Below are 288,358 nucleotides of genomic sequence, written 5' to 3'. Positions count from 1 at the left end.
TCGATCTTTAACATTCATGCTTCTCTTGAATGCAAACAGCGGAGGAGGTAGTGTCTTTCCTCCGATTTCCAAAATTTTCCAATGTTTCAGGATGCTCTTCTTCAGGGCATTGGAGTGTCCTGAGAAGGTAGTTACACACGTCATCCTTTGTGTATCTGTGCCATCATCTGATGTTGTAGCTCTGGGCTCCAGTAGTGCGTCCCTGTTATTATTGGACGCCCTTTTCAAGGAAGTCTTGATTGTCCTCTTCGGGTACTGCCGTTCTCGCAGTTGCCCAGAGAGTGCAGCTGCATGTTCCTTGTATTTAGCATTATCCGAACAGTTCCGCCTGACTCTCAAAAACTGTCCAAAAGGCAGATTTTCCCGAAGTGCCTGAGGATGATAGCTCTGAAAATGTAATAAAGAGTTCCTCGCCATCGGCTTCCTATATAGTTCAGTATTTAGATGTCCATTCTGAGGATAGATGTTGACATCCAGAAATGGAAGATTGTCCTTGGAGAATTCACAAGTGAACTTTAAAAATTTATTCTGATGGTTCAACCATTTATGAAACTCATTTACGGTCTCAACTGTTCCTCTCCAAATGACTAGAACGTCATCTATGTAACGTTTCCAGGTGACAATATGGCCCAAAAATGGATTAGTGTTGCACAGTACATGGGTCTGTTCAAATTGATGGACATATAAATTCGCCAGAGATGGGGCAAAAACACTGCCCATAGATGTACCGGACACTTGGAGGAACAGGTCTTTGCCAAATTGGAAGAAGTTCTCTTTCATGGCTAAAGAGGCACATGCCATGATAAAGCTGACTGGAGTAATGCTAACCAGATCCGTCTGCAGCAGGAGTGTTTCAATCACAGAGAGAGTTTCGTCCTGTGGTATACACGTATACAAGGACTCCACATCAAAAGACACAAGTAAGTCTTGGTCCTCATCATACGGCATGGTTGTTAATGCACGTAGCAGATCTTTAGTGTCTTGTAAATACGTTGGCATTTGTTTCACGAGGGGTTTGAGAAAAAAGTCTACAAATGTAGACAGGGGTTCTAATAGGGACCCAATGCCCGAAATAATCGGCCTGCCAGGAGGAGGTGTAACTCCTTTGTGTATCTTGGGTAAGATGTAGAAATACGGAACCACCGGGTGAGTGGTAACCAGATACGCTGCTTCTTGGTCCGTGATCCAATCCTCCTCTTTTGCTTCTTGTACCATTCTCTTGATAGTGGCACTGAGCCTATGGGTAGGATCCATTTTCAAAGGACGATAGAATCTGTCATTCTCCAGCTGTCTCCTGCACTCATTGTTGTAAGTGTCTGTGTCAAGAATCACAGTGGCTCCCCCTTTGTCGGCGGGTTTAATGACAATTGACTTGTCATTGGCCAAAGTTGATAGTGCTAGGTGTTCCCGTTTTGATAGGTTGTTATATTGTTGATGGTTTGTTTGAAAAAGCCGTTCCGTGTCATTAAGTACTGCTTTCTCGAAAGTTAGGACCTCAGATGGAGTGAGTCCCTGCGGCGGGTTGAATGTAGACTTATTACGAAGACCAGTGTTCTTCTCTTTAGTCTGATCATCATCCTTAGCCGTCTCATTTGTGAAAAAGGCACGTAATCTTATCTTTCGAAAAAAAGCAGCCAGCTCTAGTCTGGTCTCAAATGCATCTCCTTTATGCGTAGGCACAAAACCCAGCCCCTTCTCTAGGACCTGGATCTCATCCGTTGTCAAGATGCGATGACTCATTTACCCCTATCAACCATTTACCAACTACCCACAACAGCAGCATTTTTTAGGCCAGGGCCAATGCCGATCCAGAGGCAGGAGACGACCAGCACAGCCCCATGTACAATGTACATTGGAGTCCTCCACCGTCCTCAAGAACCAGGAGCAACCAACAGGAATCGGCTCCACCGGGACCGAGCACGGCACGAGTCTGATTGTAAATCTGAGTCATCGCATCTTGACAACAGATGAGATCCAGGTCCTAGAGAAGGGGCTGGGTTTTGTGCCTACGCATAAAGGAGATGCATTTGAGACCAGACTAGAGCTGGCTGCTTTTTTTCGAAAGATAAGATTACGTGCCTTTTTCACAAATGAGACGGCTAAGGATGATGATCAGACTAAAGAGAAGAACACTGGTCTTCGTAATAAGTCTACATTCAACCCGCCGCAGGGACTCACTCCATCTGAGGTCCTAACTTTCGAGAAAGCAGTACTTAATGACACGGAACGGCTTTTTCAAACAAACCATCAACAATATAACAACCTATCAAAACGGGAACACCTAGCACTATCAACTTTGGCCAATGACAAGTCAATTGTCATTAAACCCGCCGACAAAGGGGGAGCCACTGTGATTCTTGACACAGACACTTACAACAATGAGTGCAGGAGACAGCTGGAGAATGACAGATTCTATCGTCCTTTGAAAATGGATCCTACCCATAGGCTCAGTGCCACTATCAAGAGAATGGTACAAGAAGCAAAAGAGGAGGATTGGATCACGGACCAAGAAGCAGCGTATCTGGTTACCACTCACCCGGTGGTTCCGTATTTCTACATCTTACCCAAGATACACAAAGGAGTTACACCTCCTCCTGGCAGGCCGATTATTTCGGGCATTGGGTCCCTATTAGAACCCCTGTCTACATTTGTAGACTTTTTTCTCAAACCCCTCGTGAAACAAATGCCAACGTATTTACAAGACACTAAAGATCTGCTACGTGCATTAACAACCATGCCGTATGATGAGGACCAAGACTTACTTGTGTCTTTTGATGTGGAGTCCTTGTATACGTGTATACCACAGGACGAAACTCTCTCTGTGATTGAAACACTCCTGCTGCAGACGGATCTGGTTAGCATTACTCCAGTCAGCTTTATCATGGCATGTGCCTCTTTAGCCATGAAAGAGAACTTCTTCCAATTTGGCAAAGACCTGTTCCTCCAAGTGTCCGGTACATCTATGGGCAGTGTTTTTGCCCCATCTCTGGCGAATGTATATGTCCATCAATTTGAACAGACCCATGTACTGTGCAACACTAATCCATTTTTGGGCCATATTGTCACCTGGAAACGTTACATAGATGACGTTCTAGTCATTTGGAGAGGAACAGTTGAGACCGTAAATGAGTTTCATAAATGGTTGAACCATCAGAATAAATTTTTAAAGTTCACTTGTGAATTCTCCAAGGACAATCTTCCATTTCTGGATGTCAACATCTATCCTCAGAATGGACATCTAAATACTGAACTATATAGGAAGCCGATGGCGAGGAACTCTTTATTACATTTTCAGAGCTATCATCCTCAGGCACTTCGGGAAAATCTGCCTTTTGGACAGTTTTTGACAGTCAGGCGGAACTGTTCGGATAATGCTAAATACAAGGAACATGCAGCTGCACTCTCTGGGCAACTGCGAGAACGGCAGTACCCGAAGAGGACAATCAAGACTTCCTTGAAAAGGGCGTCCAATAATAACAGGGACGCACTACTGGAGCCCAGAGCTACAACATCAGATGATGGCACAGATACACAAAGGATGACGTGTGTAACTACCTTCTCAGGACACTCCAATGCCCTGAAGAAGAGCATCCTGAAACATTGGAAAATTTTGGAAATCGGAGGAAAGACACTACCTCCTCCGCTGTTTGCATTCAAGAGAAGCATGAATGTTAAAGATCGATTGGTACATACCAGACCACGCGAATCAAAACCTGACCCCACAGAACCAGGGATATGGGGCCTACGACCAGTGACAGGTCACTTCCCATGTGGCAACTGTTCGGTATGTCCACTAACCTGTCACACGACTGAGGTAGACATAGGCACTGCTAGGCCCTGGACCCTTAACAAACACACTAATTGCAATACTGAGAGGGTCATATACCTCATCACGTGTCCCTGCGGAAAGAGATATGTAGGGATGACATCCAGGAAGATCAAGGTGAGAATTTCTGAACACCGCAGTACCATCCGGTGTAAAAGGAGTGCCACGAAACTTACCAACCATTATGTAGAGGCAGGACACTCTGACACAGAATTACACTGGGTGATTCTAGAGAAGCCATTCATTCCTACTCACATCACTGATATTAAAAAATTCCTTCTACAGCGTGAACAACGTTGGGTGTTCCGCTTACATACTGATGTTGACGGGCTTAATGATGAGATTCCGTGGCTGGCACTAGACTAACAGAATAACATTCTATACAACACCAAGAAACACAAATATTCGCACTCTAGGAATTGTGCTAATATTCACACAAAGTAACCTTTTGTGTTTATAAGTGCCTATTAGATGATCAGTAGACTGATAGTCCAGCAAGGGTTAGACACTTATTATTATTATTTTTCCAGCACATGTGTCCTGAGATACCAACAATGAATCACACATGGGTACTCGATCAATAAATTCACATTATCAGCATCACTCTAGCCTTAGTAATAATAGATATAAATAGCTAAGTCTTGGGTATGTTTGCAGTGACTGAGTGGTATTCTTTTTCTACCTGACCTTTACGAGTAGATGAGGCCGAGAATAGCCATTTGTCACCTAGAGCATGTAACGAGGAGAGTACTGGCTGAGATTGATCATGCCCAGTGATAGAAATGCCCTTTTCTCCCATTCAGCGCTTCCGTCGCAGTGTACTCTGCACCGCGCATGCGCAGTGTGAGTCCATCTGAGTGTATTATGCACCGCACATGCGCGGTGAAGGTTGAGTGTTTGTAGAGTAGTGTGTGGAATCACGCGCATGCGCGTTTGATTACTGCACGAGAGCAGGCTGAGCCGCGGACGCCCTGCATTCACAGAACCCCGCGTTATCGACGAGCCCGCCATTTGACATAAAAACCACTCTAGAACTGAGCGTCGGTACCTCCGGACATTACTCCTGACGGCCCGGGGTACCGACGGATAGGTGAGTCCAAAAGGGAAGGAATCCATAGATGAGGAAGGTAAGCGCTGAAAGTCAGTATCAGGGAACAGAATGCTTAACTATGATTGCATTAATATCTTCCTTGATATCTGCTTTGAGATATCACTTACTTATCTAGACTTGACATCAGGACACCTCAATGAGGAGCTATGGAACACTAAGATGTGTAATGTAATTGAAATGGTTTGCATTATGGAGAAGACATCATCCTTTTGCTTAGCAGAGACTCAATTCTTTTGAGGGATAGGTACCCCTTGGGGGATGGATCGGCGGGGCTGCGCTGATCATTGGCCCTAGTCATGAGAGAGTTTAGTAAATTTAAGACGTTCATGGTAGTGATGCAGGCATATCACTGACTGTGTGTTCTTGTCCTTATTTTAGAGCGGGGCCCCCTTCCCTGAGTAATGAGCCAGGTAGAGGTGAGGGCTACACCCAATTGCTATGGGTAAGTGATAAACCAATTATGAGTATCACCATATAACATAAGAAATGCGTAAGCGTTCCTTCACGCAAGTACAGTGTGGGTGAGAGTGAGTTCAGTTGAAGAGTAATTCTTTTGATATATACATGATGCTTGTTTTTACAGGTTTCGGTTAATGTACCAGTAAAACCACTCAACTTGGACATTACCGGTGGAGTATATGTACTATATAATATAATTTTGCACTATTATAATTTACACCTTTGTAGCAGCAGCTGTATTTGTTTATAGCCTGGTCCTGAAGAATGCCCCGATACAGTTAGATCTTCGCGAGGGCAGAAACATGTCGACCTTTCGTTTTGTTTGACGTCTTGAATATCTTGAACGTCAACATCCTGCTTTTTAACAATGTCAAGGGGACTTGATGAATAAAGTTGCGATAAGTACTCCTTAGTCATTTTTAGAACACCACTTTTTTCCATTTTCATTTAGCGCTGCACTTTACTCACACTCTTTTTGATCCTCTCACCTTTTCAAGTGAGTCTATGGATGTGAGCAAGCTCTATGTGGGTTAACCAGTCATCCTGTAGCCTTCCTACTAGTCAAGGTTTTTCCGATCAAACATATAGATCGGTTTTCCTTGGTAGGATGGTACCTAAACCCAGATGATGAGACATCACTTCGGGTGATTGATGGGTCTTGGTATAAGGATATCTTGCTCCCACTCCAACAAACTGGTACCCTAGTTTTTGCTTTATTCGGCTGTCTCACTTTTCTCTCACTCTGTCTGTGTAGACCCAGGGTGTTCTGTATTGAGTATTTTACTTTTCAGACCTGCTACATTCCATGACACTAGGGTAAAATGGGCAACCACATTGACATTTGGTACTACCATTTCGGTAATTTGGCTGGCCACATGGATTTGGGATAAAGTATTTGCATTCACATAATTCTCACTTGCCACCAGATTAGAACATATTATAACATTCTTGTTAGAATTATTATCAAAAACTGGTGGACAATAAAAAACATTATTTCCATATGAACCCTCGAAAATACTTTGTTGGCTAGTTGAATTTATCACCATCGTGGAGCTATCGTATTTCGAGGTATTCGACTTGGATATTGCAACTCCCGATTGATTTTCACATGGTAGAATAGAACTTGCAATGCTAATTTCCCTCCTGAGTCAATCACACTCATTTAGGCCTGATAAGGTCTCATATCTATTTCCCACGGGCCAGCCCCATTCGTTAACTGAACCCAATATTCCTCGTCTAATTCTTACGGTATCCTATACTGGGCCCGGGGTCTTAGGATAAGTTACATTTTGTTGTTCGCCATAGAAGAATTTTAAAGTAAGGGGAACAACTGTCCCACTTCTTCTTTGTGGCGGAAGAACATTAGTCAATACATTTGGTAAAACAGCCGGATGTGAAAAAGTCACCGTCACACAGTCTCCTTTGAACCTTTTTGGTCTATTTCCAATCCAGGTAACCCTCTTTGCTGTCTTAATTTCGCCTGCAAGTTGCTGTTTCCCTCCAGGCGCCATCTGCATGTTCCCTGTGAGCCAATGCAGCGCCTTACTAGTCAGTGAAGCAGGAGTTTCCAATTGGCCAGTTGCCAGAGGTGGGACGTTGGCCAACACTAATACGACAGGAGAAGCTTCTTCTATAAATTGAAGGGAGTCTTTTTCCGGGCATAGTACAGGCATAATATTTGGTATTATCAATCCACCCTCATTTGTATCAGGGTGGTTGTTGGAACCTGGTTGGACCTGGACCTGAGCCAGATGGTTACATGGCATCGAGTCGCCCCCCTCCAAAGTTAAACTCCCAGGATTTTCTTCTTCAGTTGCCTTGGCTGTTTTTGTCACTAGTATAGTCAACTTGACAACCTCTTCTACTGCTTTAGCCTGTATTGTGGCCATCTTTTTTATTTCAGTGGTTAGTTTGTCAATCTTTGCAACCAGCGGCTTGATGATGGATTTAATTTTAAAGTCCATCATATCAGCTAGCTTAAGAAGCAGGTCGTCGTCCAGGCAACATTTGACACTGTCAACCCCATTCTCCGTGCTTCTGGCCTTGGTTTTCCCAGTAGGGGATGCCCTTTTCTTCTTTGGGCCTGATCGTAGGCCTGATCGTTTTGGCAGCGTTCTTCTGGTTGTTCTAACTGGTCGTGTTTCCTCTTCAGAGGAGGTGGAGAGATCACTGTCTGTAGTTTGGGCACCCAGCTCACGTTCAGAGCTGATATTTTTCGCTAGATCATTAACGATAGGATTTGCCAGATCAACTACCAGGGCATTACTTTGATCGACCTTATCACCAGTATAAGAATTGTTGACTATCAAATCAAAGGGAGTTTCTAGCAGTGAAGTTTCTGTCTGTAGGGATAGTGGAGTTGGGCTCAGGAGTTGGAGGTCGGGTGATTGGCTGAGTCCCAGTGACTGTCTCCTTTTACTGTTTATCTTTGAGACCACTTGAACCAGATAATTGTCCATTGTTTTAGTAGGGATTGGCACTGCTTTTTTGGGCATTGTTTACAATCAATGAAAAAGTAGACTTATCTAGATTTATCAAGTCACAAGTGTTACAGGAACATGCAGTGGAGTTGATGAGGAATATAGGAATCAGTTGTACTTTCCAAAAAGTTAGTATATAAATACCTTATTTGGGGAGCAGGGGATATGGCCCAGTCCAGTCTCTGTCTGTCTCGGACTGTCTAAGACTGTCCGCCCTTTGTCCGGGCTTCGTCCGGGCGCTCCCGCGCGCGACTCGCGGGGGCGAGAGGCGTTCCTGGCTTTTAGCGCGCCTCCGGGCGCTCTGATGGCGTCACTCTCGTGCCACGCCCGCCGGGACACCTGGGAAATGGAGTCCCAGTGGCAGCGATGGTGCTGGTGGGGCGCGAGAGCGGAGAGCAGCAAGCCGTTCCCCTCACGGCGGGCAAAGGAGAGTCAGAGGTCCGCAGTCTTGGCCGTTCCCCTCACGGCGGTCAGGTGGGTACAAGGAAAAGCGTTTCTCAATGAGCGCTCGGCGCTCCTGGCTTTTAGCGCGCCTCCGGGCGCTCTGATGGCGTCACTCTCGCGCCACGGCCGCCGGGACACCTGGGAAATGGAGTCCCAGTGGCGGCGATGGTGCTGGTGGGGCGCGAGAGCGGAGAGCAGCAAGCCGTTCCCCTCACGGCGGGCAAAGGAGAGTCAGAGGTCCGCAGTCTTGGCCGTTCCCCTCACGGCGGTCAGGTGGGTACAAGGAAAAGCATTTCTCAATGAGCGCTCGGCGCTCCTGGCTTTTAGCGCGCCTCCGGGCGCTCTGATGGCGTCACTCTCGCGCCACGGCCGCCGGGACACCTGGGAAATGGAGTCCCAGTGGCGGCGATGGTGCTGGTGGGGCGCGAGAGCGGAGAGCAGCAAGCCGTTCCCCTCACGGCAGGCAAAGGAGAGTCAGAGGTCCGCAGTCTTGGCCGTTCCCCTCACGGCGGTCAGGTGGGTACAAGGAAAAGCGTTTCTCAATGAGCGCTCGGCGCTCCTGGCTTTTAGCGCGCCTCCGGGCGCTCTGATGGCGTCACTCTCGCGCCACGGCCGCCGGGACACCTGGGAAATGGAGTCCCAGTGGCGGCGATGGTGCTGGTGGGGCGCGAGAGCGGAGAGCAGCAAGCCGTTCCCCTCACGGCGGGCAAAGGAGAGTCAGAGGTCCGCAGTCTTGGCCGTTCCCCTCACGGCGGTCAGGTGGGTACAAGGAAAAGCGTTTCTCAATGAGCGCTCGGCGCTCCTGGCTTTTAGCGCGCCTCCGGGCGCTCTGATGGCGTCACTCTCGCGCCACGGCCGCCGGGACACCTGGGAAATGGAGTCCCAGTGGCGGCGATGGTGCTGGTGGGGCGCGAGAGCGGAGAGCAGCAAGCCGTTCCCCTCACGGCGGGCAAAGGAGAGTCAGAGGTCCGCAGTCTTGGCCGTTCCCCTCACGGCGGTCAGGTGGGTACAAGGAAAAGCGTTTCTCAATGAGCGCTCGGCGCTCCTGGCTTTTAGCGCGCCTCCGGGCGCTCTGATGGCGTCACTCTCGCGCCACGGCCGCCGGGACACCTGGCAAATGGAGTCCCAGTGGCGGCGATGGTGCTGGTGGGGCGCGAGAGCGGAGAGCAGCAAGCCGTTCCCCTCACGGCGGGCAAAGGAGAGTCAGAGGTCCGCAGTCTTGGCCGTTCCCCTCACGGCGGTCAGGTGGGTACAAGGAAAAGCGTTTCTCCTCCATCTGGAAATCTTACCCTCAGCTGGTCGCGTTAGGGGGTCCCTGGTTCAGAGGCTGCAGGCGTCATCAGGGTCGTCAAGGAGGGTCCTTGGGCACTGGACTTTGGGTCACAATCGCCGGGGGGACGTCCTCGTGGTGTTGGTTCACTCCAGCACAGGCCAGGCTTGCAGGGTACAGAGTGTGCAGGGTTCGCGGTTCCGGGCTGATGCCAGGGCTTGTTACTTGCTTTGAGCAGTACCACTGCTCGTGGTAGACGCAGGTAGTCAGAGTCACAAGGCAGTCAGATCCTCTGGGGTTTTTGAGGTTGCTGACCACTGGAGACGCCGGGGTTTAGCAGGAGCAGGTTCGAGGGTCGCCAGGCCTGTAGGGCAGGGGCCAGTTGGTGTCTTCCTCTTTTTAGCAGCTGCACGGCAGGTCTTCTTGTTTCTTGTGTTTTTTTTCTTGTTTTGGAATCTGAATCTGCTGAAGGAAGGTTCAGGGTGCCCCTAAATACTGAATTTAGGGGCGTTACAGGTAGGGTAAGGGCAGGGACCAATGGGTCCCTGTCCTGGGGTGAGTACACCCCCTATCCTGCTCCTCTCCTGTGGGAAGGGGACAGGAGCCTATCTCTGATTGGGCAGAGCTCCCCATCCTCAAGAAGGCGGGAGCCTGGAGTTGTGCTTTACCTCGCCTCCCCCACTTGAGGGGTGGGGTTGGCAGAGGCTGGCACACCCCCTTCCCTTCCTTTGTTTTTCCCGCCTGTCTTCCCGCCAGAGTGGGGGTCAGAACCGTAGAGGGCCAGTTGCTGAGAACAGCAAGTGGCCTGTAGAAGCTCACAAAGGCATTATGCCATTGAAGCTTCCCCCTGCCCATCCTGGGGGAGGAGACCTAGCACCTCATCCCAGGATGTGCATTGTTGCAGGCCCAGGAGAGCGGATGGCTCTCTACCCAGGGGTCCAGCAACATGTCTGCTGTGTGGCAGCCTAGGCAGCCTCTCAGTCAGGACACTGGTCGTTTGGTTAGGTTCCAGGGGGTATCTATAAGATGCCCTCTGTAGTGCTTTTTACATTAAATCCCACACTGGCATCAGTGTTGGTTTAATGTGCTGAGAAGTTTGATACCAAACTTCTCAGTCTTCAGTGTAGCCATTATGGTGCTGTGGAGTTCGTAATGACAACCTCCCAGCACCATATACTCTTTATGGCATCACTGCACTTACAGTGCCCAGGAATGACCCTGGGTACTGTAGGGGCACAGGTCTCATGCACCTGTGCCCACACCACTGGCATAGGGAGGCCACCCAACTAGAGGGGTGAATGATGTATGCCATGGCAGTGTGTTTGTGGGAATGGCACACAGGGATGTATGCCATGTCGACTCTCTGTTTAGTTCTTTTTTTTTGTGTCCTCATCTCACCTTCAAGCATTTGCAGAGTGTTACAGTCGTTGTCATGGACCTGGGTTCCCTCCGGCCAACTGCGGATGCTTAGGTCCCCAGACCAACTCCTTATACTGGAGTTTAAGGTGTAATCATAGGACCGGGAGCCTTCGCCCATCAGTGTCTACACAGTCTCAGCTCTCTACCCAGGATGATAAGGGGTTGCCAGAGGCAATTTAAGATGTTACCAATGCTAGTTAGATCAAGGCGAGCCATTGCAAATGCAGAATTCAGCCATTCTTCTGTTCTTGGGGGGTTAGGGTCTTTCCATTTCAGGCAGATCTCCCTGCGCGCTAGTAGGATCAAACACAGTAATAGTCCTCTATCTCTTTCAACCAAGTTTTTTGTTGATAAGCGATCGTCAGCAAAAAAGACTAGAGTCCCATTATCCGTGATGTTGGTACCACAAATCCTGCGCAAGAAGCCTCTGATCCCTTCCCAAAATGATGCCAATTTTTCACATTAAAAAAACCATGTATATCATTCGCTATAGGGGCCATGCATCTATAACATTTCGGCTTGGGGATTGGGGTGAACTTTGCTATTTTGGCTGGGGTATAATAGATGCGATTGGTTATGAAGAAATGTTTTTTTCTTTAGGCTGGCAGATTTGGTGTATTTATATGAAAGATTTAAGGAAGGTTCTAATAATTCCTCTACTATGGATTCAAAGGGAGATTGCCTCCACACCAGACCCTGTGATGGAATGTCTTTATCATCTGCTTCAACCATTTTTCTGTACCAAACTGATACCTCTCTCTTAATCTGATGTTCTGACATAAAGAGATTCTCAGTTTTCCAGTCACCCATTATACCCCCACTCTCTGCCTCTAACCATGATTTCAATTGCAGAAACTTAAATTTTGAGAACCCAGGGCCTATCTTAGCTTTTAGTGTTTCCCATGAATGGATCCCATTGGTATCCCCCAGGTCCGACCAAATAGAGACTCCTGCCTCCCTGATAGGGGCACCCAAACCGTCTTTAAGACAAAGAGGAGTCCCCGGGGAATCCCAAATGGGAGTGTGGTCTGAATAGTACCCTATCTCGCACCTAGTCCTTACTTTGCACCAGATTTCGAGCACATTTTTCAAGATCTTCAGGCGCACCTTCTTGAAGAATTTTTTTGCTCCAAATTTATAAAGAAACCCTTCAGTTCTACCTCCAGCAACATTGTTTATCTGCTCCCTGAGAAAGGACCCCCAAGATGAAGTTAGGGGTTTCCTTAAAAGCATTCTCACGGCTTTAAATTGAAATGCCACCAGATACCAACTAATATCCGGAAGGGCTAACCCACCTTTAAGCAACTTCCACCTCAACTTCTTCCAGGACAACCTCACTCCCTTATCACCCCAAATAAAGCTCCCGATCTTGCCCTGTATTTTGGAGATGTCATGTTGAGGAAACTTCAGGGGAATAGCATTAAAAATATATGTTAACTTGGGGAGGACAGTCATTTTGACTAAGTTCACCTTGCCGAAGATAGTCAATGGGAGATTTTTCCACCTTGCAAATAAACGATCCAATTCATTAGTAACCCTTTTCCGGTTCAAGGGGGCAATTCTATCCAGATCGTTGACTATAACAATGCCAAGGTATTTAAACTCTGTGCTGGTCTGCCCCGTCCATTGTGTTATATTCCAGCACATTACCTCCGTCTTGGTGGAGTTGGCTAGATACCCGGAAATTGAGCCAAACTCCCCCAGGAGGGCCTTCACCCTTGGCATTGTTGCATCTAGATCACTGGTGTACAAAATAATGTCGCCCGCATATAATGCTATTTTAGATGTGTACTGTTGAGATTTAAAGGGGTGAATCTGGTCATCGAGCTTTATTGCCTGGGCCAACGGCTCTATATATATGTCGAACAACAGGGGAGAGATCGGACAGCCCTGCCTGGTCCCCCTCTGAATCTCAAAACTAGGAGTAAGAGTCCTGTTGACCAAAATTTTTGCCGAGGCACCTTGAGAAATTCTCTAAGCGAATGAATAAACACAGGCCCTATACCCATAACCTCCAACACCTCCCAAAGATAGGTCCAACAGACCCTATCAAATGCCTTGGAGGCATCTAAAGCGATTACCGCCAAGGGTTCAGATGTTACTGTGGCAAGATCGATATTGCCAATGAGGAGCTGTGTCTGTTCTTGAATAAAACGCCCGCCAATTGGTCGGAGCTGACTAACCCATGTGCCAATTTGGCCAATCTCCCTGCCAAGATACCCATAAAGATTTTATAGTCGGAATTTAGCAGGGAGATTGGCCGATAGGAGTCAGCCCTCATTGGGTCCTTCCCGGATTTAGGTATTAATACAATAATCGCCTCTCTCCATGAGTTTGGTATTTGCCCCGATAAGCTATAAATTGATTGAAATAAGGAACCCAATGTTGGTGTGATCTCCTCCTCAAGAAGTTCATTCGGGAGGGCGTCCAGGCCTGCTGCTTTCTTGTTTTTGAGAGGTTAATTTGCATTTTAATTTCCTCCAGCGAGATCGGAGAGTCCAGGAGTTCCCTACCCTCCTGCGTTAGGGATGGTAATGATTTAGAACTCAGCCAGGACTGAATTAGATTTTTGGAGGGTTTCAAGTCCTCCTTATAGAGGTCTGTGAAAAGTGAGAGCAGGCAGTTTTTTATGTCCTCTATGTCTGTGGATTTATCTCCGCTATCATTAATAACTAGCTCACTAACTCACTGTTGTTTTTTGTGCGGTCCGTTCTGGCCTTCCATGCCAGCAAGGCACCGGCCTTCTCGCCATATTCGAATTTATTCATATTTTTATTCAGCCATTGAGCCCTACATTTCTCATCTAGTTTACCTCTATATTCTGACCTAGCTGTTTCAAGATCCTCCTGCACTTTACCAACCCTTTCGGGGGACCATTCCCTACAAGGAGAAGATCGGCTTCCAGCTTCCTAATATTATCTTCTCTCAGTTTTAATTCACGGCCTTCAGTTTTAGTTCTGTGCCAAGACACTCAGCCTGCCAAGGCAGTGCATGGGTGTCAGGGTACAGGGCCCCTAAGGGTGTCACAATAAGTGCTGCAGCCCTTAGGGGTCTTCTCTGGTCCCTGTGCCCTGGGTACCTAGGGTACCATTTACCAGGGGCAGACCTGTGGCCAGAGATGCCAATTGGGTTTAGGCGTTAGTGTACTTTTTAAGGAAGGAAAAGAGGCCCTGGGTACCTGATTGGCAGGTACCCAGGGGACACCAAGGAAAAGTGCATCAGGTATCAGGCAAAAAGTGGGGGGTTACTGCAACAGAAACCCACTTCCCTACATAAAGGATGTAAAAAAACATAATTTCTTTCAAGATGACATTTTAGCATTGGGGAAATTTAGGGTTGAATATGATGATGTATTACGGAAGGTACTACAAGATAACGGTTTACCAGCTGAATTAAAAATAAATACATTTGCACAACACAATGTAACGCATCTTGGTCACAAAGCAGATGGTAATTGAGTGAAATCCAAAAGAGAGCTGATTGAAAATATGAAGAATGTCTCAGATCCTAACATTAAGGATGTCAGAGCTTTTTAGGGTTAGCTGAGTCTTATGCAAAATTTATTATATATTTTGTGGAGAAAAAAATGCATAATTAGACAACTATTGTACAACAAATCTATAATTGTGTGAAATGTAGAATGGCAACAAGATTATGATGAAATTAAGGAAGGTGTATATAATGAAACCCAGTTGCAAGGATTTGATCCAAATGTATGCACTATTGTCATTACTGATGTGAACAACAAAGGCTTAGATTGTGTCCTATCTCAGAAAGAAACTGATGGATGTGAAGTAGTTATTGCCTTTGCTTCAAGATATTTGACCCCGGTGGGGGAGATGTAGTCCACTATTGAAAAAGAGACACTTGCTTGTGTGTGGGGTTTGGAAAAATGTAGACAGTACATTTGGGTAATGTCTTTAATATTGAGAAGTAACCATAAACAACTTGTAAAAGTCATTCTTTCACAAGGAATGGAAAAGGCAACTACAAATATTGCAAGAATGTCCCTGAGTATACTGGAAGTAATTATACAATTGAATATTTTCCTGATAATTGAAATAGAGTTGCTGATTTTTTAAGTGGAATGCCTGTGCCTACTAATGTGGTACTACAAATGTCTGAGAAGAATAGGAGAACATTCTTTAGAATTCCACCACCGAATCTGAGAGGTTTTTACACATACTTCGGTGATTTAACAATGTGGTATTTTCACTTTAGTTTAGGAAATATGTGTATTTGGATCGAAGGACCTGGAAAAAGAATATGTGTGTCTTTTTTTCTGCGACGAAGACGGTGACGTGAACTTATACTCAATCATTTCAAAAGAACTATAACAAATATTTAAATAAACATAAATACAAAATCTTGATCTAAGGGAACAAAGAAAATATCGCCATGAGAACACAGCAATGTTTATCAGAATGAGGAAAAGGGAAGAAATGCCCTGTACAGAATAGTTTTCCAGGAATTCATTTGATAGTAATTTGCTCTGTACGATAAGCTCCTTTACTTCCACAATGACCAAGGTCATGTCAAAAGGAATGGCGCTTCACAATTTATCGCTTAATAGAATACAAATATTTCTCTTTTATTTATGGTTTTATAATTTGCAGTAAACTTTCTCTGTATTGCTTGGCTTCCCTCCAGAGCTTAAATGTATCACATATGCATCACATAAAAAGTCCTTGGTTTAATGCCGTTCTTTCGTCAGCTGTGCATTACAAAGCATGGCAAGGTTAACAGTGAGAGTGAGGGTGATCTGTTTTACTTTCTGTGCCTGGAATATCACATTTAAAGGTTCAATAATAGTCCGACACATAACTTAGTAAAACAAAATAAAAAGTAGACCTTGTGTATGATAAATTACTTCTTTGTGGCAATGAATATGGTGCCCCAATTTCGCTTAATCAAAAATATGTCTAAAATACATGACAGATTTGGTGATTAAAGTAAGGTTGAAATAAGCATTAACAAAGACAAAGGTCTCTCCTGTTAGACCTATTGGCCTTTCCGATCTTTGTGGTCGATTATGATGGCGGACGGACCTGCGTCCGTCGGCCACCCCCGAGGTGGAGGGACCATCCGCAGGGGCAGCGGTGTTCCCTCCATACCAATTAGGATGTGACCGCCACCCTTGCGGTCACATCCCGTATCTGTAACATTGCGGCGGGTGCTGCTTGAAGCAGCACCCGCCGCAAGGTTAAAAATGTATGCTTTGCATTTACATGCACAAAGCAGCAGGCACCACGCGATGCCTGCCGCTTTGTGCATGCAACTGCAGGGGGGTACCATAGGTACCCCCCATGTGCCCCCCCACTCCACCCCCCTACACTCTGGGGGCCCCTCTACATGCTTTTCCACGGCGGAAAAGCCGCCGCGGAAAAGCATGTTTACACACACATCCTAATTTGGCTGACGGGGTCTTGCAGACACCGCCACCAAATAGCGGTCAACACCCTGCAGATCAGCAGCGGACGGACCTGCCGTCCGCCGCTGTTCCCACCGCCATCATAATCTGACGGTGGGTGTTTTCTCTGACCGCGGCGGTGAATCCGCATCCTCTGGACCGGCGGTGGCTTCTACCGGCCCGGAGGATGCAGATTTTCTGCAATCATAATCGACCCCTTTGTTTTTAAAAAAGGTGTGATGAATCGGCAACTGAGTCATTTTGTGGACTCACAATTACACTCAACATGCATCCCTTCAAAGCGATGTGGGCATTTTTTTCTTTTTATTTACAGATCTGAGATGGGTCAGATCTAGATTAATAAAAATGGAGCATGAAAGCACTTACAAAAATGTAAAATATTAAAAGGATGACCTAGTTGCCGGAGTGGGTTGTGGGTGGTGGGGCGGAGGAGCAACACAGTGGGCAGGAGGTGAGGTAATACGGCGGGTGAAGGGAGAAGCAACAGGAGCTACATCAATCAATCAAACAAGGTTTGGTAAAGCACAAATACTCACCGGTGAGAGTCTTAAGTCGCTGGCTAAATAGATCAGCATGGACGCCAGGATGTGTAGGAGAAGCACACAGAGGTGAGAGAGCACTATACCAGTGTGGTGGGGATAGAAGCACATGGGAGAGAGGGAGTTACATGAAGGGGGAAATTGCATTTGGTAGACAGCTGGAATCACATTCAATATCATGAAGTTCTTACACAAAAAGAAAAAAGTAGTTCCCTAAAAGAAAACAGTGGAAGCACAGAAGAAGGTTAGTCAAACAGATGGTAAAGAGGCTGTGCTTCCATGGGAAAGACAACCACAAAACTGAAAAGCTGGGAGGTGAATAAGAAGCAGGCAAACAAGAGAAACAGTAAGGCCATCCAATAAAAAGCAATGGGCAGGCTGCAAACCGTTGAATGTTATTGGTAAGCTCACAATATGTCTTTTGCTTACATTGTCTGGTATGTTCGATCTAAAAATAGATAAAAAAAATGGTTGACTTTATTTATTTAGGAACATTGTGGATGGCCACAATGAAAGGCCTTCATTTCAACCTAGGCAAAGACATGGCATGCATCCTGAGGCAGAAGGAAAAATTGCATTCAGCTAAAAAAGGGGGCATGGCCTTGGAGGCCAAAATGGCAGTCTCTCTCTAGAGAGTTTCAGCACGCTTCTCAACTCAGTCATCGACATCCTGCTGCTCAAGGGTGCTTGATGGAGAGAGTAAGACTAAAATAGAAGAAGACAAATCTGCTGGGTACTGTGCTCCTGGTCACCGACCTGCACCAGTACCACATGGGGACCCACAATACCAGCACACCCTACAAGGATGGAACTGGTGGCAGAGGCAGGTCACGGCTGGCCCTGAAAGAGACAGGCTTGTGGCATGTGAGTGTCCTGCTGTGGATCCTGCTGCCATTGGCCCTGAGCTAGCTGCCCGGGTCAGCCTCTGACCAAGAGTGCTTCGACTTGTGGGCCACTCCACACAGAGGCCTGAAGCAGCCCCAGCCTACTGAAAGTGAAGCTGCAGTGTGAGGGTTGTAGGAAGACCCTGCAACAGAGTCCTTATAGCTATGAGATCAGCCCACCGGCAGTATCTTACACTAGGTGCCGCCTGCTGAGAGGTGGTGGGTGGGACCATGAAGACACCAGAGATGCTGAGGCAGAAGTAGGGCCTGCCTGGCAGGAGTGGTGACAGTGACCTGGCAGGACCCACAAACAGTTAGCGAGGTGGTAGCTCTAAGTCTATTTGAACTTCATACAGTCTAACCAAGCAGAGGTGGCTCTGCAAGAGACCCACAAATTAAAAACTGTCAGTACATCTAACCAGCTGGTGGGCTCAGTGATAACGACTGAATACACGTTCTAGAGACAATAACCCAAGACCACTATAGAGTAGAGGGGGCCTTCCATAGCGTCCTACAGGGGTCAGTGATAGAATATCGATGTTCTAAATATCGATGTTCTAAATATCGAAGTAAAAATATAGAACGCAAAAATATCGACTCACTATACTTAAACAGGTAAGTACAAAAATATCAGTTCAAAGTAAAAAATATAGATGTAAAAAATATTGAATTAAAAATATATATAAAATAAAATGCATTAAATATATTAAATAATAGTATTATTTTTAACAAATTATATTAAATTTAATATAAATTTTAACTAAATATAACAAATAAACTTAATTAAAAAAATATAAACACACAAACATAATAATTTATACATATACATATATTTAACTAGGATCTTTATTTAATTTGTAAACTTTAAAATGATATAAAAATAAAACATATATATATCAATATTTTCAAATTAAAAATATCATTCTATAATAATTTAAAACAATATATTTTTTTTTTTAAATAAACGTACATTTCGCAATACAATAAATGCAACAGTAGGGAAAATGTTGGATAGCGAAGGGGTAAATATTACTTTTCCCACTCCAATGAGTTTACCAGTAGGGAAAGTGCTGGATAGCGGAGGAGTAAAAGTTACTATTCCAACTCCAGTGAGTGCAAAAGTAGCGAAAATGCTGGATAGCGAAGGGGTAAAAATTTCTAATCCCACTCCAGTAAGAGAAACAGAAGGGAAAGTGTTGGTTAGCGGAGAGGAAAAAGCTAGTATTCCCACTCCAATTAATGCAACAGTAGGGAAAGAGCTGGATAGCTGAAGGGTAAAAATTACTATTCCCACTCCAGGGAGTTTAACAGTACTGAAAGTGTGGGATAGCGGAGGAGTAAAAAATACTATTCCCACTCCAGTGAGTGCAATGGTAGGGAAAGTGCTGGATAGCAGAGGAGTAAAAATTACTATTCCCACTCCAGTAAGAGACACAGTAGGGAAAGTGTTGGATAGCAGAGAAGAAAAAAATACTATTACTACTCCAATGAGTGCAACAGTAGGGAAAGTGCTGGATGGCGGAGGGGTAAAAATTACTATTCCCACTCCGGTGAGTGCAACAGTAGGGAAAATGCTGACTAGCGAAGGGGTAAAAATTACTATTCCCACTCCAGTGATTGCAACAGTAGAGAAAGTGCTGGATAGTGGAAGGGTAAAAATGACTAATCCCACTCCAGTGAGTGCAACACTAGGGAAAATGTTGGATAGCGAGGGGTAAAAAGTACTATTCCCACTCCAAAGAGTGCAATAGTAGGGAAAGTGCTGGATAGCTAAGGGGTAATAATTACTATTCCCACTCCTGTTTAGTGCAACAGTAGGCAAAGTGTTGGCTAGTGGAGGCATACAAATTACTATTCCCACTCCAGTAAGTGCAACAGTAGGGAAAGTGCTGGATAGCGAAGGTAAAAAAATTACTATTCCCACTCCAGTTAGTACAACAGTAGGGAACATGTTGGATAGAAGAGGGGTAAAATTACTATTCCCACTCCAGTGAGTGCAACAGTAGGGAACGTGCTGGATTGCAGAGGAAGAAAAATTACTAGTAACATTTAAACAATAGAATTTTTTTTTTTTAAATCATAAAAATAAATCAACATTATTAAACAAATATACATTTAAAAATATTTAATATATAAAAAGAACACATATTATACTATAAATTACATATAACAAAAAGCTACAAATATTATATAAAATAAATTAATAAAGACATTTAAAAACAATAATTATTTAAAAGGATCAAATATTAACAAACAAACAAAAAAATGATGTAAAACAGAAGTTTTATTTTATTTCCCACCCTATAACACCACACCAATAAAAAAACACTTAACAAGTTGTATTTAAATGTATTTCCATAATTAACATAATTAATAATCAATTACAAAATTATTCTTAATAAAAATAAAAAGATAATTGAATACACATGCTTTAACACTATAATATACACAACACACACCTAAAACTAATTACACAATTACATATTTATTTGTAATTAATTAATTTAAATTAGTTAACAACTAATTATTAATTCATCAATTAAAAATAAATTACTTCCCACCCTTCCCTTCATTTACACCTCTAAACACCACAACACACACCTAAAATTAATTACACAATTACCATAATTATTACTTATTAATTATTTAAAATTAATGAACAACTAATTATTAATTAATTCATTAAAAATACTTCTCACATTTAACACTATACCATCTCAATTATACAAATATTAATAAATAAAAAATATTCAATACATTTAATATAATTCAATTACTTTCCACCCTATTCCCCTATAAACCCACAACCCGCTAAAGTACTCAAAATGCAAAATTCAAATAAAAAAATTAATAACTACTAAAAATAATCAATACATTTCATATAATAAAATTACTTCCCACTCTATTCCCCTATAAACCCACAAGCCGCTACGGTACTAAAAATGCAAAATTCAAATAAATAAAAATTAATAACTACTAAAGTTTTAAAACGTATAATAAAAATACAAACAATTCTTATACAAAAAAATACATATAAAATCTATACTAAAATACACAATAATAAAAAAATTGATATTTTTATCAACTATATTTTTGCAAACGATATTAAACACTTCGATATTACCTACCTGAAAATCGATATTCTTGACCACAATATTTTTTCTGACGATATTTCTGACCCACAATATTTTTACCTTGTTATTTGTGCAAGTTGATATTTTTACATCGATATTCTGTCTCTGCACTGTCCTACAGCTAGCCTAAACTGTCGGAGGGACCCTGTCAGTCAAAGCAAGAGGAAAGGACACTTACTTTACATTGCCAAAAATCCTCACCTCCTTACAATAGTGGCGCAAAGAACTCGCTACTGCCCAGCACACAAGAGGTGTCCATCTAGCTGCACTACTTCCTGTGGGCCCACAGTCGGCAGTGAAAGTGGGCTTCCAAAAAGCCTCCCTCCAGCCCTATTTTGCTAATGGTATCTCAGAAGAAAGCCCTTTGGGTCACATCCCTCCTAGGCCCATCAGGAGTTTGGATCTGCAGCTTGAGGAGATGTCCTGGACGGCCTTGGCCTACAGCCCTGGCAAACTGGAAAGACCCTGGTGAAATCTACATGACTGCTTCACTCTAATACACATCCCTGGCCCCTGAACAGTTGGGGGGAATCTATCGGGGCTTTGGAATGTTGTCAGAAGACAAGCAACTACCTGGGTTAATCACCTTGCTCGCAACCATGCCATCATCCTGACCCCCCACACAGAGGACCGGTTGGATCAAAGCTGCAGAATGAACATCTTCTAGACCACATCCGTAGGTCAGTGCACACCGTGTCTTGCTCTCCCCGGGACCTTTAGGACCTAGAGATGAGTCCCTCCTAGACAAACTTTGTGTCCCCTGCCAATGCCTGCACTTATATACCATCGACCCTTGAGACTTAGGGGCACATTAGGATGGCGGGCGGGCTTTGCCCGCCCGCCATCCTATCGGAAATCGGGACCGCCCGCCCTAAGGGCGGGGGTCCCGCACGCACCGTTAGGATGTGCCCGACACAATGGCGGGCACATCCTGTATTTATAGTATTGTGGCGGGCGGAGCTCTCTGCTCCGCCCGCCACAATACCATAAATGCTTTGCATCATTTACATAATCAAAGCGGCAGGCACCGCGCGGTGCCTGCCGCTTTGATTATGCAAATGCAGGGGGGTACCACAGGTACCCCCCCGTGTGCCACCCCCCTTGGGCCTTCACTCTGGGGGCTCACAGGGGGCCCCCAGAGTGAACACCACCTGCGTTTCCGTGGCGGCATTGCCGCCGCGGAAAGGCATTGCACACTTGCCATTGTAATTTGGCTGGCGGTGTCTCATAGACACCGCCATCATATTAATCATTTTCTGCCCCGGCCGCAATGCGACCGGGGCGGAAAAGTGGCGGGCGGTGTTTTGCTCCGCCGTGGTCCCCCCCGCCATTCTAATATGGCGGGGGGAATACAGGGAAGGATGGCGGGCGGATTGCCCCCGCCAGGCTGGCGGTGGCTACTGCTAGCCTGGCGGGGGCAATCCGTCCGCCATCCTAATGGACCCCTTAGTGAGCTGCCATGCTTGTTAACCATATGAGTCACCTTTGACCAGTACTACAGTCATGAGGAGATATTGCCCCATCTCCTCATAAGCAGATACTAAAATAGACAACTTTTACTCTTCGCCAACCAAATTTGTCAGAGCACCACCCGGAATCAGCACTCCACTGTGTCATCAGGTACTGACACCATACTTCAAGAAATACATGCACCCCATGCAGCTCTTAAAACCAGGAGAGGAGCGGTAGGCATGAACCTTGCCTTACTACTGCAAGATCTGCACTCATTGTTGATAGGGTTTCTAAAGACAGAAGGCCACATTGCTGAACTTAAAGACACAGTTACGGAACGAAAATCCACTGTAACCTGCCTCATCAAAATACCCAAGGTGTTGAAGGAATGATCTGATGATTCTAAAAACAAAGGAAGGAGCAACCTAACACTGGCCTTTAAGGCCTTACACGGTCCTTGCCCACCATACCTCAGTGCCAGGTTTGCCTTCTATCATCCCCCGCGACAATTGAGATCGGCCTCTCTCAGACATCTGGTCACTCCGAGATTTAAGAGAGCTCGTCTGGGAGGAAAATCCATGACGGTCATAGCTGCTCAGCTATGGAATAGCCTCCCTGACCATTTGAGACACACGACTAACCTCACTTATTTTAAAAAGCACCTTAAGACCCACTTATTCAAGCAATTCATGTAAATGCACATATCCTCTCTTGTTATGTTATCCCTTTGTTACTTTCTGACACTGAATCCCTCTTCGCGCCAGGACAGTCTTGACTAGCAGTGCGCGCTACAAGAAATATATAACATAACATAACATAACATAACCTGAAAGTATTGACCGCCCAGAGACAGTGGAGGGACCCTCCCTGAAGAGGTTCCTTGAAATCTGGATTACCTACTGCTACCATCAGACAAGCTGTCACTCGGCTTCATCCCAGAAAGTGTCTACAGAGCACTGATGCAGCAACTGCCACTGGGTGCTTCCCCTCGCAAAAGTCTTGAACTACAAGGATAGTCATGTGAACCTCAAAGGTGCAAGAGTGATGGGGAAGCTATCCTTTCAGTCGGCCCGCATCCTCATGCTTTTAAACTACACCCTCCTGGTCCATAACCAAAGAAAATCTGTTAATAGGGTCAAACTGAAGCCTCAGGCAATGAACATCATGCATCATATGCTTATGTTTACCAGACAGACATAAAGTGCCCCTAACTTGTGCTCTTTTTATTAGACTTCCTTGATACAGCCTTAGGTTTTGGATAAGAATGAATTGAAATGCAACCTACCACCCCCAACACCTTACTGGAGTGAAAGACCCATACTAGGGGCAAAGGAAGTCAAGCTGGTGGTGGGAAGCAGTAAAGACAGAGGCACGTGCACTAATGAAGTGCTGCCCCCCTCCCCCAGATAGGATTGCAGGCTCCTTAAGGATGGAAGGAGCCAACCACAGACTGAGAACCGGATGGAGGGATCTCTGCCGCACAGACTCACCAGATCCTGATGTCCTCACTCAGAGGGAACCTCTGGCCCCAGTCCAAGATGAACTGGTCAAGTGGTGAATTCGTTCAGCACCTGGTGAGGCACACAACCAAACTCCATTTCTTTGCGTGCTTCTCTTACTTCACTCATTCTTCATTAGAAACATGGGATCCTTATGCAGCACAAGATGTAAGGGAGGGTTCTACCCTCACTAGACTCAACAGTTTAGTTTGTTGAATAGGAAATGATAGGCAGACAGATACGTCTCGGATGGATGTATAGGATGGGGGCAGTTAGTGGCAGTTGAGATACACAGAATACTGGGTGCCAAATGTAACTTGGTATGGTCCTATACACTATGGCCTCGATTCCGATCCGGTAAAAAATTCAGCCGTACGACTCGCATCCATATCCGATTCCGTACGAATGTGAACTTTACGTCCGACCTGCGGATTCCGATCCGTTCTCGTCTATTTCCATCCGATTATCACCGAACCGTCCGAATCACTGTCGGTGATCCGTACGACCATGCATCGGGAATCCTACCGTACGATTCGTTAACAGCTCGTACAAACACACAAGTACGATCCTGTACGAGAAGCCTGATAGCGATCCGTACGGAACTAAGTTATTGCACTTGAATAATGATCCATACGGCAATATGTGGCTCGCATCTAGCAGCGTCAACACATACCACACGCGTACCCCTCGCTCACGCACAAGTACGACACGCACACACCCCCACGCGAACACCCCCACCCGCCAACGGCCCGAACCACTCACTCGCACGCACAAGTACGACACGCACACTCCCCCACACAAACACCCCCACCCGCCAACGGCCCGTACCACTCACTCGCACGCACAAGTATGACACGCACACCCCCCCAAAAAGCCTACGCGAACACCCCCACCCGCCAACGGCCCGTACCACTCACTCGCACACACAAGTACGACACACACACCCCGCCAACAAGCCTACGCGAACACCCCCACCCGCCAATGGCCCGTACCACTCACTCGCACGCACAAGTATGACACGCACCCCCCCAACAAGCCTACGCGAACACCCCCACCCGCCAACGGCCCGTACCACTCACTCGCACGCACAAGTACGACACGCACACCCCCCCACACGAACACCCCCACCCGCCAACGGCCCATACCACTCACTCGCATGCACAAGTACGACACGCACACCCCCCCAACAAGCCTACACGAACACCCTCACCCGCCAACGGCCCGTACCACTCACTCGCACGCACAAGTACGACACGCACACCCCCCCACGCGAACACCCCACCCGCCAACGGCCCGTACCACTCACTCGTACGCACAAGTACGACACACACACCCCCCCAACAAGCCTACGCGAACACCCCCACCCGCCAACGGCCCGTACCACTCACTCGCACGCACAAGTACGACACGCACCCCCCCCACGCGAACACCCCCACCCGCCAATGGCCCGTACCACTCACTCGCACGCACAAGTACGACACGCACCCCCCCAACAAGCCTACGCGAACACATCCACCCGCCAACGGCCCGTACCACTCACTCACACGCACAAGTACGACACGCACACCCCCCCAACAAGCCTACGCGAACACCCCCACCCGCCAACGGCCCGTACCACTCACTTGCACGCACAAGTACGACACGCACACCCCCCCACGCGAACACCCCCACCCGCCAACGGCCCGTACCACTCACTCGCACGCACAAGTACGACACGCACACCCCACCACGCGAACAACCCCACCCGCCAACGGCCCGTACCACTCACTCGCACGCACAAGTACGACACGCACACCCCCCCAACAAGCCTACGCGAACACCCCCCACCCGCCAACGGCCCGTACCACTCACTCGCATGCACAAGTACGACACGCACCCCCCCCAACAAGCCTACGCGAACACCCCCACCCGCCAACGGCCCGTACCACTCACTCCACGCACAAGTACGACACGCACCCCCCCCCACGCGAACACCCCCACCCGCCAACGGCCCGTACCACTCACTCGCACGCACAAGTACGACACGCACACCCCCCCACGCGAACACCCCCACCTGCCAACGGCCCGTACCACTCACTCGCACGCACAAGTACGACACGCACACCCCCCCAACAAGCCTACGCGAACACCCCCACCCGCCAACGGCCCGTACCACTCACTCGCACGCACAAGTACGACACGCACAAGTACGACACGCACCCCCCCCCAACAAGCCTACGCGAACACCCCCACCCGCCAACGGCCCGTACCACTCACTCGCACGCACAAGTACAACACGCACACCCCCCCACGCGAACACCCCCACCCGCCAACGGCCCGTACCACTCACTCGCACGCACAAGTACGACACGCACACCCCCCCACGCGAACACCCCCACCCGCCAACGGCCCGTACCACTCACTCGCACGCACAAGTACGACACGCACCCCCCCCAACAAGCCTACGCAAACACCCCCACCCGCCAACGGCCCGAACCACTCACTCGTACGCACAAGTACGACACGCACACATAACGCCAACACCCAAACCAGCACAAGGACTTTGCAAACAAGTGGCACAACAACACTGAACATGTCTCCTGTGTACAGACCATAGAGAATCAATGTCCTGGTCACAGCCAAACAGAGGTCAACACTAACACCCACCCCATATAACACACACACAACCAATTCAAATTAAGCCACACCCACTATTTGACCAATAAAAGGCCCCACACATACAACCCATCATCCTTTGCAACATACCCATTCTTGCAACGAAACAGAGAGCACACCAACTATAGCAGCCACATACCTTCACACATACACCCTATCACATCTACACCCACACCACCCCCTTCACAATCACAAGCACACACCCTCATCCATACACACCATCACCCCCTCAATCACATACACCCCACACCATGACCACACCCAAGAATCCAAAGTTCACTAACCCGGAGATGGAGATACTTACAGATGAAGTCATCAGAGTCGAGCCACAGCTGTTTGGCGCATTGGTCAGACAGACCAGCATGGCAGAAAAAACACGCCTGTGGGAGAGGATCGTAGACCGGGTCAATGCTGTTGCACCCATCCGGCGCACCAAGGGGGAATGCCAGTCCAGGTGGTATGATCTGCGGAGGATGGTCAAGAAGAAAATGGACCAGGACTACGCCTCTGCACACCACACTGGAGGTGGTGGTCCCCGCAGACCTCCTGTATACCAGCCCTGGGAGGAGAAAGTCATGGCCCTGCTGCCACCGGTGGGAGTACATGGAATAGAAGGAGCCGTTGAGTCTGGTGAGTGTACACAAAATACATGTTATATGGGTGGACTTACAACAGTGCCCAGCAGCATGGGGTGGGTGGCCATGAGTCCTAGCGGGACACAACTAAAAGTGTTTTTTTGCAAGTGGGACCGACAAAGGGTGGAAGGTGGAGGGTAGGAGGCTGCTCTCATCCCATATGCCCCAGGGCCTCACCCAGGCACCATGCCCAATGTACAGGGATAGGGAAATATCACACAAGATAGTAGACCACAGCTCCTAAACAATATCATGTTGTGGACACACCTTTCAGTGATACAATATTTTGTGACACAGTAAGGCAGTGTAGCAAATGAGCAAGCACAAACAACCTGTCTCCAACCCTGTCTCCCCCTCCCACTGTTGCCCTCTCCCTCTGTCGCCCTCCCTCCCACTGTCACACTCTCCCTCTGTCGCCCTCTCCCTCTGTCACACTCTCCCTCTGTCGCCCTCTCCTTCTGTCGCCCTCCCTCCCACTGTCGCCCTCCCTCCCACTGTCACCTCACCGCATCTCCCTGGGCACACACACAGTTGCACCCAAGCACTGCACAGGCCTTACAAACACCATAAAGCAGAATGTGTAGGGATGTCTCCTAATTACCAGCAGTCATCCACTAAGTGCCTGCAACACACACACCATTTCCAGCCAACACTGTACTGTGTCAGGACACACATGGTAAACCTCTGTAGTACACAATGGCCACAGGTGTAGGCAGCACAAGTCCCTCCTGTGATCACTGCAAACACAAACACCAGGACAAGGTCACACACCCTGTGCATGAAGACAAAACCACCAATATGCCAGCATGCAACATCAGGGGGCAGCCAAATCTTGAACGATGTACGCTTGCAAATCACACACAAACTACTACCATGGCCTATCCTACACCCGCCTTACTGAAACTCATCCCCTGGGGACAGGCTTTGGAGTGCAACACTGTCCCAATTGTCATGTACCACAACAAAACACTCACTCATATGAAAACACATACTACTCATACATGCACATTGCAGATGCTCAAGTCCATTGTGGCGCTCAAACAATGCACGTGCCCCATCTCATTAACGTTGTGGATGCACTGAGGTACCAACATGGACATGGGTATTGACAATGTAATGCGTCTTACAGAAGTGCCAAGTTCTAAATCCATGATCAATAAGTGTGTGTACAGGTCCAGGGGTGTTGGCATTGTTTGGCCATCACGGTACAGCAAAAGACATCCAAAGTAGTAGATGTCATGCAAATTAATGATGCTCTGTCTCTAACATCAACATGCTGTATCTAAACTCTGTGCATGCTTGACGCAGACATAAGGATTTACACCGTATCCTGGATGTTGCCTGAACATGACCAATGCCTTACATGTGTTGTGCCGCCAATACAAGACACAGCAATGGCTGTGTCAGTTATTGTCAAGATAATGGAATAGTGAAAATACCCCTGAGTACATGTCAAAATATTACCACTACATACACAACAGAACAATGTCAACAATGTGAAGCTTGTGGAACTGTGATGCTCATAATGGCTAACTAAACAAGATGTCACTTGATAGTGCCTTAACAGTGTCTGTCTCTCCCACACACAGGGCAACGTGTGCCCCCCCCCCCAACCAAGGGGGAGAAGGATCCCAGTCCCAGGCTCAGCAGGACCCAGACCCCACCGACAGCGACGCCACTCAACGCACCGTGGATGACCCCAACCAACCTGGCTCCTCTGGATCCCAAACGCCTGCAGCAACTGTACCAGCTACATCTCAGCCAACCACCGGACCCATTCCCACCACATCCCAGCAGACAGGTCACAGCCCTGCCCATGATCCACAATCGAGCCAGTCTGAAAATGAGGGACACCCTTTGTCGGGCGCCCCTGAGGTTGCTGACGACCTCCACCCTGGCAGCACTCGGGTGGCCCGTCGATTGGATGTGACCACAAGCGCAGGCCGTGTTCGTGTGGGTCAGGGTGGTGGGAGTGGCGGAAGGCGAAGGCGAGATTCTGGCCAGTCAGCTGCAGCATCCGGTATGCCTGAACTTGCTAACATCCTGGAGGCATACCGGCGGGACACCAGGGAGATAGGCCAGCTTGCCGAGACCCTCAACCAGGTGAAAGAACAGCAGGCAGAGCAAATAGCCAGGCAAGATCTACATTATGGACGGGTGGAGGCAAGTCTGGCTCAGCTCTTGACGGTGCATCGGGAAATGAGCCAATCGCTACGTCAGATAGCTGCCAACATGCAGCACCCTCCCTGTGTCACAAGGCCAGCAACATCACGGCAAAGTGTGACACCAGCCGCAGGGAGGGAGGAGGAGGAGGTACTCTCTGACGTAGCATCCCATGCATCGTCCAGGCCTGCACCTGAGGGTCCCCCAAGGAAGGTGGGTCGTCCACGGCTAAGACGTTGAGAGGCAGTGGGCCATGCACATCTCCCGGGACACTGGACCTGGCATATTGCCCCTGGGTGCAACAGCATCCCCTATGAGACTCTCCCACATGGACATGCTAGTCACAGTCTGCCCAATGATGCCAAGCACTGTGGCCTGGACTCTGTTGACTGAAACTGTAAGGCATCTCATCTCCGGCAGTGAACTTTGGATTCCACCCCTTTCTGTACAGCACTTATTCACGTTCCCTGCACAAGATATCCCAATAAATATACTAATCCTCATAAGCATGTGGTGAGTTATCTTTGAACCACAGCATAAATAGATATGTGTGTGCAAATGTATGAAAAGGAAGGGTATCCGACAAACAGCAGCCTACCACACACTTGGATCAGAATCTGAGTGTGGACACACATTGGGGGGGAATCCTAACAACTAGATACATGGATGGAAAGACACAACTGTGTGGGATAGTAAATGCTGGAGGGGGGTTTGGAGCCCTAAACGGCTATCACAGGCAGACCCAGGAGAGTCACTTTGAGGTGTACAGATCAGTGTGACAAAAGTAGTTGGTCACGTAGGGAGTACCTACAACTGTGTCCCCAGGTATGTGAACTATCGTCTGCATGATGCAGTACTGTGGATGTGATGAATGGCGCACAGGACAAGGTTGGCAGGACAGACTGTGGGCAATGGGCTGTAGCACTCTACACAAGCACACCTGAATAGGTGACCTATCCCTATGTAGCTACAAGTACTATACTACTGTAATGGGAGCAAAGCATACAGAACTACTACCCACATCTGACAAATACCTACACCAGAATGGGGAAATCACACCACACCCAAGAGGCGTGGTCATGGTTTGTCTCCCCTGTGGCTACTTGACTGACAGTGACAGCTATGTTTTTGCTGATGTGGCGTTGACAAGGTAACACTGTACAATATTGTGCCTATGGAAGGTGTGTGTGTGCTGTACACGGCACATGACCTGGTGGTACATAGACCCAATGTCATGTGAATCTGCCATAGTCGTGCCAGTATGTGTTGCACACACAGGCATAGCAGCTGCAATGGCTGAGTTAGAAGCATTGTGATAGCAGGAGGGTGAATGTCTGGGGTAGTCTGTGTGTAGGGTGGCAGGAGCATGCTCTATAAATGGATGGAAGGAGGGTCATCCTGTAGGTCTCTGTGTCCCTGGATAATGTGTGTGGCATGGTGGCTGTATATGCAGCAGCAGCAATGAGTGAAGACATGCTGGCAGGAGGGGTGTGACAACTTGCAAAACAAGCACATACCACAAGGGCATTTGCAAGCCACAAAGTGACATGTGTATGTGAAGGCAGGAGTGTCTGCCTCACTCAGGGTCACAGCAAATAAAATGGCACAGTAATCAACAAAGATCACAGCCACTGGATCAGGGCCCTTACGGACAAGTGGGGCACAAGACACACATCGTCAGCAGGTGTACACTACAGCTAGTGTGTTCAAAGCCAAAAAGCAACTACAAAGCCATCTACCTCACACATAACATAGTATTCTAGCCTCCCCCACACCATGTGTGTGGTCACATTACAGGTAAACACATAACAAGCATAATCTAACTTCATGCTAGATAGTATACATGCACATTAGAAGGACATGTGCGTTGACATCAAGGCGGCACATTTATCTGTAGAAGTCAGACGTCATGCACAACATGATTATTTACATTGGGAGCCCATAGAGCATTATCAAACATACATGAGCATTGGCAAGAACTCCAAATAACACTATTAATGATGTCACCTGTAATGCAGCAGTACTATTGGCGACAAGCCTGTCAAGGACTGGCCGTACCTTACTTCATCAGTGTGGTGTGATGCTCAAAGGGTTCCACCTCCAAATAGCCCCTTGGTCTGAGTACAAACGACAGACACAAAAGGGTGATCAGGCGAGGGAAGGAGAGGATGGGAACTGCTGGGAGGGAGACCTGAAACAGAGTTAAATAACCATTAGGAGTACATTCTCATGTCACAGACACTACAAAAACATAATTAGCTACACTGTACCAGTCACACCTGTGAAGTTTACTGACTGTAGACAATTGTAGTAGAGTAATCATGGTATCACATGAGATCCGATGCTATGACACAGACACATAAAACCTAGGACAGTCTGTCATCCATTCGAGTCATGTGTTACGCTCTCAAGTGAGCTACCATGCAATGAGATCTATGTTGTTACAAATCATTCACTGGCTCAGATGGGGTTGACCTTACAAACTCATGGAGACATATGGCAATGCTACTTACGCTAACTGTAATGTCTGCATGTGATTATGGGTACCCATAAGGGCCATGTACCCCAACTTGACTTGACCCACAACAGCTGTAAGTATCAGATATGATGACGAAGCTAATGATCTACATGCAATGAAGGCACTCAGTAGCCAGTCTTTTGATCTGTCAAGTGTGCATTACTATGCTAAACATGATATGCAGGTTAAAAAAATTTAAAGTGCAAGTGATGTTGATCCAAGCCACATAATGAGACCCTAGCATTGCCCAGTAATGCTGCACGGGACTAGAGATTCATGGGAATGACCACACTCCACTGGTGCTACACAATAAATCACATATGCATCACCCAAACATTGTCATTTCCCATGCTAAACATTATTAGCATCATGTGAATCAAAACAGAACTGCTACTCACTGTGAAGGCTGGTGTAGCTGTATTTTCTGGCTGCACTGCGGTAACGACATGGCAGTGACATGATATACTGCAACAAGGGGCAATGCATCCATGTAAACAGAATGACAGGACAGTTATCTCAACATGTGGAACATAGACTGTGCCACACCTACACCACATGGTTTGATGGTAAACAAACGGAACTGGCCCACAAGCTGGAGGAGAGGATCCAGTCACATTCTAATGCACACAGTGAGGCTGCAATCCCCCACAGAGTCCGTGGTTGTGACCTCTGACACAATGTAAAGCCATGGTATATGCAATGTAGCAGTGTCAATGTCTACACACATGGAGGATTTCACCAGAGTCTCTAACTACAACAGATGACAGTCAGATGGGGTGACTATCCTGTCATGGGAGTGGGCACACATGTAATAAGTAACATTTTGTAGTTGCATGTATCCATTGTCTCACTACATGCACATGAACTGTTGTATAGCTCCTATATATCCTTATATCGTGTTAAGTTAGCATGGGTACATTTGAGATTTAAACGCCATTTTTCCTTTCTTGCAACTTCTGCACACGACCCTTAATTGTTGACTTAGCTTTCAACCTAGTGGTTTGCCGTGGTGTATGTGAGAATAATATGTTATTGCTCTGATATCAGTCTTGTTTAATAAACCATGTCTGCACGGAGAGTGCTGAAGTTTCTGGAGCAACACGATATGGAATTGTTATGAGGTCTGATCTCCACGCTTTCATAGTCATAACACAAGTGCAGCCTTTGCCAACTTGGGCTTGAGGCGGGATTGATATTGCTTTGCATAAGAATCGTTAAAACACTTGATGCGGTGCACATGCAGAGAGAGCTGTTGTATGCTGATGTGATTCCTTCATGCTAGGACACTAAGGTATGGGCCCGCCCTAAAACAACCCAAAGAGACCTTCTTAGCTAATAATATAATATATGTGTTAGGGAGGGTGAGATATAAGTGTTGTTAACTCTTATTCATTACAGCATGTTAACATGCTGTCACCATTCGCTTTTTATGTCTTAGTAACTATGCTGATAATTTTGATACTGATAATAAGTATACTTGTATTATCTAAGATACTGCGCCTGAGAAGACGGCATTAGTAAATAAACATTTCAAATGCACATGTGTCTTCTTTACTCCATGTTCTGGTTTGTAATGATAATATAACGAAAGAGTGTTCATGAGTCCCACGTACCCTGAGGTACTGTAAGTTCATGTTCTGGTTTGTCTAAACATTGGGTGTTTGATATGTCCAATGAGACACTGTAGCTAGCTCGGTAAGGGGTGAGTTGATTGCTAAGGTAAGTTTTGGGACACCCTAATTTGCCAAGGTTCCACTCCTCTGTGCACAGTTCTGTGTGAGTACAGAAACCCTGCAACATGGCGCCCAACGGTTTCGGTGGTCTTATATCATGACACTCGAGTAGTTTATCGTTCATGCCTTAACCCCTTCACGTCCGTTTCCGGAAAACGGGGTGTTGGTGAAACCTACCTATTTTTTGAAATAGGTCTTTATTCAAGCTTGATTCTTACTTAAACGGTTTCTTTGAATTACTACCCAGTTGTGCTACAAAGTATTCTTTGTGTTTTCTTGTTTCCAAATCTGTGATGGCGGCAGCGGTGGCTATTGCACAGCATAGTCGCGTAGCGGTACGCAACCATCTTCAGGCGTACCAGGTCCCAGTAGATGGGATGGCTGTGATTTTCGTGGTAAGTGCAGATCCGGCGTTTCCTTACGAGTTGTTTTACTCTTGGGTTACGTTTCCGGCTGTGGACGCTAATTCTGGTTTGTTCCACTCCTACACCGCCTCGGATGTCCCGGCTGAATATACGCCATACAGGGCATTGGAAATACCTATTGATCATTGGCAGCATCGAGTTTGGTTTGATGGCGCCCTCCCCCACTCTTTGTCCCGTGCGAGGTTAGGTCCACTCTCAATTCCAGGTACTAATTGGCCTGCGTTGGGTGGCTTTACCCCGCACCCGAATCACGGGGCTTGTACCCTGGCAGAAATTCGCAGGCTACATGTAGTTTCCATTTCCGTGATTCGTGCTTTAGTGCAATACATCGGTCGACATCTTCCTGGTGGTCCCCAGGGGGGTGCGGCCGCTCCCATGGAACGAGGCGGAATGCGTCTCAATCCAGTGATGGTAAATTCGGTTTTTGGTGCGCGTCCTGTTGACAACGATGACTTCCCATTCTGGCTAGCAGAGAAGTTTGATCAACTGGAGGCGGTTTTTCCGAATTCTACTCCTGCTGATAAACATAGAATGTTGACGATTACTCTACCGAAGGATATTACTCCTGAACTTGCTGACTGTGACAGCTGGGGAAAAACATTTGCGGCAGTTTATACAAGGTGCTTCGGCACCCCGTCTATGACTGCCCTGCCTGAAATCGTTAGACGTGTTCAGAATGATCACGGTCCAGAGGCAGCGGTTGAATTGGGTATGCGCCTGTGTGGTTCTTTTGAGATTGTAAGTGATCTCATTCTCTCCAATGTTAAAGGAGATGCAGTTAACTTTCAGGTGTCGAATGCTTTGGCGGCTCTGCCCGATGCCGACAAACCCCGCCAGTTAGCAAAGATTGTGGTGGCCGCTTATAAAACGATTGGCCGCACAAGTAGAGGTCTGAAATATTTTCCAGTGAAGGAGAAAAAACAACCACAGGGACAATCTGCAGTGACAGATGCCCAGCCCAAGTCCAAGAAACAGAATTGGCCTAAAAAACAGACACAGGGGAAGCAGACTACGCAGACTCAGGGTCCTTTTCCTGCAATACAAGCTCCTGCGCCACCCGAAAAAGTTTATGATTTGCGCGACCGCGCGATGATTAAATCGCCTGATCGTTTTCAGGGTTCTGATCAACGCTCTCCTCGTTCCTTTCAGGACACATCGGCCCAGAAGACCGGTGGAGGAGGAGGGGGTGGACGTGGACGTGGTGGCCAACAAGGACGTGGCCAGTCCCGCCAGACGGACGGCGCAGTGAAGCAGGAGGATTCTACGCCTAGGCGTCCGCAGTTTGCGAAAAAGAAAGTCGCAGCCTTAACGGCGCATCGATATGCCACAGATAGTGAGAACGCGGCTTCGGAATCTGACGTGGGCTCTGACCTTGCTGGACAGCGCGGCGGAGATAACCATAGTCAGAGAGGCGCTGCGTCCACTACTGAGGGTGACAGCGACTGATGTCTACGTTGTGATAGAAACAGCGGATACGAGACTTGCTCCCCCTGAAAGACTATATGAAATTGTCCTGTTAATTGAGGGTGACATACAGCGTACCGTTAAAGGTGTATTTTGGGAGAATCTGTCTTCTACATATGATATTTTACTTTCGGAGGCTGACTGGCCCCCACCTTTTGTGCTCGCGGCGCCGCGAGGGGAGGAGGTAATCCTACCCAGTTTCGCGAACACTGTCTCGAAAGAGCATGCGCAGCATTTTGCAGAAGAGTGGGCTCGGGCTCTCGCGCCGGCTCTGTACCGTAACCAATGTGGTTGGGATAAATTGTCGCCTTGCCACGAAATTCCGTTGCGGTCTCAGCCGCAGCCTCAACCTCAATATCCCATTCGGCGTGACGCAAAATCTTCCGTCGCGGAAATCCTTGAACAATTGGAATATCAGGGAGTTATTGAAACGTGTGTGTCACCGATGAATAATCCCCTTTTTACTGTGAATAAACCTGACGGATCATATCGTTTGGTTTTGGATTACCGGCATTTAAACTCGCATTGCCGTAACTGTGCTGTACAGAATACCCACGGCTCTGCCCTAGTGGATAGTCTCGTGCGTAAGCGTTTCAAGACAACGCTTGACATATCCAATGGTTTTTATGCCCACGGATTGGACAGCTTTAGCTCCCAATGGACCAGTTTTACAAGCGCTGGAGTCCAAAAGCAATTCCGGCGTCTTCCAATGGGCTACAAGAATAGTCCTGGTGTATTTACCGCTCGAATTGTCTCTATTCTGGAGGCACTCGACCCTGATGCTTTTTCGTATGTGGATGACATATATCTCACAGACGACGATATTTGGGAGCATCTGTGTCGTGTAAATTCTGTTGTTTGCAACTTCGCAGACATGGGTTACAAATTTAACTTTGCAAAATCGCACATTGCTGAACACACAGTGTTGTTTTTGGGCTATGAGCTCAACAATGAAGGTAGAGGTTTAGCTCCTCACTTCTTAGAGAAGTGCGCACAATTGCGCGCTCCAACAACACTGAAAAAATTACAATCTTTACTGGGCTTTTTTAATTTCGGCAGAACTTACATTCCGGAATATGCCCAGCGTATCAAGCCTTTGTATGCTTTGATACAACCAACTTTCTCAAAATCATGCTGGCTGCCTGAGCATTCAGCCATTTTGCAATCCTTGCAGGCTGATCTGCTCGCTTCTAAATATTTACTGACTCGTGATAACCACACCAACTTGGTAATAAGAATAATTCCTGGGACGGTGGGTTTCACCTACCTCACTTTTAATGAAGGTGACACAGTACCTATTGCTTACAAGTCACACTTGTACACCTCGGCTGAGATGCGGTTTCCCACCATAGAAAAGGTTTTAACTGCTGTACAGATGGCTATTCTAAAGGAACGAGCTCTGTCACAGGGGAAACGCATGCTAGTGGTAACACCCTGTCCTCATTTGGAGGCAGTCACGAAAGCCAGTGTACCAAATTCAAAGGCTTTGCACCCTCGGTGGATTCAGTGGGCTGCGTCATTGTCATCCACGGATGTCATGTTTATTTTTGACGCTTCCTTACGGTCGCAGGAGTACTTGCAGTATGAATTCGTTCACCCTGCTCCTCTGGCGATGCGACCTTTGGAGGACTTCCATTGCATCATTTACACTGATGGGTCGGCGCAGGTTGCGCATGGCTCTAAACATGCCTACGTTTCCGCATGCGCCATTGTGGTCGGTGCTATGTTGAATGATGAGTTCATTTCCAGGGAGGTACACACGTTGCCCCTGGGCGATTGCACCGCGCAATTGGCAGAGCTTCGTGCTCTCTTACTAGCTTTGGAGTACGCAGATCCAAGTGTTACTACTCTAATTGTAAGTGATTCTTACTACTGTGTCCAGTCTTACAATGAAAACTTGTTCTTTTGGATTCAAAATGATTTTCATGATTCCAAGGGTAGCACAATAAAACATAAAATGATCTGGGTTCGAGTGGCAGAGCTTAAGGCTATGTTGCCACTCGTTTATGTGATTCATACTCTCGGTCATCAGCGCGTAGGAGTTCACGCTGTTGGCAACTCGCTTGCTGATGAAGCGGCGAAATCAGCAGTATCTACATACTTAGTTGCAGCAGTTACTAGGTCTAAAACCAAGATTGATAGCGACATCTTGGCAGCGATTGCTGCCTCTGAGAAGGGAAGTAAACATCCTTCGGGATTCCCTTCGAAGTATAAATACCACTTAAGTCCCGAAAAGGTTCCTTTTGTGACAATTCCTGATGTTGGGGAACGGCTGATTCCCAACTCGGATCGCAGAGCAGACTTGATTACAGCGGCTCATGAAGGTGTGGCGTCTGCGCATGCGGGCGTCTCGGCCACTGTAACTCAATTACAATTACGTTTCTGGTGGCGGGGACTGTACAAACAGACGCGTGATTATGTCCTTCTTTGTGACATATGCCAGCAGATTAAACCTTCAACTGCTACGCGTCCGCCTCAGACTCAGTTGTACATTTCTAATAAACCGCTAGGCTGTGTTTATTTAGATCACTGCGGTCCATTTTCATCTGATACTGCGTATAAATACATCTTAGTAGCAGTTGACTCATGCACACGCTTTGTGTGGGTTTGGCCACATCGCAGCGCTGATTCACGGACTGTCATTAGAGATTTGCGTATCTTTATAGGGATTTTTGCCTGTGGTACCTTCCATTCGGATCAGGGTCCGGCTTTCGCCTCTAAGGCGTATAAGGATGCCATGACTTCGATGGGGGTCCAAGTCAAGTTTTCGTCACCCTACAGACCTGAGGGTAATAGTGTAGTTGAACGAATGAACCGTGATTTAAAGCAATCTTTGACAGCCCGAGTTATAGGCACTGGCAGAAACTGGCTGGCTCACCTCTATGGCGTGCAGCGTGCTCTTAATAATCTCCCTAGAAGGTCTCTGGGTGGGCGGACCCCATACGAAATGCTCTTTGGCATCAAGATGTTCGTCCCTGACCTTGACGGTCTAGACTCAGTGGTTCGCGCCACTTCCTTTGACGCAGATGAACATTGCAATGTTTTACAGAATCTACAAAAGACCAGAGACACTCTTGCAAAGGAACATTTGCCCTCCACATCGGATGATGCGTTGCAGATCCCGGTAGTTGGCTGGCTACCCCAAGTTGGCGAACTGGTTCGGGAGAAGATCGACAACAAGAAAGAGTTTGGTCCCTCCTATCGAGCTCCAGTCCCAGTGCTTGGAGTGAAGGGCACAAGAACAGTCATTTTACCACCACTTCCAGGTCGTAAGGAAAACAGGTTTATTTCTATTGACAATGTCAAGATACACAGAGTGGCCGATTCTTCTTAGCATGACACCGGCTGTTTCCTGTCCTTCCATTGTGAGAAATTCAATTATGCCCACTGCTTCTAATAATGAACCTGCGGTGGCCATCGAATTACCTGCTGTTTCCAGTCCATTATTGAATAATTTACCAGGAACTAACCTTGATGAGACAGACTATACATACCCCACTGATTTGTCCATGCCTGACCTGCAAGCTCGTTTAGCCACGGAATCCAGATTTTCATTTGACTCTGCTTCCCTTGCCTCGCAAAGACCCTCTAAAATTGCAGTATATGCTAGCCTGTTTAAAAAACATTTTTTGATACCTCCTTGGATATACATTTGGCTGGTCCTTTTTTCGGTTTACCTTTTTATGTCAATTGGTTTTGTGTTTTATTTTTTTCGGATTATGAATGGACACTATGTCGAGGAGAGAACTTGCATTACTCATTTAAATGGAACATTGGCCCCACTTTCCTCTTCACATTCTACACACAGATTAAAAAGAGACTTGACTTTGGTTAACATCACAGCATGGCCTGTTCTGGATGGAATCGCGTGGGATGCAGTTCGTTTTCAGATTCATGGTCCAACGGAAGTCGTTAATGTTCCTAATGTACTGAGAGTTAATATGGGGGATGTGGTAAAACAAAACATTCGTTCTGATGATTGGGATGTTAATGCTGTGGAAAGTTTGTTTTCTGATTTGAAATACTATGCTGCTTTTGATGCTGAGGATTTATATTTAGAATCTGCTAATTATGGTGAATTGTTCTGTTACCAACATTATGGCAATCACTTCTTACACAAGACATCTTCCCGAAGGGATGCGGTTAATTTTACTCAGTGGGAACATTGCCCAGCTCCTACACAAGGGAGTTCAGAAACGTTTCTTAAAAAGTATACTTATTTCACTGACTTTAACCAGTCCAATCCCGAGTCCTTTTATTTTAAATTTCGCAAACAGCCACTGTCCAAGGTTAGACTCACCGATACAAAATTGTTGTACTCGAAGGCCTTCCTAGATCAATTAGTTACTGGGGGCTATGAGTTATGGAAGGAAACAATAGACCTTAAATCAGTTTGGGGTTCAAGGGCCTGGCAGGTACGAGGCACTGAGGCTTTGCACCGTGCATGTCTCATCCCAAATCATATGTGGTTTTTAAATGAAACCATTTCCCAGACCACATGCTTTGGATTGGCTACATCTAAAAGGTTAAACACCCCGTCTTTCCCAGAGTTGGAGGAATATGAGGATTGGAGTAATTTTACTAAATTGTCCATTAGCGATATACAGGCTCTGCTTCTGAATTCCTCCTTTAACATTTCCAGTATGAATCCCAAGGGTTGGCTGCTTTGGCACCGTAGTGCTGATTCTTGCCAAAAAAGATTTTTAAATATAACTGACGGTTTTAAGACTGTTAGATCGGATCCCCGTTTTGATTTGAGTCATACAGTCACCTCTTACTCTGTGGGAAAGTTATGTCAAGCTTGGCTGAAACATTCAACATTACCTGCGGTTAAGTATCACCTTTCCAAACTGAATGCAGACGTGGATTTGAATGATTTCATTAAAGGCCCAGCTAATGGCAGGTCGAAAAGGTGGTTATATGGTGTTTACAATGAAATTTGGAAACTCTCACAGATTGAGGCTGCTTCACGCCTTAGAGCTATTGATCAGGCAAATCTTGAGAAAGTTCTTGCAGTTGTTGACAATAGCATTAACGTGCTTTCCTCTAGAATTTACACATTAGATAATATTGTGTCGTCTGTTGTTGATATTGTGCATGATGAAGTATCTGTATTATACCATGGTCAAAATCAATTACGTTCGATCATGCAGTTTGCATGGACACTTCAGACTCTGAAAATGGGTAAAGTTCCCTGGGGATACATGAACGTTTCCTCTTTATTTGCACCGTTTAATTTGACAGACAAACAACGCTTGCTTTCAATGCGTGATGCTTCCTTTTCTATGCTCCATATTGAAAGGTTGGAATCTTTACCTTTTTCTGTGGCAGAAGCCACTGCTGCTACGTGGCTTATCCACGGTTTAATAACGCTGCCTTTTGCTTTATATAAGTTTTCAAATTGTATGAAGTATGTGCCAATAGGTCGTTTTGAACCCTTAGGTAGCGGTTTTCTTCATGAAGTCTGGTCACTCCCATACACATACAGATGTTTCAAGGATGAACAAGAGGTTTATCTAACAGGGGATGAGTGTACTGAGACGCCGGATCATTCTTTAATGTGCAGACACATACAGTTACACGGTTCATGTAACAAGGACCGACCGAATATGGCTTGCGTTTTACAGGGCACGCCAGTTCCTGCTATCATCCCCACGTTTAAATTGTTAGAGAATGGTAGTTATTTAATGCTCAATAATGAAAACTGCTGTGGTTTAATTAAAGGTATAGCTTTCATAGTAACGGTTAGTGAGCGAGTTATTTGCTGCAGAAATGTTCTTTATCCTCCCACACGTGAACATAGGGAGTCTTCCATTTGGCCACAGATACCGACCTTGGGAGCAGAATTCAGCGGCATGGCTAGAATAAGAGCTCTATTGTCCCAGAAAGAGGTGGCCTTGAGCTCGGCCCGTGAAACTTTCGTGCTTCACATTGCTAACACCCGTACGGAGGTTCAGGCTCTATTAAACACTGATTTGCCTTTGCATTTCGGAGCCATGGTCCGTTCTATCTTTAACGCATCCTCCACAACGGGCCTAGCACATTTTTTTAAAGTTGTTAGCGGTGGTCTCGTGACTTCCTTTGAGAAGATATTTGGAGTCATCCCTGCCTTCTTCCATTCTATTTTTTCATCCTTATTTGGAGGGTTCCCGTTTTTGCTTGCATTAGCGGCTGGCGCATTGGTGGTTTTCTGCCTTTTTAAATATGGATGCCCTTCCTGTGCAAGACCACGCACAGCTACTACTGACGCGGTTTCGCAACCGCATGCTTGATTACTATGGCACACTGCCGTTAGCGACTCTAAGCACGGCGTTTGGATTATCTTTTCGGTTCTCCTATTTCACCTGTGTCCAGCCTGTATTTCGCTGTCTGACCTGTGATTTCCTTTGGGCCATTGATTTGTGTCTCTGCGGACCAGCATCTTCTGACGTCGATTTTGATCAACTGATGAGTCCTATCATTGCTCACGAGTTGGTTTGTTCTGACGAAAGGATTATGGCCTTGGCGGTGGCACATGGACTAATGGGTCCCTGGGATGTGTTGTCGGCAGCGCAAAATTTCTTGGAACTAAGTTTTCTTGAGAACCCACCGAGCTGTCCTCTGATGGTTATAGAGGATCCGGTGCTGGAAGATCACGTATGTTCCTTTCATCTTTTAAATTGGATGGCTGAACTGTTTTCTGATGAGGACAGTGACTTCCTCCTGGAGGCTGTTGCAGCTTACTTTTCATATACGGTCTTATCATAGACACTGCCTCAAATTGACGTGCTGATTGATAGCATTTCCTTGATTTTATTGACTTTTGGTCAAGACATTTTATTTTTGCTTGCCTATTGGCTTGAGCCACATTATATTTGTGGGCTATTTTTTTAGCATTAGTTTTTATATTTGAATCTTTATTCATGCTCGTTTATAAATGGATTCTGCTCTCATGTGATGGCACTTCTGTTACCTTATTTAGTCCGTTCTCGGATCATGGGGGGGTGTTGTATAGCTCCTATATATCCTTATATCGTGTTAAGTTAGCATGGGTACATTTGAGATTTAAACGCCATTTTTCCTTTCTTGCAACTTCTGCACACGACCCTTAATTGTTGACTTAGCTTTCAACCTAGTGGTTTGCCGTGGTGTATGTGAGAATAATATGTTATTGCTCTGATATCAGTCTTGTTTAATAAACCATGTCTGCACGGAGAGTGCTGAAGTTTCTGGAGCAACACGATATGGAATTGTTATGAGGTCTGATCTCCACGCTTTCATAGTCATAACACAAGTGCAGCCTTTGCCAACTTGGGCTTGAGGCGGGATTGATATTGCTTTGCATAAGAATCGTTAACACACTTGATGCGGTGCACATGCAGAGAGAGCTGGTGTATGCTGATGTGATTCCTTCATGCTAGGACACTAAGGTATGGGCCCGCCCTAAAACAACCCAAAGAGACCTTCTTAGCTAATAATATAATATATGTGTTAGGGAGGGTGAGATATAAGTGTTGTTAACTCTTATTCATTACAGCATGTTAACATGCTGTCACCATTCGCTTTTTATGTCTTAGTAACTATGCTGATAATTTTGATACTGATAATAAGTATACTTGTATTATCTAAGATACTGCGCCTGAGAAGACGGCATTAGTAAATAAACATTTCAAATGCACATGTGTCTTCTTTACTCCATGTTCTGGTTTGTAATGATAATATAACGAAAGAGTGTTCATGAGTCCCACGTACCCTGAGGTACTGTAAGTTCATGTTCTGGTTTGTCTAAACATTGGGTGTTTGATATGTCCAATGAGACACTGTAGCTAGCTCGGTAAGGGGTGAGTTGATTGCTAAGGTAAGTTTTGGGACACCCTAATTTGCCAAGGTTCCACTCCTCTGTGCACAGTTCTGTGTGAGTACAGAAACCCTGCAACAGAACATGTACCACACGTTTCAAAACATACCAACGCTAAACAGCCTCATATGAGTCCTTACCCAAATTGACTTCTCCACATGTCCATGCATGCTCCGTTGATTTGGCAGACGGTGCAATCATGATGAGCAATAGCAGGATGACCACGATGACCCCAACGGACAACAGGCAGGGCGAGCTGTGGGTGAGAGTGGCACACAAGGGGTCAAGTTCTGTTTCATGTAATTTTGACAATGTCCTGTTTATTATCCAGATGTTGTAGTACACCTGTACATTCAAATTGCACACATAGCACGTATGTGTGTTGTATGACATCTGCACCTGTGTGACACTGCACACCAAACATCCAAGTGAGCTTGCATACAGTCTGTTGCATACACAGCATGCTACCCATGCAACTCGATAGTAGATGTTTCAGATTACAGCTGCTATGACTCACCATCATGAAAAGAAGTTGCGGATGAGGTGACTCCGGATATCATCATCATCCTCCTCGTCACTGGCATCCTGGGCAAGGCCTTCATCCTCAACGGGCGGATGTTCCAGCTCATCAGGATCGAGGTAGAGTGGCACGGCCTTCTCCACTGCCATGTTGTGTAGCATGCAGCACACGGTGAAGATGTCACACACCTTGCGTGGGCTGTATTGGAGGGCTCCACCTGTCTTGTCCAGGCACCTGAACCGGCTCTTCAGGAGTCCAAAAGTTCGCTCTATCACCCGCCTGGTCTTCCCATGAGCATTGTTGTACCGCTGGTCTGCAGCTGTCCTGGGGTTGCGTAGTGGAGTCATTAACCACGGCATGTTTGGATATCCTGCGTCTCCTGCAAATTGACATCATGGAAATGAGTGTGTAATATGATGCAGATCATGAAGTTGTGACATACTGACATACATAGCTCACAGGGTATACTCACCAACAAGACATGCCCGGTGGTTGTGCAGCTGCAGCATCATCTGTGGTACCCTGCTACGCCTCATGATGAAAGCATCGTGGCACGATCCTGGAAAACGTGCACAAACATGTGAGATAATCATGTTGGCAAGACACACCACCAGGGCATTTATCGAGTGGTAGTGTTTCCTGTTGCGATACGCTTGCTCCTGAGCCTGTGGTGGCACTAGAGTAACATGTGTACCATCAATTGCACCAATTACATGTGGCATGCGGCCCAGGGCATAGAATTCCCCCTTGACATCTGTCAACTCTTCTGGAGTAGGGAATGTAATGAATTCATCCAGGTGCAGCAACATAGCTGCCAATACATCACCCAATACCCGGCTAAACATTGTCTGAGACATCCCTCTCACATCAGCTATGGTGAATTGGAACGTACCTGTGGCAAAGAAATGGAGGGCTGCCATCACCTTTACCTTGGGTGTCAGCGCAGTTGGATACCTGTGGCGTGGTTGTAGGTGAGCCTCCAGCCTGTTCGTCAGGTCCTTGATCATCTGTCGGTTGAAGCGATACCGACGGATACAATTGCGCTCCCTCATGGCTTCCAAGTCAGGCAACGGCCTTTCCAAAGGGGGTGCCCTGCAATACACAATTTATATGAAATGTCTTCAACGGTCTGACTAAGACAATAACAATGTACATGGCACAAGCAACACTGCTTCAAATAATCTTGACAATTTGGAGTGTGGCGTGGGATACACACTAATGTAACATGTGCCAGCTCCCAGCCACTCCTCCGTGAAAAGTAAAAGACCTGTGGTGTGTGGAATGGATATGACATGCATACAAACGATCTGATGGAAAGGTCTTAGTGGGTATGACAATGTATCATGTCAGTGACACACGTCATGTGAATGTGAGTAGCAGCTTGTCTGCACATCCAGTCAGCTGACAGCAATACACACACACACCACATGTGCCATCATTTGCACAGTTCTGACTTAGTAATGTTGCGGTGTTTACATTCCCAAAGTATTACATGACCATCATCATACATCATAAATCTTTGATTTGTGACAAATGGTATGTGCTGCCATCACACATATGAGTGGGTAATTAACACACGGGGCATGGTGTGTGTACATTACAAACCAGGTCATCACGCAAAGGACACAACATAGATGCTCCTACAGCACATGTACTGAACTGTATGGATGAGTTTCTTACGTTTTGTAACAAGATATCAGTAAGGAACAGTAGTTATTCGCATAATCACGACTTTGAATATATGACAAGTTTTTGACAAATATGCCTCCCTGGATGCCATCAATCTGCCCAGTGAGTCGGGGCTATCCAGGCCACATCGGAAAAAAGACAGTGTGGGTGAATGGCATCCTACAAGGGCGTGGCCAAGTAGTGCCCGTACCTACAACGCACACTCTGCCAGCAGTTACACAACCATGTCCCACAGAGAGTGTGGGTACCAGACAAAGTTGCATGTGATGTAGGAAGAGCCCACTCCCAGACTCAGGGAGGATGAAGACATGTTTCTGTAGTGCTCATACCTCTTGGATGCCCTCTACAGCAGAGCTAACGGGAATGTGGTCTGTGATTTGGGGGCCTGGATGCCCCTGCTCCCTGGGGTGGGGTGGGAGGACAGGGAACATGGTCAGTCCGGGGAGGGGAGTGGTCGTCTGACAACGTGCCTATCTACAGCCAAACATGCAGCGTGCCTGTACATGCTGGCCAATATAGATACAGTACATTCCTCAAGATAGGCCTGCAGAGGCACAGCGGAGCGTGAGTGGAGTTGAAGGACCTAAGTGAGGAGGTTGGTCCTCACGGCGGCAACGGGGAGATGAAGGGGCAAGGCTCCGGCCACCCACGTAAACACTACACTGTACGTTGCCCACTCATCCACAAACACGTTTGGAGTAGAGACATCACCAGTGTCAGGCTAGATGTCCAGACCACTCACATCCCCCAGTCCACCTGTCCTGTCGTCTTGGGACTGACACTCACGTGCCACTGGGTCTGCATGACCCTACAAATACCCATTAACACCCATTGTAATGAGCTGTGGCAGGCTCATTGAAGTTTTACTCCCCATGCAGCATTTATAGCGGTGTTCAGCCGCACAGTCTCCACGCTGGAGCCGTACAGTGTGTGGTATTGGGGACAGCACCACCCAAGAACGGCACCAAGGCTGACACCTGGGGGACTGTTGCCAGTGAGGTTGTGAATTGAACCAGCGAGGACCAGGGTGACCATTCACATCCTGTCTGTCCCAGCGGTTCCGGGATATATGCGCCGCCTGCGTCAGGGACAAAGCGAGTGATGGCGTCAGGGGCAATTCACCAGACGCGCTCGTGCCCCCAGACGGGTCCGCTGGGACAGGAGCCAACGCGGAGGCCGTTGTTGGGTTGAGGGACATCATGGACATGAGGAAGTGCACTGACTCCTCCTGCTTCACATGCAGGGCAGGGCCCGGAGGTCGTGGTGCAGGCTACGACGGCAGCTAATCTGACAGAGCCGCATGGCCGGTGTCACCCGGATCACATGCAGCATTGCACGTGCATTGTGGGGATTCGGAAGTGCAATGACATATCTTTGACTCATTTGGCATACGTGACGACTCAGCCCTGGAGGACTGATGTGTAATTCAGGGGCTCTGATGTCTCAACACCCACGCCCAGACACTCGTCCTACGTCCAGACCATGAGCTATATTGGTGCAGGGCCAACTGCTGGAGTCTGAGCGGCTTGTGGGTCCAATCACACCTGGATTCCCAGCAGTTTGAGCAGCTCTTGTTGTTGTGCTTGACGTGAAAACAGTGGAGACACCAACGGTGAGGGTCAGTCACCAATATGAGTCGTTAACTCCGGTGTAAAGTGTTGAATGCATGTGATGCACATGTGAAATATGGTTGATGACATGTCTTGCCAAGTCTTCACACATCAACTGAGTCACAAATTCACAGTCCCTGTGCTTCTTCTATGTCTGCCACACCTTGGGCATGCTGATGTATGGATGCCATGCTGATGTATGCATCCACATCCTAGACATGAGTGTAGACTGCATCCCTGCTATGTGATTTGCTGGACTCACTCTCCCAATGGTGACATGGGGTAGGACAGGGATGCAGCCTACACAATCGTACACTCGAGCATGTCTGACGCACTGTACCCCAATGGTACGTGCGTGTGTACGCCTCGATTCCCTATTGCATTTCAGCCATACGCGAGCCAAGGGTACCCCAATGGTACATGCGTGTGTACGCCTCGATTCCCTATTGCATTTCAGCCATACGCGACCCAAGCGTACCCCAATGGTACGTGCGTGTGTACGCCTCGTTTCCCTATTGCATTTCAGCCATACGCGACCCAAGCGTACCCCAATGGTACGTGCGTGTGTACGCCTCGATTCCCTATTGCATTTCAGCCATACGCGAGCCAAGCGTACCCCAATGGTACGTGCGTGTGTACGCCTCGATTCCCTATTGCATTTCAGCCATACGCGACCCAAGCGTACCCCAATGGTACGTGCGTGTGTACGCCTCGATTCCCTATTGCATTTCAGCCATACGCGAGCCAAGTGTACCCCAATGGTACGTGCGTGTGTACGCCTCGATTCCCTATTGCATTTCAGCCATACGCGACCCAAGCGTACCCCAATGGTACGTGCGTGTGTACGCCTCGATTCCCTATTGCATTTCAGCCATACGCGAGCCAAGCGTACCCCAATGGTACGTGCGTGTGTACGCCTCGATTCCCTATTGCATTTCAGCCATACGCGACCCAAGCGTACCCCAATGGTACGTGCGTGTGTACGCCTCGTTTCCCTATTGCATTTCAGCCATACGCGACCCAAGCGTACCCCAATGGTACGTGCGTGTGTACGCCTCGATTCCCTATTGCATTTCAGCCATACGCGAGCCAAGCGTACCCCAATGGTACGTGCGTGTGTACGCCTCGTTTCCCTATTGCATTTCAGCCATACGCGACCCAAGCGTACCCCAATGGTACGTGCGTGTGTACGCCTCGTAACACCATTGGATGGGTTGCATACGCAACGGCAATGTCACCGTACTTGTGTGGGAATTTGAATAAATACATAGCCAACATCTAGGGGAACAGTGTACTGATCAAAATGCAACCAGGTTGTCATGGATACAGGGATTTTTTAGGCTCCTACAGGTGTTGTAGGAAATTCAGTTGGGCAAAAGTATACAATGTTGCAAATGTTGTTGTTCAGCTCAGGCTCAGTTTTCAAACCATGCATATGTGTGTCATGGCCTTATGTGTGATGTGATTGGATGGAACATAGGATGCTAACTATGGTGGCCTATCACACACTACTCCTTGGACTCACAGACCCTCTGCAGCACAGATATAAGGCTGCATGTGGCTGTGGGAGGGCACTTGCCTGCACAACATTGGTGTGGTAACCACAGCTGCTGTCTCAGAATCCTCTGGACCCTGATTTGCTGAGCATGGAGAGGGCACCTGCATTCACTGATGCTGAGAACAAGGCCCTGCTGGATGCCCTCCTGCCAAACTACAGCAAGCTGTATGGGAGACCAGGGGATCAGGTGAGTGATGTGTGCAATACCTTGGAGTGTGCACCTGTTGTGTGTGTGACATAATGGCCACTGTGTATGTATGGTGTTTAGATGCTATGTTGTTGGGAGTGAATGCCAGGGTGTACAGTGTTGTGTCAAGAGGGTTATTTCGTGTAGTGGGGTGTGTGTCAGCCTGTCAGGGGTTGCAGTGCATCCAGATGTAGCATACATTGCTCTGTGAGTGCCATGCTCTAAGAGTGTTTAGCGCACGTCATGTCATCTGTAGCCTTTCATAGCATGTACTGCAGCAGTGTTTGCTCACAGGCCACATACTCCTGGACAATGATGCAAATGTGTGGAGGCTACGATGCCCTGTCGTCAAAAAGTATTTTGTCCACATATGTGTGTCTTTTGGACATGGACCAGGTGTACTGATGCTCTTTTACTTTACATTTGTGACAGGTATCTACCTATGAGAAGGGTGAAATCTGGCTGGACATCGCCAGGGCTGTCAGGAGTGAGGGGGGGCCTCGCAGGAGGCTCAGAAACATCAAGAAGAGGTGGCAGGACATCCGGTGCTGGACCCACCGCATCGCCAGAGTCCAGCTGCATCTGGAAGCTCCACGCCGGCATGGCGGCACCCGCCACCTCACCCCCCACATGCTCCGGGTCCTGGAAGTGGTGTTCCCAGACCTCCATAGGCAGTTGCAGGAGGGACAGCAGCAAGTAGGGGGTAGGTACATGTCTGTTTGTTGTCATGTGTGTCACATGCTCCCTGCAGTGCTCCAAGGCATGGTAACACTCCCATAGTTTGAGTGGTGTGGTCAGACAGGCACTCCATGCATTGGCATTAGAATGTCCCAGTTTCTGCAACAGCTTCTTTAAACTTTTAGCCGTACTCCACATTTGCCCAGCACTTTGGCTGATGTTTGTTTTCACATGTACTCCTATGGTGCAATGTCTCCGTATGCATCTTCCTTTGCACATCATCATGTTGGAGGTGGGTCTGTGACACCAGTTGGTACATTACATGTAGCACCACATGTGCACTGTGTCTGCCATTCTTAATACTTTGGCACGTATCCTGAGTGTCAACATGTGTTTTCTGTACAAGTCAGCCTCAGTGGCCTTTGTCCATGGTACTCTTTCGATTTGTCATGTGTTGGATACAGGTGCACAATGTACATGTGCAATATTGTGGGCGCATGCATACTCACACTGGGCAGTGCGTGTGTGCATATTCGCCAAATACTTAGATTGTTGTGTCTAACTAATAATGATGGTCAGCCACACAATGTGGCTTTGGGTGTCAACAGCTGTGATGCCAGTGTGAGGTGATGTAACACTTGATTCATGTCCCAGGATGGCATCAGACTTCAGTTCAGGCAGGACTTTTCCCATGTGGCACAAGGTGTAAGCAATTCAAACATGTCCAGGTCTGGGTTTGGGTGGCAGGGTGGGAAAATGAGCTGGGATGCATGATCAGCTATCCTGTTGTCAGGCTGTGGATCATCATTGTGTCTCCCATACTAGTGTTTTCCTTGGCTGTTGCTTGTATCCTACTATACATTGAGCGTTGTGTCTCTCACAATTGGCCACAACTAGACTTTGCATTGTGCAGAGTTCTGTGTAATGTGACTCATAATGCATGCCATGTTTAGAAATGAGGCAAAATGTATTGTAGCTTATATGTCTGATGTGTACAGGTGACTGATATGTTTTTGTTGTTCTCCTTGCCCACAGCATCATCATCTGAATCTGAAGGAGACACAGGTGCGGACCAGGCAGAGGGACCCAGCGACAGTGCCACCTGCTTTGAGGAGTCAGAGGGAGGCAGTGGCACGGAGGTTGATGAGAGTCTGCAGGCCGGACGACATGTGACTGACACATCTTACTATGCCGACAACTCCGAGTCAGACTCTCAGGAGGAGGGGGAATATGCAGCAATGGTCACATCTTCTTCTTTGTCTGCCCTCCCCTCCTCCAGTTCCATCTCCACCCTCCCAGTCGTTAGTGTCCCTAGGGTCCGTGCTAGCCCCCGTGTCTCCTTTGTTCCCGGCACCGCAGCCCCTGCCCCTGTGTCCCCTGCTGCCCTCAGTGCTGAGACTGTGGACCTACTCCGGCAGATTGCAGTAGGTCAGACATCCATGCTGACTGTCCTCCATGGACATACACAACTGCTTACACAGGTGGTGTCGTTCATGGAGGGCATGTCATCGGCCATGTCTGATCTACGTCGGAGTGTGGCTGCCATGGAGTCAACACTGACGGCAGCTGTGTACACCCAGCAGCATCTGTCCCCCCCCCCATCCTTCAGACCCATCCACCTCTGCCTCTCACATACCTACACAGCATACTCGCACACGCCACAGGTCAGACACACCCAGCTCACACACACAGCATAAGAAGCTCAAAGCTCCACGCACCCATTCTCAAGGGAAAGTAGGCACACACCCAGGGAGAGGGGAGACACCTCACACACGCATCCACACACCCAGTAGAACTGACTCACAGCCCTGTACCTCCACACCCCATTGTGTCCCCGGGTTCAGGTGGTAGTTTTTCTGCACTGGCTGCGGTGTGCAGCCAGGTTTTTGAATCTACTTTTGGCGATGCCCCAACCAGTGTGGATGAATCCACTACACCTGCACCCACTCCACCTGTCCTTCCCTCTCCTGTCCATGCGGTGCCGGAGGATTCCACAGATGGTGCCCCCATAGTTACCACAGCGGATTAAACGCAATGTGCAGGCAAGTTTGGGTGTGTGCACACCCATGGAGGCACAGACTGTTGCAGAGACATCTTTGGACTGGCCATTGGCCTTTAATGAGCGAGGACTCTTATTTGCTTTTATATTTGGAACCAGCTGAATAAACTATTATTTTCCTTTTCTGAACTTGAGTTTGGGTGAAAATGTCTGTGACTGCTGTGTACCTGGGAGGTGGTATGATGTTAAAATATAGTTATGTTGACATGTGTAAGTCTACTGGTGGTAATGTGGTTAAGAATGTTAGCTATATGTTGTAATGGCTGGGCACTGTTGGGCACTGGTGGGGGTCTCTGCCACACACACACTCTGATGCTGGGCACTGGTGGGCACTGGTGGGGGTGTTAGACACACACACACTCTGATGCTGGGCACTGTTGGGCACTGGTGGGGGTCTCTGCCACACACACTCTCTGATGCTGGGCACTGGTGGGCACTGGTGGGGGTCTTAGACACACACACACTCTGATGCTGGGCACTGGTGGGCACTGGTGGGGGTCTCTGCCACACACACACTCTGATGCTGGGCACTGGTGGGCACTGGTGGGGGTCTTAGACACACACACACTTTGGTGCTGGGCACTGTTGGGCACTGGTGGGGGTCTCTGCCACACACACACTCTGATGCTGGGCACTGGTGGGCACTGGTGGGGGTCTCTGCCACACACACACTCTGATGCTGGGCACTGGTGGGCACTGGTGGGGGTCTCTGCCACACACACACTCTGATGATGGGCACTGGTGGGCACTGGTGGGGGTCTTAGACACACACACACTTTGGTGCTGGGAACTGTTGGGCACTGGTGGGGGTCTCTGCCACACACACACTCTGATGCTGGGCACTGGTGGGCACTGGTGGGGGTCTCTGCCACACACACACTCTGATGCTGGGCACTGGTGGGCACTGGTGGGGGTCTCTGCCACACACACACTCTGATGATGGGCACTGGTGGGCACTGATGGGGGTCTCTGCCACACACACACACTGATGCTGGGCACTGGTGGGGGTGTTAGACACACACACACTTTGGTGCTGGGCACTGTTGGGCACTGGTGGGGGTCTCTGCCACACACACACTCTGATGCTGGGCACTGGTGGGGGTCTTAGACACACACACACACTCTGATGCTGGGCACTGGTGGGCACTGGTGGGGGTCTCTGCCACACACACGCTCTGATGCTGGGCACTGGTGGGCACTGGTGGGGGTCTCTGCCACACACACACTCTGATGCTGGGCACTGGTGGGCACTGGTGGGGGTCTCTGCCACACACACACTCTGATGCTGGGCACTGTTGGGCACTGGTGGGGGTCTCTGCCACACACACACTCTGATGCTGGGCACTGGTGGGCACTGGTGGGGGTCTTAGACACACACACACTCTGATGCTGGGCACTGGTGGGGGTCTCTGCCACACACACACTCTGATGCTGGGCACTGTTGGGCACTGGTGGGGGTCTCTGCCACACACACACTCTGATGCTGGGCACTGGTGGGGGTCTTAGACACACACACACTCTGATGCTGGGCACTGGTGGGCACTGGTGGGGGTCTCTGCCACACACACACACTCTGATGCTGGGCACTGGTGGGCACTGGTGGGGGTCTCTGCCACACACACACTCTGATGCTGGGCACTGGTGGGCACTGGTGGGGGTCTCTGCCACACACACACTCTGATGCTGGGCACTGGTGGGGGTGTTAGACACACACACACTTTGGTGCTGGGCACTGTTGGGCACTGGTGGGGGTCTCTGCCACACACACACTCTGATACTGGGCACTGGTGGGCACTGATGGGGGTCTTAGACACACACACACTCTGATGCTGGGCACTGGTGGGCACTGGTGGGGGTCTCTGCCACACACACACTCTGATGCTGGGCACAGGTGGGCACTGGTGGGGGTGTTAGACACACACACACTTTGGTGCTGGGCACTGGTGTCGTGAGGTGACGTACCATACCCCGAGGTCGTTGACGTACCGTACCCCAGCTGGATGGCGTACATGCTGCACGTATGACACTGGTGAAGTGCGGTGATGTACTTCGATGACGTAGGTGCGGCACGCCTCCGTTTTGCACTGGTGTTGTGCGGAGACGTACCGTACCCCGAGGTCGTTGACGTACCGTACCCCATCTGGATGGCGTACATGCTGCACGTAGGACACTGGTGAAGTGCGGTGACGTACTTCGATGACGTAGGTGCGGCACGCCTCCGTATTGCACTGGTGTTGTGCGGTGACATACCGTACCCCGAGGTCGTTGATGTACCGTACCCCAGCTGGATGGCGTACATGCTGCACGTATGACACTGGTGAAGTGCGGTGACGTACTTCGATGACGTAGGTGCGGCACGCCTCCGTATTGCACTGGTGTTGTGCGGTGACGTACCGTACCCCGAGGTCGTTGACGTACCGTACCCCAGCTGGATGGCGTACATGCTGCACGTATGACACTGGTTAAGTGCGGTGACGTACTTCGATGACGTAGGTGCGGCACGCCTCCGTATTGCACTGGTGTTGTGCGGTGGCGTACCGTACCCCGAGGTCGTTGACATACCGTACCCCAGCTGGATGGCGTACATGCTGCACGTATGACACTGGTGAAGTGTGGTGACGTACTTCGATGACGTAGGTGCGGCACGCCTCCGTATTGCACTGGTGTTGTGCGGTGTCGTACCGTACCCCGAGGTCGTTGACGTACCGTACCCCAGCTGGATGGCGTACATGCTGCACGTATGACACTGGTTAAGTGCGGTGACGTACTTCGATGACGTAGGTGCGGCACGCCTCCGTATTGCACTGGTGTTGTGCGGTGGCGCACCGTACCCCGAGGTCGTTGACGTACCGTACCCCAGCTGGATGGCGTACATGCTGCACGTATGACACTGGTGAAGTGCGGTGACGTACTTCGATGACGTAGGAGCGGCACGCCTCCGTATTGCACTGGTGTTGTGTGGTGACGTACCGTACCCCGAGGTCGTTGACGTACCGTACCCCAGCTGGATGGCGTACATGCTGCACGTATTACACTGATGAAGTGCGGGAGTGTGTGGACCAACGTACCCAGAGATGACAGTTGTGCAATGGAGATGTGCGCGTGTGGAAACACGTACAGGTATGTTGGATTTTGTTGTACTCACCTTCTGCGCCGTCGTCGGTTTCTAAGTACGAGGTGGTGGCCGTACATGATAGGAATGAGACGGACGATGGCGTTCATGTCCTGCTTGTCGCGTACCGGGGTGCGGTTCGTGCCGGAGTGTGGTTTTACGGTAGTTTTGAGCTCTCGTAGCAAAAAAGCCGTACGGAGTGTGTTCTACACGGATCGTACTTCCTGGTTCGGGAAACGCGCTCCTTTTACGTTCGGACGTTGCGTCGAGCGTCAGCCGAATGCAATTCGTATGGACGTTCGATTCGTACGCCGTTTTTTACGAGCCGTATGGAGTGACACTTTAGATTGTGATCGTACTTGCTGAATCGTACGGGGACGCCTACGGGTACGACTCGTACGGGGAAAAACGCTCCGAACCACTATTCGGAGCGCTTTTTACCGGATCGGAATCGACCCCTATGAGTTCAATTCATGGGATAACATGAAGCTTCAAAACCCCTGCGTTGGAGCTCCCGAGGTGCAAGCACTATGATTGGCTCTGGACCCTGACAACAGAACACGCCTGTTCTCCCAAAGATTATGGCCCATTTCACTATTTTTGTGGTCAAGTCATGGAACGCCGATGGCCTCATTGATCATATAAAGAGAGCTGTGGTCCTTAAATTTGCAAAGCATCACTCCCTGGACTTTTTCTCCAGTAAATGTATTTTCTCAGGTCACATTGCCCCGTCCTTGCCAGACATGGTTACAATAGCGGTTTTCATGCAGGGCACACTAAGGGATCTAATTGTTAACAAATTGACCAACTTCCACGGGAACGAAGAAGAATCCCTCCACCTCCAGGACACAGAAGCAAGAATGCGATATGAAACACACTCCTGTCTACTGTCCCCTAAAAAGTATGAGGGAATAACCCAAGGAGTGTCCACCACTCTCCTCATACGAGGGGGTCAGCTTGTAGTAGGAAGAGTCTCAGGTGGTGGTCCAGGCTAGGAAACAAAACCAGGTAGCACTAGGTAATATACACTCTTATCTAGATATCACTGTAACTTTGAAAAACATTGACATGCAGGGTTGTACCAGGTATTCTTACCCCAAATGAAGGTCGTGATCGCCTTATAGATGAGTTCTGTGAAGAGGGAATTCAGTAGACCCAAAATATCAGGCCAGGAAGGACAGAACTATCGAAGGACTCACACACCAGACACACAAAAGAAAACAAGATAGGAGTGAGGTGTCCCAACCGGCTGTGTAGGGGAAGGAACAGCGGAGCGGTAACACACTCAGGAGGAGAGACACCCGGCCCTGAGGGACAACCAGGGCGGAGCGCTCTCTCTCAGAAGGTATCAAAATGTAAAAGGGAGAAATAAGGTTGCTTAGTGACACAAAGCCGGAGGCTAAGGAAAGGAGTCGTGCCGGACGCCCGCACAATGCGTGAGGAAAGGTAGGGAAAGAACCAAAGCTTGCTCGAGCACGAATACAGAGAAATGCCGAACACTGGCAAGAACTTTCTCACTGCGCACAAGGAAAGCGGGGCACTGCAGCAAGGGACGGCAGCAAGATGCAGGAAGGACTTTCTCCACAAACGCCCAGAGGGATCTGCAACACGCCACGGAGGACGCGATCAGGAACCAGGAAGTGGAAAGGGGGCGTGGTACTGGAACAGTAAGCCAAGCAACGGCTACGTTCCGACGCACCTCTTTACTTGCGCTAGGGAGCATCAATAAATGCTATGAAATTACAGTGGTTAGGGCTTTGGTCTACATACCGGAGTTTCTGCACCAATCCAACATGTCAAGGTTTCTAATTCCTAACACTAATGGCACTGCAACCCTGTTCCATTAAAGTTTCCCACTGTCTGTCACTCCATTGACTGACATTGCCCATTGGAGATATGTGGCGATGGAAGGCCAGTTGGAAAGGAAACAATATAACTTTACTAGTAGATACATCCCCTCACAGCTAGCTAAATCTACCCTTGGTGACCTCCGAGAAGTGGTCCTGGGACAACTCCGAGGTCTAACCATCATGGGTGGGGATTTCAATGCTGTATTTGACCCGGCATTAAAATCTACGATAGTAAGAGCAGCAAGGCTGCAAAGATCCCCAGCGTTGACTGACTGGACAGTCTCATTGAGCTTATGTGATTTTTGGTGAATAGGGCACCAATGTGCAGTCGAATATACCCATAGTTCAGTTGCACACAGAAGCATATCTAGAGTTGATTATCTATTCCCTCCAGCTACAGATGCTATGTATGACAGCAGCAAGCATGCTACTCCAGAGTAAACCAGATCACTCCCCAATTTTATTTGAATCAGGACCTTCTGGTGGTGTTGTCCAATGTGGTGTATGACTGCATGGTGCCTAGTTGATGTACAATGCTCGTAGTACCTATTGCAAGAATTGAAACTGAAAACCTATTTTGAACTCAATGTAGGTTCAGTGGGATCCCCGGATGCACTATGGGCTGCAGGAACTGCAAGGCCAAAGCCTTCTTGAGAAAGAAGGATAAAGAGAAAAACAGGCAGGTGTGCACTCGGGAGGCAAGGATTCTCTCACTTGAGCATGAATACTTTGCTAGAATGCTAATTATTGATCGACAGTCTTCCTTATGACATCTGTGTCTGGATAAATCTCAGGATGTATCACCTCAAATAGATGACTTTATGAGTGGGGGAACAAATCTGGGAACTTCTCCCAGACTGCTCCAGGCTGGCAACTAAAGATGTTGCCTCTAGAATGATCCCTGAACTACGAGAAACAACCAAGAAACAGATGAATGCAACAGCACAGATTGTTTTTGCTTTTGCCTCTTACTATTGAGACCTATGTGCCTGACAGTAGCAGTCTGCACAAGAACTCTCCAATCCCCTCATTGATGACCTCCCACTGGAGAGCTTGAGTGCATTGGACAGTGATGGCTTAGGCAATGGGTATTCACAAACATTTTCCCAAGGGCCAAAAAGCACTGTCTGTAGCATAACCAAGGGCTGCATTGATACCTGCATTGATGCCAGCAGGGTTAGTTGAGGGGTGGTGTAAGGTATGCATTGGGGAATTGAAGCATTTACATGTTGTTATTGTGAGTCATGTCATTATTTTGAGGGTCAAACCATATTCTTCCTATGCGTCTGTCCCCTTAATTGCCATGTTGTGATATAGGTAGGCTCCGGCTTAGCTCAAGGTTCTCTTGGATCCTCAAGCCCAAAAGGAACCGAAACTCCATATACCTTCTGTCTGACCAGCTGCCACCTACACTCGTATTTCATGCATAAAGAATTAAAGATATAGCATTAATTTTTTTATGTAACATTTGAGAGGGAGATAGATACCCATCTAGTGGCAAAACTGCACAATGTAAAACCAGAATGGTATCAATCCTAGTTTCCCCACTTAACCAATTTATGTGTTCCTACGCAATAGTTTTATTTCACTTTGTTTCCTTTTTCTTCACATATGAGAACACTTTGAAGTACATGAGTACAGTATGAGCAATGTACAAAACCTCCTCTTGTGTTTGAATTAATAAGCTATAATGTTAATCCAAGTATAACAACCTAGACCACCCAGGGTGTGCACATTACACATATCTTACCTATTGGTTCACTAATGCATTGTTAGCATGGCAGGAGAAGGCATGAATGTTTCTAAGCTCATTTTTGGAATCTATCAATTCTAATAAATGCATCTCAAGGCAGTGATACTAAGGTGAAGTGCTTTTCCATGTTAATGCAAGACACGTTTTTCAATTTTGAAGGGAGTTTATCATATTTTTACATGTTTCCTGCACTATGTCTTTAAAAAATAGTGTGTTCCTAAAGATAAGTGGTGCAGGACACCTTCTTTGATTCTCGCAGTCGTATGTGAGAGGCGTGAGGTGCTTGGGTTCCTTCCTTGCTGCCAATCGGATTTTGGACACCGTTCACCTACAGATTGCTGGGGGACATTTGTTTAAGCGGGACTGCGAGTCCCAGGGCTGATAGCGGCGCTCAACCGGCCGCACCTGTGACTCTTCCCGCCCCGCCTCCTCCTACTTAGCCACTCCCACCACCGCGCACGCGGGACGCGCGCGGGGCGGCGCCGGGCTAAGCCCTGGCAAAGGGCGGGCTGTTTGAGGCCGTTAGAGAACTGTAGAGACCTGGCCGGGCTACCCCCCTAACGCCCCGTTTTCCGCGTTATCTTTATTGACTTGCTGGCCTCCCCGGATGCATTATAATGGCTAGTAGAGACTTAAGAAGCAAGGCTGCTTCCGTGGCCTCAGGTACTTTGGACAATTTTTTCTTTAAGGCAAATTCTGTGATTAACAATGGTCTCACTGTGTTGGAAAAACAAACTGTGGAGGGTGTAGAAAATTCATATTTGTCCTCACCGGGTTTATCAACTGATGCTAGCACACCTCTATTGCTTGATGCTACCCATTTGTCACTAATGGATAGTATCGACCAAACCATAGAGTCAGTCTTACAACAGCTAAGGACACCATCGAACTCGCTTAGGGACAGAGACTCACCACGCATCATTGATGATGTGGAGCTCTCTCCCGCCGCTGAGTTGGTACCGTCTAAGGCTCAGGGGGATGGACCCACATTAATAGAACATACGGGTTGTAGAGAGGAGGCTGCATTGAAAAGGAAAAGATCTAGGAAGCCCAAAGGTGCCAAAAGGGCCAAAGTTGATACCATAGTGACCACTCATGAAGATAACGTGGGCGCCCCCGGCACATCAGTTATGGGGAATGATATGGAAACGCTGAGTACGTCATCTATCGCCTCCATACCCATGCACACTGGGCCATTTACCTTTGGCGGGGCTATCCCTAACACCTCAGAACACCTTATCAGCTCGTTTACTGACATCCTTAAAAGCTTTTTGAACCCTCTCTCCCTCAAATTAGATTCTATAGAGACTAGACTGATAGCTTTAGAAAGATTGAGTGTTAGTAATGGCGTTCAGTCAGGGATAGGAGTAAGCACACACGGAGCACATGGGTACAATGCTGGGATTTCCCACTCCCCTACTGATACAACCACTTTGGCTCCAATCTCACCTATAGCTCCTTCCCGGGAAAACATCAGCACAGTACCCGTGCCACAATCTGCCCCAGTACCACTTCCTAGGTTATTGCTCCCGGTACCAATTCCTAGGAGGTCGAACCTACCTGCTCCGGCCAGCCTACCCATTCAGGAGAGACCATCAAACGAGACAGCCAACGGCTCAAACCGGTTGGCCAGTCTCAACACTAGGCGAAAGGCAGTTAACCTGCCCCCAGAGGCGGCAGCCTACACCGTGATTCTGATGGGGGTACCAGAGCGTTCCAGCGGCGTAATGGAATCTTATGATTCTCTACGCAATAAAGTAATTAGCTGGTTAAACATCCAAAGGCCTCTACCACCTAACTTAAGAGGAGATGTTCTTATGGTTAGAAGGGTCCCATGGGTTGGGTATACCGCTAAGAAAAGTGTGGGGGATTGTATAATTGTCAGCTTCAAGAGTCCACAGGTCGTTACCTACATTTGTAATTGGCTTGGTAGCTTAGGAAATACATCTATTGAATTGGTTCCCCCCTCATATTTTTACCCTAATGTACGCGATTTAACCATGAGGAGGGACGATGGCTGGACACGGGTGGGTTACGCTGTAGATGGGACAAGATATAGGCCCAACCACATCGCTCTCCCTGCTTATGTCAACTATGTACATCCCAACAGATTCAGTTGTCTCGATCATGTCGATTGACTTCAAAAGGGTGCTTCCTTACAACGCATCCAAAACATCGATAGTGAATCTGTAGGACAGGGGATGGTGAGAGGAGATATCGACATCCCTATTCGAGAATCGGATTCATCCCTACGGACTAGCTTAACTCCTACTAGTTCTAGGGGCCAAGTAGGTACCTTACCCCAGAGTCCATCGGGCAGTAACTTAACATCTATAGCCCTGCTTGTTCCTAACCTAACATCTACTGCTCCATCTATCCTGGAAACACCGCTGCAGCGGCCCGTAGTTCCACCCCTGTGTACTGCACTAGAGAAAACTGGGGGGTTGGGATCAAATGCTCCCATTGAAATCCTGAAGGTCCTCTCCTGGAGCGTGGCGGGTATTGCTAATAAAATACACACAATAGACTGGGATCTCCTAGTAGGCAGCAGTGATATCTGTCTTTTCCAGGAGACGTGGGCTAGGGAACCTCTGAGCAGAACAGGTTATGCAGTTTTTGAAATTCAGGCTAGGTGGTAAGGGGAGGCCCTCGGGTGGCTTGGCGGTTTGGGTAGCTAGCCACATTGTGTGTAATGCGGAAAACGTACCTACGTTCTCGCAGGACATCCAGTGTGTGCTGCTTAAGTGGCCCGGTGCTTTAAATCTGGCAATTATTAATGTATACTCTCGCCCAGTCAGTGTGGCCATGGAATCGCCCACACTTGAAGACCTTTCGTCTTTTCTGGGCCAACTGCCGAGTGACTGTAAGATAGTGATGGGTGGAGATTTTAATTGCCATTTCAAACCACTGGAAGGCTTAAAGGAGGGTGCCCTTACTGCTGAAGATGACTTCTGGGGTGTCCCACCATGCCTATCCCCCCACCCCAAATCTTGGTCACCTCTTGCAGTGCAAATCATGTCCCTTACTTTAAATTTTGCGATAAGGGCCTGCAATGGACGTACTCTGTCCGACAGCCCTTCATTGTGCACCTTCAATAGGAAGGACCATGAATCGAGGCTGGATTATATTTTTGTTGATATTGGTCTGTGGTCCAAGGTCCAGGATTTTAGGGTGGTTCTTAGAACAGATAGTGACCACAACGCACTTTTATTAGAAATGAAACACCCTGCACCTGTTGTTGGGTCACTATCCGCCAACCCTAGTGAAGTTTCAGGGAATCTGGTTCTTAGCTCTAATAGACGCAGGGTAAAATGGGCAGGATCTCTCTTTAGCATTAGAAGCAAGGGATTCTAGAAAATGTTGGTCCCTGGTAAATATTGGCACAGGAGAAGCTAAAGCTGCAGTGGAGCCCAACATTGCATCCTCTGTCTGGGAAGCCCACTTTGGTAATTGTACCAAGATACTACTTTATTTGCCAGTGATGTGCCCTCCGAGGCCATATCCATTCCTGCCCCTGGTCTGGAATTTACCTTCGGTGAGGTGGTCAGTGCAATAGAGAGATTGGCAATGGGGAAGGCCCCGGGACTTGATAGATTGCCCGGTGACCTTTTTAGACACCACCCAGAGATCTGGGGCCCGTACCTCCTTATTCTTTTTAATGCAATCTTGGGAGGTATGGAGATCCCCTGTATTTGGCTGGGGGCGGAGATAGTACCCATTTTCAAAAAGGGTTCTCCTCTTCTCCCAGCCAACTACAGGCCGATCAGCCTCATAGATGTCCCCCAAAAACTATTTTCTCGCCTTCTCCTGGACCACCTTTTAGACTGGATGGAGGCTAATGAAATTCTGAGTCCCCTTCAGGCTGGCTTCAGGAAAAACACATCTACCATGGACCAGATTTTCCGCCTCGTCCTACTATACTGGAAAACGGTGAGGATCGAGGGGGGGAGGCTGTACATGGTGTTCGTGGACCTGAGGTCAGCCTTCGACCTGGTCCCGCGAAAGAAATTATGGGAGGTCCTGAAGAAGCTGGGTGTTCCTACCCAACTTTTGCATGCCATAATTAGGCTTCACGATAGTAACTATGCACAGGTTAGGTGTGGGAGGGATGGAGCGCTGTCATCAAGGTTCCCTGTTCTCAGAGGGGTAAGGCAGGGTTGCGTTTTGGCGCCAACCCTGTTTTGACTCTTTGTTAACAGTGTCATATTCCATCTTGACAATGTTAGGGACAATGACGCACCCTTTTTGGCAGGCAGGAGGGTACCGGCTATCATGTTTGCTGATGACACCCTCTTGCTTTCCAAATCCCCGATGGGGATCCAACGCATTTTAGATGGATTTGGTCTTTTCTGTAGACAACACGGTCTAGAGATCAATACAGCGAAGACCAAATTCATGATATTCAATCCTTTCCCTAAAACTAGACCTAACCCCACATTGGGTTCAGCTAGTCTGGAAAGGGTAAAAACTTTCCAGTATTTGGGGGTAACCCTACATGAGAACTTATCCTGGGACCCCCAAATAGTAAGATCTCGGCTAAAGCTGTCCCAACTGTCAGGCGCAATTCTGAAGGTTGCAAACATCTCTACTTTTAAACCCATTAGCCCGGCAGTAGAAATGTATAAAACCCAAGCCAAAGCGGCCGCATCTTATGGTAGCGAGCTATGGGGGTATAAAGCAGGGACAGAACTTGTCAGAGTGGAAAATAATTTCCTCAGACGTCTTCTGGCTCTCCCCCGCGGCACACCCCTGCTCCCTTTAAGATTGGATGTGGGTCTTCCTTCTATTGCTGAAGATTTGGAGTCAAAGCCATTAAGATTCTGGCATAGGCTCTGGACTATCAGTGAGCTCGAACACTATAGGCAAGACCTTATCCATGTAATGAACTTGAACCAGCGTGATAGAATCCCATGGCTGGCTTTTATAAAGAAAGAACTGTATCGCATGAGATTGCCTGAGTTATGGGAGGCTCCTGAACAGGGCTGCCAAAGGGTTTCTCGCAAAAGACTGGTCCAAATATATAAGGAGAAAAGTTTAGCTCTTCTGGTGTCTGCACCTAACAACGGCATTTTAACCGATCGATTTCTGGAATCCCAAAATTCCTACCAATTTGAAGGTTTTATCAATTTTTCCCATTTTAGCAAGAAAACTGTTTTTACAATGGAGGTTAGGCACTCTGCCTATTAAAACCTTTACTTGTAAATGGCTAAAGGGGGACGATAAAATCTGTCCAGGATGTGGTAATCATGATGAGGAGGAAATTCACCTTCTGTTTTTCTGGCCAGCATATAATAGACCAAGGAAATATTGGCTGGTGCCGTTATGTAGGAACTTGGGATTTAGGAGTTACTTGTATGCGTACAGAATATTGAAAACGAGTACTCTGCCCCACATAGTTTTTGCAGTTGCTAAATTCATAATGGCCATGTGGCAGATAAGGAAAAAGTTACTAAATGTATGAACATAAATATGAACTGTTTTGTAACTCTTATTCACGCCTGGACTACTATGAAAAGTATTTTTATCTAATTTGTTTTTATAATAGTGATGTTTTAAATATGGAATATTTATTGTATCTTTTATGGTCTAAAAGACCGAAATAAAGAATTTTTGGATTGGATTGGATTGGATTCTTTTCCTTTACTTTAATTAAGTATGAATATGGACTTGCCCATTTAACAGCTTTCGGAATGTTGGGCTCTGTTAAGTAAACAGCAGCCCTGTTCTATTTTTCACGTGAGGGCCACATGTAAATGCGAGGAGGGCCGCAAGCTGCCCCGGCCGTACTTTGAGTACCCCTGGGCTAGACCAACCAATCAAACTGGAGGAGATTGAGGAACATTTTGTTGTATGTTATGTTATGATATATGTTATGTTATGTTTTATGTTTTGTTATGTGACTTGGATTGTCATCCAATTCCTTGTCTAAAAGTTTGTCACCATCATTGTCGAGTGACAGTGAGGAAGATGGGTGTGCAATATCAATGTTGACCGCTGGACGATGTGCATATATAGAATTAGCTTTGTGTAAGGAAGAAAACTGGTCGAAGCTAGGTTGACAAGTCAAAGTGCGAAATTCATTTGGGCACTGTCCAAAAATCACACTGAAAGTGAATGGGTGCTCCATACCATTTATCATAGAAGGTGGCATGTGAATATACATTTTGCCAGCTGAAAACTACAATGAACTGTCTCCTGTGCCCCATTTAATGCAGTTGAAAACCAAAGTGTATACGTGGGCTGCTTCAACACCATTGCAAAGTCAAGGTTCATTCATAGCAACTGTAAAGCATAAAAAGACGAAAGTTCAAGCACCAATTCATGTCCTACAAGGCACTTCATCGAGTGCATGTTTCAGTACTGCTGCTGACATGGGGCTGGTTCCTGTAAACTACAATGTCAATGCCTATCATAGGATAGTAAATCAGTTTCCATCCTTGTATCATGGACTAGGAAGACATAAAACCATGAAAGTGCAACTTCACATAAATGAGGACATCTCACCTGATGCTCAACAACATCGTCGAATTGCCTTTCATCTACAAAAGGCTGTTGAGAAGGAACTTGAGACACTATTAAAGCATGACATCAATGAGCGATCCACTGGTCCGATGCCATGGGTATCACCCATAGTGGTAGTGCAGAAGAAGAATAAAGAAGGAGCCATGCACATCTGCGGTTGATATGCGCCAAGCGAACAAGGAGATTGAAAGAGAACAAAATCCAGGTTTGCACATTGCTGACATGATTATGCAGCTGAATGGAGCTAACAACTTTTCGTGCCTTAATTTGAACAAAGGGTATCACCAACTCAAACAGATCCATCACTACTTTTTCAACTCATGTTGGTCTATTTAGATATAAAAGGCTACAGAACTCTTTCTGGATGTTATTTGTTGCATAATACAGCCAGTCACAAATGCTTTCAAACACAGAGATGACATACTAGTTTTTGGTGCGCCCAAAAGAAAAATGATAAAGCTGTTACACAAGTGTGTTGTATATTTGCCGATCTCACTTTAAGTGCAGCAAAGTGTGAGTTTCATAAAACCAAACTCAAGTTCTTTGGCCATATCTTTTCTGATGGGGGAATGAATCTGGATTCAAATAAAGTACAAGTCTTGCCATCCACTTCTGCCCCACAAAATCTAACTATGCTGGCATCCTTTCTTGGTATGTCCAGTTACTATTCAAGGTATATGTGTGACTTTCCACTGTAAGTGCCCCATTGAGAGACTTAATGAAACAAAATAATCAATTTCAATGGTCAAGTGAATGTGAACAAAGCTTCAAGAAAATGAAGCATGCAATTGAGAACGCAATAGAAATGGCATACTTTGATCTGAAATTGCAGATGGAGGTGGTTGTTGATGCAAGCCCAGTAGGGCTGGGTGCCAGCCTTGCCCAGCACACTGGACATCCCAGGGCCACAAGGCATATTGTAGCTTATGCAAGCTGAAGTATGTCATTAATGGAAAATGCCTATTCACAACCTGAAAAAGAAAGCCGGGCTCTGGTGTGGGCTTGTTAGCATTTTCATGTGTTGCTATATGGAAAGTATTTCACAGTTGTCACCAAGCATCACTCACCATTTTTGGCTATCCTAAAGTAAGATACCCGCTTGCATTGAGAGTTGGCAGTTGTGATTGCAGGAGTATGATTATATTATTGTGCCTCATCAAGAAAATATCAAAACCCTGCTGACTACTTCTCATGTGTACCAATACAGTGTCCTAGCACTACTTCTAAAGCAGCTGATGTATGTATTTGTATGTATAAACCATTTTATAGTGCGCTGTATTACTTGGGAGTATCCTGGCGTGGTGGAGAAAGGCAGAGAAAGACAAAGAGGGGACCAGCTTATGCCACACCGGTAAACAGATGAGTTTTCAGACTCTTCTTAAACTGTCCTACGCACTGAATGGAGCGCAGGTGAAGGGGAAGGGCATTCCATGCCCTGGCAGCCACCACGGCTATGGACTGACCCCCTAATCTAGTCCGCTTAAAGCGAGGAATAGTCATTTTAAACAGGGAGGACGATCTAAGGGCGCGTGAAGGGGCATAGAAGATAAACCGTTTCTTCAAGTAGGATGGCCCTTGATCGTGAGTTGCTCTAAAAGAGAGCACTAGAGATTTGAATAGAATGCGCTGTGCCACTGGCAGCCAATGAAGGCTGCACCTGTGGGAGCGAACGCTCTTCCATCCCGGAACATTAAACAAAAGGCGTACAGCGGCGTTCTGGATGACCTGTAAGCGTTTGACCAGATAAGCAGGGATACCGCTGAACAGAGCGTTCGCGTAATCCAGTCTCGATAAAATGAGAGCCCGGGCAACAGTCTCTTTTGCTTCTCTGGGGAGTAGTGGGAAGAATCTTCGCAGTGCTCTCAGGGTAGCAAAGCATGTCCCCGATAGTTTCCTTATATGGTCTTCAAATCTTAGATCCTCCCCAAACCATATCCCAAGATTTTTTGCGGGGCCACCCATCACCTTAGGGCTGGAAATGCTCGGAGGCCACAGCGAATCTTTAAAACTGGAGGGAAAAGAGCCATAGAAGAGGACCTCAGATTTGTCCTCATTGCATTTCAGCTGGGCCATAGTCAACCAGCGAAAGACTGAGGACAGACAGAGCTGGACTGCCGCGGTATCCAGATGATCGTCCGGCCAGGTAGACAGCAATTGAGTGTCATCGGTATATCCAATTATCTTAGCTCCGTACTGTTCCGCCAGGTAAACCAGGGGAGTGATGTAAACATTGAACAGTAGGGGACTAAGAGTGGAGCCCTGGGGGACCCCAGTGAGAAGTGGCTTGGGCTCTGAGGCATGGGGCGGTATCCAGACCTGTTGCGGCCTATCTGATAGGAACGATGTTAGCCAGGCCAAGGCACAGCCACCGATGCCGATCGCAGACAGCCTGGCGAGGAGGAGCTCATAAGGAACGGTGTCAAACGCGGCAGAGAGGTCCAGAAGAATCAGGACCGCTCTGCCGCCACCGTCCAAACACTCCCGGATTGCCTCCGTCATTTCAACCAGAGCTGTCTCAGTGCTGTAGGCCGCCCTGAATCCCGATTGAGCTGGATGCAGGGCGTTAGAGGTCTCAACAAAGTTCTCGAGTTGGCGAAAAGCCACTTTCTCACAGATTTTTGCCAATGCCGGCAGAAGGGATATAGGACGGTAATTCCCTGGAACAGCAGCATCCAGCCCTGTTTTTTTTAAGAGCGGCAGAAGCTTTGCCTGCTTCCAGCCTGCAGGAACAGTTGCTGAGGATAAAGAGAGATTCACAATCTGGGTGACCTCACTGCATACAATACTGGCTACTTCTGAAAGTACCCGAGCAGGGCAGGGGTTTGAGGGCGAGCCAGATTTTAGGGACTGAAGAAGTGTCAATATATCGCATTCAGCAGCCACAGAAAAGTCCGTGAACTGCTGGGTGCCACAATGACATAGCATAGGGGGGGAACTTGCCGCTGTGCGGGCTTCTGGCAGCGCAGAGAGCAGGTCTTTCTGAATCTTTGCTATTTTAATCATAAAAAAGACAGACAATTCCTCACACCATTGAGTGGAGGAAGGGATTGTGGCTGTGTCAGCAACAGGGGATAGAAAGCTTTTAACAATAGAGAAGATCTCTCTACTGTTATTTTCCGCTCTGGCGATTCTCCCTGCATAGTAACTGCCTTTTGCTGTCTTAATAGCGGTATAATAGTCCTTTTGGGCTGTGCGCAGGGCGGCCTTTGTCTCCGAACTATACTTGTGTCTCCACGCTCGCTCCAACTTTTTACACCCCAGTTTCAGCACCCTCAATTCGGGGGAGAACCAGGGTTGAGAAGGGGTGCGGCGGAGCCTTAACATGGTGTTATGTTTTGTAGAGGCATCAGCCGCCTGCTGGACCCACCCATTAAAGCCACTAACCGCCTCGCCTACCTCAAGGGTAAGCGTCGGGCGGGCTCTAGATAGGGCTTGGCCGAACGCAGCCAGATTGATCTTCTGGGGGTGGCTTATGGGCGGGGCGTAAGCTGTTCTGCCTGCGTCCTCCACCTCCCAGGAGAACCTGATAAGCTTGTGATCGGACCACGTCACTCTTTCTGAACTTAGTGCCTTGATGGGAAAGTTAGAGCAAACTAGGTCCAGAAGGTGACCACCATCATGGGTCGGAGAATCCACCCACTGTTTGAGTTGAGCCAAATCGAATATTTCCCCCAAGCGGCGGGCCTCAGTAGAGTCGGAGACGTCCACATGAATATTGAGGTCACCTACCAGAAGAAATTTCGGAAAGCTCAGTGCCCGTGGCACTATACACTCCTCCAACACATTAATAAAGCGGCTAGCATAACCTGGAGGCCTATAAATCAGTGATCCTCCCAGGGTAAAATGGGGATTAATAGTGAGAGAGAAATGGAGTACTTCTCCATCAGCCATTTCATCGGACTGCTCAGTGGAGAAGTGCCACCTCTCCCTATAAATTACTGCTAGCCCGCCCCCTCTGCCTGTGATGCGGTTGACTCTAGCAATCTTAAAACCTCTAGGGACAGCGAGTTCCATGATCGGAGCACAGGTGTTAGTAAGCCACGTCTCCGTGATGAAAAGGAGCTCTAGCTGTCCGTCGGCGAGTGTTTCAAAGATGTCAGCCGCGTGTTTTACCATGGATCTAGCATTAATTAACCCTGCCTGCTTGCTTATGCCCTGATGCTTATGCTAACTTCATCATGAAATCAGTGGAACAAATTATTGCTGCTATTGATGAAGCAAAGCTTCGCATATTTTGCGACTTGCCGAAGTCATGAGCCTCATTTATGTGTAACAAGGTAATAAGTGTACGTCTTACTAACATTTATATTAAGTTTGAATAAGGATCATGAAGCTTGCACATGTGTTTTACTAAAATAATTTACTCGAGTCATTTTAAATTGGCCGCCGCTTGTATTTTAGTTACTGCGCATGCGTCAGCCACACTCACGTGTCCTGACGCGTCTGCAGAAGTGGAGGGAAATTTATGCGCATGCGTAATACATAGCTGTGCCCATCATGTGGTACTGCTCGTGCCACTGCTCTTGTGCCTGTATCCATGTAGCTAACATTTAGACTGCATAAGTATATTTTATGATGATAAGTTGAAAGTACAATGCTGTGATGTGATTTCATAACGTTATGTTTGTGTATTAATTTGTTCTCGCTTACTTTTCATGTACCGCGGGGAATGGGGGTCCAAACTGATTGGGAGCCATATTGACGGTCTCTTCTGCGCATGCCCAGAGAATACTGAAAGGTGGCAACTTTGGACAGTGGAACTCAGCCAGCTGGCAGCCACAGTCAAGATGTGCCTGGGAAAGCCACCTCTGCGCTACGAGAACGGAGAATGTTGCTCCTCATGTGTTACAATGTTAATTGTCACTCGTATTTCTGCACAGTTTCTCATGGGAACCCCAATCTTGCTAGGCGGTACCCAAATATGTAAAGTAGGCATACAAATCTTCTATTCTGATTGGTGTGTTACCCAAATCCTATCTTAGGACCAATCCAAATTGAGGGATTCTGACACTTTGCAACATTGGGGGGTGGTACACCGTCCCAAAAGAGTATATCTACCCTGGGTTCACCTAGGGAAATTGTCCGACTTGTCTGGTTTAGCTGACCTGTCACTGACCCATCGTACTCAATAGGTGACTGAAGATACAGAGAGCTGCGGAGCACTCTGTCCGAAATTGACCATAGACTAAGGTTTTACTGAACCTTAAAGTGCTGGTGAAGCACTTTGCTGGGAGTTCGCTGACCCAATCGGGGTCTTGATCGATAGCTGCAGAGAGGGTGGAACGCAGGCGTTGCTTCCAAACTGCGGGTGTGGTCCTGTCCTGAGCGGTCCTGTCCTGAGGGTTTGCTGTCCTGTCCTGAGGTCCTGTCCTGATTCCTAATCTGAGGGTATCCTGTCCTGTCCGGGGTGTCCATTCTGCACCTGCTGTCCTTTGAGGGGTATCCTTCCTTGAGGGTTTCCTGTCCTTAACTGACCCGTGGCCAGGGTTTGGTTTCCACACCAGTCTAGGTAAATACTGCTCTAAGTTCTTTAAACTTGCACCTTTCTATATTTCTACCTTTTGCTTTAATAAAGACATACCTTTGCATATGTTGATTTTCCATGCTTTTTGCCGAAAACTGTTGAAAGTCATTTGCATATTTTTCTAGTAAACGTGTTCTTATGTCACCTCACCTGTTAGAAATTATATTTTGCATTGCAGTTTGTCATTTCCTGATATGGTCTAGAACCTCATTACCTAGACTGTTTAAAGGTCCCTTCACTTTAAGCTTAGCGTGTTACTCTTTATAGGCCCTCCTATAGTTACCCATGCATAGTTTGCCCATGCTTAAACATTTCTGAGATTGTGTAGTATTTTCTCATTTGCATTTCATAACAGTATTTCGATGATTACCCTGTCTTTATTTCTCTATAGTTATATCATTTACACTATCCTAGTTATTGAATGCCTTATTCTTGTATATCTCATGAATGAAAATAACGAACTTTAGATAAACATTTTAAAACTTCCAGTTGTCCGTGGTCATTTAAACAATATTGAATGTCATTTGAATTTGCATTTGCTGCCTTTCCTTTTACAGTTAGGCCCCTGATTCATTGATGTCATAGGTACCCGTGTTGGTGGATGGTAAGTCGGGTACACTGAGTAATAACAGTAGGGAACACACACAATTGGTAGCAGCCCGTGAAGTCGCCCTGTCAATGAATAGTGTGAATTGAAAGTATATGGGCCCTGAAGCCGGAAACGGCGGAATCATTGGCTGGGTGACCTCGCGCGCTCTATCAGTTTTCTGGTAGATCAGAGGATGGTTAGGGACTAGCTAAAGGTTAGGCAGGATTAGTTAGACTAGTTGAGTCGGAAGCTGCTAGTACATTAATGCTGCTAAAAGAGCAGCTGTTCAGAGAGAGCTGATCATTCTCTTGTGAATACGCTGCTGAAATTCATGAATTGTTGTATGGTTATTATTCTTGTTCTTATATTGCTATATGTATTAATCCATGCATTTGTAAACCGTTTAGTTTTGTGTTGTCCGAACTCCCCGGGGAATTGAAAGGGCAAGTGGTGAATAGAATCCATTGTCCTGAGGTCACAGGCTTAAAGGAAAGTTAGGTGCAGGTTAGGATAACCGGGAAGCACTAACTAGGGTTTTTTTTTCTGAATACGTGTGTGAATAAATGTCAGTAACGAGGTTCATTGGCAAAATTCCCATAGTGGCGTAACCTAGTAAGGGTCACATCGGAAGAGTAGCAGGTTCCTCGGAGCTAGGGTGAAAGCAGAGGGGTCCGCTGGGAAACCTTAGACTCGGATATATCCCGGAAAGAAGTGGATGAGTTTAGGGGAATAACAGGTTCACCGATGCTAGAGTGAAGGGTAGGCGGAAGAGATCTGCCCGCAGCGCGTGAAAAGTAAATGGAAGTAGTTTACTTGCAGTAAAACAAAGCTATCCTGTCTAGACACTTGAGCACTGTGGCGAATGTGTATTTGTTGTAAAATAACCAAGCACTGAGCACTTTAGAAAGAAAGAAAGTTTCCGTTACCTTGTGAAGGGAGGGAGTCAGCCGCGAAGCGTCTCTGACGTCACTCCGTGCCGCGCTGGGATTGGTAGAAACAGCGGGCGGGTAGCGGGGCTGAAATTGTAAAGGAGGGGTGAAGCGCCGAGGAGTGAGAACTGTCTCACGAAGGGGCCGCGCACCCATTGGCCGAAATTATTTGAACGCGCGCACCTCATTGGTTGCACGGAATTGCAAGACGCGTTCTGATTGGAGGTGATTTTGTAAACAGAATTAAGCGTAGAAATCGTATGTGGCACTCGTATTGTCCAGAGACTAGACCCGATCCGAGAAACCAAGGGTTTGAAAGGGATCAGTGGAAAGCCAATAGATACGATATTATGTACGGAGGAAAGAGAAAGATGTCCCTTGTAAGTAGGGTAAAGAATTATTTCAAAACGGACAAACCGATTAAATCTAGGGAAGGCGTTATTGTCCCGCCACCGAATACTCCTGCCTCATTCATGATGTTTGACCGAGGGTACAACACCTGTGTGTGGTTGGAGAATTGGGTGAAGTACACAAAAGATGACGGAGTATTGGCTTTTCCGTTAGACGGCACTTTCAATGGCAGAATTTTATTTAATTTAAGAACCCGCATGAATGAATTGCATCCCAGACCGAGACTAACGCAGTATGAGGCATTAGAGGAATGGGAGATTGAGGCTTTTGAAAGAGAGAAACCCCGTATGGACAAAGGTCTGACCAAGTGGTACCCCAGGCTGAAACAAGAGACCAGGGATAAGAGGATGAAACAGTGGAGGCAGAGCATGATTGTTGAAGGTCTGTTTCCCATGATGCCAGCAGGTAACCCTTCTGGGGGAGAGAAAAGGACAGAAAAGAGTAAGCATTGGGGAGCTCCTGGGGAGTCAGACGATGAATTTTTAGATGACATTTTTACGAGAAGTCCGCCACCTTATAATGAGGGAGCCCGACCTTCCAGTACAGGAGAAATTGCCCAACGTCCATCTATTAAGGAGGAGGACAGATCCCTATGTAGGGGGGGAGGGGGCCAGGTATTGCCCTATTTTGAGAAGCCCGAGCCCCCAGAGGTACGAAATATATATCCCAGTATGCCCGTGAACCCGGAGGAAAAATATTCCTGTGAAAAGCTCTTTTACCCCAGACCCCTTTATGAAAACGAAGAGAAACCATTAAGTTCAGGAGTGCCCTTTTTGCAGCCTCCATATGGGGAGGAGCGCAGGTCATTTGGGACCGGAACTTTGTTCCCGAAACCAAATTATGGTGGGGGACCAAGTGAAACGCATCCTACTGCCCCGAGTTTTATGCCTCAACTGACCCCACAGATGATACCTGACCGAACTTTAGGAATGGTATTAGATGAAAGGGAGCAAGAGGTCATAGCTAGACAGAGGTCAGAAATAATTCAGAAAATTTCCCAGTTAAATACCAGTCCTGAAGCTTTGACTATTCCGGTAACAATCGGACCCGTGGTTCCGTTGTACGGGAATAGTCAAGGAAGTCTAAACCCTCCGGTTATGAACCCGATAATGGCCCCGCCGAGGCAAGAGCCCCTATTGATAGACGATCAGTCCAGTGAGTGCGAGTCCGAAGTTGTGTTCTTGGACCTGCCAAACAAACAAACAGGGAAGGGAGTGCAGAAGAGGAATAATCCTTTTGATACGAAAGAAATTAAATTAGAGTCAGCAACGGGTACCAGGAGTGTCTCTTTGGTAACGCCGGAAGAAATTGAAAATTGGAGTCGGGAATTAGAAAAACAGGCTCCGCAAACGAAACCTTTAGACCTCTACAAACTGAGAGTAGAAATAGAGGAATTAATGGCAGGAAATGTGGGGCTAGACAGACTGAACACCTATTCTGAAGAAGAGTTGCTGTTTATGTGTAAAAGTCTTACCAGGAGTACTAGGGTGCTCCACGAGAAACTGACTGACACCGCAGCTAGTATGGGAATAGATATATCCAGATCAAAGCCCTTGCAGAAACCATACCGAGCTGAGTTCTCAGACATGGATTTAGAAAATTTGAATGTGTCAGGAAGAAAGTTGCAGATTAAAGAGTTGCTTGCAGTTTTGCAAAAATGGGGAGACGTGGAAAAGTGGAAAACGAGGTGGGCACATAAGAGAGATGAGGCCCGATCCAGACAAGCAACCCCTGAGTTCCCTTTGAGAGAGGTAGACAAGCCCGACACTTTATGCCCCATGCGCGAGGTACCCGGTGGGAGGTATGTGCACGTTCCATGGTCCAGACAGGATATTGTGTCCTTTACTAACGATTTCCCGAAACTGCGTGAGAAGCCAGTTGAATGGTACCGGCAAGTGGAAAGGTTTGTAAAGGTGCAGAAATGCCTATGGAAAGACCTGGATGGGTTTTTTGACATTGTGGTCCCGGTCGATCTATGGACCGAGTGTAAAATAGCCATAGCCTGGCCTAGTGAGGAATACCCGAGAGATGAGAAAACCGGGGAACCATCGAAAGAAGTGATGAGAAAATATGAGCAAGTAATTCAGCATCTGAAACTAAAGGTCCCAGCAAAGGAAACTGATTGGACCAGGATAGATAGAACAACGCAGGAAAGAGAGGAGACAGTGCACTCCTATTATGAGAGGCTGTTACAGGTGTTTAAAACATACAGTGGTATAGATAACATCGAGATGAAGGACATGACGCACTTCATTTACAGGTTTGTAAACGGTTTAAGACCTGAAATTTGTCAGTGGATAAAAGATAACAAAATCTGTTGGCACTCCAAAAAGGTAGACGAGGTCCTGCGGTACGCAAAGTACTGCGAGGACGAAATGGCAGAAAAGAAAAAGGCTCTCAAGGAGAAAGTGATGTGGGCTCAGGTGAAGCTCGCAGAACAGCAGGAAAAGCAGTTGAGTAACATGGTCAAAAATGCTAAGAACGAAGGCCCTGGGGGAGGGGGAGGGGGCAAGCCCCGGCCCAAAATGAGCAGGGAGGAGGCTATGAAGAAATTTCCCTGCCATCAGTGCGGCGAAATTGGGCACTGGCGTAACGAGTGTCCTTACTTGCCCGAAGATAATCCTAAAACTCCTGATTTAACTCCACAGACGCAGAAAGAGAGACCCAGAAAGACTCAACCACAGGTAAAAACAGTTCAGGTGCCCCGAGCACCAAAGCAAGTGTACCGGGGAAAACAGGCAGAGGGAGATGAGATAGAAGTATGGGAAAGCAATGAGAACAGAAATGCAGCAACTTCGCAGTATCTTTTGAATGATACCTTCCTTTGTGATGACCAGTACTGACGGGGCCTGAGAGGGGAGGACGAGGAGTGCGTACTTGGCGCCTCCTTGCCGGTAGACCAGTCCGGACCATACATTGAAGGAAAGGTTGACGGAAATGATGTCACCTTTCTGTTGGACACTGGCGCTACCCGTTCTACTGTGAGAACAGTGGACGTTCCAAACCTACCCCTCTCGGGAGAAGCCATCCAAGTAGTGGGTGTATCTAATCAATTGATTAGTACTCCTGTTACCAAGCCCATGGAGATCTCAATTGGAAACTTTAAGGAAATGCATAGATTTGTCGTTTGTGACACCAGCCCGGTAAACTTACTGGGACGTGATTTGCTGTGCAAAATGAACTGTACCATCTTTTGCACACCAAAGGGTGTTGAAATTCAGACCCCAGATGAAGACGGCATTTATAAATTAATGTTAGTCCGCCCTGACTCGGAAATTAAACGAATGACCATGCAGGATTTACCCCAAGAACTCCAAGAAGCAGTGAAGCCAGAGGTGTGGGACTTTACTGGGAAAGATGTAGGGTTAATGAAAAATGTGGACCCCATACAGATAGCAATAAAAGACAATGCAGTATACCCAAATACTAAACCCTACAGAATGAATGCAGAAGTGAAAGCTGGTGTTGCTGTGGAAATACAGAAATTGCTAGAAGGGAACATCATACAGGAGGTAATGAGTAGCCCATGTAACTCTCCGATTATGGGTATCAAGAAGCCTAGTGGCAAGTACAGAGTAGTACAGGATCTACGAAAAGTCAACAAAATAGTAGTTCCCTGTTGCCCTATTGTCCCGAACCCAGCAGTGATTCTGTATCAGATTCCCTGGGATGCTGAGTGGTTCACTGTGATAGACTTATGTCATGCATTCTTTTCCATTCCTTTGCATCCAGATAGCAAATTTCTTTTCTCATTTGCCTTCGAAGGTCACGTGTATTTCTGGAACCGGGTCCCTCAAGGGTATACAGAGAGCCCCTCTATCTTTAATCAGATCTTGAAAAAATGTTTGGAAACTTTGGTCTTACCTGGGAACTCTGTCTTGGTGCAATACATAGACGACCTCTTGGTGGCGTCTAAAAGTCATAAGGATTGTGTGATTGACACTATTGCCCTACTGAATCACCTGTGTGAAAAGGGACATAAAGTGTCCCCTGACAAGTTACAGTTTTGTGCAAAATCGGTGAAATATCTGGGGCACCAGATAGAAAAAGGTGTCAGAAAAGTGACATCGGAAAGAGTGAGGATAATTCAAAAGATGCAGTTACCCCGTACTCAAAAAGAGATCAGAATGTTCCTGGGTGTGATAGGATACTGCAGGCAGTGGATTCTGGGATTTGCAGTCCTAGCCAGACCCTTGATAAAAATGACCAAGAGAGGAACACCCGAGATTGTAGAATGGGATGATGAAAGCTTAACAGCCTTCACCAAACTGCGAAATTGTCTGTGCACAGCCCCTGCATTGGGAATGCCAGACTATTCCAAAGAGTTTGCCCTATTCTGTGACACTCGCGATAATTGCGCGTTGTCTGTCCTAACTCAAGAACATGGCACAACCAGAAGGCCTGTGGCATATTTCTCTGCCACCTTGGATCCAGTGGCTGCTGGATTACCTGGTTGTCTGAAAGCAGTAGCTGCTACCTGTGCCAGTTTAGAACAGAGTGAGTCAATTGTCATGGGACATCCGGTAACTGTGTATGTCCCACATGGAGTGGTAATTTTGTTGACCAGAACAAAAACTCAGTATCTCACCCCTAGTCGGCTGACTAAATATGAGAGGATTCTTGTGGGTGCTGCAAATGTAAACATTGTTAGGTGCAGTATTCTGAACCCAGCCACCTTACTCCCTGACCCAAAGGATATGGAAGGGGGGGTGGATGATGAACATGATTGTATTGATCTAACAGAATTCAATACCAAGCCATGCCCAGACATAAAAGAAACGCCATTGCCTGTGCATGATAAAGAACTATTTGTAGATGGTTCATGTCTAAGGCATGAACAAGGAGGCCTGAGTGCTGCCTATGCAGTAGTGTCCCTAGAGAAAATCGAGGAAGCAGGTTATCTATATCACATCAAGTCTGCACAAGTAGCCGAATTGATTGCTATGATAAAAGCTTGCCAAATTGGGAAGAACCTACGCATAACAGTGTATACTGACAGTCAGTACTGTTATGGGGTCGTGCATGACTTTGGCCAATTGTGGCTACAGAGGGAGTTCCTGACTTCATCAGGTACCCCTATTCGCAATGGAAAGGTTATTCAAGACCTTTTAGAGGCAATCCAGTTACCAAAGGAACTGGCAGTGGTAAAATGTGCTGCTCATAAGAAGAGCATGGACAAGGTATCACTGGGAAACGATTATGCTGATCGAGTGGCCCAATGGTGCGCCAGAGATCGGTATATCGTAAATCCGAAACGAGGGGGGCCAGGAACCAGCTGCCAACTTCAGGTGTTTGAAGAAGTGCCTACATGGGATGAAGTGAAAGAGTGGCAGCAGGCGGCACCTTGGCAAGAAAGAGAGAAGTGGAAGGACGATGGGTGTCGACCAAGGCGTGTGGATGGTGTCATCTTAGGTCCAACTGGTATGCCTGTGTTACCTAGACACTTACTTAGCACAATGGCGAGGTTGATACATGAAGGGTCACACATTGGTAGGGATGCCATGATTCTAGTGTTCCAACAGACTTGGTACAGTAAAAAGTTCAGGAAAGTAGCAGAATCCCTCTGCCAGAGGTGCCTGTCATGTCAAAAGATGAACCCAGGAAAGAAAACTTTGGTGGAACTGGGAAAAATTGGGAGGTCCGGGGGTCCCTTTGTAAGAATACAGGTTGATTTCATCACCATGCCCCGTTGTGAAGGGAAAAGATATGTCCTTGTCATGGTCTGTTTATTTTCCAAGTGGGTGGAAGCTTTCCCTACTCCCCAAAATGACGCAAAGACAGTAGCTAAGTGTTTACTAAAAGAACTGATACCTAGGTTCGGGGTGCCAGTCACTATTGAATCAGATCAAGGCTCACATTTTCAGAATGCAGTGATCGACGAACTCTGTAAGGCCTTTGGAATTGCCCAAAAGCTTCACTGTGCCTACCGTCCAGAGGCTTCTGGAGTAGTGGAACAAATAAATGGAACTATCAAAAACAGACTAGCGAAACTGTGTGATGCATCTAAATTGACCTGGGTGAAGGCCCTGCCCCTGGTCCTGATGGGACTGAGAAGTGTTCCTGATCGCAAAACAGGCCTAAGTCCCCATGAAATCATTATGGGAAGAGTGATGAGACAAGCATGGGTACCAGGAAGCAAACTGTTGAGTATTACTGATGATTTGGTGCTTGAATACTGCAAGAGATTGGGTGACCAAGTGCGTTCTATCTCTCGCCAGATCGGAGAAGACGCCATCCTCAATCCAACGACTCCTCTCCACAAACTGGTCCCAGGGGACTGGGTGAAGATAAAGAAGCACACTCGGAAGACCTGCCTGGAGCCAAGGTGGGGAGAAAAACGTCAGGTGATCTTGGTAACTACCACAGCAGTAAAGTGTGCTGGAGTTCCACGCTGGGTACACGCCAGCCACACCCAGAAGGTACCACCAGACGAGGAGCCTGAAGCAGAAGTGCGTTCAGCAGAGGACTCTGCAGGAGCCAGACCGGAAGTAGCTGACGACGTACAGCCCAGTACCAGTCGAGCTGTAGAATCAGCAGATGTTGGCCCAAGAATAGTTGATGACGAACTACCAAGAGTCCAGCCTGCTGAAGGGGTCCAAGAAGCTGAGCCAGAAGTAGCTGAAGACGAGCTGCCAAGCATATGGCCAGAAGAGTGGATTCCATTGATTGATCTCACTGAAGATCCCATTCGAACAAGGGAGCGACTACAAGAAGGTAGAGAGTGGACTAGTGAGGAAAAGCAAGGCACAGGCGAAGAACCTCAGAATCTTGAGATTCACATCAAAACTGAGGAAGGAGAAGGTCAGACAGGGACCGAGCACGTGATTGATACAGAACAAGTGAATAAGACTGAACAAGTGCCCGATACTGAACAAGTACAGGATACAGAGCAAGTGTTTGATACTCCTCCACTGACTCCTGATATCGGGAAGAGACAGACTAGATATAGTGTAATAGTTCGAGCAGAAGAAAATCAAGAGATCGAAGTGCTTGAACAGGATCAGATAGTGCCAGAAGAAAGTGTTCAGGAAACAGAATCAGAGACACTTGGAGAGCAAAATTTACCTGAACAAGGCCAGATTAGTAACCAGGCAGAAGAAATAGATGCGAGCCCTGGTGTTAGTCAGATAGAAGAAGAAGAAACTGAAACAGAATTACCAACAGTAAATGAAAACAAAAGGGCAAGAGAAGAAAACGAAGTCCAGGTACCAACTAAAAGACTTAAGAAAAGAAAGCATCTTGAACCAAGATTCGTAAAGAAGCTAAGACTAAGGATAAAGACGGTAGAAGAAAAACGTGCAGAAGAAAGGAGAAGTGCACGCATAGCTAAACAACAAGAGGATACTTCCAACAGAAGGAGTGATCGAATAAAAAGACAAAACAAAAAGTACAAGTCACCTGAATGGACACTTGTGTTGGAAGAACTTGAAGATCTTGATATAACTGACGTAAGCGACGGAGAGCCTGTCCCTGAGTACTCTGACGAAGAAGAAGACGAGCCACCGTGAATTTGCACAAAGTAAGATACTCGTGTAAAGTCACAAAGAGGGGTCGAGAAACTTCTCCTGAGCCAAAATGTCTGATTCAAACGTGAGTGGTAGACCTAGTCGCAGCTGTTGCAAAACATGCTGCAAGGTATGTGTCTGTAGTGTAGTTGTCCTGATATTGCTTTGGATAGGACTAACAATTTTCATTCCCTTTGCTGTGAGTAAAGATACTAACATTGTCCCTACTGAAATTGTAAATACTGACAGTGAGGAGCTGACAACACAGAGTGTAGCAAGACATGAGAGAGCACTGAGACAAACAAAACAGGACTTAGAAGCATCAGATGAGGGAGGACTACATTATCATGGAGTTAAGAACAAGACACACTTAAATGTTTTCGCAAACTTGTTAATACACTATGTAGAGACTATGGAAATTGAAGATTGCTATGTCTGCATGAAGCTACCCACTTCTGTAGCTGAAGGCGTGACATACCATCACTTGCCGCTGACATATGGAATCTCCTGTAGCATTTTAGCTAGTTTATTTTACAAAAGGGGACCGTTACAGTACTATTACTCTAACAATGACGTGATCTTTTCTGAACTTCCTATACGTGGGAACTTGAATCCTGTACATACCAAAAGTGACACAATAAGATATATGGGAGACTACTTTCTGACTATAGGTAACATTGACATAGCTGATGCACACAGAGATAACTTGACTTGTTCTTTGCGCGAGCAGGAAAAGATGTTCCTGAACATGGCAGAGAAAAGGAGAATTAAAATACAAAAGAAGGCTAATGACGAAAGTCAGAAAAAGCCAAGATGGGCAGAGAACATGGAAGGCACCTCATCTGGTGGGGCGGGTCCTGCTCTGTTGCTGGATTTTGAAAAGAAAGGCAAGCTATGTCTTCACCGCGAGAAGACTAGCTATTATAATAACATTTTCATTGGTTCCAGTGAATGCGAACATAATTACAAGGTAATTGGAGGTTGGGGTTTCAAAAATGGGTCAGAGCCTGTGTTTCCTGGAATTTATTATATTTGTGGGGACAAGGCTTATTTCAAATTGCCGGATCACTGGTATGGAAGCTGCTATTTTGGCATTGTCTTCCCGAAAATATACCATGTGAATGGAGTTGCTGGAAGCAATGAAAATACTAATGGCTTAATGCGTAGTAAAAGAGAAAGTATAGGTGAAATTATGGGTAGTATTTTTAGTGCACTGATACCTGGAGTGGGAGTGGTTCTGAACACTCACAGAATTTGCAAATTGTCCACTATAGTGGATGTATTGTCTACTGAAACAGCTCATGGATTTCTGCTGGTCAATACTGAAATGGTTGCGATCAGATCAATGGTTTTGCAGAATCGACTTGCTCTTGACACCTTATTAGCGAAAGAGGGCGGAGTCTGCCGGATGTTGAAGGCGCAACATTGTTGCACTTATATTCCGGATAAAAGTGTACAGATCAAAAGATATGTGAAAAACATTACTAATTTGGCAAAGGAACTCAAACCACTCGAGGTTGATAGTGCATGGAAGAGACTGGTAGATGGTCTCTCAAATGTAGGTCATTGGCTTGCTAGTGTAGGTAAAAGCTTATTGTTTAAAGTACTGATGCCAATTGGAATTATAGGTCTCATTCTATTTTTCATATTTGTTTGTTGTAAATGCCGCAAGCGCACCAAAAAGCACGAGGTAAATGCAAGAGGGTTGAAACGGAGTGTGGATGAGATCGAATTGGAGGAAGCGAATGATCAGATATACAAAAAGGTGAAGACTTCTCACCCTACCAGAACTGAAAGAGAGAAGTTGGAGCGATTGCTGGAAGAGATAGAGCTGTATAAAGTGTGAAAGAAAGTTGGCATCTGGTTCCATTATATTTTGTGATGATAGTAAATATCATCAAAGAGGGGATTGATGAAGCAAAGCTTCGCATATTTTGCGACTTGCCGAAGTCATGAGCCTCATTTATGTGTAACAAGGTAATAAGTGTACGTCTTACTAACATTTATATTAAGTTTGAATAAGGATCATGAAGCTTGCACATGTGTTTTACTAAAATAATTTACTCGAGTCATTTTAAATTGGCCGCCGCTTGTATTTTAGTTACTGCGCATGCGTCAGCCACACTCACGTGTCCTGACGCGTCTGCAGAAGTGGAGGGAAATTTATGCGCATGCGTAATACATAGCTGTGCCCATCATGTGGTACTGCTCGTGCCACTGCTCTTGTGCCTGTATCCATGTAGCTAACATTTAGACTGCATAAGTATATTTTATGATGATAAGTTGAAAGTACAATGCTGTGATGTGATTTCATAACGTTATGTTTGTGTATTAATTTGTTCTCGCTTACTTTTCATGTACCGCGGGGAATGGGGGTCCAAACTGATTGGGAGCCATATTGACGGTCTCTTCTGCGCATGCCCAGAGAATACTGAAAGGTGGCAACTTTGGACAGTGGAACTCAGCCAGCTGGCAGCCACAGTCAAGATGTGCCTGGGAAAGCCACCTCTGCGCTACGAGAACGGAGAATGTTGCTCCTCATGTGTTACAATGTTAATTGTCACTCGTATTTCTGCACAGTTTCTCATGGGAACCCCAATCTTGCTAGGCGGTACCCAAATATGTAAAGTAGGCATACAAATCTTCTATTCTGATTGGTGTGTTACCCAAATCCTATCTTAGGACCAATCCAAATTGAGGGATTCTGACACTTTGCAACATTGGGGGGTGGTACACCGTCCCAAAAGAGTATATCTACCCTGGGTTCACCTAGGGAAATTGTCCGACTTGTCTGGTTTAGCTGACCTGTCACTGACCCATCGTACTCAATAGGTGACTGAAGATACAGAGAGCTGCGGAGCACTCTGTCCGAAATTGACCATAGACTAAGGTTTTACTGAACCTTAAAGTGCTGGTGAAGCACTTTGCTGGGAGTTCGCTGACCCAATCGGGGTCTTGATCGATAGCTGCAGAGAGGGTGGAACGCAGGCGTTGCTTCCAAACTGCGGGTGTGGTCCTGTCCTGAGCGGTCCTGTCCTGAGGGTTTGCTGTCCTGTCCTGAGGTCCTGTCCTGATTCCTAATCTGAGGGTATCCTGTCCTGTCCGGGGTGTCCATTCTGCACCTGCTGTCCTTTGAGGGGTATCCTTCCTTGAGGGTTTCCTGTCCTTAACTGACCCGTGGCCAGGGTTTGGTTTCCACACCAGTCTAGGTAAATACTGCTCTAAGTTCTTTAAACTTGCACCTTTCTATATTTCTACCTTTTGCTTTAATAAAGACATACCTTTGCATATGTTGATTTTCCATGCTTTTTGCCGAAAACTGTTGAAAGTCATTTGCATATTTTTCTAGTAAACGTGTTCCTATGTCACCTCACCTGTTAGAAATTATATTTTGCATTGCAGTTTGTCATTTCCTGATATGGTCTAGAACCTCCTTACCTAGACTGTTTAAAGGTCCCTTCACTTTAAGCTTAGCGTGTTACTCTTTATAGGCCCTCCTATAGTTACCCATGCATAGTTTGCCCATGCTTAAACATTTCTGAGATTGTGTAGTATTTTCTCATTTGCATTTCATAACAGTATTTCGATGATTACCCTGTCTTTATTTCTCTATAGTTATATCATTTACACTATCCTAGTTATTGAATGCCTTATTCTTGTATATCTCATGAATGAAAATAACGAACTTTAGATAAACATTTTAAAACTTCCAGTTGTCCGTGGTCATTTAAACAATATTGAATGTCATTTGAATTTGCATTTGCTGCCTTTCCTTTTACAGTTAGGCCCCTGATTCATTGATGTCATAGGTACCCGTGTTGGTGGATGGTAAGTCGGGTACACTGAGTAATAACAGTAGGGAACACACACAATTGGTAGCAGCCCGTGAAGTCGCCCTGTCAATGAATAGTGTGAATTGAAAGTATATGGGCCCTGAAGCCGGAAACGGCGGAATCATTGGCTGGGTGACCTCGCGCACTCTATCACTATGAGCTCTGACAAAGATCGACTAATACATAAAGACATTATTACATAACATTCATGGCGTAAACAGACTCTACTTCTTCATGATGACCTTAAATCCCAGAAATTAAAAAAATGTGCAGGAAGAACTTTCAGTTACCGCAGAAGGCATCATCTTAGGAGGGTCGAGAATGATCAAACCCAAAAGTCTGAGACAACAAGTAATTGAACTGACCCATGAGGGACATTGTGGAGTTGTTGCTACTGAACGAGCTCTACGGGACCGTGTGTGGTTCTCTCGTCTTGATGAAAGAATTAAAAAAGAGTTAGGGGAATATCATATGTGTAACTGCTTGTCATCCACAATAACCCCACATCTGTTAAACATATCTGATCTTCCAAAGCATGCATGGGAAAAGATTGCAATTGATTTCTTTGTACTCCTTGACAATGAACATCATCTACTAGTAATTGTTGATGAATATTCCCATTTTCCCCCTGTGGAAGATCTGTCGTCAACTACTCATGACAGAGTCATTTAGAGATTAGAAAGCATTTTTGCAACATGGGTTGTTCTTTCAATTTTAAAATCTAACAATGGCCTGCCTTTCAATAATCGAGAATTTAAAGATTTTCTCACTAATCTAAATGTCAAGCATCAGAAAAGCACGCCTCTCTGGACCCAGGCGAATGGTGTTGTCGAGAGATTTATGAACACCCTCAAGAAGACCATTCAGCACACTGCACTGGAAAAGCTTGAACTAAAATCAGTCTATGCTTAATAAATACAGGTCAACTCCGAATTCTACCACGGTGAAACCCCAACCACCTTAATGTTTTGGAGGGCCATAGGAACCAAATTGCCACAATGGACCACTGAAAGATCTATTGACATTGATCTTTTTTACGCCACTGATTCCTCTCACAAACACATAATGGAGACCTATGCGGACAGAGGCAGTGGGAGAGTTCAGTCATGCTGGTATCAAAAGTGATTTGGGTACTGAACTACGCTTGCCAAATCACGATGTATCGTGTATGAGCAAAGATGGTAGAAAACAGCTGCTGTAAAACCCCAAGTTCAATAATCTGTCAAATGAGTTACTTAAACAATAGGAGGGCATTGACAAGTGGGGATATTAATGTCATCATATCGATTTGCTACTTAAATACTTCCAGAAAGTTGCTGCAGAGCTTGAATATGGATGTCTGGTCCATTTGATACAACTACAGAACATGTTTATCAGAATTGCCGAGGAGCTGAGCTCTCTGTAAATGCCGGGCTTGCGTCTGTGCCTCCCTTGCCTGACTACTAGGTACTGGTTTTGTCTATCTGGTGAGAATAGGTACTGTTTCAAAGTCTCGTTAATTGACATGATTTATATTAACAGTGCATAAAGAGCATTTGTGTCACTTTCACATACACACACACATGTGCAAAAAATATTATTCTTCCAAGGACATAACATTATAATTTAGGATCTTTTCCTATACTGAATCTAGAATTAATGCTTGTGTCAAAGATACTAAGGCCCCTGATCACGAGTTAAGGGCTAAATTCTGATCCCTGTGCAACCAGGTGTTTGGAGAGGTATGTGAATTACAAGTTGTGTGATTGATAATTGTCAAACAGTCACAGTTTTTTCCCTGATAAATTCTGGCAGGTCAAACCTGCCAAAATTTATCAGGGTAAAAGGTCCAGAAAAAAGGCAAAACATGCACGATTAGGTGCATTAAAAATCTATTATGTATATTCGTTTTAAAGGCTTTATTTGATGAAAGAAAAATAGGTATAACATAATATAGACAATACAAGATTAATATCATAAACCAGAAAAAGAGAAATAATGCATCTCATTTAGAAAAGAGGAAGTGGGAAGGGAAAGAGAAGAAAAAAGGGGGGATAAAGAGGGAAAAAAGGGAATATATAATAACAGTATAAGCGAAACAGCATTACAATAAAAAATGTCCTAATGCATTATACAAGCATATAACAATAAAATAGAAAGAATTAAACAACAAAGGTTACAAAAGTCAAGGCGGTTTGAGTACTTCTTCAACAGAGGGTTCATGTAAAGGCATCTTTTTGGCAGATACATTTAAAAAGTCTGTGACTGGCAACCAAAGTAAGTCTCTTTTAATTGCAAGCGAGATGGGATATACATAACCTCTATCCAACCTATGATTATAGCAGACTCCATACCACCATGCCTGAAAGGAAACCCCAGAGGTATCTTTCCATGATTTTTTAATTTGTTGAAAGGCAACAGCAAGCATTAAATCAATAATATGTACCTCAGGGGGTTATGACGACCAATCTTAAGAAATGCTCCCCAGAAAAATATGGGTGTAGGAAAATGGAATATGGCTATGGAAAATGTTGTTAATGTGTTGCCAGACTCGAGTTCAAAATGCATGAATGAGTGGACAAGTAAATAACATATGTTTGAGGTCCGCAGATGTATTAGAACAAGACCAACAAGTAGAGGGAATGGTAGGGTCTATCTTGTGAAGTTTAGCAGGAGTGATGAGAAGACTATTAGAAACAAAAAATAAGGTCTGTGTTGTATTGGCTGCTCTAGAGGACTTCTGTATTTTTGCCCAGATTTTATTCCAGAGTGAAATGGAGAAGGATTCACCTAGATCATATTCCCAACTATGTTCTATTTCTAATTTATCTTGTAGAAGGGGATGTTAGTTAAAATTTATAAATTTGAGAGGTGGAGGGTGAATTGCATAAAATTGAAGTTATGCTAGGAAATGAAGGGACAAGAGGAAGGTTAGAGGATAAATCATTATAAGAAGATTGAGTTGTTGCAGTCAAAGATATGTATCTGGGTTGATATGAGGAGGGAAGGGAAAAACAAGATTGCATTGTTGGGAAAGGGATACAGACGCCATATTGAAAAAGCTGATAAGTCCATTTAAGGCCATGAGCGAACCAATCTTTCCAAAAGATATTTTTATTATTAAATTTGATATAATTATTATACCAAAGTGATGAGTTTAAAAATTGTGTACGGTCATCTTGTGAAGAGAAGAAGAGTGGTTGGACATTTTTTCGAGCATTCTTAAGAATGGGAAAATTTAGAGAGAAGGGAGTGCTGAAAATGAGCTGAATTCTTCAAAAGAAAATGGATGAAAAAGAGATTTTTCATCATCCACCCATAAAGGGTAAAGTATAATGTCAGATTGATTGTCAGATAAAAGAAAAGCAGATTGTTTAAGAAAAAATGCAGAATGATAGTAGTGAAAATCTGGGAAATTAACTCCTCCACGTTTTCCAGTCAGCTGAACGTTGTGCGAGGAGCGAGGAGCAGAGCAGAGCAGGAGCGGGCTGCGGGCTGCAGGCTGCGGTGTGGTGCGGTTGGGCGTAATCACTGAACACTGAAGAGAACAACGCCACCGCCGCAAGCTAAGCCGTCGCAGCAGGGGGTAACCGCCGGGGGGGGCCGAGAGCCGAGAGCAGCTGAGACGCGGAACTGTAAGCCGGGATTGGGACCTGTTGGCTTGGTCTCCTGTTTGGCGCCCTCCCTCCCTGCCTGGCTGGCCTGGCCCCCCCCCCATTATTGAGAAATGGTCTGCGAGCCGCTGCATGATACGGAGGGAGCCAAGAACGCCTGCTGAGTGTGGCGAGGTACTTTAACACTCCTCAAACACTCAAACACTCCGAAGTCCAGGCTAAGGATTACAGAGGATTACAGAGTGGTGTATGGCCTCGAGCTACTGATTGAAGATTGCAGAATTGCGGATTTTCTGCCTGCTGCCTGCTACGGTTGCGGGCATTTGGATTTGGTTTGGTCTGCCGGTTTTGCTGGATTTTATTTCCTCCCCCGCTCTCCATTCTACCCGAAGCCACTGTTTACCTCCTGACGGCTGCCGCTTTTCGGTCCTGCTGCTACCAGGTACACCATGCCGCGCCACGACGCCTTGTTGCTCCGCTCTGGTGCCGGCGCTTTGGCGCTTCTGGCGTGTGGTGCATGTGGTTTTTGCGGGCCTGGGAAGGACGGGCCGGGAGTAGGACGGCGGTCGTGTATGCCTGAGCCTGTGCCTGAGCCCGTGCTGTGTGGCAGCAGATTGGTCTTCCAATGTGCAGTGCAGCGAAGGTGGAGGTGAGCCCACGATCCAGCAGTAAATAGTAAGTCAGCAAGGTCGGTGGAAAAATGGTGTGTTTCTTGGATTGACTAAACTACGGTCTGGACCAGTAGTAAGCAAAAATAAACCAAATTGAAAGCTAAAGTGAAACAAACGGATATAAACTAAAACAGACTTCGGTATAGCTACTCAGATATTTTCAGTATAAGCGAGGCAAATAAAGGCAAATAAAGATAGCAAACAATGCGCTCAGGAAAAGAAAGGCCACTGGGTCCTCCTGTGCAAAGGGCACGTAAATCTAAAGTATTAAACATATTAAAAAAAACAAAAGCAAAACCAAAGGAATCAAATCAGACGCTTATATCTCCAATTGCAAGGATGTTTGAGAAAAGCACAAAAATCCCTCAAAAATTTGATTTTTTAAAAGATCCAACAGGGGTTTTTATGTCAATACAAAGTGACCCATAAATAGGAAATCTACAGACACCTATTAAGCCCATTAGTACCCAGAAAGTAATGATTCGACAATTCAGACAAAATCAAGATCTTAAGAGCTCTAAGGAATCAATAGCAAATTGAGAAAATTAGTCTTATAAACCAGCGACGTTAACAAATGAAACCTATATGCAAGCTATTAACCAGGATATAAAATGCATAAGTGACCTTGATGAAGGAAATACTCTAGAGCACCTAAAAACAGTTAGCGTACACGAAAAATTGACCACGGAATTTGGAACAATAACTAAGCCATTAAGTTTACCAATAGAGGTAAATGTGGAAATAAGGAAAGAGACCGCTCAAAATTTAGTATTGACAACAGAAAACCAAAATGTATCGGATGACTCTGTCCAGGAAGTCCAATTAATAAAAAAAGAAACTGCTTTTTCCATGTCGGAGATAGCCATACCTTCAGCAAATTTCGAAGCTACAAACCTTCAAACTATCTCCAACGATCAGAGCACCCAGGAGAATGAAGCGTTGAAATTATTGCCTACTAACCTGGATACTAACCAGGTTATACAATCTGATAAAGCAAGTCTGGGCAAAGAAATAATACAACCTACAGAAATCCAACTAAGACGGGACTTGGATGTAGAACACTTAGTACAATCTGATGGCTATAACAATTCCAACCGAAAAAATTCCCCTTGTTCAGAACAAGAACCACGGGTGAATAAAAACACTAAATCCATAGAAAATCAGGATTTGGGTTCCATCTGGGATATCTTTTACCAAACATCATCACTCACCCGAGAAGCATTGGCACTCCAGTCAAATAAAATGGACATACAAATTGAAATATTAGGAACAATGGCATCAACCTCTTACATAGAATGTGCTTGTGTTCCAATAATTAATATACTAACATCAATACCGGAAATTATTAGTACCATACTGGAGGATGTTAAGATAAGTCTCCATAGGGAGGAGAGTAGAAAATCAGCTGACAAAGAAGGTACTTGCCTCACAACGGAAAGCAAGCATACAAAATCGGATTACCCACCAGACCAACGTGACTCAGATATTAAAAATCGATCATCTGCTCCAACATTACAAAATATTGGACAGGACGTCATTCCTGCCATAAAGGAAAAACTAATCAATCAAGTAGTGGAAAAGAAAAATGCGGAAAAGGATGAAAAGGATGAAAAGGAAGATGAGGACAAAACTGATCTTGTACCTATACCATTTACAATGACAAAAAGGCATAGGAAAAAACTACGCAAAGCACGTAATAAAGCAAGGGTGCAGGAACAAAAAAATCCAGAATTGTATGAGGCAATAAGTTACAATAGGATCAATAAGGGGAAGTTACCCTTAAAAGAAGTAAAAGAGGTAACAACACATCAATAAAACCCATTGAAACTCAAACTAAGGGGCCGATTATGATGGCGGACGGACCTGATCCGTCCGCCACCATAGAGTAGGAGGGACCGTCCGCAGGGGCAGCGGCGGTCCTTCCGTGCAAATTAGGATGTGACCCCCACCCTGGCGGTCACATCCTGTATTTTTAACATTGCGGCGGGTGCTGCTTGAAGCAGCACCCGCCGCAATGTTAAAAATTTAAGTTGTGCATTTGCATGCACAAAGCGGCAGGCACCGCGGGTGCCTGCTGCTTTGTTCACCCCCCCTTCACCCAGGGGCCCCCGAAGTGAAGGTCTGTATGCTTTTCCATGGCGGAAAAGCCGCCGTGGAAAAGCATACTTTCTACACCATCCTAGTATGGCTGGCGGTGTCTGAAAGACACCGCCAGCCATGTTAAAGCTTTTCCGCCGCGATCGGAATGCGACCGCGGCGGAAAAGCTGCGGACAGATTTCTAGCCCCACCGCCATCCTAATATGGCGGTGGGTCTTCTGAGGCTCCGCAGAGGATTTTCCGCAAAATCCTCCATCATAATCGGCCCCTACGTATTTTGATATCTTTGTACAACGCGGGAATCATACGAATACAAAAAATAGCCAGAAAAAGAAGACTGCAAAAGATAAAGTAACTGAAAGTGATATAGATGATAAAACACTTGATAAAGCGTCCGATGTCTGGAAAAATTTCCTATTAAGGGAGCCCATTGGTTATAAGTCTAGAACTGGCATCATTGAAGACATCCCCAAGAAGGATTGCCTTAATGGAATACATCCAAAAAGAGACCATATAATTAGTTCTACAAAATCGGAAATAAATAAAGCTGAAGTAGAAAAAAAGAATCCAGGCATACTGCATGCTGACATTGGGGAACAACAAATAACAAAACTAAACTGTAATGAGGAAATACACGTAAACCATCCACCAACCTGCGAACTAGGAAAATTATCTGATGAAAAAGATGAAGAAGAATGTCCAACTCAAACAAAAAAAATGGATCAGATAGTAATAGTTAGAAGTGGTAACAATAAACGAATGATAAATATAGTTAATCAACATCAAACTAATAGCAGCGAAATGGTCCTGGTAAATCAATGGACGGAACAACTAATCTTCAAACCTGTATACGAGTCTAGAGGACGTCAAAACATACTAAACAGAGGCAATCTTTTGTGCCTATTTAAATCGGTCCCATCTCTAGCAAATCTGACAACTAGTGCAATTGAATGTGTTGGCTTTTTACAAAACCCAGAAGGTTTACTGCCATTAACATTAATGACAGTAACACCTCCTTCTGTAGCTGACCAAATCATGAAGGAAGAACATACTTTTCGTAGCTGGGGAATAGTGGTCAGTAAAGTTGCCCCTAAGGAATACCTTACACCATTTATTAAAGCAAAAAATAAGCCAATTTTTGAGGAAGAAAAAAAAGGGCTACAACCCTTTTCTGTACTAAAAAATCCAATACAAAAAATAGATCAAAGCCTTGCAAGTCCATTGGGCGACAAAAAAGTGGAAAAGGAAAACAGAATAAATGAGACATGGATTACGATGGCCCTACATGGAAATGACAATCAATGACAAGTAAATCAAAAAACAACAGTGAGAAACTTAAATGACGGTAGCGATACTGTAACAATTTGCTCTTGGAATATAAATGGGATAGGCAAAAAGCTGGAGCGTATATCCCAGGTACTTAAAAGTTATCAAATAATCCTATTGTAAGAGACCTGGGCAATATCTCCGTTCGTTATTCATGGATATAAAGGATACTTTGAACCTGCAATTAAGCAAAGCAATTATGGTCGCCCGTGCGGCGGCCTGGCAATATTCATTTCAATTGACTTAAATGCAGAACATATCCAATTGGTTACAAACAACTGTAATATCCAGACTGTACTGTTAAAATACAAGTCAAAACGTTAAAATTGGTCAATATATACATTCCGCCAACATATAACTCTAGGAAGACAATGTGTGATACTCTCTCCAGTTACGTAGTAGAGCAAAGGATAGAGTACCCATTTATGGATTTTATTATTACAGGAGATTTCAATTTAACTTGTTAATATCGTTTACAAGAGATGATGTGAGACAGTCCCAAGATAACCAATGGCTAATTCCAGCTCAAGTAATAGAGACCAAACTCAAACCGAGACAAAATCGATTAGGTTTACATTTAGTGAAGGATATGGAAGCTTTGGGACTACGGATACTCAATGGTAGAGTTCCAACTGATTCTCCTCCAGCATGGTCCTGCTATACCCAAAATGTGAAATCTCGAATTGATTATACTTTGGCATTGTTGAATATTTTTAACAACTGTACTACGTATTGTCTAAAGAGGGTCCCAGAGAGTGACCATAGTTAGCAAATAATAACCACATCATTTAAGAATATAAAATATCAATCCTATTTAACAACTCAAGGTCAAATTTATACCACCAACTTCCGGAAATTAAAGTGGAAATCAAAGAATAAACGATTGATCAATGTCTCTGCCCTAAAACTGGCTAGTGAAGGTCTCCAAGAAATGTCTGCTACATCAATAATTGACCAATGGGTTAGCTTTATATCCAACCTACCTAATCAGAATGCGATCCATAATAACCCTAGTAATAGATAAGTAACACGGATACAAAAAAAGGAAACCCACATCAACCTTCCGTATGCAGTACAAAAAATGAAACGGACACGAAACAAACTGAGGAAAGAGCTGACAAAACTCCCTAATAAAGAAGATACAAAAGCTGAACTAAAGGACTTGAACCAAAAATTAAGGAAATTAATCTGGAACGAGAAAACCGCAGCTAACAACGAACGCTGGACCAGAATTTTTTATGCCAGTAATCAAGGAAACGCAAGGGAGTTTTAAAAGATGATAAATAACTTAACAAGACCTGACAAACCTATAGTTTCATCAGTACTGACTGAGACGGAATGGGTGAAATTTCTGGGGCACCACCTAAATTCGGAACCTACGGAAATTGGAACCGAAGATGATTATATATGGAAAGGTACTTTAAATCCTAAGCAAGATAATTATCTTGATATTACTAAAGAACAAATTGCCAAGCAAATAAAAAAACAGAAAGATGGAGCACCGGGCCCAAATGGTATTCCCTTTGCCCTGTATAAGGAGGACCCAGACACATGGGCAGAATATAGGGTTTTTAAAGAAGTAGTCCGGAAAGGGATGATACCTGAAACCTGGAGAGGGTCCCTACTATCCCCGATCTATAAAAAGGGAGATTGGGCATTGCCTGGAAACTACTGATTAATAACCTACAGGATACAGACGCAAAACTTTTTGCAGGGAGCTTGCTAACAAAACTATCAGACTGGGCAAAGGACAACTGCATTCTTCCACCTAATCAAACTGGCTTTATAAAAGGTCTAGGAACAGCTACTAACATCTTAGCTCTATCAGTCCTATTCGACAAGGCAATTACAAAAAGGCAACCTCTGTACCTATGCTTTATCGATTTTAAATCAGCGTTTGATTGTGTGGACAGAGAACGTTTGTGGCAAAAACTATGCCTACAAGGGATTCCTCCTTTTTTACTTCACTTGATCCGTCTGCTACATACACATACTTGGGCTAGAGTACGTATCGGTAATGGTCAGTCACTAACTAGGGAAATACCTACGTTAGGTGGCCTGAAGCAAGTGTGTGTATTGGCTCCTTTATTATTTAACCTGTTTTTAGCCGATTTGACTGAGGCCTTGAATGACACAAATGCTCACTCGCCCAAGCTTGCCGATAAATCCATATCAAATCTACTCTATGCAGATGATGTCATTCTCTTAAATTACACAAAGGTGGGATTACAACGCTTAATAACTCGTACAATGGAATATGCCACAGAAAATAATATGGTAATAAATGAAACCAAATCTAAAGTTATTGTTATTACAAAAAACTCAAGACGGAAATATAAATCAAAATGGTTTCTGGGGAAGGAGAACTTGGAACAAGTTGAAACCTATAGATATCTGGGAGTCATATTTAACGACAACAGCAACTTTACCCCCCAAAAACTTGATATCACTAGGAAAGCAAATGCCCTAACAGCTGCATTTGGGATCATCAAAAAGTCAACGAGTAACCTAACCTATCAACCTCTCCTTAAGGTGATATCGGCTAAATTATTACCATCTCCCACTTATGACAGCGAGGCCTTAAATGGGAAAGATGCAATGATCATTAATAACGCTATTTCAAAAACTTTTAAATCCCTTTTCCGTCTTCCAAAAAATGCTTCACAAGCCTAGATCAGGCTGGAATTCGGTTTGAATAACCAGCTGATCGCACGAAAGGGTAATGCTATTAAAGTATGGAACAGAGTAAAAAATGATAAGGAGAACTTAATTTCTCAGCTTTTATGGAAAGAAATTGAAGGAAACAACAAATCACCTGCCTGGAAATACTTGGACATGGCTCTGGAGGAATTTGAGGTTAGAGGAATTTGACCTCTCCTATAACACAGGAACCGTTCAAAAAAGTTTTGAATAAAACAACTAATTACCTATCAATGATAAGTGACAAAGCTACCTTTGTCAAAAGGAAACATGCGTTGTCCATAATAAATGGCTACACGAAAAAGAGGCCACAACAATATTTGGACACGGCATGGTCGTTGAAAAGCAAACAGCTTTTCATCAAAGCACGATTTGGATAATGGCCGGGTGAAGCCCACGCACCACCATGGAAAAAACTCGATAATAACATACTGTGCAGGCTGTGCAAATCTGGAGGGGAAAATATAATACATTTCTTATGTCTCTGTCCAGAACTGAGAAATGAAAGACTAACAATACTAAAAAGGTTTAACGAGAGAGGGATAAGAACATGCAGACAAGCTTTGATTCGATGCCTTTGCTCAGACGATCTATCCATTAACTCTGCCCAGACAAAAATGTTAACAATAGTATGGAAAAAATTGGAATAATATGCTATTTGAAATTACATTGCTCTGTGATATCGCCTGCCCGCCCCGGTCCGACTCGGTATCCAATACCGTAGAGCGGAGGGCGGGACAGGTACGAGCCTGTGTAGTACACTTCCTGTTCCCGCTGTAGTAGCGAGCGGTTAGCGCTCTAGCCTTGCAGCACCTGGGGCTATTAAGCCACTCGTCGGGTCTAAGCGCGCAGCGATTGCGCGCAGGGGGCGCCTCAGACACGCCGAAGACCAGCCAAAGACCTGCCCGTCTGCGCCCGTCCGCGCCAGACCGGGCCAGAGGCCATGGTAGGTCCTGTTGTTATACCGCTGATCCCCGCCCCGATGAGTTTTATATACTCTTCTAAGGCACTACGCAGCTTAAATGTCTCTCACTTACTAAATGTGAAGTGTACTTCTCAATTAGAGGTTGAAGGTCCCTTTTCTTGCTGTTTTTGTCGCACTCAATTTACCACAGCTGAAATATTGCTTTCTCACACATATAGCTATGATCTCATGCCAGCTTTGCCCTCTCCAGTCATAGACACCGCCCCACGAGGTAGGAAAAATATCCTATGTAATATTAGGTCCCTCTCAAAACACACGGCGGAGGTATGGGATATGATATCTTCTAACCAACCTGAGCTGTGTTTTCTTACTGAAACATGGCTCAAACCACACTGTACTCCGGCTATCACTCTTGCCATCCCATGTAATTATAAACTATTGCGACTGGACCGTCCTATTAAAACTGGCGGCGGCATTGCTGTGATATATAAAGAAGAATTGAAAGCTACAATTTTAGATGAATTCTGTTCCCCTAACATTGAAATCCTGATTTTCAAGATACAGTCCTCTAAGGAAAATTATAAAGGGGCTTTAGTTTATAGGCCGCCTGGTCCATACAAAAAATTTTCCAATCATTTAATTGAACTACTTGCATCACATGTTCATGACGACTGTGAGTTCACACTAGTCGGAGACTTCAATGTCCATGGTGAGAAACTTGATTGCAATGACGCTCAATCACTAATAACAGACCTATCAACTCTAGGTTTGACACTAAAGAATAAAGGACCTACACATCAGGCTGGTCATACTTTAGACCTTGTCTTTTCCAATACACACACGATTTCCTGCCCACCTGCTACCCAGGTGAGCTGGACTGATCATTTCATTGTGGAATTTATCACCCCCCCTCAGGCGCCCAAACACAAGCACCTCAGCACTTTACCCTGCATCCGCAGACAGTGGCATAAAGTCACTAACACCACTTTTAAAGATAATTTTAACCTTCCTGTACTACGACAATTGGATGATATTGAAGTAGCTTTCAAGAAATTTGAAGATGAAACTAGGAAAACGATAGATAAAATTGCCCCTCTAAAGCTTTTTAAATCCAGGCCGGTCAGAAAGCAAGAAGTTTGGTTTTCTGACAAATTGAGAACTCTTAAACAAGGAGCCAGGAAATTAGAAAAAAGGTGGAGGACATCCCATCTTCCAGAAGACAAAGGAAAATATTGGAGTGCACTATCCTCCTACCACAAAGCGATACGATGTGCGCGAAAAGCACATATCGCTAATCAGATACAAGAAGCGGGAAATTCCCCTCGAGTCCTTTTTCAAATAGTACAGACCTTTGCTAAACCGATAGCATGTGAAGCTCCTGATAACTCATCCCAACAGCTGTGTGATGAGATCTCCAGTTTCTTCTTGAACAAAATTGACAAAATCTATGACAAAATTTTAAGTGATAATCAGGCCTTAGCTTTAGTTCCTAGGACTTCCTTATCCATTTTTTCTGACTCCATACAAGAATTACAATCCCTGGACATCTTTCCCCCTGCCACACTTCAAGAAGTATCAAGTCTTATAAAACAGATTAAAAGTGGTAGTCCAGAGGATATCATCCCTGCTAGACTACTACCCACTCTGGATGAACAACTTAGTCCACTGATCACAGAGTTAGTGAATCTCTCACTCATTTCAGGCACTGTCCCCAAGGAATGGAAGCGAGCTCTTGTCAGACCTCTGAGGAAAAACACCACCCTACCATGGGCAGACCTGACAAACTTAAGACCCATCTCTCTGCTACCTTTCTTGGGGAAAGTCACAGAAAAATATGTCAATCGTCATCTATCCAGACATATTGAACAAGTACAGGCCTTGGATGAGTCCCAATCAGGATTCCGCCCCAAATACAGTACCGAATCTACTTTGTTGTCGGTTACTGATGATCTCCATGCTTACCAGGACAACGGCTTATCAGTCATCTTGGTTCTATTAGATCTATCGGCAGCGTTCGACACCGTATCTCATTCCATCCTAATTCAACGGTTGTCGAGCGCTGGCCTTAAGAACAAAGCCCTTGAATGGCTAAAGAGTTTCCTAGCTGACCGTACCCAGAGAGTCATCATGGGTACATACCGCTCGGTGGAAATTGAGATCTCTAAGGGGGTGCCACAGGGCTCATGCTTGAGCCCTACGCTCTTTAATATCTATGTGGCACCCCTGGCAGGAGTGCTGCGTAGACACGGCTTTGTTCCAGTGTCTTACGCAGATGACACGCAACTCCTGTTCCCCTTTAAATCTCTTTCCGCCGAGGTCAGGAACTCCTTTTCAGCTGGCATGAAAGAAGTGGCACATTGGATGTCCTCCAACTACCTCCAATGTAATGTCAGCAAAATAGAGATCATGTTATTTGGGGAAGCCAGGATACTCTGGACTCCTGATTGGTGGCCTGTAGAGTTGGGGGCTGTTCCCGAACCCAAGCAGATCGTGAAGAATCTGGGCATTCGGCTTGATCACGATTTATCACTCAAGCAGCATACTAGTTACATATCAGGAATATGTTTCTACACTATTGGCCTACTTCGCAAAGTCTTCCCCCTTCTACCCAACTCAGTGAGGAAAATCCTGGTTCAAGCACTTATCCTGAGCCGGATAGATTATTGCAACGGTCTGCTACTATCCGTCAACGAAGGAGTGCTAGATAAACTACAGGTTATTCAGAACACGGCGGCTCGCCTTGTTCTGAATGCCCCTCCGAGAACTCCCTCCAAACCCCTTCTGGAGCAATTACACTGGCTCCCAGTCAGACAAAGGGCCAAATTTAAAATTTGCTGTTTGATCCACAAGTGTCTGAACGGACAGGGACCTATCTATCTTGAACGGAGATTTATTCCTTATGTCCCAGCACGGTCCCTCAGATCAAGCACCAGTCTTTTACTTGTGGTCCCCCAAGTCAAAAAAGCTAGGCATGGAGGTAGAGCTCTTTCCACCATGGGCCCAAAGCTATGGAATAGACTACCACTAACCTTAAGACAATGTAAAGAACACCTAGCCTTCCGCAAGCAGTTAAAAACCGTTTTATTCAAAAATGAAATTTAAACCTATTCCTCAGTATGTTTACAGATTTACCGGTCAAAAGCGCAGAGATATTCCTGTTGGAGTGATTCTAGCGCTATACAAAACCACAAATAAATAAATAAATAAAATAAATAAATAAATAAATAAATATATTTTCCCTAGTTCTGAACATATGAATTCGCTTTTTAAGTAGTTTTTAAAGAATGTCCACAATTTTAAGATTTACTGTTATTCAAAAATGTAATTTTAATGATCTACTATTATTTTAATAGAGCAATTGTCTTTTGTAAAGATTTTAATTAATCAATCAATAAACTTTACTTACTTACTTACTTACTTAAAACTCCTCCCATATATTTAGGTTTTTTTAAGCATACAAAGGGACATTGTTGTTTTGTTATGTCATAAAAATTTGGAGAGAATAGCATACAGCTTTTTATAATAAGATTTAGGAATATTGATTGGGATATTAGATAAATAAAACAATATGATAGGGATTAGCATCATTTTTATGGTATCCAGTCAACCCCACCATGATAAGTACAGGGGGTGCCATTGCGAAGTGGATTCAGATATTACTGATAATAACCTTTTCAAATTTAGAGCGACAGTATCTTTAATAAAATGAGTGAACCATAAACCCAGATATTTAATTTTATTTGGATTCCAATGGAAAGAGGAAGCAGAAAAATCAGCATCAAAGCATAAACTATTTAAAGGAAGAATCTCACATTTATCATCATTTAATTTATAACTGGAGACAAGAGCAAAATCATGTACTTCTGATAGAAAAGCTGGTAGGGATGTTTGTGGATTAGAAATAATTAGTCAAATGTCATCTGCATACACTGAGAGTTTTAAAACATTGTCACCACGTGAGAAACCTGTAATAACTTTATTTCATCTAATTTTGATTAAGAAAGGTTCCAGGGCAAGAATAAATAATAATGGAGAAAGGGGACAACCTTGCCGGACTCCTCTGTGCAATGTAAATGAATGAGAGACAAGACCAATGACTAAAATAAAGGAGAGGAGTATAATAAAGAAACATAATTGATTAACTTTGGGCCAAAGCCAAACCAAGCAAAGGTTGATAAGACCAACTGACTCTATCAAATGCCTTTTCGGCATTCAAGGAAATTGCTACTAATGAATTTTTATGTGTTTTGGATTTGCCTAATACATAAAAAAATAATCGAGTATTATCAGATAAATGTCGTCCTTTAATCAAACCGCATTCTTTCTTCCCAATCAAATGGGGTAATAGAGAATACAATCGAAGAGCAAGTATTTTTGCAAAAATCTTATCATCTAAATTGACCAAAGAGATGGGCCTATAATTTTTGCATAAAGTATGGTCCTTGTTTTCTTTAGGGAGGAGACATATTAAGGCTTCTTGAAAGGATCTCGCCGATTGCTGGGCAGAGATAGAGTGTTAGAAGAATTGATGTAATTTAGGAAGTAGAATCTGGTAGAAATTAATATAGAATTCAATTGTAAATCCATCAGGTCCCGGAGCTTTACCTTTTTTAATAGAATGAATGGTGGTCAAAATATCCTTAGGTTGAATATCGTCTTCTAGGGAAGAAAAATCTATCTCAGAAGAAGAAGGAGGGGAGATATAAGATAGGTAATGAAGGATATCTTCTTGGCGAGAGGGAGAGTCAGGAGTATAAAGGGAAAGATAAAAAGTAGCAAATTCTAAAAGAATATCTTGCTTTTTATGAATTCTAGTGTTAGACGATGTAAAAATGTAATCAATTTTAGTTTGTTCTTTTTTAATCTTAAGATAATTAGCGTTGGAATTTTCTCAGCTTTGTTTTGGGCACCATAATATTTAGCACTGGGTTTAAGCAAAATCAGATTAGCAGATTCGGTTGAAAGTGTATTAAATGGAAATCTGGCTTTAAGAAGTGCGTCTAAATCAGACTGGGATTTAGTAGAGTGCAAGGAATGTTCTAACTGTTTAATATGTGAAGTAAGTGTTGGTAATTTTTTTAAGAGGGTTTTTGTTTCTGAGCTACAAAAGAAATAATGAAGTCTCTACAAGCAGCTTTGACGGGGTCCCAAAGTAATGATGGGGAGGTATGCGGGGATTCATTTTCTAGAAAAAGTGTATTTGAAAAATGTTGAAAGGTCGGGGTAAATGTGGGGTCTAATAGAAGGGACTTATTAAATCTCCATCGCTTAGATCCCACTGTGAGAGGTCGCCCCCATTTCCCCCCATGCCTCCAACTTACCTGCTAAAACGCCACTGAGGTCAACATTACTGCCTGATCCCGTTGACGTCTATAGGGGCTGGGAAAAGACACCAATAGTGAAGACAGACTATTGTTACTCCCCACAGGAAAAGGAATTACGAAAGCAGAGCAAATCAGGAGAGCCCGGGGGAGGAGAAAAGGAGCCAGGAAGGGAGCGAGAGGAGGACTCGTCAGATGAAGGAGGTACGCGTACAACAACCCCGGAGGAACTAGGGACGACCCAGGAGAGCGGAGGAGCACAGGAAGCAGACGAGGAAACTGAGGGATCCCCAGACGAGTGGTGCGAGGAGTGGTGGCACCCCGGAGCTGATGCGCAGGAGCCGCTGCAACTCAGGAGAGGTGCGACAGAGGCGGCACGTGGCTTAAGGGGGGAGGTACCCTTGGGTTGGTTGGGAGTGAAGTTGGAGACTAGCGGGAGGTTTGTTTCTTTTTCCTCTCTGTCATTTCTCCTCCCGTTCTGCTCCCGTCTGTACTGTTAACCCCTTGTTCGTTCTTCTCCTCCATTCCTGTCTGCCCATATTACACAGCCCAAACCCTCCCTTACTCCTCTCTCATTCTTTAGCCCAGAAAGGGAACATACCTTATTGTTCTTTTATGTGTGTGCAAATCACGAGTGCATCCAACCCTGATGTAAAAGGATCATAGCAGCCCAAAGAGGAAGAGACTCTAGGGGAATCCGGGCACTGAGAAAAAAGTCAGGCACCGGGCACCAAAAGACTAGACGGACTGTCCCATTTTAAAAAAAATCCCACCTGAGTGTGGTGACGGGATTTACGCTAGATTCCAAGAACATCTTCAGCGACTTACCCCTCCTTTCTGTTCTTCTGCTCCTCTTCTCAAGCTCCGCGGGATGCCATCAGGCAACCAGAACACCTGGAAAAGAAAGAGAAGAAGCAAAGCATGAAGTGACGGAAACCCTATCAGCGAACAGTTTTTGAGTACATTTAAGTTACGATTGTGCTTGCAATAAAGAACCCCAAATATAGCACATATCCTTCCTCCTCGCTTCTGTTTCCGTCCATCCCTCCGACACCCACTGTAGGAGGAAGTAGATCTAAATTGAGAGATACAGGATCTGGTCTGGAAGTAATATGGATCCTATATCGGAATGTGAAATATGTTGTGTAAGGGCTTTAGAAATAAAAAGGTGATCTAACCCTTTGATGTTTTATAGGCGAACACAAACCTTTAACATTCCATAATAAAAATTTTAAGATATCTTATTTTCGCTAACATAATTCCAAAAGATCACGCAATAACTAATGAGAGAAAGAAGATAAAGAAGTAGGAGAGAGGAAAAGAAAGAAGAAAACAGGAAGGAAGAAACATTTTGAATATAAAGCAATAGATAGGGAAAAGAACCAGGGAATAAATATATAGTCAAATAGAGATAACAAAAGGGGAGAAAAAAGAGAAAAAACTAAGAAAAAACAAAAAGACATACCACGTACAATGGAAAGGGGGGTGGTGGAGCCACATAAGGAAGACGGCACAGCCAATCGGAAAACTCTAGGATGAGAACGGGAAGAGGAGGAAGATATCCAGACTAGATAATAGTCACTAATCAGGGAATCATGAAATCCTTACCTAGTGGAAAAAGGAAAGAAAATACAATATATAAATAACATAACCATATAATCTGAGAAACATGACAGAGAAGGAGAGAAATAGATAACAGTAATGTTAACACAGCAGTCAAGTCAGTGAAGAATGAGCAGTTTCCATATCTTCTTCCCTACAGGTATCCAAAAAATGCTGTAATAGAACAGGATCTTCATAGTTAGTGGTTTCATTTGTGTAAGTCACTTTAAAGAGGCATGGGTGAAACAAGCCATATCTGGTATTTAGACTTGGAAGTGCAGGTCTCAGATCTAGAAATTGCTTCCGACAGTCTGCTGTCGCTTTTGCATAATCTTGAGCAAAAAACAAGGTAGATAATAATAGTATAATAATACTGAAGTTTATATAGTGCAAACAGCTACCTCACCAGGAGGTGTTCCGGCGCTTAGTGAGCAAGGGACAGCATACCGAGTAGTTGAAAAAAGCAGTAGATCCATGCCAAGAAATCTTTCCCTTAAGTTTGGCTGCTTATAAGATCGTAAGTAGGTCAGTATATTCTAAAAAATATAGAAAAACGCCTCTTGCTTTAGTTGATGAAGATGAAGCTTGTGGCACACGACCAAGATGGTGTGCTCTTTGGATATTCAGTGGTGGAGATTCAGGAGTATTTAGAAGCTTTGGAAGAAGATCAGAGGGTCAGAGCCCTCAAGTACCTCCACAAGGCCATAGATGCGTAGGTTGTTGCGCCTATTTCTATTTTCTAGGTTTTCCTCTTGATGTTTTAGGCGGAAGATTTCCTGATGCATTGAAGGCACTTGGTTGACAATAACTTTAACAGAGTTAACTTGGTTTTCCAGATGAATAACCTTTTGATTGGAATGAGACCAATTGTCTTAGAGACTTCGGAGACGAGCATTTGTTTCTGCCATGTAAGGTTTGAGAGCACAAGTTTATTCAAGAAGCAGTTCCATAGATATAGATGATGGAGAACTGGTAGGAGAAGGTGGGTCTTTTTATACACATTTACCTGTTGCTGATGACAATACAGATGGTATTTTAGAGATGGTTTAGGCGCACTGCGGTGGTCGCAGATGTGGCACCACTTGTGGCGGAGGAAGTGGAGCTTAATTCCATCTCATCCATGTCGTCTTGCAGAATACTGAAAGGGTTATAGTCCACCAAGGTAACAGGATTGGGAGGAGGAGCTCCGTCAAGGATAACTTGTGCTTTTGCCATAAACCATACACCAATAACACTAATACCCTTGTGTATATGGTAGAAGAAGTGCCAAAAAATTGATGAAGAAAAACAGGGAATATGAAGAAAATTCTCCTCAAATCAGTCATTAGAGTTTATGACAATTTGCATTATAAAAACAGGCAAACGAGAAAAAGCCATGTAGATTTTGATTTCTACCATTGACACATCTGGGATTTAAAAGAAATTGGTTGGTGAGTAAAATTAGCCAAAAGGGGATGAAACCTTGGCAAAAACAGACCATCCAGTATACAAGCCACCGAAAGTCGCAAGACGACAAATTGGTGGACCGGTCTTTATTGTTACATAAGAGCTGAGTAAAAACAGCATGCAAACAAAAGACGATCAGTCAAGAAAGAGGGAGCATCTTCATTGACAGTAGTTAATTTGGTACCCCAAGGCTGCCATTAATGGTAGTACAACTGGAAGGTAAAGAGTCTCTTCATCGAGTGAGAAGAGATTATCACTTTCAGCAGTGGCAGTAAAATTTACCGCTACACAATAAAAAACTCATAAATTAAGTTATATGTGTTGCAGGGCTCCAGGTCGTGGTAATACTTCCAAAAAAGACCAAAAATGGCAAAAACAGCAAAAGGGGTGAAGAGCAAACAAAAATTAGCAAAAGCGCATATTCAATAGAACTTGCATGGGCGTTAGTTGGAGAATCGAAAACCGAGCGATAAAAATGCTCAAAATGGCGGCTGACTGAAGTGAAGGGCGGCAAAAAAGTAGACAAAGCGCTCACCCCAAACAAATGGGAACGCCGCAAAAAACGGAGAAAGACTTCATCTGTACTCGTTGCAAGTTGGGGTTATGAAATGTCGAGTGGTGCTGTCTCGAAATCTCCTTCGTCCCCGCACTACCGCGGAACTTTACGGAACGGCGGCCATCTTCTTTGGCACCGAAGCCACGCCCCAACTTATGTAAACTCTGAATAGGAGGTATTTACCACATATGGTAAATACCTCATCCTGGGGTAATGATATTTATTTAATCTGGTATCTACCCCATCCTATTCCGACAAACTTGTAATGAGAACATAAATATGTTATTCTGCTATGCTTGTGACTATAATATACATTTAATCTATTTATACAAACATGAACTCATAAAAAAGCAGGTATGGTACCATCTATAGAACAGCTGGGGGAATTCTGGTCTCTGGTTTCAGAAAGTACATCTCTGAACATCTTGGCACTTTCATTTGACATTTTCTCATTGTATGGAACAATCAAATAAGGTATGGGTACCTGGAAGTTACCCACATTACGGGTGCAGTTGGTAGGTATTGTTTTGTCTTAAAGTATGTTGGTAGAATGTCTATCTGGAATCTCGACCTTGAGAATTTGCTGTGGTGCTTCATCCAGCTGAAATATCTACGCAAAGTGTTTGGCCACCATAGACATTATTGTTGGAACAACAACTTTTTATTTTTTCTTCCACGTACATTCAGTAGGTAGAGTTTCCACTAAGTTACACAATTGTGATAATAACTGATGGTTACCAATCCTAACCCCTTGTTGATCCATTCAAGGATGAAAACATTCCATTCTGCTTCCATCCTCTTGTTCTTGACACTTTTTAACTCCTGAGATGGCTGAGGAGATACCTCAAATGGCGATACATCTCTCCTGAGAAGAAAAACATCTTGCAAGGAGTCTTCAAGTACTATTCCCAGCTCAATGAAGGATCTGGAGGGCTGATGGGCAGCTGAGTAACTGTGACAATGTGGAATGCAGTCACATAGGAATACAGAAAAAAGGAGGGTGCACAAACATAAGGAGTTACAAACGTGTATGCACATGTGCAAGTGCGCGGAGAACTTCCTTTGATGAGCATGCCTGAATTGACTATTTCAATTGGGTAGGTCTACATAGCAGAAGAAAAACATATGCTCTCAGCTCACACCACTCATTCTGTGCATATTGGCAGTGGCACACGTTATAAGTGTAGGCAGTGAGGCAAACAGGCCTTAGGAGGCACACTGACAGTGCACAAAAAAAAGTGGAGCAATGTTAGTGTGCATCCCCAGGGAAACACTTTGGAGGGGGCAACGGCCGTCCCATGGAACCCCAAACATCTCTCTGCAGATGCAATCTATGTCCAATCTTTAGAGTGCAGATGGCTTCCACCTGCACTGTGAAACATGGAGCGGCTTGGAGGCAGCCACTCGGTCTTTGACTGTATGTGTGGCACCCAGGACTGCCTCAAGTTTGTGGCTGCCCTGGGGCAGCACGTTCAGGATAGTAGGACTCATTGTCCTGGTATGCAACCATTGACCCTCCTACAGGAATCTCTACTCCCACTGAGGCCTCCCCTCGAATATGAATAACAGTCCCAGGACGGGCATTGCATGGCTTCCACCAAAGGGCACCCAAAATATTCTATTATGGCTGCATTAGGTTCCTACAGAAAACTCCATCAAAATGCATATGAAAGCAATTTCATCGGTTGATTATGCAATCAGGAAGGTGAGCGCTTTTAGTAACTAGCTAATCACCAATGCTAACCTGTACATATACCAAATTCTAACATTAGAAAACTTGTAAAATAGTTAGCGGACCTCTGGTGACATTAAGTTATGCCTTAACCAAAATAACCTATTAGGTGTTTTAGTTCATCATCAAACTTGTCCCCTAGGTGACCTACTCTACCACTTTGTAGTCATGTTTCAACATCTTGACTAAGGGCAGCTTTCCTATTTGGGCCTGTTATGGCCACCTTAGACTAGCACTATATCTTATCCTGCCTCAAAATGCACGTAAAGACAATTTCAGCCCTTGACAGTGCCATAATTTGTATGAGCTTTTAGTTAGTAGCCAATCATACATGCTACTATTTATATATGCGTAATGTTGTAAAATAAACAGTGAACCTCTTCTGACATAAACTTGTGCCTTATTTAAAACATTTTGTTAAATGTTTTAGTTTAACATGATCGTACCGATACCCGACGCGACCGAATGTACCACTTTGTGGTAATAATCTGTAGCCCACACCTTGACCTGGGCCTGTAATATAATTAAGTTTAAGGCTATCTTTGTGTGGTAATATATTGCACGGTTATACAATATGTATCATTAATTTATTATTGTCACGGAATCAATTACAGTAAAACTTTACTGTTCTTTTGCATTATTAGTGTAAGTACTACTGATTGCGGCTAAAAGACAACTGATTACAGTTTTTTGTTATTGTTAACAAGCTACATTAATACCACTTGTTTATGTGCCTAGAGCCTCTTTTAAGTCAATCACTTATTGCAATTATTTTGCTTGATTACCCTGCACTTCCGTCTACCCTCTTACACTATGAGCCACATGTACAACCGTTTTTAGAGGTCACAAACGGGGCTTCGGGCTGTTTGCGACCACTAAAAAGGGTTTTAGCAAGTATCAACCCTATTTTGAGAGTCAGTAACCAGTCATCAACTCATAAAGCCGCTATTAGGAAGTGGCGGGCCAAGGGCGTCCCTTCCTAATAGCGCGTTGCAAGGGCATGTATGATTGTTTTAACAATCACATTTTACTGCCTACTTCAAGTAGGTGGTAAGTCACTGGCAAACGGGACGGGGTCACCTTTGTGTTTGGCAGCAAAAAAATGTTTTAAATAGCAGACCTACTCTTAAAAATATGAAACTGAAACGTTTCATTTTTTTTTTCAAATGCATTCCATTTTTCTGAAAACAGGCTGCATTAAAAAAAAAAGTTCCTTTATTTAAAAAGCAAGCAAAGGCATGGTGGTCTGCTGTTCCCAACAGGCCACCATCCCTGTGTTATTGCCCATTCCCAATGGGTTGCAAATTGTGACCTGCCTCATGAAGAATAAAGGGGGACGTCATTTGCAACCCAATTGGGAATCGCAAAATGTGTTTGAGACACATTAGTACATTTCCCTTTGCTACTCACAAATTGTGACTCTCTCAAATCTGTAAATTGCGATTTGCTAAAGGAAATGGTCCTACACGTGGCCCCATGCCTTTACCATGAACACGAACCTATGAAGAACATTCTTTAAAACGAAACAGCTTAACAAATGCTTTTACCCCCCTTTAATGGGGGAGTTTTTTCTTCCTACTGCCACAGGTGCCACTTTTCTGGCTAGACACGGCTCCGCCCATGGTTCTTATGCTTCCGGATATATGATACAAGATGACATTTGCCTATAATGTATGCCTTCCATGTTCAGGATATGATTGATATTATCAGCTGTCTGTCATATGTTTTATACTGTGGTACGTGTTTATGTCCTCCAGTAAAAAGATTTGACATTAAAAAACACAACGTGGGTAGTAACAGTTTAGAGATCACTTCAAAGAATGCGGAAACATCTATCACATATAATGTAGTGGCTAATCCTAAATGCCTATAAACAGATAAGTACTATAGTCTACACAGCATGGCATTGCCGTAATCAACCTATTTTTTTTGTATCTGAAAATATTGTTAGACACTTTTTGCCAAATCTTTAAACCTCATATAACATGGCAGCCTGCTATCCCTGTATAAAACTAAGTTTCTAATGTCCTTATTACATACGACTTATGTCATCTCTAGTCACCTGTAATAATGAAATGACATAGCTAGTTATAATTGCTGCTGGAGCATCCTAGGTGAAATGCAGGTTTCAAAGCATCATTACAGTTGCTGTTTAAACAAAGCAGTGAAAAACTGGCTTTTTATTTTATTATATTTTTTCGCAAATAAACAGCGATGAGTAGAAAGGAGATATTTATGGGAACATGGTTATTTTTTTTACACTGAATGTCATTATAGAAAAAAATGAATATTTCAGCATGTATCTCCACATCATGAGACTCTTCATTTATTTATGTCACTAACATTAAACTGTTTCAAATATATTTTAGCAAAAAAATACTGGTTTTTGATTTGTTTAATATTCACTCTAGATTCTGATTTTATTCTTCATGTCTGCAACTATGCTGTGTCTAATATAAAAAGCAAGACACCAAGAATGTAAGCTGTTTGATGGAAGGGTTATGCTGTGACTATGTATTATAAGGACTAAAATACACTGTGCCATACATTTTAGGGCTAATGCAAATCACCTCAGTGTTCTATGAACTTATAAAGTAATTCAGCCTTTAGACTCGTTCCTCTAGATGGTAACATAACACCCCACTGACTTGCAGTATCCTTACACTGTACCACAGGAGGACTTTCTCCCATATATAACAAACTGCCTGCTCACCACCCTGCTCGCCCCAGGCTGGGGGCAAGAAGTCATCCTACTGTGCTTGGTGCAGACTATGTTTCCGGAGTGAACCATGGTGCCGCAGACTGCGGCATCGCGGCGCCGGACAGTGAGTCGAGGAGGGTGCAGCGCCGTAAGGGAAGAGATCGGATTTTGTAGAGTGCAGATGATGCCAAGAAGAACAACGGGGACAGGAGGTGAGTCTGCAGTTGCTCCCTACTTTCAACTCCCCGTGGCTCAATACCGCTGATGTGCCATCTTTCCTCCCCTTCAAGAGTACACCTCGCCAGATGCAGGACAGATGAGGAGTGCTCCAGACTGTTGACTCAGGGAATGCCACCTCATGTTTCCCTCAATCTCATGACTCGCCAGTTACAGGAAAGGTGAGGAGGCCCCCATCCCAGCACTGACGAGAAGCTCATGCTTTATAAATACCCTGGTTGACTTTGTTAGGGATTCTTTTCGAGCTACGGGCAGGGAGGACTTATGGATTACTCCCGAAGACTCTTGTCTAGCTATCCCTAATAAAAAACTTTAGATAAAGCAGTGAAAGAGTTTAAATTGACTAGCCTAATACAGGCAGCGAAATCTACGAGTTGAATGCATGGGTTCTTGGATTTTAAGTCACACTATCAATTTGAGCAGGTGCTAGATTTAATACAGCCCCCATTAGCAAGGAAGTTGTTTCTGCAATTTAGAAATGGGACGCTCCCGCTCTATGCAATAACTCATAAGTGGGCGGGCGCAACCCAATTCCTTTGCCCTGGAAGCCTTCAGGAGGAGGAAACAGTATTACACGTATTGTTCTTCTGCCCGGCATACAAACAGGCTAGGTTTAAATGGGTTATACAATTGTGCAGAAACCTGGGTATTAGGAACTATTGTGAATGCTTTAGGATCCTAAAATCTGGCACTGACCCAGTTTATGTTGCTGTAATTTCGAAATGTCTCCTTATTATGTGGTCTAGACGAAGGTATTTGTTAAAGTCTGGCACCTAGTTCTGCTTTTTTAGCAATTGTGATCACCCACTCTGTTACAATTAATCTTGCAGCTAGGCATTGGGAGTTAACTCTATGTGAGAGATAGAGTTTCCTCCTGCTGGCTGGTGCACCGACAATGGTCGTTTTAAAAGATATTGGACGTGTTTAATAATGTTCTTATATGCTTTTACTGTAAATTATATTTTTAATGTACGTTTTCATTCTATGGATTTCCCAACAATGATAATGTTGCGCCTTCCAAACTACAGTGCCTTGCATATCCCTTCATATGTATATACCAGTGTTTCCAACGACATCGTACTTTTTCCTTCTGTCATGGATAATATTTTAATGTGTTGTAAATTTAAATGTGCTTTTATGGCTGTAATAGCCGCAATAAAGTTTTTGATGATGATGAACATTTTTTATTTTTTATTTTCTCCAACCCAGCTTCTACTTTTATTAAAATGTAATCTCGAGTGAATCGGCAACTTGTATATATGTAACTCTACCCACTAGTATCTGCAGTAGGCTTTTGTACTTACTAACATTCTCATGTGATTTTAGAGCTTACCTGTTCGTATCTTTCCTCGAGTAAATCTGCAACTTGTATACATGAAACTCTAACCACTAGTATCTGTACTAGACTTATGTACTTACTACCATTCTTACGTGACGTTAGAGTTTTTCTGTTTATATCTTTTATGTAACTCATTTACTCCGAAATCCTTCTGTAATGTAACTGGTCCTTTTGTAAAGCGCTCTGACGCCTTTGGGTAAAGTTTGCGCTACATAAAATCACATTAAATAAATAAACACTTTTGGAAAACAAGTCTGTGAATTTCACAACAGCCTCTTTACAAACTGTAACATTATGCATCAATTATCTGGCATTAATCTCCAAGTCGTAAAATTTCTCTACTAATAAGCCCAACTTGTCATGTTGAACGACTGAGGAGGCTTTAGAAAAGGTTCTGCATTCTTGGTCTTCTGGTCACACGACTTGGTGTTTGTTAAGTGGATCTAATTTGCTGGGGTTCTGTGTCACCAGCGGTTGTCAGTCGGAGTTTGCTACTTCTTTTCAGGTTGTGCTACCCTTCGTTCCAGTTATAGTGCCTTCTGTTTGTGGTCACTGGTGTGTGCCACTAGTTTCAGCAGACCACTTGGGGTGTAGAAGGATTTTGCTGACTACTTCCACTATGCAGGGCTCACTGCCCAAGCTTCAATGGCTGCCTTTTTGGTTGCCTCATATTTAGTTCACAATAGCCACCACTGATCTGCTGCCCAATTTAAAATAGCCGCCCTGTGATGCATTTCAGTTTGTTTTTCTCCTGCTCCCCAGCTAGTCTGTGCTTGTGCTATGTGTTTTGGCTGCCCCGCTACATGTTGGGTTTGGCGGCATGTCCACTTTGCTTTTTTTGTTGTTTTTGAGCTTGCATGTGCAAGTTCAACTGTTCTGCCTGGCACAATGGCAGCTGCGGTACAATAGGTGCTGGTGCATGCTTTCTGAAGTACGGCCCTATGTGATTTGCTTACTGTGTCAGTGAATTGGGGAATTAGGGCTCGGTGGATCGCAGTCCTGGCTAGCTGAGAGGGTCTTGTCTCTGGTGTCTGCTTACCACTGGCTTCAAAATCCAGGGATGACATGGGTTCTTCTGCTTGGCTCGGTTCAGTTGATGTTCTTCCCAGGGGCAGCCCTCCGTATTAGCGGGGAAGTGTCTCCCCAAAAAGAAAAGCTCCAGGCCAGAGATGAAAAAAATGGCAATAAAGTTTATTTATTACCATTTTATTTTTCAGCAACCAACTCGTACCGAACTGAGTGACAGGACGGGCGGGCCAGTGCTGCAGAGTGGCCGAAGGGAACTGAGTGCTTTAAAATGTGCATGTCTCTTTGGCTGAGTATCTTGCGATGGCCAGCCAGAGATGTGCATTTTAAACGTCTCTATCCTAGCTCTCTTAGACAGCTGGGTTAGAGAAATGCGGGCCTCCAGTGCTCTTGAGAGCTCTGAGTGAGTCCGCGCGTTCCAGTCCTGGCACTGCTCTCATGCTCGTGAGAGCAGTGCCAGGATTGGTTAGGGGAACTGTCCGGGTCCCGCGTTGGAGCCTGCCTTCAGAGAAGTTCAAAGGAGGAGGATGCCGCATCACGCAGAAAAGTAAGTGTATTTTCTTTTTTTTTTTATTTGTGTCTCGTCCACCACCCACAGTACCTGCCAGCCGTCACTGGTTCTTCCATCTTTATCGTAACTTGACCGGCTTTCAGGCAGGGTCGTATTGGCTACCGGGCGTTTTGGAATGCTGCTGAGCTGGGGGCTGATTTCGTTGATGGGGACCTGCGTGTGCTGAACGAAATTCGTTTTGCTTTGTTTATTTCAAAGCACACGCAGGTCTCCATCAACAAAATCAGCCCCCACCGCAGTGAAATCAACCCCTCAGCTCGGTAGCATTCCAAAACACCTGGTAGTCAGTCCGGCCCTGCTTGCAGGGCTCTCCTTGTGCACTCATCAGTAAACATGCAGGTACTTCACAGCTGATCCCGTCTTTCTTTCCCTTTCATGTATTAACTAATTCCTAGGACTCTTCTGTTCAAAGGTATCTTGAATCAGGTGCCCCAGCTGTTTCTCTGACCTGGTAACAAGAGTAGACCATGGATCAGCTTGCATCAATAGCTTCTACTCTTCGTTTATACGGAGAACAATGAGCAGCTGCGCCCAGCAGTGATAAGTCACGAGAGCACTAGCTTCGTTCTCCACAAAATAGAGTCCAATTCTTCCTCCAAATCACATGCGTCAGAGCTCTGAATTTCAAAGCACTTGTTTAGCACTGAGGAGCAACATCGCATTGCCTGCCCAGCTTCAAGTGTATTATTTTGCTGCAAAACATTAGTGGAAATGAAATGAATAGAATGTACGTTTATGAACATTTGTATGCATTTTATAACTTCAGCAATTCAACACTTTCAAATGCTTTCTTTGCATTCTGCTGTACTTGAATAGGTTCTCTTTCAAATACACTTTCAGTTTTGTACTAGGACAAGCATTGTCAATGGCAGCTGCAGTGGGCCAGGCTACACCCACAACAGTTGAATCACGCACATATCACGGACACAATATGAGGCAGTATAATTTATATTATGTTATGTATATTTGTAAAGAGCACTCTCAACCACATGATTTTCCTGGTTTTGAGCAGTCTAGTCTAGCCTAGTGCCAGGGTTAATTGAAAAGTTAGGTTGCAGAAGTCAAGAAAACAGGAGAGGGCTCTGATGTGCAGTGGGAGGCCGTTCCATGGATTAGGAGTGAATAAATGGTAACTCTTGGCTAACTGGGTGGTGAGTGGGAAGGAAATAGCTTTGTAACCAGCAGCAAACAAGCGGCTAAGGTAAGTAAAGAGGACACCAAGGACATGTAATTCATACACCCTTAAAGGTTTCGTTAATTATTTTCATTGTGCTTCACTGCGATAAAACCCAGCTTTAAGGAGCATAGTAACAAAACAAAATAAAATTAACCATATATACAATAAAAGAAAAATACAAATGCTAGATAGGCGGGAAGGCAAACATGGCACAGAGAAGAACCTGCGTTCGCAGGGAGATAATGTAGGAGTGTGGTGCACATTTACAGCTAATGCATTGCATCGCAAGCTCCGCCGACCCCAACAAACTGAAGAACTACCGAAAACTTGGAGAGAAACAACCTGTTGGACATTTCTCAATCTGGTTTCCGCACCAACCATAGCACAGAGACCGCCCTGATAGCGGCCACCAATGACATCAGGATTCTCCTCCACCGGCATGAAACAGCAGCCCTGATCCTCCTCAACCTCTCAGCAGTGTTCAATACCATATCCCACCACAACTCATCAAGAGACTCCACCACCTTGGGATCCAGGAAGACGCCCTCAAATGGATCGCATCCTTCCCCACAGTACGAACCCAGCTAATCCGCCTACCACCTTTCACTTTGGAACCCAAGAGCACCCTCTGCAGCGTCCCTCAAGATTCATCCCTCAGTCCCCCCTCAACACTTAGATGATACCCCTGGCTCGCATCATCAGAACCCATGGCCTCAACATCATATCCTACGATGACTACACCCAACTTATCCTGTCGTTGTCAAAATAATCAAAATAATTCCTATTTGTAAACTGGGAAGATATCAACCCTTAAGGATTTCAAGGCTCTGGAGGACGTTGGGAGATTAGGTGAGCTATTGCTCAGAGCCACATAATGCTGAGCTAAGCTGCCGCCATCGGGGATCAAGCCGTGAGCCCCGTGTTCCGGTGTCAGCCACCCTGGCCGCTGCACCACACCTCTCCCTCCACCACTGGAACAACTTTCACAAATGCATGACGAGTGTCACCAACTGAATGAAGACCAACTACCTGAAGCTCAACATGGACAAGACAAAAGTGTTGATTTTCGGAAACAACACCTCCCCGTGGAATGACATCTGGTGGCCCTCTGAACTCGGTCCCATACCTCCACCAACAGACCACGTCCGCAGCCTAGGTATTATCCTGGACAGCAAACTCACATTGAAATGCCAAATCAACGCAGTCTCTTCCGCCTGCATCCACACCGTCTGCATGCTCTGAAAGAACTTCAGATGGCCCGAGTCAACACCAGGAAAACTGTCACTCAAGCCCTAGTCACCAGCTGCTGGACTATGACAACATGCTCTACTTAGGAATCACCACCCAACTCCTGAAGAGACTCCAGACGATACAGAACACAGCTGCAAGACTCACCCTCAACCTCCTCGCCCTCCCCAAACGGACCTTCATTACCCTTCACCTCAAGTACCTTCACTTGCTCCCCATCCAGAAAAAATGCCAATTTAGTATGCTGACACACATCTACAAGGCCCTCCACGACCAAGTGCCAGCATACATTAACAACTGCCTGAACTTCCAACCCTCCAGGCACCTGAGCTCCTCCTCCCTCGCCCTCTCACACACTCCCTACATCCGCCAAAGCTACTGTGGAGGTCAGTCCATCTCCTACCTCACCGCCAAGTACTGGAGCAACCTTCCCCTTCACCCCTGAACATCATCCTCTCTCCCAGAAATCAGAAAAGGACTCAAGACCTGGCTTTTCGACTGATCCCAGCAAGAACGTGGTGCCTTTCTACCCTTGCGGGTGATTAGCTGTGCTCTACAAAACCTAATTGATTGACCGAGTGTCCGTTGTCCATGTTTATTTATGTGAGAGGGCTGGTGACGTGAGGTCCTCCATAATGACCACTCTATGCATTACGAATATAAACGCTGGGAAATGCTATGACGTTTTTTGCAGCAAGATGACATCAATTCCCTATCTTTTAGGCTCGGTCTAGAACCATTATGCTGCCTACAAGTGTTAGAGTGGTCCCCTGCAGGACACTTCCTGCATTCTAATACAACATGATCCCAGCATGCTCCTTTAATTTATTTATGATTTTCGGACTTTAGTAAAGCGAGTGTCGTGTATTTCTATAGGTTCTGAATCGATCCCCCTATTCCTGACCCTATTCTGGTTAAACTAACTAGCTAGTTAACTAACAGTCAGCCCATGAGGCAAGAAAGCCCCCATGATGCAGATACCGTTATCTGACGCAGTCACACTACGGCACAGGAACGTGTTATCTGATTAGGTCATAACGCTTTGTGGTGTTGGGTTCAAACCAGGCCTACATACTCTGCTAAACTCTCGAACACCTTAGTATAGAAGTTGGCACGGACACTGGAAAAGGTAAAAGACAATTTTATTAAGACCCCATGGGGTGGTGATACATTCCTACAGCACCCTTCGGCAATGTAAGAAGTAGCACACCGAACATCGGTGCGCGACCTCTTTTATATGGTTTAATAGCAATAAAAAGATAGGCGGTTACAAGTTTACACATTTTAGGTACATATAAGGTCATTTTTGGAACACAGCCAACACGTGGGAGGAGTTACAACAGCACTGGTCAGTTAGCGTGAACATTCCTGAAGAGTGACCAAGTAGTGCGTAATGCGCATGTGCGCTTGACCAGTACTAAAAATAGCCTGTTGCCGAGCAAACTAGTGACCATGGGTATCGAGAAAGGACGAAAGGGCACACTGACCACGAGGCAGCGTGTTCAGTGAAACGGAAGTCAAAGGGATTCAAAATGGCCCCCGTTCGTTTTGGTCAAGTTAACAGAAAAGACCGTGTAGCTGTGCTAAACGCTAACTCAGGAGCTGCCAAAACACGACAGACGGCCCTTTTAGCGTTTAGCAAAAGCTACCTCATAGTGGACATAGTCAGAACGTTCATCCTCAATGTTAATAGCCATAATTTTTAATACTTCATCATTGCTCAGTTTCTCTTGCTTGACAATAGTTCGTTTGGACGGAATGCAGGCTGTGATACATACAGAACATAATGTAGGGCCACATTGAATACATAAACAAAGGAAAAATAGTACTCCAATAAAAACACAGAGAATTGTTAGCAATTTCCAGCCCCAAGTACTAAGCAGGGTCCAGAACCAACCAGAAAAAGTCCATGTTCCATTCTCTGGGTGGATCTCAGCAGCTATATTGTGTAATTTTGTAATCGATTCATATACAGAAGGTGAGTTATCTGGCACGTACACGCAACAACTACTTCCGATGACGCGGCATGCTCCACCTCTATCAGCTAGTATCACATCTAGAACCATTCTATTCTGGAGCGCTACAATTCTGGTAATTTGCAATTCCTCAGTAATGTTCCCTAAAGCAGAAGCAGTTTCGTTGGCAACGGCTTCCACCACACGTGTAAGCCGCCTTATCTTTCTACTATTTAATGCAGCTCCTACAAATGAAAATAACCCCAAATTGAAATCTACATATTGTTGCAAAGTGGTATCAGTCTGGTCTATTTCATCAAGGTCTATTGATCGTTTCGCTCTATTCAATATGAAATCATGGTACAAAACATAATCATTGTGATACATAGGAGGAGCAATAAACACAGGTGGTAATACAAATGCTATATAACACGTTCCCAACCATCCCAATGGTAGACGATGGTATCCCTTATTTCCACAAATGAAGTATGTATTATGCGAAGCTACAAATGCAATTCCAGTTGGTGTATCAAAGGTAAGTGTAATATTACATTCACTGCGACCTACGGGAATTGTACCTTTATTTCTAATACACAAATCTGCTTTTGTATCAATCACGGTTATTATATGCATGTTCGTAACATTTATAAGTCTTTGATTCGTATATACACGAGGCGTAGAAATATTGTCCGGACGATATTCTTCCCATTCAAATTTAGTTCCTTCAGCGTGTGGATAGCCATCTTTATCGTTATAGCATATTTTATTCAACCGAAAAAGTAATCCACCTTTCGTTGGCCATCGCAGAGTAAAAAGAAGAGTGTACCAAGCATGACAAGAACCATTATGAGAAAACGGGAGAGGAATGAGTGGTGTTCCTCCCTTCTTCTGATGTCCGGGCAACATTCCACATACCCAACAATTGGACGTATTGGTCATGTTATGAGTATGATGCAAAATCTTAATAAAACTGTTGTTCAAATAAGTCTGCCTATGTCTTTCTTCATGGAAAGGCAGAGTGAAATGAAAATGTTCAGACGGACTTGGAGTGGTGGGCAGTAAATGTTCTCGTGCAGGAAACAACAGTTCTATAGTCCAAGCTAATACTGCGATCACCACTACAGTCAAGACAAACAAAACAGCACCAAGAATTCTCCCTTTTCGTGTCGAAGGAGATGCCATGGTTCATAAAACAATACTCTTCAAAAAAAAAAACAACACTAAGCGAGAAAAAGGAAAAACGATGGTTCTGAACCGAGGCTGCCGTTGATTTGTTCTCCGGGATTCAAGACGGGTGTCGCTACACTGGGCAGAACTGATCCCCCCCCCTTGATATTCCCGGCTTCCGTTTCACAAACCTCAGAGCGGTTACCAACCAGTTTCAAAAAGAACACAAAAGGAAGCTTATTTCCTGGGGCGTAGATTATATTTCACTTTATCAGAAACAACGTGGTCCGGGAAGGCTCCCTCCAATTCATCAGGCGTGACAGCTGGGCTCTTTTCTGTATCCAAAATCTTTCTGTAGTCGGATAGTACCACAGGGCTCACCAGATCCGGAGAGACACGTCGGCAGTGCTTGGAATGAATCCACCGCTTCTTGTTGGTGACTCTCACAGCAGTCCGCGTAGCCAGCAGCACTTGCTCAGGGCCATGCCATCTCGGTTCCAAACTGCTGGATCGCTCAAAGATTTTGACCATCACGTGGTCCCCAGGGCGGAGATCGTGAGCCTCACCAATGGAGTTATCAGGGAGCGCCTCTCGAACCTGTTGATGAATAGAAAGCAAATCATTTGTCAATCGTGCCAGATAATCGTTCATCATTATACAAGGCATATCATGTATCAAACGAGGTTTTGGAACTCCCCAGATATTCATAGGCCTTCCAAACACTACTTCATAGGGTGTGAGGCCAGATCGAGAATGTGGCACTGATCGAATGGACAGCAATGCCAGAGGCAAAGCGTCCGGCCATTTCAGAGACGTCGATGCCACTATCTTTGCTAGCTTCAGCTTCAGAGTTGCATTGTATCGTTCTACTAAACCTGCTGATTGCGGATGAAAGACAGCATGGAATCGTTGTTTGATTCCCAATCCTTTCAGGACATATTCCACTACTTTTCCAATGAAATGAGGGCCATTATCACTCCACATAAGTTTACAAACACCATAGCGCGGGAAGTACTCCTTCAGTAACACCTTAGCCGTTGTCAACGCTGTATTGTCTTTCGTAGGGTAAGCCTCAATCCATTTGCTGAAGGCACACACCACTACTAGAACATACTTGAGATTATTACAGCGTTCCAGCTGGATGTAATCCATTTGTAGTACTTCGAATGGTGCAGTAGGTGGAACAAACCCTCCTTTAGGAGTATGAGTCCCTTGTCCAGGATTATGCTGCAAACATATCAGACAGGTCTGCACTACTCTCTTAGCCGTGCTAGCAATGTCAGCATTTTCCCAAACTCGTGTAAGCAATTTAGTAATTGCGAGAGCTCCAATGTGTGCCAGTCCATGTGTCATTTGCACCATTGTTTGTAAATAGGCCATGGGTAGTCTCCATCTCTCCATATCTTTACTACGCCAGCAACCCTCATCATCCAATACTCCCTCGGTGGCCCATTTCACAAGTTCTGCCTCAGATGCTGACTTCTGTATATCGAGTATTTCTTCTCTAGCATCATGCCACCGCTCAGCCTGTGACTTCACCACATACATGGGGAAATTATTTTGTAGCATAGCGGTCTCTCTTGCAATGCGATCTGCAAAAGCATTGCCCTGTCCTATTTTGTCCGTCACCTTTTTGTGTGCACTACACTTGACTATTGCAACTTTCTTTGGGCACAACAGTGCATTCAGGAGATCGCGTACCAATTCTCCATGCATGATGTGTACTCCGTGTGAAGTCAGGAATCCTCGTTCCTTCCAAAGTAGGCCAAAATCATGCACTACTCCAAAAGCGTAACGACTATCCGTGTAAATGTTCACACATAGTCCAGCACTTAACTCACATGCCTTCGTTAAGGCTATCAACTCAGCCGCTTGAGCTGATTTTTGAGGTATCCGTGCTGCTTCTACCACAGTCTTAAGTGTCGTGATCGCATAAGCTGCGGAAGTCGTACCATCTGGTAGCCTCACACATGACCCATCAACCCACAGTTCCCCATCCACATCTGGAAATGGCGTATCCTGTAAATCAATACGACCCTTTGTCTGTTCCTCAGTCAGAAAAACACAATCATGTTGTTCTTCCTTCTGGGTTTCAGCAACAGGATCCGGCAATAAAGTAGCAGGATTTAGTGCTGCACATCGTTTTAGTGTGATGTGCGGTGCCAACAACGTTAGCTCATATCCTGTCAGACGGGCACTAGTTAGATGCTGTGTTTTCGTTTGGTTCAGTAACGCATCTACTGCATGGGGAACTAGCACCAACAATTTGTGTGACAAAACTATTCCCTCACTTTGTCGTATCGCTACTGCTGTTGCTGCAACTGCTCGAAAACATCCAGGCAATCCTCGAGCCACAGGGTCGAGTACCGCCGAGAAGTATGCACAAGGCCTCTGTTTGTCTCCGTGTGTCTGCACTAACATTGACAATGCACACCCATCCTTCTCGTGTACATATAATGTAAAGATCTTCGTGTAATCAGGTGTACCCAACACTGGTGCAGAACAAAGAGCCTGTCTCAATTGCTCAAAAGCATTCTGACATTCATCCGTCCATTCAATGGGAATCGGTGTATCTTTAGACAACAATGCTAACAATGGTTTAACGATATGTGAAAAACCCAATATCCATTGCCTACAAAAAGACGTCAAACCTATAAAGGCGCGAACATCCTTCTGGGTGCGAGGGACTGGAGTATCTAGGATTGCTTGAATCCGATCTGGTGTCAATGCACGGCCCTCCTTAGACAAAAGATGACCGAGGTAGGTCACCTTTGGTCTACAATATTGCAGCTTTTTCTTCGAAACTTTATGATTATGTTTGGCTAGGAAGGAAAGCAAAGAAAAGGTACTCTTCTCACATTGTTCTGGCGTGTCTGCAGCTAGTAAAATATCGTCTACATATTGAATGAGAACCACTCCCTCCTGTAAGTCAAAAGAATCAAGCTGTCTTTTTAATGCCTGACTATAAATGCTAGAACTTTCAGTATAGCCTTGAGGAATTCGACAGAATCTGTACGATTTATTATTTAATGTAAAGCCGAATAGATATCGACTGTCAGGATGTACAGGGATCGAAAAGAAGGCATTCTTCAAATCGATAACTGTAAAAGTAGTTGCCGTCGATGGAACCAACGTAAGCAACGTGGTGATGTCAGACACCACTGGGTACTGAGGCACTACTATCTTGTTTATTTCCCTCAAATCAATAATGAAACGATAAACCTTAGTATCTGTGTCTCTCTTAAGGATTGGTAAAATTGGGCTATTGCAAACATTATAAGAAACTTCCTCAACTACTCCTGCAGAAATCAAATCATTGACAATGTATATTAATGCAAGTTCCCCTTCTCTAGAAATCTTATATTGTGGGACACGTGGTAAAGATACTCCCTCCTTTACAGTAATTCGTACTGGAGGGATTAACATCTGCCCCACATCCGTGTCAGAAGTGGCCCATAACGTATTTGGTAAGGAGGCCAATACTTCAGATTCATGGAGAAAACACACTCGCTCAAAGTCTGGGTAATTCTCATTCAGCACAACTCGCACTCCTTCTGGGGCACAGCGAATAGTAGCTCGAAAGTGTTTTAACATATCGAGTCCAATAATATTATCGGGTGTATTTGGGGACAACAAAAAGGGACAAGGGGCAGCAAATTTATCAACATGAAATGCAACTGGTTGAGACAGTGGGCTAGAAGTAGGTGTTCCATCGAACCCTATTGCTGTAATTACCTCGCCAGACAGGGGAGCCCTTGGAACCAAGTATTTGGACAAAGCGCTACGAGTAGCTCCTGTATCGACCAGAAATTGGTCAGTAGAACCCAAAACATGTGCTTCTATGTATGGACCCCTCTGATCAACTGGTACCTCAACCGATTCCACACCCCATCCTACGCAATCCTATGCGTAATGCTCATCCTGTAGTTCAGCAGGACCACCCTCATTTATCTGATATTGATTGCGATTATCAAACGTATTATAATCCGACTGACCACGACCCCTTGCTCCATATCCTCCACGATCATTCGTGCCATAACCTCCTCTCGACCCTCCATAATAATTCCTAGATCTCCCACTTCCTCGTCCCCTCAAATTACGCTGCTCTCGAAACACCGGACAGTCTGTAATCCAATGCCCAAACTGTTTGCAGTATGCACATTGATTCACAGAAATGTCAGAACGAGGGGGAGGAGCATTACTGTATGATCCTCGCCCTCCTCTATTGTTCCCTCTCGTAGCCTGAACCTGAGCTAACATTACCTTCGTCTTCAAATCCTTCGCCTTCTTATCACTACTTTCTTTCGTCTCTAATTCCTGTCTTTCGTAATATTGAGCCATAGTCAATAAAGAAGCAGGGGTTGCTGTGGTCCATGAACTTTCACTCGCTTTTAATCGTTTCGCGATCTCCGGTAGGAGATTAGCTACATACTTATCAACGAATAGATGCCTGCCAGTATCTTCTGTCAATAATTGACCACTGTAATCATGGAACGCTTCCTCGAAGCGGGAGAAAAAATCAGAAACTGATTCATCCGCTTTCTGCTTACACGAGGCTAATATAGTCCAATCAATCTTTTTAGCGGGAGCAAGAGTCTTTAATTTTGTTAGTATGGCACCTGGAAGATCTAATATTAATTTACACGGTTTACATGCTGGTTCTCTATCTAAATCAGCCTGAACAATATCTTTCCAAGTGGCCCCGAGAGTCGCCTGGTCATCAAACCTACGAATCACTCTCCACATATCAGGGGGCAATATCAGCCCAAAAAATAGATCAATATCAACTAACGTCATGATACATGAAGAAATTGCACTTTCAACATTTTCATAAAAAGCCGCAGGGTTTTTACGGGGATCAGGTAACGCATTCTTAAGCGCCATAACATCTGCTCTATTCCAAGGCGTATAAACCCAATTATATACAAAATACCCTTTCGCGTCTTTGGAGCTTTTATCATCATCTGTGCCATCCCCTTTATGAGGGACATATAAAGGCGCAGCTTCTCGCATAGGTCTAACATTAATCGCAGCGATCTTATCTGTTTCAAAGATAGGGCATTCTTTGGATATCCCCGTCGCTCCGGACGTAGACGAATTCTTCGATTTTTCCAACTCCCGTAGCCGTGTCGTCTCACTACGCAGTTCAAGCAAACGCTTGAAGAAGTCGTCCGCATCTGAAAGAACAAAAAGACCTTTACGAAAATTCTCACGAGTCTTAGATATCTCCTTAGATTCTAACTCGAGAGAATATTTTCTATATCGCTCAACAACTTCATCTCCAAAATGATCTAAAAAATACAGTCGTTCCTTATCAGACCACTGCTCCATTTGTTTAGTAACATCAGAAACAGTAACAGTATTACTATTTAGCTTTCGCGCAATCGAGCGCAATTCCGTAGCTCGTTCCGTATATAACCTGGTACGCTGTGTTCGATCACTATCCTCGTCCGAGTCCTCGTTCGGAGCCGTAGGTGCGACGTACGGAGGCGGACAACGATCTAGCAATGAAAAATCATCTGTTTCATTAGTAAGAACTGGATAGAGAGGACGCCTGATAGGGAATTGACCATTAACCTGCAGATTACGTTCTCGTCTCTCCCTCTCTTTCTTTTCCTGTAATTCCTTCTCCTGTAGCTGTAAAGCTTTGTCATGTGCAGCCTTCCGCTGCACTTTCTCCGCCAAGGCTTCCTCACGCTTCGCTCGTTCACGCACCTCTTTCTCCCACGTACGCACACAATCAAACATATCTTGTCTAGACCTTCGCTGAAACAAACACTGCTCGACATACTGTACCTTTCGAAGGTCAAATGACCCATATAGTGGCCACTGTAATTCACGATCAGTCTTAGTATACTTATGCCATAATGCACTATACATTATAGGTGGAATACCGTATTTAACATACATTTCACGATTTGGAGTCCCCTCTGGGGGAGCCGGCTGTTTTTCACTCAATCGATAATTGGTACCATTTTCAGAACAGCACATCCTACGGAGTGTGCTAAAAACAGGCATGTTTCAAAAAGTACCACGAAACCGCGATACTACAAAATGACACCTAACACGGTGCACTCATTCAAATCAAAATAAATCAGAGAAATATCCCTACATGCCTGCCTATGTGAGGTGCACTTCACATATTCAAATTCAATATTCAAATTCAAAATTCAAAGATTCAAAACGTTAGCTAACAGATTCAAATTCAAAATTCAAAGTTTCAAAATTCAAAGTTTCAAAATTCAAAGTAAGTGTCAGTAGACTACCTCACCACTCAAAAGCTTACCAATTTTCTTTTCAAACGTCCAAAGTCCAACTGCCAAGTTCTGTAGTCGAATCAGCCAAAACGGCACATCACGACAATCCAAGATCAGAATCTCAGTCGAGGACCGGCGCCACCTGGAAGGTCAGATCGGAAGGAAGGGAAAACACACCGTGGGTGCCGAGACTCGGGTCACTCAATGGCAGCGATCGCGTCCATGGCGAGTTTCCTAACCTTCGTCACGACCTCTCCTTCGGGCCTCCGAGTCGCCGATGAGTCCCTTCGTGGTCGCCAATTGTGGTGTTGGGTTCAAACCAGGCCTACATACTCTGCTAAACTCTCGAACACCTTAGTATAGAAGTTGGCACGGACACTGGAAAAGGTAAAAGACAATTTTATTAAGACCCCATGGGGTGGTGATACATTCCTACAGCACCCTTCGGCAATGTAAGAAGTAGCACACCGAACATCGGTGCGCGACCTCTTTTATATGGTTTAATAGCAATAAAAAGATAGGCGGTTACAAGTTTACACATTTTAGGTACATATAAGGTCATTTTTGGAACACAGCCAACACGTGGGAGGAGTTACAACAGCACTGGTCAGTTAGCGTGAACATTCCTGAAGAGTGACCAAGTAGTGCGTAATGCGCATGTGCGCTTGACCAGTACTAAAAATAGCCTGTTGCCGAGCAAACTAGTGACCATGGGTATCGAGAAAGGACGAAAGGGCACACTGACCACGAGGCAGCGTGTTCAGTGAAACGGAAGTCAAAGGGATTCAAAATGGCCCCCGTTCGTTTTGGTCAAGTTAACAGAAAAGACCGTGTAGCTGTGCTAAACGCTAACTCAGGAGCTGCCAAAACACGACAGCTTGAGATCTAATTAGACAAGCGACATTCCTCCAGCCCCTGATAAGGCATACGACGTTCTCATAACAAATCAAACCTATGACAACCTGGACAATCCGTGCGGCCATTGTTTTGATTTCACAGAGAACTTTTGCAAAAGAATGTGCTAACGAGCAAGTCGTATGACATCTTTATTGACGTACCTATGTCCATCCTTACGTCAATCCCGGCACCTTTAAGGTATAAATATTGCCGACCTTGCCCTATGCAAACACACGCGTGGTGACAAGACGGAGCAGCCATACTTGCCGAAGCCGAGAGCAGAAGCAGACCCCGCAGGCAACAGCCCCGCCTTCCTGACGCGCTGAGAGACGCGCTGCTATCTCAAGCCGAGAGACCCAGCACCGGCGCTTCCGGGTAGCCCTCGCAGGCAGCCTGGAATATCGAGAGCAGAGAAAGAGATACCATTCCTCATCCATCCTAAATTCCAGGTACAGAACTGAATAACCCCTCCTAGAGAATTCTTTAGTTATTCACTTGGCAAAAACAAACTTAACTTAAACTGTAACTTTCTATTCCCGCCCACGCATTAGACTTAGGTCAGGTACACGGGGTAGGCGTATTTAGAAACACCAGTTGAGTACGTTTAGTCAAATGTATATGTGTATGTAAATATATTTTAATCATTTTAAAACATCATATGGCTCAGAAACCATATCAATGTTTTTACAGTATTATTTTATACTATTGCTTTTAATGTATGCACTTTACTTAACTATAAGTATCGCAATAATATCGATCCATTTCTCTTGTACGAGAAAAGAGACTGATCAATAAATAACACCTTTTTATTGAACACGCCCGTCTCTTCCTTTTCTCTACATTCTGATGAGACTAAGAATGCACGTACTGACTGAGTAAAATAATTGCCTTGTGCTCACACGACTCTTGAGATTGACTCTTGATTAGGGGAGAGCAAAGTTGTCATGTTCAATGGTTGTCAGAAACTAAATCCCTTCTTGTCTAATCAGGGGAGGTAATTCTCTCTTGAACATTCGAGAAAGTTTCTAGCGAACTCTGAGCTTAGCTGGCAAACCCAAAAATTAAGTCTAGTATCGACAGTAGTAGACCTAGTTAACGTCTGGTCTAGGCCTTTACTGCTGTAGGTACTATTCCAATGCGCAGAGCCTATTGGGAAAATAGGAGCTACACTACATGGCGCCCAACGCGTTTGGAAAGGGCGATAAAACTAACGTAAGACATTTAGAGTAACTCAGTCGTGCTTTCTCACTCAGACCCCTTTTCCCAAATACTCCAAAGACGTCTGGAGTGGGTGAAAGGTTATTATATCCTCCAAAACCTCGCAGGGGGAAACTCCTATGTATGGTTCTTGGTCTAGTCAACGTTGAAGGATAAAACAGTTCCAGAATATTGTGCATCTAATCTCTGTTTCCATAAAGAAACCTGATCTGCAAACAAACATAATACCATCCTGTCTGTAAAATGGCAGAGAGTGATGATGAAAGAGAGGCAATTAGATTAGCCACTGAAATAGCAGATGCTGATGCTACCATGCAAACAGCAGACCCGGATATAATACTCATCCAGGTCGCCAAAAGGAGATCTATAACCTTAAAACTTATAGAAAATGGACTGACACCTAGAGGTGGCACAGTCATATTCGTAATTGAGGCACACGAATATCGGCAGACAGAGGTATACTATACATGGATACATTTTCCAGCAGCAAATGCTGTAACAAAGTACTTCCACTATTACAAAATAGAGGTTCCACCCGACATTTACACTCCTTTCGAGGAGGTGGAAGTACCACTCAAATTCCAAGAGCATTTGCTCTTATTTGATGGCGCCCTAAAACATAACAATCACATTACAAGGCTCGGTCCTTTAGGTAGACCAGGAGCAACGTGGCCGGTCCTAGCCGGATACACACCACATCCAGACATCGAAAGAATGCCTGCAGCAGAGCTGTTAATACAGCTAAAACAACTACTAAAAATTCACAGACAATTAGTTCAGTATGTAATGCGGACTTCAACAATTCAGCCAGCGATTAAACTACCACAGCTGACCCCTCACCAGGGGAACACAAATAAAATTACACCACAGAACATCCAATCCTGCCTAGGTAAAGTTCCAGCTAAACGGGAACAAATACCATTCTGGTTGGCACAGAAAATCACCCAAATAGAGGCGGTGTTTCCTGACACCACCCCATTAGAAAAACACAGGATTCTGACTATATGTCTCCCAATGGGAATCGCACCACACATTGAGGACTGTGACACTTGGGGTACAGTCTTTGCTTCCATCTACACAAAAACGCACGGTGTCCCATCCATTTCGGTGATACCAGATGTGCTAAAACAAATTCAAGATGAATACGGTCCAGAACCTGCTTTAACTCTTGGTATGAAATTACTAAAAGACTTCAAGCAGGTCTCGGCTATATTACTAGCCAACATAAAAGGTGAAGCAGCAAACGTGGCGATCCGCCAGAGGTTAAAAGAGACAGATATAGCAGACCAACCAGCTGAAATTGCCAGAATCATAGAAAAATCCTATGAAGAACTAGGCAGAGATAGTCTAGGTGGAATACCAGTAAAACCGCAACTGACTACAAGTCCAGAAAAAATATTTTTTAATAATAATAATTCACCAAAAAAGAACTGGGATGGAAACAAACAATCCAATCCTAAAGAAAAGAAATTCCAGTCCAGAGGAAGGTCTCCTAGGCGAAGAGAGAAATCTCCAAACCTGAGACAAAGATCACCCCAGAGTGAACCCTCTGGGAATAGATATAACCTTAGAAATAGGGATAATATTAAAAAACCTGATAGATATCAAGACATTGATACACGTCCCTCTCAATCTTTTCAGAATTCCTCGCAGAAATCGGAAAGAAGAGGACGATCAGAAGAGCACGCCAAGTCCAAAGACAAGGAACCTGCTCAACTTAAAAAGAAATCACAATTTCCAAAAAAGAAGGTAGCCAGTATCAAGGTAGTTAAAAATGCCGAGAATACTGAGGACACAACTGAAAAACGGAGAGTGGGCTCAGACAATGCTAGACAGCGCAGCAGAGGTGAGCATAGCTCGCAAAGTCCTTATGAATCATCTGGAGACAGTGGACACGAATGAATATCTTCAAGTGGAAACTGCAGATACCAGAGTTAGCAAGCCCCACAAGATATACGAGATAACATTACGTATAGAGGGATATAAGACTAGGAAAATAAGGGGACTATTTTGGGATAACCTATCCAAAGGCTATGACATCCTTCTAGCTGAAAAAGACTGGCCACCAGAGTTTGTCAGGGAGTGCCCTCATGGCGAAGAAGTAATTATGCCTGCCTTCTCGAATCAAATACCGATTCATAAAAAATACACACTTGCTAGAAAGTGGGCAGTGGCCTTAGCACCTGCTTTATATAAAAATCATGTAGGATGGGATGAGGATTCTCCTCCTCACAAAATCCAGTTAAAATCACAACCTACTGCACAAAGGCAGTACCCAATTAAGCAAGAAGCTAAAAAACAAGTAAATGAAATACTAGATCAGCTAGAATACCAGGGGGTGATTGAAACTTGCACCTCACAAATGAACAATCCTTTGTTTCCGGTCTCCAAACCAGACAATTCGTACCGTCTAGTTTTGGATTACCGACACCTTAACACATGTTGCAAAACCTTTGCAGTGCAAAACTCACACAGTGCTGCACTAATGAATAACATAGTGCGCAAAAAATACAAAACAACCTTGGACATCTCCAATGGATTCTTTTGTCAAAACATAGCACCAGAGAGCAGATATTTAACTGCATTCTCAGTAAATGGCACTCAAAAACAATTCTGTCGGTTAGCCCAGGGGTACAAGAACAGCCCGGGGGTATTCTCAGCGAGAGTAACAGAATTACTACAACTATATGATGATGAAGCATTATCTTATGTCGATGACATTTACTTAACAGATGATGACTTGGAGACTCACTTGAAAAGGGTGAACACCATAATACTTGGGTTCGCTGCAGAGGGTTACAAATTCAACTTCAAAAAGTCCAGAATTGCCCATCTGACAGTCCTATTCTTAGGATATGAGCTATCAAGTGAAGGTAAAAGCCTGGCAGACAATTTCCTAGAGAAATGTGCCGTTATCCAAGCTCCTAAAACACTAAAAAACCTACAATCAATTTTAGGCTTCCTAAATTTCGGAAGAACATACATTGCAAATTACGCAGAGAGGGTGAAACCCCTTTACGATCTAATTAAACCAGACTTTAAAAGATCCAGTTGGACTCAAACACACACAGAAATTTTGAGATCCTTACAAACAGACATGCTAATTAAAACAAAATTAGAAACACGTGATAACACACGCAATCTTGTGATCCGAGTCATCCCAGGGAGATGCGGATTCACATACCTGACCTCTAATGAGGGAGAAAAGGTACCAATTGCATTCAAATCACACTTGTACACAGAAGCTGAACAGAAATTCAGTAATACAGGAAAAATCATTCGTGCAGTTCAAACCGCAATAGCTAGAGAAAAAGACATAGCTGACGGTAGACATATCACAGTCAGAACAGCAGAATCAGCCTTTGAGGCACTAACAACACCGTGTAATTTACCAACAACAACATTGAATCCGGAATGGATACAATGGGTGAATTCAATCACAACGGACAAAGTATACTACTACTTTGATCCAGAACTAGAAGAATTAAAAAATCTAAAATATGAAAAGACGTATCCTCTGCCAATCGACATTCTGCCTCTCAATCATTACGCCTGTGTAATCTATACAGACGGACATGCTCAACCCTCCGTTTGGGGAGAACATGCATACAATCCCACATGTGAGATTACAAAAGAAGTGTGGCGCGGAGGTAAACTAAGACCTCTATTAACAAAATCACACTCAGTAGAAACTAATTCAGAACTACAAACTGAAATAATAGCTTTGAAAATGGCGCTAGATAATGCGGATCGCGAATTCCCGACACTTATAGTGTCAGATTCATATTACTGCGTCAAATCATATAACAGCGATTTGCAGACATGGATTCAGAACGGTTATAAAGATGACACAGATGCACCAATAAAGCAGAGACTGCTCTGGGAATAAGTAGCTCTTTTGAAAAAAGAACTACCAAAGACTCACGTGACTCACTCACTGAGTCATCAGCGTGATGGCGTTCCCGTTGTAGGGAATTCATTGGCTGAAGCAGCCGCAGCGACAGCCACTAAACTGGCTCCCGTAGATCGAAAAAAGCGTGCATTAAAGTACATTGACGGCGAAACATTGCTGGCAGTGAAAACGTCATCAAAAGGCGACTGCTCAGCGTTACCGATCAACTATCCACTCAATTACACATACATCATAGATGCAAACTCCGTTCCTTTTGCTCGAATCCCTGGAGTGGGGGATAGAGTGATTCCAAACATGGACAGGAGACACTTGTTAATCGCAGACGCACATATGGGAAAGGGTCTCAGACACCTTAAATTAAAAGATTCTCTGGAAGAATTACAATCACGGTACTGGTGGCCAGGCATGAGCCTGCACTACACCATGTTTGTAAAAAACTGCCCAAACTGCAACAGAGATCGCAGAGGGGAGAGAAGCAGTTTAATACCTCGTCGAATCAAGGCAGATAATATTACCAGCAAAAAGAATGGCTTGCGATTAACATACACAGGCTAGTTCCACTTATAATGTAGATCCACAGCACTCGGCTGACGTCCGGACTGTTATACAAGATTTGCGAGTCTAAATGGCATATACGCTAAGAGCATGCTACGTTCGACCATTTCTTTCACTCAGGCAATCCAGCCTGGGGGGGAAACATGGCCAAATGAGCACAGCCCAGCGGGAATCTTCTCACTTCCTTCCTGAGGGTATGGGATGGTGTAAAGAAAAAACCAAGGCAGAAAGCAATCTATAATGGAAAGGATATTAGGTTCGGGAGCTGGGTGGGTCAAACATCTAATAAGTGTCCAACGTAGTCTAAATAACTTGCCAAGAAATTCTCTGAAGGGATTCAGTCCGTACGAATTATTATTCGGAACTAGGATGTTGATCTCTGACCTTGATAGTCAGACTTCAGTGGTAATAGAAAAAACCTTTGATGTCAAAGACCGTTTGGCTATTTTGCAGGACTTAAACAAAACAAGAAAAGACCTGAGCAACATACAATTGAAACAACAGCCAACAACCACTGAAGAATCACCACCTGTCCCAGCAAGACCTGTCTGGATTCCAAAAGTCGGGGATCTAGTCAGGGAAAAGATCGCGGTAAAGAAGGAATTTGGGCCTTCTTACAGAAAAGCAGTTCCTGTCTTGTCTGTCAACGGGACAAGATCAGTTGTACTACCGCCACTTGCTGGAAAAAAGGAGAACCGAGTTGTATCCATCGACCTGGTAAAACCACAACATGTGGCCGATAACAAACAGTAGGCCAAGTGGACTCCCAATAAGTAGCAGAACACCAAGGTTTGCTACCAGTACAGAGGTCCTATCAAAGAGGCTCATCACATTCGAAACGCCTACAGAAGAACAACAAGGACTATGCAACAATGCAATAGAACTAAGACCTCTGAAAACCCAAATAAAAACATTTAGCAGAGACACACCAATCTATACTGAAGTACCCAGTGAAAATGCAAAAAACAAAAATCCTGAACCAATTGGAACAATTGACAGAACTGCATCTGGTTACTTCATCAACTTCGATGATTCCTCTGACGGCTTCAGTGAATCAAAGACACAGCCATCATCAAAATCCTTTAAAGACAAAGCGAAGGAACTTTTGAAACAACTGAAAGAAACATATCTGGTTTCTCCATGGATTGAATTTTGGGTGGGTTTTGGTGCATTTATCCTCATACTTTGGCTCATCATGGTATTTACTTTGGGACGCTTCATTGAGGGAAAATATGCTAAAATGGACACAGCAAGTCAGAACATCAACTTGGTCCTCAAACCACACACATCTTCACACATCGAGAAAAGAGAACTTTCTTCAGAACTTTCTTCAGCCAACTTCACAGCAATTCCGATACCTGGTGGGGTAGCCTGGGACAACACTGACTATGAAATTTATGGTCCGGTCGAGATCCTGAAATATCCACACCAAATCAAGATCTCCTTGAGTGACTTTGCAAAACCAAACTCATTTGCTGATGATTGGGACTTTGAAAGTATAAACAATATGATGTCTGACTTAGTAATGTCTGCTAAATTTACAAAACATGATTATTTGCAAGGTTCTACAAATTATGATAGTATGTATTGCTATAACCATTATGGTAACCATTTCTTGCATAAATCGGCACAACCTAGAAATGTTTTAAATTATAATCAATGGGAACATTGTGCTACACCTCCAAAAGGGAGCTCTAGAACCGTTTATGACAAATATTCATATTTTTCAGGTTTTAACATAACTAATGATGAAACATTTTATTACAAATTGTCAAACAAGACAGGGATGAAAACCATGATAACCAACACAAAATTGATATATTCAGATTCATTCTTTGAAAAAATGAATACTTTTGGATTTGATTATTGGGACAAAAATGTTGATTTGAAAAGTGTTTGGGGTACAAAAGAATGGCAAGTACAGGGTTTAGAAGCTTTGTTTAGAGCCTGCATGATCCCAGAACAAATGATATTTTTAAATGACACTGTTCAACAAACCACCTGTCTTGGCTTAGCCAAAATCAAAGATTTAAATAACCCGTCTATTCCAAAGCCAACAATGTTTAGCAATAACTCTGATACAGATGAAGAAATAGACATAAACCATATACTTAACCAAAACAGAACACATCCTGATTGGAAACAATGGTTAATCTGGCCCACAGATACAAATCACTGTCAAGATAGATTCCTGAATAAAACACAGGGTTTCAAAATGACCAGGCCAGACCCTAGATATCCTCAAATACATCACCCAGGGATAATAACAACCTACAGTGTGGGCAAATTATGCCTTCAATGGCTACAGACTTCCACACTGCCTGAAATTAAGCAACACCTAACTTTACTTACTGATGGTGCTGACTTGCGTGATTTCATACTGGGACCACGCAAACAGCGTCAAAAGCGTTTCATAGCAGCCTCTGTATATGCAGCATACAATGAGGCCTGGAAGGTTACTCAAATTGAAACAGCAGAGAGAATACGTGAAATTGATCGTATTAATTTGGAAAAATCACTTTCTGTAGTGGACAATGGGTTAATGACTCTGTCCTCCAGAATTTTTTCATTGGACAGCATTGTGTCTTCAGCAATCGATATATTATCGCAAGACTTACTGTTATTACAACATGGTCAGTCACAATTGCGTTCCATTGTACAGCTTGGCTGGACGTTACAAAATCTGCGTTCAGGCTATGTGCCTTGGTGTTTAATCAACACAACGTCACTATTCCAAATCTTTAACCTTACTGATAGACAAATCGGTATGGCGCAGAAGGGTGCTGATTATACAATCTTGAGCATTGAAAAACTTGAAAGATTACCAATGACAATGTCAGAACGACCTGTCAGTGAATGGATAATCCACGGAATCATAAATATTCCAATCTCAACCTTCAGGTTTCAATACTGCCAAAAATATATACAGGCTGGCATGTACGAGAAATTGGGAAAGGGGTACCTTAAAACAACTTGGAACCTGCCCTATTCACATGCATGTGTCAGTAACAAAGGACAGAAAGTGTTTCTTAGTGGCAACAATTGTGCGATGTCACTAAGCGGCACGCTTCTGTGTAACGGTATTAGTTTGCACGGAGCCTGTGAAGGGAATTCATACAACCTTTCATGTCACCAGCAAGGCGCACCTGCAACTGAAATAGAACCATTCTTTCAAAGACTCTATAATGGGAGTTACATTCTTATTGTAGACCGCCGATGTTGCAGTCTTATGCCCGGGACTCCTTATCTCGTCACTACGACGGCGAAGGTCAAGTGCTGTGGACGTTCTTTGTTCCCCAGCTCCTTTCCAGACAGGGAGGCGAGGGCATGGCCCAGTTTGAAAATTACTTCTATTCGAATAGATACTTTAAGCAGAATGAAAACAGTGCTTCTTCAGACGCCTACAAGGCTCACGTCATCAAAAGAAACGTATGATCTACAAGTCGCAAGGACGACTGCAGAAATACATACATTATTATCAACTAATTCCCCCGTACATTTCGCGGAAATCCTGAGCGAAATCTTAAATATTTCTGATACCACTGGGGTCTCAAAGGTATTTAAGACAGTATTTTCTATGGCATTAACACCATTCAAAGCCATACTGGGTATTTTTCCAGATTTCGTCCATTCGATTTTTGGCGGACTTCCCCTGATCCTGGGACTAATTGCAGGAATCCTATTCCTAGTCCTTATTTTTCGTTATGGCAACCCATGTCACAGATCAAACTCTCGCGACAATGGAAGATACGATCCTAGCCATTGGATACCGGGACCGGATATCAAAAATCCTGGGACTCTCCCGGCTTAGAGACCTAAACATGACTTGGTTTCTATCATTTCGACCAATGTGGCAAAGGTGTGTTTTACCTGTACTAAGGTGTCTGCTATGCGGAGAAGAATGCGTGTTAGACACCTGTCTGACGCTACAATCGGATGCGCCAGTGGATGCAGATACACTGTTGGTTCCTACCAAGGTTCACGCACTGTGCTGCCCTCAAAGGCTGCCAATTCTGATGACGGCATTCCTGGAATCTTCACCACTACGATTGAAGGGTAGTGAAGTTCAAGATGAAAGCAACATCGAACAGGTACGACCTTCTGTCAGCAATGCAAATCAGAATGTCAATGGAGACAATCATGCGCACGAATGCATGGTTACCCCTATTTCCGACTTAGAGGAACTTTCCCATGAAGCTGTTGACAGTTTTTTCGAAAGCCTGAATGATATGATGTTCTCTCCAGAACAGAAATAGAGACTTTTGAGTAAACTCGCACACGGCGTTCCCTGAATTCGGCCTTCAACTTTAAAAATAAAGTCACATGAACAATTACAATCCAGTTCACGGACAGCAACTTTTTTCAGCAAGCCCTTAAAATATTTTTCTATATATTTTTTCCCCGGGACACTGATCGTCTGCTTAAAGTAAGAAACTATTCCTAGAGAACTAAGATTTCTATTTTTAGATACTTTATAGACTTTAGCTGCCCGCTGGTATGTTCACAAAATATATTATGTGATGAAATGGTTTCGACTTTTCTTTCTGTATAGCCATATTAAGAGCCATTTCATGTGTATTTCTCATATACCAACAAGCAATAATGCATAAAATGCGTGTTTACTTTTGCATTTAATTCATAGCTTAAGTGCATACAATATATATGACTGCAATTGCAGTATATTTGAAAATTTCGAAATGCATTTATGTATTTTGGGGTGGTAAGGTATACACTATACTCTTTAGTATGTTGTACTATGTTATACTATGCATAGATTAGTAGATATGACCATAGTTAACGTGGAGTGGGTGTCGTGTATTTCTATAGGTTCTGAATCGATCCCCCTATTCCTGACCCTATTCTGGTTAAACTAACTAGCTAGTTAACTAACAGTCAGCCCATGAGGCAAGAAAGCCCCCATGATGCAGATACCGTTATCTGACGCAGTCACACTACGGCACAGGAACGTGTTATCTGATTAGGTCATAACGCTTGAGATCTAATTAGACAAGCGACATTCCTCCAGCCCCTGATAAGGCATACGACGTTCTCATAACAAATCAAACCTATGACAACCTGGACAATCCGTGCGGCCATTGTTTTGATTTCACAGAGAACTTTTGCAAAAGAATGTGCTAACGAGCAAGTCGTATGACATCTTTATTGACGTACCTATGTCCATCCTTACGTCAATCCCGGCACCTTTAAGGTATAAATATTGCCGACCTTGCCCTATGCAAACACACGCGTGGTGACAAGACGGAGCAGCCATACTTGCCGAAGCCGAGAGCAGAAGCAGACCCCGCAGGCAACAGCCCCGCCTTCCTGACGCGCTGAGAGACGCGCTGCTATCTCAAGCCGAGAGACCCAGCACCGGCGCTTCCGGGTAGCCCTCGCAGGCAGCCTGGAATATCGAGAGCAGAGAAAGAGATACCATTCCTCATCCATCCTAAATTCCAGGTACAGAACTGAATAACCCCTCCTAGAGAATTCTTTAGTTATTCACTTGGCAAAAACAAACTTAACTTAAACTGTAACTTTCTATTCCCGCCCACGCATTAGACTTAGGTCAGGTACACGGGGTAGGCGTATTTAGAAACACCAGTTGAGTACGTTTAGTCAAATGTATATGTGTATGTAAATATATTTTAATCATTTTAAAACATCATATGGCTCAGAAACCATATCAATGTTTTTACAGTATTATTTTATACTATTGCTTTTAATGTATGCACTTTACTTAACTATAAGTATCGCAATAATATCGATCCATTTCTCTTGTACGAGAAAAGAGACTGATCAATAAATAACACCTTTTTATTGAACACGCCCGTCTCTTCCTTTTCTCTACATTCTGATGAGACTAAGAATGCACGTACTGACTGAGTAAAATAATTGCCTTGTGCTCACACGACTCTTGAGATTGACTCTTGATTAGGGGAGAGCAAAGTTGTCATGTTCTATGGTTGTCAGAAACTAAATCCCTTCTTGTCTAATCAGGGGAGGTAATTCTCTCTTGAACATTCGAGAAAGTTTCTAGCGAACTCTGAGCTTAGCTGGCAAACCCAAAAATTAAGTCTAGTATCGACAGTAGTAGACCTAGTTAACGTCTGGTCTAGGCCTTTACTGCTGTAGGTACTATTCCAATGCGCAGAGCCTATTGGGAAAATAGGAGCTACACTACACGAGGGACAAGAAAATCACTAGAGTGCATTGAATATCACTGTAGGGTAGCGAGACTTGATAGAATCCAATCAAACAGCAGCGTAGCTAGGGGATGGGGTGAGGGGGCGATCCGGCCCAGGCGGCACTATTGTGGGGGCGACGGCCCGTGGCGGCAGCCTTTATAATTTATTTGGGGATACTCACTGTACAGTACGTGTCAGTGTCCTCAAATAAATTATAAAGGCTGCAGCCGCCGCCACTGGGGCCCGAGCACGAAGAGCAAGCCCACCTGATCCAGCTGATCGCAAATCATGCTGCCTGCAGTACAGCATGCGCAAGGTACGTACCTAGTTTGTGGTTGTGGTGGATTCCGTCCCAGGGCCGTCAATCATGTAGCGTGCGAAAGCGCTACCAATGACGGCCCTGGGCATAAAGTTTGGTCAGCCCTTGCGTTGCGCTGAAAAGTAGCGCGGCAGTGACGCATTACGCGGTCGCCTCTTTTCCGGTGTCCAGGCAGCTCAATGATTTTGCTGCAGGCATTAGGATGATGTTCTGCTCACGGCGATTCGCGTCGGGTCCAGCAGCCCAGGAGAGCAGACGAACAGTTGCGTCGCCACGGTTCAATTCCAGGTAGTTACGTTGTTTCAGGTGAGCTGTGACAGTGACTTTCATGCCCACGCCCGGGATGCCCTGGTGTAATTTCTACATACCACCTGGCCTAATAGGGGGGCCTGCTTTACTTAAGTTGCTCTCCCGATCATCGTAATTCACCCCGAAATTAGGGGACGTACACTTGTTGGTTTTAATGGAAGCGACTAATTTTTTTGAGAAGGACTGAAAAACATTCTGGCAGATATTGAGCCAAGTAGTCGCCAAAGATCGAGTTAAGCAACTCAAATCTTCTATTCAGCCTAGGCAATGAGAAGAACATTTCAAATTATTGTTCCATGTTCAGTGTCTGTCGCAACCACAGACAGCGCAGTTCAAAAATCTTGCAGTAAATGTGGCAGCTTTTGAGATGATGAACTTATTGGTGTGCTATCGGAATGTTTTGTGACAGACGTATTTCTTTTCTTCTCACACTGCCACACCTGGGTATTATTGGTGTTAAGCTTCAGCCGAAGATGTAGAATCGCCGAGATTTCCAGCTGTCCCAGAGTCACTCTGAAGTAGCAACATCTTGATTGACTCATGTGAGAAAGAAGGGAAAATGAGAAGGGGAGGGGGAGAGGAGAAAAGGAGTGCTTGTTCTCGAGAGGTTGCATTGGGAAAACCTGGGATGGACTTGCATCGGACTAAGCAGGTGATTTTTGCGTTATTAGATCTCCCCCTTAGTGAGTTGCAGGCGCAGCAGTAGTTAACGGCGTTAGCTAATTATGCCCAAGAAATAATTAAATACAAAAGTTAAACAAAGTAATCGTCATTGGAGCAGAAGACGTACATTCTCATTGCCGGCAGATAAACAACAAACTCCATAGGTGTGTAAGAGCTATCAGGGCTTTAAGTGGGATGAAAAAACTGGGGGTAGGGGGCTCTCTCAAAGGGACGTGGGCGTGGCCGGTATAACTAAGGGCGTGGCTTAAAACACGTAAGCTAAAAATCTGTGTTTAGCATAGTGTACCACCCGACTTGTATTTTTCGGTTTCTGTCATTGTATACAGATATATGACACAACATGTAACATCATCCTACAACAAGTCAGGACTATTGGCTTTGTCAGTGGTTGTTAGTTGCATAAGATAAATAGGCAACAACTATGGCTTATATATAATATTGAAAAATATTACATTTAAAGCCCTGGTGACACCACAACAATGTAGCTGCTCCTGAGTTTCAAAAAGAGAAAGGAAATCTAGAGAGAAAATGACTCTCTCTACAAGATTTCCCTTCCCCTACAACGCTCACCTGGCATGATGTCATGCTGTAATTTCTCCAATAGTGAGAAGTGAGTGCTTTTGCCAGGGCACAAACCAGAGTCAGATACAGACCCGGTTCGAGGCCCCCTTTAAAAAACTGCTGGTGCTCAGCATCGGTGAGACCCGGCCCACTTAAAGCCCTGAGAGCTATCAATATTTACAAATTACAATAACCAATATTTTTCATTAGTTCTCTCATGCCAAATGTCACTTAGCCAAGGAAAGTTATGTTTGGTGTGGTATTTTTCAGTTTTTAAAAACTTTATATACTAGAGACTTTTTATTTCTTTTAAAGGTGCTCTCACAAAAATACTGTCTCTAGTGCTCTACACAAGTGAAAATCAAATTCCTATTTTCTTAGCCAATTCAGAAAAACTGGAATTCTACCTCTGGAAATGATTTCTGACCTTAAAAAAACAACGCTGATCAAGGCTATTCAATATGAATAATCGTAAATGAACTGTGTAATAGAGCAGTAATGAAATCCTGGCTAATGTTTCTAGTAAAATGAATTGGCAAGAAGTGTGACGCACATCCTGTATCAGAACCAGAGAATATAGTTGCTTATTTGCCTGTTTAGGATTAATTGAGATATTTATAAGAGCAGAACTTGATGCAGAGTTAGTAAATGTTATATGGATTTTAAATTGGTGGGCTTGCAATTGGAGATTATATATGGTGGAAATGTAAAAATATTAAACATATCTTCTCTAATACTAGATCTTTCAGAGATTCACATGGTTGAATTATTCACCATTGTCATGCCTTGAACTCTTGGTAAACAATGTTAACATAACCGTGTACATTATGACTCAATAACATTGGGAGACACTGATACAAGTGCGGAGCGTGAGCAGGGGGAAGCATTGGACTCACAAGTTTCACCCAATAGTGAACACTTGTCAGATCTGACTGCACCTGACGGTAGTCCCTTTGAACAGGCCTTGCATCAGATTTGGGTCTGAAAATTCCCCCCTCGGCCGCACACATGCACATTGTGTAGTAGTAACGTGTACGACAGAGGAAGGGTTTGTGTTCTTCTTTTCCTCACTAAGTTGAGAGTACACATTTGGCTCCCCGGTCTACACTCTGCACCCATCACACCTACCTAAATGAAACTGCCTGTGTCAACTGTAACTATGCTGCAATATTAGTTCTCATTGGGCCAGATGTAGGTGGCCCAATACCGGTCGGTAACGCCCGACATTACCGAATCTCGGCCGTTACCGACCGGTATTGGGCATTTGAGATGTAGGGGCCACATTTCGGATTCGGTAATTTACTGGATCGGTAATTTAAGGAATCAGTAAATTACCGAATTCTTAAAATACCGATTTGGTAAATTACCGAATATGAAATGTCCGGGAGCACTCAAGTGAGTGCTTTTTACATTTAAGGATTCGTTATTTACCACCAACTACAAGTTGGTGGTAAATATCGAAAACCTTAGAAAAAGCAATAACTTTGCTTTTCCAATAGTGCGATGTGGCAGACATACATGCCCTTAAGGCATGTATGTGTGCCACATGTGCACCCATGCACTATTCAGGGGTGCGACTGGGTATCAATGTGACACCCTGCCACCCTTGAAAATGTACCCCCTATTACCGATTCGGTATTTACCGAATCGGTAATACTGAATGGCTTCCCATTCATTCCTATGGGCCTCCAGGCCCATAGGAATGAATGGGAATTACCGAATCGGTAAATACCAATTCTTAATTACCGAATCTTACCGATTCTGTAATTTTTACCGAAAAATTATTACATCCCATTTACCTATTCTTAAATACCGAATCGGTAAAGATTGGTATTTAAGAATAGGTAAATTGAGATTACCTACATCTGGCCCTAAGTTATGGTAAAGCATTAAATAAATGAAAATAAAGTTACTTACCGTTCGGCACACGCCCTCCTCGCTCCGGTCCTCTTCTTCCTTCGTCACGTCCAGGGCCAGCCAACTCCCTTAACCAATCCTGGCACTTCTCTCATGCTGTTAACAAGTACGAGAGAAGCACCAGGATTGGAGGGAGCACCCTCTCTCTCGAGGCATGCATTTGCTCTCAACCCAGCAATCTTAAAACAGCTGGGCTGAGAGGGTTAATGTGCCCATGAGTGGGTGGCCGTCGTAAGAAGGCCGGCCAAAGGGAGATGCACACATTTTTTTTAAACATAGTTTTATATAGTGCGAACTAGACCTGAGACATGGAGTATCAGAGCGCTTTACATGAGCACCAGTTTTGTTACAGATGGACACATTTATTTTTGTTAGGCACAGGGAGATTAAGTGATTTGCCCAGAATCACAGGATGTTGAGCATCGTTGTCAGGGTTTGAGTCAGACACAAACCCTGTTCCCCAGCTTTGAGGTTGACTGCTCTAGCCGTAGGCTACATCCTCTCCCTAACTTTGAACTGAAGCTACTCAGGCAGCCCACCCTCCTCCCAGCTGCTGCTGCCAATCCTGACACTCAGTTCCGGACAGGGTGACAACAAAAATATTGGTAATGAATTAAGTTCATTATCATTTTATTTTTCGTCTCTGGGGGCATTTTAGTGGGGCAACGCTCCTCCACTATGATGGAGTCACACCTGCAATGTGTGAACTTTTAAATTGTTTGTTTGTTGGTGTGTTTTATGGTCTGCTAGGCCCGTTCCTACTGTTGATGTCCTTGATATTGCCACAAGCATTGCTGCAGTAAACTCAAATCCATGCAGTCTCCCATATCTTGCAAAGCATCTATCCAGCGAGTCTTTACAAGTTCAAAACTGTCCCGTTTGCAAAACGTGCCACGGTTTTTAGCTATGCCATTCGCTAATGGGGAGTCACCTTTATTTTAATGCCCTGTACTATTTTCTGGCCCAGTCTGACCACGCCTGCAGGAATGTGATATATGCCATTTTAACATTATTTCGCATCACCTCCTTGTCAGTCTTCCTGTCTCATTCCTTACACCATGAGTAGTTCTCCTGCACTACAGAAACGAATTACCTAACTTATCAGCGTCTTGATACCCTTACAGGTTACTAGCCACGCTCTACAAATTGACAGGACATAACCAGTCTGAAAATTCTCCCAAGATGGCTCCTGATTACCCACCATGCATAACAGTGGTAACACGCAATAAGCACATCCTGAGAATGCTATAGCTAAATAGAGAGGAGATACAATCACCATAGATATGAAAACCGGAGGAAGGTAGCGATGGGCGCAGGAATGTGACAGGAAGACCTGGACTCTGAGTAATGAAGATTACTGGTATATAAATGAATAAATACAAATAAACATTTTATTTTATTCACACACTTGTCCTGTGATGTTCTTACTCACCACAGGAAGTAATGTTCGGTATGGAGGCAGAATGCTCGAAGAGTACCCGGCCTCACTGAGTTTTCTCTTTTGCCAGTGCATGTGACTAGATAAAGTTACGTCGCATGCAACCCAGGACAGAAAACAGTACTTTGTGGGTTGTCATTACTAAGGCATCATTCACAGAGTTCTTAAATGATTTTTCTATCCCACACAATAAAAAAAGTTTCTAGGACCTTTTGGTTGTGTACCAAGTGGTACTTGTAGTTGATAGCAATATCAGTCCTCTCAGGAGTGTAGATATCAGTGGTGCAGCTGGTTGCAATTCCGGGCAGGGGTCTACAACCAGTAGCCCGTGAGCTACTGTATCTCTCCTGCTACCTCTGAGTAGCTCACCTGTGTGCAGCCCAGCTTATTAAATTATAAAGCTTTGGCTTGATTGCTTTATTATACATATAAAAAAAATTCCAAATATATAACACTAATAATATTAGTAGCTCTCAATGCATTTAATTGAACATAAGTAGCTCTCAGTACAGAAAAGGTTTGAGACCCTCACTCCAGAACTTCACTAACAACTCTCTTAATATTTTGAAAAGGAGGATGTTTCAAGCAGAAGCTCTGAGTGTAGAGGGGATGGGGCTCATTATGCAATTTGGGGAGTTAGTATAATTTACAGTAAATCCCAAGACTGCTGAATGCAGTATCTACCAGGGTTCCCTATTAGTGCAGTATTTCAATTTACACACTGTTTAGTGGGGCGTAATTCCCTGTGTGTCCACCTTTCTGAGGTGTGCAAATTCAGAATATGCAGTGTTAGCCCTCAAGAATTCCTGGCAAATATTGTGCAGGCAAACACATGCAGCATCAGCGTGCCAGTTGGAATCGGCATTTGTGGGGCACTCGTACTACATTTATTCTATTCTCTTGTTCCTTCTAGGTGGGTGTGGGTCACGGACGGTTGGAGTGTGGGAGAGTAAAGGTTTGTGTCTTTCTGCTCCATGGAGCACCACCTCCCACAAGCCCATCTGTTGAATCGCTGTTATTTACTGTTATGTTAAATAAAACCTATAACGACCATATAAGTCAGAAATGGTGCACACTACAGAATCCTTGCGAATGCCCGAAGGTGGCTAGCACAGGGGTCTTCTACGGAGCACAGAACAATATTAGGATCTCCTTAGTGACTTATAGACTACCAACAATTTAAGGCATAAGAGTGACACAATTTAAGAGGCAACAGGGAAAGGTACTTCTGTGTATTTTTCTAGAAATCAGAACTTGCAGCAGTAGGATCCCTGCCAAGAAGATAAATTGTTTCCCAACTTCATGATGTAGCTTTTCAAATGAGAGCGGAGTTCTCATTTGGTGTGTGGTGCATGGTAATTTAAACAAAACACTTGTCTGACAACTAAAGCAAAAAGAAAAATAAGTCTAATGGAATATACTTCATTTCTGCAAGAGATGAGAGACTACATTTCTATTTGTCACTGGGAGGAGAGGCATAAAAAACCTTCTTTAGTGGTGCAGGGGGAAAGAATCGTCTGTGAAAAACGCAAATGGTAGCCCTTCCAGCCAGAACAAACCAAAAGTCTTTATGACCCAAATTGAGTTTAAATAGGCATTTATCTGTTGTATAACATGGATGTCTCCATTTTGGTCAAGGGCTATTTGGTGTTCCATGCAATGTATTATAGCCGTAGAGCCCGGCATAGCAGGCTCTACAAGCCATTAAAGGCCCGCTCCAGCATTAAAGGCCCGAGCTGAAGGAAAGGGCCTTTAACAAGGGAATGGGCCTTTAAGGGCTGGTAGAGCCTACTAGGAGGGCTCTAAGGCTATTAGAAAAAATCAAAGGTCTCTCTGAGCCCGAGGAAATTTAAATCCCCTCAGGCCCCAATAGGCCTTTGTTCGCAGCAGCAGCAGTGAATAAAAACAACATTAAAATGTTGCTCTGCGGGCTTTTACCGGCCCGTAGAAGCCCAGCACACTCTATTGTCTGCAATGGAGGGCTTACCATTCGGGGGCATGGCTAGCTAGCCAATATGGCTGATGCGAGCTTCTAGAGCTCCGCCATCAGTCCCTCGATTATCCTGTAAAGAATTATAATCTCACGCCATCGTAGCACATATGAGGGCATAGTACCAAACCTTTATCGCCACCACAACGTCACTTTTTGTGACGTTGTGGTGGCGATAGGGTCAGCCCCCTATTACAAAGGTAATAGGGCCCCTTTCAAGCTAAAATTAGCGTGAAAGTAGAGTGCAGTGGGTGTTGTGGTGGGCGTTCCACTGCAACACCCATTCACTTCGACCGTGCTACCTATTATCAAGAGAGGCGATAATAAGTGGCAGCGCCGAACTTAAGACCAGAAAAATCCTGGTCTTAAGGTGGCGAAACAAGGAGAAATGCTTCATTTCTCCTGGTTTTTGCTTTTTCCAGGTGTGCTGCCTTGTGCAGCACACATGGAAAAAGCAAAATGCCAAGATGGAAAAAGCAAAATGCCAAGGTTTGTTTATGTATAGGAAGGTGTCCCTTCCTATACATAAAAAAACCTTTTTTTAAATGCCATGTATGAAGCAGCACACATGTAAGTTACAAAATGGCATTTTGGGTTCATTATGTACAGGAAGAAACATCTTCCTGTACATAAACAAACCTCCCTGTTCATAGACACCCTTGAACTCTGGTGCAAGGGTGCCTGCATTGGCGTTAAGTCGAGACTCTAAGCGCCATCGCAGGGGGAAATGCCAGGCTGCACCATATCCTTGGTAATATGGGGCAGCCTGGCGCTTCCAAAGTGGCGATGAGAGGCGTTAAGCCAAGGAGGCTCACGCCTCTCACCACCACTTCCTAGATAATATGCCCCATGGTGTAGAAATGTGCTGATAAATAGGTGCAGTCACCCATCGTGGCTCAGAGTTCCTGTGGGGGCTAGGATTATTGAAAAAGCACGCGCCTGAGGCCTTGGCTGCAGGCGCGAAAATAGGAGACGGAACCCCTGTGGCAGCGAATGCGGTCGAGGCAGTGTGGGCTCACAAAGTGGCGTTGACCCAGTGAGGAGTGCGGAATAAGCTGGAAACTGATACGTACGTGGCACCCCACCTGCAGACCTCGGTGTGGTGACTGCTGTGGGGGATCGGTGCGCAGCCACGGTCCGTGCATTGCCGGGGGGCCCACGCCTGTGGAGGACCGGAACTCTGTGCCCCAAGTTCACGACGGGATGTGAGGCCGCACCTGGGAGAGGTGCGGTGCAGAAGCGTAATTGCCCTCATTGAAGTCAGGGACAATACAACTATGACGCCGCAGTGCCATGGACAGAGAGGTGAGCAATAACCCCCCGCTCGTTGGATGGGCGCAGTCAGTGCAAAGAGGTCAAGTGAGACCCAGCGGTAAGAGGGTTTTCCTGGCCAGATCACGGAAGTGGGAGGCGCTGCGTTCACGGTCAGACAGCGGGGTTCCCGTGGTAGAGAAGGAGAGCGGCACGGGCCTCCCCGTGAGTCAGATTGCACAGAGACTGCAGGCAACCCACGCAGCAAATCTGTGAAGCACTCTGGCCGTGTGTGTGCAGAGCTGTCCGTCGGGCGAATAGGGCAGTCATCATAGCCCACATTCTCACCTGAGGTACGGCTCCACAGGTCCAGGAGTCAGATCGGGCCTAGGCTGTGGCAACAGGGTGCGGACAGAACACCCAGAAACACCGCATGTGTGAACTGAGCACCCAGAACCTCCTGGAGAGACCCAGACACAGCACTCTTCACTTCCTTGCAGTGATCAGGTCAGAATATCCCTGGGAGTGATGATAGGCCGCACTTGGAGAATGCTGCTAGCACCACACCCCCTCTGCCTACATCACGGTCAACAGTGATGACAAGCAGAGACTGAATCCCTGTGGTCACATACGGTGAGACAATACTGGGCTGGAAGTCACCTCAAACCCTGTTAAAACTTCACGCAGTGTGCAAGGGGACCACAGCACGGGACAAGCACGAGGCACTTACATTTGTTCTCGCCATAAGGTGCCTACCACTGGCGGCTTGACACAGCCCTTCTGGCTGCCGTGGCTGGGGTGTGACGCTGCACGTGGCCTGCGTGGCTATCGCACTCCTTCAGTGAATGCTGACAGCACAACAGTTAGTAGTGGCCCGCTTACGCACGAATGCACAGCAGAATAATTCACGCACTGGCAGCTCAGGGCTGGTGCCTGTGGAGGGCGGGAGCACAGCAGAGGCATCACTCGCAGCACTCGCCATCAAGTTGGACTCAGTACTGGCGGCAGTGGAGAAGATCGGATCCACACAAGACCAGACGAGGTCCTCTCTGGAATCCAAGATCGACAAAGTCACCTTCGACTTCACCCTACTGCGCGCTGACCATCACAAATTGGTTGAAAATGTATGCCTACAAGAGCAATCCCTCACTGAGTTAACTCCCACAGAGCCATACTGCGACCCTGCAAGACCTACTAGATCAAATGCACGCACTGGAAGACAAAGTGGAGGATGCTGAGGGGCAATCTGGCCACAATAATATCCACGTGGTGGGCCGTCCGGAAGGGGAAGAGGGATGCAACCCAGAGGAGAATGCTGAGCGCTGGCTCAGACAACTGCTGCCGACCGGCGTGCTGTCGCCCCAGTTTGTGGTTGAGAGGGCACACAGAGTGCCAACTCAGACACCCCTCCAGGTGCTCGTCCGTGCCCATTCCTAATCAGACTGCTCAACTACAGGGACAAAGATGTGAAATTGCGTGAAACCCACAAACTGGCGGACATCAAAGTCTGTGGCAACCAGGTCATGGTGTTCCCTGACTACACAGCACAGGTGCAGTGCCGCAGGAGCACTTACACCTCTGTGCAGCGTCAGCTCCGCGATCTCGACCCCAGTTACTCCCTGTCATTCACAGCTAGACTAAGAGTGGTTACAAAAGGTGTGGTGCGCTTCTTTGATTCACCTTCCGAGGTCTGGGACTGGCTAGAAGAATCGGGGCTGTGGACAGGGCCCAGGCAGCACGCAGACGATGCCCCAAGGAAACCTGGTAGGACAAGACGTCATTGTGGCAGGCGCCGAAGCCTCCACACGGACACAACCACAACTTCCATGGCGCCTGACCCTGAGCAGAAGAGAATGGAGAGACAAGAGGGATACAAGTGGCTGCAGCAATCGTAACTGTGATCCGGCATGTGGATCTAGGCTTGAGGCCTACTGGATCATCAGCTACTAGTGACTCGACATCTTCCAGGATTGATAACCTCGAAGATTTCCAACCACCGGATGTCACGCCACAGATGGCAGATGACATCATATGACTGTGTGCAGGCCCGCCAAACTGTGGGGAGAACCGAACACGCAAGTAGCTGCCAACCTGTTAAATTACCCTAAGATAATTGATTGATTGTTCACATGCCTGCTGTAAAACAAAGACACCCTGTACATTGACGTAGGTAACACTTACTTAGCGCCATGATTGGCAACGCGTAAACCTTGTGGACACTCCTAAAATAATCGTCTGGCTGAGAAAACTCATAGATAGATTACAATGCTGAGGGATCCAAAAAAACTACCTAGCCACACACCACACAACCCATACCAAATGTCACACTGATATAGTTATTGCCGTAGTTGGGCATCCCAGTTTGGATGAGCGTGCTTTTGGAGTTTGCCCTTAATAGTTATGCACGCTCCTGTTTATACCTGCGCTTTGTTTTTAACACTATTATTTTTTAGCATACCTACGAACCTCATGAATTGCTACGCCTTGCTTGCCTTAAGCTACCCTGAACAACATAATGTTTGGACATGACGCAAGTTAACATAGTTACATGGAAAGTGCGCAGTATACACACTCCGGCGCATAGATACTCAATATTCGCTTATTTGCAGTGCAGGTCCACTGGCATCGCACTACTACAAGAAACACACATGTCACAAACAGAGCTGGAGCGCTTGCGCAGGAGATGGAGAGGCCAGGTCTATGGTACTGCCTACTCAGCCCACGCATGTGGTGTCCTTATTTGGGTGAGGGCCGGAGTCCCATTTATAAGCGAAGAGGTAATGACGGACACTGAAGACAGGTAACCATTGATGAGAGGGGGGCTGAATGGTCAAATTCTGCTGATATGCTCCATTTATGCCCCAAACTTGGACCAATCCTCCTTCCTAGATAGCCTAACTGGAGTACTGGCCAAATTGAGTGGAATCCCATGGCTTCTGGGGAGGGACTTTAATTCAGTGTGGATCTAGACAGAGCATTCCTACCCCTCACCAGAACCACTGTACCCTCTAACGCACAGGCCCTGATGGGCTGGCTTACCCACTGGGCACTACTAGACATATGGCACACCCTCAACCCTGATGCACGGCTTTATTCATATTACTTCGTGGTACATGGACCCCATGTGCGCTTGGACCGCATAGAGGTTTCACAAGCTCTGCTACCCCTAGTTCGGCAGGTAGAATACCTAGGTCGGACACACTCCGATCATAATACCAAACTGCTGAAACTCGCCTGGGAGACAGACAGGCCCCCGGTCCCAACACGGCAGCTCCAAACTGCTGCACTGGAGTGCCCAGCGTTCTGCTCAACCCTAGGAACGGTGATCCTCGAATATTTCGAGATTAATGAAGGCACAGCAGGGGATACATCAGTAGAATGGGAAGCATTTAAGGTAGCATTAAGAGAACACTGCCTGGGAGCCACCTGGAACATACGCAGGCAGCTGTCCTACTCCCTTAACAAAATAGAAACACAACTCCTACGGCATGAAACAGATGGGGCGAGAGGGGGCAGGGATGCGCGACGCCTAGAGACATTGCGAGCAGAGCACCCTGAACTGATAGAAAGCCTCCGTTGCCATCACTGTGCCACTCACACTGCCCGAACGCATGCCACAGCAGATCGGGGAGGTCGGATGCTTGCCTGGCTAATACGGCAAGAGCACACTTGTAGGCCTATAGGTACACTGCGCACGGACACAGGGCTCTTACTATATACTCAACTCGACATCCATGCAGCCATTACACAACACTACACTCAGCTGTATCAATCCCAGGGGCAATGTGATGTGCAGAGCCTTGAGACATTTTTAGGCCATATACAACTACCCAAGGTGACACCAACACATTGCGAGATACTGAATGAATCGATCTCATTAGAAGAGATCAAGTATGCAATATTGTCCTTGGCCATGGGAAAAATGCCAGGGTCGGATGAACTCCCAGCAGGTGCTATAAGGCATACCAGATGTCACTTGAATAACGTCTACAGGCCCTCTCGAGGCGGCTGTAGAGTGGAGTCAGCTCCATCCATCCTTGCGAGAGGGGCACCTGGTGTCATTATTAAAACCCGATAGAGACCCCATGGACGTTGGCTTGTATAGGCTTCTCGCCTTGCTCAATACCGATTATAAGATATTAGCAAAGGTCGTGGCAGGCAGGTTTGCACTGATGGTCCCTACGCTGGTCCATACAGATCCAAATAGCTTTGTACCATTCCGCAGCACTTCACTTAACTTGACCTGCTTCTTCAGGGTCTTGTCCGACTCCCCACGTGCCTGGCCAAGAGCAGGCCATCTTATACTAGACCCTGAGAAGGCCTTTGAGTCCCTGGAATGGGACTATATGTTCGCAGTGCTCGAGAAATACAACCTAGGCCCCACCTTTCTACAGCTGACCCGTCTACTCTACACTAGGCCAGTCATCAGAGTTAAAATGTGTCTGTATCTATTGGGGCAATTCCAGTGCGGAGAGGGATGCGGCAGGGCTGTCCACTGTCCCCCGTCCTCTTCGCGCTGGTGATAGAGCCCTTACAGAGATGATGCGAACGCAGCTGAATGATGATATCCCTCTAGGTAATGGCACACATAAGGTATCACTATATGCAGATGACCTCTTAGTCTACCCTAGAGACATTGACGAGGTGCCTAGGCAGCTAGCTCAGATCCTTCGCGATTTCACTGCAATATCGACCTAAAGGTGAATTCTGACAAATCCAGCATATCTACATTCAGAGAGGGGAGCCACGATCCGGGTCTTGTCCTTACTGGTGGAAGGGTGCAGTGGAGAGCGGACACATTCCGATTCCTGGGCATAAGAATATGTCATCAGCCGTCGGATCTATTTGATCGAAACCTGGGCAGGGCATTAACAACCACCAGATTCCAGATGCAATTCTGGAGCACACTCCTGCTCGCTGTAACAGCCAGAGTAGCACTCACAAAAATGGTGACCCTCCCGAGACTCACATTCTATTTTACGAACCTGCCATTATACGTGCCCGCTCCCTTCTTTAATGCCCTGGAGAAAATGGTCAGAGATTTTATATGGGGTACCGGTTGGCACAAAGTGGCAATGAAAAAATTAACTTTCCCTTGGACCAGGGAGGTTTAGCGGCTCCATGCCTTGAACATTATGACTTAGCTGCCCAGCTGCAGTGGATAGCCAGATGGATGGCGGATCTGCAACTCAATGACGCAGCAACCACACATCCACCACACACATTACCACAGCTGATCAGGCTCTTTCACCCCGGTGAGAAAACAAGACCTCCAGAGACCCTGCTGCTTAGCGTGGCATATAAGTGCTTCCATAGGAGCCTCTACATAACGCCCTATGCGCCCGCACTCCCCTTAGAGAGAGCCCCCAGAGGTCAGTCAGTACTCACAGCTGCTGAGTTACGGGACTGGCACGAGGCAGGCGAACAATCTCTTGGAGACCTGTTTTGTGACAGATCGATCATCCCTTACATGGCACTGATAGAAGAAGAGGAGCTCCCCTCGGGCCAATTCCTCTTGCATCACTCGCTAGTGACTACACTTACGGCATTGATGGAGCAAGGACTCCTAGACAAGAGACTTGCTCGGAAGCAATCCTCTCATTTAACTTCTAATAGTGTATTAATTACATATTGGTTAAAACTAATACACACCACATTGAACATAAATGACAGAGAAGCTTGCCTACGTGTTTACTAATAAGTAACTCAAGCGAAATTCAAAAATGGCTGCTAACGGGAAATCTTTATTGCGCATGCGTCAACTGCATCTACGCAGTATGATGAGCCGTCGCTTGGGGGAATTTCTTGCATATGAGCAGACACTATTAAGATGGCGGCTTGGAAGCTCACATGCTTAGCATCTGCTTTGCTGAAACTGACACAAGCTATTTTACTAATGCTAATGCGGAGGAAGCATTAATAAATTAATGGGATTAGAGTAGAGATAGGTGGTATACAGTAAAACCATTTATTTTTTTAATTAACATTTGTCTTTTTGACTCTTTTATTAGTGCATACTTGGGCCTCTTGTGTGTGTCCAGAGTTTGTTAACCACCTGACCTCCGCGTATGTCTGTTGAGACTGAGCCGGAAGAGTGACAAGACTCTTGAACGCCATCCAAGGACACAAAAGATGCATACCCTGGGAACTAGCACCCCTGAATGAATAGACATGCATGGAAAATGTAACATTTGTTACTAATAAGATGTGAATACAGGTGGGAATAAAGTTTTTGAATAAAAAGTAAGGGGTTGGATTTATGAACAATAGACTGATAGAATAAGATGAAAAATAAGCATCGTGTAATGATCTTCCCCCCCTAGCCTGTCCAATCAGAGTTAGTATTTTTACAATATTAAAACATTAATGGGTGGTACATGAATATCGAAGAGTATAATTGAGGTAGTCTTAGTTAGTTAATTAGACAGAGATGGAGATTTGCTGAATGCTGCAGAGCTCGGAATGCTGTCGGAGTGACGAGAGATGCAGATGAAGAATCAAATGCAGAACCATCTATCTTAAACTAATTGATTTCGAAGATCGCGGAGGAATCTCAAGGAGGAAGAGAGTGTCAGAGAGGAGTGCTACGCAAGCGTCAGTGCTAGAGTGGTCATCTATCCTGTCCTGATTCCTGTCCTGAAGCCTTTGTCGCCTGAACTTTCCCGAGGGACCCTTCCCAGCTCGTTGGCCAGGGGGTTGGTTTTCACACCAGTTTAGATAACTATTATTTCCGTGAATGTGCCAATGTTCTTTTCTCTCTATCCTCTCCTTTCTGAGCATATGTCATTACAAGATATAGAGTATGAGTTTGATGATCCATGGAATCTTCCATCCTGATAGTGACGGAGACTGTACTGGTTCACATGAAATTTATTTAGATAAAGTTTTAAAATATTTCCTGAGGCTGTTGTCATTTCATAAATGAAAGAAGACTATTTATGTCATTTCACCATTAACTAGTTCAACTAATGGTCCATTGACCAGAGGAAAGAACTCTTTGATCAGTGAAAGATTAGTTGAGATTAAGAGGTTACTAATCTTCAAATGATAGAAAATCATAAACATTGACTCCAGCGGTTATTGCCAGGCTGTATGTGTGTAGGTGTGTTTATGGGCCCAGGTGAGTATATGGTATTAGAGTACCTGTTGCTAGTGAGACGCTGGATCAGCAAAGTGGCGCGATCTCGCAACTGAACCACAGGCACACCTCACCATGCAATACATACATGTTGTGGGACAGGGTAGGCACCTCACGCAGTGGTTTGCGGCCTGGCTTAAGCAACATGGAGCTATTAACCTGGACTCACTCCGGCACGAGAGGAGCACGATTTGGGCTGTCAACTCTCAAAAGCGGAGTGGACACAGGTGTTGGCCAGTCCAGTGCTCATTCCTAGAAACATGAGGTTCCGGCAAGTACAATACTATATTACTCGGAGAGGGTATTTCACAACTGCCAAAATCAATAGATACTTTAGCCGCACTGACTCTACCTGACCCAGGTGCGCCACCCATGATGCCGAACTAATACACATGCTCTGGGGCTGTGCTAGCCTTCACACATACTGGAGGGAGGTGGCAAATGCACTCTCTATCTGTACTGAGCGTGAGATACCCTTTGACTGGCTGACGTACCTCCTACATAAATTCCACAGAGCCCGCAATACCAAGGTTACCTCTAGATTCCTGGATCTAGGCATAGTGGCAGCCAAGAGGTTAATTACCAAGAAATGAAAGGCGCCCGACCCTCCACGTATACAGGCATGGCGCCACTCTGTGCTTGCATGGGCCAAAACAGAAAGCATTGCAATCCGGCGTGAAGAAACCATGGGCCCACGAAAGATCCCTATCTCCACAAGTTGGGATGCGATGCTAGCGGTGCTGCAACACAGCATAGGCGAACCAGACTTGACCTCTCAGGTGAATAATCCAGTAGAATGAAAACGCGTGCATACGTCGTAGTCCCAGACTAACTTAAGATATTTGGTCATCGGTCATATGTGACGGACACGCACACTCACATATACAATACCTTAGTGGACCGAACACCCAGGCAGTAGGCATAGGTAGCGTATGCGAGATCTGAACAGGGAGGTGGGTGGGATGCTCCGGTTTAGCTAATACTTTTCTGTTTTTTGTTTCTCAGCTGTCAGCTGTGTTAATTAGTTGTTATCACTCAAACACTGTTGGATACCACATGATAATATAAATATATATATATATATATATATATATATATATATATATTACCTACTGGCGGTCGCCAGTAGGTATATATAGTTAGGATTTTTTCTCTATGGGATTTTTGAAAATTCTATGTCTAATAACTTTGGCGTTTGTGGACGGAATTGGCTGAAATTTTCAGGAAAATGGCACATTTTGTTTCTGAGTAGCCCTTGAAAATTTGGGGGGGGTTCGTCAAGGGGGGGCCGAGAAAAAAGGGGGGTCCCAAAACGTGTTTTTAACATTGAGTTTTCCATAGGGCGGTTGGCCTCACTTTTAGCCCGAACGGCTGAATGGATTTGCACGAAACTTGGCAAAATTGTAGGGACTGGTAGCCCGATGTGCCTTTGCTAGGTCTCAATATATGTGCTTCAGTGGATTTTGAGAAATTAACGTTCAAAAAAAGATATATATCTGTAACAGCGGACCGGGCAGCGCTCCGGTTCGCGGACTTTTCGCGGTACGGAGCTTTGTGAAGCGAAGCTGATTGGTTCTCCGGCGTCTGTGAACATTCCAAACAGTCCGTAGCGGCCGCCATCTTGTCTCTCGGTAGGATCGAGAGACAAGAGGAGGCCAAAGCGAAGGGGCAAATGACCATAAGGGGGCATAGTAGATCCTCGCTGACCCCCTAGGTTTGATGTGGAGGTTTTAAAAGGGCCCCGCGGGGCAAAAAAAAAAAATAATAATAATAATCGGACGGCTGAATGGATTTGCACGAAACTTGGTAAAATATTAGGGACTGGTAGCCCGATGTGCCTTTGCTAGGTCTCAATATATGTGCTCCAGTGGATTTTGAGAAATTAACGTTCAAAAAAAGATATATATCTGTAACAGCGCTCCGCTTCGCGTAACGGAGGTTTGCGAAGCTGATTGGTTCTCCGGCGTCTGTAAACATTGCAAACAGTCCGTAGCGGCCGCCATCTTGTCTCTCGGTAGGATCGAGAGACAAGAGGAGGCCAAAGCGAAGGGGCAAATGACCATAAGGGGGCATAGTAGATCCTCCTTGACCTCTTAGGTTTGATGTGGAGGTTTTAAAAGGGCCCCGCGGGGCAAAAAAAATAATAATAATAATAATCGAACGGCTGAATGGATTTGCACGAAACTTGGCAAAATTGTAGGGACTGGTAGCTCGATGTGCCTTTGCTAGGTCTTAATATATGTGCTTCAGTGGATTTTGAGAAATTAACGTTCAAAAAGAAGATATATATCTGTAACAGCGCTCCGCTTCGCGGAGATAAAATTATATCTGTATTACCTAGCTGTTGCTAACACCAGTTAGCGACGGCTAGTAGGAGATAGCGACCATCTTGGGCCCCACTTTGCATGTGAGTGATATTTATCACTAATGACATGCAAAGTGGGCATGCCAAGATGTTAGCGACTGGAAACAGTCGCTAACATCGCTATCTCCTATTATCAACTTTTGGAAATATTCGCGATAAGCGCGAATATCTCCAAAAGCTAGCACCTGCCCTGAGCAGTTCTTAGCCATGTTATCCAATGGGAGGTGGATAACATGGCTAAGAGCATTAGCTCGGTAATGCATGAATATCGCTGAGTTTTCAGCGATATTAATGCATTGCGGTCGTTTTTTATCGTATTTGCGATAAACCTTGATAATAGCAAGGTTTATCTGCGATAATTTCTGACGATGCTTAGCGGTAAAAAAATTGTTGCTAAGCATCGTTAGGGATAAATATCGCTTAACTTTGGTAATATTCCCCAACGTCTGTTAACGTTCGATTCGAAGGAAATCAGGAAGTGTTGAAAAACATTGTCTGCGCCATCTTGCCTTTTTTCAAATGCCACACTTTTGTCGTGCACGGCAGTCATTTTAGATGCCTTGACCAGACCCACTCTGTGCACGCTGTCGATCCTTAGCATGGCTCCCCACCCTCGCAAGCATCTCCCCCAGGCAGTGGTCACCCCCGCTCTCTGTCTTATGCATGGGTAATAAACCACCCCCCATCTGCGCTGCTCTTCCCTGAGAATTACACCCTGTGCCCGCCCGACACCTCCCTTTCGCCCTATTCACTTCCGCACCCTCTGACACTCCTTTTCCTCTGTGTCCGATTGTCCAGGCCGGTCCTAGGGTATCAGCTAGCCCTGCAGATGTAGTTTATGGCCCCAGCTGTAAAGAATCACCCCTCTTCAAAGGAGTTATAGTAGATCAAGGCCCACACTCGATGAGATCCGTCACAGCAGACGCGTTCCTATTATCTGAAAACCATCCTGTATTGTGATTGGGGAGGGGACCGAGCCTGAAGCGGAAGATTCCAGGGATGACTCTTTGTACATCAAAGTTTTTACAATTATGTGTCACATTAAAAATATATAGCACTCCAACAAAGTAGTAAGATTCTAAAACTTTAATAACTTATAAATATATACAAGAAAACAAAAACAGTAATAACATATAAACATTTTTAGGGAAAAACAACGAAGTAGCGGTCGGCTGTGCGAATAGTCCCAACGCAGCACAACGTCCAGATTTCTGGCGTGGGGCGTCGCGGGGGGTGGGTCATCAGTAGCAAACTGTTGTGCGAATAGTTCCAAGGCAGCAGAACGATGGCACCAAGGTGATGTCCAGTAAGTTGCCGCACTGGTTTTGGTATCTGTTAGACCTGGCATCATTGGCATGAGTCTCTCCTCCATTTTTTCTGTTTGCCTCTTCTGTTTACGATGTTTTGCTGGTATATGCTTTGGGCACTGTGCCACTGCTGATCAGTGCCACAGTGCAAGTGCTCCCTATGTGAAATTGCTGTATTGATTGACTTCCATGTTTGGCTTATTTGGTTTACTATCAGTCCCTAGTAGAGTGCACCAGGGGTGCCAGGGCTTGTAAATACAAATGCTGCTAGTGGGCCTGCAGCACATGTTGTGCCACCCACAAGAGCGGCCTAGTAAAAGTATGTCTGAAGGTCTGCCATTGCCAGACCACGTGCAGTCTGACTGGCACGAGGACTGCACAAGTACACCTACTTGCCAGTCCCTAAACCTTCCCTTAACTTCATGTTAGTCACCCCTATGGTAGGCCCACGGGCAGGGTGCATTGTAAGCATAAGGTAGGACAAGCCTGACAAGGTTGGCATGTCCTAATAGTGAATTACATCCATAGTCGTTTTTCACTATTGTAAGGTAGCCTGCTCTCCATCAGTTAGAATGGGCTGCCAGGATTATTAAGGTTATAATCCTAGCGGGCTCGGGGAGCATGGTGCAATGTCGAGTTTGGTATCCCTGAACTCAGGGTTTAATAACGCATCCGTTTGTGTGGATGGTTTTTGGACTCTGTGTTTGAAAATAGCACTTTTAGAAAGTAGCTATTTTCTTGTCTAACTGTCTACCGGTCTCTGCTGGTTCTGGTGTGTGTGTGACAGGAGCTGGGTGGCTCCAGAGAGTCTGAATGAGTCAGTGTGGGATGAGTGGGGCATTTGCATTGAGAGTAGGGGAGAGTAGCTCTTGATAGCCTGCCCTGCCTGATACAATGTTGGCTCCGCCCCCCTGCCAGGCGACTGATGACTCTGTGCTTGCCTGGGACTTTCCTGGCCCGCCTCCTGCCGGGCAGCTGATGGCCCTGCCCCTGCCAGTAACAATGCTGGCTCCGCTCCTGCTGAGCGGCTGAGGACTCTGCCCTGCCCAGTGAATAGGCCAGGTGCTCTGGCCTGGCAACACCCACAACAAACCCAGGATGGGGGGAAATTCCCCTGCATGGACAAAGGGATCAAAGCCAAAAAGGGGTATAAGAGAAGGACCCCTGAACCAAGAGATCAGATCACTTCTGACAAGGAAACCTGAACCAAGGACAAGAAGCCTGCTGATCTAAGGACTGCCTACCCCTTCTGCCAGAGTGCTGTTTGTTGGGGGAATCCTGCATTGCTTCTTTATTTTTGCCAAGGAACCAGGAGAGAGGAACTTTTGTGTGTACTCTCACTCTTTGCTGAGAAAATCTCCAAGGGCTGGAAGAGTGCCAGTCTCCTGTTGAAGTCACAGGGCTAAAGGACTTCATCTGTTAAAGTGCTATTTGCTGGAGTTTGTGAATCCAGCACCTCTGAAAGAATCCAGCAATCTCGACGCCGACGGACGCCGCCGAATCCAGCTCGACATCGTGAGTAACGGCTCCAGTGTCCCGCTTCCTCGACGCCGGCCGCCGGGCCCGATCGACGCCAGCAGCAACGCCAGTGAGTAGTGAGTTCGGCTCCAGCTCCAAGTGACCCCGTGTCTGCACCGCCGCTGATCGCATCGACTTCGAGCCCTCTCGACGCCGTGAGCGCTGCTCACTCTTGCACCATCGACATCGACGACGCCGTATCCTGCTTCATCCCGTGAGCGCTGCTCCCGCCTGACTTCGGTCGACGCCGCTGCAGATCGCCCCGACTCCGAGGCTCGATCGACGCCGAAGACGCGACGCCGGACATCTCGACGCCGCTGATCATCGAGTGCTTCCCTTTTTCCAAGGTACTGTGTTGTTGGGGTCTGTGCGACTCCGGGCTCGACGTAGCGCTCCTCGCGGTCGACGCTGAACCTTTGGATTAACTTTGCCTCGACGTCGTGTGACTCCCGTGTGGGTTACATTGTTGCCAAGAACTGTGTTTTAGAGAAGAAGAGTTGCTTTTGATACTAAAGACTTTTGTGCTAAGAAGAAACCGTGCTTGAACTATTATTTTTCCTTCCAAGAGTATTTATTAAGACTGTGGTATATTTTTGTCGTTATTTGGTCTTGTGCTAAGCCTTATATAAAAATACTTATTTTTATAATACTACTGTGTCGTGTGCATTTGTAGTGTATTCACTTTATTACTGTATGTGGTCATAAATGCTTAACGCACTGCCTCTGAGATAAGCCTGTCTGCTTTGCCAAGCTACCAAGGGGGTGAGCAGGGGTTATCTAAGTGTGTGATCTCCTTGCCCTGACTAGAAAAGGTGTGTCCCTATTTGTCAGAAGTGTATACCTCTGCCAACTAGAGACAGCCGCTTCTAACATTGGTGGGTCAGCGGTGGGATTTTGAACTTTGCATTTATGACCCATGTGCAGTGATTAGTGTGCGCTACATAGTGAAAGCAGACCATAGCGCAGCCACAATCTGTTTTGGTTGGATATTCTATTTTTGTTCTCCGCTTTTCCTGAAGCTTGATTTTTGAAACTGCCAGTTTTGACCATGAGTAATGCTGGAAGCACTACACCTGTTGTTGAGGAGGAGTTTGATAGGAGTAAGATAAACGACTATCCAGTAAGGAAGCTGAAATCCTTTTGCAAACAGTTGAAAGTTCCTACCACAGGCATTTCCAAGAGAGCAGATTATCTCAAAGCATTGGAGGCCTGGTTAGAGGCCAGAGACCCCTCTGCCCCGGGGGTGGTACCGACAGAGGAAGGGGAGGAGGAAGTGCCCGTGACTGGGCCTGTATCCCCTCCTGGCAGCAGTGTTTCCTCCAAAGGTCTTTCCCCTGAAGAAAGAGAAGAAAGGGCGAAGGAGCGAGCCTACAACGTGGAAATGGCAAAACTTAAGATAAATGGGCAGTTGGAGATAGAGAATGCAAGAGGCAGGAGAGAAGCTGATTTGGAGATCAAAAGATTAGAGTTTGAAAGAGAGAAGTTAGCTTTTGAGCGTGAGAAAATGGTGAGGGACATGGAGCTCAAAGCTAAGGAGTTAGAATTGAATCCCTCTGGTGGCAGCGTCCCATCTGTGCCTGCAGAAAGTAGGTTTTATTTTCCCAAAGATGTGATCAAAGATTTTCAGAAGAATGAGGATATTGGTCAGTGGTTTAAAGCATATGAGTTAGCATTGTTGGCCCACCGGGTCCCTGAGAAGGATTGGGGAGCGGGGTTGTGGGGTCGCTTTGTGAATGAGGGAAGAGATACCCTGTTAGACATGCCTGTTGAGAATAGGACGTCTTATGCTCATATGAAAGATGCTTTAATGTTAAGGTATGGCCTAACCCCAGAAAAGTACAGACAGGCCTTTAGAGAATGTAAGAAGTTGCCTGGTACCACGTGGGTGGAGTATGTGTCATATTTTTGCAGAGCCATGGATGGTTGGGTAAAGGGCAGCAAAGTGGAAAGTTATGATGCTCTTTATGATTTGTTTGCTTGGGAGCACTTGTCTAATAACTGTTTTCCAGAGCTGCGCCAGCACCTTATTGATAGCAAGATATCTAACCCTAGAAAACTTGCTGAAGAGGCGGACCGCTGGGTCAGTACCAGGGTCCACAAGGGTCCAGTGGGAGACTCAGCCAAAGGTGGGCAGGGTCCCCAGCAGAAGAGTGGGGGGGACAAGGGTAAACAGAAGGAGTCCCAGAAAGGGCCCCAAAGTAATCCCCAAGGGAACCAAGGGAAAGGTTCCCAGCCTCCCCCTGTGAAGAAATCAGAGGCCCCGCCAGGTAAACCTGGTCATAGGGGCCCACTGACCTGCTTCGTTTGTAAGCAGGTAGGACACCGTTTTTATGACCCTCAGTGTCCCTTGAAGAAGTCTGGTGCACTACCCAGTGCACCACCCTGTCAGTTGGCTAGTGTAGCTCTGGGAGGGGAGGAGATGGTTGCCCATGGTGGGGAGGGTCCCGCGGAGATGTCCCTGGTCTCTCTAGGAGACATGGAATTGGTCCCTCCACCCCCTCTGCCTAGTAACACTAAGAAATATAGGCAGTGGGTGACCATTAATGGCCATAGAGTTGAGGCTCTCAGAGACACCGGAGCGAGTGTGACAGCTGTCAAGTGTCACTTGGTGTCCAGAGAGCAGGTTGTTCCCCACGCATTCTACCCTGTGATAGCTGCTGACAACTCCCAGAAAGAGTGTGAGGTAGCTCAAGTTTCCTTTGAATGGGGGGGAGTTTCGGGTACTCTTCAGGTTGCTGTGAGGCCCGCCATGCCTGTTGATTGTCTCCTGGGCAATGATTTGGAAGACTCCCCTTGGGCTAAGGTGGAGAGGGAGACACATTTGAAAATGTTGGGTGTGCCAGAGTGGGTGTGTGCAACCACTCGATCCATGACAGCAAGTAAGGGTGTTGATGGGGTTCTGGAGCCTGAGAGTATGGCCCAGGACCCAGCTGTGAAGAGAAGAGGCAGGGGGCGCGGGAAACCGTCCCCCGTAGTTCCCGTGGTCCAGGAGGAGGCAGACCTCGAGGGGGATGCCCTGGAACCCACAGGTGAACAAGTTGCCGAACTGGGAGACCTGCCCGAGCTGACCCATTGGCAGCAGGATGGTGGTCCCTCCAGGGAGGAATTCTGTGCAGAACAGAAAGTGTGCCCTTCTCTTGTGGGTATGAGGCAGCAGGCCTCAGCCCAAACCTCAGGTGATCAGTCAGGGTCACATTTTGTGTACTGGGAGAACGACCTCCTGTATAGCGAGCCTAAGGCTGCTGAGCCTGGGTCAGCCCGTGTGCTGGTGGTACCCCAGCGCTTCAGAGCCTTCCTACTGGGTTTGGCTCATGACGTTCCTTTAGCTGGACATCTGGGGCAGGACAAGACCTATGACAGGCTTGTCACCCATTTCTATTGGCCTCAGATGCGAAGGGACACAGATGTCCATTGCAAGACCTGTCAGACTTGCCAGGCCAGTGGGAAAAGCGGGCGGAAGCAGAAGGCTCCCCTCCAACCTTTTCCCGTAGTCAGTACCCCCTTTGACCGGGTGGGGATTGACATTGTTGGGCCACTGGACCCCAAGACAGCCCTGGGCAACAGGTTCATCCTGGTCTTGGTGGACCATGCCACACGGTACCCGGAAGCCATCCCTCTCAGAACAGTGACTGCCCCCGTGGTGGGACGGGCACTGATGGGTGTTTTCTCCCGAATGGGGTTCCCCAGAGAGGTGGTGTCAGACCGGGGCACCAACTTCATTTCCAACTATATGAAGTCTCTGTGGAAGGAGTGTGGGGTAACTTATAAGTTCACCACTCCATACCACCCTCAAGGTAATGGGTTGGTTGAAAGATTCAACCGTACCCTTAAAGGCATGATTATGGGTCTTGAAGAACCAATAAGGCGTAAATGGGACGTCCTCTTACCATGCCTGTTGTTTGCTTACCGTGAGGTGCCACAGAAATCTCTAGGGTTCAGCCCCTTTGAGCTTTTGTATGGTCACCCGGTAAGAGGACCTTTAAGTCTGGTCAAAGAAGGCTGGGAGCAATCTCCCAGGAAACCTCCCCAGGATGTATACAGTTACATGCTGGCCTTTAGGAACCAGACTAGGCGCTTCAGGGATCTTGCTCAGGCAAATCTGGAGGCCAGCCAGGAGGAGATGAAGCGGTGGTACGACCAGAGGGCCACTCTGGTAGAGCTTCAGCCTGGACAGAAAGTTTGGGTCATGTCCCCTGTGGAACCTTGTGCGCTCAAGGACAGGTGGACTGGACCATTCGAGGTTGTGGAGAAGAAGAGCGATGTCACCTACCTGGTGGATTTAAAGTCTCCCAGGAACCCCTTGCGGGTCCTGCATGTCAACCGTTTGAAGCCCCACTTAGAAAGGTCCGAAGTGGGCATGCTCCTAGCTACAGATGCTGGAATGGAGGAGGAGAGTGAGCCTCTTCCTGACCTCCTGTATGCAAAAGAGCAAGATGGGTCAGTGGATGGTGTTGTCCTCTCTGACACACTGACCCCTGAACAGCAGCAGGATTGTCGCCATTTGTTGGGGCAATTCCCTGATCTGTTCTCCTTGATTCCTGGTGTTACTCAGTGGTGTGTCCATGATGTAGACACCGGGGACAGCACTCCTGTCAAGCACAAGGCTTACAGAGTGACTGACAAGGTCAGAGCATACATCAAGGAGGAGGTCTCCAAGATGTTTGCCCTAGGGGTGGTTGAGTCCTCTAGCAGTCCTTGGGCCAGCCCCGTGGTCTTGGTTCCAAAGGCTGCAGCGCCTGGTGCTTCACCGGAACTTCGGTTCTGTGTGGATTACCGAGGACTCAATTCAGTCACCAAGACTGACGCGCACCCCATCCCCAGAGCTGATGAGCTCATCGATCGGTTAGGGGCTGCCCAGTACCTTAGTACGTTTGATCTAACGTCTGGGTACTGGCAGATCGCCTTGACCGATGGGGCAAAAGAGAGGTCAGCATTCTCCACACCAGATGGGCACTACCAGTTCCGGGTTATGCCCTTTGGGATGAAGAATGCCCCTGCCACCTTCCAGAGGTTGGTCAACCAGGTCTTGGCTGGACTGGAGGATTTCAGTGCCGCCTACCTGGACGACATCGCAGTGTTCAGTGCCAGCTGGGAGGAACACTTGTGCCACCTCCAGGAAGTGTTGTTGGCCCTGCGCAGAGCAGGCCTCACAATCAAAGCCAGTAAGTGCCAGATTGGGCAGGGTTCAGTGGTGTACTTGGGGCACCAAGTAGGGAGCGGCAAGGTGGCCCCCCTACAACCCAAGATTGATACCATCCTGGCATGGGCACCGCCCAAAACCCAGACTCAGGTGAGAGCCTTCCTGGGTCTCACGGGTTACTACAGGAGGTTTGTCAAGGATTATGGTAACATTGTGCACCCCTTGACTTCGCTGACTTCCAGGAAGCAGCCACGACTTGTGAACTGGACTGACGCCTGTCAGACGGCCTTTGACACCCTGAAAACTGCAATGTGCACAGCACCCATACCCCAGGCACCCGACTTTTCGAAAGAATTTGTTGTCCAGACGGACGCTTCAGAGCATGGCGTGGGGGCTGTTCTAGCTCAGGTGAATGAAGAGGGCCGAGACTTACCTGTAGCCTTCATCAGCAGGAGGTTACTCCCCAGGGAACAGGGGTGGAGTGCGATAGAAAGAGAAGCATTTGCTGTGGTCTGGGCACTGAAAAAGCTGAGACCCTACCTGTTTGGGACTCACTTCCGGGTGCAGACAGACCACAGGCCCCTCAGATGGTTGATGCAGATGAGGGGTGAGAATCCAAAGCTGTTGAGGTGGTCCATTTCCCTACAGGGGATGGACTTCACGGTGGAACACCGCCCCGGCACAGATCACGCCAATGCTGATGGTCTGTCCAGATTTTTCCGCCTTAGTGATGAGGACTCCCTAGGGTAAGGGTAGTTCTCCCCACATTTCAGCTGGAGGGGACACGTGTTAGACCTGGCATCATTGGCATGAGTCTCTCCTCCATTTTTTCTGTTTGCCTCTTCTGTTTACGATGTTTTGCTGGTATATGCTTTGGGCACTGTGCCACTGCTGATCAGTGCCACAGTGCAAGTGCTCCCTATGTGAAATTGCTGTATTGATTGACTTCCATGTTTGGCTTATTTGGTTTACTATCAGTCCCTAGTAGAGTGCACCAGGGGTGCCAGGGCTTGTAAATACAAATGCTGCTAGTGGGCCTGCAGCACATGTTGTGCCACCCACAAGAGCGGCCTAGTAAAAGTATGTCTGAAGGTCTGCCATTGCCAGACCACGTGCAGTCTGACTGGCACGAGGACTGCACAAGTACACCTACTTGCCAGTCCCTAAACCTTCCCTTAACTTCATGTTAGTCACCCCTATGGTAGGCCCACGGGCAGGGTGCATTGTAAGCATAAGGTAGGACAAGCCTGACAAGGTTGGCATGTCCTAATAGTGAATTACATCCATAGTCGTTTTTCACTATTGTAAGGTAGCCTGCTCTCCATCAGTTAGAATGGGCTGCCAGGATTATTAAGGTTATAATCCTAGCGGGCTCGGGGAGCATGGTGCAATGTCGAGTTTGGTATCCCTGAACTCAGGGTTTAATAACGCATCCGTTTGTGTGGATGGTTTTTGGACTCTGTGTTTGAAAATAGCACTTTTAGAAAGTAGCTATTTTCTTGTCTAACTGTCTACCGGTCTCTGCTGGTTCTGGTGTGTGTGTGACAGGAGCTGGGTGGCTCCAGAGAGTCTGAATGAGTCAGTGTGGGATGAGTGGGGCATTTGCATTGAGAGTAGGGGAGAGTAGCTCTTGATAGCCTGCCCTGCCTGATACAATGTTGGCTCCGCCCCCCTGCCAGGCGACTGATGACTCTGTGCTTGCCTGGGACTTTCCTGGCCCGCCTCCTGCCGGGCAGCTGATGGCCCTGCCCCTGCCAGTAACAATGCTGGCTCCGCTCCTGCTGAGCGGCTGAGGACTCTGCCCTGCCCAGTGAATAGGCCAGGTGCTCTGGCCTGGCAACACCCACAACAAACCCAGGATGGGGGGAAATTCCCCTGCATGGACAAAGGGATCAAAGCCAAAAAGGGGTATAAGAGAAGGACCCCTGAACCAAGAGATCAGATCACTTCTGACAAGGAAACCTGAACCAAGGACAAGAAGCCTGCTGATCTAAGGACTGCCTACCCCTTCTGCCAGAGTGCTGTTTGTTGGGGGAATCCTGCATTGCTTCTTTATTTTTGCCAAGGAACCAGGAGAGAGGAACTTTTGTGTGTACTCTCACTCTTTGCTGAGAAAATCTCCAAGGGCTGGAAGAGTGCCAGTCTCCTGTTGAAGTCACAGGGCTAAAGGACTTCATCTGTTAAAGTGCTATTTGCTGGAGTTTGTGAATCCAGCACCTCTGAAAGAATCCAGCAATCTCGACGCCGACGGACGCCGCCGAATCCAGCTCGACATCGTGAGTAACGGCTCCAGTGTCCCGCTTCCTCGACGCCGGCCGCCGGGCCCGATCGACGCCAGCAGCAACGCCAGTGAGTAGTGAGTTCGGCTCCAGCTCCAAGTGACCCCGTGTCTGCACCGCCGCTGATCGCATCGACTTCGAGCCCTCTCGACGCCGTGAGCGCTGCTCACTCTTGCACCATCGACATCGACGACGCCGTATCCTGCTTCATCCCGTGAGCGCTGCTCCCGCCTGACTTCGGTCGACGCCGCTGCAGATCGCCCTGACTCCGAGGCTCGATCGACGCCGAAGACGCGACGCCGGACATCTCGACGCCGCTGATCATCGAGTGCTTCCCTTTTTCCAAGGTACTGTGTTGTTGGGGTCTGTGCGACTCCGGGCTCGACGTAGCGCTCCTCGCGGTCGACGCCGAACCTTTGGATTAACTTTTCCTCGACGTCGTGTGACTCCCGTGTGGGTTACATTGTTGCCAAGAACTGTGTTTTAGAGAAGAAGAGTTGCTTTTGATACTAAAGACTTTTGTGCTAAGAAGAAACCGTGCTTGAACTATTATTTTTCCTTCCAAGAGTATTTATTAAGACTGTGGTATATTTTTGTCGTTATTTGGTCTTGTGCTAAGCCTTATATAAAAATACTTATTTTTATAATACTACTGTGTCGTGTGCATTTGTAGTGTATTCACTTTATTACTGTATGTGGTCATAAATGCTTAACGCACTGCCTCTGAGATAAGCCTGTCTGCTTTGCCAAGCTACCAAGGGGGTGAGCAGGGGTTATCTAAGTGTGTGATCTCCTTGCCCTGACTAGAAAAGGTGTGTCCCTATTTGTCAGAAGTGTATACCTCTGCCAACTAGAGACAGCCGCTTCTAACAGTATCCTACAATGCTGCTCCGAATAACGGCGTGGGGCGCCCCGGGGGAGGCGGCGTGAACGGGCCTCTCCAGGTGGAGTCTCGTCTGTTGTAGTGGGGCGCCCCTTTACCGTTTCAGTTGCCATTCCGTCCGCTTTTGGTCCACTGTGTCAAAAGCCGCAATTCAGCTGAGTTGCGCCCACTCTTGCGGTGCAGCGATAGGCGGCTGTCACAGGACTCTCAAAATGGCGGCAGGCTGTTTCCTTTTGGGCCTGGTCCACTGAAATGGCCCTGGGACACCTTGGAAATCGGACGCTTGTCTGCTAGGTCTTGGACCCCATTCTAGAAAGCGTCCCCTCCGCCTTGAAGATTCTACAAAAGTCTTGGGGGCCCCCGACTCCTGCAGGTTTCCGGTGGGGAGCGGCTGCCATGATTGCTCGCGGAATGACCACGACGGAGCTACGAGATGGTGGTGCTCTCATGCTGACGCCAGTTTCAGTCTGAAACATCCAGAAACAAGGTGGGGCTTTCATCGTTTGGGGAAAAAAAAAAAGTTTTCATCCAATGAAAAGTGTTGTTTTTAGGTCATATGATCAAGCCTTCCATCATTAGGAAACCAAAAGTAAAATGAACCAATGAAAAGTTTTATAAACAAGTCACATGACCTGTTATGCGGCATAGGGTATAAAATGCGGAGAAAATACGTTGGCACGTGAGGCGGCGTCAGTAGCGGACCGATGTGCGAATAGGCCGAAGGCAACACAACGCGCCAAGATCCGGATGGCACCGAGGTGGTGTCCAGCAAGTTGCAGCACTGGTGTGGCCATCCTACAATGCTGAAAGTCGGCGTGGGGCGCCCCGTTGGCCTGTGAGTTTGCGTCAGTAGCGGACCGATGTGCGAATAGGCCGAAGGCAGCACAACGCGCCAAGATCCGGATGGCACCGAGGTGGTGTCTAGTAAGTTGCCGCACTGGTGTGGCCATCCTACAATGTTGAAAGTCGGCGTGGGGCGCCCCGTTGGCCTGTGAGATGGCGTCAGTAGCGGACCAATGTGCGAATGGGGCCAAAGGCAGCGCAACAATATTTTCTGACTAGAAGACACCACAAGGCGCTGAGATGCCAAGATTCGGATGGCACCGAGGTGGTGTCTAGCAAGTTGTGGCACTGGTGTGGCCATCCTACAATGGTAAAAGTCGGCGTGGGGCGCCCTGTTGGCCTGTGAGATGGTGTCAGTTGCGGACCGATGTGCGAATGGGGCCAAAGGCAGTGCAACAATATTTTCTGAATAGAAGACACCACAAGGCGCTGAGATGCCAAGATCCGGATGGCACCGAGGTGGTGTCTAGCAAGTTGTGGCACTGGTGTGGCCATCCTACAATGGTAAAAGTCGGCGTGGGGCGCCCTGTTGGCCTGTGAGATGGTGTCAGTAGCGGACCGATGTGCGAATGGGGCCAAAGGCAGCGCAACAATATTTTCTGTATGGAAGATACCACTAGGCGTTGAGATGCCAAGATCCGGATGGAACCGAGGTGATGTCTAGCAAGTTGCTGTACTGGTGTGGCCATCCTACAATGCTGAAACTCGGCGTGGGGCGCCCCGTTGGCCTGTGAGGTGGCGTCAGTAGCGGACCGATGTGTGAATAGGCCGGAACCAGCACAAGGCGCCAAGATCCGGATGTCACCGTGGTGGTTTCATAGTTGAGAGGCACTTCATCTGCAGTGGGGCGCCGAGATCCGGATGGCACCGAGGTGATGTCTAGCAAGTTGCTGTACTGGTGTGGTCATCCTACAATGCTGAAACTCGGCGTGGGGCGCCCCATTAGCCTGTGAGATGGCGTCAGTAGCGGACCGATGTGCGAATGGGGCCAAAGGCAGCGCAACAATATTTTTGGAATAGAAGACACCACAAGGCGCTGAGATTCGGTTAGCACCGAGGTGGTGTCTAGCAAGCTATGCAGCTGAGTTGCGTGCGCACTTGCGGCGAATAGGTCGAAGGCAGCACAACAATGTTTTCTGAATAGAAGACACCACAAGGCGCTGAGATTCGGTTACCACCGAGGTGATGTCTAGCAAGTTGCCGCACTGGTGTGGCCATCCTACAATACTGCTCCGAATAACGGCGTGGGGTGCCCGAAGGGGGGGGGGGGAGGCGGCGTGAACGGGCCTTCCTAGGTGGAGGCTCGTCTGCTGTAGTGGGGCGCCCCTTTACCGTTTCAGTTGCCATTCAGCTGAGTTTCGGCTGCTCTTGATGCTACAGCGACAGGCGGCTGCAACAGGACTCTCAAAATGGCGGCCTGTTCTTTGGATTTGGGCCTGGTCCACTAAAATGGCCCTGGGACACCTTAGAACTCGGACGCTCGATTTTTTTTTCCTTTCCTGTACATGCAAAAAAAGGTAAATGCCCGGTACGTTACACGCTTCATCTGCCACGATGAACTCTCCAGAGGAACCGAAAAAAAATATAGTTATGGTAACTATACCATGCATCGTCATATGGAGAGGTGGCACCAATTAATTATAGTGCTGCATAAAAGAGAGATTTGGAGGAGAACCCCTGACCTGCTAGTACATTCATCAAAGAAGTGGCACTGACAGCATCAGAGGCAAGGGAAACGGTCCCAAATATTTAGAAGAACTTTGGAAAGATTAAAATGACATGTTTAGATTGTGGCAAATTAATTTCATGTGGACAGATGAGTGTTACTCTAATAAATACAGCATATGAACATCATCATAGTCGATGGTTGGTAGAGACATTTTGACTATATCCTGGACCTGCCCGTCCTCGCCCAAAATGGCGCCGGAATAAATGGGACTCGTAACTCCTTGTTGTGTACTGGTTGCAGAACCTTGAAATCACGAGATACGTATGCAGTTTTGAAGCACATGTCGGGCGGGGACGAGAATTGATTGAATATTTCGACATCCCTATTGATATTAAGTTCTGATGTGTTATTGATTACTGTACTATTGAAAGTTCGAATTAACGTCACCCATGGTACTTGCCCGCAAATGTATATCTAGATAATTTTATTGTAACTGGCCCTGTCGTATTTTAATTATAAAATGTACGTCCACCGATTCCGTAACTGTTAGACACCTTAGTTCTTGCAACCTAATGGCCCGCCCGTTACGTTCCTCTACAGTGTAAATGTCTACTCATCATATACGATTACAGTTTGCTCCGTGGCCGGCCCACGTGGTTATAGGCTCGTATTTGTATAATGAAATTTTCACAATAAAGGTTTTTAAAAGAAAACATGGTAGTAGTATATACATTGGTAAAGTTTTTAATAATAGTCACTGTTTTAGAATCATTAAAAGGCAAGTGAAATAAAGCAGACCAATTACATGAAGGGTAAAAGGTATAATACGAAGGAACGCAGTAAAGATAAATGGTCAAGGGCTGTTGTGTTTTCTACTCCTGCAACATAAAGTGATCGATAAGAATCTCATATTCAGGCGTATCGGCGACTAAGACAGCAGGTCGACCCTCTTTTGCTCAACGGCTCCGTCATGGGACGAAGAAACGCTCTTTTTCTCGAAAAAAGAATATATTTTACTTGCAGGACAGTTGTAAATTTTCCGGGAAAGTACATTAGCCTGGAACATTATAACATATATTTAAGAAAAATAATGTTCGGAAGTAATAAAAAGCGTAATTTTTAGGTCATATGACCAAGCCTTTCATCATTAGAATAAGAAAAGTAAAATGAACCAATGAAAAGTTTTAACAAGTCACATGACTTGTTATGCTTACGTTACGCGCTGCGCGCCCCGGATGACTTCCGGATGCGCTAACGCGGCGCGTCATATGACGCATTACGCGACAACGCAGATCCAGAATATAGTCAAAATGTCTCCACCAACCAGCGGTCGGAACACAACCCCTTTCAGCAGGCTAAATAGTTCTGTTAAATGACAACAGAAGGGACAGGCAACAAGAACCATCAGTCAAAGAGGGGAGGGCTAGTTCTTCTCTACCGGGTTACATTGGGGCGCTACCGGAACTGATCGAATTGGTAGTCTACAGTGTTTCTGGATGTTTCAGACTGAAGCTGGGTTTAGCATGAGAGCAGCACCATTTTGTAGCTCCGTCGTGGCCATTCCGCAACCAATCATGGCAGCCGCTCTTTATCGTTATTTTGGGCGGGGTGGGTGGCGGAGCCGAGCTGTTTTGCAGCCATCATTGTGTGGAGTTCAGTTCATCTCACTAGTTTTGTATTTGTCATGAGGGATTGTTCCTAATGTTTCTATTTTAGCGAGGTCAAAAAGAGATCCCATTAGTGGCCTACTGATTTTGCTCGATTCCTTTTCTTTTTTTTTACACGATTTTTCGTTATCTGCAAAGACTAAACAGAGTATTGCGACTCTGTGTTTGTTTGTAAATAGAGAATGAACCAAAGAGAACCAATTCTAAAACAGTAAATACTTGGATAACAATCAATCAAATGGAGAGAGAAGCAGGCACGACGTATTACAACGGGGGTAAAGGCCTGCGTTAACTACCTTTCACTATCTGCAAAGAGAGAGTACTCCTAATAGAAATGAGGGGGGGGGGCACCATTCAAAGCAGATCAGTGTGCATAAACACGAAAATGTTTTCACTTACCACGTACTTGACATTCGACAGCTTATGATATTTGCTATTAAAAAAACCATTGAAATTCACTGAAAAAACCATAGGTTATAGACCATATATAGTTAGGAATTAGCATTTACAAAACCTTGAAAACTCACTGAAAAAACCATAGGTTATAGACCATATATAGTTAGGAATTAGCATTTAACAAACCTTATTTTACTCACACAAAACCATTGAAATTCCATATATAGTTAGTTGCACTAACTATATATCGCGCACCCGCAATCCACTGCTGATAATGTCACATATTACATCATTCATGACATGGTCAGTGACATCACTGATGACATCACTGATGACATCTCAAATGACATCACTGATGACATCACTGATGACATCTCATTTGACATCAATGACCACATCACTGATGATATCATTCATGTGACAATACAATGCATCTCCTCACATTTTAATATAACCTCTGTTTCACCCAGTGTTAAATACAGAGTATAATTTTTGAAACCATTGACACACCAATACTAGTTACTACATACGCACTCACTGATTCCTACGTCTACACACACATTCACTCATTCACCCATACAATCATTCATACATACAATCACTCATGTTTACAACACTATCATATGCACTCATACACCTATACAGACACTCACACTCTGCCACTCATCCATGGAGTTACTCACACACCTAGTCAGTCCTGTAAAGAATCAATCACACTTCCATTTTCTTGTCTATACAGTTAAACATAGAGCCCCTTACATTTTCAAACATATACTAACACATACTTACTTTCTTATACAATCATTGATACAAGTACACATTGATCTGCACAGAGTCACACACCTCCCAGCCAGCCACACATACACTCAGTCTCCCATACAAATACTTGGACAATCAATCAATAACCCATATAGTTAATCATATAGCTACTGATCAACACATGCAGCAGTTTACAGAACAACAGACATAATGATGCACAAATTAAGACAGTTTAGTCACTAACCCATGCACTCAGTGAGACACATTTAATCACTCACTCATACATTCAGTCATGCACCTACTAAATCCTTCGTCCAGACACTTATACATCTACTCATTCTTCAATATGTAAAACATATTTAAACTTTACAGAAACACACAGTCACTAGATGATGTCATCAGTGATGTCATCAGTGATGTCATTTGAGATGTCATCAGTGATGTCATCAGTGATGTCACTGACCATGTCATGAATGATGTAATATGTGACATCATCAGCAGTGGATTGCGGGTGCGCGATATATAGTTAGTGCAACTAACTATATATGGAATTTCAATGGTTTTGTGTGAGTAAAATAAGGTTTTTTAAATGCTAATTCCTAACTATATATGGTCTATAACCTATGGTTTTTTCAGTGAATTTTCAAGGTTTTGTAAATGCTAATTCCTAACTATATATGGTCTATAACCTATGGTTTTTTCAGTGAATATATATATATATATATATATATATATATATATATATGCAACAAAATCCCGGAGACCAGGAAAAGAAGGGTCGCACACGCCAGAGGATTCTGTTTCTTCAAAGTTTCCTTATTTATTCTTAATTTTGCATATTTTACGGTTCACTCGGCAAGACAAACCAAAAGCCGACGCGTTTCGCAGCAGCCGCTGCTTGATCACGGTAACTGTGTATATATATATATATATATATATATATATACACAGTGCTTTATACCTGATTGCAATTGCCATGCTTTTCATGGTGGCTACTTTCAGAAAAGTTCTTCCTCAGAAGGTCTGCCTTAAATAGGATGGGATCTCTTAAGCCATGAAGCTGGTGGGGGGTGAGGGGGGTTGCACACTGTCAAGGGGTGTGTGATAGTACACTATGTAGCTTCCCATCTCTACTTGAGCCTGTCAGGATACCTTCCAGAAATTATTTCCTGTTACCATCCCAGCTAACACCGCAACGCCCACATGCAATTTTGTAATAGAAGAAAAATTGAGAGATTGTATCATAATGGGAATAATAGGAGGGGTGGATGACGGACTTCCTGAGTAGCAACATAACTACATTGGGCTTCAAGCATTTGGGTAGGTCCTTTAAAGAGACAAGTAAAGACCCTGAAGGAGAAAGAAAAGGCTTTGAACATTTGAGAAGACAACCGTTTAGAAAGGGCGCACAAGCGATTTGAGATATATGAATGGGCAGGATCTCGATGGAGGGTGAAAGAGGACTATTGCGCAGACTGGATTGTGAGAGTTGAGCGGATGAGAGGAATGGCGAGGTACCGATCTTGGTGGAAAAGGGAAGAAGTGAAATTGATGAAAGACACAACTGGGCTGTTGTGGTGCAGTGGGAGGAAAGTGTTGATATTGCAAAATAGGAGATAAGACTGAGTTGGAGCGAGGGAATACGTTCATGATACCACATTGAATTCATATTATCAAAGGCATAAGTAAGGCTGTTTAGGGACTTGTAAATGTTTAGAGGGATAAAGGATCGTGTGCTGTTTTTTTTGTGTAGGTGGGTGGTTATTACAAATGAGGGAATCGACTTGGAAAAGCATCCAAAGATGGGAGGATGGGTTGCCAGGGTAAAGGTATGCAGTCTCCCACATGCACACACACACACACACACACTCACTCACTCTCACACACTCACTACTGCACAGAGTAACACAATTGGAACTATTTGCTTTATTTACCGTGCTTCTGAAGGTGAATCCGCCATTCTAGCAGCAGAGCAAGAATCCAAATTTTACTAAAAAGTGTGCTTTAATATGCGCAATTTGTACCTTTTATTTCGAAATGTTTAGGCGGTGGGTGAAGACTCCTCACACATAAAGGTTCCACAAACAAGCTGACTTTGCTTGGTACACTCATAGATTGGAAATCAGGGTAAGTATAACGCCCTACCACTTTCAAAGACCACCAGCCATCAGTGGTCAGATGTCTTCACACTCGGGCAATAAGGAGGAGAGCATCATTGGTGTATATAGATAATGGATCGATCAGTTGGAGATTGGTTGATGGGAAGCGCAAGAGAGTCGCCTTGGTGGAAGTGAATCCTAGGGTGGAGAAATGTGAGAACTGGTGAGGAGGTGATTAACCGCATGCGTGCGGGCGGAATTCCGCTTGTACGCTGACTTTTGCGAATCCGCATGTTACGTGACGAGCTGGGCTCGTCATCAGCGTAGCAGGAGGCTACCTCATGACGAGCCCAGCTCGTCATCAGCGTGCAAGGGGTTAAAAGGCAGTTGAGTAGAGAGACGCTCTGTTAGTAGTTATTGGGGGCCGATTCAGAAAGGGCCTCTGCACTCGTGGAGGAGGTCCTGCGGTCATGGCAGGGGGCCCGCACTCATGGCAGGACTCCTCACAACAGTTACTCCCTGCAGATGTCCCGCCATGAGTGAGGGCACCCCGCCATGACTGTGGGGCCTCTGGAACGAGTGTGAGGCACTTTGTGAACCATCCCTTAGATTTTAGTTCACCTTGCCAATGATAATGAGTGAGGAGGAAGACAGTGACTTCAGTATTAAATCAAGATTGCTGCATCCATTCTGATTTTGTTAGAGCACATCAATATGTACTATGAGTGGAGAGGCCTGAGATATTTTAGAAATTCTAAGGAGGTGGAAGAGGACGCTGTGAGTGACCGGGTAGAATGTATAAGTTAGAAGGTGAACTCCATTGCACATGTAGTATGCACCTGACTGAATACAGCATGGCTGGTGTGAAGTTCTGCTGGTGTCATCATCCGAATGATTTTGACGCATGACTCAGTCGCATTGGAGAGGGTGCAGGAGACAGAATGGACCATGATGAAGGAGGGTGCATTGCAAGTAGATACAGCATCCAATAGGCAGTGTGAAAATGTTTGTGAGTTGAGGTTGTTGTTGTGTGAGTGATAGTAGTTGCCAGGGACGCAACTAGACTCAAACTTTGGGGAGGCAGGGCTAACACATGGATTAGTGGAGACAGAGACATCATAAGAGCAAAATCAAAATTAATTGTGGTGGGCTCCCTTCGCTTTTCCGATGTTGTGCGTAAAACACCAAAGTGATTCTTTGAGACTACATGGGGCAAATAGTGCATTTTAAAGCACACAGGGTCAGTAACATTACTCTTGGTATAACATGATTTTGGGTCTCTCAAGGAATTTTAGCACAGTGAATGGCAACTATTCTATTTTAATATACATTAGGCCAGTAAACTTGGTGCAATGTGAAACACCAGATTCTATTTTACATCACATTCTAAGGCAAATCATACACTCCAAACACTCTTGGCCAGTTGTGTCAACCTAATTAGTCTAAAAAAAATATTTTACAAGATATTTCACCATCCTTCCACCAAAGGAAGGTTTTGACAATTGGAAACAAATAATGCAGTTTAAGCACATTTATTTAGTTACTGCTCTGTTCATGCTTCATTTACCTGCACACAATAATTTTATTTTATATTCTGAATATGATGTTTGTATAGTAAACACTTTGTAGCTGTTTGGGAGAAGCTGTCACATATCCTAACTCTATAGCACAAAGAATGTTGAATATATAATATTTGGTTCTTTGTGACAACTCCCACTAAATATATTTGAATTTGAAATGGGTGGCTAGTCATTTAGCAAGAAACACAACCCATGTTTGATAAGGTTTGCTCTAATAACAAACATTAAGGATAGAAACTGATCACACAAGCTTGATTATAGATGATACCCCCACATTACAGAAGGGTGTCAATCTGGGATTACCAAGGGTAAGATGTTGACCTAGTTTTCCATTTGGCACTCTTCCCACTGCACTCAGTACCCCTTGTCTAAGTGAAAGGATCATAAAATAAACAGAGCTTTAAAAGTCTTATGTATTTTTTACATTCCAGTCCCTCTACCTAGCCACTGGGCAGCAAATAAGTAGCAGTTGTGGAGCCTAGCATGGGTAAAGGGATCAATCTTTGATGCCACTACAGCTATTGCTGCCATTTTAGTGAATAAATGCCATGGCACGTCAGGGCTGACATTCAAACCTGCAACGTGCCCCTGAACACAAATAGGAGCAGATTATCAAATAGCAATAACATTCGAGAAATTAATTTGCAACAGTGCTCGAATAATGAGAATGTATTTGCTGATAACAATGTTTGCAGATTTCTATTGAATTTTTGTGAGAAGCAAATGACGTATGAAATAGGATTTCTTGTGGTGGAAGCTTAGTAGCAGTATGACGAAGCAATCCCAGAAAGTATTTTGGATGCACGAAACTGTTGTCTAATAAGAATGATGGGGCGAAATAAGAACATTTGCATAACATTTTGGAGTAATCATAGTGTAAGTAAAAGACTGGCCTGCAGACAAACTAGTCTCTGCTTTGTTGTGACATACAGGAAATTAGGCACAATCGCTAGGCCCTGCAAACCTAATCGCAACCTCATTTGAGTTAACATATTGGCTCAATTACTGCAGGGACAGAAAATACCTTCACAAAGTATTATCCACTTTATGCACTGCCCCTCCTGCCAACATAGCCTTCTGCCCTATAAACTTTTTTTTTTTTTCCAAAGACCGGTATTGAAATTCTTGCTGCCCTATAAACTATTGCAGAAGACAAGACAACCATGTTGGCCTCTGTCCTCAAAGAAGTAATCTCACCTTTCCACATTCCCTCCTGCTGTCTCCGCAGCTAAATGTAACTATTATAGCAAGGGTCATGAGAGGTATGCCTTGAGCCCGTATGTAGAAGGCGGGCAGATCCTGCTTCCAAGGGGCTCTTCTTGGCCTGCCCTTGAATCTCCTGCTCTCAAAATACTTGGTCAGATGTTCCTCTTTCAAATCACTTTCCATTACCAACAGGGGATCTAAACAAAGCTTCAGTTATTCACACATTAGAACTAGAACTCTGGCCTCAAAACTAGCATCCCAAACCCTCATTCATTTCTTTCAGGAAGCTACACACTGATGGAACTATCTTCTCTGTCAACAAATCAACGTTTTAAAACTCACTCCCTGCAAAGATAAGAAACGTCCAAAACTACTCTAGATTCAGGGATACAGTGCTATTCCATAAAAGGTGATACCCCTACTGCAAAGCAGCCCCAAATCCTAACAACTCCACAAAGTTGAGTCAGTCACCTATATACTGGTGGTAGGTATGTGCATCTCTCACTCCTCTTGGCTCCATTCCAAGCTTAAGTGTATCTAACAATATTGCATGCATACATCTTTTCCCCAAAAATACATTGAAAATGATGCTCATTAGGATTGCACTATTTTTACTGTGAACTGCGTAATTCTACTTAAGCCCTGATTACAAATGTCTTGGAGGAGAGTGTGATATCTATTGCACATGTTAAGTTAGATACTAAGAGCGGGTCTCAATTAATCCAGTGTGATAAATACCATCATTGGTGAGTTTTGTCTGAAAATGGGACATAAGATACAGATTTTAGTGTTCTCTGCACCAACACCTACTTGCTCTATTATTTACAAGGCACTAATCCACCAGCAAAGTTATTCCCAGGTACGTTTTTGGCAAGGGAAACCTGCTGAAATTTACCTCGGGAAAATGTTGTGGGTGTGGGCTTGCAATGTGGATATGTGCTGTACCAGGAGCTACCATACATTTAGAAATTAACTAGGCCACACATAATTGGTGGCTTTAACCCCTTAAGTTCATATAACACAAAGTGTTAAGCGTGGTACAAAGGTGAGCACCTATAAACTACAACACTTAAAAAATATATCTAAAACGTTTTTGAAAAACATCATTGATGGTGCTTTTAAACCTGTACCTAGCTCTGAATGACTAACCATTACTCCACAGCACACAACATAATTAAGATATCTGCAAGTGCTGTGATTTAAAAAAAAAGCAACATAACTGATGCACTCCTGTACTTTGAGACATTTATTTATAGGGGTTCTAGTATACAGCACATTGTAAACTTAGCATTGCTTAGAAACTGCTTAAGTTAAATATATACATTTGTGTTCTACATTACACAGGCTACAGGATATTTGATAGTTTGCAGGATTGGGTTAGCTATTTTATTGACCCCAGAAGGATGAAAAAGTAAGATGCCATTGTTGGTATTCAAATTCAGATCCATGGCCAGCGTGTTTTAGAGTTGGTTGAGTGACTGAAGGTTCAAGCCAGGCTCGAGACAGATGCCTTGCTCTGGCTCACTTTGAGGTCCTCTTAGACCCTTAAGACCAAAAAAGCCAGGTTTGCTTGAGGCTTTTTACTACCACTCACATTCTAACCTCGTGCAGCAAGAATTAAAATCAAAGCATTGACCTGTGATGTAAAACAGGAGAACGTAATAGCCATCTAGGGTCAGAAATTCACAATGAGAAACCAGAAAAACTGAGTTCAATCCAACGTTCCTTGCTTGACTAAATGGCAATATTTAATTTCACCATACCTCCTTTTATTATTGCCCTTGGCAGCACCTTGAAATACGTGAGCACTGTATAAATTGACTTGCATTTGATTTAATAGTCTATAATGCTTCTACATGTGTAATAAGAATCTAGGCCACATTTAGGGTGCACATGACAACTGTCTTGCCTCTTAGTGGCTTATTTATGGGATTTTAGCATAGGGCAGTGCAAAAAGACACCTTGCTGTGCTGCCCAATGCCAAAGTGAAAGGGCAGGAATGCATCGTATTTTTACAATATGGTCCATTCCTGTGATTTCAGCCTGTGCTGGTGCCATTTCTGCAGCCTAGCGCCAACACAGGCAACCTTGCACCATGGTGAAGGGTGCCTACATTGCATGCAGGATAGTTTTTGTGTAGGAAGGGGCACCTTCCTGCACAAAAACAATGCTAATAGATGTTTTTCTTTTTCTATGTGTGCTGCAGAATGTAGCACACATAGAAAGAGGAAACAATGAGGATAAATGAACATATTTCTCCTCGTTAAGAACCATCTTATGAACCGTACGGATTTTGCGCTTCCCCAGGTTTACATAACGTTATAAATCTGGGGCAGCGTCAAATTTCATTGGTTTTGCATGGGAAACCCACTGCAATGCAGCGATTTGCACTGCATTGCCTTAGTCATGATTTATGAGGACACTCAAAGCCATACAAGGTGGCTTTTCATGGCATCTAAATGGAAATGAGAGCTACTCAACAGAAGTATGTACATCAGGGTGTCGGAGTGCGTTCCATCACACACATATTATATAGAGACAATGACTCATAAATGTTAAGGTCAATGTATAGGAAATGTTACCTAAGACATTGAGGGCTACCAGGTTTGAGTCAGATGTTATCCATACTGGTAGGCAGTGGCATTCGTGGGCAGGGCCACAGGGGTGGTTGCCCATGGTGCAATATTCTTAGGGGTGTAAAATTTTAAAAGAAAAAAACCTTTGTGCGGTAAGTGACTCGAGTCACATTGGTGCTGTTGTCTGCAAGTGCAGATTATGATGTCTTACCTGCCTTTCCCCGCAGAAGGGCTGCACAGAGCTGTACCCTCATGCATCTCTCATGGCCTCGAAGCAGGTGGGAGTTGCTTGCGTTATTTCCCGGTGGCATGAGAGCAGCGCCACCCAGTAGCACAATAGAGTAATGTCTCTTGTGGTACCACAGCACTGTACAAGGAATTCGTTTCTGCTTTTTGGCAGGCAAAAGAAGCATTTCAAGCCCAAGTTCTGCACTTGCTGCCTGGCGTCATGTGTAGGTTTGAGTCACCCGGCTGTGTGGCATCCATTCATTCTTTCATCGATTATTCAGTCTTTCACCATTCATTCTGTCCTTTCATCTGTGTGCCCATCCATATCCAAACCGATCCATCATCGATTCTTCCATCCATCTTTTCACTCATCCATCCCTCCATCCACCCTTCCACTCATTCATCCATCATCCATCTATCCTTTCACCCATCCATCCATTCACTCATCCATCGAACCATTTACCCTCTTACCCATCTAACCATCCTTTCACCTACTCATCCATCCATCCATCCATGCACCCAGTCACTCATCCGTCCATTCGTCTATCCAGTCACCATTTCACTCATCCATACATCCTTTCTTCCTGCTCTTCACCCTCTTTCACTCATCTATGTATTCTTTCACTCATCCATCCTTACATCCTTCTTTTCACTCATCCATACACCCTTTCGCCCATCCATCCTGTCAATCATCCATCCATACTTTCACTCATCCATATATCCTCCTTTCTCTCTTCATCCACCTTTCACTTAGCCATCTTTTCAACCATCCATCCACCCAACAATCCATCCACTCATGAATCCATCCTTTGACCCTATCACTCACCCATTCATCCTTTCACTCATCCATCCACCCTTTCTCTCATCCATCCATCCTTTTGCCCATTGACCCTCCCTTTCACTCACTCATCCATCCTTACATCCACCCTCTCACTCTCATCCATCCATTCACCCTTTCACTTATCAATTCATCAATCCATCCATCATTTCACACATCCATCCGTCCATTCACTCGCCCATCTTCCACCCTTTCACTCATCTATCTATCCTTTCACTCATCCATCCACCCTGTTACCCATCTATCCACTCATTTACCCTTTTGCCCATCCATCCACCCATTTACCCATACATCCACCATACCACCAATACATCTATGTATTTACCTTTTCCCTCATGCATTCTTCCACTCACTCATCCATCCATCCTTTTTCTCATTATCCATCCATTCGCCCTTTCACTCATCCATTCATTACTTCATTAATCCATCCAGCCATTTACCCATTCCTTCACTTACTTACTCACCCACCTTTTCACATTAATTATGAGCTGAGCCTTTGTCTGCAGAGCTGCAGACAGAAGAGGCCCATCAAGACCTTCACCCTTGCTGATATTCCCAAAGCAAGGCTGGGGCGGGGGAGGGTTCACTATGCCCCTGCTCATACGCAATCTGAAAATGTGGAAGTCACGAGTCATGCATGATGCCCAGTGCCAGGACCTCTGGTGACTGTGAGATGGTGTTGTTTCCAGGGTTGTACGTTGGTTGAAAAAACTTGGGGGTCTCTTCAAAGGGCCTGTTAGATGTAATTAAGGGAGTATCTTAAAACAGGGTAGCTAAAAATCTGTGCTTAGCATAATGTGCTGCCCGAATGGTATTCTACTGCTTCAGTTCTTGCATCCAGCTATATAATACATCACAGCTATAACAAGCCAGGACTATTGGCTTTGTCAATGGTTGTTAGTTGCATAAAATAAAAAAGCAGCAACTTTGGCTTCGTTGTATATAACAGTGAAAATGCTTCAGTTCTAAAATGATGAGACTGTAAAAGACCCATAACCCCTTCTTTTTAACTTCTTCCACTGGCTTCTATACATGAAATGGAATCTGTACATTTCTTTCATTTCGTGAAGTGCAATAGTTTTCTTTTTGTACTGTTAAAACAGAATGCCCTGCCCTAGACTGAGGCAGGAGGACTCCACAACCTTTAACAGCCCAGGCTGGCCTATTGTCATTCTGTATGTAACAATCAGCCAGCATAGAAAATAACAATGGGCGGGGTGGGGATGCTCTTGTGCTCAGAGCAAGAGTGTGAGGCGGCACCATCAGGAAGTTGAGGCTTCTCAAAAATGCCCAAATTTACGGACAAAAGGCATCCGTAAAAGGGATCATCACAGACAATGGATGTGATATCCAAATCAGGGACAGTCCGTGAAATTTAGGGACGATTGGCAGACCTACTTGAAGATCAGGCTGGCAGGGTCCAACTACAGCCTGGGCATCCCAGCCAACGGCAGCGGATGTGGGGGGGGAGGGGGTTGCTGAAGCCCGTTCTGCCCAATGGGTGTGGCACGCCTGGTAGTTGCTGTTGTTTGAGTGATGAAGATGGCAGTTGCTTGAGTGATGATGGTTGTTGTTGTTTGAGTGATAGTGGTGGCTGTTGCTTGAGTGATGGTGGTTGCTGTTGTTCGAGTGATGGTGTTTGCTGTTATTTGAGTGATGGTGGTTGCTGTTGTTTGAGGGTGTACAACCTTTACAACGCAACTTTTACAACGCACTACCATTACAACGAAACTTTTACAACGCAACATCCATTACAACGCATGCATTTACAACGCAACAATTACAATGCATGACACTACAACGCACACCACTACAACGCATGTCATTACAACGCAGTCTTTGCAACGCATACCATTACAACGCATAGCATTACAAAACATAGTACCCCTACACTATCCAACACTTACCCTATTGTTGCACCCCCTGGAGTTAGAATAGTAATTTTTACCCCTACACTATCCAACACTTACCCTACTGTTGCACCCCCTGGAGTTAGAATAGTAATTATTACCCCTACACTATCCAATACTTACCTTACATGCAAAGTAATATTATGCGTTGTAATGGTATGCGTTGTAAAGGTAGTATGCGATGTTAGGGAATGCATTGTAAAGGTAGTTTTTAAAAGTTCGTTGTAAATGCATGCGTTGTAATGGAATGCGTTGTAAAGGATGTTGCGTTGTAAAAAATGCGTTGTAATGGTAGGCGTTGTAAAAGTATGCGTTGTAACGTCATAAATCCTTGTTTGAGTGATGGGGCTTGCTGTTGTTAGAATGATGGTGGTTGCTGTTGTTTTAGTGATGAGTGATGGTGGTGGCTGTTGTTTGAGAGATGGTGGTTGCTGTGGTTAGATGGATGGGGGTTACTCTTGTTTGAGTGATTTGGGTTGTTATAGTTAGTCATCTGTCAGATGCTGAGTTAAGGTGATATGAGTGCGCAAGGATGAGGTTAAGTTTGGACGGTGGTGACGAGCTACAGTTTTCCCACTGCTACCATATATCATAATGGATTTCCAATGTGGTGCTTAGCACAAGCAGACACGTAGGCATTAGTTAAAACACAAGTGAGCCTTTCTCACAACTGCTTACCGCTTTAGAAACGGAGCAGTGGAACAATATGAGACAAACATCACATTAATCGTTGTCTGCAGTTTGCCAATAGCAGGGTCTACCTGCAAGGGCGTAGCTTCCATTGGTCCGGCTAGTGCAGTTGCACCGAGGCTTGAGGGGCCCACTGAACCCTTATTAGTGGTGTATTTTATTATTCAAACAGCTGCCAGATAGGCCATTTCCTTCCTTGCTCAAGGGCTCCTGGCAAACTGGCTATGCTACTGTCTACCTGGGATTATATACGGTCGCAAAAGGTAAACAATTGATAAGTTTGGATTATTTCTCACCATCAAAAAACACAGACCGAGAGCATCTGATTTTAAAATTTTCAGCAACTTGTGTTTCCATCAAATGTGAACAGTCCCTGTCATTTTGATGATCGTCTATAGTAGTTATGGCTAGCATTCATCCCTATCAAGAGTTTTTTTTATGGTAGCACTTAGGGCATCCATAATAACAGCAATCAAAGGCCTAACGCTCACCTCCAATGATGGTACAATCATCTACCTGTCTCCTTGGAAAAGCACTTTAATGATTGTTTTTCTGGTCAGAAACATACAGCAACTGTTACATCACAGGCGTAAGGATAGTATTTTTGTTTTATTCATTTATTTATTTATTTTGTGCCTTTATTTATTTATGATTTTTGTTGTTGTTTATTTATGTTGCTTTTTGTTTAGCACAATTCAGTCAGGGGAGTGTCATCATGCTGTACAGAGAGTGGCTAGAGGTATGGAATATTTCTGTAAAGTCACCCAAAAGGTGAATCATTTAACAAGGATTAAGTACAGTCTGCAGTTTAAGGACAGTATCCTGGGAGAAAGTAGACAGCAGAGGACATAAAGGGAGTCAGAAAGATGCAAAGTAGATTTTGAATGAGAGAGTTAAACATAGGAATGAGGGAGTAAAATGGATAGGAAGAGAGTGGAGGAGTGTAGACCAGAAGAGGAGGATGGAAAGGGAATCCAAAATATTAAGAGGCATATTTATCAAATTTTCGAAGAGAGCCACCTTGCTGCGCTGCATGAAAGGGAGAGGACAGGAAAGCTCCATATTTAACATTATACGGCATATTCCTCCTCTCTACATGCACTGGCGCACAATGTTGTGCCTAGCACCAATGCAAGCACCCTTGCACCATGGTGCAAACATTAAAGGCGTAACAAGGCAAACATACACAGAGGAAAATACTAGAAATAGAAACATATTTCTCCTCATTACGTCTTCCCTGGGGAGGCATAGAATTTTGGTGCATTCGCTGGTCTATAACTAATGGTAAATATGAAAAAGCTCAAAAATACATGGACGGATGCACGGTAACACCCATGCTCTACACATGCAACGCCTCCTTGGGGCAGAGTAACGCCACACAGCCACTTGCACTGCCTTGCATTACTCCACATTTAACAAGCCACAGGGCCACATAATAGGTATTTTCCTACACATGTCTGAGTCGTTGCCTATGAAGGGTCGGCTATCCACACAGAGTTTGGGCAAAGGCTGTGTAGAGAAAGTGCTTGTGTGTCTGAAGGTTAATTTATGCTTTACAGGGTTCTGTGCAATACAATTTGTACGTACTTACATACCTGAAATGCTGTACTTATAGAGTAATTTGAATAGCAGAAGGTTGGATGATATCATCAGTGGGGTCATCAATGATGTAATTTCAGATGTCAAAAGTGATGCCATCAAAGATGTCACTGAGCGTGTCATGAGTGATGTAATATGTGAGCTCATTAGCAGTGCATGGTGGGGTGCAAGTTATAGTTAGTCTATTAAATTATAACTATTGGATTTCAGTAGTTTTGTTTGTACATTTTAAACAAATAACTCCACCACCTTGGCAGAGAACCAAACACACACATACAGCCACATAGGCACCAACTAACAGACTGGTACGAACATTCACACAACCACTCACCAAAACATTCACTGAAACACGTAATGACTTGTGGGGAATATGGAATGTTACCTCGTGCTGTGCGTTGAATCAGAGACGGGTTTGGTGAAGGTTCCACTCTCAGGACGTTGGACGATTAGAGACCGATGGCGCTGTCTAGAACAGCTGGTTGTAACGTTGGCTGAATAAAGCACGTTTCTACTTATTTGGAGTCCGTCTTTTCTCCAATGCCACAAGTACTGCTAGCGATGAGCGGGAGAGCTGTCCATACAGACTCATTCGCGCAAATAATGAAGGAAGCGGCAGATAATCTGCAGCAGTATCTGCATCAGGTGTCGTTCAAGTTGTGCAGAGAAATGGTGCAGATGAATGAAATTAGACACAACCAACGCGGTAATGTGTGAAAGCATTGTGTTATGTAACACTCAAACTTTTACACTTGAGAAATTAAGTAATACAAGCGCAGGTGTATGCTTGAAATGCATACAGCATTTTGGAATGCAACACTGTGACGTAAGGCACGTATGTGGCAGCCATCTTAAATGTCGAGGAGCGCTTGTAGGGTCAGTATCACAACATGAAGGGTGCTTGTGCACTGACATGCACAGCTTGTGTTTGTGTGTGCCAGTCACAATTAACAGTGAAGGCAACAACCACTACTGAGGGATGGTTGCAGTGTATAGGCTGACAATGCGTGTCATGCTGAAGTTAAGCATTGGAGAATGAAAAGCGCTGACACGCAAAGCTTCTATTATCTATTATGCGCACATCAAACCAATAAGGAGTCTTGTGTGTTATCGATTTGCAGAAAGTAGAGTAAAAGAAGCATTCACTGACATGCACAGTACATCACACACCTTCATCAATAAAAAATAAAAAAAAATACAAATTATAAAAGTGGGCACTGTTCAGGAATAGCTGGTTACAAATTTAAATTAGGGTGTTGGCAAACTGGTAGATTTCACTAAAAATTCTTGCAGGTTAACGTTATCCATGCTAGTAATTCTTATCTGCCACAAGAAGTAGTGAACTGTTATTGTTCCCCAAATTTTTTTAGAGCAAGTTTATTTTTACAAGTTTTTATTTGGTCAATTTCACAAAACATACAAGGCTTGTTAAAATGCAGGCTGTTTGTCCACCACTTCCTTTTCTGCAAACGCCAGGTGATCCAACGGTGGCATGGAAAGAATGGTTTGAAGCATTTGAAACTTATCTGGGGGCTATTGGCGCCATCCGTTTTTGATCAGAAAGGAAAAAATACCTTTTGCTTCATTCATTAGGCTTTCAGGGGAGAGTCATTTTAAAAGATCTACCTGAAGTTACTATTGAGGACGAAAAGTTGGATGAGTATCAGGTAACGGTAAGGAAATTGCAGGAGCGCTTTGACGTCCAATCCAGCTTAGTGATGGTGAGACATAAGTTCTTTAAAAGAGTACAGCAAGCAAGTGAAGATGTGGATACATACATAACGGCACTTAGGAGATTAGCGCTGGAGCGCCAGTTTGAGAACTTTGCTGATCAATTGGTAAGGGATCAATTTATTGGTCACTGCATTGACCGATCCATAAAACAAAAACTTTTGTCCATGGGAAATTCATCGTTAGAGGCAACAATAAAAGCCACAAAGAGTATAAAAACTTCGCAAGTTTCGGCGAAGGAGCTAGATAGTAAGAAGGAAGAGCTTGTTGGGGGCGGTAAACAAGAGTATGAATAAAATACAAAAGAAAGTAGGCAGCAGGACAGACCCAAAAGTTTCTTTTCACAGCTGGATAATTGTTACCGATGTTGGAATCGCAGGCAGTGTCAGGAGAGAAGCATAGTGTTCGGGATAGTCAATAAACGAGGACACTTCACTAAGGTGTGCCATAGTCAAAAAACCAAGATGACATTGTCAGTCAAATGTATCACGGATGACTGTGCTGCTGAAGATGAGGACAACATTGAAAGAGATCTGAGAGACATGGCTCTGGTTGTCAAGACTGATTTATATAAAAAGTGGAGACCCCAGTTCTTGTATTGATCCTTATGTTGGAATTTCTGTGGGTAACAAAATTGTATCATTATTGGTGGACTCTGGTGCTGTGTACAATGATAACACATAAACTATTTGATAGAGTCTGGCCTACCAGGGCATTATTTCCACCAGATTGAAAAGCTGTAGCTTTTGAAGGTTGGAGTATTGATCTTTGTGGTTACATTGATGACATACTTGAGGTCAAGGGAAGAATAGCAGGCAGAGTATATGTTGCTAATAAGAGTCTCAATATTCTGGGGTGGTTTCACCAAGGACTCTTTGGCAGGATTTTGAAACCTGGAACTTCAGAGAAGGAGTTAGCCATAAGAGAAGACTCAGACGTAAAAACATTATGAATAAGTATCCACATGTGTTCTTAGACAAGTTGGGCAAAATTTCTGGGTTTAAGCAAAAAATCTTTGAAGAGGAGGGGGCCTGGCTTGTTAAACATAAACTCTGGAGTGTGCCATTCAGTATTGCCAAAGACCTGAAGAAAGAATTAAACATGTTATGAAAAAGGGGTATAATAGAACCGGTGGAATCATCACTCTGGTTGTCCCCTTTAGTGGTGGCCCGGAAGCACAATGAGGAGTTGAGAGTATGTGTAGACCATCGTTGTTTAAACATAGAAATATGGATAGACTCACATCCATTGCCCAACATCTCTGAGCCATTGGCAGGGTTGAAAGAAGCTACGGTCTTTTCAAAACTTGTTTTGGCCTCTGCTTACCACCAAATAGAACTGGATGATGAATCTAAACCCTTAAAAACTTTCGTATCGCCTTTTGGGACATACCAATACTGCAGGATGCCTTTTGGTTTGGCGTTGGCAGCCTCAGTCTTCCAGACGGTAACGGTAAAGATGTTTAAAGGTATCAATGGTTTAACAATATTTCAAGATGATATATTGATTTCTGCCCCAGACAGACGAGCCCATGATGTGATTTTAGATGAAGTTTTGAGAAGATTTCAGAGTCAAGGTGTCGTTCTCAGGCGGGATAAATGTGCCTCCCTCACAGACAAAATCGAGTACTTGGGATATTTAATCACGGGTCATGGTGTTGAACCGAAGCCGGGGTTGGTAAAGAGCATTACATATGCTAAAGTCCCTGCAGACAAGCTTAGTTTGAAATCATTTCTTGCCCTGGGTGACTTCTACTCTAGGTTTATCAAGGATTATGCAAAACAATTGAGGCAATAGTACAGTATGTTGAGAAGAGGTGTTGTGTTTGAATGGAACAAAGAGTGTCAAGAAGTGTTTGAGTGGGTGAAAGAGCAGTTGTCATCACCTAAGGTGTTAAAAAATTACGACCCGGAACTCAAGTGTATTCTTACGGTTGATACAAGCAATATGGGGTTGGGTACAATATTTAGCCAGGTCAAAAACTCACAAATGCAAGTGATTGGATATACATCACATGTGTTGTCAGACACAGAAAAACAATCTGTGATTGAAAAATAATTTTTTGCTTGTTGGTGGGGAGTCATGAAATTTAGGAATTGCCTATGGGGAGCACACTTTGGCATCCAAACTGATCACAAGCCTTTGATTTATATGTTAAGTGGGAAAAATTCAAACGGGTTCACTCCTCGTATTGCACGTCTCTCCACTAAGTTACTACGATTTGACTTTATATCAGAATACATTCCTGGCATGAAAAATGATTATGCACATTTTTTATCACGTTCATCACATTGGGCTGAGAAAGACAAAGAAATGAATTCTAAGAAGGATAAGAAAAACTGCATTTGGGCAACCATTGACTTACCACTGGTAGGGGCTTTTTTTTAACAGGATTGGAGGGAAGCTCTGAAGGAAGATTTCACTCTTAAATTAGTCATGAAACACATTGAGGCTGGTTGGACGAAGGAGAGGAACCTTGATTTTGACCTCAAAACCTTTGTTAAATTGGCACGAGCTATCTGTTGAGGATGGTCTGTTTTTGAGCGCTGACAATCGTGTTCCTCCCGTGGCTTTGAGACAATAAATTATTGTGGGTGCCCATGATGGTCATCTAGGAGCTAGTATGACCAAAGAACGTGTGCAATTATCTTACTGGCGGCCGGCTATGGACCGGGAGATAGATCAAGTGGTCAAAAATTGGGTCATATGTTCAAATTGCGATAAATCTTTGAAATTAAGAGCTCCACCTTCAAGTCCTGTTGAATTATCCACAGGTCCATGGGACAAGGTGGTTATTGACATTGCTGGGCCATTCTATTCCTTAAATAGTACATTTAGATTTGCTGTGTTCATGATGAACTATTACAGTAGGTGGCCTGAAGTAAAGTTCATCAATGAGGTTACATCCAAGGTGGTTGTTGAATTTTGAATGAAGTCTTTTTGAAGGAGGGATTTCCTGCAACCCTAGTCTCGGACAATGGTGCCCGATTTGTCTCGGAAGAGTTCAGATTGTTCTTTACAGACAAGTGGTATAAAATATCTCAAGAATTCCCTATATCATCCTCAAACAAACGGACGAGTAGAGAGGATGAACAAAGTCTTGGGAGAAGGAATCCAGCGGGCAATTGCCAATCGGTGTGTGGTTGTCAATGAAGTTAAGAATATGCTTTGGTTTTATCATATGACTCCACATGCAGCAACAGGTGTCTCTCCACTTGAATTGTTGCGAGGGAGAAGAGCTACCACCTACTTCTGCCCTGCTTGGGTGAATAAATGGGTACGATCAAGACAGAGTCAGATGTCAGATGCGGTCATCAGGAAGAAAACAGATTCAGGGAAATGGATGTTAAGGTTGGTGACCTAGTTCGTGTGTGTAAACCTGTTCATGTGCATAAAGGGAAAGCCAGAGTTTGCTCCCCCGGTTAGAGTCATTAAAGTAAATGTCAGTAGTGTGAAGGTTGAAGGTGACAATGGTGGAACTGTAGAAGAGTGGTAAAAGTCAGTGGGAAACAACTTGCAGAAGGAGGGGAGAGAAGGTGGTGAGTGGTGTGATAGTGTCGTAAGTGATAAGAAGGTGATGTACTGAGATGACTTGTCCACCTCTGCTGGTATTCCAGCTAAGGGTGTAGATTTGAGACACAGCACAAGGAAAACCAGAATACCCATCAAGAATCGTGATTATGTCTAGATTTATATTGCTTGTACAGTATTCCTGGTGTATTTGCCACATCTTGAGTGTAACGTGGTATTTCTCCATTCAGGTCAAGCGCCCTAACTATTTTTATATTCATATGTGTTTGACAAGTCATTTCTTCTTGTGTTTTACCAAAGTTATGTTTTTTTTCCATAAAGTAAACATAGCACGACTGTGACATGTAAGAAATTCCAGTATGTTTACAGGTGTTACCCCATCCGATTCTTTGGAAGACAAGCCCCCCAACATTGCGAGTAATCAGTCCAGCTGACCCATCCATTTGCCCCATATACGCTCATGTTTAGCTGGGCACTTTCTTGGTTCATATACAGCTTTTTCTTGTCACCAGTCCACCCCCCTATGCCATTTTGCAAAAGAGGGAGGTATTGAGTCTTTCCAGGCCGCTGCAATGTTTCTTTTGGCAATCAGAATTGCTGTACGTAGAAACAATTTGTCAACACTGGAGCTATCCAACCCCTCCATCACCCCAGGAGAAGGGCAAGATGATTAAGAGGGACTTCCCACCCCAGTACATCACTCAGTTCAGATACAATTGAACAGTATTTAGATAGGACGGTGCAGGACCAGACCATATTGTAAAAGTCGACTGGTTCCACCCTACAGCGTGGACATTGCGGGGTTGGGAGGAATCCCGCTTTGTGGAGCCACACTGGTGTACGATATGTGCAATGAAGATAATAGATTGGGATGAGGCGGAGCCTGGCAGATATAGTGAGTGTCCTAGGGGCCATCAGAGTGTCCCTCCAGTCTTCCTCCTCCAAAGGGCCAATCCATTGGTCCCAGCGGGCTCTGAGAGGTTCTAACGTGGATGGATACTGTTTATCAGGGATCAATACATTTGGGATATCCCCCTTCCCCAGGTTCCCCATGAGTAGCTTGGCCTCCAGTGGGCTAAACTCAGGAATTGCCATGTGGTTAGGTATGTGGAGAGCTAGGGAGTGGCGCAGCTGGAGGTACCTGAAGAATTGTGTGGAGTGTAAGGAGTATGTCTGCAGTAGGTCCCGAAAAGAGGACAAGTGTTCTCCGTTCCATACATCTCCCAGGCAAGTAGGCAAGTTATGCCTATCAGATCCCATTTCTGGAAGCCATTTCTGGAAGCCTGTTAGTGTCCCAACATCCTGCAACCAAGTGTCTTGCCACAGCGGGGTTTGTAGTGTGAGTTTAGTGTCCCACTGGATGTATCGCAGCATGGAGCACCATGTCAGGAGAGCTGTACAGGTGACTATTGGTAGAGCGTGAGGAATTGGGGCTCCATAAAGGGCCTGAGAAAATCCAAGTCACCCCAGTTCCAGTCAATAAGCTGGATCCGACCACCCCCCGTTAAACCAGTCGTGAATCACCAGAAGGCGGGTGGCTAAATAGTGTAAGAAGGGGTTTGTCATCCCCATACCACTTCATAAATGGCTCGTTGGCAGGTTGTGAGAACCAGATGCGATCTTGATCCCCTGAAAGGAAAGTGGTGATTACCCCATCCAAATAGTGAACCAGCTGCGAAAGAGGTTAAGTGGGAGGTTTTCGATGACATATAAGAGGCGGAGAAGAACCATCATTTTAAAGAGAGCGACCCTACCGAGGGGATTGAGAGGAAGTTTTTGCCATCAACTAAGGTCATCTTTTGTATGATTGAGTTGACCAATATTGAGGGACCAGGTCAGCTCAGGGAGAAGTGCCACCCAGACACCGAGGTATTTGAATTGTATTGTAGTTCCTAACTACCCATACAGGACCTGCGCATTTGGATAACATAAACTGTAAGATTGGTGGCAGACTAACTCCGAGCACCCCCACCGAGAATGTTAGCCTGCCTGCATTATGTATCTCACAGTGCCACTATGATCTCCTCTTATCGGGGAGAGAAATAGTTTCTGGCAACCTCAGAATATGACAACCCTGATCCCCCAGGATATGGAAACAATGTACTAACTTTCGCTCAGTCACTCGTGCTCACTTAGTTTCTCTCAGAGTGTTACTCAGAAGAAACAGTTGGGCGTGTTTACAATACGTATTTATTGCACAGTTGTTCTTCTAGTGTATAATATATGTGCTGCGACAACCATTAGAAAGTAGCAGAGATATATGATCAACAGTACAGGGAACATAAAAGGATAGTACAGTTCTACCATTTTGCAACAGTCATGAACACATACATGGATATAAAATGCATGATAAAAGAAAGTGTGTGTACTCCTATGATTCCTATCTAGATGTACCTAAGTGTACCTAGCATGTGAGTAGGTGTGAAGCTAAGAATCCCTTTAGGTTTAGTCTAACCCCATTACCTGAAGCAAGAGAGTGTGGGACCCCGTCCTGGTCTCGAATTGGACACCCCACAAGGGATGTTTAGACCACTGTCAGCTGTAGTGCCTGCATGCAGGAGCCTCAGTGTCTTTGGTCAGTATGTCGGTCTGGAAGTCTAAAGATAAAGTCAGAGAACGCCATTGTTCAGAGAAACCCTCCTTCTGCGCCCAGGACTAGAATTAGGTAAAGGTTCAATCCTAAAAGTCTAGTTACTGTGTGGTGTAGGGGAGGTGATGTAGGTGAAAGAGTATGATGTTACTCGGGCCTATTTTAGGGTACCTATATGAAACATAACACCCACTCCTCTTCTGAATAGCCAACAATAATGAAATGCTAGCAACTACTACATTTTACAAGGTAGAAGCGCATAAACTATTATTGAGCCACGTAAAAACATTTTTAAAACATTAAATGCATTTCTTAAAACATTTTAAGAGGGGATCATTTTTTTTAAAGTTTGTATTGGAATTGTCACTTAAGCCAAAGTACTAGTTGAGTTCGTTTATATAATTCAAACCCCTACAAGCGTTTAGAAGGCCATGCTTTTCTAGCGAATGTGTCAATTTAAGGAAATGTTCCAATTTTAGTTGTGTTTGAAACAAAAGGAAAATCAGAATTCTTTCCCAGAACACGATGAGCCTATTATAGATTAAGTGTCCTTACTGGGAGACGCAACATCCTCGTTGCTTGAGGCCACAGTTGATGGACTTTGTAACACCTCACAGAGTATGTCAATGGAGCACAGATGATATTCAGCACTGCCAATAGCTGGTGTAGAGGCAGCTGGTGCTGTAGTCAATACCTGGTGCTAGTGGTGCTGGTGGTAGTGCTAGTGGACAAGCTGATGCTCAACCCATTTGTAGCAAAAGGCACCTGCGGGTTCTCGAGGAATGCAGCCATCAGGATAGGAATACGCTGGGGACATTGCCGAACATGTGACCTCAAGGGTTCCAGGCTGGTGTTTAAGTCTGCAGGCGTGTCCGATGCAAGGGTCAGACAGATATCCAACAGGCAGTCTTCACCGCAAAACAGGCATCGAAGAACAGGTAAGATGCAGTCCATCCAGACTGGACTAAACGATAGGAACCAAGAGGTGCTTAGTTTCCTTAGGTGAGGCATGCCCAGATGTTGTACCATGTGTTCACGGTATTTCTGCTCCAGGAGAGCTTTTGCCATCTTGTTGGTGATTTGGCCGTCCATTGCGTAGCAGATAGATGACAACCAGGATTCCAGCAATTGAGAGCAGGATCAGAGGTAGACCTCCAAAAATGGTACCAAATGCGGAGTGTATAAAAAGCGTCTGAAAGGCGCTTAGAAATCCTGACCCTATGGTCTTAAATAGGTGTACAATACCACTCGTATCAGACATGTTAAAAATACGACCCGCCATTTCTACGAAATGAAAGGGGCAGTTTGTGCATATAAGTGCCTGTATCTCCGTCAAGGTCCTTGCAACTTGAAGATCAAAGGTCTCTCAAGCGGAGGTTAAGGGTACGGTTTGCTGTAAAAGCATGGCTTTCAGTCTGCTCAAAGTATCAAATTGTATAAAAGAAACATTCAACAAAGGAGTTATGTGGCCATGGATTAGCCATTCAGTAGATGATGATTCTGCCACTGTAAATGGTAATCTATCCAGTTTTTCAATACGCAGAATTGTATATTTAGCTCCCTTTTGTGTCATTTCTACCTGTTTATCTGATAGATTATATTCAGAATCCTGAGACGTCCTGCTGATGAAACGCCAAGGCACATAGCCTGCCCACAAAAGATTGCAGTGTCCAGCTCAATAACATAATAGAACATAATTGAGATTGCCCGTGTTGTAATATGGCCAAATCTTCCTACAGTATTTCTATCGCAGAAGATACAATGTTTCCTAAAGAATATATATGAGAGGTCAAAGTTGTTAACCCATTATCCACTACAGCTAGAGATTTCTCTAAGTTAATATAGTCTGTTTCCCGTATTCTTTCCGCTGCCTCTTGTAGGGATATTTTCCAGATTTCATTGTAGGCAGCATAAATGCCAGCATATATGAAATGCTTCTGACAGTGTTTACTGGGACCTTGAAAAAAATCCCTAAGATCCATGTCTTGTGAGTGTAAGGATAAGTGTTGTTTCACTTCTGTGAGTGTTGAGGTTTCTAGCCAATCAAGGCACAACTTCCCAACACAATAGGATGTCACTACCCCTGGGTGACCTCATTGTACGTAGCATGGGTCTGGCCTGTGGATATTGATTCCTTAGGTGATACCCAAGAATCCTTTATGCCATATGTTTGTGTCTAAGGGCCAAACAACCCATTCTTTCCCATTTGGGTCTGTACTATTGTACTGTAAAATGTCATCTACTGTAGCCCCTTCCTTTGTAGTTAAATTTTGCCACCCCTGTGTTGGTGTTGGAAACCGATGTGTATTCAGTTCCTTGTTCTTGGCTAGTCCAAGACAGGATGACATTTAGAAATATCATCTGCTGTGGCATGAGGCATGCTCTAAATAGTGATCCTGTTCCCTGGACTTGCCAGTCCCTAGATCCCCAGACCGATTTTAAGTCTATTGTGTCCTTCCATAGGTCAAAACCCTGTTCAGACAATTGGGCAATAAAGGAAGCAGAGTGAATCTGCTTGGTGTTAGTCAACATCATTTTCAATGCTAAGGTTAGGTCTGTGGTGTTAAACCCTGAAAAATATTAAACTTTCTGTGCAAATGTTTGCAAACTACTTTATGGTGGTGTAGGGCAATGTTCCCACTGATGGTATTCAAAATAAAATTCTAGGTGTAATAGATTTGTGTAGGAAATGATGACTGTAATGTTGGTAACAGTACAATGTGTCATAGTCTGAAGCTCCTTCTAACATTTCAGTGTTTGGAAATGCAGCAGTTTTCTCTAATAACATGTTGTTTACAGTTTCAGTGTCCCAAACATCAGAAAATGTACAAGAGGTAATGATATCAATTAATGAAATTTTAAATACATGAGATATTTTTAAAAGTTCGGTCGGGCCGAGTATATCGAAATCAACCTTGTCCCACACTATACCGTCTGGTATAGGAACTGCTGGAAAGTTCACTGATAACAAGTCTCTTTCTTCACGATGTGATGACTAATGTGGCTTCAGAATCAGCTTAACCTTTTGTGCTGTAGAGCTTTGCTGAAGGTATCGTCCATTAATAAGTATGCTAAAAGTTATAACTAAGCCTAGTAGAAAAGAAAAAACAGTATCCCAGTAATTACCCAGACTTCTCCCGAAGGTGATTACAGGTATGTCTTTTGAAGAAAGTGCAGAAAGTTCTTTATCTGTTGCTTGTGTGATTGTTGGGCTGGTGTCATTTCTGGTTCACCTGGATCCAAAGAAAAGGTATCAAAGTTCAAGAAGTAGCCAGAAGCAGTTCGATCAATTGTTGGAATTGTATCGGGATTTGTTGAAATCGCATTTTGCTCTCGTCTAGGCACGTTGATGTAGACGTCTGTATTAGGTCTAATTGCAACCTGGTTATTATTTTGTGCTTGATTTTGAAGTTGAACTTCGGTTTAAAGAAGAACGAGTTCCATAGCATTGTTGCATAGTCCTTCATTCCGTACAGGAGGCTCTTCAAACGTGATGAGTCTTTCTGTTTGAGCTTCTTGTATTATAGCAAGAGGAGGGTGTCTGCTACTTTGGAGTCCATGTGGCCTACTGCTTAATATTGGCCACATAGTGTGGTTTTATTTGGTCAATTGAGACATTATTTTCTCCTTTTTTCCAGCAAGAGGCGGCAAAAGTACAGTTCTTGGGCCAGATGTAGGTAATCCGATTTTACCGATTCTAAAATACCGAATTTTACCGAATCGGTATTTTAGAATCGGTAAATGGTATGTAGATAAAAAATCGGTAGAAAATACCGATTCGGTAAAATTCGGAATCGGACATTCGGAAATTACCGAATCGGTATTTACCGATTCGGTATTCCCCAGTCATTCCTCATAGGAATGAATGGGAAATACCGATTCAGTAAATACCGAATCGGAAAGCAAACAAAAGTGAAACTTAATAGGCAGCCAATGAGGTGCTACCACCCTCCCCCTCCCTACCAGGAAGTGGCTACACAGGCAGCTGCAACTAATTAGAAGCATCTGGAAAGGCAGTTGGAGCTGAGCGGAGTCCCTGAGCAGCAGAAATAGTTTTGAGCACTTTTAAAACTGCAAAATGGAAATCAGCAAAGAAAAAGAGCAGCCAGACAGGAGGAGGAAACTCAAATTCAGCAGCATGGAGCTGCAGGTCCTTGTTGAGGAGGTGGTGAAGGTGCACCAAAAACTGTTTGGCAGGCAGTCCCTCACTGTGGCAGAATCTGCCAAAAGGAAACTCTGACTGGACATACTAGACAAAGTTAATGCAGTTGGGGTGACTACCAGAGACACAGAGGACATGAAAAAGCGATTCTGTGACCTCAGGAGCCAAACCCAAAAGAATTGGCTGAACAACACAAGCAGTCGACAAAAACTGGCGGAGACAAGAACCCAGCACCCCCCTTACTCACCTGGAGGAGATGGTGGCCTCAACCATTGAACCAGACAGCGTCTGCGGACTGGGAGAAGTAGACAGCTCAGCCAGAGCTGCAAGCAAAAAGGTAAGACACATGCACTGCATTACCCCCACATCATCATCCTTACCTGTACCCTTTGTGGCCAAGTGAACCCCAGTCCAGTACTGCTAGCACTATACAGGAGCAATGCATCATGGTACATGTAGTCAGGAAATGTAAGAACATGTCATACAGCACAGCAACCACCAAGTTAGGGAAATGATTGCAGAGAGAATACAGCTAAAGTGAGAAATATTTAATTGTAGTGACTGTGAGACAGTAGGGCTTAGCTAATGTACGCTCATATGTCCACAGGTGAAACGTCTCGCAGGCGTTCGCAGGAGACTGAAGGCACACCACCAGAGAGGGAGGAGAGTCAGGAGCCAGGTCCAACTACCCAAAACGTACCACAGGACACAGGTGCACCAAGTAGTCATCCTCCTGCACAAGACCCAGAAATGGCATCAGAGTTGCAGGCGTCCCCTCACAGATCTCAATCCCCTCTGTTGCTGTCATCCCCAGAAATGCCAGCATCACAGCATGACACATCACCTGCATCACAACCAAGCAGGAGGCATGTTGTGGCCCCTCTTCTAGAAATGGAGTCATCAGCAGCTGACATGGAGGGGGAAGAAACGCACAACTTGCCTATGGATGTTAGCTCTGGCACACTGCACTCCAGTGCAGAGGGGGGCCATACTGGTGCAAGATGCCGCAGAGTCCTAGAAAGGCCTGCTGATGCACCTGTGGAGGGTCCAAGTGTGTTCTGTGGCCTGGAGGGGACCATGGTGAGAATCCAGAGGATGCAGGGAAGAGCCATCCAGTCATGCCAACGCCAAATGAGGATCCTGAACAATAACATAGGAGACATAGGAAAGGGCATCAGGGAGCTTGTAGTAGTGAACAAAGAGATGGCAGCAGGGATGCGCGAAATGAGCCAATCGGTGCAGCTGCTATGCACCAAACTAGACACTGATTTTGAGTCAAGGCGCAAGGAAAGGCAGCGTTCTCATGGCCAAAATAAAGCGATCAACCGCCTAGCCACTGCCACATCCCTGCTACGCAGGAGAAGCAGTAACATGCAGGAGGCTATGACCCAAAACAGCAATGAGGTCACTAGGGGCATGGGCAGGATGACCAGTGCTCTTGAGGCGCTGTTAAATGCCCAAACTGCCCAAACAGCTGCTCTAGATGTGCCTGTGAGTGAGGAGAGCACAAGCAGGAGCAGCATGGCAAGCTCCCTTGTCCCAGAGACAAGGAGGAGCAGCAGGCACCATGCTGAGGCCGCAGGCCAGCAAGAAAGTGAGCACAGTGAGCAACATACAAGTGGCACTGGGAAGCGAGGACGAAAATGACTATTACAGTTCATGGTGAAGTGAACCAGGACTGACATCATTGAAGTTAAATACTTTTTGTTGCACATTTGTGCTTTAGAAACCTACGTCATGGCGCTATAAAAATACATTGAGTGCATACTCCACCTGTCTGTGTCTCTTTACTTACTTAAAAGAAGTTGCATGTGATCTCTTCCTGTCTGTGTCTGCCATCAGTTGGTGTTGCAACTTCAGATGTGTGTGGTTCAGGCAGTGCTTGCTCGTCATCATGGTCCTCATAATCAGAGATATCCACTTTGGTGCCCTTCTTAACCACAAGGTTGTGCAGCATTGCACAGGCTGCAATCATCTTGCAGCAGGTAATTGGTGTGTACTGGCGGGCCCCTCCACTCTTATGTAGGCAGCGAAACCTGCTCTTCCACATACCAAAGGTGCACTCCACAATGTTTCGGGTTGTTTTGTGTGCCCTGTTGTATCTCCTCTGGCTTGGTGTTGTAGGGTTGAGGTAGGGTGTGAGGATGAAGGACCGGAGGGCATACACACTGTCCCCTAATTGTAAGAAGAAAAAACATTACTCACATGCACACACACACATCCATCTGCAATACGTATCAAGGGAGTTTCACACAGTGTGTTACCTAGCAAGTATCCTTCGCCGAATTCCCCCGCTGTCAGGCGTGCGTAGATCCCACTGTTTTGGAAGATGTAAGAGTCGTGGGTACTCCCGGGAAATTTGGCTAATATGTCAGTGATCATGTACTTGGAATCACAGATCACCTGTACATTTATGGTGTGGGTGGACTTCCTGTTCTGATAAATGTACTCTGTGGCAGTAGGTGGGCAAATTGGTATGTGGGTACCATCAATACAGCCAATGATGTTTGGGAAATGCGCCATCTGATAAAAGTCTGTCTTTGTCCTGATGTGTTCTGCATGCGTTGCAGGGAAGCTGAGGTAGTAATGCATTCTCTGCAACATGGCATCAAGGAATTTTTTAAAGAAACGGGACAGACAGCTCTGGGACACCCCACCTACTGCTGCAGTCACACTCTGGTAACTCCCAGATGCAAGCAGGTGTAGGCTGCACAGCACCTGCACATGGGGTGGGATGGCGTGCGCCCTTGGGGTTGAATGGTCCAACAGTGGGTGGAGGTCCCTGATAAGGTCCAGGATAGTTTGGGGGGCCAGCCTGTACCTTTGTGGGATCTCTGGCTCAGTTAGCTGGAATAGAGTGATCCTCTGCCTGTACACCTGCTCCTCCCTCCTCCAGACCCTCTCTCCTTCTGCCTGTAGCCGTAGCCGCCTCGCAATGACATAGAATGCCGCCATTCTGGTGAACTGTTGCATTTTGGGGCCTTTTTTATAGGCTGCACCTGGTTATCACCTGATTTCAATCCCTGGTAAATACCGACTCTTAAATACCGAATTTCATGCAAATTCGGTATTTAAAAGGTTACCTACATCTCAAAATTCATTTTTTCCATTTCTTAATTTCCGAATCGGAAAATTTACCGAATCGGTAAATTTACCGATTCGGATGTTTTTGGGTCCCCTACATCCCAAATGCCCAATACCGGTCGGTAACTGACACAAATCGGTAATTTCGGCCGTTACCGACCGGTATTGGGCCACCTACATCTGGACCCTTGTTACTTGAATTGCTAGGACAGGTACATGCTTTCTGTATGATGGCCCAAATTCTTTTTTGTCTGCTATTTTCTCTCTGATCAGATCTCTGACTTTTGGGATCCAGACAGGTCTTGCAGTGACTGCCTTGACTTCCCCAGTGGCGGTCTGTTGTTTGTGGATGTTACTTTGTTGTGTCCTGGATTCATTCAGATCCTGTAAAACAGCCAAACAATCATGGATATCAAAATGGTTTCTCATTCGCCACTGCCACTTCACAATCAAGATCAGGTACCCACATTCTCATCCCAAATAGGACCTCGTATGAAATGACACCCCCTAGAGAACTTCTTGGCTGGTTTTTGAGGGCTCTCTGTACCCCATATAAGTGATTGACCCATCTACCTCCCTTGCCTAATACCCTAGCTGTTAAAGATTGCTTTAAGTCCCGGTTTTCCCTTTCCACAACCAAATTTCCCTCAGGATGGTATGGAGAGGAGTACCGCAATGCTACGCCCATACTTTCCATGGCCCCTTTGAAAGCCCGAGAGCTAAACGCCGGCCCATGGTCAGAATGTAACGTGCCAACTGCATATGTCCCTATAAAGAGTCGCAAATCTTTGATAATAGTTCGAGCGTCAGTCAAACGCTGAGGCCAGACCAGTGGGAATCTTGAGCATGGATCCACTGCCACCAAGATATACTTGTAAGCCCCATCAGATTGTAAGGGGCTGCTGTGGTCAAGATATACACAAGCAAGAGGTTTGTTTGATTCCAATAATGGTGTCTGACCCGGGCACATTATGGTGGATCCTTTCATCTGCTGGCAGATGTCACCTTTCAAGACACAGTCTTTAGTTTGTTTTGTTAGACCTGGACACTAATAGTGCTGTTTCAATAATGAAATAGACGCAGTAACGCCTGTGTGCGCAGAGCCCAAACCCTCGTGTGCTGCAACAATCAAACCTTGTATGCGATCCATATTTGGTATTTCTCTAGCCCCCACTCCAGGAATCTGTGCATATGGAATGTTGCTTACATCTAACTTGTAGGAGTACTTGAGTGGAAATGTCTTTGGTACTGCTGTGCTGCCTTTGCGTGCAGCAATGACAGCAACCATAATCTCACCGCCTATCCTTATTTTTGAACGAGTGATTGCAGCTACGGAAGCAGTGCGCACAGTCCCCTTTGCGGCTTCATCAGCCAATTAATTCCCTTCAACGTGAACGCCATCACACTGATGACTGAGTGTATGTATCACGTGAGCCCTTGGTAGTTCGTTTTTCAACTCTACTACCTGTTCCCAAAGCATTTTATGCTTAATTGTGCCACCTTTTGCATCTTTGACCCCGTTTTGATCCCAATTATATAATATTAATTGCACGATTGCACACAATAAAAGGAGTCACACACGATTGGTGTGGGGAATTTGTGATCCGTATTCACTAGTGCCAGTATTAATGCTTTTAACTCTGCCAACTGTGCCATGCAGTCTCCAAGAGATTGAGTCTTGGTGCAACTTGAATGGAACTTCCTATCCCGCATGCGCTTTTTAACGAGAGCACATGCTGCACTGTATTGTTGCTTACTCCCTATGACCAGTTGAGCAGATCCGTCAGTGTAAATAATATATCCATACTGATCGAGAGGCAAGATTTCATTTGGTAGAGGATATTCTTGCTTGTATTGCAGGAATGCTTGTGTTTTTAAACTTGGATCAAATCTGTATTCAACGTCTGTTGCAGTAAGAGAATTAGCCCATTCTATCCATCTTGGATGTAAGGCTTTTGCATTTGGAATGCTAGCCTTTGTAACTGTTGTAACCCCCGTACCGGCTTTAGAAACTATTATGCATTTCCCCTGAGTCAGTGCTCTTTCTCTTGCTACAGCGGTCTGAACTGCTGTCATTATTTTCTCTGTTGAAGTGAAACACATTTCTACTTTTGTGTACAGGTGTGATTTGTATGCGATTGGTACTGTTTAGCCTTCATTAAAGGTTAGGTCGGTGTACCCGCTTTGACCCGATTACACGGATCAGCAAGTGCTGTACGTTTAGGCGTGTTTGTAAGTGTTTTGATGCTATCATGTCTTATTGTAGGAAATGTAGGATATTTGTGTCCTCCTGTATCCAATGTCTAACTGAAAAGTCAGGTTTTATTAAGTCATAGAAAGGTTTTACTCTTTCTGCGTAATCCAAAATGTATTCTCTGCTGAAATTTAGGAATCCCAGTATTGACTGTAAATTTTTCATTATTTTGGAGGCTGGAGCAGCGCTCGCTTTTCTAAAAAAGTTAGCTGCCAGACTTTTCCCTTCACTTGACAGCTCATATCCCAAAAACCGGACATAGAGGTGGGCAATTTTTGATTTGTTAGAGTTAAATTTGTAGCCCTCAGATGCTAATCCGATAATAATGGTGCTCACCCTGGTCAAGTGCATCTCTAAGTCATCGTCCGTCAGATAAATATCATCCACATAGGACAATGCTTCCTCATCAACTTTTTGGAGTAACTCAGTTACCCTTGCTGGAAATACCCCGGGGCTTTCCTTATACCCCTGAGGGAGACTACAAATATGACGCTGGGACCCTAATGCTGATAATGCGGTCAAATACCTGCTTCAGGTGCTATATTTTGGCAGAAAAATGCATCTGAGATATCAAGTGTTTTGTATTTTTTCCGCACAATTCTATTCATTAATGCGGCACTGTGTGCATTTTGGACAGCGAATGTATTTATGTAAGTGTTTAAATGTCTGTAATCTAAAACTAAATCATAAATATTGTTCGGTTTTGATACAGGAAACAAAGGATTGTTCATTGGTGAGGTGTATGTTTCAATGACCCCTTGCTATTCAAGTTGATCTAAGATCTCCCTGACCTGTTTTTTTTTAGCTTCTTTATTGGGTATTGCCTCTGAGCATTTGGTGAAACTTTTAACAGAATCAAGTAATGAGTTGAATTCTCATCCCATCAGGCATCATTTTTGTACAATGCTGGAGCTAAGGCTATTGCCCACTCCCGTGCATATGTATATTTAAGGTGTACGGGAACGTGGTCGGAGAGAGATGGAAAAAATATATCTTCTCCCCTAGGGCACTCCATAACGAATGCTGGCGGCCAATTTTGTTCGGCTAACAGTATGTCATAACCAGATGATAGGTTCTTCCAAAAAAGACCTTTTATTTTTCTGGGCTTGTCCCCCTCCATCCGGAGTGTTTTTCATGTAACCTATGTGGGACGCTCACCCTTTTTATCTGGTGTTTCCACCGTGATGTAATCATTCAAGTCCGCTGTCACCAGAAATTCCTTCAGGTTCTGGCGAGATATTGTTACTTCTACTGCACTATCTAGCATCGTCAGAGCCCATTCCCCATTCAGAAGTTGTGTCCTCAGAATTCTGGGCATGTCTGATTTTCAGGTCAGCAACCTTTTTCTTTTTAAACTGAGGTTTTGATTTTGGCTTCTCTTCTTTTTTGGAAGTATAGTCTTGAGTGTGCTGCTTGTCTCTGGATTTTGTACGCTCTTCTTTGTATTCTGACCATCCTTCTATCTCTGAGTTTTTCGTCAAGCCCTGAAAGGAATGAGAGGAACGTGTATCAGTATCCTGATACTTGTCAGGTTTCCTAATATTATCCCTATTCCTAAAGTTGGACCTCTTTTCAGAGGGCTCCTGTGGAGGTGATCTACCTCGCGATTGAGATCTTATTTCTGTATGATTTTGTTGTTTTTTATTTTCTCACTTCTTTTTAGAAGAAGCAGGTGTCTGCCTAGATGTGTCCTTTTTAGGACTGGCCATCAGTTGAGGTTTTAACCCCTTGGCTGCGGGGCACATTCCCCTGCTGTGCTGGGGGAGGGGGGGTGCGCACAGCGCCCCTTTGCTCATGACGAGCTCAGCTCATCATGAGCCATGGTTCTCGTGTGCTCATGATGAGCTGAGCTCGTCATGATCACGCCTGTTTAATGGAATGCTCAGCACAGCAGGGGAATTAGCCCCGCGTGTGAGCATTCCACGGCTCATGACGAGCTCAGCTCGTCATGAGCACATGGGAAGCATGGCTCATGACGAGCTTAGCTCGTCATGAGCATGGGAGGGGTTAAAGCTTTCCCACCCAAACTGTCTCTGCCGAATTCTGCATATGCAGTTTCAATTATTTTGGGTAGTTTGTGTGGTTGGTCTAACAGACTGAAATCCCTTAGGCGTTGGCGGATTGCCACTGATGCTGCTTCCCCTTTAATATTAGCTAATATTATGGCTGATACCTGGTCATAGTTATTTAGTAACTTCTTCCCTAAGTTCAGAGCAGGGTCTGCTCCGTACTCATTCTGTATTTGTCTTAATACATCGGGTATCACTGCTAATGAAGGAATACCATGAGTTCTGGTATATACCATACCGCAAGTGGTACAATCCTCTAATTGTGGTGTTATCCCCATGGGTAAGCAGATTGTTAGCATTCTGTGTTTTTCAAATAGGGTAGCATTCGGGAATACCGCCTCTAACTGTGTTTTTTTCCGAGCTATCCAGAATGGCATTTGTTTGCGTTTTATGGGCATTTTGCCCATTACTGCGTGTAATGTTTGTGGAGTGATTTTAGTTGCTGTACTCTGAGATTGAGTACCATTTGTTGCAACTGCTGCTGGTTGGACTGTGAAAGTTCTCATGACGAATTGTGTCATGTTTCTGTAGATTCTAATTAAATATTTGTGTTGAGTGAGTAAGTCTCTGTGAGGCATTGTTTCAATGTCAGGATGAGGTGTGTAGCTTGCTAATATAGGCCATGTTGCTCCTGGTCTTCCTAACAGACCAAGTCTTACTCCTCCCCTTAAGTGGGGTAGGGCAACTTTAAACCAGTATTGGTGTTCCTGGCAAGTGAGTGGAATCTCTGTCTTCGAACGGACAATATTTCTCTGGTGCATCTCCATCTGTGTAGTAGTGAAATGTCTGTGTTATTGCATGTGCTGCTGGGAATGTAACCCACGAGTAGAATACCTCTGTTTTGTTTGATTTGTGTGCCTCAATCACGAAAGCTACTAAACCACCCCTTGCTGGTAAACCATTTTCTAATAGTTTTAGGGTGATTGTACGTCTGTATTTAGGTGCAATTATAATTCCACCTAAATCGTCTTCCCCTATTGAGATGCGCCAAGACACCACCGGGGCATCTTCTTGTAATGAAGAAGTTTGTTCAAGGGAACTAAGATAAGGTTTTATGCACAATTGTTTAATAACACTGTGTCCTGTCAAGCTTGATTAACCAGCAGCCAATAAATAGGATATTTTGTCTACTCAGCTGTGGAGGAGTTTGTGCCCGCCCACTCCAGACGTCTCTCGCGTTTTTTGAGTAAGGGTCTCTGAGAATAAGCACGACTGAACTACTAAGATTCTACTGTTAAAAAAGTACCAAACCAACGTTGGTGGTGCCATGCAGTGTAGTGTAGTTCCTATATTACCCATACAGGACCTGCGCGTTTGGCTAACATAAACTGTAAGATTGGTGGCAGACTAACTCTGAGCACCCCCACCGAGAATGTTAGCCTGTTTGCATTATGTCGCTCACAGTGCCACTATGATCTCCTCTTATCGGGAAGAGAAATAGTTTCTGGCAACCTCAGAACATGACAACATTGATCCCCCAGGATCATGGAAACAATGCACTACCTTTCGCTCAGTCACTCGTGCTCACTTAGTTTCTCTCTAATAGTTACACAGAAGAAACAGTCGGGTGTGTTTACAATAAGTACTTATTGCGCAGTTGTTCTCCTAGTGCTTAATATATGTGCTGTGACAACCATTAGACAGTAGCAGAGATGTATGATCAGCAGCACAGTGAATATAAAAGGATAGTACAGTTCTACCATTTTGCAATAGTCATCAACACATACATGGATATAAAATGCATGATAAAAGAAAGCACGCGTACTCCTACAATGCCTATCTCGATGTACGTAAGTGTACCTAGCATGTGAGTAGGTGTGAAGTCAAGATCCCTCTAGGTTTAGTTTAACCTCATTACCTGAAACAAGAGAGTGCGGGACCCCGTCCTGGTCTCGAGTTGGACACCCCGCAAGGGATGTTTAGACCACTGTCAGCTGGAGCGTCTGCATGCAGGAGCCTCAGCGTCTCTGGTCAGTGTGTCGGCCTGGAAGTCTCGGTTCCCTCTAGCTAACACTAGCAAGAGGTGCTGTATTTATACAGAAAGTATCTATGGTTCCTTTGTCCCTTGTTACTTGTATTAGCCATTGTTGTGTTTGAGGATGACGTATGGGATGAACCTTGTACGTAGATATTTTTTTTTAAACAAAATATATTGAGAGTTTCAATTCAGCACAAACACATATTGTTTATAATGACATCACAATATATATATAACAGGATGTAATGATATTGTCATGCAGTACACAGTCAAATAATGCCTTATTTGTCTAGGATTAAGCCTCCCTTCCATCTTGTATAGTAAAAGGAGAAAGGCAATAATGAGCCACCCCATATTGTGTCCCAGCCCTACCCCAGGCATGTCACTCCCGACTCTCCACATGTGCTACAGCATGGGTCTACTTCACAAGAGTTTCACTCATACATTATGGATAGCTGTGTGCTGGTAAACGCCCGCTAATTACATAATCTTGTTGCACAGTGTGTCTAGTGGTACCCTATCAGGTCGCATTCAAGCTTGAGCGTCTCAGTCCACTACTTCTTCAGGGCCGTCACTCATGGAATCTTCCTCACTATCACTGTCTGGATTTTTTAAGAGCACAACAAACGTGTTCCATGCCTGTGTCGCCTCCAGTGCCTTTCACTTCCCACTCTTTTCGCCAATTGCATCCACACTACTCCGTCACACTCTGCCTATCTGGTGAATTCCTTCTTCCATCTGACAATGCTGGGACCCCCCTGTGCTTTCCAATGCATAGTGATTTTACGTTTTGCCAATAGGAGACCCATGTCTAGGAATTTGCTAGTAATCTTGTTTTTGGCCGTGTAGGGAAACCAATGCTCTATAGTTGGTTCTAAGTCCCTATCTGTGATGTTATTTAGTAAGGTCACTACTTCAGGCCAATTAGTATCCAGCTGCTGGCATCCCCAGAGCATGCAGTATATGTCTGCTCCCTCCCTGCGGCAGCGCGGGCACATATCTGAGCTAGCGCCAAAGTACTTTTTAATCTTCGCTGGGGTAAGATGGGCTCTATGCAATATGTAAAAGTGCACTAATTGAATGCAGGCATTCCTGGTGCTCTTCCACACCCTTTCTACAATTTGGGCCCAGGCCTGTTCTGGAATCTCTGCCCCCATATCCTCCTCCCATCTGTGTTGCAGTGCGTTCAGGGGTAATAGCATCTCCTGTGTCATACGTCTATACAGGCATGTGACCGCCTTAAAGGTTCCCGCTGCTGTCACTATATATTGATAACCCAGTGATGATTTTGGTTCAATAAGGCCCTCCCTCCAATGTTTACGGATGGCTGCAGTAAGTGCAGCATCTAAGAAAAAGTCCCCCCCTGTAAGTCAAACCGCTTCTGTAAGTCGTGAATGGGAAGCATTGTGCCATCAGCATATAAATCACAGATGGAAGACAGACCTTTCTCTTTCCAGCTTGCTAATCCCCTCCAGTCACTCCCAAGGGGTAACGCCTTACACATAGATAGGGGGATGTCAGGTGCATAGGGAACTGTTTTAATGTCACCTGGGAATGCGCCAATATGGACAGTAAGGTTCAGCATAATTTGGGAGAGCACTCTGTGTCGGGGCTCCGTTTTTCAACTCTTCCGTCCCTCTTATTCTAGCTGCTACGTTTTGTGTTAACAATTGCAATTGGGTTGCTATGTAATAAGCTTTGAAATCCGGAACTTCCCATCCTCCCTCTGATCGTGATCGCATCAAAACAGCCAATGCCACCCGTCGCCTACCAGTGCCCCACAGGGGAGAATATCCTTTACGAAGCAACTATTACCCCGCACTACCATTACAACGCGGGGATTACAATGAAAGTCGTCACAACGACTTTCGCTGGAGGGCGCTGTTGGATAGGGAATAGTTAAATTTTCTATCCAACACCTTCCCTACTATCCACCGGAACAGGAGTTGGAATAGAAAATGAAACTATTCCACTATCCAGCGCCCCCCAACGCAAGTCGTTGTAACGACTTGCGTTGTAATCCCCGCGTTGTAATGGCATGCGGGGTAAAAGCATGCGTTGTACTGACATACAACCCCCACAGGAAGCCCGTTACCATAGTCTTAAGTTATTTAAAATAATTCACCGGGATGCATATCGGCTGTGTTCCAAAATAGTATAATAGTCTCGGGAGGGCTACCATTTTAAGTAAAGCCACTCGTCCAGCCAGTGACAGTGGGAGTGTCCCCTAAACTCAAAACAACCTTTCAGACCTCTAATGACCCTACCAATATTGCCCTCCAATAGATCTCCCTGTGCATGATAAATCCTTGTTCCTAAATATGTCAGACATCTGTATTCCCATTTCACCCCGGCTGTATCTTGCGGTCCGTTTTTATCTCCGATCATCAGGAATAGGCAGGACTTTTCCCAATTCACTCGAAGTTCTGCTACTGTACTAAGACCATGAAGTAATTCTTTTGCCCCTCAAAGCGCTTCTTCCGAATTCACCAGGAACTTTAGCAAATCTTCTGCATATAGGGCTATACGATGTATTTGTCCATTCACGTATTGACCATGGTAATGCTGTCCTGTCCTGGCCTTGGCCGCTAGCGATTCCACTGCCAAAGCAAACAAGACGGGGGACAACGGACATCCCTGTCTCGTGCCCTAAGTCACATCACAGGTATCCGAAATCAAACCACCCGTTTTAACCCTCACTGTGAAGTGCTTGTATAGTAAGGCCGTCCACTGTGTAAATGTATTACCAAGCTCCAATTTATGCATTACATGGAACAAGTAGGGCCATTCAAGACTATCGAACGCTTTTTCGATGTCAACCGCACAACCCATGGTCCTGTCCCTGGGGTAAGTGTCAGCTTCTAAAATTTGTAACAAGCGCCGAACATTAACTACCGTGTTTCTGGTCGGGATGAACCCAGATTGGTCCTTATGCACTAAGGTCGACACATAAGGGAGGAGTCGGGTGGCTAACATACGGCTCAAGATCTTGTAATCCGTATTAAGCATGGATAGTGGGTGATACGCAGATCTGTCCCAAGATGGTTTGCCAGGTTTAAGGAGCGGGATGATGACAGCCTCCTGTGTAGTTGCGAGGAGCTGGCCTAACCGCTTTGCATCGTTATATAGCGTCATTAATCTAGGTGCCAGTTGTTCAGTGTAGGCTAGATAGAATTCTACCGGGAGCCCATCTGTCTCTGGCGTCTTGTTCCGTGCTATGTGTTTAATGGCCCCTTTTACCTCTCCAATCTCAATTTCCCTCCCCAACAGATCCGCCTGCTCCCTATTCAAATGTAAAAAACAGGTGATGGACAGAATGCAGAACATTGTCATACATTCACCCCAGTACAGAGATCTGGGCCTAAATCCATTGTTTTTTTGCACTCCACACCACCCCAGGTCAGACATGGCCATATGCAAATCAGCCTTGACCCAGTGCCTCATGGGAACAGTCCAACCTGAACTGCCAAGCCATGTCTTTCTTGGACCAGAATCAAGCATCCAAGGACCGGTTTCTGGCTATCAGCCTTCATCAGCCTGGATAGCTTGACTCCAGTGGTGTGGAGAGCAAATGTGGCAGTCTTACTTCATGTGAAAATCCACTCAGTTCAGGCTCCGTCAAGGTTGATTTACTTGTATACAAGTCAGCATAATACTCAAGTAATAGCTCATTGATGCCCTGTTGAGTGCAACAAGTCATTCTACGGTGATCTCAGAGCTCCAGGATCATTGAACCTCTTGGCGTCGGGTTAGCCAGCCACGCCAATAGAGCCCCAGATTTATGACGTACTGCATGGGTGCGTGTATTATATGCTTTAAAATCAAAACATCGTAAGCGCGCTTCCTGTGTCATTACTGCCTCCTTCGCCTCCAAGAGCTTCTCTTGCTTATCTGGTCTTTCAGGGTGATCCCGCTCTACCTCCCGAAGGTGCTGGTCTGTTTCCTGTATCTCCCCCAAAAGCAGTTTACGTACCCCCACCACCTCTGAAATACAGCAGCACCTGACAACTGTTTTAAAAGCGTCCCACTTCACTAAGGAAGATGTCACTGTGCCAGTGTTATCCTGGAAGTATTGAATAATGTTAGTGCTTACTGTTTCACAAAAGACTTGGTCTTCCAAAGTCTCCGGGCGGTGGTGCCATGTAGGTATCTTAGCCCGCGAGCGTGACCACGGCATTCAAAGTAAAATGGGGTTATGATCTGATAATGGTCTGGCATGGTACTTACCAGAACCGCTCCCCAGACGTGCACTCCGGCATGCACGTCTGGGGAGCACAGAAACGCATCTAGTCGTACGTGGTGATCATGCAAAGCAGAGAAAAAGGAGTAGTCCCGGTTCCCAGGATACTGTGCCCTCCAAGTATCTACCACCCCCAACGTCCTTGCCAATTTCGCCATGACTCTGCTATTTTATGAATAGAGGTTTAGGCAGCGGAGGGCGCGAGCGATCTAGAACCACATCAGCAATACAATTAGAATCCCCCCCAATCAGTACTGATCCCGTAAGGAAGGGTGCCAGTTTTCCTGACAGGTGTGAAAAAAAGGTGGGCTGTTCTATGTTAGGGGCGTATATGCTCCCCAAAACTATATCACGACCATCGAGTTTCCCAGTAACCACCACGTAACGACCGTCTGAGTCTATAATTTGGTTCATGCATTGAAAAGGCACATCTGCCCGCACCCAAATTAGTACTCCCCTGACGAATGCTGAAGAAGTGGTATAAAACACTTGGTCACGCCACCTGCGCTGCAGTGCCACTCCTTCTTGCGCTTTCAAAGGTGTCTCCTGTAGTAGTGCAATCTGAAACTCTCTGCGGATTAGGTATGTGTGTATTTTATGACGTCTCCATATTGATTGCATTCCCCACACATTCCATGATATACATTTTAGGTCATTGGTGGAACCCATCGCAGTAACAGTAACAGTTCTCCAGAAAGATCCTCTCTAGTGACATGCCTGGCCCTATCTAACCCCACTAAGAACAACAAAAAAAACAACCTCCACTCCCCAGGACAATTACTATCAAACTAGCACCCATCCAAACTATTGAAAAATACACAAGATCCTCTGGTAGCTACAGAGGTATTAGGGAGCGTGGCTGATTCGAGGTGCACACACTGTTTGTGGCACATCAGCCCATATAAGTAAAGGTAGTCCGGGGCCTCCATCCGTCATTGTGGATCCATCCTCCCTTCTAATCAACTCAGCCATCCCAGCTTACCACCTCTGATCAAATAATATCGTCCCCTGTGTTAGATGTCACTTCTGGCATCTTAACTCTATCTCTCTGAGATGTTTCCACATCACTTCAGGGTTGGGGCTCTGTCCCTGCGCCAGCACCACCACCGCTTATAATGCTTCAGCCCTTTCTTTTTCAGTTTGAGACAACGTCAGCTTATTCAGCCTTCTCCTGCGGAGTCGACAGTGCAAACGTTTCCCAGTATCCGTGGGGCTTCGCCTGGCGCCTCCAAGTTTCTTACCTCTCTAAGTGCTTTTTTAACCTCCACATAGGAGGCTCGCATCTTCTGCACCTCCAGTGTGTAATCCGGAGAAAGAGGGACTCTGTTGTTATCCACGGTGAAAGGGGCCCCCACCTCTCACCCTTTGCAGGAGTAAGTCCCTATCACGGAAATGAAGCAGGCACACCACCACAGGACTCCGAGACCTCCCCGGGGCCCACGGCTTAGCAGAGACTCAATTGGCTCTTTCTAGGATGTAAAAAGTCGATAGGCCCTCCAGGGCCACCACGGTCTTGAACCAGTTCTCCAATAAGGACACCATATCGCCCCTCTCCATTCCTTCCAGTAGACCCACGACTCTACCATTGATTCGTGGGGTGCACCCTTCCGCATCTTCTGCCCTGCGCTCCAGCAAGCTTTCCCTGTCCGTGAGGGCCCCCATCTGCTGCTGTATAGCCTTTTGCCCGGTGTCAGTTATGCCACACTGGCCTCAGCTTTCTTGACCCTCTCCGAAAGTTTTTTGTGCTCTTTCCTCAACATGCCAAGTCCAACCGCTACTGTGCTAATGTCTTGATGGAGGGTAACTTTCGTGTCCGCTATAGCCTTGAGTATTTTATTAAGCTGCTGTTGCACTGAGTCCTCTTCAGTAGTCTGCTGTTGTTCTGGAGCACTATCCTCTGGATCTTGGGGAGTCCCAGTTTGGCATCCTGTGGGTTTTCCAATATTGGCGCGATATGGCCCAACTAATGCAGCACAATCCCCACTGTACATCTCTCAAGTCTCGGCAGGGTGCCTCTCGGGTATCTATCCGTAGTGCATAGGTGCCCCTCTTCTGTTGGATAACAGTGGCTTGATCCCCTTAGGCACTCCTGCGATAGGGTGCCCTCCCTCGACCTCCCAGTCAAGTACTGCTAATTATCGTCCCGATCTGCTGCTCCAAGTAGGGCTCTGCCACTCTCCTTCCCCGAGAATCACCAGTCGCGGCACACAGGTAGCCAGCTCATCTTTTCAGCACAGTCCTGGAAAGCACTTCATCAGTATGCACCAGTTTTCACAGCCTTTTTTTGTGTTTTTATAATCCAGTGCTTCCTGCCCCCGCAAATACTAGGCCCCCTCCAGGAGCTAAGTCAGCTGGAAATCACTCCCGGAATCTCCTCGGTACCATCTTAGGTGGACTCATCAAGGCTACCACCTAAGGGCGTTCACATGCCGGTCTGCACTCATGCCAAAACCAGGGAGGTTCCAGGGTGCCCCCACAGGCACACAGATCCGCTCTGGCAGAGCAGCTTTCACCACTGGGCCTTACTGCGCACTTGATTTTGCAGCACTGGAAGGATTGCTTTGTGTATCAGCCACCAAGTTGAACCTGCATCCGCACCCCCAGGGAGTCCCCTGGTTATAGACGATATCCCCCACTCCTCTACTCGAGCCGGCACCTCAGCAGTGGCGTCGCTCCGCATTCCGATGGTCTCGCTGATTCATGTGGAGTGCAGGCCCGCCCAGCATTTTCTCTAGGTTCCCGGGGCTCAATTCCATGCCCTGCCACGATGCCGCCATCTGCAGTTGAGTAGATATTTACCTTTCTCTGCTCCCCGGTCCTAGTTCAGGATTCAGCGGTCTCCGGGGGCAGCTCTAAGTGATCGTTGCGGGACTGCCTTCGCAACCAGCTTAGGTCCCAGTGTTCATGGCAGGCTCTTCCGTTGCCATATTTGTGCCATCTTGGCCTTTCATTTCACTCCTCTATCCGCAGCTCTTGGTCCATTGCGCTGGTGGCCTTCAGAGTTGCTCCGCGTCCACTCCTCACTTCTCCGATGACATCGGGGGAGCTGATGGTTTAACAGGCGGGTATGCGTATTGTAAGGAGAAATGACGGGCCGATGCGGAGCTCTTTGTTCACGCGTCCGCCATTGTCTTCGACCAAGCCACGCCCCCCTTGTACGCAGATATTAAGCAGGTAAATTTATCCCCAGCATGGTTTTCAAGAACCCTTATGAATATTCATTCATACTGTGTCAGACAAAAGATGAAGTCATAGAATGCCATTGTTCAGGGAAACCCTCCTTCTGCGCCCAGGACTAAAACTAGGTAAAGGTTTCATCATAAAAGGCTTGTTACTGTGTAGTGTAGGGGAGGTGATGTAGGTCAAAGGGTATGATGTTACCCGGGCCTATATTAGGGTACCTATATGAAACATAACAGAATGAGAGCTTTCGTAAGGGAATGGTTGTTTGCCAGTCAAAGCATTCTCTGGAGGCATGGAGAGGCACCACCATGGATTTGGCAGAGTTGAGACATAGGCCTGACACCCTCTCGAAAGAATGAAGGTTCTGAAGGCATCTTGGGACAGATTGGGCCGGGTCAGCCAGATAGAGGAGGACATTGTCTGCATATAAGGTGATTCTGTCCTTATGAGAATCCTGCCAGCGCCACCCCTGTACCTTGTCATCTGTCCTGATGAGGCAAGCCAGAGGCTCGATCACAAGATTGAAGAGGAGAGGGGAGAGTGGATATCCTTGTCGGGTTCCCCTCGTGACCGGGAAGGCTTCCGACAATGCCCTGTTTATAAGGACCCTGGCTGATAGGTTAGAGTAAAGGACTATGACCATTTTACAGTAGTGGGGGCCGAAGCCCGCTATCTCCAACACATTCCCCATGTAGTGCCAGTCAACCATATCAAAGGCCTTCTTGAAGAGCGAGTAGGTCTAAGGCCAGGTATGGCAAAAGGAGGCTACGGTGGGCGAGGGCTACATGTAGGCGTTTAAGGCAATGGCGTGTGCTGCAGTGTGGCAAGAAGCCACATTGGTCAGGGTTTATGAGAGTGTGGATCACTCGTTTCATATGGGTGGCGAGAATCATTGCATATACTTTCATTTCAGTGTTGATGAGTGAAATTAGGTGATATTGAGCACAGGAGGGTGGGGGAGGGTCTACTTTGGGTAGGACCACAATGGTGGCTGTGTACATAACAGAGGAGAACGTGCCATTCTCTATGGCTTCGTCAAATAGGGCATAGAGTCGTGGGATCAGAATTTCGCTGAATGCTGCATAGTACTCTGCGGGAAACCCATCTGGTCCTGATGTCTTCTGGGTGGTGAGTGAGGAGTTTGCCTCACCAACTTCCTCAGCTGTGATAGGTTTGTCCATAGTTTTACATTCTATCTCTGAGAGCCATGGGAGGGGGTTATTTTGCAAGAAGGAGGGGCTATCATGTGTATGTGTGTGATCTGATGAGTACAGTGCCATGTAGTAGTTCGCTAAGGTCTACGCAATTGCTGCGGGAGTACAGGAGATTTGTTCCTGTGTATCGCAAATTTCGGGGACTATTCGGTTGGGGATGTATGACGGTACGACGCGTAGATTGGCGCGAAGGAAGAGACGTACGCGAGGAGCAGGGAGGCCGACCATAACTTTACAGATGGTGAATTTAAAAAAAACACCGGCTAAAGAAGTATCCAATGAATTAAAAGTGGGACATACAACCACGGCTGGATCTTCGGTTTGAAACTGATCAATTAGCTATTGATTTTTAATTTTAAAAAATCGGTGGTTCCTCGATACATAAAGAGACGGAGACATTGCAGTATAAAGTTGCATACCATCCCACTAAAAGAAAACACAGTTATCTGATAATCCCAAAAAACGAAAAGAAGAAAAGGGAAGAAACTGTATTCTAAAGGTGGAAGTGTTCTTAAACAACAGGACTTGGACAATAACAAGTTTCTGTTCAGCCTCAAAAGTATTCCAGGCTCATCAGAGAAGAAAGCCCAAAACCTAAGGCAAAGGCATACAATCCAAATGAGAGAACTGTCCTGAAGAAGGTGTTATTGCAACATACCGAAACGCTGCATCGACATTTTGTTTCTTTCAAGTGAACTTTTGTTTTAAAACTGTCACTGTGTATCTACACAGCTTTTAATGTTTTATTGTAATGGCACTTATATGTATAAAATGTGTTTTTTATAAACTATTAAATGGAAATGTTTTAATATAATCTTTTTGTGGAATAACTCTTTATTACAATTGTATAACATGACGGTAAACCAGTAATTATTTGGCACTAGTGGGCTCTTTAATCAGCTGCCAGTCCTTTCTCCCATACAGGGCTCTAGGGACTTTTTCTCATTTTCAAATGTGATCTGATGAGTACAGTGCCATGTAGTATTTCGCTAAGGTCTACGCAATTGCTGCGGGAGTACAGGAGATTTGTTCCTGTGTATCGCAAATTTCGGGGACTATTCGGTTGGGGATGTATGACGGTACGACGCGTACTTTGACAATGCGTACCGTTACCTCGCTAGTTTTACAACGCAAATCGTTACAACAACTTGCGTTGAGGGGCGCTGGATAGTAAATAGTTTTATTTACTATTCCAACTCCAGTCGCCGTGGACTCTAGGGAAGGAGTTGGATAGTAAATTAAACTATTTACTATCCTGGAGCGCCCCCCAGCGCAAGTCGTCGTAACGACTTGCGTTGTAAAAGTAGCGTGGTAACGGTACCGCGTTGTTAAAGTTTCATCGTAATGGATGTTCCCCTTCGGTTGGCCGTGTGGTGAGTAGTGAGCCAACTAAGCAATTTGCCATTCTTATCTCCCCAACCATTGACACTGGCCACAGAGGACCTCCAGATCAATTTGGCAGATTTGAGGGTGATATTTTTGATTTCTTTGCGCACTAGTAGTAGCTGTCGGCGCTCTGCCACTCCTTCTGCTGTGGCTGCTGCCATTTCCAAACGGAGGACCCTGGCTTCAAGTTGAGAGGGTTGGTGGTCTTGGACCTTCTGTCTGTGTTTGAGGAACCCTTTGGCGTATCCCTGGATCATGGCTTTGCCAGCCTCCCAGAGTGTGCCCTGACGTTGCACTGTGCCCTCGTTGGTGCGAAAGTAGTTGCTTAGGGCCATATGTAGGTAATCTCTATTTACCTATTCTTAAATACCGAATTTTTGCGATTCGGTATTTAAGAATAGGTAAATAGTATGTAGGTAATTATTCTGTAAATTTTACCGAATCAGTAAAATTTGGTATTACCAATTCGGTATTTACCGAATCGGTAATTCCCATTCATTCCTATGGGCCTCCAGGCCCATAGGAATGAATTGGAAGCCATTACCCATTACCGATTCGGTAAATACTGAATCGGTAATAGGGGGAACACATTCAAGGGTGGCAGGGTGTCACATTGACATCCTGTTGCACCCCTGAATCGTGCATGTGTGCACATGTGGCACACATACATGCCCTAAGGGCATGTATGTCCACCACATGGCACTTTTAAAAAAGCACAAAATTGCTTCTTAAGGGTTTTCGAGATTTACCACCAACTTGTAGTTGGTGGTAAATAACGAATCCTTGAATGAGAAATGCACTCACTTGAGTGCTCCCTACATTAAGGATTTGGCAATTTACCGATTCGGTATTTTAAGAATTCAGTAATTTACCGATTCCTTAAATACCGATTCGGTAAATTACTGAATCCTGAAATCCAGCCACCTACATCTCCAATCCCTAAATACCGGTCGGTAACGGCTGAAATTCGGTAATTTCGACCTTTACCGACCGGTATTGGGCTACCTACATATGGCCCTTAGTTCTTCCCCAATTCTATTTTTGTAATCTTGGTCCTCAAGGAACCAAACAATTAGTTGTCATAGGGGTTGTAGAGCATGCGCTACTCTAGGAGGGCCTTTTGCCATCGGTCTGCTCCTTTCCCCCACACTTGTGCTTGTGCTGGCATCCACCTTGCGCGAGCGAGCAGCGGCGCACGTGGTAATTGACAACATATGGCTCTGGCGCCTCCGCTGCTCTCTCCCGCAATGCAGATGCCAGCACAAGCAGGAGTGTTTAGCACAAGTGTGAATTTCAGAGCCATTCCGTTCTGTCCCAGGTCAGCCCTGTGACGTTTTCCTCTCTGCCCTATTGACCTCCCATCGGTCTTAACATTATCATAGTTCTTGCCTCGGTGTCGGAAAATGTAATGTTGATTTCTTCACGAAACGTTCTTCGAGTATAAAATATGTACTTGTTTGTGACTGAAATGTTTTCCATTTGCAGTTTATTTTTGCCAAACGTTAGTCTTGTTCAATCGTAGGGTGTATGTTGAGATGTTCTCTCTTGGGGAACGAGAAGAAATTAGGGCTAGGAGGGGTAGACAAACTCCCCAAAAATGACTCCCCTTAGAATGCCTTCGCTTCAAAAATTTGCATTTGTATTTGAATTGCCCTTGTGAGTGTTTTGATTCTTATAATTATTTGTGGATTTTGCCTGATTTGCTTAGTTTTTTCATGACAAACTGACAGTGCCCAAAGGAGGCAGTCTACTGCGTATGTAAAGTTACTGGAATGTATTTACTACAGGGTGGAGGATGACTGGAAATTATGAATTTTAGAAAGCTACCATCCTATCGGAGTTCTTTCTTGCCTAAAAGACCAATGTAAATTGGGCTTACACAAACAATATGTGCCATTTGTTTATCTTGGCAGTGATTGCTCACCATCATCAGCTGTAGATGACAATCCTCCTTTCAGTCTAAGCTTCTTGGGAAGATCGTTGAACCTGATTGTGAGATGCATTCATGGTTATGCCTGCGGGGGGCTAAAAGGCATCCTCTTCACGGGAGTTACTACCCTTTCCAATACACTTACGTCTGGTAGATATGAAGTGATCCGCAAGACAGGAGTTTAAACGCCATCAATGCACAGGAGCAGCTCTGTCTCTGTGATCCATTCAGGAGAGCTTGGAAAATATGAATAAGGACACTCATCCAGTATCCAAGCAGCTACCTGCATTTTTATCTTTCTAGATTTTCTCTTTTCTTTTTTTGTGTCAGTTATGCTTTACAATACAAACATTTTAGTATTGCAAACATGTTGGCCACACAGCGACCAACACAAAACATAGGGCATAGGTTTGAAGGCATAGTTGGTGGAGGGTGTGGCATTATGGCCAGAGCTGCCGATTTTGCACCTGGGGAACCACGTTCCAGTCTGCTATCGGTTCAATACCCTGTGATTCTGGGCAAATCACTGAACTCTCCCTGCGCCTAAAAACAAAATGAATCTGGCATTTTGCAATGTAACTAGTGCTCATGTAGAGCATTCCAACGTCCATGGATAGAGTTCGCACTATATAAACAAGCATGGGCGTAGCCAATAGATCTCGCTTTTGGGACCTCATAAGTATTTAGTTATGCAGCATAATTATAGTAATAATTATGTATTACTTTAGGGCGGTACCTCTAGAGTTAACTAGAACACAACTACAGAGAGTGCCATCTATTAGCGATAGGTTTTTATGGGGACAAAGTAAAGTTCGACGGGTGTTTAGGTTTATGATGCTACTACGTGATCGGGGGGGGATCTGCATAGAACCTTTCACGTTCCAACCAAAAACCTCATTACAACTGAAGCATCTGACCCCCGATGGGGGTTTATAACAGAGCCCATCCAATGGATCCCCAAACACCCCTGCATTTCAGTGTCAATATGAAGGGACTGAGTAAATCACCTAATGTACCAGCCCTAAGTGGTACCAAGATACTGCAACTCTAGAATATTGGTAAAGTCTCAACATCCATTCCCCAGAAAAACATATTCAGTCATTTGTGAAGATTGGAGAACTCAGCAGTGGGACCCCTTTCACGTTCCTCGTCACGGGCCTTGGAGTGCCATGTCAATCTGGACCAATGTCTTTGTTTATCTTTCAGTTGCTTTAGCAATCGGCGGGATTCTCCAGATAATGAGTCTGAGTCATGACGCAGTGGAGTATGAGGTTTCCTGTGTCTCATTTCATCTGTCCAAATAAAGACGTCTTCTGGCACTTCAAAGAACATGGTGCAGGAGTTGTACATCACTCGTAATCAAGCAGGGAACTGGGCCATGTACGGAATATTCAAGTCCCTGAGACGTGCTTTGGCTGATTGGAAGGATTGCTGTTGTTGTTGGACCAGCCTGGTATAGTCCAGGAACACTTTCACCCCAGAGACCCTCGATTTCCGCCTCTTTTAGTCGTTCAACTGCTCCCACGAGGTCTTGGCGCAATAATGTCACCTCGGACCGAACTGCGTTGATTTTGCCCTCCAGCACTTCTAATGATTGAGTAATTTCAGTTAGTAAGGCAGTAGTGTCTGGTGGGGTGTCATAGCTTCCCTCCGTATCTACGTTGTAGGTCCCAGCACCTGTAAAACATTCCATTGTGCTCTGTGCGGCAGAATTGCCCATTGGTTTGTCCTTGGTCATGGTGGTATAATATGACCCTCTGTATGTCGCTTTGTGCAGGACTTGTAGCTGCCAGTCCTGTGGGGCCTTCTGAGCTCCCCAGAACTCCCACCCAAGGCAGCACAGCAGTTTCTGCAGTCTCTTTTTTTGTAGACCGCCCTTGGGGGCATGCCAGGGAGGGCATGCCCCAGCAACAAGCCGCACCTGGACCTAGCCCATCCGCCTCTGCAGGCAAGACAAGCCCCGCCCCTAATGGGCACCTTACCTCTGCCACTATTGTTGTCCTTTGTAGTCCTGGTAGGCCGCAATCCGCCCCCGGGAGGGCCAGGGCACTGCCATGTATCAACAGGGCAGTACAAAAGGGGGTGGTGATGGACAGAGCATCGGAACCAATCAAACACTCACACCCAGTCAAAAGATTTGGGTTTAATCCATCACCGTTCTTTAGCCCACTCTGCCACCCCAGTTCAGACATGGCCATATGCAAATCAGTCTGACCCTGTGCCTCATGGGAACAGTCCAGCCCGAACTGTCAAGCCATGCCTTCCCTGGAACGGAAACAAGCTTCCTAGGACCGGTTTCTGACATTTCAGCCAGGCTTGCTTGAATCCAGTGGCAAAGTGAGCAAGGGACTCACGTCTGAGCATACCCTGCCAACTTATGGCGAACAAAGCGGTACAAAAGGGGGTGGTGATGGACGGAGCATCTGAACCAATCAAACACTTACTAGTTGTTTGTGACACAGTGGCCTTGCCTCTAAGACCTTTATACTGGGCCTATGTTGTAGTGGTTTATATAAAACTGATGTCTGCACTAAAACCTCTTTACAGGTTGATGAATGGTGTTGTTGTGGTCTGCAATACACTAGCCTGTGGTTAGGTGTCTAAACTTTGGTCATCAGTATTTAGAGTAGCGGGTTAGAAGAGACAGTACTAGCTGCTGTGAACTCTCTCCTGGTTGATATGTGAGTGTAGTAGTTGATAAGGTTACAGTAAGCTCTCACCTGTCTTCTTTTCTCACTTAAAAAAAAATTAAATGATATTTTATTAAGTATATTAAACTTTACTTTACCGGCTGATATCATCAGTGATGTCATTTGAGATGTCATTAGTGATGTCACTGACCATGACTTGAGTGATGTAATATGGAAGGTCATAAGCAGTGCATTGCGGGGACATAAGTTATAGTTAGCTCACAAAACTATAACTGCTGAATTTCTATGGTTCTATGTGTGTAAAATGTGAACCTAACTATAACATCTTTGTAAACTTTTTTTCTTTTAGTGAATTTCTATGTTTTTATCTTTTTTATTTCCTAACTATAACGCCCTTGTGTCCTTCAGTATTGTCAGTGAATTTCTACGGTCTTTTTACAAAGAAAAAAGGTCTTTTCTGCACACCTAACTATAACGTTCCTGTAACCTTTGTTTTTCTCAGGGAATTTTTAAGGTTTTTTTTACCAATAAACATATATTTTGTAACCATACCAAACTATACCATTACTTTTATCTTTGGTTTTTTTCAGTGAATTTCTAAGATTTTTTGACAAAAAAATATATTTCTTAAACACACGTAGCTATAACATTATTTTAACCTTAGGTTGTTTTTTTTTAAGTGATTTTAATCTACAAATCTTTTAGGTAAATAGAAGATATAAAAATGTTTAAATACATAACTTTAATACTTTTAAAAACAAAAATTATGTTTTTTAAAAATGTTTTGGGGGTTTGCAGATCTGCCGCCAGCCCAGCCCATGCATATTTCCTAGTCCAGACTCCACGGGGACCGCAGATCCGGCATGATTTTTACCAACATTTAAAAACATAAATGGACACTATTTTGTGGACATATGAGGTAAGTAATTTAGTTAAATAACATAGAAACGTATATTCCATAAAGTAATTCTAGTTTGCAAGGTTTTTATAATACATATTTATGGATTTGCTGATATATCACCGCACCGTCTCTCTAAAGAGCTATAATGATAGCAAAACGCGCCTTGAGAACTCTGCACTCTGCACCTTGTACCAGGACTTAGAATACTGCATCCTTGCACTTTATTCCTGCTCCCTCCCAACCTGTACCGGATCCAGCACTCTGCACTTTGCTCCTGCTCCCTCCTGACCTGACTGGACAAGCGTGGGAGGAGCAGCGGAGTCTAAGCATCGCGAGGCAGCGCAGGAGCGCGATAAAAACTACCGGCACCTCTCCAGCGTAGGACGCGCCTTGAGAACTTTGCACTCTGCACCCTGTACCGGGACTTAGTATACTGCATCCTGCACTTTATTCCCGCTCCATCCCGACCTGTACTTGACCCTGTACTCTGCACTTTGGTCCTGCTCCCTCCCGACCTGACTGGACAAGCGTGGGAAGAGCAGCGGAGTCTAAGCATTGCGAGGCAGCGCTGGAGCGCGATAAAAGCTACCGGCACCTCCCCAGCGTAGGACGCGCCTTGAGAACTTTGCACTCTGCACCCTGTACCGGGACTTAGTATACTGCATCCTGCACTTTATTCCCGCTCCATCCCGACCTGTACCGGACCCAGCACTCTGCACTTTGCTCCTGCTCCCTCCCGACCTGACTGGACAAGCGTGGGAGGAGCAGCGGAGTCCAAGCATCGCGAGGCAGTGCATGAGCACGATAAAAAGCGCAGGCACCTCCCGCAGGGTGGGACGCCGCAGGGCGTGCCCCGGCTCGGCCCGGGCCAAGACAGGCCCGTCTTTGCACGTCACCGTTCTGGCGATCAGGCCGTGGCTCTTGGCTGCCGGTTGATATACGCTCTTACGAAGGTACTGTGTTCCTAATTCCATTTACACAAAGCGCAAGGGAATTGCGTTGTATCTGCATTCAGCCCCTTGAAATTAACAGACTTTTTTATTTGGACTATTTGATTATTGGCAGTTTTGTGGGCCTCCCTGAAGTACTGTAAAGAATGTCTTTGGAACAACTGTAGTATCTGTAATCAAAGTGACTATATATAATTATATCCATAGTAATCCCTAAATTTCGAGGCTGAGTAAATATGGGGAAAAAAATACATATTGCTCAACACAAGAAAAAACAGAACAAAACGGGGGAAGGACCATGTTTAACACTATTAAATTACCTGACAGGAGCTATGGGCACTATAGAACAGCAAATTTTAACTGTAGAAGAGGCTATGAATCCAGATAAGATTAATATTGCTGGTGGCCCGGTCTTATCTGATGACGACAAGGGATTAACTGATCCATCGACTGAAATGACCAGTAGAACATATCTAATAAATGGATGTGTTGTGAATATATCAGAACATATTATAGATATTGATCTTGAGAGTGATTCTCAACCGCCCTCTAAGCGTCCTAGAAACCCAGATATCTCACCCAAGTGGGACAGGGAAAGTAGTACAAAGGACATGGTAACCCCTCGTGTAACACAAAAAAGAGCCCCAAAGAAAGATAGGAAATTGGCTACGAACAAGATGTGTGGTTGTGAGAAGGCGGTTGTCAGCTCAAATTCCCGTACACAAAATGAAGTATTGAAACTGAAAAATAAATTGGATGCCCTTGATAACTATCTTAAGGAGACTTTAAATAACTTAAGTGCAAGATTGGGGGCAATGGAAGATGCTTTGTCAAAATGTCAGGATACATGTAAGCCCATTTTACCTGACTCTAATGACAGTCATAGCATTTGTATAGTTAGTATGAATCCTAGCACTCGGTTAAATACCTACACCTCCTGTGATCATAATAATAAGCGAGCGATTCAAGATCCACCAACACTTAACACTGATATGGGGGCACGACATAAGTTAACTACTTTAAGTATGATCATACCTAACCGAGTGGATGGTGCTAAATTGAGTAAAGAGCCAAGTTCTATGGGTGATCCTGAGTTTGATAATCTGACAACTTATATAGATCTACCACCGGCAGCAACCCCCTATACAGTGGTACTAGCGAATGTCCCCAGACTGCGCCAGGGGATGGTAGAAACCTGGGAGAATTTGAGAAATAAGTTGTTTTCTTGGCTTGGGCTAGGACTGGTTTAACAGATAGACTCTTCTTAGAGTTCAAAATGGCAAGAAGGGTGATCTGGATAGGGAGGGGGCAAAAGGACATGGCTGGCGACTGTGTTATATTAAACTTTAAAACACCAAAACCTATCCAGTCGATTTTGAGCAGGGCAGGAAATCACTCGATTTTAGCACAACATATTAATATTATACCACTAGGATATTTCATAAACCTAGGTATTTTAACTACATTTAGCCAAGCAGGAAGGTTACACTTGTAACTCACAACTCAATGTACGGTGTTCCTATCTACAACCGCTTCGATGTACTCCGTAATCTGGAAGAAGTGGACTGACTGAATGTATCTGCTATTAGTATTGCTAAATCTAAGGATAAGATCATTTTGCCTGAGAATGCCATTGACATACTAGCTATATATATATTAACTGAAAAAACCATAGGTTATAGACCATATATAGTTAGGAATTAGCATTTAGAAAACCTTATTTTACTCACACAAAACCATTGAAATTCCATATATAGTTAGTTGCACTAACTATATATCGCGCACCCGCAATCCACTGCTGATGATGTCACATATTACATCATTCATGACATGGTCAGTGACATCACTGATAACAACATCCAGTGATTTTTTGTTTCTATAAAGTTTAAATATGTCTTACATATTGAAGAATGAGTGGATGTGTAAGTGTCTGGACGAAGGATTTAGTAGGTGCATGACTGACTGTATGAGTGAGTGATTAAATGTGTCTCACTGACTGCATGGGTTAGTGACTAAACTGTCTTAATTTGTGCATCATTATGTCTGTTGTTCTGTAAACTGCTGCATGTGTTGATCAGTAGCTATATGAGTAACTATATGGGTTATTGATTGATTGCCCAAGTATTTGTATGGGAGACTGAGTGTGTGTGTGGCTAGCTGGGAGGTGTGTGACTCTGTGCAGATCAATCTGTACTTGTATCAATGATTGTATAAGAAGGTAAGTATGTGTTAGTATATGTTTGAAAATGTAAGGTGCTCTATGTTTAACTGTATAGACAAGAAAATGGAAGTGTCATTGATTCTTTACAGGACTGACTAGGTGTGTGAGTAACTCCATGGATGAGTGGCAGACTGTGAGTGTCTGTATAGGTGTATGAGTGCATATGATAGTGTTGTAAAGATGAGTGATTGTATGTATGAATGATTGTATGGGTGAATGAGTGAAGGTGTGTGTAGACGTAGCAATCAGTGAGTGCGTATGTAGTAACTAGTATTGGTGTGTCAATGGTTTCAAAAATTATACTCTCTTTTTAACACTGGGTGAAACAGAGGTTATATTAAAATGTGAGGAGATGCATTGTATTGTCACATGAATGATATCATCAGTGATGTGGTCATTGATGTCAAATGAGATGTCATCAGTGATGTCATCAGTGATGTCATTTGAGATGTCATCAGTGATGTCATCAGTGATGTCACTGACCATGTCATGAATGATGTAATATGTGACATCATCAGCAGTGGATTGCGGGTGCGCGATATATAGTTAGTGCAACTAACTATATATGGAATTTCAATGGTTTTGTGTGAGTAAAATAAGGTTTTCTAAATGCTAATTCCTAACTATATATGGTCTATAACCTATGGTTTTTTCAGTGAATTTTCAAGGTTTTGTAAATGCTAATTCCTAACTATATATGGTCTATAACCTATGGTTTTTTCTGTGAATTTCATTGGTTTTGTAACAGCTAATATCTGTAGCTGTAAAATGTATTCTTCTTTAAATCCAAAAATATATTTTATATGTTTATGAATAATTTTTTTTTTTAATATTTTTTTTTCTTCGTTCCCGCTTCGCGAATCGGGAAGCTTCCCGTTAGCTGACCTTGATGCCGCGAAATAGACCGCGAGCCGGTAAACGTTTCTTTACCGCAAGGGCCGCGTTAGAAAACAACATCGTGACGCCTCCCGTCCGCATGACGTTTCACGTTGTCGCGTGATACGTCATATGACGTGCTACGTTACCGAACTGGTACGCGAAGCGAGTCGCAAAGCGCAGGTTTCTGGAAGCAAACCGGGAGGCCCTGCAAAGCGCTTAACGTAAACACAGCAAGTCATGTGACTTGGTAATAACACTTTTCATTGGTTCATTTCACTTTTGGTTTCCTAATGATGTAAGACTAGGTCATATAATCTAAAATGAACACTTTTCATTGGTTGAGAACTCTTGTTTTTCCCAAATGATGAAAATCCCTCCTTCTTTCCTCACTCTGACTTTCATCATTGTGAGAGAAAGACCCTTTGTGATCACTGAGCAATGGCTTCTTTAGTAGCTTCAGCTGGTGCTTCCCCACCACCTCCACCACATCCAAGGAAGAGTGGACCACCTGCTCAAGTTATAATTCAACAAGAAGAAGAAGAAGAGGAACAGGACGACGAGCACGAAGAGAGGCAGTTTTTGCCTGAGCAGCCCAGGACGTCTCACCGGAAAGAAAACTTCATTTGGCAATTTTTTAAAATTCCCAAAGGTCAGAAAAAAGTAAATGCAAGATACGTAACTTGCCTTATATGTCAAGATAGACTGTCCAGAGGAACCGAGAAAAAATACAGTTTCGGAAACTACACAATGCATCGCCATATGACTAGGTGGCATCCTAACAACTACAGTGCTGCACAGTTTCGGAACGACCTAGATAATCTCCCTATTATGGCCAGAAGATCTGTTGTACCGGAAGTAACGGGACCAGAGGGCAGGGAGATGGTGCCAAATATACAAATGAAATTTGGTGAAGTAAAACACACCTGCGTATTTTGCGATGGATTCATTTCCTACGGAGAAAAAAGCATCACTCTGATCAACAGAGCTATTGACTATCATATGCAAGTTTGTACGAAACGCCCAAAATAATAAATACTTCTTTTTTTGTTTTGTTGCTCCTGTTGAGCCCTTTACAATGAATCGTTTTCATTGCCCCCTCCAAGAAAAACCCAAAAAAATATAAAACTTCAGAAAAATTCAAAAAAAGTAAAAAAATGTTCCGAAAAATAATAAAAAAAATATAAAACAAAAACAATAAAAAAAAAGTTCTTTTCAGAACTACCTCCCCGTTATTAAAGAATTGGTACAATATTTGGAACTGTGCCAACCTCTATTTCTCTTAGTTCGCTTCCCAGTTCGCTCGCCGGTACGCGAACTAGGAGCGAACCAAAAACAGTAAGTATAAGGGAAGGAAACAGACACTTATGTTAAAAGAAAGACAGCTATAGGGGAGTAAACTAGAGATACTATTACCCGTAATCCACTGCTGATGATGTCACATATTACATCATTCATGACATGCTCAGTGACATCATCAGCAGAGGATTGCGGGTTTTTTGGCAACGTGCCTTATCCACGGTTTAATAACGCTGCCTTTTGCTTTATATAAGTTTTCAAATTGTATGAAATATATACCAATAGGTCGTTATGAACCTTTAGGTAGTGCTTTTCTTCATGAGGTCTGGTCGCTTCCATACACATACAGATGTTTCAAAGATGATCAAGAAGTTTATCTGAATGGAGAGGAATGCACTGAGACGCCAGATCATTCACTAATGTGTAGGCACATACAGTTACACGGTTCATGCAACAAACACCGACCAAATATGGCTTGCGTGTTGCAAGGCACGCCAGTTCCTGCTATCATCCCCACGTTCAAGTTGTTGGAAAATGGTAGTTATTTGATGCTCAATAATGAAGATTGTTCTGAGTTAATTGAAAAGGGTCTGCACCTCTGTACGGGTGTTCGCTATGTGAAGCACGAAAGTTTCACGGGCCGAACTCAAGGCCACCTCTCTCTGAGACAAAAGAGCTCTTATTCTTGCCATGCCGTTGAAATCTGTCCCAAGGTTGGTATTTGTGGCCAGATTGAAAACTCCCTATGTTCATGTGTGGGAGGAAATAGAACATTTCTGCAGCAAATAACCCGTTCACTTACTGTTACGATAAAAGGAATACTTTTAATTCAGATTTGCCTTTCAATTTCAGCAAGATGGTTCCGACTATCTTTAACGCATCCTCCACAAAGACCCTGGCGCACTTTTTTAAAGTTGTTACCAGTGGTCTCGTGACTTCATTTGAGAAAATCTTTGGAGTCATCCCTGCTTCCTTTCATTCTATTTTCTCCACTCTGGTTCGTGGATTGGCATTTTTACTTGCATTACCAGCGGACGCTCTTGTGCTTTTTTACATTTTTAAATATGGATGTCCCTCCTATGCAACCACCCACCCTGCAGCTGCTGACACTGTTCCGCAATCGCATGCTAGAATATTATGGCACAATGCCGTTGGCGATATTAAGCACGGCATATGGATTATCTTTTCGATTCTCCTACTTCACCTGTGTCCAGCCTGTATTTCACTGCCTGACCTGTGATTTCGATTGGGCCATTGATTTGTGTCTCTGCGGACCGGTTTCTCCTGACGTCGACTTTAATCAGCTGATGACTCCTATCATTACTCACGAGTTGGTTTGTCCTGGCGAAAGGATTATGGCTGTGGCATTGATGCATGGACTACTTGGTCCCTGGAATTTACTGGCGGCAGCACAGTCTTTCTTGGAACAGAGCTTTCTTGAAAACCCACCGAGCTGTCCTCTGATGGTGATAGAGGATCCGGTGCTGGGAGAGCACGTATGTTCTTTTCCGCTTTTAAATTGGATGGCTGAACTGTTTTCGGATGAAGACGGTGACTTCCTATTGGAGGCTGTTGCAGCTTATTTTGCATACACAGTTATGTCATAGACCTTTTTCATGTTTGATATGCTGAGTACTAGCATTTCATTGACAATTCATTGACTTATTTGTCAAGTTTTTATTATTTACCTTGCCTATTGGCTTAAGACTCGATAAAGTACTTGGCTGTTTTATTTTTCTTTAGCATTAAATTTTCCTAGTTTTTAATGCTTTACCTTGCGGACCGTCCACATATAAACTTGCAATCTGCTCTCATGAGATGGCACTTCTATTATCTTATTCAGTTCGTTTCCGGATCATGGGGAGGTGTCATCTAGGTCCTGGATATCTTTACACCGTGTTAAGTTAGCATGGGCTCATTACCGGTTTAAACGCCATTTTTCCTTTTTTGCAACTTCTGCACACGACACTTAGTTGTTGCTTTAGCTTTCCACCTAGTAGTTCATCGTGGTTTACATGAGAATAATATGTTATTGCTCTATATCTGCTTTGCTTGTTAAACTATATCTGTACAGCGAGTGCTAAAGTTTCAAGAACAACACGATACAGAATTGTTATGAGGTCTGATCTCCACGACTTCATACTCATAACATAAGTGCAACTTCTGCCAATTCTGGGCATGAGGCGGGTTTTATATTGCTTTGCCGAACACACATACACAACAGTTGATGCGGTTCACATGAAGAGAGAGCTGGTGTATGCTGATGTGATTCCTTCAAATCTAAGACACTAAAGTATGGGCACGCCCTAAACCAACACAAAGAGACCTTCTTAGCAAATAATATAATATGTGTATTAGGGAGGGTGAGATATAAGCAGCCGCGGGCCGTGGAGGGAGTTACGGTGAGGCAGGGAGGCGGGGAGGGGGAGAAGCAGGGTGGAGCCCTCTCTACCTTGCCCCTCCCCCTCCCCGCCTCCCTGCCCCACCGTAACTCCCTCCACGGCCCGCGGCTGCTTATAAGTGTTGCTAACTCTTATTCATTTACAGCATGTTAACATACTGTCACCATTCGCTTTTTATGTACTAGTAACTATGCTGGTAATTTTGCTACTGATAATATGTGTACTTGTATTCTCCACCCTGCTTCTCCCCCTCCCCGCCTCCCTGCCTCACCGTAACTCCCTCCACGGCCCGCGGCTGCTTATAAGTGTTGCTAACTCTTATTCATTTACAGCATGTTAACATACTATCACCATTCGCTTTTTATGTACTAGTAACTATGCTGGTAATTTTGCTACTGATAATATGTGTACTTCTATTATCTAAGATACTACGCCTGAGAAGACGGCATTAGTAAATAAACATTTCAAATACACATGTGTTCTTCTTAACTCCATGTTCTGGTTTCTAAGAAATATATAACGACCGACTGTTCATGAGTTCCACGTATCCTGAGGTACTATAAGTTCATATTCTGGATTGTCTAAACATTGAGAGTTTGTTATATCCAATGTGACACTGTACCTAGCTTGCTAAGGAGTTTTTGATTACTAACGTGAGTTTTGGGACACCCTAATTCGCCGAGGTTCCAATCCTCTGTCCACAGTTCTGTGTGAGAACAGAAACCCTGCGACAGGGGCACCCCCGACCCTTGCTGGAGCTTCATTACACTTGCGATACAACTCCAGCAATGCGCCACCTTTACGGCACAGATACATCACGCATCTGTGCTGTTTTTGCCCCATGATGCGCCGCATTGTAAATGCAGCACACCATAGGTGACGGAACAGCGGCACAGAATGACTAACACATCCCTGGTGATGCGCCAGTCATCATAAATGTATCCCTATGCTTCTTATCTTGTTAGAGATGAACCGCCATATGTATCATCAAAGTTTTTTGCATTTCCTAAATAGCGAACTTTAAGGAATAAATAGCGATTCTTTACCATTCCTAGTTTGCGATGAGCTATTTGCTAATTACAAATTACCCATTCATTTCCTTCATTTCCATAGGGCGGTTGGACTCACTTTTAGCTCGAACGGCTGAATGGATTTCCACGAAACTTGGCAAAATTGTAGGGACTGGTAGCCCGATGTGCCTTTGCTATGTCTCAAGATATATGCTCCAGTGGTTTTTACTAAAATTAACTTTGAAAAATATATATTGGGCTACATTGGCCTATATATATGTTGGAGCCCAAATGTAGCCCAATGTAGCCCAATGAAGCCCAATGTAGCCCAATGTAGCCCAAAGATGGCCGCCAGACACACAAAAAAACAAATGTAGCCCAAATATCAGCCAGATGTAGCCCAACTATAGCCCAGTGACAGAATGACCAATCAGCTTCGCAAACCTCCGTTACGCGAAGCGGAGCGCTGTTACAGATATATATCTTTTTTTGAACGTTAATTTCTCAAAATCCACTGGAGCACATATATTGAGACCTAGCAAAGGCACATCGGGCTACCAGTCCCTAATATTTTGCCAAGTTTCGTGCAAATCCATTCAGCCGTTTTATTATTATTATTTTTTTTTTTTGCCCCGCGGGGCCCTTTTAAAACCTCCACATCAAACCTAGGGGGTCAGCGAGGATCTACTATGCCCCCTTATAGTTATTTCCCCCTTTGTTTTGACCTCCTCTTGTCTCTCGATCCTACCGAGAGACAAGATGGCGGCCGCTACGGACTTTTTGGAATGTTGACAGACGCCGGAGAACCAATTAGCTTCGCTTCACAAAGCTCCGTTGGGCGTAAAGTACGCGTCCTGGGACGCTGCCAGGTCCGCTGTTGCAGATATATATCTTTTTTTAAACGTTAATTTCTCAAAATTCACTGGAGCACATATATTGAGACCTACAAAAGGCACATCGGGCTACCAGTCCCTACAATTTTGTCAAGTTTCGTGCAAATCCATTCAGCCGTTCGGGCTAAAAGTGAGGCCAACCGCCCTATGGAAAACTCAATGTTAAAAACACGTTTTGGACCCCCCTTTTTTCTCGACCCCCCCCAAATTTTCAAGGGCTGCTCAGAAACAAAATGTGCCATTTTCCTGAAAATTTCAGCCAATTCCGTCCACAAACGCCAAAGTTATTAGACATAGAATTTTCAAAAATCCCATAGAGAAAAAATCCTAACTATATATACCTACTGGCGACCGCCAGTAGGTAATATATATATATATATATATATATATATATATATATATATATATATATATTCACTGAAAAAACCATAGGTTTTACCCACCTTATAGTTAGGAAATAGCATTTACAAAACCTATGAAATTCACTGAAAAAAACATAGGTTTGACACATGTTATAGTTAGCTGGACATTTCACTCATATAAAACCATTGAAATTCCCCTGTTATAGTTACTTCAGCTAACTATAACTCGCGCGCCCGCAATGCACTGCTGATGACTTCACATATTACATCACTCATGACATGGTCAGTGACATCACTCATGACATCACTCATCACCTTATCTATTAAATGGGTTAGTTCTGAAAATTAAATATTTTTTATATATGTATATCTGAAGGTTGGTGGAACAAGAATTGAGTATATAACTATATAAATGGCTGCTTTTTTGATGAAAAATAGATTGTATAACGGACTGATAAGTATATCTTAATGAGTACATGGGTTAGTGAGTAATGGTTAAATATATATATATCTGTATCAGTCTGTCAGTTTTTGTGTAAGTGGCTGCATCTGTTGGTGAGTAACTATATGAGTGATACATTATGTCTATATAGGTTATTGTTTCTTTGATTCTTACTTAGAGTGTCTGACTGTCTAAGTGTTAATATGCTACATTAGGAGATCTTACATAGTGCATACATGCATAAATAAGTGACATACTGTTTCTATGTGTTTGAAGCAGCATATGTCCTAGACTGTATGGGTGAATAACTGTGTGTGGGTAGTACATATATAGGTTATTATTTCTTTCTTTTCTGTATGAATGTATATATCACTGTCTAAGTAAATAAATTACGTTTTTAATAGTGTTTTTCTGACTAAGTATATATGTTTTAAACTAATATATATAAGATATGTGTGAGTAACTCTATAGTTGAGTGTCAGTGTGTAACTGGATGTTTTGGATGTATCAATGTATAAGAACATATGATGACTGAATACATATGAGTCACTGTATTTAATATATGAGTGACTGTATATGTCTGTTGATGAATAAGTGGTTGTGTATATATATTTTCAAATTACTAAATAGGTGTGTCCTAAGTGGCATTGGTATGCTTATTGTATTTAAAATGTTATTTTCTATTTTTGAGAGTGCATAATAAAGGTTATATTAGGGTGAGTAAAGGTCTGCCACTCTTGTACAAGGATGATGTCATAGGTGATGTCATTTTAGATGTTATCAGTGATGTCATGAGTGATGTCACTGACCATGTCATGAGTGATGTAATATGTGAAGTCATCAGCAGTGCATTGCGGGCGCGCGAGTTATAGTTAGCTGAAATAACTATAACGGGGGAATTTCAATGGTTTTATATGAGTGAAATGTCCAGCTAACTATAACATGTGTCAAACCTATGGTTTTTTCAGTGAATTTCATAGGTTTTGTAAATGCTATTTCCTAACTATAACGTGTGTAAAACCTATGGTTTTTTCAGTGAATTTCATAGGTTTTTTAAATGCTACTTCCTAACTATAACGTGTTTAAAACCTATGGTTTTTTCAGTGAATTTCAAAGGTTTTTTAAATGCTAATTGTTAACTATATCCTGTAGTTTTATCAATGAATTTCGGCAAATGTTTTTATCCGATAAAAAAGTTTTCTTGACTGGCAGAGTTGTTTAGGGACTCCATGTAAATCTCTAGAGGATTACGAAGTCTCTACCTTGCCTTCTTTTTAACGTTTTGAAACTTGTCAGTAAATGTCGGAGAACGCCTTTTTAAACTTTCGTGCGTGAGCGGGTGCGCGCACCCCGGTATTTTTTTAAGAATAAAAAAGGTTTTATAGTTCATCAATATTCTTCTTGGGGCCCCCTATGAAGGTGTACAAGATCAGGGAGTGTCTACCTTTCCTCCTTTTCACGTTTTGAAACTTCATTAAATTAGACCGATACTTCCAAATGACGTACGTGACCGGATACTGTCACCGCGTACACGTCCTAATGCGCCCATGTCAAGTCATGTGACTCGAAAACAACACTTCCTATTGGTTCATAGTAGTTTCTATTCTGGAATTTTCCAGAACCCCACCCACTTCCCTCACTATCTTTTTTACTCTCAAGGGAGAAGAACCTTTTACATCTTTCCGAAGAGTTTGGTGAAATGGCTGCCGCACACAATTCATCTTCGGAATCTGTGGAAAATTATCGACTACCTTTAACAAAAAGGAAGGAATCTTTCATCTGGCAATTTTTTACTTATCCTAAGGAACAAAAAAAAGTAAATGCCCCGAAAGTTACTTGCACAATATGTGACGCAGTTCTTTCAAGAGGAAATCCTTCGAAAAAGTATTCCTTTTCGATACATACGATGATGAGGCGTGTGAGACGAGTGCATCCTGTGCAATTTGCACAGGCATCTACAAGAGCTCTGGCAACACAACTACCACCAGCTGTGGCCAGCACATCATCTAGAAGACGACCTTCATCTCCATCCACTGCACAGTTGGACTTGAGAACATATTTGTCATCAGTGCATATGAAATGCAACTTGTGTTCAGAAATGATTGTGTACAGAGAGCAGAGCCTCACTCTTATTGAAAAAAGAATTAATGAACATCAATGCTCCGACAGAACATTTTTTAACAATTTATTTTGTTCCTGTTTCACAGGTTCACAGTTCAAAAATTTGGCTCCAGTTTAAAAAATCAAAAACAATATAAAACTTGTCCAAAAAAAAAAAATACAAAACAAAAAAAATAGTTATTTTCAGAACTAACTCATTGTACCAAAAAGAGCTCTATTCACAAGCTGAAGTATCGCCGCTTTCTCAGCACAATTATTCAAAAAAGCGGCGATACTTGGGGCATATTATGAAGAAGCGTTATCGTCGCTTTTATCGGCAGGACACTGCTGATAAAGCGACGATAATCGCCTTCATAATATGTTCTATGAATTCCAATCGAAACCTATGTTAGATGTCTCTATATCTAACATTACGTTCGATTGCAATTCATAGAGCATATTATGAAGGCCGTTTTTGCCCCTATATCAGCAGTTTCCTGCCATTAAAAGCGGTGATAATGTTTTGCCTATCCTTGTAAATATTCCCCAGCACCTTTTTGAAAACGTCATTACAACGCCTGCCGTAAGACCACTTTGCATATCTGCCGCACAGAAAGTTAATGACATTTAAAGTAGGCGTACGTCAAACCACATGCAAAATGTGGTTGGAGGGGAAAAGACCCTATCACGAACACAGGCGTTGCGAGAAAAAGAGTTGGAATAAACTTGTTTATCGTATGAGTGCCACGGCCTGCTCTGATCAAGCATTCGGCAGCGTTAACATGGGGGTGTGGAAAATAAAACTGAATCAACCCCCTCCCCTAATTACAAGGCACACATTAGTGCGTGAAAACAACGCTTGTTTTCACGCGGTAATGTTAACTGCCGCCGGCTGTTACAGAATTTACTATCACATATGTGTTCATATTGATAATAACGCACTAACACTGCGGAAAATTCTGGTGATAGCCGGCGAAAGTCAAATGTGCGATCTTCGGGGCATATTACCAACATTGTTGTAGGGTGACCAGGCGTCCCCGTTTTGCCAGGACGGTCCCCGTTTTTAACCAGCTGTCCCAGCAAATTTCAAGAAATATTGCTCATGTCCCCGTTTTTAGAGAGGGTCGACTGAAAACGGGGAGAAGTCTTTTTTATGTTTTACAAAGCAGTTAAAGTTAGCAGTTGTTTCTAGAATGCAATGTAATTGACAGGCAAGCTACTGGGTTTAAAAATTAAATGTTATGTATGTTCTTACTGCCTGTTCTGTAATTCTCTGCTGAGGAGCACTCTCGTCGCTTGATGTAAAATCGTAGTCATTCTTCTATTTTTGTGAAATGTCCCGGTTTTTGGCTTTAAAAATCTGGTTACCCTAAACAACTAGCGATAATTATCACTATGTAGGTTTAGCGGCGATATTTTTATCACCGAGCTGCGGCGATTTTGATCGCTTAGGAGTCTTGCTATTATCAAGGTTTATCTCCTAAGCCTGTGGTTCCCAAACTGTGCACCGCGGCTCCCCAGTGCGCCGTAATGAGGTGCCAAGGGCGCCGCACACACTAGGGTGACCAACCGTCCGTAAATTCCACGGACGTCCCTACCCTGTTTTTTTTTTTTTAGTTTTTTTTTTATTGAAAAATAACAGACATACAATAACAACCAAACTTCACAAGGCAGAAAACAATAATATATAGTCATGGATCCATGCGGGCGGAGCTCAAGGACAAAATCAGCATATTACAGTCGGATAATGTAGGGGTAGGGGCAGGCAAGGAGACAAGCAACAAAAGCATCAGTGATAATGAGTGAACGCCAATTAGGGGGATAAAGACACCTCAGAGGACAAATCGTGAGGGGGAGTACATATATTGCCCCGATGCGCATTCCATTGGGACCAAATGCGACCCCATTTCTTGGGACGTCCCCGGGAAAGGTACACAGTCTTCTCCCGGAACATACACCAGTCCATATTGTCTTTCCACGTGGACAGGGTAGGTGGTCTACCCCAAAGCTGGGCAATGTCCCTTTTAGCGACCATGTTACCAAGGGTCGCCCACGTAATTTGTGCGGAATTGTAATCATTAGGCTCCCAAACATTAAGCAGACAACGCCTGGCCTCGGGCAGCAGAGACACACCTGTGACACTCTTCATGACGTCATGCACTCGGACCCAGAACCTAACCATCTCCGGGCATTCCCACAGTATGTGGAGAAAGGAGCCAGACATACCACAGCCACGCTTGCATAACCCATCCACGGAAAACCCCATTCGAACCAAGCAAGGCCCAGTCACATATACTCTGTGGAGTATCTTCAATTGAACAAACCGCAAGCGAGCAGGAATAGCGACCTCCTTAGGCGAGGACAAAGCCGATTGCCAGTCCTCGTCGTCTAATTCCAGACCGTCAGAGCACCACGCAGCTCTGAGGCGGATCAGCAAATCAGCTCTGTTATTAATGCGTTTTTTGTATATTAGGGAGATCGTGCTATCGGGCACATGGCCATCTAGAATGCGGTCCTCCAAAGGGGAGGACTCAGGGATGTCAGTGCCCGCTGTAAACACCGACAACAAAGCGTGGCGGATCTGGGCATATCGGAAGAATTCAGTGTCACCTAGTTCATATTCCATACGCAGCACGTCGAAGGACTTGACCGTACCCTTCGGCCACAAATCACCCACTCTACTAATACCAATCATGTCCCATTTATCAAAGCCTTTCGTCTTCCACAGAGAATCCAAGCATTCCGAGTCATACAGGGGGGTGGCCTGAGTAAATCTACCACACCAGCCCAAGGCCGCAGTCGCATCACGCCACACTCTCACAGCAATCTTAGTGGGACCGGTCAGCGCTCCGCGGTGACCACTGGAGTACAACGCTCTACTAAAGGACCCCCCTGGAAGGATAAGCCTATCCATGGAGAACGCCGGGGCGGGGCCCGGTGCGTAAGTTGCATGGTTAATCGCACTTAGCTGGGATGCCCAGTAATAACGTCTGATGTCCGGGAGGGCTATTCCGCCATCGTACCACGGAAGTGTGAGTTTGGAAAGGGCGATACGGGCACGCCCATCCCAGATAAGTTGCCTCTGCAGATTTTCCACTTCACGGAAGTAGCCGGAAGCAATCGGATCGAAGGAATTTTGAAGTGCGTACAAAAAGCGGGGCAAAGACATCATTTTAAAGAGCGCCGCTCTGCCGAGGGGCGATAGTGGCAACTTACGCCAGCGAGCTACATCAAGTTTAAGCCGCTGAAGGGGGGGTAACAGGTAAAGTTCGTAGCGCCTGGAGGGATCCAAGGAAATATAAATCCCCAAGTACTTAAAACCGGTCTCCGTCACTTGAACTGGAAATCTACGCGGCAGCGGAGGAATATCGCCTGCCAAAACGTAGACGCAGGATTTAGCCCAATTAATAACGAGACCAGAGTTCTTGCCAAAGGAAGCAAGCACATCAAAAAGCATGTTGAGAGACTTCTGTGGGGAGATGAGATATAGGAGGATGTCGTCTGCATATAGCGAGACTCGATCCTCGAAGTCAGGGGACCATCGAATGCCCCGCATGGACGGCTCCCAACGGAGCCATTCCGCAAGCGGCTCAAGAGCGAGAGCAAAGAGCAAGGGGGACAGCGGACAGCCGTGCCGGGTGCCCCGTCCAAGCTCAAAGACGCAAGAAACTCGTCCGTTAACCACTACCTGGGCTAGGGGACTCTCATAAAGAAGCTTCACCCAGGCTATAAAGCCTGGCCAAACCCGAATTTTGAGAGGGCCGCCCATAGGTAGGGCCACTCGATGGTATCGAAGGCCATGGTAGCGTCGAGAGAAGCCAAAATGGCCGGTTCAGTAAGCGTCTCAGCTCTCGCGAGAACCCCGTGGAGTCTACGCAGGTTTAAGGCAGTGTTGCGGTGCGGGATAAAACCGGATGGATCAGGTCCCCGATCACAGTAACCAAGCGATTCGCCAGAGTTTTAGCCAAGATCTTGGGTTCGGCGTTAAGCAAGGAAATGGGCCTGTAGGAAGTACAACGATCCCGAGGCTTACCCTCTTTAGGAATAACAACAATGGTAGCGAGTCGTTGGTCCAAGGGGAGGGAGCCAGACTCCAGGGCCTCGAGAAACATGTCTCGTAAATGGGGAGCCATTTTGTCGGGTCGCAGCTTGTACAGTTCAATAGGCAAACCATTGGGGCCCAACGCTTGAAGAGGTCTCTATCAGAGTCAGAAAGGCGAGGCAAAGCGATGTCTCGCAACAGCGAACGGGAGTCTTCCTCATCCCTATCACAGACGGAGGTGTACACAGTCTCAAAGTGATCCGCGAAGCACTGAACGATCCCAACGGGGTCTGTGACACACTCACCATCAAGCCTCTCAACCACGGGGACCACACGATTCACTCTCTCCTTCTTATCCAACCACGCTAGCAACTTACCCGCTTTATCACCCACATCATACAGTCGTCCCTGCTGCTCCCTGTACATCACTTTCGCTGCATCCGTAACAAGAGCCTTATAATCCACCTGTTTCAAAGCAAGGGAGTGCAGCTCGGCGCTGGATACACCAAGGCGGAGATCGTCCTCCAAAGCAGCAATCTCATATTCCATACGTACAACCTCCACAGTGGCAGCCTTTATAGCAGCGACTATTAGAGATAAAGACTGACCACGTATAACAGTTTTAAACGCTTCCCACAACGAAACAGCAGAGGAGACAGACCCCACATTTTCATCAAAGTAGTTCTCAATGGCTTTAACAAGGCCGGAACGGGTCAGGGGATTATGAAAGTACCACGGGTTAATAGGAGCTACTCTACCCTCGACTCCCACCCCAACCTCGTAACGGAGCCACAGTGGGGAGTGATCTGAGATTCCCCTAGGGAGTTGACGAATTTCCCTGATAGAGGAAGACTGGACTGCTGGCATTAAAAAGTAGTCCAGTCTGGACAAACTGCCATGCGCCCCAGAGTGGAAAGTGTACTGCAATTGTGTAGGGTGTAGCCGCCTCCAGGCATCAACAAGCCCAAAGGTCTCTAACAAGTCGCTCAGCCACCTGTGCGCCTTGGGTAAATCTCTGGGTGGATGTCGATCAGATGTGCCAGAGACAACATAATTAAAATCCCCACCCAGGATCAAAAGCCCTTCAGGAAGATCCAAGAGGACGCTACACAGGTCAGCGAAGGTTAAAGTCTGCAGGCCCGGGGGAATATAAACCGGAAGTATGGACAAGGTCCTCCCCTCTCACCTGCCAGTGAGCACCACATAGCGCCCCCTGTCGTCAAGTTTAATCTCGTCAACTGCAAAAGGGAGAGAGGACCGAATAAGAATACCAGCCCCCCTAGACCCAGAAGTAAACCCCGCGTGGGCCACTAGTCGGTAACCACGTCTATTAAGTGCCTGACAAGCGTTGCCTATTAAATGTGTCTCTTGTAAGAGGACAATGTCGGGTGAATGACGCCTGCGGAATCTCAAAACAATACCCCGCTTAATCCTGTCCCCCAAGCCATTGACGTTCCAGGATAAAATTCTCAACTCACCGCCCCCCGTCCCCGATGCATAAAAAGAGCAGGACCCACATAGAACACCACAATCAGTACGATGCCTCGTGAATGAACAAAAGCACACAAACACCCCACCCCCTAACTCACCCATGTTACTCCCCCCACCCTGCACCCCTACATAAGACTAAGAAGCCACCCCAACTTGCAGTGTGCCTGTCGCCCCATAACTAAACTAAGCTACGCAAAGAATCCAGGAGGAGGAAGAGTCCCCAATCACCCCCCGCCACCCCCGGGCAGATCAAGGCCGAAGAAGACCCAAGGCCAAACTCAGCTGATACAGCAAAAAAAGGTTCAGGTGCTGGGATCCACAAGCGAAGTCCTCATTCTGCCGCACCCCCGTCAGCGCCTCCAGGGTGTCCGGTACGGTCATGTCTCTCAGGCAGTGAGGCGAGCCAGTCACTAACATTGTCAGGGCGGTCAAAAAAGAATGCACGTTCCCGATATTCAATCCTCAGCCTGGTTGGGAACAATAAGGAGTATTTAAGACCCAAGTCTCGCAATCGCCTCTTGACTCCCTGAAATCCAAGTCTTTGCTTCTGGACAAGCGGCGAAAAGTCAGGATAAAAAGAAATAGAAGCATTCTCAAAGTTCACCGGGCCTTTATCTCGCGAAGCCTGTAGTACTGCTTCCCGATCTCGAAAATGAAACAACCTGGCGATAATGGGTCTCGGAGGAGCACCCGGCTTAGCCTTTCCGCCAAGAACGCGATGAGCCCGTTCAACCGCAAAAAACTTACTGAGTCCCGCGGGAGACAGATGGTTGGAAATCAGGTCCTCAACCAGGAGGTCAGCCCCCTCAGTCTCGGAATCCTCCGGAACACCAATAAGGCGTACATTGTTGCGGCGAGCCCTATTTTCGTAGTCCTCGAGACGACGAGCCATTTGGTCATGCGAGGATCGAAGATTGCCGATTTCAGCTTGGGCATCCGAGACATCAGCGACCAGACTGGAGGTCTTCAAGCCCAGCGACTCCACTCTCTCATTGGTCTTCGAGAGATCCGCTCTAATCAGCGTAATATCGATGGCCACCATGTCGATCTTAGTAGCTAAAGCCTCATACTGTTGTCCCATAGAGGCCTGCATGTTGGCAATGGCTCCCATGACGTCCTTCAAGGAGGGGTCCGAGGACACCGGAAAGAGGGTCTTAGTAGTGTCCGAAACACGGCTCACAGCGCCAGGCGACCCCTTGGCATGTGAATAATGGTCCATAATGTTGGTCTGGTTTTGACCACCACGGAGAGGCGCCTTAGTCTTCCGCTTCTCGAGAGGCTGCCCGGTAGCCATCTTGAAAAAGGGACCCCGAAGGGGTCCATGCGACCTGGTGAAAATGGCCGGGAGCAAGTGTCCAGACAATCAACAAGACCAAATCCAAGCGTTGCGGGCACAAAAAAGCAGAGTCGTAGGCAGGCAGCCAGGTAGCACCAAACAGGAGGGAGAGCAACGGGACAGCTGGAGACAGTGAAAGGCTGCACCCCTGCCAGTGGAGCCGGGAGCAAAATCAAAACCGAAAGTCAGGAGGGGTTGACCAGGAGGGGACCCTCGCAGCCGTTGTTGATCAACTACTCCACGGGCTGCTCAGGAACCGAACCCCCGGTCCGCCTCGGGGTGGGCCTCAGAATGTAGAGACGACGTAAAAGTGGACCCCGGCGTCCAAATTCGATGTTTCAAAGTGTTCGATGATCAGCGAGGATATGCGAACAAAAGCCCGTCGTCGAAATCAGGATGTAGCCAGGATAATCGTGAGGGGTGGCACGGGTCGGGGGAGCTCTGTGCTCACGCGACCATCTTGGATGCCCGCGAAGCTCCTGCTCCGTCCCTACCCTGTTATCTGTAATTGTAGCCATCACAGGGAGCAGCGCTGCTCCCCTGTGAGAGGCCTCACCCCCGCTGCAGGAACGGCCTCGCACTCCTCTAGGAGCACAGGAGCAGCCCCTCACGCCCATTGAAATTCTGTATGGAACTGATAACCACTTACTGAATGACAATATGGCAGTCAGGGTTGTTCAAGCATATATCGCTCCTCCTGCCTCAATGTACAGAAAAAATTCTGTTAGATAAAAAAAAGTAAAACGCCCACGCTGGAATGTTAGAAAACACTTCATTTAAAGAAGGCTATGAAATAAGTTTAAAAGAACAGGTTAACGTTCTTTCATTGTCTCATCATTTTTTAACAGAAGTATTTTCAATATTATATTCAACAATGCCATGGTTGCTGCTTTTGTATTTTAAGGAACTAGCAACCATTGACAAAGCCAATACTCCTAGCTTGTTGTTGGTGTAAAGATACTTGCTGTATTATATATCTGCATGCAATGACAGAAACAACATAACACCAGTCGGGCACAACACTATGCTAAACGCATATTTTTAGCTTAGGTGTTTTAAACTGCCCTCGGAATTACATCCAACACCTCCTCTGAAGGGACCCCCCATTTTTTTAACACCGCTTAAAGCCCTGGAAACAACACAATTTTACAGTAACCTCACATCCTCGCACTGTACATCATGTGTGACTCATAACTTCTAAGTTTTCAGTCTGCCTATGTACAGAGGCATTGTGAACTCTCCCCCACCGCACCCAACCCCTTGCTGTAGTTTGTTCTTGATAGGCCTCTTCTCCCTGCAACTCTGCAGACAAAGACTCAGCTCATAAAGTACAAAGCTGGGTGAGTAAATAAGTATGGAATGTCTAAATGGCTGGATGGATTACTGAAAGGATGAATGGATGAATGAAAAGAGAATGGATAGATAATCAAAGAAAAGATGGATGGATGGATAATGAAATGAGTGGAAGTATAGATTAGAGAAAAGGTAAATAGATGGATGTATGGGTGGAAGGGTGGATGAATGGGTAAATGGATGGATGGATGTTTTAAAGGATGGATGCATGAGTAAAAGGGCACCTGATGGATGAGTGAATTGGTGGATGGGTTTGTGAAAGGATAGATGGATGAATGAATGAAAGGGTAGATGATGGGCAAGTGAATGCGTGGATGGATTAATTGATAAGTGAAATGGTGAATGGATGGATGAGTGAAAGGGTGAATGTAAGGATTGATAAGTTAGTGAAAGGGGGTAGATGGACAAAAGCATGGATACATCAGTGAAGTAAAAGGGTGGATGGATGAGAGAGCGGATGGCTGGATCAGTGAACAGATGGTTGGATGAGTGAAAGAATGTGTCCCAATTACTTTAAGGAAGATAACAGGACGTACATACCACCTACCCACCGGTAAAAAAAATGGTGGGGAGCCACGGCAAACTGCTGAGTAGGTCAAGGGAACCACAGGTCAAAAAAGTTTGCGAACCACTGTCCTAAGTGATAAAAATCGGTCAAAATGCATGAATATTGTTGTAAAGTCAGCAATATTCATGCATTACCGAGCTACTGCTCTTAGTCATGTTATCTACCTACCATTGCATAACAAAGCTAAGAACTGCTCAGGGGCAGGTGTTAGCTTTTGGAGATATTCGCGCTTAGCGCAAATATCTCCAAAAGTGGGTAATAGGAGATAGCAATGTTAGCAACTGTTTCCAGTCGCTAACATCTTGGCACGCTTACTTTGCATGTCATTAGTGATAAATATCACTGACAAGCAAAGCGGGGCACAAGATGGTCGCTATCTGCTACTAGATGTCGCTAACTGGTGTTAGCATCAGCTACGTACTAGAGAGATGATTTTATCTCCGCTTTCTTGGCTTTTAAAGCCAAAATAGCAGAGATAAACCCCCTTGATAATATGCCCCAAAGTTCTTTAACACACATCATTTACCTGCAATGTTTTCACACATCAGCGTTGGTGAACTGACTCAGTGAAATGTTGCTGATTTCTTATAATCACTTTTAAGGGGCTCCTTGTGACAGTGCAGCCAATCCTCCGTGGAAGTGCTCACATAAAACATGACACTGGTATGACCAGGATAGACAAAGAAATAACACCGTGATGGAAAAGTATTTTTATTTTTTATACTTACCTAAGAAATAGTAACAAATTAAAACTAAAATTCTTTAAAAAACATAGTATCTGTGAAAGAAAAGTAAAAATAAGGTTATGATGTACATTTCATAAAACAAAACAAAGTAGAAGTGAATGAAACAGAAAGTGAAAGAAAAAAAGACTGAGGGAGAGAGAGACAGACAGAATATGTAGTATATAAATCAATGAGTAAAAGAATTAATTGAAAGAGATAATAGCACTGAAAGAATGACTGTCTAAAGGAAAGTAAAGTGAGAGAGAAAATGAGAGTATGATCAGTGATAATACACGAAACAAACAGTCTCTAAAAGAAACGGACTAAGAGTACGGAAATGTCTTAAAGAGATAGATAAAATAAAGGAAGAACACTAAGAGAAACAGAGTGAAAAAGGGTGAGTAACAGAAGATGAACAGGATAGAAACAGACAAGGACTGTAAGCGAGAGATAAAAAGAAATGAAGTAGGGTAAGAGAACTAAACTATAGATTTAAGTTTGGAAATTGAGCATAATTAATGAAAGCAGAGTAAGGGAACAAATTCTAAGGTACAGTAAGACAAAGAAATTAAGATTCAGGAAACAAAGGTGATACAGGGTCAATAAAGGTGAGTCAGCATGAGACAACGTAAGTAACAAACTGAAGAGTTAGATAGACTGAATGGAATAGTGACAGAAAAGATTTAAGAGAAACAGGAAAGAAAATTAAAAAACACAAAATGTGCATGAGTTAAAGGGAATAACCATGACTAAACACCACTAACAAAGGAAGAGGATGAAAGAAATAAGGATAAGAGAGAGGCAGAAGAAACTCTCGGATGTTATTAGTTGTACTTACCTTATAAATGTAATATCTGTGGAAAACAATAAAAAAATCTGTTATAATACATATTTCTAAATCCAATGTAACAAAATAACTTAGACAACATATTACATGGTTTATTTTTGCTGTCCTCAGATAAATAGATTTTCACTATAAACAGTGATTTCAATAGTAATCATCATGTAACAGCGGGGGAAAAAAAACACAATCAAAATGATTGTGTTTAAAAAACCTGTACAAGATCTCTATACATAATATAAATACCTGAAAAAAACATGTCTTAAATGTTTTTCTCTAATTCGCAATTTCTTGAGTAAGCACAGTACATACTCCACAGTTACAAACTAATTAAACTATACCACTTACTTTTAAATACCTCTCAACAAAGTTCCGTGCAAGTATGTTCTAAAAACATTTATCTCAAGTACACATTTTGATGTCTCATACTTTTCCGCGTGGCCAAATAGTATGAGTTAACTCGTTATTTTTTAAGTACCTCTCAACAAACTTCCGAGCAAGTATGTTCTAAAAACATTTATCTCAAGTACACATTTTGTTGTCTCATATTTTTCCGCATGGCTAAATAGTATGAGTTAACTCGTTATTTTTTAAGTACCTCTCAACAAACTTGCGAGCAAGTATGTTCTAAAAACATTTATCTCAAGTACACATTTTGTTGTCTCATATTTTTCCGCGTGGCTAAATAGTATGAGTTAACTCATTATTTTCCCAAATTACTTAATCGACGTCTTATCCATTGTTTTCTTAACCTTTCAAGTAAAAATTCCAACGTGTTCTGTACCATTAAACATTAAGGAAACCTATACCTGATACTATCACTATGCCACATACAAGTTTCATTTCTAGATTTGCACACCCTCAATCACATGATATTTCTAAACAACAGAGTTTCATATCTTTACAGTATTAATCTTCCTACACCAAGTAATTTTACTGAAATTTAGGTTGCAAAAATAGCAGATAAGAATTTGTTAAGTCAAAAGGCAAACGTTTCTTAAAAGTCAATTGACTATCATTGCAGAGCGTCCAGCCTGTTGGAGACTTCAAATAAGCTATGTAATGTCCTGATGATGTGGAAGGCACTTCATGAAAAATAATTGCTACAGTTACAAATGTTCTTCTAGAAATAGATATTTGAGAAGCCACAAAATTTTAATTAAAGTTGACAATTTACTCCCATCAGCTCTGCATCGTTGAAACATTAAAATTACATACTGTCCATATCTGTGGATAAATAATGTTGATAACATTTCTGAGTTACATTGAGAGCAGACCATGTTCTGATACGCATCTTTAACTAGTTTATTAAAGGACACTGTTTTACAATCTGGTAATGTTAAATATATAAATCTTTCTGTGTGTGTCAGTACTACTTGAAAATGAACAATTATCGCAATTATGTTCCCATTTATAAGAAAGGCCAAAAAGACTATCAATATCTACACCTTCATCTTCCAAAACTGTAAGCATATACATAATAAATTCCTGACAATCTTGCTGAATATTCTGAGAAAATTGATTTAGTCCTGCACATATGTCTAAAACATTCCATACTTCTGAAACACTTGCTACTTCACTATTACCACTGCTACATTTTTCAAAGACAGAATTTAACGAACAACAAAATGTTTGCTCCCGATTTTGCACAATCTGTTGCTGTAAATTTTTTAGAAAAAAAACATTAACCGCTACATTTGCATAGCAGTTGACACCAGACCTGTTTTTAAATTTAAATCCAACAATCTCTTCAATACTAACCTTTTTCTTACTGCTACCAACGACAGCTTCATCTTTTTTTCTTCGTTTCTCTACTACTTCACTACATTTTTCCTCATTTCTCCTTTTTTGACAAACCATACACTTTTGAATTAAAGGATATTGAGGTAAACTTGGAGCATATTCTCTTCTTAACCTATTATACTCCTTCACACATTTTAAATCTGCACTAATCTTTGTCTCATCAAAATCAATTAGATAAAGTCCAGATAAAGTTCTAACTCTAGATAAAGCAACATATGCCATACCCTCTTTGAATACAGTGCTTCCAATATTTACCAAAGCACAATCTACACTTAAACCTTGAGATTTGTGAATAGTCACTGCATATGCCAAACAAATTGGACATTGCTTCCGACGGACATATAAGTCTTTCACAAGCAAAAAACGAGTTGAACAGCGACTGAATTGTTGAACTTCCTCAATTCCATCAAATTTGATTCTTAAAAATTCAATCTCATCTCTATTTGGGTAATTCACAAAACCAACAATATTACCCATTGCTCCATTCACCAAACCTCTTTCTACATGTAAATTTCTCCGTAAAATAATCCGACAATTTAAACATACATACAGATTCTTTTCTAAGCCAGCAGTTTTAGATATAGATTTCTGAAGAGAATCGAATTTTAACTTCAACTTTTGAGACAAAACAATAGTACTTCCTTCATGCTCTATTTTATCTTTAGCTTCCAGTTTCTTAATTTCTTGATTTTCTAACTTCAACATTTTTTCATTGCAAACCGAACATTCTTTTAGAGTTGGCATCAAGCATATGACTGACTTATCTTCTACCTCTTTACTATATATTTTCTCAGGTACATTATCTTCATTGGGAAACAACTTGGAAAGTAATCGTGTTTGGTAGAGTTTCTTACGCATCTTCAGTTAGTTTTCCAATCCTTATATCTTGAAGAATATTTCCATATTTAGTATCCTTTGCCTGTCGCATATTTTGAATCAGTTCAGTATATTTGAAATGTGACCATATATTAACATTTCCAATACTGCCCAGGCACTTTCTGGTGTCTTCATGCGTAACAGTTTCAAATACAGGTTGTCCTTTCACAGGAGTTAGTTGCAGTAGATCTCCAAAAACTATGACATGTTTGCCTCCAAATAACACATCATACTCTGTTTTAAGTATCTGTTGCATTCTTAAATGCACAAAAGCAAGCATTAAATTGGATACCATGCTTACCTCATCAATAATGAGAAGTTTCATTTTTTTAAGGACTCTAGAAACTTCACAACAAGCTTCTCCAGATAGCTTGTGATATTGTATTTTATTTTCATGTTCAACTGGCAGCATCAGTAAACGATGTAAAGTAATACCTTTAATATTATGTGCTGCCAATCCAGTTGGAGCAGTAACAACACAAGACAGTGTTGACTGAGTTCTTTGCTGTAGATATGTAGTAATTCCTTTAATTAGAAAACTTTTACCAGTTCCAGCTTCTCCACTTACATATAGTCGAATAGGTTCAAATGACATACATGAGCATTCTTTTTTGTCATGACGAAAACCATGCTCAATGTGCTTTGTCACTTCATCATATATCTGTCTTTGCTCAAGATTAAGTTGCTTCTCCAATTCTTCTAAGTTTATTATATCCTCTTGAGCTTGCTGCATTGCTCTTTCCACCTCATCCATGGCAGTGGCTGCTTCATTTTGGATAATTGGTTGTCCCAGTGGATCTTGACTCAACGAAGCAGAACTTTGACTATCTTGAGAACTGTCTCTAGCAATCTCCGCTGCAATTGTTGCTTCTTGCTCTATTTCGTCGTTCAACATTTGGAGATAATTACTAAAAACAGGACATTCTATACTACATTTAGATGCGTTAAATGAATCTTCATAACTATGAAAGTCACCAAGTAGTTCCTCTTCTGTACGCCATGGTTTAAAGAGTTGCAAAAGAGCTAAATAGTAAAATTCTCTTTTGTCAGGACTTTCGCAACTCAGTTTTCGGTGATTAATCAAGTGTCCTTTTCTTTGTTTGACCAGACATCCTTCATGTCCAATTACAGCGTATACACCTTTATCAATATTCTCTGTAATATTCCTTTTAAAACTGTATTTTTCAAGTACTTCATACAGACAAATGTTTTCAAGCAGAGTACTTCTATTTGGATAGTATGTATCCAACATATTTGTTTTCAGAATGTCTGTACTGTTTGGTTCTTTCTGTGCTAAATATTCAATTTCTTGCACAGATTTCAAAACACGTTTTCGTGTTCCTGCAAGACCTAAACTCACCCACAGGATACTTCTAGATTTCGCATTAAGACTTGCTGATGATAATCGATCACAACATTCATATGCTCCAATTTCTCGATGAGATAACATCTTCAAACTGTACGTATACAATTTCTTGCTTAGGCTCTTTTCATGAGAAATATCTTCCCACATCTCCTTCAGTTCCGTCTTTTCAGATTTCGTGATGTAAGACGTTACATATCGAGCCACAGCAATAGAGTTGTCCGCAACATATTGTATATCCATGTTAGCATTCCACATGGACAAAATTACTGGGTTATAGTCATTTATATATTTGGACTCTTCACCTCTTCTTAAATTGTAGGTATTTTTGGGTGATCTTCTTGTGATATTATGTCGCAAAAATTACATAAAATTGTTGACTCTTCCTTTTGAAAGCACCGGTCGTGCAAATCCAAAACGACATTTGGTATAAAATGTATCCTTTGATTTGAATTTTCGCAGACAATATTTTCCACAACGATGTCTTTCAAAGCGTACCACTTTTCCTCTGAAGTCCTTATCAGTTGTACTATTAGGTATCTCACAAGTGGCATATTGTTCAATAAAAGACAGTACAGTGTCATCCGAGTCTGTTCCAAATTTGGGAGCATCCTTGATCCATAATAGCATATGAATATGAGGAGCACCTCTCGCTTGATGCTCTTTTCTCCAAAAGAAATCCAGAACTTCACCAAGAGGTGGATTTTTCTTGTTTGTAATAAAAGACATCATAGCTTCAAATCTATGATTAAAATATCTGCAAACATTAACCGGATCCAATGAACACAGTTCTCCAGGTGTCTTGTAGTTTATATTTTCAATATTTGCATTCGCCTCCCGAAGAAATTCAAGTAAATCTTCCCAAGCATACTCTGCACAGCTTAGAGTTAAAAACCATGTAGGTGCTCCTACGTTTCTTAGCATGCATTTTAAATCTCCATGACGACGGTACCAATACTCATTAGTACCACGCTGACATGCCATTAAATTAATTAGGTGAGAATCCAAAACACTGTCTTTCTGTTGGACTTTATCCATAAATTCCTTTGCTGAAACATTTTGCAGATGCACTCCATTTTTTAAGATATGGTTTACTGCATAAGAAAGACCAGATAAGTCACTCTCAAACAGAAGATGAAACAAATATGGAATACATTGACGAAATCTCGAATCTTCTGCATATAATCTTGTTGTCCGGTACTCAGATGCAGGAATCTGCATAGGTCTATCATCATATTGTGCACCTTCACCTGTTGCGAATAACTGTGGGAAACAACGACCTTCCAAACTTTCTTCCCATACACTAATAGGACTTCCTTCTGCTTTTTTCATCTGAAATAATTCAATAGCATTCCCCATTGCTTCTTTGGAATGCAGATGGATGAACACTGTAATGTTCATAAATTTCTTCACTTCTGGACAAGTCGACTTTTTCAATTTGTCCAATAGACAAATCATTATCCTCTTCTTCACTTACATCCTCTTCTTCTACGTATACATTTTTATAGTATTTATTATTTTTGACTAAATACAACGTTGCCTTTTTGACTTTCCTAACATCCACTAAATCTTGCCAGATTTTCTTACTCTTTGTAGGTACACCATTAACTAGAATAACTAGAGGTTCCTCTTCTACATTTTCAACACCAATTGTCTCCATATTTTTTTTTTAAATCAAGTGGCAAATATACAACTCTACCCTTTAATCCTCTTTGTAAAACTGAAGGATTTAATTTCCCAGTCTTAGGCTCCATACGAACAATAGCCTGAAAAGGATGTACACATTGAATCAGAATAGTCTCATAAGTATTTAAATCCTTCAGTTCCGATGGAATAATTATCAACTCAAGATTATTATATACAGCTCTAGCAGACATTCTATTTTCATTTAATTTATTATAACAATATTTACAAATACGTTGCTCAAAACCCAAATCAAAATAGTTTTCTACCACCAAATAAGTCGCAAAATCTTTACACTGACTATTATTTTCATCTTCACTTTTTAAATATAAATCAACTAACCTAGTTTGACTTTTGTAATGAATGCGTCGACAACACACACAAGGAAAATTTGTTTTTTCACCTGCAATGACCTTAAACTTTGTTATTTCCTGTTCAAAATCTTCAGTATTAAAATTTCCAACATTTTCTAACACATTTCCTTCTATAACTATATCAGTTTCTGCATTGTCTTCATCTCGACCAAAATAACTTACCTCAATTTCTGCACAAATCTTCTTAACATCTAATTCACATCCATGCAAAAGAGCACTATTTAACTGTTTAAGTTTAAGTGCTGGACTTTTTGCATAATACAACTTTCTCACTAATTTTCTCATTTTGGTATGATGCACTGCTAACATCCTGAAGTGATGAAAAACACTCTGGCATATTTTTTTAGAAAGACAAGCCAGAGAATGGCCTTCCAGACCTGTTTTTTCTCTCACTCTGCAACGGTCTAATTCTTGCAACATTACAATCTTTTTTTTTTTTTTAGACTTTCCTTAGTGTACTTACGTAAGAAATTGCGAAAGAAATCAATTGAATCCTGTTGTACACTGCAAATACTACTACAATTCCAACTGTAAACAGGAGCATTAACACGTCCCTCTAAAACTTCTCCAGCTATCACCCCTTCTACATTTCTAACCACAATTTTCTCTTTCTCAATAGGACAACCATCCTTCACCTCATATGCTCGACCACTGGTGTCAACTGCATGCAACAAATCGTTACTTTGAAAGTAACTCTCTTCATTAAAAAATGGCTCAGAAGTTGAAGTATGCATCCATTTCCCAGAAAACACTTTACAAAAATTAGTTCTATTAATGTGTCTCTTCCATTTACTCTTAGCTTTTAAAACTGATTGCCTTATTCAGTGTATTTATTCTTTTAATTACTAAAATAAATTAAAAAAAATTGTCTCAAACGAGCGCTCAACCACATCCTCTATATATTTTTTTTTATAAAAAGCAGATTTCCGTTTAGAAACTTTTTCCTTTTTTAATAAATTCGAAACTACTCTGTTATAAAACATACGCTTCCTGATTTCCGCAAACTGATTAGTACGTCATTTACTGTACATATTTTCCTCACCACTGATTTCAGAAACATTTTTCTTTTTTCTTGCATTTCTCCTTGTAGATACTGACAACTGTTTTTCCTTTTGAACATTATCCAATTTACTTTTCGTTTGAGACAACTTTTTTATAAAATCCTTGCTGCTCTTACCAGGAGCACTCTTGTTTTTCTCCGTCCTTTGTTGATTGGGTCATTCTTGTAATTCTTTCCTCTTCAAATGGTATGTCCGTTTATACAGCTTTCTTTTTTAATTTCTAGTCGGCATACTGATTGATGTTTCTGATAAAAATGACAATCTGTTAGGAAAAAAGTTAAAAAATATTATAGACCTCTACTAGCATATAACATACAAATTATAACCACTGGTTTATTTTATAAGTAGAATAAAGACAAAGAAACAGTCTCTGAACAGAGTAGGAAATCCTGTAGTGAATGTTGGTTCTCAATTTATGACAGTCCATAGCTGTGTCAGCATTATAGACGAATTTTCTGATTCTAATTTTTCAGGCATATGAACACTATACTAATTTTCAAGCACTGTAGGTGATCCTAGTGCTTTTAATTTTTTTGACTATAATCTCATACACTTCATGAAAACATTTATTCTCATTCTCAAAAAGCAGATCAACGACGAATAGTACAAGAAAACTGCCTTCAAGAATATTTTTTTATTAAAAATAATTTTATTCATTTAATAATTCATATTCTAAAATGACTTGTAGCATAATTTCATCAGGTACTTCTTCATTATTATAATTTTCATCATCCAAATTCTGTTCTTCCCCTTCCACCATTTCTAAGTAAGCACTGTCGTAAGTATTGTCCATAAAGACCACATTTTCTGAGTCAATTTCCTCTTCAAATACTCCATCTAGTAATTCCTCTATCAATTCATTAGCAATTTCAAAATGTAAATTAATGTTGTCAAAATAATTTTCCATTTTAGGAATCTTTTTGTTTTTTCTGTGTCCTTTTAAAAAAATATAAAGACTAAATTATATCTTTTTCATGAATAGATAACCAAAAATTACCTTTACTAATTTTTAAATGATATACATTTTCATACTTTGTAACACATTAACTACATAGATTAAGATAGCACCTTCCTCTTGTTTTGAAACAAACTGACACTATGATCCTAGACATTAACACTATCCCTTTTAATTTTTTTAAATAAATTCTGCTGTAAAAACACATCTTACTGTGAAATTTGTTTTGAGGTTTTCTGGACTGTAGAACTGTTGATAGACTTTATAATTTATTTTTGGGGATCTATTTTCTGAGTTCACCACTACAAACTATTATTGAAACTGTATACAGACTGAAGGGGGGGCTCACAATGTACCAATGAAAACATTCACTAAACAGATTACTACTTCCCACAGAGACAGATGCTTTTACCTTTCAACAGCATACTCAACATGTGAATTTCATCGAATGTACAACATTTCATGCTAACCATGAGGAACCACATCATAATAGACCTCTGCAAATGCATATAAAAGGGTGCAAACAGATAGTACAGTCAGATATGCAGAAAAAATGCCCATCACACCAACAGCCATATCATAATACACCTCTGTAAATCAAGAAAAACGACTGCACACAAATGATACAGCATGAATTAGAGAGATAATGAAGACTTAGCAAGAATTAATCCACGCAAACAGCAAACTCTTACAGTCAAAGGATAGATGAACCAGAACTGCATAGAAAATAACACATGGACCCGGCCCATAAAAAGATAGTGCCAACACACAGTGGAAACCTATCTCAAAATGCATATCTAGTGCAAGCAGGTACAGACATGGTAAAAATAGAAGATACAATCCTCCAGCAAAAGAGAAGCAGTGCAAATATTCTAAACAATCTTGCTTATTATTTTAATCTGCACAAAAATAAATTGCCTTTAAAAAAATACCAACTCACCTGTAAAAAAGAATTTGATCGTTGAAAACTCTATCACGTTGAGTACAGGTTGTTGCTTTTCAGCACCAAACACTATAAAAAAGAAAAATACTGAAATTTAGTTAACATATTAGACATATTTATTACACAACATTCACCCATTGTGCCAAATAACAAGCTTAACAGATATATTGCCTAATATTCTCTCCCATTAGATATCCTAAAGCCTAATTAAGTTCAATATTTGTTTTTTAAACACATCAAATAACCAAATTTTTCACCCAGATTTATTTAAAATCAAACTTCATTTACAGTGTAATCTCCCATACATTTCCAGGATACTACATGCAATATTTATGATATGCACTGTTACACAATCTTACTTAGTATATCTGTTACCCATCTTACTTGCCAAAATAAATCACCATGGAACATCAACATCACACTGTGAATAAAGCTTCTTTTTACATAATTTTGGGTGAATAATTTGCTTTCGAGTTTTATATTTAGATTCTGTTAATTATAGTGATTTGTTTTCTTTCCTACATTTTCATAATCACTAGTTGCACAAAACTAATGATAGAGATGGAGAGAGATGTAGAATAGGAAAGAGACACAGGGCAGGAGGGACACAGACCACAGGAGAGAGAAAGACAGTAGCAGGGACACGAACATGCAGAGAGAGACCAGCTTTGAAAGCACAAATGGAGAGAAAGAAAAATAACAGGAAGCAGAGAAAAGTCAACAAAAAGAAGGAAGGTACAAAAAAGAAAAAGATGAACATGGACAGGGTGTCACAGAGTAGAAACAACAGACAGGGCACAAAGGAAACAAACGGCAGGAGGCACAGGGAGAGAGAGGACAGCAGGTAAACAGCACAATAGGGAGAAAGAGAGCAGAAGGAACGCAGAGATGGACAAGAAGAGCAAAAGGGAGAGAGAGATGGAGAGAAGGAGGCTAAATAGGAGAGAGAGAGAGATACACCACCATAGAGATAATGCAGGAGAAAGACTGAGAGCAGGAGACCGAGAGAGATACAAAACGAGCACGGAAAGGAGTGGGAGATCACGAGGGAAGGCAAGAGCATAATTCAGGCCACAAAGTAAAAGAAGGACAGAAGGGAAAAAAAGAATAGTAAAAAGGACAACAAAGAGAGGGACAGCAAGAGAAACAGAAAGAATACAACAAAGAGTGAGGGAGAACAAAAACAGGATAGAAAGAAAATACATGAGAGACATGAAGGGTAGAAATCAGAGGGTATACAACATGAAGTGAAACTGCACAATAGACCGAGATACAGAGAACAAGCCGGACACACTGAAATATATGAAGGAACCAGCACAAAGATAGAGATGTTGAGAAAAGGGAAAGAGGAACACAGATATATGTATGCTAACTCCACTAACTTAGTGCATGAAGACATCTGCTGCAGGAACTTCTGTATAACGTCATAGTCAGAACTCTTTGTTTCCCTTTAGCCCCACCCTTTCCCCTCTGACCTCTCACCCACCAGAACAGCCCTCGGCCACAAACCACACTGTAAATTTTGCCCTCCATATCATAGCATGAGGGTATGGTACAACAGGTAACATCATACCTACAGCAACTGTGGACTATTGCCTTTGACACAGATTCATAGCTGCACAAGTTAAATAAACATAAATTTAGACCTCAATAATTTTCAGAAAACTTCAACTTACAGTCCGGGTGACACCAAAACAATATTCTTATACCTAAGTTTCAGAAAAAGAAGGGAAATCTACACTAAAAATAACTCTCTTTAAAGAATTTACGTTCCTTTACTACACTCACCTACCATGATCTCATTGCGTCACTTCTCCACTAGTCACAACTACACAGTGTCAAAAGTATCAATACCACACATAATCTACCTGCAGTTTCTGAACGTGTCTGTATCGGACTCTGTTTTTTGCTCTGCCACTTTTTCTTGAACTACTGCAACAGCATACTGTCACTATAGGCCGGCAAAAAAAACAGTCTGCCTATGCCAGAGCTCAAAAGTGCACCCTGATACACACCCAGCCTAGCTTTAAGAAACTGCCTCTGCTGAGACCCGAAAAGACCCGGCCAACTTAAAGCCCAGAAACTATCTTAATGTCTCCTCTCTCTTTGCACCTTTAAATTTGACTTTCAAACCACGTTTGCTTTCCATGACACACGATTCTTTTTCGGTGTTCCACATTCAACGCCTAGACACTTTACCCTTTTTAGTTTCAGAAGCCGCAGCTGCAACATGGCTAATCCACTAATTAATTAGTCTATCTTTCGTGCTTTTTCAATGTTCAAATTCCATAATTTTTTTTCACATAAATAGATACCAGCGGCTAAGTACCTCCTACTGGCATGAAACCAAGTCGCTCCCTTTCACTTACAAATCCCTTAGAGACGGCAAAAAATTATATCTGTATAGAGATGAGTGTACTGAAACATGGGATTAGTCGTTCACATCCAGGCACTTCCAATTGCATGACTTATTTAACTAGAACCGCTGTAATGTTGCATGTGTTTTCAAAGGTACACCGGTGCCTGCTATAATGCCGACTTTTACCTTATTGCTCAACAGTGATTATTTATTTTCAAGCAATGAGAATTGCTATGAGTTATTAAACGACAAACCTTACGCTGTAATAGTCACCCTCCATATGCTTCTCTGTAAGAATGTAGTTTATCCACCCCCGCATGGGAACCTTGATGTTTCCATCTGGCCGCGAATTCCGGCCTTGAATTCAAAGTTCAATCACAAGACATGAACAAGAGCCTTATTGTCACAAAAACAAGTTACCCTAGCATCTGTTCACAAACATATCTCCTTCACTTAGCTAACACTCGCAGAGAACTGCATACCTTATTAAATAGTGACCTTCCTTTACAATTTGCTGAGGTGACTCCCATAATCTTTAACGCATCATCCACTTCACAGCTGGCCTATTTTTTTTGTAAGTACTAAGCAATGGTTTTGTGACTTCTTTGCCCGAAATTATTTGAAGTCATTCTGCTACTCTTCACTCCATATTCTCTGACCTATTTTTGTGAACTTCCTGTTCTACTACCAGTAGCTGCTGCTTTTCTGTTCCTATTTTCTTTATTACAAAATGGATGTCCGTCCTGTCTTCGCAAACGAGCTGGAGTACTTGGAACTGTTTCGCCACAGGATACTTGAGTAGTATGGCATCCTGCCACTCGCGACTTTGAGTGCATCATATGGATTATCATTTCGATTTTCCTATTTCACCTGTGTGCAGCCTGTTTTTCATTGCCTGAGCTGTGATTTCATGTGGGCCCTGGACTTATGTCTCTGCAACTTGGTATCTCCTGACGTGAATTACAATCATCTCATCAATCCGTTAATTGATCATGAACAACTTTGTTCCGACGCAGGGATTATGGCCTTTGCAGCGATACATGGAGTTCTGGGTCATTGGAATATATTCGCAGCGGCGCAAGATTTCTTGGCACACAGCTACATAGAAAAGTCACCGAGTTGTCCTCTGATGGTACTAGAGGCTCCGGTAATTGAGGAGCATGTATGTTCATTTCCTCTTTTCAATTGGATGGCTGACTTGTTTTCGGATGATAACAGTGACTTCCTTTTAGAAGCGGTTGCTGCTTATTTCGCCTACTCTGTTCCAGGATGACTCTTATGCAAGCCATTGACGTCTTAATTTTTTTTCCCTCCCTTTCTTTCTCACGTTTTTTGGACGTATTTTTTTATATAAACAGACCTATTGGCTTTACTAACAGTGGACATTACAATTTCGTGCTGGTGAGATTTTCGTGTTTTATGTGGAGTAAATTTTTTTTCCTCACCTGCTCGATTTCGAACAAAACATTTCATTGTACTCTAATTTGAACAATTCACTTGCTTATCTTATCTTATTTGAAACGTACTCGAAGCATGGCAGGGTAAAATATGGTTAAATGTGCCCTGATAAATGTGTAAAGTTAGCATGAGTTTTTATAAGTTTAAACGCCATTTTCCCTTTCTGCTCCTTATTTCCGCCTCACACACATCTGCTGCTTTTCTTTTCTGCCTAGTGAAATATTTTCGATTCATACGAGAAAAATATGTTGTTACACTGATATTACCCTTCCTTATCGACCTGTATCTGACATCGAGTACTGAAACCTTCAAAAGATATCTCAATACAGTAGTTGTTTTGAACACTGATTTTCGAACGTCCCTACAAATAACCTACATGCAGCTCCAGCCAAGTACTCGCTTTTGGCGCGTTTTTTATTTCCTTACACAATACCATAACACAAACTTGATAGTGCTTCGTATGCAGACAACTAATTGTTACTGAGGTGATGTCTAACCACTAGCATTTTCATATATGGTTGCTGAACTTAAAATCAAAAGACACCTTAGATTTAATATAATTTAATATATTTGCTCAGGAGGGTGTAGAATATGTTTTGTTAAACCCTATTCATTTTGCATCATACTATGCTTCCACCGTTTGTGTTCTATGGACTAGTAACTATGCCGATTACTTTGTTTCTTATAATATCTTTACTCGTATTAGATAATAAACTTCGCTTCAAAGCACTGCATTAGTAAATAAACATTTCAAATATATACGTTCCCTCTTTTAATCCATATTCAGAACTGAAATTATTGTATACTGAAAGTGTATTCATGTGTTCGACGTAATCTCAGCTGTACTAAGTTCATGTTTTCTTTTATCGACCTGAGTTACTCATACTGCAACCCGCTGGCCTGTGACGGCCCGTCAAGCCTTTCTTAGCGGGTCGCGGACCATGCAAACAATCGTACCTCTGGGAAAAAAATAATTTATTACTGTTACCAAGCACCGCCGCAGTTGCGCTTCACTCAGACTGATAATCACTGCTCCCCCACTTCTACAGAGCACACGCTATGTCGTATTTCACAACTTATCACCCTTTCATCTCCACTATAACAAACACTTCTTCGCCAGCCACCTGAGAACAAAGTGGAAAAGCAAACGGACTAAGAAGTGAAATACGACAAACCCTCTGCTCTGTGGAGCCGACCGAGCGGTAATTGTGTAAGTAGACATTCACTAGCGCTTCAAAAAAGCATCTCAATTATATAAATAGTGTTTTGAAAACCTGCCAAGTACTTTGATGCGACTATCTGTGTGTGCCTGCAGAGCGAACTTCCTCAGCCCACACTGAACGCAGACACAGACAGACACACACACACTAAGATAACACAGAGCAACGGATACGGAAAGCAGGAGGGAGATGAAGATGGAGTCAGACGGCAGAAGGGAGGGAGATCTATGTATACTCGGTCTGCTACCTCAATGTATGAAGGCATGTACTCCACGAACCTGTGTACAACCTCATGCTCACAAGTTTTCATTTTATTTTACTCGGCCCCCTCCCCTTCTCACCCCACCCATACCAGTGCAGCCCTCGGCCACAAACCACACTGTAATTTTAACCTCCAACATAAAGTTTATAAATACCTTAAGCATTAGCACTTTTAGACGACGGTATGACATATATATTCTACCATTTCTCTCTCTACCTGCATTATCTGTGTCTCTGCTAATACCATTTTTTGATCTTCAAACCAACTTTACAGATTATATGGAAACGCTCCCAAATGACTCAAATAAGTACTGTCTATTTTAAACATATTTTATATACCATTTATTCAGTATACCAAAAATATATGCAAAACTATAATTCACACTTGAAAGAAAGTGAAGAAAGGGCGCGCAACCCCCATTAAATTCACAGGACTTCAGCCGCTTCCCCCCCCCTCCCGTCTGCTGTGGAAGCCCAAGATAACATACATCCCAGATTTTTATTTGTTTTATTTATTTATTTATAAAGTCTTATATAGCGCGAACGTGACCCACGAGGGTATCAGAGGGATGTGATAAAAGACGTGGAGCACAGAAAGTACAAAGTTCCCCAAGAGTGCTAAAAGGAGGGGACAAGGAGTGTGTAACCTAAAGTGGGTAGAGTCAGGGAGCGAAGAGCTCCCTTGTTAGAACTCAGAGGCCTCACACACCCAGCGAGCTAGATGTCATGCTTCATCATTGGCCTCTTGCTCCTCGACAGGCTGGCGCTGCAATGCCTGACGGGCGCCACAAGGGCGCTCTTTGTCGGAGATCTTCAGTTCAGGCCAACGGTTGAGTGCATGTGAGGGGGAGAAATAAGGGTGTAGTCTAGTGAAGAGTGTGAGATTAAAAAAGGTGAGTCAATTCACAAAGATTTTTATTGGCGTGACTGATTCCCTTGATTAAAAGGTGGGAGGGGAGATAGAGGCTGTAGCTGGCACAGGGAAACTACCTCGACCCTCTGATCAGGTCGACATGTTTCTTGCTTAATAGCGCAATTCTTCAGGACCTAAAACAGTAAGTACTACACAGTGAACAATATACAAGTGAAAATGAAGCGATACAACCTCTCAGGGTCTGTAAAGGGGCATACCGGGAGGTTCTGCATTGAAGGGAAAACCTATAAAAAAGGATACGAGAAGTTTGGCCACAAATTTCATACTGGCACCATCAACTCATCCAGAGGTAGGTCACACATAATTCTTTCTTGTGAAAATATATACACACTCCAAGGGGGGATTAAAAGGCAGAAGCCCTATCGGAAGATAGAGTCTTCGCAGGGTAAATAGTAAAATTAAAATTAAAATTAATGACGATGGCAACAACACAAACAACTGCATATAGGCTGATGCTTACCCTAATAGAAGTCCCTAATGGGCCTCGCAGTCTGTTCCCGTGGGGCAGCACAATAGGGAAGGTACCCTAAGGGGGAACAATAATCAAAAAAACAAACAAAAACACACTGGTTCAAGGTAGTTATTTAGATGAGTGAGAGGGCCAGCGTATATGATATGGCTGTGGGAGCTCCACACTAACGAGTGGTCAGGCGGGGGCACCGCCAAAAACCAGTGTCCGACATCCGGGGCATTCAGAGCCAGGTACCAGATCACTCGGCCCCCCGGGGGTAAACGGAGGTGTGCAGAGAGGCCCCAAATATCGGTATGCACGCAAACAGGGGCACGCCACCACGGCAACCGTGTCCACTGAGAGGAGTGTACTCAAGGACTGTCGGTCCGTAACCTTCGCGAAGCACGCAATAGAGTGCCCCCCGGCTTGCAACCCCATCCCGGCCGCACGCACCCACCCCGTCCGGAGCGGGTCAGCGAGGCCAGGGCATCTGTTCCAAAAACTCGCCAAACGTCGTCAACACCGACTCGTGGTCCGTGTCGGCCAGTACCAAAGGTCAACATTAGCTCTCGTGGGAGGAAAGCATGGAACAAGCAGCGCACTCTTATCTGTTGGCAGTGCAGACCCTGGCTTGCAACCTACCCACACGCGAAGCGCTCGAACACAGGCGCGGAACAGCTGGTCACGGCCATGCCGGTGTGACCGAGTTAAATGCTGTCCGACACTCCACTTCGGCGGCCAGGCGGGGAGGGCGTGGTTTGGAAACCGGGTCAACTGCGCATGCGCGGACAGAGTGCACACGCTTAGACTAACCCACAGTTGCATCATAGCGGCCATCTTGGAGTGGGGGAAGTAACCCTCCTGGAAGGCAATGTTGGCAGTAACGATGCACCAGGTCAAGTCAAGAATGTGCGCACAGACACAAGAGTGCGTACCACGTAAAATCGGGGCGTAGGTGTCACCCGGAGAGTGTAACAAAGTCCGGGCTACCAAGGCACGAAATAGGCAAAAGCTGCCACAACGGAGGCTAGCACTTCAAGAGAACACAGCGGCCATCTTGGAAGGGTTGAATTAGCGTCTCAAAAATAGAGCAATGAAAAAGGCACTGACGCTACAGGGCAGAGACAACCATTTGGCACAGAATTACGAGCATGCATTCACCCCTGAGTCAGGAGTGAGTGTAGTCCAAATCATGATGGGGTAAACAGAGAGGGGTCAGTGTTGCTGAAAGGTGATGTCTCAGGGTTATCATCACTGTCAAACTCAAAACCCAAGGGGGAAGGGGGAACAAAGGGGGGGTATTGGGATGCCAATGGAGGGCAGTGAGGCAATCATCCCTAGTTGGTCAGGGATGCCCATGGGACCGAATCGTTAAGGCCAAGGGTGTCTAACTGTAAGCGGTGGACCCACCGTTGCTCAATTCTGAACAGTGCTTGTTGTGTGATCGAGGGGTGTGATTCAAGCACCACCCACTTGATACTGTCAGCATGATGGTTGTGTTGCAAGTAATGGTCATAAAGGCGTGTATGTGTTTTGGAACAGCGGATGTTACTCTTATGTTCCATTATTCTCCGCTTGACCTGTCTCATCGTCATGCCAACATACTGTTTCTCACAAGGGCAGATGAGCATGTAGATGCAACAGGGACTGTTGCAGTTTGTGTGCCTGTTAAGATGCCAGGTGAAAGTGTCAGATAGTTTTATGTCTTTGCATTGGATTGTCTGAGGACATACCACACATCCCCCACATTGGTAGTGGCCCACCACCGGTGGAAGATTCCAGAGAGTGTTTTGACCGGTGGGGGTTGGTCTTTTGGGGCGTGTGTGGATGAGGGCATCTTTGAGATTAGATGTACGTTTGAAGGCGAACCGGGGTCGTGGGATGTCTAACTCCCCTGTGTTCGCAGTTGTTTTACCCCTTCTAAGAGCCCCTGCAGCTTTACTCTGCCTACTGATTAAACGTTCATGTTCCCCTTTCGCAACTGACTATGCTTGTGGGGTTAAGGGTACAGGAATAATTGCTTTTGGAAATCACCGCTATACCACCCCCCACTTCCCATGGGTCTATTCTGAGCACATATGAGATAGCCTGGAGGGAGAGCCAGGGCAGAAACGGCCGGGGTGTCATCGGTTAACCACGTTTCTGTCAGAAATAAAAGGTCGGGGGAATGATCTATAAGGAACTCGTGAACGTCTTTGTGGTGTTTCACTAGAGACCTACAGTTTAGGCTCACTATACTCAGTTTTGAGGGAGTCTTTGCCACTGAGGCTGCAGATACTGGCATCTGTCAGATCTCTGTGGCCTTAAAGCCGCAGTGGTCGCATTGTGCACAGGGGGAACCGGGGTGCCACAGATGTGCCGTACAGTCTGCCTGACTACTAATAGCAATCAGCTCCTCTCGGGCGTAAGGGGCCATTCGATTGCTTGTCAGCCAGGGGTCCAGGCGACTGGTGACGGACTAGCGCGGACGGGCACAGACGGGCTCGCCTTTGGCGACGGTCCGCCGCGCGCGTCCGCTGCGCAGGAGAAGGTGGTGCTGCCTAAGAAGGCTCAGGTCCCGCCTCTGGCGGAAGTGTGATGCCCTCAGGGGCTGAGCCAAAGGTCAGGGACGCCCTCCACACAAGCGGCACAGGCCGTGGTGGAACGGGCGGCCACCGAATGAGGAGCGTGGTAGGTTGCACAGAAGTACAATATTAAACGGATTTCAATAATGTGATTTTAAAAACAAAGGTCAAGCTACACAAACGCTGCTGCGGCGCCTAGCATATCAGGCCCGTCCGCTGCGTGGGAGAAGGTGGTGCTGTCTAAGAAGGCACCGGTGCCGCCTCTGGCGGAAGTGTGACACCCTCAGGGGCCGGGCCAAAGGTCAGGGACGCCCTCCACGCAAGCGGCACAAGCTGTGGTGGAACGGGGCGGCGACCGAATGAGGAGCGAGGTAGGTTGCACAGAAGTACAATATTAAACAGATTTGAATAACGTAATTTTAAAAACAAAGGTCAAGCTACACAAACGCTGCTGCGGCGCCTAGCATATCAGGCGCGTCCGCTGCGCGGGAGAAGGTGGGGCTGCCTAAGAAGGCACCGGTCCCGCCTCTGGCGGAAGTGTGACACGCTCAGGGGCCGGGCTAAAGGTGAGGGACGCCCTCCACGCAAGCGGCACAAGCCGTGGTGGAACGGGGCGGCGACCGAATGATGAGCGAGGTAGGTTGCACAGAAGTACAATATTAAACAGATTTTAATAACGTGATTTTAAAAACAAAGGTCAAGCTACAAAAACGCTGCTGCGGCGCCTAGCATATCAGGCGCGTCCGAGATAATTCTAGAATTGCGAACTTTAGAGCTGGGGAGCTACGTTCGAATCTCGGCATCAGCTCAACATCCTGTGATTCCAGGCAAATCACTTCGGTGATGCCTGGGTCAGAAATTTGGCGGCTGCCGCTCCTAAGCATCTCGGTGACAGGAGTGCTGGAGCCACTCCTGCTGGTGGACCCTTCAGTTTCATCGACACCTGTGTCTCCATCAGTGCCTGCCTGGTTTGTGAGCATCTGCTCCATGGCAGAGGTGACTCTCCCCATCCCCCTTGACAAATCTGTGCAGCAGTGCACAATTGCATGCTGCATGGCGACAGAACGCCGGCACAGCTGTGAGGTTGCTGTGGCAAAGCGGTTCAGGGCTTTTGACTGCTGCCGCATACACTGGCGCTCCCTGCGCCGCTCAGTGATCTTTATCCAATTTGTCACAAAGAGCTCTCATGTACTGTGTGATGTCTGTCATCCCCTTTGCAATTGACTGCATGCTCTCAGCCATGTTGCCAATTCCATGGTCAATGTTAGATATTTTGCAATTGATATTGCGCACCTGCCTGTGCACTGCCAACATTGCCTTCACCTGCAGGCGCTGCACCTTTACCATCGTGGCCTCTTATCCACAAAAGACCCCCTCTCCTTCCTGGCCTTCATCTCTCTCTCCCGTGCCCTTCGGCCAAGGACACTGGCCCGCACAGCGCCTGCAGTACTCTGCTGCCTAGCCTTGCCAGCCACAGGTGGATTACTTTGCATTTCACCCTCCTCATCCTCCTCATCTGAGGTTTGCAGGATCCTCAGAAGGGGCACAGCAATCCTCCTTGCCCTTTCCTGCACAGATGACTGTGTTGTTGGTGTTGGGGAAAGTGCTGCTGGCTCCAACTCTTGTGTCCCAAACAACAGAGGTGACTGAGGCTGTGGTGTTGTGGGTCGCTCAGGTGTTGTGGCTTCCTGCGCTGTGGTGTTGTCTTTCTCAACAGCGCTGTGACCTGCTCTTTCTTTTTCTTTCCCCTCCTCTCAGTTGTTGGTGCCCTCTCCTCCCTTTCTGGTGCTGTACTGCATGAGGACTCTCCTGTGGACAGATATGGACATTGGGTCAGTGGTGTCGTTCACCTGTGTGTCATGATTAAATTAGATTTCTATCACACAATTGCCTAGTCTACATCAGCTTCTCAAAGTTGTGTGTGGCATGCCTTGCTGAATTCTATGGTGACTGCATTGAATGTATGTACCTATGACTATGTCTCCCATGATGTATTGCTGGGCATCAGTGAATCCTGTTCTGGAGTGTTATGCTTACACACACAGTGGGGAAGGGGACAGGAAAATGGGTGGGGATTACTGTCCATGCATCTTACCTTGCTTCTTTGCAGCTCTGGCAGAGCTATCAGCGTCACCAATTCCATGGATGCTTTCTGGCTCCAGGGTGGATTCCACCAGCTCCTCGAGGTCTGTTAGTCTTGGCGCTCTGTTTTTTCCTCCACCAGTGGCTCCAGCTTCCTTTCTTTGTGCAGCAAGTTTTTTCTTTGTGATGATACGCAGATCGTACCATCTTTTCTTGAGGTCATCAATCTCCCTGGGCGTCACCCCAATGGCATTGACCTTTGTCTGGATGTCTAGCCATGTATTACGTTTCACAGACTCTGCAACATGCAGAGACTGTTTACCGAAAATTTGGGTGTGGTGCTTGACCACCTCTTCAACAAGCACCTGCAATTCTGCTGGGCTGAATTTTATTTTCCTCCTGCGCTCTGCTGCATCCTTCTGCCCATCCTGGGACTCCATTCTGGTGATCAGGTATGTTCAGGGAAGCCTGCTCCTCTCTGTTTCCTCCTGCTCTGTAAAAAGTTCAGTTGCTCTGCACCTGCATGGGTGTGGCCACTCCCAGGTACTGGGGAGGGGTGGTTGCATCTGATTGGTTGGATCCTCTGTAGCTTTGTTGTGGGGTGTGGTAGGTGTTCCTGATTGGTTCACAGGCTCACATGGGTTCTTTTTCAAATTTCCGATTCGGTATTTACCAATTTTTGCGGGCAAGTGCGTATTTTTTTCTCCGTGGCTCACTGTGCTGTTCACAATGGGCTCAATGCATTTCCAGCCCTCAGCCTCAATTTGTTCACTCTGTGATGGTGCTCCTCAGCGTGGTTAGGCAACCACGCACGAAATCTATCAACAATTAGCCCAAGAGCGGATTTAGGGGGCACACAATAGCTTGCCAGCCCTCCGGCTTTCCTCCTTTCACACTCGCTCCCAACCTGGTGATATAACCGCTGCCAACGTGTTTCAAAGCTTGCATAATCCGGATGGATGGCGAGCAGTTGTTTGCTCTCCTAAGCATTTGGACACTTTGTTGGGACATATTTCTGCACGGCCGCCCAAGCCGTGGGGAGAAGCACCATCCCGTTACTATGGAAAACGGGAGGCTGCTGAAAGGAACTGTTCTTTACTGCATGCAGCACTGTAAGCCAAAGTTTAAAAACACACTTGTTTCTATTTCTGGACCTTACTAAAAGGAATTAATGAGTTTTAAAAGCAGATGTGGCAGAACCCACTTAGGGGAAATGTCTACTCGTTTTTGGGACTAATAATCACTTAATGCATAGCGGCAATTAATGTGAGAGCGAGGCCCACTAGGGGGCCAATTGATGTATAAAAGTGAATTTCTGAAAAGAGAAACAAGTCTTTGCTGCATCTGCAACATGCCCATGAGGAAGAGTCGTGAGGACCTGAAACGCGTTGGGCAATGCTAATTATTACCGTAAGCCTGGAGCGAGTGCAAGCATAATCCGGTCGGATGGCAAGCAGTTGTGTGCTCTCCTAAGCAGTTGGGCACTTTGTTGGAACATATTTCTGCACGGCCGCCCAAGCCGTGGGGAGAAACTCCATCCCTTTACTATGGAAAACGGGAGGCTGCTAAAAGGAACTGTTCTTTACTGCATGCAGTACTGTAAGCCAAAGTTTAAAAACACACTTGTTTCTATTTCTGGACCTTACTAAAAGGAATTAATGAGTTTTAAAAGCAGATGTGGCAGAACCCACTTGGGGGAAATGTCTACTCGTATCTGGGACTACTAATCCCTTAATGCATAGCGGTAATTAATGTGAGATCGAGGCCAACTAGGGGCCAATTGATGTATAAAAGTGAATTTTTGAAAAGAGAAACGAGTCTTTGCTGCATCTGCAACATGCCCATGACGAAGAGTCGTGAGGACTTGTGCTCTGTATTATGTCAACAAGCAGATACTGGGAATTGTGGTATTATTCACGACAATGACATGATTTTTCCCCATTTTCCACATTCAAGGTACGGTGACATCTTAAATGAAATTGTGTTTCAATATGACCTAGGATTTGCCAACACTTTATGTATCCCCCCTGTTCCCTTTGGCCCTACTTTTAATGGTCGTGGAACCTTTTCCACTATAGATTTTATTCCGGTATCTAACAGGCACTGTTCAAGAATGACTGATTTTTGTATTCATAAAATCTCCTTAAGTGATCATTTACCGCAGAGTTTGGGCATTCTTTTATTCAGCCAAGAGACAGACGGGGTTATTAGTCCCACACCTATTGTGGGAAATGTATCCCTGTCCAGACAAAATTGATATTCACTATGCTGGGATAGAATAGAACCAAATGAGTTTATGAAAAAGGTCATATCAAACTGTAATGATAAGTTCATGGCCTGTTTGGATAAGAAGACTACATGTAAGGAAATAATTGATGGTTTTAATGTTATCACAGACTACATTAAGAGGGCTCTTACTCTTGAAATTAATAATAAGAAAGAAAACTTAGGGAAAGAAGGATGGTTTGACTCCAATTGCACAAATGCAAATAAGAAGCTCAAGCACACCCTGCATTTGGAAGAGAAAAATAAGAATAAGATCAGAGAGACTCGGAAAGAGTGTAAGTATTTTGGTGCCAATTTTTAAAAAAGGAGATAGGGCCGATCCGGCCTGTTATCAGCCAATATCGTTGCTGGATTCAACCGTAAAAATTGTAGGCCAAGTATTATTGAATAGATTACAGGACTGGGCAGAGGACCGGTCAATAATAAGCGACCTACAATATGGTTTCCGCAACAGGTTAGGTACAATTGAGCAGGGCCTTAATTTCAACATTTTAATGACTAAGTATATTAAGGCAAAAAAGGGAACTCTATACTTAGCATCCGTCGACTTAACAGCAGCGTTTGATTGTGTGTTACATAATAAATTGTGGATGATTTTAGAGGAGCTAGGTGTAGATGCGGTTTTAATTTCTTTCTTAAGGCAGCTCTATTCAGAGGCAAAGGCGAGGGCCCGATTTGGGGTGGGGGGGAATGCACAAGACACTTTAGAGTGAGGAGAGGTGTGAGACAAGGCTGTGTCCTTGCACCTTTCCTCTTCACATTGTATATAAATAGTCTTGACAAAGTTTTCGTTCAGGAATGTAAGGACCTACAGGTAGCTGCTAAACGACCTATTCCCGTATTATTATATGCAGATGATACGGCCCTTATGGCTCATACGCCATTGGGACTCCAAAAGGTCGTTACCAGTTTTTCAAATTTTATGTTGGATCGGGGCCTTACTATCAGCTCATCACAAACGTTTACAATCAACTGTGGTACAGGGTGCACAAAGTCTGGAACAATATTTATTGATAACAAGCGGATCAAAAGTACAAAGACCTTATCCTACCTTGGAATTTTATTTGACCGTACAGTGTCATGGGTTCAGGCAGTCAAAACTAGGAGACTATTGTATATAAGGACCTTATCTGCCTTATCAAATTTTAGTAGGAAATTAGGCAGACGCCTCACGTTGAACTGTTAAATATTTATAAAGCAAAATGCGTAACTGTTGCCTCCTATGGAGCTGGCATACGGGGGTACACCGATGTGGGCTCTATTCAGGCAGCTAAAAATATGTTTTTACGATTCCTGTTCATGGTCCCAAATAGTACCTACTCTTTCATATGCCACACAGAACTAGGGTTGCAATATCTAGAAGATATTATAAAAATTCAACCCGTTCTGTTGTGGCACAGGATATAGACCACAGAGGAAACGCAGTTTAATCGCTGGATTTTAACAGACTGCATGGGTATGGACGCGGTGAAGCAAGTTAGGTGGCTGTCATAAGTTAAATCCTTTTAATATAATTTAGGCCACCAAGAATTTTACGATGATCCTAGCACTATGAATATGATATCCAGGAAAGACCTAAAAAATCAATGTCTAAATTTATTGAGTGAAAAGAGATTGTGTGGAAAGGAACAAAATTACGGTGCAAGCACATAATCTCACACTAACAACATTTAGAATGCAGCCATATTTATGCATGATAACAGGCGAGTATGATAGATTTTTATTATTGTGTCTTCGCCTGGATATTCTGCACAGATCATTAAGCTTTCCTGAGATGAACGACAGGTTAAGAGAGCTAGATAAATGTCCGTGTGATGATATATCGGTATAATCAACTATACATATGGTATTTTTTTGTAAATTTTACTCCGAACAGAGAAAATTATGGATTGTCCCTGTCTTAAAAGTATATGGTAGGAAGCACTGTCGCCCGGCGTTTGTGGTTCTACAACAGCTAGAGACTGAATTTGTAATAGCTTCTGTAACTGTCTTTATAAAACATATTTTTAATTGCAGGAAATCAATCACGATGTGAACAAACGAGAAATTAAATAATGATTATGTACTCAGTCCATTGATTCTCTGTAAATATTATGAAATGCTTTTTAATAATTTTATTATGTTTTTATGTGCTTTTATGGTTATTGTTGTAATTGAATAAAGTGTTGTTGAATTGAATTGATAGCAAAACACATGTCTGGGGTTGCTTTTATTTATTCCATGTTGGCTTGGATGGTAGCTGTAATACTGTGCCTGGAGTGTTAAAAGGCTTTTGTCATTTTACAGCTTAAAGTAGACGGTATTGTGCTAATCTTGTGCTTAAAGACTTTGCTGTAGAAATGGCAACAGACTTTGCGCCTTTCTAGCTAGACATTGATGGCACTGCACTAATCCTATGCTTAAAAACCTTTCTAGTAAACAGACATTAGAGGTGAGCAGATTCAGAGTGTTGTTGGTGTTGCAGGGTGCTCTATACAGGAGCTGCTCTCTACCTCAACTTGGGAACTACCCAGAATTCTCTGCTTCTTTTTTGCATAATTTATGTGCCACTCTAAGCCTGAAAATATATTTGTTTGACTTATACTAGGACCTCCTTTATGAATGGACATATCTAAACTGCTCTAAAGACCTATAATGATAGTGAAACACATGTCAGGGGTTCCTTTTATTCATTCCAGTTTGGCTTGGATGGTATTTTACCAATTCAAAGCTGTAATACTGTACCTGGAGTGGTAAACCTTATTTGCCATTTTACAGCTCGGAGTGGATGGCACTGTGTTAATCCTTTGCTTAAAAACCTTGCTAGAAAAACAGACATTTTAGGTGAGCAGATTCAGAGTGTCACTGGTGCTGTAGGGTGCTCTATACAGGAGTTTCCCTTCACCTAAACTTGGGAACTACCCAGATTCTTTTTTGCCTAATTTATTGGGCACTCTAAGCTACTCATTTGTTATTCACTGCTCCTTCAACCTTTAATACCCTAGGAGGGCTAGGCTACATACATATATTTTGCTTTTGGTGATGTTTTAATATTAATGGGGAGGGCTGTAGGGAGATCTGCAGCTACCACAACAACACTAGAAAAAAAGTCTCCTGGGTCATTTAAACCATGACCCCGGAAAACTTACCACATTTTCCTAAAGCATTTCCCAAGTTGGAAATTTTGCTCTACAGCTGGGATTGCACTGCCATCTAGGGGCCAGTTGAAGGTTATCTGCTAAAGATATATCACATAAAATATAAACCTTTTATCTGATTATTTTTACATTACATTTTTTGGGGGGGTATGGTTGGGTGAGAGAATCCCTGTATACCATCATAAGTCATTCTGATTGGTTAACTGCAGTCAAACATTTTTTGAGGGTCAGACCAGACACGTTCTTTGAATATAACATGATGTTGTTAAATATGATGGAATAATGTTTATCCAAGAATATTTTCATGTTTAATGGGGCTGTCTTCAAGCAAGTCAGAGGGACAGTGATGGGTACATGCTTCGACCCCAGCTATGCAACTCCACATATGGGCTTGTGGGAAGAGCAGGTAATAGGAGGTAACACTATTGGCAAATGGGCGGATCATATTGTTCTATAAGTGAGATTCAAAGATGATTTATTTTTACTATGGAAATGACCGAGCAAAACAGCTAGACAATTTGTGGAGGAACTCGACCACAACACTCTAAATGTATCTTTTACAAGCAAAATAAGTAACAAAGAGATCAAAGTTTTAGATGTAGTAGTGAGGGCAGAAGGAAACAAACGTATCACTACACTGTACAGGAAACCCACAGCAGGGAACAGCATATTGCAGGAACAAAGTTTTCATTCTGCTTCTCTTATTAATAGATTCCTTTTGGAAAACGTGCCAGAGATAGAAAATACATAGTACAGAAGAGCAATATTTGGAGGTGGAGAAACAGATGAAAATAAAGATGTTGGCCTGGGGATATTAAGAAACAATCTTAGGAGCATCTTCTAGAAAAGCCAGGCAACATAAGAGGGAGAAGAATTTATTTTCCACTGAGAAGAACAGAGAAAATTACAACACACATAGATGCATCACTACATATAATACAACACATAACAAAGTAAAATATGCTTCAAATAAACATTAACACTTTGTGAGTAATTATCCTTTAATAGGACATGAGATACCTAAAAACCCATTGATGTGCTTTAGATGAGCTATGTTCATGAGAGATCACTTGGTAAAAAGCGACATTCACACACAGATGCAAAAGCGCATATGTTTGACTCCAAAAGATGGCTTCACAAAGTGTAACAGGTGTAAGGTATGCCAATATGGAGTGAACATAAAGACACCTTTCAATAGGAACATTAAAGTACGAGGTAGACCTGCAAAGTACATTTATTGTAAATGCATTAAGATGCCAAGGGTCCTAAAATCTATGTAGGAAGTACCACCTTACCAGTACACAGTATCCTTCAGCAGAAATGAGCAATCACAAACAAAGACTGTAGCTATCCAGTGGAAAGACATTTTGATAAATACTGTGACAGCAATGAGACTCTGATGCAATACAGTTGTATAGCACAAGTACCCAACATTTTTAGATGAGAGGATAGGGAGAAGCAATTGAGGAAACTAGAAACAAGGTATGTTTTGGAAATGAAAATCCAAACACATCCTTGGGCATGCGCTAAATTCTGCTATTAACATAGAAAACATCATGGATCACTTATGAGGATAACATCATATCACAAATAGTATGTATATTCCATATGTGAAGGTGTATATAAGCTTCCTGCCCTGTAACCCAATAAATGGGTAATGTCTCCCTGTTCCCTTCATACATTGGCCCAGTGGCCCATGCATGGAAATGCATACAATTTACACACATTTTCATTCCATGGAAATCCTCACACAGTGTTATGTGACCCATTGTTGCCGAACTTGGTTGGAAAAGGACATTCCTCCCTATCTAAGCTAGACTTAATGACCAGGCTCCTCAACCCAACCAAATAGGACCGTGTGTTTCCCTGTGCAAAAGTTTAATAAAGTGATGTAATAAAAACAGCACAAAATGTGTTTCATTCATTGAAGTAAAAAAAGGAACTACGAGCAACGTCCACAAAATATATAGTACATAAGGAAAATAGGATGGAGGGAGAGGAGAAGAAAGAGAGAAACAGAAAAAGAGAATGAGAAATGAATACACAAGTGATCAAGAAAGCTTCAAAAAGCTACCACATCAGCCAATGTGTATATGAAGTTCTTCACCCTCATTCAGTTCTCCAGGTAACTGGCTCCCAAGCAAAATTACATAGTCTGACTCCTTCTGCCTGAGTTGCCTCCTTCTGTTACCACCTAGGATGCGCTTCTCAATCCTGTCAATTCCGACAAACATTAAGAGATCAGCATTCTGTTTGTGTTCTCTAACCCAATGTCTAGCAACAGGCTAAGACACATCCACGTTTTTGATAGCCCGGTAGTGCTCCAAGACCATCTTTTTCGTGTTCAAAATAATTTTATTGAAATTTCAGAATATAAAACATAAACAGACAATACAGAAAAATTATACATGAGCAAAAATACCCAATCAAAATATGATGAAATATAAAAACAATGGTTGAGTATATTAGGTATCAAAATTGCAATATTCAATAGGAAAAGGAGGATAACATAAAGGAGAAAGGGGAATATAAGAATGAACTATATCATCTTTTATCACACAGCGTTGCTATTAACATATATTTAATGTAACAATATGATAATAAACTATTTAACAGGCGCAAAAGTACATTTATGATGACAAATATGTATTTATAGGTAACCAAAAGGAATGATAAAAATGAGAATTATGATTAATCCCAGTCAGAGATAATTGACCTCCTCTTCTGGTAAAAATGACCCATGACCACCAAGCATGAACCGATAGCTCAGAAATATCTTTCCAGCAAAAAGTGATTTTAAAGCAGCTGACATTAGGAAATTAAACAATTTTTCTTCTACAACAGTTAGGTTATGCACAAGACCTACCGATTTACAAATTAATAATTTATAAGAAAGAACATCTTGAAAACATAATATCTTTTGTATAATGTCCCAAACATTAGACCAAAATTTAGAAATGAAGGGGCAATCAAAAAGCATATGTTGTAAGGATCCTGGATGTAATTTACAAAGCCAGCATGAGTCAGATTGTAACAGTTTAGCACGGAATAAGTGTAGAGGGGACCATAAACAATTGAATAAGATGTAAGAGTTGGTCTGGTAAAGTGATGCAGGTAGGCAACCGGAAATACTATTAAGCCAAATCATTTTCCTACTGTCATTAGATAAAGAAAGAGAAAGTTCATTATTCCAAAATGTTGAAATTATATTTAAATTATTTCCTGACGAGGTAGCTAATGTTTTGTACAAAATAGAAACTGCATGTGAAGACGTAGAGACAGCTTGAATATAAATTATCAAATCTGTTACAACATTAGGTGGGAAACCGTGACGGAAAGAATCTAAGATTGAATTACATAGAAACTCAAGTTTAATAAAATCAGACTTAGGCAACCTAAATTTCAGTTGTAACGTTTCAAAGGGAATAACGGTATTATTACAATATATATCTTTAAGATAGAAGATACCTGCCTTAATCCAAGAATTCCAGACATTTACATTTCTATTCAATTTAATAACATTACTATGCCATATTGAGAAACCTGCTGTATGACCTATAGGAGATAAACAATTGGAATCTAAGTCATTAAAAATTAGTTTGGAGGATTTGATAATAACTGAATGTTGTTGGACTGTAGACTTGTTAGACATTGTTAGCAAAGTGCATAATGGAAAAGGGTCAACCAGAGATTTCTCTATATTAAACCAAATAGGAGGGTTAGTTACAGAGAAAGAAACAAGCCAAATAGAACTTTCTTACAATATAAACGCTTTATGGTATAGAAAAAAGTCAGGCAAGCCAAAACCAGCGTTACATTTAGGTATTTTTAGTTTTTTATAACCAATTCGAGGTGTCCTATTATTCCAAAAGAATTTGGATAAAATGTTATCAACATCTTTATAAAATTTTAAAGGAAACTGAGTAGGGATCATAGCAAGGGTATAAAAGATTTTAGGAGCTATATTCATTTTAATGGATTCCAATCAACCCCCCCACAAGAGATGGTGAGGACCATTTAGATGTTTTATCCTTGATATAATCTGGGACAAAGTTACTATTCAATGTTAATGTTGCTTTGATGGAGGACGAAAACAAAGTACCAAGATATTTCAATTTGTCTTTTTGCCAAATAATATCAGTCGTAGGTAACATATAAGGGTTACAGAAAATATTAAAGGGAAAAAATTCAGTTTTATTTATATTAAGTTTGTAACCAGAAACCATGGAATAATTTGTAATAATTTCTAATAAGGAATGGATTGAGGAGATAGGTTCACTAATAAATAATAACACATCATCGGCATGAGCTAAAGTTTTGATAGTAACATTCTTCATCGTAAAGCCTATAATATCATCACATTTTCTTATATGATTTAGGAAAGGTTCAATTCCAATTAGAAATAAAAGCAGAGAAAGAGGACAACCTTGTCTTGTGCCTGTAAAAAGTGAAAATGTACTTGATATTTGACCATTGATAAATAACCGAGCAGTGGGAGCAAAATGCAAGGTAGAAATCATACGAATAAATTAGGGACCGAAATTAAATGAAAGTAATGTCCGAAATAAAAATTGCCAATGGATTTTATCAAAGGATTTTTCTGCATCTAAAGCCATAATTCCTGAGGGTTCAATTAAAGTGGAGCTCTGTTCAATTACATGCAATAAGGTTCTTGTGTTTGCAGAATATCTATTCTTCATAAAGCCTGATTGATCCGGGTGGATAATAGAGTCTAGTATAGGGGCTAATCTAGAGGCAAGAATTTTAGCATATAATTTACAATCTTGATTAATTAAAGATATAGGATGATAATTTGAAACAAGGGTAGGGTCTTTATCAGGTTTGGGAAGTACAATAATTAAAGCATCAGTAAAGGACCCTGAAATAGTTCCTGAAGAACAAAAAAAAGTAAAAAGTTGAAATAAATAAGGTAGAAGTTGGGATTGAAATTCTTTATAAAATTCAGCTGGTATACCATCAGGGCTAGGAGACTTATTTTTTGAAGAGATTTTATGGCTGATTACATTTCATCAGTAGTTATGGGTGAATCTAGTCCAAGCCTATCTGATTGTGAAATTTTGGAAAATCACAAGTATTTAAGAAAGAGTCAATTAATGAGATCATGAAAATTTGGCTTATTATATAAAGTAGAATAAAAATCTAAAAATTCTTTAAGAATATCATTGTGGGATAATGCAATTTTGCCATTAGGACCTCGAATGGAGGCAATCTCTGTCTTATCTGTTTTTTATACGCAGATAATTCGCTAGGAGCTTCTCAGAGCGATTGGCATTAAAACGAAATTTAGCCTTAGATTTGGATAGTTGAATGCCAGCTCTTTTACTGAGGATCGAGTTAAATTCATATCGAAGTTTTTGCAGCTTGACCCGGAATTGAGGATCATTGGATGTAATGTAAAGTCTTTCAAATTTCGCTAGTTGTTTTTCCAGGTGGTTGATATGGGCGTTAAAAGTTTTATTCTCGTAGGCCATAATAGAAATAGTTACACCCCTAATATAGGCTTTAAAGGCGTCCCATCTATTGACCATAGAAGTGTAATCTTCAGGGTTAAACAAAAAAGAATCTTGAATGGCTTTTAAGATCTTTGGCTTATTACGTTCATTAAGAACAATGCTAGTATTCATACGTAATCTAGTTTGTTTTGCAAAAGTGGAAGTTAAATTTAAAACAAAAGAAATCAAGGCATAATCAGATATATCGATATTACCAAACATAGGATTAGTTGCAGACTGGACAAGTTGTGCAGAAATTAAAAAATATTCAATCCTAGAATGTGAATTATGGGGATTAGAAAAAAAAAGTGAAACATTTGTCAGTAGGGAAATGCAATCGCCAAATATCAGCTATCTTGGTGGTATGAATAAAGGATTTAAAAGCATGAAAAACCTTAGGAGGTCAAAATTTAGTACTAGATAGTCTGTCTAATAATGGGTCAGCAATAACATTAAAATCGCATCCAGCAATCAAAGGAACTTTGCCCAACTTTAAAGCTTCTGTAGTAATAGTAGACCAAAAAGTAGGATCGTTTGCAGTAGGACCATACATTTTAAATAAAAATAAGACTGAATCATGAATTTGGATTTTAACTATTATGTATCAACCATCTGCATCTGAAATCTTACTTAAAACTTAACAATGTAATTTTTTTGCAAGGAAAATTGCTACTCCATTTTTCTTATCATTAGCAGGAGACGAGACAATAGTATCAACCCACTTTTTTCCATATAATTTAATATTTTATCATCAATATGAGTCTCTTGAACGAAACAAATATCTGCCTTACAACTACCTAAATAATCTAAAATTTTGGTACATTTAACTGGGTGACGTAAACCTTTAACATTTAGAGAAACTACTTTAATATACTGAACATTAGCCATGAGTAAAAGATGGAAAAAGAAATAAAAGTAAAGAAACAAGATGAGGCGAAGAAAAAGTACATAAGAATTAGACGAAAACAGTAACTCCAAATTTAGTAAAAGGACAGGAAGAAAAGAAAACGGGGTGAAAAAGACAAACAAAGTACAATAATATCAGGAAAGAAACGCACATACGCTCCACAAGTATGACCGAATCCGCTGGAGCCCAGAGTAAAAATAAGTAATTACCTTGTCAGGGTATAAGCAATTAGTTGAAGTCAAGTATTAGAGTCATGAGTATCCATGGAGTGGTGTGAATGTTGGTCCAAAAAGCGACGCAAATCATCAGGACGCTGAAAAGATTTTGAAAAATTGTCTTTCCAGATACGCATAGTAGAACGGTCAAAAAGTCCAATTTTGAACCCAAGACTTTGCAATTGAGACGCAGAGTAGAAAATTCCTTGCGAATCAAAACAGTTTCTTTTGCAAAATCCTGATGAATGAAAATTTTACTCCCATTGACCATCAAGGAAGGAATGTCCCTCTTAGCTTTTCGAATCAAAACCAAATGATGATGTTGAAGAACTTTGAAAATCATTCGACGAGGTTTAGTATTCTTAGGATTGCGATGTGAAGGAATCCTGTGGGCCTTATCAATTTCAAATGTTTCTGGAAATTTAATTTGAAGAAGGCCTGGAATTATATTTTCTAAATACAGCCTGCAGTTCTTACCCTCATCCTCTTCTGGCAAATTAAAAATGCGTAGGTTATATTGCCTGTTGCTATTTTCCATGTCTAAAAGCTGTGTAGACATTGGTGATATTTTTGCAACAAGTGGGTTAAAAGAGTCAAGCTTAGTCTTATTATCTTGTATTTTAATGGCCTTTTCACAGATTTTCATTGACAAACACGCCATTTCTTTTCAAACATTTTTAATTTCTGACGCAATAGAGTCTGTGGTAATGCGAAGAGCTTGAATTTCCTATAAAATTAGTGATAAAGGTTCAGATGATTCAACCGCCTTTGATTTAATTGGTGGAGGTGAAACTTGCTGCCTTCTTTTGGTATGAATAGTATTCTTATTTTCCATTTTAATTACGTAACAAAAGTCAAAAATGTTATTAAGAAAATGGACAAAAGGAGCAAAGTTATAATGCAGCAAGAAGCAATGCTTAAGAAAGCTGTTGCAGCAGCTATAATGGGCTATGGGAGTGGCTAGGCCCAAGCCAGGCCCTTTCCTGAAGAGTAGCTCTGCCCCTCTGACTGACTAACTTGGCTTTTCTTGGGAGCACAGCTGGAGGCAGAAGCAGGATGGAAGAAAAACACTGCTCACCACCAGAAAATCGACGAAAAGCACCACACCTTACAGGTACTTGTTTAAAAACGTAAGCAACCTCATTGGTGCCGCTTTTCTGACAGGAATTCGGTGTTTTTATATATGAAAACGGGTCAGACGCGCCGAAGCTTCCTAGGCGGCGGCCATTTTGTAGCGCACATTCGCGCGTCTCCCGCAAGACTCTCTTTTTGACTGGGCCAAAAGTACTGCCCAGATATCTGTACCCACATGGGCATGTGAGGACATAAATGCAATAATCACTCCCACTTGTGATGAATTTGTTCATCAGCATCTGTTTACCAGTAGCTGTGTTGAAGGTCTAGATGTTACTACTCTTACTGCACGCCTTACAACTCCCACACTTAAAAAAACCTTTCTCCTCCTGTAACCAACCCTCTCTCCTGTTGTGTGTGCCAATGTAACTATGTAGAAGAACGTCATGCAGGGATTTAGACTTGTGGTACGTGATTTGAGGAAAAGGAGTCACCTTGTTGCCTATCACAAGGTGGCTCTTAACTATGTGCCAGTGTTTAGCGTTTACCTTTCTGATGGCCTTACTCTCATTGCTTTATGTGGTAATAAATCTCACTATGTCCTGTCCCTCTTCTTTCCTTTGCCTTTTGGTCAAAAGGGTGTCCTTTGTGGGCTGAGATGCTTTCAAGGTAACTGCTTCCAAAGCTTAAGTCGGGAACCCCATACCGCGAATCCTGACAAACATCCTGCCTTTCTCCTCTTAATATGCCTTATCTATTCTGCAATTACTCTTGGCACGGAGCAACTCCCCATAAGGGATGCTCCAATTCAGGTTCTGTGGAGGGTGGCTGCTCACATGCAGAATACGGTTTCCAACAGTCTCTTTGTGATACAGCCTAGTGTGTAACCCGCCATCTAATACCTCCACAGCGACATCCAAACAATCCATGTTGATGGGTGTATTTTGTGGGTGAAAGCCAGATTGAGATTGCTACAGGAAATGTGTTTCAAGAATTCTTCCAAATCGTGTCTGGGTCCCTTCCATATGACAAAGAGGTCATCAATATATCTGGTCCAAAATGTGATGTGCCTCGTCTATTTTTCATTCTCCTCCACCCACACGTTTTTGGCGTCCCACCAACACATGAAGATTACAGCATAACTTGGAATGAAATAACTTCTCATCATTGTGCCCGGTAGCTGGCAAAACCAAGTATAATTAAATACATAGAAATTGTAATTCAAACAGAAATGTAGCCTCTCAAGCAGCATGGTGGAATGGTCATGTCTGCATAGTGGTTTGTCATGAAAAAAGTGCCTACATTCCTGTATCCCCAGGTCATGATCGATCTAGGTATAAAAAGCTACCACATTCATGGTAACAAGAAGATACTGTGATTTCCAGGGGATATCCTGCACCTCCGTGATAAAATCAGTGCTATCCCTGCAGTAGAAAGGCAGGGCTAATACAAAGGGCAGAACAAAAAATCAAGATACATAGCGGTATGTTCTATGAGGCTGCTGTTTGTTGAAACAATAGGGAAACCTGTCAAGGTTGAAACGCGTTCCTGATTTAACATTAAATGAAGCTGACACGCTGTGTGCAGGATCTCTTTTCTTATGGATTGTACAAGGATTGCCTTTGTGTATTGCCAACTGGACTCACACCCGTAGCCCAGCACCATCCCCGCTAGGTGGACAAGACCGCCAGCTTTGTGGGACACACGTAAAAGCATATACTTCTTCTTAAGTGATGTCGATGCGGCCTGCAACTGGAAATGGTTTCAGTTTGAATAGTCCCAGGAGGTCTGAAAGTGTGATTAGAAAACATTGTTTTAATTGCAATATTATAAAAACATCACTTTGAGGGCAAAATGGGGCTAAAGCAAACTACAACTACCAGAATGCCCCACTTTGGAACACATTGTAAAAAAAGCAATTGAAAAAAGGACTTCCATTTGAACTCACCCACTTTAAAAAAAACGTGTCAGTGGTTGTCGGATGAGATTAAAAGAAAAAATGTAACTCCCTGGGAGTGCGGCGTCCTTCATAGCTTCTGCAATTATTTATGTCAACCCCGAACAACTGCACCAGCAGTAAGAGCACACTGCTTTGTGACCACATTGCTTTTGAATGATTGTAATAGCGGTGGCAAACGGCACAAAAAGGAGTGAGAGATCCCAATCAGCGAAAGTGTGAATAAGATACAATAGCCTGGTTAGGTATGGACTTTCATATGCCATGTAATCCATGTTGGGACACTGACACTTCTTCTTAAGTGATGCCTATGTGGCTCGCAACTGGAAATGGTTTCAGTTTGAATGGCCCGGGTAGGTCTGAAAGTGTGATTAAAAAACATAGTTTTAATAGCAATATTACAAAAACATCACTTTTAGGGCACAGTGGGCACAAGCAAACTACAACTACTAGAATGCCCCACTTTGGAATACATTTTATAAATAGCAATTGAAAACAAGCATTTGCAATGCAATAGGTCTCGTATTCGGAAAGTTTGAGCTATTGGTATTGTAAATGGTTGGTTGGTTGGTTGATTGCTTTATTTCGATATGCACATATCATAAAAGCAGTACAAAAAATAAAAACAGCATGTCGAAAAAAAAAAGTACGACTGTACATATAGTGTAAGAATTAAAAACACGTTAGGTCAGCATAAATTAGATAAAAAAGGATTAAATTGATGTGGACAGTCTTCTGAGTCTAATCAACCAAGCCCATTTTAAAAACTTAGCAACAGCACAAACAATGGGAGGGGCTGTATTGGTTAAAAGAATCCGGAGTGCAACGGAGTGCTGACGAGTCCCCAGTTCTCTGCAGATGGGACCAAGCCAACGTGATCTGGGGTGACCATAGTCCGGGCATTCGAAAAGGAAATGTGGCACCGTCTCTGGCTTATCATGGCAAAGAGCACAGAAGCATGATGTGGGCTGGGCTTTATTCCACCTCGAGCAAAGGTCGGCCAAGGGTAAGGTTCCTAACCGAAATTTAATATACAAGGACCTATCCATAGCAACTGATATTATGTCCATGTATGGCTCGTACATAACAGCGTCTTTGAGCAGCAGGAAAGCTGCGGTGGTTTTGCAGTGCTGCTGACTTCTCAAGCGCTTCACACAGACCCACTCCCAAAAAAGTTTTTTTAAGGTCTCCTTTGGAGGGGCGGAGTGACTATGCCAGCAAGAGTCCAAACCTAATTCCCCTAAGAGGTGTTTTATATCCTTCAGCCATTTGATGCTGCGCCACCCATCAGAGTGCATCACCTCTGCCAAGCCATTGGCATAGGATTGTAGCTCCGGGACCCTCCACAAACGTGCCCAGAGCAGAAGGGGTCGAAGCCGAGCCTGATCCCTTATGGCTTTGCAGCCAGTGTCCATGAGCACTGGGATGGTCGGGCTGCTCGATGGAATGGCAAGGAGATCCTTGATGAATTTGTTTTCGGCCTTGCTCAGTGAGTCAACTTTGCCCAAGCCCCACAGTTCCGCTCCATAAATGACAAATTTTATATCAATGTGTTGGTTGAAAATAGCGAAATTAATAGCTTTGTCATTTACAATGCAAATAGTTTTAACTTTTGCAAATGTGACACCTATAGCATTTGTAATGCAATATGTGATGTATTTACGTGACTTAGATGTATTGATATTACAAATAACAATGGATTTTAATTTTTTTTATAATTAATGCTTAAATAAAAGTTATTGTAATTTATAATGGCAATGGCTTAAACTTTTGTAAATAACTTTTGTGAAGATTATGTTCAGTGTATTTTATTGTGACGAAAATCAAAGAACAGAAGTGAAATATTAACATCTTTTTGTGACTTATGTAATGAAGTTTGAAACATTGAGAGAACATATTTGAACCAGTTATTGTTGAATGGGTGCACAGATTGATGCTGTGGTGGCGCTGAGTGATGCTGGGCTGTTCAGTGATGCTGTGGTAGCGCATAGTGATGTTGTGGTGCCCCTGAGTGATGCTGTGGTTGTGCTGAGTGATGCTGTGGTGATGCGATAGATAGATGGAGTGAGTGCGATAGATAGATAGAGTGAGGGCGATAGATAGAGGGAGGGCGATAGATAGATAGAGGAAGGGCGATAGATAGAGGGAGGGCGATAGATGGAGTGAGGGTGATAGATAGATAGATAGATAGATAGAAAGATAGATAGAGTGAGGGTGATAGATAGATAGACAGATCGATAGAGTGAGGGCGATCGATAGAGTGATGGCGATAGATAGTGTGAGTGCGATATATAGACAGAGTGAGGGCGATAGATAGATAGACAGATAGAGTGAGGGCGATAGATAGAGTGAGGGCAATAGAGAGATAGATAGATAGAGTGAGGGCGATAGATAGATAGATAGATATATAGATAGAGTGAGGGCGATAGATAGAGTGAGGGCTATAGATAGATAGATAGAGTGAGGGTGATAGACAGAGCGAGGGGGATAAATATATAGATAGATAGAATGAATGAGGGCGATAGATAGATAGAGTGAGGGCGATAGATAGAGTGAGGGGGATAGAGTGAGGGAGATAGATAGATAGAGTGAGGGCGATAGAGTGAGGGTGATATAGTGAGAGCGATAGAGTGAGGGCGATAGATAGAGTGAGGGCGATAGATAGATAGATGGCAATAGATAGATAGATGGCGATAGATAGATAGAGTGAGGGCGATAGAGTGAGGGCTATAGATAGATAGATACATAGAGTGAGGTCGATAGATAGATAGATAGAATGAGTGAGATAGAGTGAGGGCGATAGAGTGAGGGCGATAGATAGTGTGAGTGCGATAGAGTGAGGGCGATAGATAGATGGACAGATAGATTGAGTGTGGGCGATAGATTGAGTGTGGGCGATAGATTGAGTGAGGGCGATAGAGTGAGGGCGATAGATAGATAGAGTGAGGGCGATAGATAGAGTGAGGGCGATAGAGTGAGGGCAATAGATAGATAGATAGAGTGCGGGCGATAGATAGATAGATAGAGTGAGGGTGATAGATAGAGCGAGGGCGATAGATAGAGTGAGGGCGATAGATAGAGTGAGGGCGATAGATAGATAGAGTGAGGGTGATAGATAGATAGTTAGAGCGAGGGGGATAGATAGATAGATAGAATGAGGGAGATAGATAGAGTGAGGGCGATAGATAGAGTGAGGGCAATAGAGAGATAGATAGATAGAGTGAGGGCGATAGATAGATAGATAGATAGATAGATATATAGATAGAGTGAGGGCGATAGATAGAGTGAGGGCTATAGATAGATAGATAGAGTGAGGGTGATAGACAGAGCGAGGGGGATAAATATATAGATAGATAGAATGAATGAGGGCGATAGATAGATAGAGTGAGGGCGATAGATAGAGTGAGGGGGATAGAGTGAGGGGGATAGATAGATAGAGTGAGGGCGATAGAGTGAGGGCGATATAGTGAGAGCGATAGAGTGAGGGCGATAGATAGAGTGAGGGCGATAGATAGATAGATGGCAATAGATAGATAGATGGCGATAGATAGATAGAGTGAGGGCGATAGAGTGAGGGCTATAGATAGATAGATACATAGAGTGAGGTCGATAGATAGATAGATAGAATGAGGGAGATAGAGTGAGGGCGATAGATAGAGTGAGGGCGATAGATAGTGTGAGTGCGATAGAGTGAGGGCGATAGATAGATGGACAGATAGATTGAGTGTGGGCGATAGATTGAGTGTGGGCGATAGATTGAGTGAGGGCGATAGAGTGAGGGCGATAGATAGATAGAGTGAGGGCGATAGATAGAGTGAGGGCGATAGAGTGAGGGCGATAGATAGATAGATAGAGTGAGGGCGATAGATAGATAGATAGAGTGAGGGTGATAGATAGAGCGAGGGGGATAGATAGATAGATAGAATGAGGGAGATAGATAGAGTGAGGGCGATAGATAGAGTGAGGGCGATAGATAGAGTGAGGGCGATAGATAGATAGATAGAGTGAGGGTGATAGATAGATAGGTAGAGCGAGGGGGATAGATAGATAGATAGAATGAGGGAGATAGATAGAGTGAGGGCGATAGACAGAGTGAGGGCGATAGATAGACAGAGTGAGGGCGATAGATAGACAGAGTGAGGGCGATAGATAGACAGAGTGAGGGCGATAGATAGACAGAGTGAGGGCGATAGATAGATAGAGTGAGGGTGATAGATAGAGTGAGGGCAATCGATAGATAGAGTGAGGGCGATAGATAGATAGATATAGAGAGTTGGCGAAAGACAGATAGAGTGTGGGCGATACATAGATAGATAGATAGAGTGAGGGCGATAGATAGATAGAGTGAGGGCGATAGATAGAGTGAGGGCGATAGATAGACAGATAGATAGATAGAGTGAGGGCGATAGATAGATAGATAGATATAGAGAGAGGTCGATAGACAGAGTGAGGGCGATAGACAGAGTGAGGGCGATAGATAGAGTGAGGGCGATAGATAGAGTGAGGGGGATAGATAGAGTGAGGGTGATAGATAGATAGATATAGAGAGTTGGCGATGGACAGAGTGTGGGCGATACATAGATAGATAGATAGAGTGAGGGCGATAGATAGATAGAGTGAGGGCGATAGATAGATAGATAGATAGATAGATAGATAGAGTGAGGGTGATAGATAGAGTGAGGGCGATAGATAGAGTGAGGGTGATAGACAGAGTGAGGGCGATAGATAGATAGAGTGAGGGCGATAGATAGATATAATTATGTGGCACTGAGTGGTATTGTGTGGAGTGTGTGTTGCATTCAGTAGATTGTAATTATGTGGTGTGTAATTATGTGGCACTGAGTGGGATTTGGAGTGTATGTTGCATTGAGTGCAGTGTAATTATGTGGTGTGCAATTGTGTGGCACTCAGTGGTATTTGGAGTGTATGTTGCATTGAGTGCAGTGTAATTATGTGGCGTGTAATTATTTGGCACTGAGTGGTATTTGGAGTGTATGTTGCATTGAGTGCTGTGTAATTATGTGGTGTGTAATCATGTGGCACTGAGTGGGATTTGGAGTGTATGTTGCATTGAGTGCAGTGTAATTATGTGGCACTGTGTGATATTTGGAGTGCATGTTGCGTTGAGCGCAGTGTAAATATGTAGCATATAATTATGTGGCACTGAGTGGTATTTGGAGTGTATGTTGCATTGAGTGCAGTGTAATTATGTGGCGTGTAATTATGTGGCACTGAGTGGTATTTGGAGTGTATGTTGCGTTGAGCGCAGTGTAATTATGTAGCATATACTTATGTGGCACTGAGTATTATGAGGAGTGTATGTTGTATTCAGTAGAGTGTAATTGTGTGGAGTGTCAATACGTGGCACTGAGTGGTATTGTTTGGAGTGTATGTTGCATTGTAATTATGTAGCATATAATTATGTTAAATAAACAAAAGAAATGCCCAACCTCCTCGTATCTTGATAGTACAGTTATTATAACAAGACCAAATGTCAATTAATCAAATCTGGTCAGGTACTTTTATTTATACCCATCAATCATGAATTAAATTTTTTGAAAGTGCATATTTTTTCTTAGGCAAAAAGAAGATATGTACATTTATGGCATTACATAACCAAACTTAAACACTTTTGACAAAAAACATACATGAAAACTTACATCCAAATGACATAAACATTAAATATTAACAATTCATTTCCTCAATAATTGCGAGTCAAATCCTTTTTCTTAAACAAACAGAAAACAAAGCAAAGTTGGATCACAAGAGTAACGATATGTAAATATGTATTTCACAATATCAATAAATGGTAGAGTGACTCTGTTGTGGTGTCAAAAGTGTTTAAGTTTGGTTATGTAATGTCATAAATGTACATATCATCTTTTTGCCTAAGAAAAAATATGCACTTTCAAAAAATTGAATTAATGATTGATGGGTATAAATAAAAGCACCTGACCAGGTTTGATTAATTGACATTTGGTCTTGTTATAATAACTGTACTATCAAGATACGAGGAGGTTGGGCATTTCTTTTGTTTATTTAGCATATAACGGTCCAGCCCCCCCCTCAGTCCCATTAAGGACGTAACTCCTTTTTTTTTTACCAAGCATATAATTATGTGGCACTGAGTGGTATTGTGTGGAGTGTATGTTGCATTGAGTGCAGTGTAATTATGTTGCATATAACTATGTGGCACTGAGTGGTATTTGGAGTGTATGTTGCATTGAGAGCTGTGTAATTATGTGGCGTGTAATTATGTGGCACTGAGTGGGATTTGGAGTGTATGTTGTGTCGAGCGCAGTGTAATTATGTAGCATATAATTATGTGGCAGTGAGTGGTATTGTCTGGGGTGTATGTTGTATTTAGTAGAGTGTGGCACTGAGTGGTATTGTTTGGAGTGTATTTGTAGTAGATGGAATGTGATGTGTACATTTTGTCTAAGGGGTATGGAGAGTATAAAATATAGCTTGGTAGTGGAGCCTGTACACTAGCTATTCCAGGTCAGAATCGTCCCTGTGTCAGGGGCAGTCACAGGAACAAAGAAGTGTAGAAGTAACATCCGTGTCAAGCTTGCTTTCCTGCTGCAGAACCGATGTATGGCACACTCTGCCTAACCGAGGCCAAAACACCCAACTCCTGGACATATCAAAAACGACCAGCTGCCCAAACAGCATAAGTTGAAATGAGAAAATAGAACAAAATATAGTGTCAAGAAATACAGTTGTTATGGGGTAATTGACCAGGCAAGGAGTGGGGAAAGCTCCTGTATACGTGTTTGTAAATACCTAAATGCATTCCTTTTATTCCATTTCAGACCTGACAATACAAACAAATGAGCATTAAACGTGCAGTAAACAGAAGGATAAATTGAAAGGCATGAGGAGGAGGGCAACTTAGAGGGTCAGGCAGTGGGTCAGAATAGAAGGGCAGATATGAGGACTGGCAAAAGGAAAGAAGGAGAGGGGAAAGGACAGGCGGGAGGAGGAAGGAAAGAGGCAGACAGGAGGACATGGGGAAAGGGAGGAGACAGTAGGCAAATGGCCAGACAAGAAGATAAGAGGAAATGGCCAGACATCCGGACAAAGGCAAAGGGACTGAAAGAAGAGAAAAAAGAAGACAAACCGAGGATGAGAAACGTTGGAAAATGGAAAGAGACAGAAAGTACAGTACAGAGGGGGCAGGTACAGTTTTCTCTTAGTGCAGGGTGGGTGTGGTGTATGGAAGAGGTGGAAAAAAAGCACTTTGTAGGAGCAGCTGAAGGGCACTCAAAGCTCCTCAGTGTCACTCGCAGATGCTGATGTCAGATTAGCCGCCAGGGCAGAGCCGATGCTATCTGCAGCCTCAGCCAGCCACATTCAATGCCTCTAATTAACAACAAGAGGGGGCAGTAGCTGAAACACCCCGAGCCCCCTCCACCGCCACTGTGTAAACTAGTTGTTGCCCCATATGTTATGTTATGTTATGTTATGTTAGTTTGGTCTTTTATAGCGCGCGGCTACTCCATTGGAGTGTCCCGGCGCTTTTATTGACAGCTCGTAAAAGAAAAACACAACACAGTAAAATACACGAAACTCAGCGGGCAGAGAGGAAGAGCGCACTAGAGGGCACTAGAGGGCAAAAAGCCAAGTTTTAAGGCCCTTCCTGAAAGTCAGCAAATTAGAGGTGCTGCGTAATGCCAAAGGCAGAGCATTCCAAAGCTGTGGTGCCATCAACCTAAAAGAGCGACCCCCAATGCGGGCCTTTTTTACTCGAGGGACCACCGCAACGAACAATGATTCGGATCGCAGAGAACGGGCCGGGCGGTAAAAGGCAAGCCTCCGTTGGAGATATTTTGCTCCCGAGGCGTGGAGAGCCTTGTGGGCCAAGGTCAAGGCCTTGAAAACTATCCGCTTCCGGATGGGCAGCCAATGAAGCAACTGCAGAAGGCCGGAAGCTCTGGCTCGCCTATGCAGGCCGAAGATGGCCCCTGCGGCCGAGTTCTGGACCACCTGCAGTCGTTGTAAGAGATACTCCGGTAGGCCCAGGTATAGGACGTTGGAGTAGTCCAATCTTGAGCCGATTAAGGCCTGCACCGTGGTCTTCCTATGCTCTTCTGAGAGCAGAGGAAGAAACTTCCGGAGCATCTTAAGGAGACCAAAGCATGTTCCCGTGAGACCGAGGATCTGAGATCTCAACGTCAGACCATTGTCGATCTTGATCCCCAGATTCTTTGCCAGCTGGGACGAGCGCGCTGGAAGAAACATGTCAGCAGGCCACCATTCCTGCCAGTGTGGGTCAGATGTACAGCCGTACCTCAGACTTATCTGAGTTGCATTTGAGGCTGTTAAGCTGGAACCATTTAAAAACAGCCCCAAGGCACTCACGGATACTCTCTCCATCAAAATCTTCTCCTTTATATCTCCATATTCATCGGCAACTCGGAGGACAAGAAGCTGCTGCTTCTGAGGGCCTGGGCACATTCAGAATGAAAGAGGAAGGGGTGAAAGCAGAGCAGCTACAGCAAGCCAGTATTTAAAGGTGCAGGCACTTATCAGAAGTGCTCAATGTCAATAATATTTAAAAGAACATTGCGTGTGCCACAACAGACAGGCATTCACTCCAACTGAACAATGATTTGCCGGACTGGGAGGAAGTGAAATCACGGCAGAAGAGAGGCCAGGGAGGAGTCGGAATAAACAGTAAAGGGGAGCAGCTGCAAGCGGCAGAGCAGGAGACGTGAACAATGTAGGGAGGTGTGAGAGGAGTATGGTGAGGGGAAGGAAGGTGAGTTCCATCATATTCAGAAGGGGTCCCTACACCGTGGTGAGGAAGATAAATCTAAGTGATCAGTTGGATTTATAGAGAGTGGACCAAACACAAGCCAAGGAGCACACTCAATGCCATCAGCTAAGAAAAGAATCGTGTTAGCATAAAAAACATGAAGCGCAGGAGCTCATATGGAAATATAATTTGAGTGTGTGATCTGAGGGCTGGGAACGGGTCCAAGCTTTCCCGTAGTCTGTGCCTCGGACTTGCACAGTGGAGAGAAGACTTGGCAAATGTTGGAAGGGCTCAAGAGGGGGCAGTAGCTGAAACACCCCAAGCCCCCTCCACTGCCACTGTGTAAACTAAATGTTGCCCCATGTTCAACGGCAACTCGGAGGACAAGAAGCTGCTGCTTCTGAGGGCCTGGACACATCCGGAATGAAAGAGGGAGGGGTGAAGGCAGAGTGGCTACAGCAAGCCAGTATTTAAACGTTCAGGCACTTATCAGAAGTGCTCAATGTCAATAATATTTAAAAGAAAATTGCGTGTGCCACAACAGACTGGCATTCACTCCAACTGAATAATGATTTGCCGGACTGGGAGGAAGTGAAATCACGGCAGTAGAGAGGCCAGGGAGGGGTCGCAATAAACAGAGCTGGAGGTGTATGGGCCAGCACAGGGGGGGGCAGGGAGAGGGGGAGCGGATTCCTTTGAAGTCTGATGGGGGGGCGAGGGAGCGGATTCCTTTGAAGTCTGATATCGAGGCTCACAGGCGTGCGATGTGTACGCGCCCGACTCACATGAACTGTACCTAATCCGCAATTTGGGTACACTTTTGAAAGCCTTACTATAATCTGCCAAACAAGCATTGCTAAAGCAATGCCTGAGGCTTGACCTAAAAAGGACCCGTCCGATTGAAGTCACCCACTTTGAAACAGACCGGAGTGTTGAAACATGTTAGTGGCTGTCAGATACGAATAAAATAAAAATTGAAACTCCCTCGGAGTGCGGCGTCCTTTATTGCTTCTTTAATTAATGT

Source organism: Lissotriton helveticus, chromosome 10, assembly GCF_964261635.1.
Source record: "Lissotriton helveticus chromosome 10, aLisHel1.1, whole genome shotgun sequence".
NCBI lineage: Eukaryota > Metazoa > Chordata > Amphibia > Caudata > Salamandridae > Lissotriton > Lissotriton helveticus.
This window is presented reverse-complemented; position numbering follows the sequence as displayed.